Genomic DNA, 239,109 nt, shown 5'->3' on the forward strand with positions numbered 1-239,109 from the left:
ATACCCCATGGCTAAAATAAGAGGAATCATTGAATTGCTGCGTGGCTTCCATAATTCAAGCCCTATTGGTAACTCTTCAGCTCTACAGTGTCACTATGTTGAATTGGCAGGAACTAGTCAAAAGTCTTCCCAACTTATAAGTACAGAGGAAGGGAAGGGAGGGACACAGTATAAAAGTACAAAATGAAGAAAGGAGATTTGATGGAAAGGGATTTGATCAAATATCTGAGTTGAATCGAGTTTTTGAATTGAACTGGATGCCTCCAAACCAATTCGGAGAATTTGCGTCCTTCTGTACAAGTGTAGAAAGATTTTTTCCTAATTGTTTTGGAAATTTAAATTGAAGTAAGCCAGTGTTGTGGTTCCATTTGAATATCTGAGACAAACTGGATTGATTTCCCAAATCAACCTGCATTATCAAAGGAATGGAGCTGTTTTTCCAAGCCAGATTAACCATTTGAATTAGATTTTGCCTTTTGGACAGGTCAAAAGACACCCCAAATATATCCATACCTCTAAGAGAATGTCTTCTAGGGGATGGTATGAAAGGCAGCTAGGACACTATTTCTTAAAAATAGTATGTTTAGAAAAGGGAAGAATACTTCACAATAAGTATTGGTTCATTCAAAACCACGTCCTTATACTTCTAAATCCATGTTTTCCAAGAATGGCATAGGATCACACCTGGCACAGTGCATCCTTTGGGCACAAGAAACTATGAAATGTGGCACTTCCACGAACCTGCAGAACTTACTGAGGCTAAACACAGTGCAGGAGTGTGCAGAAGATTCCCGAGATGTATCTCTGGCCCATCGTAATGTTGTTTCAATTTACTTTGCTTACAATTTGTTTTGGGAAACTCCTCAAATTTCCCTTGAAAATTCATTTCTGGTAAAAATATCATTGCCAACTCTGTAGCCACCTCTGGCAAATCGGCATGATTTTCCAAATGGCCTTTGTACCTGGGGGAGGAGGGGGGGACATTTCTGGAAATTTTCTATTCCTCTTTCCACAATTTGTCTTGACTCTTGCCTGTTTAAAATGACTGGCATAAATTTTCTTCATGCTCCCTCTAATCTATTATTAATCAAATATTTAAATAAGGCCTGAGCTGGACGACTTGTGCTTCAAGGTGGTAACCCTGCATTCCCGTTTAAAATACATTGCTCCCTTCTCCCCTCTGACCAATTTCTTTAACGCTTTCTTCTGATCCCTTTGCAAATTTCCAGAGTTCTCTTCATTTTTTTTTTAAATGAGTTCCCTAGAGAGATCTGCTTCTAAGAGGCGCATAAAAATATAAGCTACACACACACGCATGCACACACACACAATAGCAGCCTAGCCAGCAATCAATATTTTCTTCACAGCTGCATTAATGAATAGCAATATTCTGCATGTATTAATTATGAAAGGGAATTTTCTAGCCCGATTTGAGGTTACTTCTGCAGCCTCTTTGGTGCCCTCATTCTGCTGAAGGAAGACTTCTTCTTTCTTTCTGCCTCCTCCCCATCCCACCTTTCCATATGCACCATGCCTGAATATTTACCGATGTTGTCATCAAAGATTAGATCTGCATTGCTATCAAAGAGACCCGTGTCTAAATATTGCACTTAGCTATTCCTCCAAAGGGGCAGGAGATTTTTTTCTTTTGAAGTTGTAGCTGTTCTTTCTCCCCGTGTCTTAAAAAACTGGTTGTGAAAGCATTTAGATTCCTTGTAAACCCTCAAAATTCCACTCTATATTTACAATAATTGCTGGATCGATTTCACACTTACTGGTGACTTACAGCCTGGAGCGCTTTCATACTTGTCATCCAAAATATAAAGCAGGTGGCTGTCAAACACTTTTCTTTCCCTCTTAACCTCCCTGTTCTAGTTCCTGCTCCTGCGGTTACAGTGAGGATGGCCAATTACTGTTACGGACACACATCAAAGCTTTCGCTCTTATTCCGCCTCGATTAATAAATCTGGACTAAAGACTGTCCAAGCAGTTCTCCTTGTGCAATCTTCAATCTTGCTTCAATATCTTCATGACCCCAACGCCCTGGGGTGTGAACAGCTTCTGCTCCGTGGTTGGTATTAGAATCCAGAGGCAAATCTACAATACAGGAAGTCCCCCGGTTAAGAACGCCCGGTTTAAGGACAACCCATAGTTAAGAATGGAGCCTACTGTAGCAAAATTCAAGTTAAATACAGAATGATTTGAGTTAAATACACAACGGTTCGAGTTCATTACACAATACTACTTATACAGTATTATACAATAATACTGTTCCAGCTTACGTATAAATTTGACCTTGGGAACAGAACTCGTCCTTAACCTGGGGACTGCCTGTTGTTCATCTCCACTTGATTTTAGCCCAACTCCATCCATTTTCCAATTTGGCCCACCCACCACTGTAATTAGCTCCATCCACCATAAAATGTAACCCTCCCCCTTTTTGACTTTTCCTGCGCTCAGTGCCCTTCATATCAAGGGTACAGCTTTCAAATCACAGGTTCCAGCTGCAACAAATAGGTAGCATAATTATTCATATTAGGTAGCATAATGCATAATTATCATACTTGGACACGTTTTGTAAAGACCCAGCTTCCTGAAGAAGGCTCTAATGCTGGGAAAGGTGGAAGGAAAGAGAAGAAGAGGACAACCAGCAGCAAGGGGGATGGGTTCAGTTACAGTGGTGATGAGGACACCATTGAAAGCCCTTCAAGATAGGGAACTTCATGGAGAAAATCTATCTATGTGGTTGCTAGGAGTCAAAAACAACTTGATGGCACATAATTAATTAATCGAACAATCAATCAATCAATTAATCAATCAAAAAGCATAATGTTTTATATATTGCAGCAGGGTTCAGGGGACCTGGGTTCAAATCCACCCAGAACTATAGAGGCTCACAAGTTGACTTTGGACAAGTCACTCATTTTTTGCCCAACCTACTTCACAGGGTTGTTGTTGACAGGAAACACTGGAAGATAGAGTGCTATGTATACTGCCTTGCTTAACTGGTTATTTAAGCAGGTATTCCTGGATTGAGAATTGGAGAATGTATATGGATGCCATTTATGATGCTATGATTTTGATGATGTTACTGATTTAGAAATATTGTATAGTTTCTTATTGTATACTGCTTTTGTAAACCACTTGTTTTTAATTAAAGCACCATGAAAACACTTATAACGAATAAAAATAATATTTCCTGAAAGAAATGAGGGATATAATCTAAGTAGTAATAATTTAAATACTTTAATTTCTATTACTATTAAATCATACTAAACAATAATAAATTGATCGATTGAGGATGTGCCATCAAATTGGTGTCACTCCTTAACAACCACATAGGTAGATTTTAAGAAAGATTTCAGATTTTAATTAGTTTGATTTCAATTCAGTCAGTCAGAGATGTAGGACTATTCTGAGGTCAACTTGAATTCAAATTCCTCCTTAGCTATGAAAGGTACAAGATGATGTTGGCACTCTCTTTCTCTATCTAACCTACTTTACAAAGTAGCTGTGAAAATAAAATTAGGGGACATAGTGTGGGAGTTGAAGAAGGGAACATTTTTTTTTCATTTCACAAGAAAGCTTTTGAAGATCTCTCTGCGTGTGAGTGTACGGAAATTATATTTCAGTGATAGAGTGCTGATCAGTGTGGATATATTAGTAGCTTAGATGAATAAAAAGTTTTATATGGCACAAGTAGGAGGGGGGAATTTCATTCAGTCTGCACCGTTACATGAATCCACTTCATTCATACTTTCTGTACTAAAATTCAGTACTAAACACTTTATCCTTAAAAACGCTTCTCTAAATTTTGCAAGGGATCTTTTGGTGCACAAGAACGCACCCCTTAGGAAAATTCCACACACAGAAATATACTTTAGGAAACACTGCATACAAGGTAGTACAGATTGGGAGACGGTGTGGGCTAGAAATGTATGATAAGAGGGTTGGCCTTTTTGGAAAAAAATGTAATTTTCTGTAGATGCAGGAAATGATATACCTTGTGGTCAGGTTCTCTAGACTCCAGGGGATTTATACTGAGGTACCAACTGAATGTCCTTCTGGAACTGAGGAATCCTCACGGAGACACAGAGTGAAGCATCTGCAGAAAATCTGATTAGTGCCTTAATTTTAATCCCTCAAAGCCCAGAGAACCTGACTCCAAGGTATGTTATATACCTGGGCTACCTCTGCTCCAAGAAGTTCATACATGTTATGAAATGGATATCTTGTATTCATAGATGCATTCATCAATCAGGTATAAAGCGGCTTTATGTGTGTGTATGGGAAGGATTTTAATTATGAGAACTACAGATTAAAGGCATATTTGGACACTTGTAGATTGCTATTGTATGACTGTGTGTTACTACATATTGGGAATAAAATGTGTATTTTAAAGAAGGACTTCTAATTAGGTATTAGGAATAATTTCTGTTTTTAACTTTTCTCAGGTATCTTTAATAGTTAAGAGAGACCTTGGACTACAGCTCTGAATTGCTTGGGAATATGCTATGGAGTGATAAGATTCCTCAGCTTTTCTCTTCTGAGTTCAGAGATGGACCCCTGACTTTGGAAGAGGAAATTATCATAGTGATTCTTCTTCTGCCATCCCCAGGAACTTCTGAGCTTCTCCCAACATCTGCAAGTTTGATCCCCGCCCTTCTATCCTGCCAGTCTGTCACATCGGATATCATAGGGGCTCCCCAGAGTCCTCCCCCCTGGATGATAGGATTGCTGTGCCCAAATGAGAGAAATGTATAACTTTATATGAATATATACATTTATAAATGTATTTGTCTGAGTCATCCATTGTTATTAGCAAGCTTACTTGTAGGGAGTTGACAACTAGACATGGCTTGCATGATCATCTTAAAACAAGTCACCTAAAAATCTAGCAGCTGCCTTTGCTAATCATACTAAATGTTGTGCATTCTAACCTTTGTAGTTTTAGAGCTTAGTGCGAACTCAGTTCATTCAATCAATCAATCAATCAATCAATCAATCAATCAATCAATCTGTATGGCCACCCATCTCAACAAGTGTACTATTTGATGAGTGTATGGTTCAACGCACTGTGTGAACCTGAGAAATGGTTGATACAGTGACCAGGGTGAGCAACCTGTGTGAATTCAATGGATGAATGGAAACCATCAAACACTCAGGCATGGAGCAAAAGAGAGGAAGTAGAAAAGAAGCCGAGCAGAACTTTCTTCTCAAGTCTTGTGTCCAGTTCTACAGTACAGCACAGCACAGTCCATTCAGTACAATAAGAAGAAAAATGGGAACAGGTTCAGAGAAAGAGAATGATGAGGAACTACGAGAAAAGACTCACAGGGAGCTTTGTGAAAAGGCAATTGACTGGGGTTCTGATAGTCCTCATGTATCTGAAGAGGTGTCACGTAAAAGAAGGACCATGCCTGTCCTCATCCTGGAGAGCGTGAGATGGATAATACTCTTAAATTGCAAGAAGACAGATGCCAGTTGTATCTTAAGAAAGGCTTCCTTAAATGGTAAGAGCAGTTTGAATGGATGGGTGTGGATGTGTTCAAATGAAAGCTGGACAACCGTCTGATGAGGATCAGCAGGCGGGTTGGACTCAGTGGCCTCAATGACTCCTTTCCACTCTAGGATTTTATGAATGTATATAGAATATGGTCGTCCATTTCAGAGCCAACAATTTGGCAGTTTTATCAGCCAAGAAAACGCATTTAAAAGGGCAACCAAGAGAGCTATTTTTAGTGGCAGGAACATTCTTCCTCAGGCTCAGTGGATCTACTTTGGGCACCTAAAAAAGCAAGGTGATCAATTTGCTTTTGGTGGCCCCAGAAGACAACATTGTTACAGAGCCAGAGATGGACATGGTCAGGTAAGGAAATCCAGTTGAGGATTTGAGATCACCTTATGACATAGAAAAACAATAGATCCCCCAAAGACTGAAGAATGAACTTCACCTAACACGTTGCAGGTCATCCTGGAATTTGCCTCCTCAAGGGGTGGCAACAGCCATGCAGCAAAACAGCTTCCCAAGCAACCGAGACCAATCCCAAAGCATGAATCTACCAACCAGGGCAGCTAACTGGAACCTCCATGTTTAGATGCAGTGTACCTCTAAATGCCTTTGTGAGATGCCAGTGGCAGGAGATGGGGATATTCTGACTGGTATTAGTTGCACCTCTGGGCTATTCCTTTCATGCTTGGCTTGTGAGTTTCCTGGAACCACCTGGTTGGCCACGGTGGGGATGCTTCATGCTGGATTATACGGTCTTTGGTGTGATCCAGCGGGGCTATTTGAAAAGTCATCTTGGTCCTGCTGTGCTGCTTTTTGATTGGCCTTGGGGGGCATCTTTGAGGCTGCAACTGGAGGCTTGTTCTGAATCCTCAAAAAGCACCGTAGCCTGAAGAGGCGCTCGATATGCCTATTGATCAACCATTTCACCTCGATCGGTTTTGCCAGCATGAGCTCCTGCCGCAGTGCTGCATTGTGGGGACAGCTGGGAATGAGAAGAGACAGTGGGTTAGGGGGTGGAAAACATTTTGCAGGGGGTGGACTGGATGTCAGGAACCAGGCTGTCCCTTTGTAGTGGTGGGGTGGTGGTGACTGGGAGAATGATCAGAACATCAGAGGATGTTCATATAGATTTCAAATGAAAAGAGTCAGAGACTGGGTTTTAGACAGGCCCAGGGAAGGATGAGGCCTGATGGAGCAGGTCCACCATAAATACCTGCCTATGCAAGGAGGTGGGTAGCAGTCCAACAGGCACAGGAGCAGTGAAATGTGACATTGTTGGATCAGAACAAGAAGCCCTGGATCTGAGAGTTATAAAGGAGGAACCTGGAGGTGTCTGCCTTCTCCTGAAGGCACACACCTCCTATGAGAGCTCTGCCAAGGTGTTTTAGCAAATACCTAAGTTTTAGGGATAGCCTCAGTAGCTGGATTTGTACGACATGCTGAACCAGGGCGGTTAAAGATCTAATGCAATGTTTCTCAAGCTTGACAACTTGCAGACGTGTGGACTTCAACTCCCAGAATTCCCCAGCCAGCCATGCAGGCTGGGGAATTCTGGGAGTTGAAGTCCACATGTCTTCAAGTTGCCAAGCTTGAGAAACACTGATCTAATGGCTAAGCTTCATTAGCTTCAGTCTTAATATTTGTTCCTGGGGGGGGGGGGGGGGGGAGGGTAGGAGGACTTAGTGTGTGATATGAACCCAATCTGTTTAGTTAGTTTGTGATTCAATATATTGTGCAAACCCAGAAAATGAATTAATTCAATAACCAAGTGAATGAATTTAACCACTGGCTGTTGGGGAGTTGCCTTTTTGAGTTATTCCAGCTTTCCAAACCCAGTGCCCTACAGATGTGTTGGATTATAGTTTTGGCAATGTCAACTGGTTGCTGTGGTGGCAGACGGTGCTGGGACTCCCTTAATTGTGAGTAAGAGGATGATCCAGGATAGACATGGTAGTACTACACATACATTCCTTCCATTTCTGCATTCAAATGTTGAATGTGTTTGATCTACACTTTTTCCATAATTCATAAACCAGATCTATCATGGGATCCAACTATGATCAAGCTAAAATACCACCCAGCTCTGATCAGCCAGCTGCCACCATCTCCCTGCAATAAAATGCTCCATTCACATGAAGTCTATGGGGGAAAATGGTAACCTTCACAGAATAACTGTTCATTAAACCAACCAGCTTCAGTAGCCAATGTAGAGCCACGAGAAGGAAATGAATACAATGTACTACAGGCAATTAAGAGCCTTTTCTTGCAATATCTATTTATTTATTTTATATATCAAATTTGTCACCGCCCATCTCACTGAAGTGACTCTGGGCTACAAAACAGTTAAAATCAATTAAAATTACAATATACGATAATCTTAATAAATAGAAAAGAAATAGATCCAAGAATAGATATAAAATGGGCAGTCACTCGGGGAGCGTCATCAAGGTGCCAGCTACCTCCAGGATTGGGTAAGATTGTTGTCACCCCACACAAGCTGGCAGAACCAGGTCTTTAATCCTTTCCAGAAGGCTGGGAGGGTAGCAGCCTGCTGCACCTCTGGGGGGAGAATATGTAGTGTGAAGGGAGGGAGGGCGGTACTTAATTGCAATTTTCAGAATGTTATCATGGAAGAATTAGAGGGAAGGTGGTCATTGTGTCCCTCCAAGACAAAGGAGATGCGTCCACATGATCAACCAAGTCTAGTGCCCCCTAGTGCCCAAACAATATAATAACACTATCCATACCTAGGCAGTTATATGGTTCTGTTTTACTTGCAGAACCTCCTCCAGGCACCCATCTATGAGCACGTTTGCAATGATTCTGGTGAATGTTGCATGTCCTTGGATCTACTAAGTCAGGGCAGAAATGGAAAAAAAGGCAGAGGAAGCAGGCCCCACAGATGTCAGGAGAGGTTAGAGCTAATGGCTTCATCTCCATATCAATTTATGCAGTGGCACTTGAGCACAATCAGCACATGGGCTTAGGACAGGTGCACGAACATTTTTTCATGGATGACTTTAAGAAGAGTTACAGACTCTGAAGATTACACGGGTATTGCTGATGGCCTGGGAACATCAGCTGATTGGGAAGAACCAAATAAATTCTTGTTTGGATTTGGGGGCAGTGGGAAGAGTTGGGTAGGAGCTAAGGATCAAAACAAGTGTATTTCTACCTGGACTTGGAAGTGAAGTAGGATCAGGCTGGCTAATAACTGGGTGGAAGAACTCCAAGAAAAAATCAAACTATAGACTGAATTGGGAAGTTAGGGGAAAAACCTGAAAGAAGACCATGGCAAATTATTTCTATACTATTGCCAAGAAAACTGTATGGATGTGTCCATGAAATCACCAGGAGCTGCCCAGAGTCCATTGGAGTTGGGCGGCTATAATAAATTTGAATAAATAAATAAAAGGAGCCATGCTGACCTAGAAGGAGACTTTCTGCTTTTGCTTTGTAGTTTTGCAAATAACTCACGCACAAAAACACCCCAATGAAAGTTGCTATTAAATTTCAGGGGCACCATCTGAGCATCTTCTGCGGCTGCAAAAACGGGTCTGAAGGCTTCCTATTGGCCACAGTCTGGCAGGAATGTACCCATTAAGCCACAGTTTAACAAACATATGAGCAAGGTGCTTTGTATCTAAATTTAGTGGAGGGGAAAAGAAATATTAGAAGAGAGATTGGCTGCTTTGAACCTGCTGGGCATTTTTTTTCAGCAGACAGAGATAGGAATGTAATGCAAAAGGCTGAAACACAACAGCCACTGTGTGATTTGTGCAACTAGAACCAGGAACTCTTTGTAAGAAGCATGAAGAAAAAAGCTCATTCACAGGAATAACTTCTGTGCTGACTTTATCAACCAAGATGGTTTTATGAGGTCTTATTAGTATGTAAGATGAGATGAAGACATTATGTGGCCAGAATTGAGAAACGTGTGTGTGTGTGTGTGTGTGTAAGTTCTACAGGTGGGAGAGAAGCCACTGTTACTTTTATCTCTGTCATTTTCTTGCACATCACTGATTTATAATTGAACAAAATGTATTCCGTTTCTAACTGGCAGAGGTAAAAAACAAGGAAAGATTAAAGGTGCTTGTACTGGGCCTGAAGAAAAGTAAATGGATAGGTGTGTAAACAGGAACAATTCCGTGTCTGCAATACTCCCATCAGTCTAGAACCAACTTCAACTTTGTTTCCTAAAGTTGCTTCCAAATTTCTCCACCAATTCTATGTGGGCTGCTGTGGACACTAGAAACACTGTCTCTCCATGATGGAGCAATTCATAACATCTTTTTTCTACTTTTAAAATGGACCTACTGCCTGAGATGAGGACCTCAACATAACCCTCCGGGTACCATCTTTTAAGCAATAAAGATGCCCAAATCCTGTGATATCATGCTCAAGACTGCCTGTCTCATGTGATCACACAAGATATCAGTGTTCGCATGAGATCTGGCCCTCTTGTAAGATTCCGTGCAGGTTGCCAAAATGAGGTTTGAAGATTTCATGAGATTTGGGGGATTTAAAAAATTGCTTTCTATTATAGGGGATATGGAACTACTTGAAGATCCAACAATTCACAGTGGACACAAATGCTGCATTGATGACCTTTGCTTTATTGTGCCACGTTTAATTGGATGAAACAATACTGAGATAAAACCCAAACATCTGATTCAGCTTGTCGCCTGCTTTTTAAAATTCACTCTTTATTTGAAACCATGAGGATTGGAATCTCCCTTTGTTTTTAAAGAAGGGTTGGGAGCTCAATACCAGAACAGCTGGTTTAACTGTGTTATGTCCTAAATCTTCGATGTTTCAGTCGCCACAGCTTTCATTCCCTCTATTTCATTTTATAACTCACCTTTCTAAACCACCAGACCCTCCTTCCTTGCTCTTCTACAGTATCTGTGCAAATAGATGCATTGATTGTACACGAACAAGAAAAAAAAATCTTGAAGTGGCCATGATTGCATCATGATGATTTTGGGGCTGTGTTTTACTGACACAAATACTGTATGCATCAGTAAGTCTATTTTATTTATAACAAAAGAGTTGCATCCATGGGGGGCGGGGGAGGGGAATAAAAAAGTCAAGATGGTGGTATTAATTTTGTGATCAACCCTCCACCTCTTATGCGATGCATGTAAAAAGGGTTGGGCTTCAGTTGCACTGTCACAGCTGCCATCTTGACTTTTGACACACACACACACACACACACACACACCCTGTGGATGCCTCTTAGACAAACAAATAGAGCTCCCTTGTTATTTTGATGGAATTGCCAAAGAAACCATACAGAAGAGGTCCCTAAACATCTTGAGCTGCTTGGTATATTGGGGGCATTTTCACTGAAGGACTCCTGGATAGAAAAGATTCCGCAAAAAGAAATCTGGGATGCTCCTGAGCAACTGACAATCTCTTGACAAAACAAGATGGGGATTCCTCAGCTGTAAATGACCACAGTATGAGGAATATGCCCCAATTCAAGTTTTCATGGACAAATAAGGCATCATTCAGACTGGGATTGCCTTACATGAAGTGAAGGTGTTGGAGACCCTGGTTCTTATCAGCCCACAGAAGTTCCCTGGAGGACTCTGGGCCAGTCCTCTCCCGGGCCAAGAACCAGTCAGGTGTAGCAGTGAAGGAGCTGGACTAAGAGTGATGACACCCAGGCTCTAGTCCCCCCTCAGCCATGGAAGCTCATTGGCTGACCTTGGGCCAGTCCCTCCCTCTCAGCCCAAGGGCCAAGCAGGTCTAGTGGAGAAGGTATTGGACTAGGAGTCGGAAGATCCAGGTTCTAGTCCCCCCCTCATCCATGGGGGCTCCCTGGCTTACTTTGAGCCAGTCTTTCCCTCTCAGCCCCAGAGCTAGAGTGGGAAAGGTGCTGATCTAGGATAAAGAAACCCCGGTTCTACCTCAGCCTACCTCACAGAATTGTTGTGGGGGGAAATAGAAGAAAGGAGTACTATGGTGGGATGTAAATCTAATAACGGGAACAGGGAATGGGATGTAAATTTAATAATCAAGTGCCTTGGCCAAAACATTTAATTGGCTATCATTAAAATGTGATAAATAATGCTGATTAAAAGTTATTTTCTTCTGTTTCTAACTAGGGATTTATGGTGTAAGCACAATTACTGCCAATGTGGTGTGAATCCCTCATGCCACACACTTCACATGGATACCAAATTAACCTGTTTTCTAGATTCATACAATACATTTACATTACAAGTTTGTATTCAGAAGTAGTTCAGGCAAATGTCTCCCTGATCTACTGGAATATAAGAAAGAGAGGAGGTACAACACAACCAGACTTGCAAGATTCTGTTATTATAGCCCAGTGTTTTTCAACCTTGGCAACTTTAAGATGTGTGGACCAACTCCCAGAATTCCCCAGCCAGCATCTTAAAGTTGCCAAGGTTGAAAAACACTGTTATAGCCCATCTCAGTAAAGCAGAGTTTTAGTCTCTTGTGGAGTTAATTTTCTGGTCTGGTCTACCTAGTGGGGCCAACAGACAGTAACTTGAGTTAACACCAACTGAGCATATCATGTTGCATGTTCTTGTGTGAATACACCCACTGGGTGTTTTGGGGCCGGTCATTCTCTCTCCGCCAAATCTACTTCACAGGGCTCACGTTGAGAGGGTAAATAGAAGAGTGTAAACTGCCTTCAGCAAAGGTATTATATAAATGTAAGAAATAAGCCCACCAGTAAATACAGTAAAACCTTGGTTTGTGAGCATAATTCGTTCCGGAAACATGCTTGTAATCCAAAGCACTTGTATATCAAAGCGAATTTCCCCATAAGAAATAATGGAAACTCAGATGATTCGTTCCACAACCCAAAAATATTCATATAAAAATGATTACAATACAATATAATACAAAATAATAAAGAAAATACAAAATATAAAGAAAAATAACACAAATTAACCTGCACTACCTTTGAAAACCTTCGTGGTTGGTGTGAGGGAGACAAGAGAGAGGAGGGCTATTGTGTAGGACGACTTTCACTATCACTAGCATGGGAGACGATCACCCACAATTCCGCAGCGAGAGAGAGAACCACCATTGGCTCAGTTGTGATCATGTGACGTTCGGCGTCATGTTCTACTTGTATTGCAAGACATCACTCGTTTATCAAGTTAAAATTTATTAGAAATGTTTGCTCGTCTTGCGGAACACTCGCAGATCAAGTTACTCGCAATCCAAGGTTTTACTGTAATTGAACAAATAAAAACAAGGGTGTCTGCAGGATAGTGTCAAGAAAATCAAGATGGCAGCCACGATGTTCCGATGAAAGCCCCACCTGCTTCTTACATGCGAATAAAATGTTGAAGTAGAAAAAAAAAATCTCTAAAACAATTCCAGTTTGTTTCTATGCAAATTATGGTTTGACAAGAACGGTGCGCATCTTTGATTTCCCCTACTTTCTTCATCCCTTTGGGTCATGCCATTTTGCCTGTTTTCCTTTTCTCTCCATTTAATCATAACATATCTGGGCTTCAAAATACAAATGACCGGTAGATGGCAGCAAAGTGGTAGAATCCATTTTCTGTGTCTCTCTGCTTCCCCCAGTGGTCACCCAGAAGCTTACAGCTGAAATAATGTATGTCTGCTCAATTCATCTCTTGCGTTGGGCCTTTTTTGATTGTAAACCATAATGTGGCTTGTTTGGTTTGGCTTTACACACTGTGGCTTATCCAACAAAACACGATTAAGCAATCCATGGCTTCATATGATGTCTGAGCCTAACCATAGCTCATACACAAGTCACTTCAGAGTCCTTCTTGACTGAAAATATATTCTGCCTATCAGTGCTTAACCCCAGTCGCTTTTTAGATAGAAACTCTGTCCCCAGTTATAGCTTAAGTCTCCCCCGGATAATTTAAAAAGTCTTATTTTTATGGCTTAGAAAAACGAATTGAAATAAGGTAGTGGGGTGGGTCAGTGTTGTTGCTGCTGTTGTTTAATGAGGATTCCTCTCCTCTTTCATAAGGAGGTGTGATAGCCACCAAGTGAGAGGGGGGTCAACCATTTAATGATGGCAATTAACACATCTCACATTTAAATTGATGTTATCTCTTTAATAGAAGGGGAAAGAGAATATTGGTGCCCAAAACCCCCCGGGGAGTGAATTCATACTACGGTATTGATTTGATTGTTATCCCCCCCACTCCTTTGCCTCAATTCCATGGCCTCTTGAGTAATAAAGATTAAACTGCAAGGCATTCTGATATGACTTTGAAATGTTGGAAAGATAAAAAGGAAAACAAAATCAGCTCCTGTTGGAGCAAGCATTATTATCTTTGGAATTTTCTTCTCCTTTACTCCAGTAGTTTGGTTATGTCATCTTCCCTTCTTAATTCTGTTTTCTTTGCTTTTCTTTCTTTCTTTCTTCCCTCCTCCTTTTTTTTTAAAACAAGAGAGATGCTTGATGAACTCCCTAGTAAATAACTGTGGGGAAAAGCCATGGCTTTTTTCAATATTAAGTCAGTTTATGATCTGTCGCTGTTCCTGCGAGGGAGAGGGAAGAAGAAAGGTGTTTTTGGAAGCAGAAACATGAAATGCCAGGGAGACATTTTGGCTAGTTTTACCTAGGGGAGCCGATTAATCATATGAGCTTTTAATCAATTAATCAGCTGACTGATTAAATTGACATACATTTCCATAGGAGAAAAAGTAATTGCTCAGAAGGGGGGGGAAAGCATCTCTCACTTGGAGGTGAAGCTTGTAGGAGGAATGCTAAATTTCTCCCTCCCATAAAGCAGAGAGCAACTCCTTCATATGGCATATAGAGAGGGGTGGGGAGAGAGGGGGCAAGAAGAGAGCTGCTATGATTTTCCCCAAGTCTTGCAAGTTAGCCTGCCCCCCATGTTAACCAGCTGCTCCTCAACTGCAGTTCTTGAACTAAAAGAAGAAGGCAAGTTGCCTTTTAAATCAGTGAGTAAAATATTTTAAATTAGTCCCAAGGTGTATGTCTTCATTCCTTTTTCTCTCTCTCAAACTGCTAGAGCAGTGTTTCTCAACCTTAGCAACTTTAAGATATATGGACTTCAACTCCCAGAATTCCCCAGCCAGCCATGTTGGCTGGGGAATTCTGGGAGTTGGAGTCCATATATCTTAAGGTTGCTAAGGTTGAGAAACACTGTAGTAGAGAATGCCTCAAAGTCTACCAGAGAATCTGTCAGCCTCCTTTCACATTTTTTTAGTAAGGGAAGGAATGCCTCCCCTAATGTGATCCTTTCCATCTCATCCATCTCCTGCCGTGCCCCCAAAAGAGAATGCCTCTTCTCAGGTGATGATTTTGTATGCAGTTTTTATAAACTAAGCTGTCTGGTCTCAGTTTTTTTTTTTTTTTTTTTTGTCTGCGCTCAGTCATTACTGACCCTGCAGTGACTGCTTTGGATGAGTCCTTTGCAGTTTTCAAGGCAATTGTTTCGGAAGTGGTTTGCCAGAGCCTCCTTCCTAGGGCAGAGCCCAGCTGGCGAGCGCAGGAGGCGGGGTTTCCGTTGCTTCGCGCCCTTTTTCAGGCGAGCGCGGTTTCGCGCTTACCGGCAGCTGCTCCCGACTCCTTTTTGCACGGCGCCGCCAGCATTTTTCCTCCCACCGGAGTGAGAGTCCCCATTTATCTACTCACATAAGTTTTCGAACTGTTGGGTTGACAGGAACTGGGGAGGAAACAGGAGCTCACCCTGTTTAGCGCGAAGGCTGGACTCGAACCGCTGAAGCGTCGACCATTTCTGGCCGGCAACTTTCAGCGTCATTAAGCCGCTGCGCCACCGCGTCCCCCATCTGGTCTCAGTGGGAGGCCTCTATTTTGTCAATCCATTGGCCTTTAAATGGATTAAAGGGAGCCAGTTAGATTGCTCCCTATTTGGGCATGAATGTATGCTGTGAACCTGACTCCAGAAAGGACAGAGAAAGGGAGCAACTGATGTTTCTTCTACGATCCATTTTCCAGCTTCTCTGCATCAGGGATGATGGCACAATTCAGTCCCAAAGATGGAGTGCATCCTCTGCCCCTAACATGGGCTGTTTGAAAGTTAAATCTACTTCCACAGGGCTGACTCTGTGATCTTCTCCAGGCCAAAATGACAAAGCGCCTTGTGATTTTTTAAAGACAAAGAAGCTTATCAATGGCTCCACATTCAGGGGCCACAATCCCTTTCTTCAGATGCATGGAAATCTGTAGTTAGCTGAGTGATACTTGCCTGGTGACAACAAGCAAAGTCTAGATCAGTGTTTCTCAACCTTAGCAACTTTAAGATATATGGACTCCAACGTCTCTAAGTCTACCAGACTTACTCCAAAGTCTGGTAGACTTTGAGGCATTCTCTACTACAGTGTTTCTCAACCTTAGCAACCTTAAGATATATGGACTCCAACTCCCAGAATTCCCCAGCCAGCATGGCTGGCTGGGGAATTCTGGGAGTTGAAGTCCACATATCTTAAAGTTGCTAAGGTTGAGAAACACTGGTCTAGATATTACTGAATCAAACACTGAAGATACACTTTCCATTATCTCATGCTATGCAGGCCAAGGTACCATATCTTGAGTTGTAAAAATCTGATTTACCTTGCTTCCCTGCTTGGTCCAAAACACTTTTATGGAATCCAATCCAAAGGATTGCACAACCCTATTGATTACTCTTTGCTCCTCTTGGCTGGTGAATCCCCTAGTGTCTGATTCATGCCTCTGGACTCATCTCAGAATCTGGCTGAAGATCCTGCCTGCCTTGACTCTCTGGAAATCTGGATTGTGTCACCACATGCCAAGGACCAGAAAAGACTCCTCAGAATACCTACAGTATCATATCACTTACAGTTCTGGACCACAGTAGTTGAAGGATCACCACTTGCTGTACGTTCCTACCTGTAACTAGAGGATGTTCTTAAAGGTAAGGCTATTAGATCTGGCCTGCAAAGATCCAAATGACCAGTGGGTGGCAGCAAGGAGATACAAAAACATCTTCCTGCCATCAAATGGCCACTAGGATTTTTGCAAAGCAGATCTGATAGTTCTATGGGCATTTCTGTGCTGTGTTTCCTGTTGTCCACGTTTGGTAGCTTGCATTTTTTTCAGCCAACCTTCCTTCCTTCCTTCCTTCCTTCCTTCCTTCCTTCCTTCCTTCCTTCCTTCCTTCCTTCCTTCCTTCCTTCCTTCCTTCCTTCCTTCCTTCCTTCCTTCCTTCCTCAAAACAGAAAAGAATGAAAGAAGGAAGAGGGAAAAGACAAAAATAAGTTGATGTTTGACTGCCAAGCTATCACTTAAGCCCTTGTTCCTGCTTACTGGGGGCTTATTAAACCTCATTCAATGCCCATAGCAGAGCGAGATCAATAGGTGCTCCAAGCAAAAATGACTCGGTTTGGTCACTGTTGGCCATGTTGCAGAATTGATCCGGCGCGGCTGCTGCATTCGGAAAAATCCATCTCTCCCCCCTTCCCTTCTCCCAGATGGGTTGCTAGGCAACGAGTCTCGTGCGGGTAGCCATTGGTCAGCATCTGCGGACTGGTCTCCAATGTCCCCTTGGTGGTCAGTTGGTCAGTTTGGGCTGCAATCTATCCTCCAAGCTGGCTCCAGGGGTGGGGGAAGAGAGGGAGAAAATGAATCAATAGTAGCTCACATTTAACCTTTCTTCATCTTCTCCTTTCTGAAAATAGGAGGGGGGAAACTTCTAGAAAACTATATTGACCCATCCCTTATCGCTATGTAGCACCGTGGCAGCTTTGTGGGAAGCGGCTGGTTTTCTCTGAGATGCAGTTTGCCACCGGTGATCCGCTCATTCTCTAGCAAAACAGGAGCAGCCTGTTTACTTTCTTCTCTTGCTTTCTGCTCCGAGTGGCGGAGGGAGAGGCGCGGTTTGATGGGATTTGGAACTGCTAAACCTGCTTTAAAAGATTGGTGGGCGTTATTTGGGAAATATCACGTTAAAGTCTTCCTTGACTTTGTGCTGGCCCAATAAATGCATAGCCTAATGTAGCTGAGAAACGTTGAGGATAACTTGCCACTGAGAGCTTCCCTTTATGTCGTGGCATGAACTTTTGAGAACGTGTGAGATTGAAACGCACCCTGCTCCAAAGTCTTAATCACTTTAATCTTGTGGTTTAAGAATGTGATTTAAGAATTTAAATCACTTAATCGCTTTAATCTTGCGATTTAAGAATGTAGGGATGATCCTAAAATGGTTGCAGCTTGATAACATACCATGTTGGGCACGAGTCTGCAGGCAAACATTTAAAGCCTGTATGATACATAAAGAGAGCCACTTTGGTTCAGTGGTTAAAAGCTCCAGGCTAGAAAGCTGGAGGTGGTGAGTTCTAGTCCTACCTTAGGCATGAAGGCAGCTGGGTGACTTTGGGCCAGTCCCTATCTCTCAGCCTAGGAAAAGTAGGCCAGGGAAACCCGCTTCTTAAAAATGTAGCCAAGAAAACTGCAGGGACAGTCCCCAGGAGCCAAGATTAATGTGAAAACACACACACACACACAAAAGGGTTCCTCAACCTCAGCAACTTTAAGATGGGTGGACTTCAACTCCCAGAATCCCCCAGCCAGCCATGCTGGCTGGGGAATTCTGGGAGTTGAAGTCCACCCATCTTAAAGTTGCTGAGGTTGAGGAACCTGCACTAGAACATCTCTGACAGATGGCCACTGAAGACCTCCAGTGAGAGAATTTGCACTTCATGCAGAATTGAATGTATACTGCATGGAAAAAGTAGTGATTTACAATACTGAAGAATAATAGTAAAACGACCTTCATCAATAAGAGAATCATATACAGGCAGAACATTCACCGTAAATAGTTAAAGCAACCACAATTCATTAAAAACATAATCACCACCTAATTTACAGCTTATTTGACCATGAAGGGTTGGCAGTATCTGGCTGGATAAGCAGCAACTGGCTTGGTGAATATTTGGAGGGGAGACCACCAGGGAGTGCCAGAGTGGTTGGCCAGACTGACAAATCCAAGAACAAAAACAAAATATGCTGGAAGAAAACAGGGTCAAACACTTTCATATTGTTGTCCCCAAAACTATAGGAAGATGTCCAGAGTCAAAATGTTGAGTTGGACTCAATCAAGACATTTAAAGGTAGGCTGATATTCCACTGGAGAAGAGATCTCAAAGAAGGGCAGTGGATGGGGAAAGAGTAACTGTAGTATTTCTAACATCTGTGTGAGTCTTTGGCTTTCTTTTGTTTTCTGATATAGTTGAACACACTCAGTCAAACATGGCTAATTACACTCACTTGAAGGAATCTCTCATTTATCCTAGAAGTTTTACACTGGGCAATGAGACTGTGACCTTCCAGATTTGGAGAGATGTCCGCCTGATTTTTGAGAAACACTCTCATGTCGCCAATCAAACAATCCCCAAATCATTGAAAAGAAAAAGGTTGCTGGTGCTTCATATATTGTTTACCAACAACTCCAACAATCCTGCAAGGATGGTCACGGGTAAGGGATATTGGACACTGTAGTTCAGCAACTTGTGAAGGACCACAGGATCTATCGGTGCAAAGGAATATTCTGTACTGTTTTTGGTCAGAGTGGAGCAATAGCCCATTCCCTGGTCCATCTGTCCTTCCTCCTCCTCCTCCTCCTCCTCCTCCTTTTTCTTTCTTTTTTCCTCCCTCCCTCCCTCCTCTCTCTCCTCTCCTCTCCCCTCTCCTCTCTTCCTTTTCATAGCTCAAGGCAGCACATCTGGTCTTCATTCTTTCCTATTCCTGTGGTTCTGCCCAACTGTTCTACGAAGTAAAGCTGGTTGAGAGAGAAAGGGTTGGGTTTGCATAACACAATTAACTCATGTTCTGGACCAGGATTTGCCTACGATGGTTTGGGTTGATTTTATTGTGAGCCTCCTAGACTCCTGCTGCAAGTAGCAACATATACTGAATGTAATTAAGTAAGTTAGTTAGTCAGTGCTCAACAGGCTAAATCGCACACGTGTAAAAGACAAACCGAAGTTATCCAAGCTCAGCCAGTGTTGTGAATTCTGGATCAGCCTTGGGCCATCACTGTTTCACACGGTGCTCTAACCCCTGGGCTACACTACATCTCTCAATTCATGCATTCAGAGGCCCCTCTCCCGATGTGCAGATCTAGCACCCCCTCGCTGCCTCTCCCTCCGAGCTCCCTGGAGAAAGGCTTTCAGTTCGTACAGCTGATTTGTACACAGGGAATATTTGTCTGAACAGCTGTTGCAGAATGACAGCTGTGCTAAGCGGTTCTTCACTTTGACATAAGTAATGTTTGTGCCAGGTACCACAAGAACCCGCTGTGCCAAGAGGATGTCTCAAGAAGACCATTAACTGCTTTCTTTTTTTCCCTTCTTGGGTGTTTGTTTTCACTTAGGGCTAACATCATTGATGTCCTTGTTCAATATTTGACCGGCAATCCACTGGCCCTGTCAGCTGCCGAGATCTTAGCAGTATCTCTGCCAGACAGACCGGTGTTCTTAAACCTCAGCATAAATCTTTGTTCTGATCTTGAGCCTCAGCCATCAAACTCCTCCTAATGAGACGGATTCTGCCTGGCCCGGATTTGCAGCAGCCCGGCTCTAGGATGAGGGCTGAGTTAGGGGCGACAAACAGCTCAGTGATTGACCTGCAGAACCACAGAATCGAACACGGGGGTCTGCAGGAGGGGGGAAAGAGAAGCAAGCAGTGAAACACTGGGATGCAAACCCTACTGTTTGCAAATTTGTATATGATGTCACAGCCCAGGTTCAAAAGAGTGGACTTTGCATTGGGACATCACAATGCTCACATTGTCATCTTGGTTAGGAACAGATATCTGTGTAATCAAAGTTTCATCAAGTGGGCAGAACCTCAAAGCTCTTCTAATCCAGCCTCAGTGTGAGAAATTCATTGCTATAGAACCCCAAGCTTCTCTCAAGAGTGTCCTTTGGGATTACTGCATTGTGTGAGTGTGAGGGTAGGTGGGTGTGTGTATCCAATGACCTGATGTCAGTCCTTCCAAGTAGGCCAAGCCAAGAAATAGATACTACAGGGATTTTATTTTTTGTATATATTTCATTTTTATATTTCAAATTGGTCACTGCCCATCTCACTGCGGAGTGACTCTGGGTGGTTTACAGTAAAAACAGAATAACGATTGATTGATTGATTGATTGATTAAAAAACAAACTTCCTATATGCTACTTCCAAGAGGCTGATGTTAACTAGGTGTTAATAAACTCAGAGAGCATGGTCAAGAATTCCAGACATACTGCTTTATTGTTATAAGGTATATTAACAAAGCCTGTCCCAAATCTTCACTGCCCCCTTTTTAAGGATAGCAAGGTCCAGGTGGGGCTGCTTTGAGTCTCCTCCTTCTGCTTTCTCAAGCCAGCGCTAAATTCCTCAGTGCTTAAATAGCTGTGCAACAGCAGGCTGCTTAGCAAAATGGAAGGTCCCTGTGCTGCCTTCCTTCCCTCCTGTTTGAGCCTTCTCCCCAAAGTCAGCCTGGCAGAGTTGCCAACGAAGCTGTGACCTTGACCCAGGTGTGGGAGGAGACAGGAGGAGAACGGAGGAGACGCCTGGTTGGGAAGCTGTGCAGCCACCAGCAACCTGAGAACAGCAGCCAAATGAGAGAAGGTGCTTCTTCCTTCAGAAGGAGTGGGGGGTCTGAAAGAGAGGTAAAGAAGTGGAGGAGCCCAACAAGACAAAGCACGAGGAAAAAAAGGTGCAAGGACTCTATATGCTGGCCATTAACAGAAAAAGAAGAAGAAATCTCAGAGAGAGGGGGCTTAAGATGGAACAGCCTTCAGAAAGAAACGTTGATGCATCATAGTAATGGTATAACGCATCGTCTATAGGTGATGGTAATCGAGTAATAGGTAATAGTATAAACATTGTCATAGTAATAGTAATTGAAGAGTAATAGTATATTGTCATAGTAATTATTGTAATAATAGTACAGGGGTTGCAATAGAATAGAATATAGGAAGCACTCACCTATCACTTTTATAGGTTTGTTTTTACAAAATAAAACATCTCCCCAATCCTTATAGGAAGGTATAAAGAAACCTGTCCAGGTCCACGGTTTTCGCGTCTCTCTTGAGACTGGGTCAGACCCAGTTTAAAAAAAGAACCCGCAACAACAGCCCCATCGAATCTCATGATTCCCATTTTCTAACGCATCTCTTTAAGATGGCAGGCAACCCTTCGGGGTAGCCCAGATCAAGAGGCAGACTCCAGAGGAAAAGTAGAACTCTTCTTTTTTTGAGAAAGGCTCTAATAACAGAATCTTGGAAGTCTGATTGTGCTTTACCTCCCTTCCTTCTTATGCTCCAGTGAATCAGGGAGGAGCCCGCTTGAGTCTCTTCCAAACGCTGTCTTGTTTCCCAGGACGTAAGGAGTGTTTCAGCTCTCTTTGCTTACATATTTTGTAATCTTGCATATTTCTCTCAAGGTCATATCCCTGATTCTCTACAGTAGTGTTTCTCAACCTTGGCAGCTTGAAGATGTGTGGACTTCAGTTCCCAGAATTCCCCAGCCAGCCATGCTGGCTGGGGAATTCTGGGAGTTGAAGTCCACACATCTTCAAGTTGCCAAGGTTGAGAAACACTGCTCTACAGGCCTCTACTTGGACACATCCAGTGAAGAGGAGCACACCAACCCCCTCAGTAATTGGATCCATTATCAGATGTTCAACTGTTTTTTTGTTGTCCTTCAATCAGAATCTGTCTTCATTACTCCAGTCTTGCGCTCAGGAACAATAGAAAAGAGGTCTCAACCTTCTTCTCTGTGATAACCTTTCAAGCAGGGGTGTCTGGGGGTGATGGGGGTGTTCATAATCAGCAAGATGGTTCATAGAATGTCACAATGGAAGTCCCCCCCTTTTTGAACACGGTGCACGTTCAAAGGAAATGGAGTTTGCCCTGCAAAATTCTGTCCTCCATCTTGCTGATTTTGATTTTGCCCCTACAGATGGCTGCTGCTTTCAGGTGTACTACTGTATTCCTTCTCAATCTGATCTTCAGACTAAACGTGTCCAGTTCCCCCAGTCCCTCCCATTCCAAGATGTAATTTCCAGTCTTGGGATCATGCGTGCTGTCCTCCTTGGCAATCATTCTAGTTCTGTCAATGGAGCTGGTGAGATCAAGGAAGCAAGAATGACACTGATTTCAGAAAAGTCTCTTTAATGTTAGTCCAGGATAAATACAGAAATGTGAACATCATGAGAGTAAATTCCCAGATTCAGTTATAGTGAGTTAATTAAGGCACAGTCCCTTTGAAACATGTTTTTCCCCTTGTCTCTTATATCTGGACTGAGTTGCCTCTTCTGATAAACACCTTGTTCCCCACTTTCCCACAAACTCTTCCAAGTTCCTGTACATTTTTGTTAAAATATGGTACCAGAATTGACACAGTACTTCAGCCAGTGTCTGTCCAATGCAAATAGAGTGGAACAATTACTTCTCATTAATTGGAACAATTACTTCCCATTATTTGGATGCTATAATTCTGTTTGGTGCAGCCTAAAATGATATTTGCTTTTTAACAGCAGTGTCACCCTGTTGATTCATATTCTGATTTTTATAAAGTAAGTTTCTAAGATGTTCTTCACACATACTGCTGTAAGGAATGAAACTGCAGGTGCAAGAACAGTTAAATCAGCACTGAGGAGGTGGTTCCCAATCTCAAAGTCATGAAGAGAACATCCAAATTTCCACTGACTCCAAAAACCAGGAAAAAAAGACCTGGCATTTAAATCCTGAAGCACAGATGCACATTTAGGCTTTGATTTCTGTGTACCATAATAAGCACATCTGTGTGCTCATGGCTTCATTCTTGTCTGCAATAAAGTAATTAATCTAGCCATGATGGGTTTGTGAGTATTGCTGCAATCAAGTTCCTGAATACAGGGTTAAGGGTTTGGAGAGTTGAGATTTATTGATGTGTCTGTCATGAAGCCTGACAGTTACCAAGCCAGGTATACCTCATTCTATTTCTGTGTATCTGACTTCATTTTTCTAAGCAGCATTAAACTTCATTCTGTTATTTTTAAATCTAGCAATTAATTTAACTCTAACTTTCTAGAGAGCATTAGCTACTCTACTCTATGTCTTCCACAAACATGGTATGTGTTTCTTTCATCTTTCCATCAAAGTCATTAATATTGAACAGTATCAGTCCCAAGCCCTGCAGCACCACACTTTGATACTTTGATTCCATATGTTGGGGATCCATTTATAAGCATGGTACACTTTTCAAGCCAGCTGTAGGTCCATCAAATATATGTATCATCCAGTCCATGCTCAACTAGCTTGCTAATAAGAAATGTCATGGCATAAATTATCAAATGTTTAGCAAAAGTAAAGATATATTATGCCAACAGCATTGCCACAATCTACTAAGGAAGTTATGTAATAAAAATGATATAAGATTAGTGTGATAAGACTTGTTATAACAAATCCATGTTGACTGGTTTCATGATTATTGAAAATTATACATGCAGAAAGTCTCAGAGCATATTTAATATTTTAGGCAACTAGTTTAGCACCTAATAATTTCTTCTTTGTCCAAACAAGTTGAATGTCTTTAATGTTTCCAGATAGGATTTGAACCCTCTTGCCGTCTTTCTGATCTTCTCTGGGCATATTCCTTTTTACTGGAATCCTCTTAGAGCACAATGACCAACATTTGGCAGGATACTTCAAATTTAGTCACTCCTTCCCTTTGCATCTTCTGTCAGGTTCAGCCCAAAGAACTCCACAAGACAGTACAGATACAGTTCTGTTGCATTTATTAGCTTCAGCCACTCAGACAGAATCTCTCCAGACTGAATTTACACTTCCCAAGGCAGCCAGCCAAAATGAATTCCTTAGGGTGGTGCCAGTCTCATCTTCTTTACCTTCTCACACTCCTGCTGGGGGCTAAGGAAATGCTTATCTCCCTTCATCAAACCATTCCATCACATCTTCTAACCTCAACAAATCTGCAAATAGGAACACCTTCCTTGTCCTTTTCTTCCATATTAATATGACCATTAAAATAATTGGCTTCAGCCAAACTTAGCAGAAATTACTGTTTATTATCTTCAAGAATAGCAACCATTCTAGTTGGAACTGGACTTTCCTTTCATACAAACTTATCTTAATTGTTGGGAGCAGGTGACCACACAGGGATATGCATTCCTTTGACAAATCTACATATTGTTTTACTAAAACATCATTTTCTAATCTGATAATCTTTGTACGTGTTGGACTTCAACTCCCATAGTCCTCTACCTAGCATGATCAATAGCTGGAGGGATTTGGAGGTGAGGGTGCTTTGTGGTCTCAAGATGTAGGGTGGTTTCCAGAGATATGTGCTGCTTCACCATTCTGGCTTGGATGAAATTGTTATATAACAATCAGTTCCTTACTTTATTCAGCTTAACATTTGGCTTCAGAAAAGTTAATCTACAGGCAAGAAGGCTAGAGCTTCCCATATTGACTCTATGACTTCTCTGACAATGGCTTCTGAACATGGATGATCCATTTATCTGTCCTGGCTCAAAGCTGTAGATTGATCTGTCTTCTTCCATTAATTTGTCTTACATGTGGATAGTGTCAATATATAATTGAGCCACTAGGAGGCACTGGAGTTAATGGAGTCTGGATACAGACAAAAAAAAAGTTACTCATTTTTATTTTTTATTTGGAAGGAACAATAATATTCTTGTCTGACTTCTTGATTGATGCATTCTACATGATACTATGACACCTAAGCCCCCTTTTAAAGTGAGTAAACCAGGGTTGACACTATAAAATTCCAAAAGCTAAGAAGTCATTGTTATTTCCACAATCTGAGTATCCAACAGCGGTGGGAGAATTTTGTTTGATTAATATTTCAGTGCAAATTTAACTCAGATATCCTGAACACATTGTGTCAGAATTAGACAATGCTTATCAGAGAATGAGTTGCACCTTTCAGTTTGAACAGCAAACTTGAAAGCACACTGTGAGATAACCAGGACCTAGACAGAGAAGGAGCCCTATTAGGATGGGCTGGTGGGACATTTAACATCTAAAGAAGCCTTCTCACATCCTCTTACTCTCCCTACCCATCTGAAAAGAAAGCATTATACTTACAAAGCACAACCCCAACAAAATTACAGCACTCCAAAGAGCTACAATTCCCACCTTAAACTGCCCTGCCAAATTCTGCTGGTGAAATGCGTTCATTTTTGGCAGCAACATCAAATGAAAGCTGTAGGGATCGTTTGTGTTCTTCTGAATCAAAATCTATCCTGCATTTTGTGAAGTTGTAGGATGCACTTTTCCAGTGGGGAAAAGTATACAAAGATACACATACAGGTAGTCCTCGTTTAGCGGCTGCCTCATTTAGCGACCGTTTGCAGTTACAACAGTGATGAAAAAGTAACTTGGTGACCAATCCTCGCATTTACAACCTTTGCAGTCTGTAAAGCGAAAGAAAGCTGAAGTCAGATCATAAGCACAGTCGCAGTTTCACTTAGCAACTACTTCACTTAATGACGGAGTTGCCGGTCCTGATTGTGGTCACTAAATATGTATCTTTGTATACGTTTCCCCAAATGGAAAAGTGCATGTATTAGGGAAAAGTACACCCAAAATGTATATATTAATGAAGATAACCTACCAAAGTATATTAAAAGAGGGGGATGTTGTTGGGAGAAACGCATATACTAAGAGAAGAAAAGAAGCCAGGTACCACAAAGTGCATTTTTGGAGAAACATATTTGAATATGTTCTCCCACTTTCACCCCATGATGCTACTGCGGTAGCATTTGGGGCCCACGCTGCCATGGCTGTCAATCCAAGCCCCAGCCTTTGCATGGAAAAAAAGGCAGAACTTTGATGGCAGTTGCAGTTGCCACCCTGGCTTTTTGGACACCCTCCCCGATGGCCCAGAATGGGTCAGGTTGTATGGCTGGCTCGCCGTGACAGGTCACATGACCCAGGCGAAGACATAATGCTTTGCTCGGCAGCTTTGTTTGGCGCTCGTGGTTTTAATATTGGCAAACTTGCTTGTTGTGAGGCCAAGTAGGAACCTTGTCAAACGGACTGATGGGCTGGCATCTCTGCAATAGAAGCACAGAGGAAACTATCTCATACCAGATTAATAAATTATTATTATTATTATTATTATTATTATTATTATACACAAGTGTGAAATCACAGCTGCCAGTTATTTAGCTGGTGTCGGCCTTCATTTGCACTGAGTTCTTCTCAAGAACCTAGGATGTCTTTATGTATTGGCAAAGTATTTGTGCAGATCCAAGCAGTGTGGCCTTTTGTAATTGACAGATGGAAATTATTAAATTCAATTATTATTGTTATTGTTATTATTTTGAATCGGACCATCAGCCCGTCTTGCTTGTCACTGAGCCTTTTTCCCACTGCCATCTAATCTCGGAACAAACATGCCTTGATGACATCCTTTTTTGGATGTGACCTCCTGAGATTGTCTTCGTTTGGTCCTCAGCAAATGAGTGAGATGGACTTAGGGAATCTTCAGCTGTGCCAGCCTTAGGTAGCATTTCCCCTCCGACACTATCCAGTGACAACTGCAAGGTGCATCAGAGCTGCCAGGTTTTGCCATCCACGCCATCGACAGCATCGTCACATACGAGAGATTGGGCTGAGGCTGGGTGAGAACCGATCAGCAGATTTATTTATTTATTTATTTATTTACTTATTTACTTACTTATTTATTTATTTATTTGATACATTTATATGGGTGCCCACCTCACTGAACGTGACTCTGGGCGATGTACAACCAACAATGAAAACAATGGCACAACTGTTAAAAAAAACTTTAAAATATAAATAAAAACAAGATTGTGGGAGAAGAACATATAAACCCCATATAACCCTCGCGCAGGCTTCCTGTGGGATCCTCAAGGCTGCTGGAAAAGCCACGTTTTCAGGCCATGGGAGAGGCAGTTATGGGCTCATCAAAAACAGATTCTTTGCCCATCATGCAAGCATTCTTGGGAAAAAGAAACTCGTAGCTTCAAGGAGATCCCCACCATAATGAACTCTCTGATAAAAGAGGGCTGGAGGTTTTCCATCTTAGTTCTCAAGATCCTGTACTCGAACTCCAAACTCTTGGCATTGAAACTCTGTGGGAATTTCACTGCCTTGGGTGTGCTCTGCTCTCTTAGTGGAAGGGATCAAAGTTGTGTTTATTGGCTGTTTCAAACTGATGTAGGTTGCCCACATTCCCCTCCAGTCCCCAGTCAGCAACCCTGGTCTCCATTCTACATGCCTCCCTAAAAACTGGACATGGCCATGTCAGGCTGATAGTCCAACCGAATTGGGTAATACTGCAAGTCCTTTAACTCTATGGCTGTTTTTGGTTTAATGTAAAGCTGGAATAGAAAAACAGTAGCCTGGTAGGACCATGACCACTTCTCCATTGACTCCTGATCAGGACACAGAGGAATTTGAAAGTTAGCATTTGTTGCCTATCTAAGGAAAGGAAAGGAAGGGATGAGAAGGAGAGAGAGAATTTGTGCTTCACCTCTCTTTGTGACTGCAAGCTTCTTTTTCTTCTGGCAAAATAGGATGTTGAAGAAGAATGTAGAGAAGGAGCCTAGAGATGATGGACTGCATGTCCCATTCCTATTGCGGGGCCATGTTTGATAGATGTTTTTCCCATCAGCTGGCAATACACAAAAGAAGGACAGCAAAGCTGGAGAAAACGACCAATCGCTTTCCTTCTCATGGGATGCTTTTGCAGAATCAGGACTGTACCATCTGGAAGCAAGTCAGAAGAGGCACAACAGAAGCAGGAGGGGGATGGACAGTTGGGGCAGCATTTATAGAACGGTGTCATTTTCCACTAACCCAGGAATGGGTGAAGTACCTATAAGTCCCATTGTCTACAAGAATTTTCGCAGCCTTGGGGACTTGAAGACCTGTGGACTTCAACTCCCAGAATGCTGGCTGGGGAATTCTGGGAGTTGAAGTCCACACATCTTAAAGTCCCCAAGGTTGAGAAACACTGGTCTACAGCATTCTGATGTCAGCAGTTTTTCAGGGGTTCATCTAGAGGTCTTGTCCAACCCTACCTGGAGATGCCAGAGACCCCAACTGAGGTCTTCAGTATGCAAGACACATATTCTGTCATTAAGTTGTGGTATTTCATGTAAGATGCAAAGTAAAATTCTTGCCCTCATTGTTTGGATTTAAGTAGCATCAGCTGCCTTATACTGAACCTGACCATCAGCCCCCCTGACTCTGTTCCGTCACCACTCATTGCCAGCTTCATGCTAAATCCTCAAGGTGGGGTCACTGATGGAGTTTAAATTTGCCTGGGTAAAGCGAAGCAGGGAAGCAAAGGGTGGGTAATTGGGGAGCACATGGAGCTGGCATCTAAGGCCTTGGGACTAGGAGTGAGGAAAAGACCACCCCCTTGGGGTGCCCAAATGAATTATGAACAAAGGCTGAGTTTATAAGAGACACCTTACCAGTTGAATCTCAAACCTCGCAACTACAGCGGCCCAGCATAGCTTGACTGGTTTCAACCTTGGCTAGTATTTTGTGGCTTGGAGAGTTGGGCAACCCCAATTTGTATTAGTTTATTGTTCATGGTGTGAACATACTTTATGTGTAGCATTTGGGGATACAGAGATTGCCTTGCTTAAATGATGGTAGGCCCCCAAAGACTGTCTCCATTCTGGTCAATCTTACCTTTAGTCATTTGTATGACTGTCACTCAGGCTGCTTTCACAGTTGCAGATTTTTTTGCCTGTTGTTAATTCAATCATTTTCCAGCTTCCATTGATCCCACCTCTTGGTGCATTGCCTCTTCATTCGTGGATGTGGTTGCAAATGCACTTTACTCTCTTTAAAAACGTTAGGCTGATGCTAGAGTAGGAAAAAGTGAATTTGGGCTTGAAGAAAGGAGAAATGGAGCAAAATTGAAACTTGATTGGCAGCACCAAGGTTGGGTTTGCAGAGCAGGCTAAGGCAAAATGAGGTGGGGGAGTTTCTGCTTCAGCAGTTTGTGGGAACACAGCCGTTATCATTATTGGCATAATGTGTGAACTACACCATATGATTTATTTGTTTGGAATGTCAGTACCATTCATCTACCACTTCTTTCTATGTCTAGAGAACTCTTTGACAGATGTGTAGTTTCCCTGTGGGGGTGGTGGGTCCCAGAGAGGTATAGGTGGCATTCCTGCTTGGAATCCAGTCCAAAGCATTGCGCTACCATATTGACTACTCTTTGCTGCTGAGTGCTGATTAATTCCCTAGCTTCTGATTCACATCTTTAGCTCATCGCGGTGTCTGGCTGAAGGACCAGCCTGTCCTTATCCTCTGGAGGAAAAAACCAGAAATCTGGGTTGTGCTTCTACTTGCCAGGGATCCCAAAGCCCACAAGTATCCTTTCAGAGCCCAGGGCCACAGTATCTGAATGAATGCTATTTCCTATACATTCTACCTGTAACCAGAGAACATTCCTAATGGGGCAGGGCTACCAGATTTGACTTGCAAACATTGGAATGACCAGTAGGTGGCAGCAATGAAATTTATAAAGAATTCGCTGCCATCTAGTGGTCCTCTGGATTGTTGCAGCCTAGGTACTGTAGCTCTACTGAAAGGCCCAGATGGGGGGATCCAAAAACAGATCTTCTTCATTGTTCTCCCCGCCCACCATGATTTTGTTCTCTCAGATCACTCTCTCTCTCTCCCCCATCTCTCTCTCTCTCTCTCTCTCTATTAAATTTTAACTTCTATGTTTGACAGAAGTCTCATTTCTTTCTTTCTGCTGAATCTGCTTTTACTGTAAATCTGTGGTTTACAGGGTGCTGCTTTTAGCTCAAACATTTTTAATTGTAATTGTTTACAAAGTTTGCCTGCCACCTCGTAGTTATTTTAAAAACTCTGTGAAAGGGACAGATGAACTTTCTAAGAGAAGGAAGGAAGGAAGGAAGGAAGGAAGGAAGGAAGGAAGGAAGGAAGGAAGGAAGGAAGGAAGGAAGGAAGGAAGGAAGGAAGGAAGGAAGGAAGGAAGGACATATTAGTGAGGAATTGGTATGCTCAGTGATACTATCTGGCTTTTGGAAGGTAGCAGGTTAGAAGTTAGAGAAGTAGGAATGGAAGAAGATATAACTAGCTATACTGTACTTCTAGACAGAAACACTCCATGCTGCAACATTTTGTTGTGGGTCCCACTTATTTTGCCTGATTATTTCATTTAATAATTACCAGCTCTGGAAAGACAAAATAGAATTACACCTGCTTTTTTCCCTGCCATCCTTCATTTGCTGCTAGCTAGAGAAAAGACTGAATAGAAGTTTATATTTGTTCATTTTCCATCCCTGTCCTTCACTTTTTGGGTAGTTATTACTAGATTGCAAGCTTGATGGCAAGGATTTCTTTTTAAATTTATTTTTTAATAAATTGCCCTGGGAGCCTTTCAGACTGAAGTGTGAGGGCATACATTTTTTAAACCATGAATAGGTAGCTTTTCATGGCTAAGGCAACAATTAATTAGGGGGAGGGGAGATGGGGGATAGCTAAGATATTCTCTTTGCTGGAATTCGGAGTACGGGATGAGGTTTTTCTTTTTCTCATCTCCTCTCTTCTTTTTACTGTGCTAAACCCAGTTTAGCATTTTTCTTATAGTATTCACTTTTTTTTTTTTGGCTTCAAAATAGGAGGAACCTAGAGTTTTGATGTCACAATCATAGAGGATTCCAATAACTGCAAAAAAGGGGCTGGGTTAGTCCCTTGGCCTTCCAGATGCCAACTGCTGCTTTAAATAACAACACAAGTTTAGATAAGTAGAAGATAAAGACAGACAGAATCATATGTGGAATTTACCATCAAATATTTTCAAGTTGATTCCTTATTGGCTGATTCTTTTCCCACTGCAGATAATATTAATCTGACCCCAGGAACTGAGATTGCATTTTACAATATAATCCTGTCTGATGAACACTAAGATCAGTCTCATGGTCTTTTTTGATAAGTTCCATTTGTTTTCTCAGCAGTAGCCCAAACAGTGATGTTCCTGTCCTCCTGATGTAGAGTCACTCAGGAAAGCCAAAACAATCGCTCTGTTGAAAGCCACCTTTGACTAAAACATGGTTCTAAATTGTTCTACCTTGGATCACAACTCTGTCCTTGTTTTGAGATTGATTGGGGAAAGAGAGAGAGAAACTGGCCCAAAGTTACCTGGTAGATATCCATAACTTAAGAAGAGCTAGAACTTGGGTCTCCTGAATCTGAGCAACATTTCAACCATTGCATCTCAACCTGGCTCTTTTTTTCTACCCTGATTCTCTGTCTGCATAGCTTAACCAAGAGGCCCAGAGGCTACCTCTTCCTTTCAGACCAGTGTTTCTCAACCTTGGCAACTTTAAGATGTGTCAACTATAGGAGAGTGTCATTTTCCACTAACTCAGGAATGGGTGAAGAGCCTATAACTCAGCCACATGGAAAGGCCCATTGTCTACAGGAGTTTTCTCAACCTTGGGGACTTGAAGACGTGTGCACTTCAACTCCCAGAATGCTGGCTGGGGAATTCTGGGAGTTGAAATCCACACATCTTAAAGTTGCCAAGGTTGAGAAAGACTGTTTTAGACTAATGCAAATGAATCACGGACAGAGCCTCCAAGGGACAAGAACAACATTTCCAAAACTTCTATTCCTGCAGTGTTGGAGACTTGGTGTCTGGAAGGCGGCAACACGCAGCCATTGACAAGATTCCAGAGCAGGTTGGCTGAGGGTCAGCCAACGTTTTTCGCTCTCCACTCAATTTCCACTGGACATCCACCATGAGCCAGAGAAAAAGTCAATAGAGACAAAGCAAGGTTATTAATTTTTCAGAAAAGAAAATGCATTATACATTTTCAGGAGAAATATTGATAAAGGCACTCAGTGCCTGCTTTCCTTTCCCACTGCCCCCACCCTCGCCATACCTCTATTCATCTTCAGCTTGCTGTGGCTTTCCAAAAGGATGTTTTTTTAATGTATTGGGGGGAGGGGGCACCTCTATTTTCTTCCAAGTGGCTTTAAAATAAAATCCCGTTTTCAAACTGTAAGGTGTTTATTCTTTTGTTCTGTACCTCTCCCACCCCCCAAAAAAACATGCATGTTGTAATTTGCCTTGATTTTTTTTTAGAAACTCTTAAACAAGAGCTGGATGGACTTTAAAAAATGCCCATTGTTGACCAGGAAAAGATGAAATTTATGATGAAAGCCAATTATGTCCAGCAAGCCTTTTGATTCAGTCTTGGGGTAGCATTTGATCCTTCAGAACTTGCTTACACTTTAACCTCTTTTCATTTCCTGATCACAACGGAAGAATATCAAAACTCTTGCTACACTTGTAGGGCTTCTTCCACCATCACCAGCCCCCTTGAAAGTTTTTATCCATGACCATTAGAGACCTGGGAAGGAAAGTCCAGCTGGAGGAAGCCTTGGGCTCAAGTGATCGTTTGGCCATGAAATGGATGGTCTCATACCTGCCTTACAGGATTTCTATGAAAATAAATGGAGGACAAAGAGGACCACCTAGACGCTGCTGCTGTAGACCTCTTGGCTGAAGAGTATGGGCTGAATCGGGGACTAGAAACATGCTTAAAGGCATTCAGTGTCGCAAGGCAGTGAACTGTCAGCTACTGTCTTGCTCAGTAATGCCCAATGGTGTCATGTGGGCTGTTACTTTTCCAGAAATGTTCTGAGTCATGGAGAAGCTCCTGAACCTCTCTTCATTTAGATTTCTTCGGTTTCTAAAACTGCACTTTTTTCTAAAGTAGAACTGATGCAATTGTAGTGGAAAAAACAAATCTAGCAAACAAAATGGAGATGGAACCCTCCCCACCTCCCTTTTAGAGATGGCCAGGGTCAAAACCCAGTTCATCCCTTTGCCTAATCCCATCAGACTCAGGCTGAGCCTGCAATCCACTCCAAGCCAAAGAATAGAAGTCTCTTCAGCAGCTCACAGCATGGCCCAAGGGCCACCCTCACAAGGGAATTGCAACCTAGAGAAACCCCAACCTTCCATCCTCCATCAGCTGATGACCTCAATACAAAGTTTCTCAACCTCCGCCACTTTAAGCCGCGCAGACTTCAACTCCCAGAATTCCCCCAGCCAGCATGCTGGCTGGGGGAATTCTGGAAGTTGAAGTCCGTGCGGCTTAAAGTGGCGGAGGTTGAGAAACACTGCCTCAATGTATTATCTCCTTTAACAGTGGGCTTCCCCAGCTCTGCTGCCCTCCTGAAAGACCCATTTTGCCTAAATAGGACTCACCCCAGGTACCCTGATAAGAACCTGCCCAGCTTCCCCAAACTGGCCAGCCAATCAGATCCCTAGGATTTCCCACCTTGTAGCCCTCCACTTCCATAAAAAACCCTTTGCTTTCCCATTGTTCAGCATCCCTCTTCCTTGCAAAGCAGGCCCCCAATGATCGTTGCAATAAACACGGTTCTTCTCCGTGTTGTGCTCCTTCGTCAGACGGAATCCACGACAGCAATCTTCTATTTTGTATTGTAACTTTTGGACAGATAGCCGTCGTCAGTTGCTTGGTTCTGTTGTGCCTTTTCTTCGTCATACATGGAGAGAATGCTACTGGAAAAAAAGATCGTTTGGAGCTATATCCAAATTCTTCTTGCTGGGGTGTTGGGAATGGTGCACAGGAGAGCATATGCCTGTAGCAAAGCACAGTAGCAGAAGACTCTTGATACAACTGAACTAGCAATCAAATCGATATTGCCCTTCCCCTTCTCTCTCCTGCCTTCTGGCAGAATTTCATCCCACAGATATGCACACAGAAAACTCAGGCAAGATGAAATAAACTAGGAGCTGGAGGAAGCTGAAGAGGCCCCCATAGAGGAATTCATTTTAGAAACTCTCCTTAAATCAAACTCAAGGAGGAGTCAGTAGGATACAATTCAGAGCAACAGGCGAACAAGGAAACAATAGAAAAGAGGAAGAGGAGTGAAATATGTTTACCTCCGGTCTAGAATTATCCATTGCCTTTGCAGATGCCCACAGCTACACATGGAGTTGTCTTCCAACGTATGTGCCCCCCGCCCCCAGTGTTTTTTTAGGTTTTTAGGCTTTTATTTATTTATTTTTTTAACGGGAAGGTGATATGTTGGAAAGCAGAGGATCGGCTTCTTTATTTACAAGAATAATTCTGGGCCCCATATGGTGCAAAAACTATTCTTAAAAAATAAACACAATAGGAGGTGGCAGCCTCATGCTTTGTCTGGACCTGTGCCCAACTGCCCTGGCATGGCTGGGTGTGGAGGGAGAGAAACAGAGCAAAGCTGGCATGGAAGGCAGTTGAGTTCTGGAATAACCCCACCAATGTGCTCCGTATAAATGACTCTTTTGTGACTGGATAGCCACATGATGGCAACCATTTTTGTGAGTGTGCCCATGGTAAGTTCTCAAAACTCCAAATGAGCCCCTTACCCATCTACCCACTCTCAAAATGAGATATATGTCTTACAACCTACTTCTCTTTGTGCTTTTGCAGTTGCACAATTATAACATATATAATCTCTTGCCCTCTTCCCAGCATTGGATCTGCTGCCCCAGTAGAAAACTGACCTGGATCTAGCATCTTTCTGCTCTATGCAGAATTGTGGCATGACATGGGGACAATTCTACTTTCCAACCCTGGTTAATTGGAGATTTACCCTTTTGTGTCTGAATGTGTGTGGGAATGATGAATCAACACATGATGGTATGGCCAGGTGAGAGTAGAAGCTGTTGAGAAGGTCTCTTCAAGCCATTGGTTGTTGACAAACCGTTTCTAATCCTATCAAAGCTGTAAGTGATAGATGGATATTGTCTCCCTCAATCTTACAATATAGCAAGCATTGATTTCTGCTTTTCTCCTCCTTCTTCCCAGACAGATTTCAAAGATAGCCTTCCCTTAGAAGCAATATGTGTCTATGATTTTCTTTCACACCACTTGGAGAAAGCCAAAGGAATTTCCTTGTATTCAGCTGAGAACCACCAAAGCAGGAATGAAAGAAAAGTGGGATTATTTTTGGGCATCATAAACCTGGCTTCCCAATGGTGGCAGCCGGGAACACTTTCCTTATAATTTATCTCCCTAGCATTTACAATGAAGATACAGGAATTCATCACCCCCCATACAAGCTGCTGTGGTGTTAGCATAGCTCAGGGTGCACCTCTTCATTGGAATCACCCAATCCTGGGCAAGGAAGTCATTCAAAGAGGCAACATCTTATTGGAGTAGGATTATACTGATGAACTGGTGTCAGAGGGAAATGTTTGGCAAAAACATATTGCATCATTGCAAAAGATCCAGCAGAAACCCTCACATCCTTCAGCATATCAGGCCAGTTTAGATTAGACTCTGCTTTGCAGGTGGAAACCCTATTTTGCATGAGAAAAATCTAATTCCATGGAATGCAATCCTATAGGCATCTATAGGAGTGGCTAATGGAAAGGGGGCAAGCAGAGGAGCAAGTCATGCAGAGATGCAACAAGCAGATTTCAGCGGGAGGAGCAGCCAAATGATACGATCCTATTGGACCAAAAAGTGGGTCTTTTAATTTGGAACGAACCAGTGAGCATGCAGAGAAGCAGCCAGCAAACTCCTTTTTGAGCAGGTGACTTCATTTATTCACATCCTTCTCTCCTTGTTGCCTTTGGGCTTCCAGGCTGATGCTGTACCTTGGGTGGAAATCATGTTACTCTTCACCCAGGACAGAAAAAAGGAGGAGTTTTATTTACTTAAAGTGCTTTATTCCACACTGAAGTGTGTACAATAGCAAATCATAAAAACAATACAAAATATATTCTCCAAAAAGTAATGCACAAGCAAGAAAGGTTGCAAAGTACTCTGAGTGTTGGAAAAACAGGGAGAATATAAATTCAGCAATAAGCAAATAGATGGCATGTGTAACTTGTGGAAATCTTTTGCTGTAAGACTGCTAGTTTGTTCCCTTTTTCAAAATGATTGCGTAGTTTCAAGGAACAGGGTAGAACTATTAAGGATCACCAGCCATAGCAGCTGGCAAAGACCGTCTATCTGAGATTCAGGGAAACAAGAATAAGGGAACAGGCGCAGTTTTTATCTTCTCTTTCCCTTCTAGAGGCTGTAGCTGGAAAGAGAATTTTGGGTATGATAGATATTTCATCCAATCCAGGAAAGCAGTTCGTAATTTCTTGGGATGAGACTCTGCATCACAGCTAAGGATTGGACCTCTGTGCAACAGTCTGCCTCTAAAAATCAGGTAAGGAACCAGCAGCAGCTGATGTCCTCATCCTATTTCTTGTGGTTTTCCATGGGACATCTGGAATCCAGATGCAAGACTAAGTGGACTTTGGATCTGATCCTTTATGGCGTTTCTTGTATTTCTTTGATGGGAATCTCTACTTTGTAGATCCCAGACTGACAACACCCTCGTCCCCTTTTCACTCTGGCAGAGGCGGAAAAGGACCACATTAGCAGTTTTTTCTTTGTCTCTCTGTCAATTCCTCCATCAACATCATTAAACCTAGCAGTGGATCTTAATTTAATGTGTTAGCTAACAGATTATTTAATTAGTTTCCAATACTAAGAAAAAGACGACAGGGGAGATTTATGAAAGGAAAAGAAAGGGAAGAGCTGGCGACAGGGCTTTGGGGTGTTCGGGGGCAGCTGGAGCAGTGAGGGACTCTAATTCCCATCAGCCTGAGATACTGTGGGCACTGGGCAGGGATGATGGGAGTTGGAGGAGGAGGTGGTCAGCCATTGAGTATTGTGTACTCTGTCTTCTTTGCTGGCAGCAGAATCAGGTTGTTTGACATCCTTAGTTTATGACCTACAAGGAGATTAAAAAGCAATCACATGAAAATAAAATTAGAGAACCGCATAAGAAGCAAAGCATCGTAAAGGCAAAGTAGCACCATAGCAGTATTTGGCTTAAGAGCCACCATAGTTTGGTTTGTTTTTCAATCTACTACTAAAGTAGATCATTTAACATCAAATAGCTTTTAGAAATATAAAAATGATATATGACAAATGTTAAAAAAAGAAAAAAAGACAACCAGAAGGGGGACCATAGAAATATCCCCAGAGCTTGAATTGATACAACTCATGCAACGAGGCTGAAATGAGGCAGGATAGTTGTGATTGAGTTGTGTGGAGGATACCCAACCAAGGTCTCAGGCACTCAGCCATAGGCCATGTGAAACAGGCCGTCGTGTTATGGTTTATTATGGGAAGGGGTACAGCATATTATGTGAACACAATGATTCTGTTCTGTGAACCCATATTGAAGGTCCAGGATCTTGTGGGAACTCAACAAGAAGATAAGCCAGCAGTTCTGAAGCCAGCACCAAGACCTGATCTCTTATATTTCCTTGTCTGATACAGAATCTTGTCCTCTGTGGTTCTGTATCTTTGATCAACAAATGCTAAAGACACACACACACACCCAGCTGCTTCTTGAGCAACCCAGTCCTTGTGCTTCTAAGAACAAAATGAAATTAGCAGGTCGCTCTGCTTCACTTCCCTCAACAGGCACTTTAAGAAGCCAGAAGCTACTGAAGAGCTTTTGGAAACCACGATGAAGCTCTCCCCCTGACTAGACCTTGCTAGTCTGGCAATGTGCACCCAAGAGATTTCACCCACTCAACTGAGGACCTAGTGCCTCATTCACATAATATCCTAAGCTTCACTAGAGTAAACCTTGGTTGGTTATTTCTTTGTGTCTAAGAATGTTGCATGACCCTGGGCCGTTTGGTTTGGTTTTGATTCAGTGTAGTTCAGACACTGGGTTCCTTCAGCAACTGGGTTAAGTATGCTGTATGAATGCAACTTTCAGGTCAAAATACAGGTCATGGAGCCCAGCGATGTGATGCGCCCTGTGGATTCTACATCTGGCTGTTGATGCATTAGTTTGTAGGAGTGGTTTGTAATCCTAGGCTTCATGTTATAATCTTCAGCCTAATTTCAAAGGCCCTTATGCAAGAGTTCAGTTCAGATCTCCCAAAGGCCTATTCAGCCCAAGATATCAGAAAAAGAAAAACGTTTCAGAGAAAGATGGGATGTTACCACCTACTTTTTGCTCCACAGCTTGCTTCAGTTCTGTCCATCCTGTGTTCTTCAGACTGATTGCTCCCAAGAAAATGTCATTCTGCTGCCCCTAATCAGGTTTTTCTTTTTGCCAACCCTAAGTTTGCTGATTTTGTTTAGAAACTAATCAACCATTATGACATTTTTAAAACCTGGAGTCTGATCTAATATTAACTGTAGGGCTCCAGATCTTAGCAGCAGAGGCAATACTTAAGGATGATGGGAACTGGAATCCAACTGGTTGTCATCCACTTTTCAGCAAAGGCTTACAAACCAGCCTATGACAGAAGATTGTTCCTCAGTTCTTCCCTTGTCCTGGTACAATATAACTGGGATTGTCTTGTAGTGAGTGAGGAAAAGAGTAAAAGCTCCTAAATTGAAACATTTATCCTCCCCCAGCTCTTTTTTAAAATTTTTATTTTACAAAATAACATTAGGGTTCACTTTGCCTCCATCCTTACATTCTCCCATATCCCACCATTCATCCGTACCAGCTTAGATGCTTTCTCAAGATGAACAATGCAGGTTTATCTGTTGAAAGACTTTGGTCTCTCTAAAGGGAGAGATGTTCATATGATTACAATTACTAGGTGTTTTCTCTTGACACGAACAGGGTAATGTGGCAGCCACCCCTTATCTTCAAAGAAGATAGCTTCAGAAAACAACTTTCCATCAAGGTATGTAAGGACCAAGTTTGCAAATTTCCAAATTGTCCTCTTCGAAGTTGTTTCATGTATGTATCTCTTTATTGCATTCATATCCTACCTTTTCTCTAATAACTCAAGGCTTTGGACATGATGAAGGAGGTATCCCTTCATTTTACCCCCATAAAAACAGCCCTGTGAGGTAAGGTGGGCTGATGAGCCCAGGGTCAGTCAATGAGCCCTATGGTCTTGTGGTGAAAAATGTTCAAGACAGTCTGTATCTATCAGGTGACAAATGGATTTTCCCTGTGCCCCTTTTAAAGGAACAGAGCAGGGGTCTGGCTGCAGAATGATAGAAATGGAAAGTTAACAGAGATCTTTCAGTCGATCTCTGGGGATCTGCAGTAGATCAAGGAAGATTTTCGACGCCCGGTAGCCAGATAGTAGCATGAACGCAGGGTGGAACAAGTAAGAGTTTCGTGAGAAAAGACCAGCGATCGCTATTCGCTACCGAGGAGTTATTGCTGGACTCTGCCCTCGCCTCTTGGGGGTGGTGTGAGGGTGACTGCCTGCACAGCTGGGCAAATTCTCGAGCTTCCAGCAAAGGCGCTGGGATGCCCAGGCGCGCGCCCGACCGGCCAGGGCGCGGGAGGGTTCGCGTCAGTCGGCAAGAAAGCGCTCCGCGCGCAGGGATTCCCAGAGCAACCGAGCCAGCGGGCGTCTAGGGAGTTGCGCCCCTGTGCACGCGGAGCAGAGGGAGAGAGGGTGTAGCGCATGGGGTGGGATTTACAAGGAGGTTAAAGTAGATCCAGCTCCCCCCAACTGGGCTCCGGAGGGGAGATCCCCTGCCTGTTTGCTTCGTGGGGTTCCATGCAGCTTACTCCCGAATCAATGCTTTGGGGAACGCAGTCCAGGGGTTTCGTCCGTCCTCGAGCGTGCCTCCTGCGGGTTGCCTTCTCTTCACCTTTCCCCGGGTCATTGTCAATTGATAAAAAATCGAGTGGCACAAAGCGCTGGAAACTTATTTTTTGTGGGCGAAAAAGGTCTTTTTGAATTATCCTCGGTATGAAGTGGGGGCAGAAAAGGTAAAAAGAGAAGCCGGAGGGGCGGAGGGAGCAGAGAAAGAAGGGCTTAAGGGGCAGACCGGGCTGGGAACGAAGCGAAGGGTAAATTCGTAAAAGGTCGATTTTACTGAATTAGTAGCCGGAGAACTGCTTGCCGGTATTCTGGGCCAAAGCAGCTCTTGAGGGAACCTCTGGGGGGAGAAAAAGAGAAAATTGATAAGTTTTCTCGTTCTTTCTCTCTTGGAGCCCGGTTGGAGGCTAGAACTCACAAACCCATTTTCTCCAATACCTTCCCGTTGAAATCAGCAGGAGTAACCCGGAGACGGGCGGGGCAGCCTTTCCGGTGCCATCTTCTTACATAGGGCACCTCTTTCTCGCCTTCATTTTTTTGTTCTGCCATTATTTCTCTCAGCTGAAGGTCTCGGTTGCCTATTTTGTTTTATTTTGTTTTAAGATCGAAACCGCCTCAAATGGCCCAGTCGCTTGAAGGAGGCTGACTTGGCCCATGAAGGAAAATTGTGCATACAGGAAACCAACACTCCGATGGATTACCTCCTCCTCCTCCCCCCCCCCCGCCCTTTGCTGCAATGGGGTGGAGGTGGGGGTTCGCGCCAGGCTTGCTAAGCGGCGGGAAGGGATCGATGCCGATCAATGGCGAGTCTGATCAATTAAACTCCCATTCCGATCAATTTGGCGCAGGATCCGACCTCTCTGGCTTTGCGTTGGGGACTGGAGCAGGCTGCAACCGGGCTCCCTTCAGCAGCGCGAAGGGAAAAACTGCGGGTCCTTGGCACTTTTTCACTGCCCGGGATGGGAAAGATGGATGGGGATGGGGCTTTAACAAGTGAGTCATTAAGCTAGAAATGTTGAAGTAGGAGCCGGCCAAAGAGGCCTGGCTCGTTGGAAGAAAAGTACATGATGTGTGTGTGTTTCACGTTCTTAAGAGTCCTTACCTTCTGAATCTCAAAGGGGACCTAAAAGCAAAAATCAGATTACAATTGGCTTGGTTGGTCATTTGAGGGCCTGGTGCTGGGGGGGGGGGGGCGGGAGAAGAATGTACTCAGGAGATGCACACAGACACAAGCCCGCACACCAGCGCCTGGTGAATTAAGTAGGGAAGCGGCCATGCTAATGTCCTGGTTGCACCTACCGATGCTCTGGAAAATAGCGAAGGGAAGAATTGCACTGAGCGAAGAAGGCCGGACCGAAAGAGACGTCATAGCCACCTTGGCAAAATAAAGAAATAAGAAGAGAAAGGAAGAAATACAATTATTATTTTTTTAAAGTTAGAGATGTAAATCTTTGCTAAGTCTTGCAACTTGATCTCTCATGGATGTTTAGGAGAGGCGAGTGAGAAATCTAAAGAGGACGCCTCAAGCTCGGCCTGGCGGCTGGGCTAGGCTGGATCGAGGGACTCGGAGGGAAAGAGGCCGGGCGTGGCTTTTGGGGAGAAAAATAGGCCAAGGACTGGGCTTCGGGGTCCTCCTGGCTGGCAGGACATCCACGCCCCCGCCGGCACCTGTTTCTTAGGGCTCAAGAAGCAGGAGAGCGGGAAGCCGGTGGGTTTGCGGAATCAGGACCGCAGGGACGAGCGGGGAGAATTTATTTTGGGAGAAAGAAAGGCAAGCGGGAGGCAGGAGAAGAAAACGGATGCGGGTTCGTGGTCTTTAGGAAGGAGGGAGGTGCGCTGAATGCTGGTGGAACTGGCTCCCGAAGCATGACAGTGGAACATTTTCACGGACGTGCTTATACTGAAAGATTAAACGGAGAGAATATTCAGATTTGAGCCGCAAAAATCCGGACTTCCACGAGATGGCAGAGAAGAGTTGGAGTTTTTTCAGTCTCTTTGCCGATGTGTAGCCCAGATCTAGAAGCCTGATTAAACACCTCGGACTGGAGAATGCAGGAACCTTTTTGACTGTCAAAGTGACTCGCAGCCTGCCCTATTTCCACTCTTCAAATGCTGGGGTGGCAGATTTATATTTTCAAAACACCAGCCGGAGAATTATCAGCCTCCCACTTCCACCCGGCCTCGATCCTTTCAAGCAAAATAAAGACAATAAACAGTTAACCAAAAGAATAAAATGCAGAAGAGGCAACAAACACGCCACGGGAATTGGGCGGGGGCGGGGGCGGGGGCGGGGGGGGCAGCCATCTCAGGAAAGACATAAAGATACAGAAGCCAACAGGCGTCGCCTCCTCGCCGCATCTTCCCCCAAATCCTTCCGCAACTTTCTGTTTGAAATGGTGTGTCGACGGGCAAAAGGACTATAGCAGAGCACTTCTCAGCCTAAAGCAAAAGAAAGAGAAGAGAAATTCTTTCAGGCGAGAGCTGCTTGAAAGAATGAAACCAGCAATGGTGTTAATAAAGACGAAGCCTTCATAATCCTAAATAGGCAAAGTTGTAGAACCTGTTTCGAAAAGGAGAATAATTTCCTTTGATTTAAACCAGCCTGCAATCTGGGGAAACCCGGACTTTGCTCCGTTTAGAGAAAGGGGGAAGGTCCTGCAAAGCGGAGGCCATTCTAAGATATGCCAGGCGTTGTCAAAGACGAAATAAATATAGTTTAAAAAACAAAATGGTGGGGAACACAGCTCTTGACCTTAATGAAGGGTGTTGTTAAATCCAAGGACTGGGGTTTCAAAGCTAACGAAGGGATCGCTTAAAGGCCCGGTTGGGGCGGTCTTAAAGCAGACAAAATAAACTTTCTTTCTTGTTGACTTGGAAAAAATCTAAGGTATCTTTCTAGCAGCTTCCGGAGTCCAGGAGTGGGGCTGAACCCTCAGCTCTTTCCCATTTCCCTCCCCGCCCCCGCAGTTTCCCCCCCTCTTGACAGCCTGAAGAGGGGAAATGGCGCAAAGGGGTCAGTCCAAGGTGCCTCGTGAGTGTAGGTCTACTTTGCTTGCTTGTGGGTAAAATTCTTCCTAAAAAAAAAAGTGCTTTCTGCACCTTCTATTCAACCTGCATCAACTCGGGCGCAGATCACATCCGAGCTACTTTCAGGACCTATAGAATATATGGGTTTATAAGGTATGGGTGTACCTTATATTACACACTCCCCAAACTTAAGTTTTTCTCTCTGTTACACTCACAGGGTACACACACACTTAGCTGCAATGCACTGGCACTGGGCTTCGCCTGCTGCCACCCGGGGCTGCTCACGGCTGAACCCAGCCGTCCGCAGAGCAAGGGACTAGCGTGTTCCGGCGGTTCCAGACGAGCCCTTTATTTTCCGAAGCGGCCATCGCCTGCCTCCCCTCCAGACAACCGTTCAGAACACCCAGCCCTAACGCCCCGAGTCTCTTGGGGTAGCCTCGCCTTTGAAAATGCCTTCCATCCTTCTGCTACTCCCGGCCTCAACTCTGGCGCACCAGCCCCGCCGCCCCCCATTAAATCCCTACCCAGGCTCGCCAGCCCCGAACCCACATTCCCTTTCAATGGGAAGGAACTTCACAGGGACATGTTTTCAGAGGACCTTTCCGCAGCTTTTCCGCATTGTTGGTTTAGAGTATTCGTATCCCACACACACACACACACACACGTAACCCCCCTCCAAGAGAATCGAGCCAAACCCCAAACCACCCCAAATTTAAAATGAGGCAAAGCTAAGTTTGCTCTCTGGAGCTACCGAATAAAATCCGGTGCCCCAATGTTGGCATGGCTATGGATTTAGTGATTCTTGGCACTTAGGAAAGGAGATTTGCTGCCTTCATCCTGTCACGGAAATGGGTTTGCTGCATGAAGCCAACTTTCCATAGGTTTGAAAGAGGGGAAATTGAGATAGGGGGTTCTTTCCTCGCAGGACAACCCTGCCCTTCTTCGTAAGGGAGTTCCCAGACGGGCCCTGCCATCCCTTGGCCCCGATGTAGGCCTGGGCCAAGGTCTAGCCAGAAGCCCAGTTCTCTGTCTTAATACCACCAGCTAAATCTAGTTTACCAAAAAGCACGTCGCTGGGTTCAATAGGATTAATCCCAGTTATTGGGTGATTACAGCTTCCACCCACCCCTTTCCATTCCCACTGAAATCTTCAGCAGCTTCACGTTGGCTGGAATAATCTATGCTTGGATTCTGCAGTTAATCTTTATTTTAAGGGGATGTGTTCCCTTTAAGATCTTGGACTTAGGGCACCCTTCCTTCTCCCAGGGCTACCACCGTGGGGAAAGGAAAAGGGGTCTCGAGGAGCGGAGTGGAAACCTGGGAAAAGATCTTTTTAAGAGGCAGTGGGGAAAAAAATCATTTCATTCTCCAAGAGAAAATGTTTGTTTTTACACGCTTGGATTGCCTTTATTTGTGTGCATATACACACACATGTTCAGTTTGTACAGCTATGTCTGTAATTTCTTTCTCTCCCCCCCCCCTTTTTTCCCCTATTTCCTTTTTCTTTTGCCGGCATCCGAGTTTTGTTAATGAATTGTCTTTGTTCCAAAATGATTTCTGACACCTTTGTACATTTCCCTTCTAATTATTGAACTTTTCTGCCTCCCTCGCTCCCCGTTTTAAGAAAACCCGGCCCACCACGAGAGGTACAAACGGAAAGCAAACATGGATTTTTGGACGCTGGCATGAACTGCATAGTCTATAAAACGGCACCTGTGGGATTACTGTCTTTAGCTGGAGGATGCGGCATGCGCGTGTAACACGACAAGCATCTGCAAGTCGGAAGTGGAATGGAGTGAATTCTGAGCTTGCTCACTAAGGCATTTAGGATTGCAGCGGGTAATCCTGTAGCTCGCTATGCAGAAGTAGATCTCAATGGGCAGGGTGCAGTTTATGCACAGGTTGTCCCATTGGCCTCGGTGGCAACCGGCTGAAAATGAGAGGGGTACATGTGTTCGGAAAGGGGGTAAGCATAAAACCCACCTGTTGCTTTGTAGCGGGATCCCCACCAGATTTATTCAAAAGTAAGATAAACAAAGTTCAAGGGTGGGTTGCAAATTGGACCCACTTATCAGCGAGAATGGTTGACCGAGCACAGTAAGATTTGCGTTGAAGAGTTGTGTATAGGATCGCGTTGCGCCGTTATTACCTGGAGCATTTTGGTAGTGTCCAGCCAGCCCTTTCCACATTCGGTGAACTGGATCTTTAGGGATCCTCTCCAACTCCCAATCACAGTCATTTTAAATGCCCCGATCCTACTCAGCGTTACTCTCCAATTAGACCTTCCATCCCTAAGAAATATGTTGAAATTTTCCGCAAAAATGGTTATCCTGTGTATCTGTCGGGGAGGGAGTGAAGAATCCATAGAATAACTTGTAGAAGTGGGGAGGGGGGGAGTCAATTTGAAAGAAGTCTTGAAATGCAAATAAAACATTGCATCCTCTCCTGGATGTAACAATAAATAAACAAAATCTAGTCTCTTTTTAAAACGTGCAAATAAAACTGACTAAAATAAATGTAGGTGCTTTCTGCTTTTGAACACAACCGGGAGAAAGAAAACCACACAAGTGCTTCATCCTCCCCAAAAATATAGAAGCGATTTATTTCTTTTTCTTTTCTTCCTTGAAAGGAAAAGTTTGGAGCAGAGAAAGTGAAAGGAGAGAGCGTGCCAGAGCAAACCCTGAAGAATTTCCTTGCTCTACCTTTCTACAATTAACAGTCTAAACTTCTCTCGTCGTTATATTATATTGTACAATATCTATGTGCTAATGAAAATGGTAAAGAATACAGGGGATTACAGCATAATCCACTGGTCTGATTGTCTCCGTGAGATATTTATTTATTTATTTATATTTCAAATTTAGATTTAGATATTGTACACACATTCACAACACAGATAACGCGATGTAAAACACCGAACCCCCCTTAACTCTGAAAAGTTAGTCGCAGGCTAAAGGCATGATCATTAAGGTATTTTTATGATGCCCGGTATTTGAACTCACATATGATCATTGCGGAAAATAACCCACGAAACTGAAATTGTCTGCACTCCTAAACCACAAGAGACCGATCTAGAGGGTCAGGAAATTAACTGTATATAATTAATATTATTGGGGATAGGGAGAGAAGGAGGAGTTCCCTTTGTTAATGCATCCTGCATTGTTTATTAATTCTGTATTGCTCAGTATCAGAAACTTCAGGCTTTTCAAAAGATGGGAACTTCAGCCTTCATCTAGGGAAGAAGGAAGGCGTGTTGTTGTCATCACCGTATACTTTATTATTACTACTACTGCATTCTGGGATTGCATGTTGTTGTTTACTCTTGAGTAAAACTTCCCTATTTCCTTAGGTCCAACCACCAAGGATAGCTTTCAAGAGCACCCTTCTAATTGCCCCACCCCCCGCGAAGGTGGCCTGGCTCCTCCCGCGCTACGCAGGGACTGGAGAGGGGATCCGGTTGCCCCGCCAAACATTCTGGCTTGACTTCGACGGCCCCGAGCGTCTCCCTCCAGCCCTGCCCCTCAGAACTTGGCCGGACCTGCAAACGTCCCGCCCTTTGGCTGGGAAGCCCCTTTAGCTGGGCTTGCAAAAATGGGCTTGGCATATTTTGTCTCCGTATCAGTTGGCCGTGGGGTTAAGTCATCGTGGTTTATTTCTTTGAGCGCCGCGTGTAATGCTAGTGAACTTGGATGCAGAGTTCGGGTGGTCGTGGGAACCCGAACCCTCCCTCCTTTTCGCTTTTTCAGAATGGTATCTACCAGCCCTGTGTCTACTTCAGTTCGTCAGCTCTGATATGGGCAGATCCGACTTATCCTTTGTTCTTTGTAACGATGAGAAAATAGAATATCCGAAGGAAATAAGTTGGAATCCGCATTCCCTAACTCCTGTTTATCTCGCTTCTCAGAGTCCGGATGAGGCATCCGACTGGTTTTTGGCTTTCACCAATGACCTTTACTTCTCCAGGAAAGGAAAGACTTGAAATTAGAATTTATATGTGAGTTCTTCGATGATACTCGAGTTAATATATATTATAATTCGTGGCCATTCGCTTTTCTATATCGATCGATCGATCGATCGATATAATATCAAGGAAAATCTCTGCCCCGCGGAGCTTACAACTGCAGTGAGAAGGACATTGTGCCCCCCTTCTGTTTCCCACATCCTAAGTTGATAAATTGTATATTTCTACATTTATATTCCACTTTTTCTACAAGTGCTTCCAAGCGAGGAACGTATCCTGGAATCTGATCCTTACGCTAACCCTGCGAGGTAGGCTATCCGGAGGGAGAATCTGGTCCAAGCTAAAGGAAACAACTTTCACGGCTAAATGAAGATCGGTCCCAACCCCGCCTGAACCAGCTGTACGGACCGCGGGTTACGGACATCTCCTTAAGGGCAGAGATCTTTCTCTTGAACCTCTGGAAGTGTGAAGCCCATAATGAACCCGCGTTATTAGTAATGTGTACGAGAATTATTCCAACTCTCGAAGGGCGAAAGAGCCCCCACCGAACCCAGCCTCGGGCGCGATTTCTCTTTCTTTCTGCCGAAGACTTTTCCGGGTATCTTCCAGGCGGCTGCCTCGGAAAGTTCTCGCCCTCTCCCAAATGTGGCTCGGGGCCGCCGCTGTTGGGGGTGGGGGTGGGGGTGGGGGTGGGGTGCGCCAGCAGAGGCGCCGGGATGTATTTTCCCCGGGCATTATCGATTGCCCAGGAGAGAAAACAAATCTTTACGTGTCGGAGCTGAAGCGTTTATGATAGATCAGTGGAATGCAGGAGTGGGGGAACGGAACGAAGCCCCGCGAAGGACCCGGGAAAGAAAGGGGCGGCGGAAAAATAACCGGTTTCTCCCCTTTCCCCTTTTCTTTACCCGCTTTCCCCCCCATTCCTTTCGAGTTTTAATACTTTCTCTTTAGTTTTACACTTTTTTCTGTTGCCTTTCTTTCTTTCTTTCTTTCTTTCTTTCTTTCTTTCTTTCTTTCTTTCTTTCTTTCTTTCTCTCTCTCTCTCTCTCTCTCTCTCTCTCTCTCTCTCCCCCTTCCTTTTCAGCACTTTTTCTTCCTTCCTTCTCACTCCCTGAACTTTCCTCGAATTAAACTCTCATACCAAAATGGAAGAAGCCAAAATGATTCCTTTTGACTTAAAAGCTAAATTGGGGTCCTTTGGAGTCAAGTATAAGGGGAAAGCAAAGCACTGTCCTATTTGGGGGGGGGCTTATTTGTGGGGGGGGGATGCTTGTGCACAGATGACTTTGATGTATGAACTTGTTTCACTGAAAGATATTTTCTGTGAAGAAAAATAGAATATCTCCCTCAGAGAGTTTGCAACAAATGATAGAACACTCACTGCCCCAGTGGTACTCCAGAGCCAAAATTAGGTCAAATATTATCAAGTTCAGGACCTATCAACATGGTGGAAAATTCAACGATATGCTTGAAATGATTCCAGTCAACTATTTTAATTTCTGCTGTTCATAGTTCATAGGTTTAGATGTAATCACTGTTTTGAAAATGATACTAGTTAAAAATAAACAAATATAAGCTATTTGACCCTGAAATTATCTACACACATAAACCACATAACCTATAGATGTAGATATTGATATATCCAGAAACATAAACAGAGGCAGAATGTACCCCAGATGTTTTGGCTGTGTTCACATATTTTGCTAAACTATAACATAATTTGCTATGTTGGCTGGGGCTGAGAATGTTGAATTTGCCCAGGCACTGCACTGAGCCAGTCTGATACAGAGGTGAACATGCTTGACGAGGATGATAAGATCCAGGTTCTAGTTCCTCCTCAGCCATAGAAGCTCATTGGCTGACTTTGGGCTAGTCCCTCCCTCTCAGTCCAAGAGCCAATCAGGTGCAGCACGGAAGGTGCTGGACCGGAGTTGGGGAGACCCAGGAGACACTCATTGGACCATTCCTTCCTTCTCAGCTCAACCTACCTCACAGGGCTATTGTTGAGTGCAGTGGAAATCTTACCAACAAGCAAGTGATTAATGGAGGGAGCCTGCCACTGTTTGAATGAGGGCTTGCTTGCTTGCTTGACCATGAAGGTTGCACAGTCTTTGAGTATACCAGAGGCATATTCTAAAAATAGCAGGAAGGTGAGGGTAAAACTGAAATTTGATTTAACTGCATTTGTCTTCATTTTAAGCTAAACGTAATTAACTTGATCACTCTCTGTAATTAAAAAATTACCGCTTGGTCGTAGGTTTGACATCATTCTGGGGGCTGCAGCCTGGCTTTTGTGGGGGGCAGGACATGATCCCCTGAGGCTTCAAATTGTGCACCTCTGATTTATGGCTTAGCATCTTGGAAATATTGAGGCATTGTATCTTATTTACCAAACCACTGTTAAAAGAAACAATGGCTTAGAGGAGCATATGAACCCCGACTCTTCTATCAAAAGCTGAGCTACTGAAAGAGACTCTATCACAGTGTTTCTCAACCTTGACAACTTGAAGATGTGTGGACTTCAACTCCTAGAATTCCCCAGCCAGCAGGCTGGCTGGGGAATTCTGGGAATTGAAGTCCACACATCTTCAAGTTGCCCAGGTTGAGAAACACTGCTCTATCAGCTGTTCTAAAGTGAGAACACACAGTACCCCAAACCTGATCCAGTTATTCTGGCAGTATTTGAGACAGAGAAATCTCCTTCCTACTTAGCGCCAATCTCTTTCGGTCTGATCTACCTCACAAAGCTATTGTCCTTGGGCTAAAGAATGGAAAAGGCAGGTGCTAAATGCAATCAATGAATGAATATCAATCAATCAGATCTGGGAGAAGATTCCTAAGCTTAATAGCACATGCTTTGTGCATAGGGGTGAAGAGTGAACCTGGAAGCCAACGTCTGTGACCTCCTGCAAAAGGTGATTTCCAAAGGATTGCCTAGAAAGTAAAAAATAAATAGCCCTGAGATCAAGAATGACATGGACACAGAGGTTTTGTTACCAATTGCCATCACATGCTTCCTTTCGTCTACATTTTATAGAAACATTTCTTAGATACGAAGTGATTGTTCAAGCAGAACACATAAATAGATACTCCTGTTGGATATGTGGGTACTGTGTATATTTCCCTCCCTCCCTCTCTTTCTCCCTGTCTCTCCCTCCCTCCCTCCCTCCCTCCCTCCCTTCCTTCCTTCCTTCCTTCCTTCCTTCCTTCTCCCCTCCTCTTTTCCTTCCCTCCTTCCCTCCCCCTTCCCTCCCTCCCTCCCTCCCTCTGTCATTTATTCATTTTCTTTTTTTGTCTCCCTCTGAAAATAAACTGGAGTTTATTTTCTAGTAAGACTTGAATATCTTCCCCCTCCTACATTATGACCAGAGTCCAAATCTACCTACCTACACAACTGTTAAATTCAAGTCCCAGCTTCTGTGGTTGGAAAATACTCCTCCTGTCTGAAATTTTGATAAGCTGCTGACAATCTCTCTTGCCAGTCCTGGGCAAAATGGACTACTTGGAGTAAAGCAACTTGCTAGCTAAAAGAAATCCTATGCTTTTGTAAATCAGCTGCTAGGAGCCACAGTAGAAGGTGCTTTGGTCTTAAATGTGTTGCTTCAATACATCTTCAAGCCATCTTGTTGAATCCTGCAGAATGCAAGATGCAGGACTTTTGATATGTTCTTTATTCAGTCATGCTACGTTGATCAACAATGCTGCATCTATTTAATAATTCATTTTTTGCAAAGAAATAAATTATTACTATTAATGGGCGATTAATAATAAATTAATCCACCCTGGATAAAGGCCAAAGCATTTCCTGACTTGGTTTTTAACCAGTTCAAAAGTGGCGCTAAGGGAAGGGAAGCAGAGGAAGCCTTGACATTTTGAGAAGGCTGGGGTTTCTTCCTCCTCTTTGAAATGTTGGGAAGCAAATAAAATGTGAGTTTCTGCAGCATTTTTAAGACAAAAAGATGCATTATGACAGATGTTTCATTGGAAAGAGGGAGAACACTGTACTGCCAAAGTTTGTTTATTTCTTTAGATATTTATAACCTGCCCCATATCGATGGATGTGAGTTGTTGAGTCTATATATAACTATACAGAAGGATTTTTTTTTTTTTAAATTACCAAGTGAGGCTGTAAGGCCGGGCAATGAAATAAGGTAAGTTGGTGTGTTGGAACACAGATGAATACAATATCCAATCCAATGAACAGGAGATCCAAGCAAATTAATACCAGACCAATACAAATGAATAGCAATGTTTAATCAATATGGAAAGAAAAAATGAACAGAAGACATGGCATTTCTGCCTTGAGATTGCTGTTGGTTGATGAGGCAAAAGTGAGAGAGAAATGTCAAAAATGCAAATACATAAATAAAAGGGAACTGAGTTAGAGTCCCTGGGCACAGCCTAGGGAGCTCCACATCGATTGCTGCCAACTTGTAGGGAAAAGTAGGGATCAGTTGCAGAGACTTTCACCCCAGCACGATGTGGGTGAGAGCCAATGTGGGGAAGTGGGGAAGATGCTGGACTAGGAGCAGGGAGATCTGGGTTTTAAGCTCCAGAAGTTCCCAGTGGAATATTGGCATGGTCCTTCTTTTTTGGCCCAGCCTACCTCTCAGAGCTGTTGTGGGAAAAAATGGGAGGAGGCAGCATTATGTAGGGTGCCTTGAATGCCTGACCATAAGGTGAAATATAAATCTAATCAATCCATCCATCTGGCTTGACCTCTGTGGTTTCCCAGCTTGACCTGCTGCCTTGACCCAAGACCTTTGCATTGGCTTTCTGGAGGGGGAATTACAGGGATCCTGGGATAGCCAATGCAAACCAGAATAGGTTAGCTATGGTGGGTAGGATGTTAGTCTTTAGAAGCTCCCCCAGCTGTTTGGGGGAGAGAACCCTCTTTTCGGCTCATTTTTGCAGGGTGGGGAAACTGTTTGGTAGAAGAGCAGACAGTATATATTCAGTCTCTGCCAGCTGTACTAGAAGGAGATAGGGAAGGTTTTTCTCACAAGATCCACTGCCAGTTAAAACACGTAGTCTCAGGGGCTGTTTGTGACACACCGAACAGCATGCTTAACCTGGCTACTGAATTAACCCATTTTGTAGATTCAAACAATATGCTGTTTGGGTGAGATTCATGCACTGTGCTAAGCTGCAGGGAAAGGAATCCAGGTTAACACTAAGCACGTGTTGCCTCTTGTGCAAATGCAACGGTGGAGTCTTAGTTGTGTGTGACACGCCCACACTGCCCTACACAGGGAAAGGGTCTCTGCACACGCTTCAGTTACTGTCATGGACTTTAGAGGGAAGCTTGGCATTCCGGATCGGCTGCATGGATCAGCTAGAGCAGTGTTTCTCAGCAACTTTGAGCTGGCCGGGGCATTGTGGGAATTGAAGTCCATACATCTTATTTTTTTCAATAAGAACTTTATTAAATTTCAGGAAAGGATAAAATATAAGGAAACAGAAAAAAGAATAGGAAAAAGAGAGAGACCAGAAAAGGAATGAAATTTAAAGGGCAGAAAAGAAAAAGTATGTCTATCTATCTATCTATCTATCTGTCTGTCTGTCTGTCTGTCTGTCTGTCTGTCTGTCTGTCTTCGGACTTTCTTTGGTACAGGTACAAATACATAATATGTTCATCTCTCACTCTAGAGTTTAAACTAATACAAAGTAATTTCTATAATCATAGAAAATATCAATCATCAGATCCCAAAATGAAAGTTTCATTTCTTTCAGTTTCAAGCAAAAAAGTTCAAAAGCAGTTTCCAAGTAGAAACAAAGCCAGTCAAAGTCTTTTCTTTAATCAAAATAGTCTGTTTCGTCACCTCCATTAATGAAGTCCATACATCTTAAAGTTCCTGAGGTTGAGAAACACTGCTGTGGAGGACTGAGGCAACTTCCCACCCACCCGTTTTGTTGCCAGCCAGGGTTCTCCAATTTATTTCAGCATCCCACCAGCAACACCATAATTTCTCATTCAGTAAAATCAGGTAGATAAGGATTTCTCAGCCTTTTGTATCCAAAAATCCCAAAGTGTGTGGTAGCACCTTTTCCAATGGACAAATTGTATTAAATGATTAGGTTAAATGTCATGCTCATGAATCATTTAACAAAATGTGCCAGGCAGAAAAAGTGCAACCAGAATCCTTCCAATGTTTTGTCAACATAGACTAGCACGGCTCTCCTACAGCATCTACAATAATAAGCACTGAGTTTTCCATATGACTGGTGGGTGATTTGCTACAAGATATGACACACTCTGCGAGCTGAGATGACCATACTTGGTCAGAAGGGAAAGAAATCATGATGATGAGGTCTAACGACAGCTGTTGGCTGCAATTTTGGTGTAGTGGTTAAGGTGCTGGCCTAGAAACCAGAAGACTATGAGTCCTAGGCCTCCATAGGCATGAAAGCCAGCTAGGTGACTTTTGGCTAGTCACTGTCTCTCAGCCCAACCCAACTCAGAGGGTTGTTGTTGTGGGGAGAATAGGAGGTGGGAGTATTAGGTGTGTTCAGTTCCTTGAGTTGACCAAATTAAAAAAAAAAGTGGGATAAAAATATACTACTACTGCTATTAATAATAATAATCTGGAGCATCACTTGAAGGCCACTGGCACTGACAAAAATCACCACCAGTCAATTGCAAAAGGCAGCTTTACCTGAACAGCTTACATCCTGCGATGATACCTTTAACACCATCAAACAACATCTGCCTATCCCAGGTCCTTGGGAAGGACTCGATGGGTGGATAAAAATGCCACATCCAGTCTAAACATGTGGCTGACCACGCAATCAACCATAATTTTGAATAGTATTTCCACCTTCAGCTGTAGAGCGGGATTGAAGATCTGCTGCTTAGGGGAAAAATTCTTGATCTGTGGAAGAGAATCCTGGATTAGGTCCATCTGGCCCCTGATCCAACAGAGCTCTTCCTATATTTTTAAGAAACTATTACCCTTGCTAAAAATAAAAGTGTTTGGGAGAAAAGCTGAAATGTAACCTTATTTTTTAAATATTTAGGGCTGGGGGTAAACTGAGGTGATGGGATTGCAACTAATATGGCTCAGAGAAAACAGATACATTGCACACGGAAGACAGAGACAAACAGCCCCAAGAATGAATAAACAGGGAATTAATTAATTAATTAATGTAATTAATAAATAGGGAAAAGTTTAAATATGCCAAGGCTACAGAGGAAAGAAACTTCTACTCCTTCAAAAGGCATCATTTAGGACACAAGATCCTTCCATTGTTCTGTGTCTTTTTCTGGGAAAGAGCTCTCCCCCCCCCTTAAGCAGCCCCCCCTTCAATGCTTTAGCACATTTTCTTCCCTTTTGCCTAATGACATTGTATTGATTAAATTGGAGCAACGGGGTGTCACTGCCCAGTGGAAAGACGAACAGGCAAGCACAGCTCAATTATATTTTATTAATTACAGAGTGGAGGGAAAGGAGGTCTAGCTCACACCACACAGAGAGCCAAAGACATATTGCAGTCACTCCAGTCATTCTACAAAGGGGGGGGGGGGTAAGGGGGGGGACTCGACTTTCCAGGTTGGATTTTTTTTTTTTTTTAATGAAGGCAATAGGAATGATGCTTCATTTATCCAGAGCTGTTTGCTTATATGGTACTTTACAAAGGTGTAAGAAATACGTCTATAATCAATATAGAAAAAGATAACAAACTTAGGGGAGAACGGAAGGTAATACTGGAAGCATATCCATTTATTTCTTTCCAATCATAAGTAGTCTGGTCATGCCTTTTCTGATTAACCATTTTTATTAAAAGGCATAAGTTTTTGTGAGCTGCAAGGGAAGCTAATGCCTCTTAACAAAATGCGTTAGTTGGAAAAGGTGCAACCAGATGCCTGTTTATTTGCTATCATAGACTCGTATGGCTCTATTCCTACAACTGGCTTTTCATGTGTCCTGGGTGGGGTTGCAGGTCTGGGGAAGGTGGAACACATGAACTTTGAAGGGGGTTTCCAAGAAGCAAGAGATGGGCTTTACAGATATTCTCGGAGGCAGTTTGAAATGAAAAGGGCAGGAAGATGCTATAGCATCTTTTAAGGGAGCAGTCTAGTGGGTTTCTGCAAGAATGTTCCAGGCAGAAGGGTCAGCAAAGGGGAAAGAGCAGAGGTGTAAACCTATGGATCTCTAAGGGATCCCAGATATCAGGGCATCAAAGGAGAAAGGACAGAACCTTTTGAGAGAGGAGATCTATGGGGCTTTGAAAGGTCATCCCAGAGATAAGGAATGACAAGGAGGTCACTTTCTTCATGATGAAACTGGGGGCAAATGTGTGCTCTGCTACCCTATGTCTCAGATGGAGGCATCACACCCAGGCTGGAGCCAAAGGAAAGATACAAGCACCCAGGTGCCATCAACTATTTTGCCCATGTCTGTTGGGGGTTGGCAGCTGGATATGAGAAAGGAGTCCCTTGAAGAAATCATTTTCCTCTTCCATTTGGGCTGCAGACTCAACCAAGGCCTGGAAGGAACCAACCTCAGTGGGAATCATCTAGGAAAGGCCAATGAAAAGGACTGATCCACTGGAGGCCGTGCTAATAAAGGCACCCTCACATTGAGCTCAGATTCACGTGACTACATGGACACATTTATAAAGTGATCTTAGCAACAATATGGAAGTGCTATACCACGGACCTCTTCAAACATGTCTGTTAGGCTCCATCAAAACCCAGGACATACCTGGCTAGAAATAATACTACTATTGTATTCCAGGAAATGGTCCATTGTCAAGGTCTAAGTGAAAAGAAATAGTAATTCGGAATTTATATTGGGTCAAACCTGAAGCTCTTCACACTCTCTTGTTCTGCCACTCGCAGAAATGGACATGATTTTCCTCTTATGTAACAGCTGCTGATGGGTGCTGGTTTACATTCTCTGCATTCCTGTCCTCCCATGTAGGTAATTTAACAAGTTGTGTGGAAAATAGGAGGAGGCTGCTATATATGCCACTTTGAGCTCCTGAATCTAATCTCTCAGGATAAATGAATAAGTTAGACTGAAATCTTCACCACTAACTCAGCCCTGGCAACATCAGTCTAGCTTACTAAAATAAAATTACTGGTGGTCTCCCATCCAATACTACCCCAATTTGATTCTACATATCATGGTCTATCATATTTATTTATTAGATTTATAGTCCACCTTTCTGTCAAAAGCTCAAGGTGGCATACGTCAGGTTCTCTGTTCAGCTTATCCCACAATAGCAAACTTCTGAGTAGGTTGGACTGAGAGGATCACTAGTTTAGTCTCCCAGTGAATCTCCATGGCTAAGGGTGGACTTGAACCTGGGTTTTCCCAGTCCTAGTTCAACTTCTTAACTACTACAACATCTTGGCTCTCTCCCTCAAATGGTGGAATATCTAGATGTGCCTTGCTTATAAGCACAACCTAGCTAATCCTGGCTGATTTCAAAAAGCAAAGTGGAATTGGACCTGGTTAGTACTAGGATGAAAATTTACCAGAAAATATCAAAGCTGTAGAGTGGAAATAACTTCCTAGAAGGAGGCAGTGACAAACCACTTCTGTACCAATGCCAAGAATACTGCGTGGACTTTTCCCTGAAATCACCAGGAGTTAATTCAAATCGAGTTTACCTTTCCATCTAGAGCAGTGTTGTCCAAACTTGGCCACTTTAAGATGAGTGGACTTCAACTCCCAGAATTCCCCAGCCAGCATGTGGCCAAGTTTGGACAACACTGATCTAGAGGGTCTCTCCATCTTCAGTGGAGATGGTACCTTATTAAACGATAGGTACCACAGAAACAATGAAAAGCAGCAATTGCATGCATTCCTCTGCTTGTGGGTTTCCCACAACTCTTTGGTCTACAGTTGAAAAGAAAACCATAGGTGGAAATAACTTTACAGATCATCTAATCTAACCCCCATGCTCAGCGTGGGATCCATTAGACCAGTGTTTCTCAACCATGGCAACTTTAAAATGTGTGGACTTCCACTGAAGTCTACCATCTTAAAATTGTCAAGGTTGAGAAACACTGCATGAGAGCTTCTCTGACAGATGGTCATCCGGCATCCGTTTGAAGACCTCCAGGAGAGAATAACTCACCATTCTTTGCAGTGGCCTATTTAATTGGCTGACAGCTCATATGGTCAGAAAGTACTGCTTGATATCTTACCTGAGCCTCCTTCCTTGTGGTTTTAATCCATTGGCTCTGGTCCTGCCCTTTGGGCCAGTCGTCTACTTTTCCTTCTGGGTGACAGCCATTCATATATAAAATGACTGCTATCCTATCTCCCTTCAAACTTCTCTTCTGCAGGGTAAGCTTCCTTTAACCATTTCTTGTTGGCCTTGGTTTCCAGACCCTTCTCCATCATGGCAGCCCTGGAGAATTTGCTCCAATTGGTTGCTGTCCTTTTTGAACAATGTTGCCCAAAAGTGGACACAGTTCTCCAAGGAGAGTTTGACCAGGGCAGAGGAGAATAAAACGATTACTTTCTAGGATCTGGACTTTATGCTCTTGGTAGCATTTACCTTTTTTGCAGCTGCTTCCCACTGCTGGTTCATGTTTAACTTGTGGTTGACAAGGATGACATGATCTGAGGTTGCCCAGTTGTTTTCCAATTTAAATATCAGTACCCAGGACAGCTCCTAGTGGATTCACCAAGGCCCAGTCCTCAAGGAGGCCCCTTTAATCCCCAGGTAGGCCAGAGAGTGACCTGGAATTATTCCTTAAGGAGCATTTAAACATGTCACTGCTCTGGCAGTGTCCTATGGAGCCAAAGAACCACCATAACATTGATCCATCTACATTCCCAAAGTTTCAGCAGGAGACGGTCCTTGGCCAACTTTGTCTGGACTTGGAATAAAGCTGGGTTGAACTTGGCTAGTACTTGGATGGGAAATCATCACACAATTCCAGGGATCTAGGAACAACAACAAAACGCTCAGGGAGAAGGCAGAGGCAAACCATGTTTGTGTGATTCTCAAGAAAACAGCATGCATAGAGTCATCAGAAGTAGAGCTTGACTTGAAGGGACTTTTATTTTTGTACTTCCCCAACGTCCAATCTAGCTATACAAACAAATGGGTGAGTGATGATTCTCTGGAGTAAGAGAAGAAAAGGTGGAGATCCATCTCTGGGCTGTTACTGAAGTAGTTCCCATTTGCCCAAACAAGGTGTACAACAAAACGTTGCAGGGGGTCATGATCTGATTTCTGATATAAGTGCTGAAAAATTATTTCTAGCCATGGCTTCTTCTAGGGAGTATAACATTCTTATTCAGCCTAGTGCTGTCCTGTTGCAAATCCCAGTATTCTTAGCAAGGCTAAAATCTAAGAAGGCTGCACTATGAGCTAAAAGAGACTGAAAAGGAATACTTGCCTATTTTCCATGTTTGGTTCTGTCAGCCCTGTGAGGTAGTCCAACAAGAAGCACCAACCATGACTACTAACACTAACTTTATTGTAAGTAACAGAATCTTGCAAATCTGAAAGTACCTCTCTCCCCACTCACCTTTACAGTCCAAGAAACTAGGGAGGATCCTTCTGAGATGTTTGCCATGTCCTATTCCTTCTGCAGGCTCAGCTGCCTCTTATCTGACTGTTGCCTAGTCAGCTGCTGTTGCTCCTTCTGTCTCTCAAGGACATTCTCACAAACCATTACAAGTTCCAAGTGAGAACATGGAACCAAAGTCATTCATTCCCTCTTTCTTTTTCTCTCTCTCCTGCAAACCATCAGGAGTAAGAGAAAATGCCTCCCCATGCCTCCTCATCCACCGTCTTCCTGAAGGTTGACTTCTGCAACTGATATATAAGACAGTTTCTAGAGTTTCAGAAGTGAAGCGGGACAACAAGCCCTGGCCTTTCTGAGACAAATCACCTTTGGTCCATCCCGCCCAAAACTGGACCTTTCTGACCAACATCTGAAGCCAGGGGAGTCCTTCACCCCCTCTGCAACTTGAGATAATTCACTGATGACTGTCAAGGATTTTAATGCAGTTGAAATATCTTGGTGGGGAAGGTGGCATTTGCTCAAGCAATGATGCTCTATAGAGATGTTAAAGTGTGGGCTGCATTTGGGGAAATGTGTCCAGTTCTGAGTGGCAAGTTTTAGGAAGAACAGTGAAGGGCATGGTCAAGATGTGAAAGATGGAGGGACCGTGACTCATGAAGAGCAGAGAAAGAAGCTGGATAGTTTTAGCCTGGAGAAGAGATGTGCAGGTAGCATGAAAGCTGTGTTCAAAAATCTGAAAAGCTATCACACAGAAGATGAAACACAACTTTCCTTTGCTGTTCTAGAGCAGAAGTTACTACTGTATATCCAAATCAGTAGAAGATTCCAGGAAACAGCTTTCCATTAAACATTACGGGACACTTCCAAATAATAAGAGCTACTGGACAGTGGAACAGAATTGCAGTGGGAGATAGTTGGCTCTCTTTCACTAAATATATTTAAACAGAGGCTGGATGTCATTTATCAGAAATTGTACAGTTGCAAGTTCCTGCATAGCACATCCTGCTTGGATCAGAGAGACAGACGGGAAGACTTCCAAGAATCTTAGAATAAAATGCTGTTATTCAATGGATCTCCAAATTCTGCTTCCTTTGGTGTACAGTTCTGTCTCATCTCCTCCCCTCAATCTCTAGCCACAGCTAAGCTTACCAGGTTGGCATATCATGATGCATTGTGCTGGCCATGGTTTGTTTAATCCTGATTCTTTTAATAAGCCAAAATTGGCTGAGTTTGTGCATCATTCTAAGCTATCAGCCATGTTATGTGGATGACAACAGCCAGGTTCATTAAGTCAAAACCCATCCAAACACCTTAAGGCTTAGAGCGCTGAGAAGCACTTTCTAAAGCTATGCCTAACATGAGGATCAGATCAAAGGGCCTAATTATCTTTCGTTCCAAAAGCCAGATATAGCATTTCCAATATCGTGTGCTGATGATGTTAACTAGCTGGGTAATGGAACATCTGTATAAAAACAACCAAGCTCAGAGAACCAAGAACCCAACTCTGAGCTACAGATATTCCCTATTATATCCGTTATTACGGAGTTATTCATTTTGCTCTGGAAGGGTCATTGTGCTGAGTTTGGGTGATCAGGTCCAACCCCCTGCCCAGTACAAGACTCCAGATCAAAACATCTCATTCCAGTCTGGCTTGAGGACACCCAGAGACGGTCAAACTGGTCTTCCAGGTGGGAGTTCAGGTGGAAAGGAGAGCATTCTGTCTCTGTTCAGAGGCTTCTTTGTCTTTAATGTTAACTTTCTCACAGAGTTGATCTCTGACATGAAAATAAGGGAGGCTTTGCTGAAGAGCAAAGATATTTGAGATACATTAATCTTGAGCTTGATTCCTGTGACTTCAGGGACACATCCAGGTAGTTTCCTTGGCAACAATACAGAAATGGTTTGCCACTGTCTTCTTCCAGGATATTTTTCAGCTTCCCACTTTAGTCTAGAGCCCTGGGGTCCTCTGGTGTCTCCCATCCAAATACTTACTAGCCTGACTCTGCTTAGCTTCCAAGCTAAGCTATAGCTTCCAGGTTATAGAAGTTTGATGCTGCTTTAGTTCATAGAGATAGATAGATAGATAGATAGATAGATAGATAGATAGATAGATAGATAGATAGATAGATAGATAGATAGATAGATAGGCAGGCAGGCAGGCAGGCAGGCAGGCAGGCAGGCAGGCAGGCAGGCAGGCAGGCAGGCAGGCAGGCAGGCAGGCAAAATCCCAGTCAGTATGGATGACATCTGGAAACTCCCAGGGGGAAAGGCTGTCTTTTCAATCCCACTTCAATCAGGGTGCCTGCGTTCCCACAATGTAGTTAATCAAGTCTGATTAGACCTAGCAGATATGTTTGTTCAAGATGCTGATCTTGGCTATTATTTGTTTTGTGGTTTATACTATGGAGTAAACCCAGCTTGTTAACTTATGTTCAAAATATTGTGTGAACTCAGAAAAATTGGTTAATTCAGTAACCAGGTATGGGTGTGTTTCTGTGTCATAGCCCATGTGTGTGTCTGAAGTTACTTCACCTGTGATTTCTTGCAAGGAACTAGGCAAGATCTGGCCCTCAGGACAACTCCATGGGTCAAAGGAACTAAACCCTTTTATTATTTTTTAATGACTTTTGTTTTTAAACGTTGTTAGCAGCCTCGAACGCTCCCCAGTGGAGAGCAGCACGGTGTAAATCAAATAAATAAATTGCGGTTGCTTTTACTGAAAGGTGAATATCACAGAGGGAACTTGAATCTTTATTTGTGATAGCTCTGCTGACAGTGTGCATGTGTGTGTGGGGGGGGATTCCTTTCTTTTTCTGGGCGGCGGTGTAAAGCTTGTGAATAGCCCTTTCTTTTTTAAACTCCCCCTTTCTCCCTCCTTTATGCTCTTCCAGGCCAGACCGTTGGACTTGCCAAAGTCCACTACCAGAATATCAACAGAGATCCGGGCTGGACTTCGGCAGTTGCTGCTCAGAGGTTGCGGGGGCGGAAGCGGGGAGGGAAGGACGGGGACGTAGTGAACAGGTTCTTCGTTCACAAATCTGTGCGGGCTCAGGAGCGCCTGGCGGTGGTTCCTCCCTTTGTCCACCATGCGGGTTCGCGCTGGGCTTGGGCTGAAGACCTGTTTGAAGCGAGCTCGGGGTCCTTCCCCGGCGCTCCGATGGGACTCAGCGCAAGGGCTTCGCCGGCGGGAGTTCTGCTTTTATGTGTGTTGGGGGGGGGGGGATATTTCAAACTGTCGCCTCCAACCTAATAAGCATCCTTTCTCCCCCTCCCTAAAGGCTGCACACAGAGCATCTGCAGTCCCAAGTAAAAGCTTTTCATCCCCCTCCTCCATTCCCGGCGAGCTGGGCGATCGATAAGGGCAGCGCGGGAGGGGGCCGTGCCGCGGAGCCGGAGAAGCCCCCTCCGTCCGCGCCCCAGCTAGCTCCAAAAGCGGAGAAACGCGGGCGGGGGGTGGGTGGGGTGGGCAGAGCCGAGGAAGAGAGGTCAGTTTGGGACTAGGCGGAGGGGGGAGGCGGACGGACGGAGGGGCGATCCACACAAAGGCAGAACCAGAAAAAGGGGGGGGGGACGGTGAGTGCAGTGGCGGCTGCTAGCCTGTTGTGTGGACACCCAGGCGCACTCCCAAGCCTGGATGGATCGAGCAATAAAGCAGAAACGCCCGTGATAGATGGACCGGAAGATTAGGCGCGATGGAGTGCCGTGATGTATGGTTTGCTGATACAGTCCGGCGGGGGAGGGGGGGGCGTCGACAGGCAAAGAACTGAGCGCCGTGCTCCCAACTCCGCCAACCTGTCCCAAGACAGCCTTCCTACTTCTAGCTTTCTCTGTCTGTCTTTCTGCCTTCCTGTCTTCCTTCCTTCTTTGCACACCTCTCCCTCTTCTTTCTTCAGGGACCGATCGATCGCCTTTCCTTCCTTCCTTCCTTCCTTCCTTCCTTCCTTCCTTCCTTCCTTCCTTCCTTCCTTCCTTCCTTCCTTCCTTCCTTCCTTCCTTCCTTCCTTCCTTCCTTCCTTCCTTCCTTCCTTCCTTCCTTCCTTCCTTCCTTCCTTCCTTCCTTCCTCCTCTCCACACCCCATCCATGCCAATAAATCTCGGCTCTTTCCCGAACACTTGCAGTCCGCCAACTCCGGATGGGTCGGCCTCCCGTTCCCAGCCAGTAGTGGGCGATGTAGCCCAGCCCGCTCCGGAGGGCCCCAGGTTGGGGACGGCTGGCGTCGAGTCTGCGCTTGGCTCAACCTCCAGCAGCCAGAATTGATTTTCTCCAGCCGCCTTGCCGAGCCCCCGCCGCCTCTGTCTCTCCATCTCCGCCTCCTTCCCCCCAGCGCTCCCTTCAGCTTTCCCTTTTTTCTCGCGCGAGGTGGAGGGACAGCCCGGCCGCTGCTGGGGCACCGGAGCCGAGCGCCCGGCAGGCGAGGCCGGCAGGTGGGCGCTCGGTCCTCTCCCAGCGAGCCGGCAGCGGCGGGTCCGAGGCGCGCGCGCCCTGTGGCCTTGGGCGCGCGCGTCTGGGCGCGCGGGCGCGCGGGCGGGAGAGGCGGACAGACCGGAGCTGGGAGCCGTGACGTCAAGGCGAGAGGGAGGCAGAGCTGAGAGGCAGAGCGGCGATTCGCAGCCACGGCGAACGTCGGAGGAGGCGGAGGCGAGCGAGAGGGCGAAGCGAGAGGCGAGCGCCCATCCCCGCAGCCTCGGGCAGGAGGGGAGCCGCCGCCGCCGCCGCCGCCGCCGCCGCCGCCGCTCGCGTGTCCAGCTGCCGCCGCCGCCGCCGCCGCTGCTCCTGCTGTCGCTGCTGTGGCTGTCGCCGCCGCCGAGGCTGCGAGCGTCCGGAACCGCGGATGGCGATCTCTTGAGATGGCTGGCCATCTGGCTTAAGGCGGCGGGGCAGGAGGCGGGGGAGGCGGAGATCCGGAGGGGGCGGGAGGGAGGGGAGGAGGAGGCGGGGGCGATCGGCTGGCAGGGGGAGACCGAGCGAGCGATGGAGCTGAACCTCGACGGACTGGGCAACCTCCACCAAGCCGGGGAGCTCTTAAGCCCCGCCGGGGCGCACGCCAGGCAGCCGCCGCCTCCCCCGCCGCCGCCCCCGCCGCCGCCGTCGACACACCGCAACTTGGTCTCTTCGCACGGGCGGCCGGCCATGGTCTCGAGCATGGCGTCCATCCTGGACGGGGCGGGCGACTACCGGGCCGAGCACAGCCTGGGCGCCCCGCTGCACCCGGCCATGAGCATGGCCTGCGAGTCGCCCTCGGGCATGAGCACTTACACCACGCTGACGCCGCTGCAGCACCTGCCGCCCATCTCCACCGTCTCGGAGAAGTTTCCCCACCCGCACCACCACCACCACCACCACCACCACCACCACCACCCGCCGCACCAGCGCCTGGCCGGCAACGTCAGCGGCAGCTTCGCCCTCATGCGCGAGGAGCGCAGCCTGGCCGCCTCCATGGGCAACCTCTACGGCCACTACCCCAAAGACATGCCCGCCATGGGGCAGCCCCTCTCGCCCCTCGCCAACGGGCTGGGCGGCCTCCACAACGGGCAGCAGTCCCTGGCCCCCTACGGGCCCGGCGGCCACCTGGCCGGCGACAAGCTCCTCTCGCCCAACGGCTTCGAGCCGCACCTCCTCTCCCGCAGCGAGGAGCACCTGGCTCGGGGGCTGGGCGCGCCGGGCGCCGGTATGATGCCCGCCCTCAACGGCCTGCACCCGCACGCCCACCCGCACGGCCAGGCCAACGGCTCGCTGCTGGCCGAGCGGGAGCGGCAGGGCTCGGCGGCGGGCTCGGCGGCGGGCGGCGGCGGCGGCGGCGGGGCCGGGCAGGTGGAGGAGATCAACACCAAGGAGGTGGCGCAGCGCATCACGGCCGAGCTGAAGCGCTACAGCATCCCGCAGGCCATCTTCGCCCAGCGGATCTTGTGCCGCTCGCAGGGCACCCTCTCCGACCTGCTGCGGAACCCCAAGCCCTGGAGTAAACTCAAGTCCGGCCGAGAGACCTTCCGCAGGATGTGGAAATGGCTGCAGGAGCCCGAGTTCCAGCGCATGTCCGCCCTCAGGCTGGCCGGTAAGGGGCTGGGCGGGGGGCGAAGCGCCGGGCTGCGGGGCGCGGACCGAGAGGCGCGCGGGCCGAGCCAACCCGCCGGGCTGGACGCAGCCGGCTTGGGCAGGCGGGCAGCAAGGAGCAGGGTAAGCCGCCTGCTCCTCCGGGAGCAGGAAGCCGAGAAGGAGCGGAGGGAGGGCGGCGCGGCGCGGCGCGTGGCTTTGCGGGTCAGGAGCGGGGCCCCGCTGAGCAGCCCCGCGCAGATCGCGGCGCGGATGCCGGGTGGCCGAGGCGGCCAGGGCACTTTCGCCTCCGTCCAACACGCAAAAGCCTTTGTTTTGGCAGTTCGGCCGACCCTTTGCTGACCCTCCTCAAGGAATGTCTCTGTGTGCGTGCGTGTGTGTGTATGTGTGCCGTATGCCGATCCACCGGGCGCGCACTGCGTCGGGATCGATTATTGCTAGATCTCTATCAAATCTCTCTCTCCGCCGCATCCCCGTCTTTTTCTCTCCCTTGTCCCTTCGGCTGGGGTCTCCCAAGGCGCTTGGCGTTCCTTGCCAGGCGAGAATGCCAGGGAGGACCATCTGATCGCGCAAGTGCCAGGCGCTGCACAGCCGAGGAAAGGAGTCCGTCCGCGGGCTCGTCAGCAGACGCCCCCCACATTCCTCCTGTTTAAAATGACAGTGGTTAAAGGCTGACCTGCCCTGCGTGTTTTGAATCCCTCCCGTTCTGTCCGGGGATGGTGGGAGCTGAAAACCAACCCACCTAGATTGGGCCAGGTTAGGGAAGATGGTTGTATGCTGTTGGGCATAAGTGTATAAGTGTATGTATAATATGTCCTATGTATACACGCGTGTAGGCATACACACGCCTACAATACTGGAGGTGTACCTAAAACCTATTGAATGGAAGGCTCTGCGTGTCTCTTCATCCATCCATCCATCCATCCATCCATCCATCCATCCATCCATCCATCCATTCATCCCCGATTCTTTTTTTCTCTCTGGCTGGGTTTGCACAACACGCTCTGAGGAGGCTAGAACACAGTTGGGTAGCCAGTGGTTCAGTGTGTTGTGGGAACCCAGACATTGTCTTAGCAGGTTGTGCGAATCGGCCATCACCTGGAGCCACTCTTTGGTTTCTTTGTTCGGACACCGCGCGCTCTGTAAAGGCAGCGACAGTTGTGTTTGGCTTTAAGATTTAGCGTGCCGTGTGCGAATCCTGTGCGTGTGTGTGTGTGCGTGTGTGTAGGCGCCCAAATAGGTTGCTCTGCAAAGACTTTGGGGTGTATGTGGCTGATGCAAGCCAAAGCTTCATTGCGCTGCTCTTTCATAAAGCAGCTTCGCTCGCCGAGTAAGCGACAGGATCTCAACTGAGCCGGCTGGTTTTTAAACTTATTTAATGTGCAGCTGGTTTTGTGTTTGTTTCTGTAGTGTGTGTGTGTGCGCGTCCTTACACCTCTTCAGACACGCCTTTGCGATAGGGGGATATTGCGATAGGAGTGCCCTGTGTGCCACCGATTCCCACGTGCCGATTATTTGTGACAGGGAAGGAAGGAAAGAAATCAGATACTTTTTTAAAAAAATCTCTCTTGATAAAAGAGAAGACACGCGCCCCTTGATTTATATTAAGGATTTTTTTTTTCTTTTTGCAACGCTTTGGTTATTAGTGTGATCTTTGATGTGCTTTTTAAAGAGAGAAAAAGGGTTAGTAGCTTTAGTTTTAAAATCCACATTCCAGTATTAGGGGTTAAAGATGGATTGGTGTGCGTGAGAGAGAAGGGTGGAATGGGAATGCCTGTGATAGCCTTAGCAGCCCCTGTTCTCTTTAACACGAATCTCATTTGAGAAATATGCACACTCAGGGTCTGAAATCTCTTGTCTTTCTCTCCCTTCCCCAAACTGGTGGTTGCTCGCTCCTCTGTAGAGAGGAACTGGGAAGAAGAGACAGGAGGCCCTTTAGAATACCCTTTAGGAGTACTTGGAGGAGGAGGAGGAGGAGGAGGAAATAATTCCTGGATTACAAACCCGATTTACCTTTGCTCCCTCTTTCTAACAATGATCAGACAGCAGCTTCTAGGTCATCTAGAAGGGCAGGAGGGCGGTTAGGTGGGCCTATTGTCCATTCACACCTAAGGTATACTGCCCCTGAACATGGGGGCTCCACTGCTTTATCGTATCTAATGGTTGTGGACAGACTGCTCTGTTCTTCCCCAACCTTCTGAAGCTGGGACTCACAGGCCACTTTGGCTTTGGGCAGCGGACTGTGTGATTTCTGTCCTGCTGGGAGAGTCAATGGTCTCCTTTTGTCCCTCCTGAATCTGTTGCCCAGCCGGTTCCTGAGGATGAGCTGGAATTCTTGGGGAATGGGAGCCGGAAATCCCGCCATTTGTCATTTGGAAGCCTAGAGTTGAGAGGTGGAAGCTCTGGGGATCCAGTCCCCTTCTTTCTTGACAGAAACTCCCCTCCCTCCTTAAATGCCTGGTTTTTCGCCCCTGCTTTCCTTGTTGCTTTGAGGGTAGGGTGGAATTTTTTGGCAGGGCAGGACAGCTTTTTTCTTTCTTTCCTTCCTCCAATGCCTAGTTCCTTCCTTCCTTCCTTCCTTCCTTCCTTCCTCCCTCCCCCCCTCCCTCCCCCCCCCCTCTTTCTTGTCTTCCCTTCCCCACTTCCTTTGGTCTCCACTTGCAGGAAAGAGACAAACCTGACCTGATTTTGTTACCCACACACACCAGGCCTGACCACACGCAGCCCTCCAGGTCCAAAGGCCACACTGCCTCTGACCTCTTCCCCCTTCCCCCCCCACCACCTCGCTCTCCCTTTCCTCTTCCTCCAAGTGGATAAGCTTCGTCCTCTGCAGGTTGTGGTTAATGAGCTCTGATGGCACCATCATGGCCACCATCTTGACTTTTTTGATCACAACCACAGACACCCCTGGTCCTTTATTTTACCAATGGCAGCCCTGACCAATTCTCTCTCTCAATACGGAAGGAAAAGAAAATTGAGCTAAAACGAAACAACAACAACATTTTGGCCACTTCTGTTGAGGAGGAAACCAATTCCATTCAGGAGCTGATAGAGAGCCCATTTGGTGTGATTCAATTGGGGGGAAGCACCCCCCCCCCAAGTCTCTAATCAAGAATCTCATCCTGGTCCAAGCAAAGGCTCCTTTGGGGAAATCGGGAAGTGGTGCTTTGACCCTCAGTCTTTCATCCAGGGTTAGCTTTATAATTTAATTACCAACTTACTTATCAATGGGGGGAAAGCAATCTTTTAATGCCATTCTCTGGAGCCTTGTTATTTACCCAGGGAAAGCATGAATTGCCCGGTGGAGGTGGGCCAAAGTCTGCCAACCTTTTCCCAACAGATGCTTCTGGGAAGTCGCAAGCAGGCCAGACAGCCAGAACCTCCCTCCCTTCTTTGTCTTCAGAATGAGATGCCCAGAGATATCTCACGGGATGTTTCATCTTGGCTGGCAATAAATCTTTCCCCCTGCCCCATTTTGCCTCCTGTCCTGGCCTCCAACATTCCCAGCTAGTGTCACGTCTTGTGGCAGTGAGTTCCACCGTTAAGTAATTACTCTTGTCCATATTTCTCCCCTTCTTCCTGCCTTCCTGCCTTCCATTTTATACAACTCAAGGTAGCACACATAATCATGATCATGGATTGATCCCAAGTTCTCCTATTGTAAGGAAAAACACATTTTCTCCCCACCATTCATAAATGCTCTGGTTTAAACAAGAACCCTCAAAAGTATACATTTGAGAGCAACTCAAATAGAAGTAAGGGAAATAACTATGACACAACATCATGACATTATTACTACTACTACTACTACTATTATTATTATTATTATTATTATTATTATTATTATTATTATTCGCTCAACACACTATAATTTATGAGAAAGGCTTTCTTCACACATTAGTTTACCCAGGTCAGGCAACAACATTGTGTCTGCCTTCTCATAACTGCTTAACCTTTACTGGATTTTGGGGTAGATGGGGACAGCTTTTCCATTTGGGCAAACCCGTTCTGTTTGGTTAACGTATGATTCCATGTCATGTGTGAATCAGGAAAATGAGTAAATTCCGGGTTAAGCTGTTGTCGGAAGGGAAGCTCACGGTGCGTCTATGGTGCTAACAAGTGTGAACAATTGTGAAGAATTTCTGCAGGAAAACCACCAGCCTTACACGGAGGCTTGATCTAAAACGCCAGCCAGGGATTCCTTATCTTTCTCTAGAAAATAAATCTTCTCGAGGATAAATGGAGAAGTTGGGTGTCTTAGGTTTGGTGCATTTCCCAGGCAACCTTCCCCAACCTAGTGTCCAAGTGGGTTGGACTACAACTGCCATTTTCTCCAGCCTGCAACGACTTGGCACCTTATCTGGTTTGTGAACAGAATTTTCGTTTTCCTCCTTTCCTTCACTCACCCCCTAATCGATAACACAGCCGATTAACTCCATACCCACATTCTCCCTCTCCCCTTTCCTGCCTTTGTCTTCTCCTGTCAACGCTCCACCGTCTCTTTCCTCCTCTGATCCCTCTGATCTGGGGGCGGGGGGGGGGGGACCATCCTATCAAGGTGTATCCATAGCTTTCTCTTTGCCCTGTTAGAACCAAGAAAATACAGACAGAGGCGCGTGGACTCCAATATAAATCTGGCTCTACCCAGACCCCTGATTCTCCCTTTCATTTGTTCTCGTTCTTTCCTCCCGCAATTCAGTTGGTAAGTTTTTGGGGAAGGAGAGCTTTCCTTTAATTCTGAGGTGTAGCCGGATTATACGTGGAGGGTGGGGGGGGGGAGTAAGAAGGGAGTAAAGATGAGGACTTGAAATTATGTTTATCTATTGCATAATTGTCACCCAGCCATCATCAATGAAGGAGGGGCAGACTCGAGTGTCCTAAAGTAGAAACCCCTAGGACATCAAAGGCAGGGTCATTCAACTCCTTCCAGGCAGGTAACTCTCTATAGGATTACATCCATCCTTGACAAAAATGTAAAAGCCCAAAGGAGGATGACTGAACAATGAAAACCATGGGTTACAACCAAATATATACAGCGAGCAATAGCAATTAACCCTTGGCTGCAGTCAATATGGTGGGTGTCAAAGAAAAGTGATACCTGAGATTTTCTAAAAGAAACAAGAGTGGGAGACAGACACAGAGAGAATTCAGATTTAAAAGTCAGCGGGGATCACCTTAAAATCTCAGATTTTAAGGACAGCATTATTTGCACACTTAAATTTGTGGGATTCGACACACTCCAATGCTGGTCCAGTCCTGCCTGCTGCTAAGAAAAGGAGCTGAATATTCTCGGCCCTGAATGAAACAAGATTCCCCGTTGGTTCAAAGCAGGCTTCCTTAAATATGGCTGCCCTGAATTCAGCGAGATCTCCTTTGAAGCTGGAGCCTGTAACCTTTTAAGTAGTTTCTTCCGTTTCATCCTCAAAAATATCATTTGAAACGGATCAATTACCTTTCAATAGGGCTTTCTTAAACTGTCTTGTCACGCTCAGGTGGTAAAAGAGAACTAAATAAAGCCAATACTGACATCAGTTACTTATTCCCAGGTCTTGTGTACAATTTAGAAAGACAGTTCAGTCAGGATAATGAATATAAATGTAAAGCTGATATTAACGCTGTACCTAAAATGAAGCCCAGAACTAGCACATAATCCGTAACGGCCCTTCAAGATACCAATAATTCACTAGATGAAAATAATTACAGGAAAAGGAATGCACGGCCGTTCTCAGCACAGTTAAACCTACTGTACAGATCTCAACATCTGCATCCCCCAATGAGCTGTAAGCCGCTTCGTTTCGGGCAGCCACAGGCCCAGCACAGAGCTTTCCCCGTGATGGGACTGCTTCTGGTCTTCCAAGGCTTCCCACAGTCCATGGGGAAAAGAGTTTCTTGAAAATGGGAGGACAGGAATTAGGAACTCGGTCTCTTTGCTCCCCAGACCAATTTGAGGTCACCCCAATCACCTGTTTGTTAGAATGGATACTCCCAGGATGGTGAACATGACACCCCTTCTCTCTTTGATCCCACAACAACCTTGCGAGGTAGACTGGGCTGAACATGAGGGACTGGCTCAAAGTCACCTAGTGAACTTTTGTGTCAGAGAGGGAGGGTCTCCCTGTTCTAGGCCAACACCTCAACTATTTCACTGCAGGGGCTTGGCTGTACCACACCCCCCACCTTCCCAGGGTCCTGTCTTTAATGCAAAGGGAAAGCATCGTGCTGGGGCCAACCGTCCTGTTCATGCTCAGAATTGTTGACCATGATGCAACGAGCCAGTTGCAAGTTTGGGAGGCATGCCATAGGGTGTTTAACGTATATATGCCAAGAGATTTGTAATATTAATCTCTCCTTGGGTTCTATTGTCCTTCTGCAACAATAGAAAGATGGCTGGGTGTGGAGTTGAAGGTGACTTCTTCTTAGAGCTAGCAAAGGCAACCCACAGACTCCTGTGAGTCCACAGCCTAATTTTTTCCCCAGGGACTATCTCCAGCACAGCTTTATCCAACCTGGTGCCCACCAGATAAGTTGGTTATGTAGTCACACGTACAGAGAAGCTGTTGGGATATTGTTCAGTAAGGTGTCTAGAGAGGTGTGCATGTTGATGTGCAAAGGCAGTGTTTTTTCTGTAAAGTAAATCAGAGTGCTGTTTCCTGCTTGTCACTTGGAATATTACACTTGTTAAATGTATAACACAGTGTTTCTCAACCTTGGCAGCTTTCAGATGGGTGGACCAACTCCCAGAATTCCCCAGCCAGCATGGCTGGCTGGGGAATTCTGGGAGTTGAAGTCCACCCATCTGAAAGTTGCCAAGGTTGAGAAGCACTGGTATAACAAGAATTACAACCCATGGAAGAACCCCTTTCCTAGGAGTCATCCAGCTGTGGATATTCGTGATAGGAAGGATGCCAAGGCAATACAAGGACTCATGCAGAGATGCAACAGGACACCTCTTCCAATGTGGAGCTAATCACTGTGCTGTCCTTTTCTGCCATAGTATTGAACGATGCCCTTACACCCATGAACATAAAAGGTACAGTGGAATTAATAAACTGCTGCTCATTCAGGCTGGTTGGAAGCTCAGATTATGTATCTAGAAAGAGATTCGCAGGGCTCTCTCCCTGTTTTGTGGGTGCCTTCCAGAGGTCTGCATCTACACAACAGCTGAACTCTAAACCTAGCTTAACAAAACACGATTGCTGGGTTTAACCTATTATGTAGTGCTTAAAAATAGTATGAGTTAGATGATGGTTTGTTTCATGTAACTTGCTAAGACAATGCCAGAGTTCTCATGACAGCCAAATACGATTGACCAACCATGTTATGTCTTGGTACAGCCTGTTGTGTGAACCCCAACCACGGCTTCTGTTCAGAGTGAGAAAGGCTGGCTGCATTTTTTAACGAGACTAGTTGAAGATCTAGCTGATGCATTTGCACCGTGTGTTAAGCCTACGTCATTTTAAACTGTATGATAGCCTGTTGTGCGAACCAGTCGCTAGTTTGGAGCATTGTGCAATCCATAAAATGGGTTAATTCTGTAACCAAGTTAGGTCATTGATGCATGGAAGAAGCAACAATATCAGATAAGAGTCTCTCTGGGATTAGTTTCCCTGATTTGAGGAATGAGGAACAACCATCAATAGTGATTCCACTGGAGTTTCACCAGCACTTCTGTCCAAACAATGTGAAACCAATTTGTGCTAGCTCCCTCCTAACAGGAATATCTGCAGGATGTGGTCAAAAAAGTCAAGATGGCAGTCAACATAGTGCGATCACTGCAGTGATCGCACCATTGTGGTCTCCACCTTTACTTTTTTGACCACACCCTGCAGACACCCCTGTTAGGAGAAGCCAATGGTAGAATTTCAAAGCATCTATCTTCAGCACCAAGAGAATGCAAAGCAGTCTAGAGTCCTCCAGTTTCACACATAACAGCTTATATCAGTGTTTTTCAAACTTGGCAACTTTAAGATGTGTGGACTTCAACTCCCAGAATTCCCCAGCCAGCATGGCTGGCTGGGGAATTCTGGGAGTTGAAGTCCACACATCTTAAAGTTGCCAAGTTTGAAAAACACTGCCTTACATGCTTGCCATTCATTCACATAACACATTTCCTAGAAGTGGGGAGGGGGCTAATGACATCTGAGTTACCCACCAGACCATCCTCCCTCATTTTACATGACTTCTATCTCATAAACCAAAGAACTCTAGATGGAGTCACCTAGAGACCATGGAGTAAAAATCTTCAGACTTTTAGGCTTCAGACAGTGCTTACAGAAACCCACTCAAAAATAAGTCCCAGGATTTACTAGGATGTATTTGTAACAAATGTGAACAGGATTGGTAATTCCAAGGTTTGTCTCTATCGTGGATGGAAGTATGGACTTTAAGCTCTTCTGTGGCGCTTACCCTTGTATTTGTTAAATTTATTATTTTTATATTTATTCTTCGAGTTATCTTTATTATATAGCATTGTATTCACTATCACCCATAACAGGTGGAAATAAATCCCATAATTTATAGTAGAGCATATCTTTCTGATATATTGTGAAGCTTGGGAAATAATGGTATAAAGATGCTGTAAATGAATAAATGTTACTTATATGTTTATACTGCATACACAGACATAATTTATTTTGATATATATACAGAGAGGCATGTATATTTCTTTATATATGTTTGTGTACATAAGGTGCATGAAACATGTATGAATCTCAGAAATATCTAAATCATAGTTGCTGTCTCTTTAGAATATTTTTAGGAGAAGGAATGTCTTTTGTGAAGTGTGGTGGCTTAGACAACTGCAGGACTTACCTTTAATTCTACTTATTTTACTAATCGTATGGATGTGGTAGACTCTTCATTTTAAATAAAAGGATGCAGAGCTAGACCAGAATTGGTGTGTGAAAGATATGAAAAAGAGAATGCATGCACACACAGAAAGAGATCAATAGGAAGGCAAGAAGAAGAGATTGGTGAAAAAGAGAAGAGGGAGGAGAGGAGGAAAAAAATCTTTCAGCACGCACACATAGACCAGCCAGGCTTTCCTAAAGTAATTTATGTAGAAGCAATCCACATTGATTGTAGCGGAATTTATTTAACTACTGTGGTGAGGAGGTGGTGCGAGAGAGCAAGCAAGCGTCGTGCCTCGCTGTTAACCACGTTTGGCTAATCGGGAGTTCGTAGGCCGCAGTGCAAGCGAACCAATCTGACGCAAGGCAATATATAAAAAGTGGTTCTTAGAAATGAGATGGGGCTAGGTGGGAAAAGAAACAGCCATTGATTTAGCTAGGAGACTCCGTGTGTTAGAGAGGAAGGAAGGAAGGAAGGAAGGAAGGAAGGAAGGAAGGAAGGAAGGAAGGAAGGAAGGAAGGAAGGAAGGAAGGAAGGAAGGGAATCAGAAAAGAGGAAGGGAAGAAAGATGGAAGGAAGAAAAGGAATCAGAAAAGAGGAAGGGAAGAAAGATGGAAGGAAAAGTTAGGAAAGGAAAGGAAAGGAAAGGAAAGGAAAGGAAAGGAAAGGAAAGGAAAGGAAAGGAAAGGAAAGGAAAGGAAAGGAAAGGAAAGGAAAGGAAAGGAAATTTGTTACAGAAAAAGAAATAAGAGATAATAGAAAGGATGGGAAAAGGTTATGAACGGGAGAAGAGAATGGATTTATAGATAAGAAGGAAGAGAGTGAGGGAGAGAGGAAGGAAGGAAGGAAGGAAGGAAGGAAGGAAGGAAGGAAGGAAGGAAGGAAGGAAGGAAGGAAGGAAGGAAGGAAGGAAGGAAGGACGGACGGACGGACCCCGGTCATTCCTCCGGCCCCCCGTTTTCCTCTCTTCCCTCCTCTAGAAGCGCCGCCGCTTCGCCCGCGCTTGGCTTTCCCGAGTCCCGAAGCACCTTCCAAGGCGCGCCGAGCTGAGCCAGGACCGGCCGAGGGCGGCTGAGGACTTGGGCGGCGGGGCGCGCTGGCCCGGCGGCGCTTCTTCGGGCTGGCCTCCCTTTTCTTCCAGGTGTCTCGCGCGGGAATTATTTATGGGGGCGAAGCGTGTTCCCTCGGCATACGTGTTCAGAGTGATGCCGGTGGTGTTTAATTAGGGCGGGCGAGTGGCATCTTTTAGTTCCAGTCGATGCCCTATTGAAAAGCCGTTAATAGCATGCAAATTGTCCCCCAGCCTTTACAAGGTTCTGGTAAATAAAGATTTAAACACTCGCCACAATTGGCTCTTTAAGTACCCCCGTTGTTCACTCTAATTGACCGTCCTGTTTTATTTCCGATGCTGCTAAATAAATAATAATTTAAAAGGTGGAGAGAAAAGCGGGGAGGGGGGCCCACAATAACCACGAGGAAAAAGAAGCCGCTCATGATCCAAACAGACTGGAGAAATTCGAGGCGACCGGAGGGATTTCGAACACACACGCGCACACGCACACACACCGAGCCTCAAGTTTCTGCCTGGATTCAAGAAACCCTCCTACCCACTTTATTCTTGACTAGTTGTGGTCCTATCAACTTGTTGGGAGAATTAACTACACGGTTCACCCACTCCGGGGCATTAAAATAAAAAGTTGGGGGGGAGGGAACTGCATCGGTTCACAGGATTCCTTCCGTTCTAATATTAGGCCCGGGAGCGAGCAAATGTGAATACTGTATTATTTCTGTATTTGTATCGGGATAATACATAGTTCCGCCTTGCAATCCCTGGCCCCAGAGAGGCGCAACTTTTTCTCGGCCAGAATCACGATTCGAAACGAACGAGTGGGGTCGGGGCAAAGAAACCAAATTTGAATTCATCCACAGGTAATTAAAATTAAGTAGAGAGCGCATGCAGGCTCGCCAGGTTTATTCAAGGTGAAACATTACAACTCCGTGCTAATTTGCGGAAAGTTTTGGACCCCGAATTTTGCACGTTTGAAGGATGGGATCTCCCGGTCGACCAACCCAGAAGCTGCATTTCTTGGTTCACTTCCCGGAAAGATCGCTGCGACTGGGTCAGATTTACTAGGAAGCAAAATTGGGTTGCATCCTTTGCAAGCCAATTTGGGCTCCAGGCTCACATTTTTAGGACCACACTTTTCACATCCCCAAACTGGCAGCTGCTTGTTTGAAGCCTGAGATTGCATTTCTCCACCCACATACTTGGGCACAAAAGAGGCTTACTTTCTAACAGAAAAACAGAGCCAAACAGAGCTCCTCTCACAGCAAGAAGTTTGGGTGAAAAAGCAAAAAAAAAAAGTGTCTACTTTTCTTAAAAACGTTATTTCCCCATCTCTTTTCAGGAAAAAAAATTGCCTGAATTTGTCTGGATGATACCCACCCCACCGTGTTATATTTATCTAGTTTTGACAGGGATGGAATGGTTTGAAAATTGAATGACTGACGTGAAAGGGAAGAAAAATGGGCAATTGCTGATTAACAGAATGATTTTTAAATATTTTAAATAGTGAATTAAGCCCTGATTTGGGTGCCGATGCTTGGACTTTTACGGAATTTCTCCTGGATAGTGTTTTAAAAAGTCACATGCGGTTTGAGATTATATTCACTAAAAAGAATAAAGGATCAAACACAAAATAAAATTGAGGCAAAATATACTGCCCTCCTTCCTTCGTCTGCAATTTTCCTGGCCGACCTCCCTTTCTTGCAGTCTCAATGGACTAAAGCAGGCACTTCAAGAACGTGAAATATAGGAGGCACCTGGTTCCAGTTCCTCCCCAGATGGAGAAAAGGTTGTCTGTATCTGGATGTCAGGCAGCTTTCTTAATTATCCCAGTCCCACCCGTGCATCTCCCTTCCGACCAAATGCAACCACAGGGTCTTAGGGATGCTTCAGAGGGAATTTTTGTTCTGGAAACCCATTTGCAAAGGTTCCTGACTGATGCCTGCTTCTGCCTCTGCAAAAGACATATTTCTGAAAATGTGGTGGACCTTTGTTATTTCCCTCTTTTCTTAGACCCATTTGGGAAGTCAAATTAAATTTCCTTATTTTATAGTCAAATCAATTTATTTTATTTTATTGTTTTATTTTATCTCCCTCCTCCTCTCTCTCTTTCACTCTCAACCAGTCTATCTTCCTACCATCCATGCCTCCCCTTCGCCTGCCTTCCCACCCTCCCCTCGGTCTGGGCCTTTTCTTCCTTTTCTCCATCCTCTCCCCGCAACTACCTACTACAGACTTGCCTTCAGAAGATATCACAGACGGAGAGCCCCACCACTCGGATGAGTCAAAGGCCCTAAAAATGCTGAGCCCTCCTTCCCCCACCCCACCCCACCCCACCCCAAAACTTTAGAATTTGAAAGACCACCCCTGACCTCAGTCTGCTTCTAAATAAATGCGTTTAGGACTGACTGTTGAGGAAAAGGTGCGTCTACGCGAGGGTGGTGTCAAAAGTCTGACTTTTAAAATACTTTCATTTTTTATCGTATCCCCCCCAATACACTTATCCACACACAGACATGTTAAGTCAATGCAATCACTGAGCCACAAACTTGGGTGAATCCAGCCCCTGTGGATAGTTTATCCTGCCCTTTGTCCTCCCAACCCAGAAAATTGGGTTAATTGAATAAGCCACGGTTAAATTAAGCATGACATGCGAACACGGTCTCCTTGGTACGTTTCTACCTAGGCGCGCTTTCCCCGGAATAGGCCTCTTGAATGCAACGGGAGTGAACTTTGAGCACAGCGATGCGGGGGCGGGCAGCTCCTCGGGGTATTTCCCCCCACACCGAGAATGGGGCTTTCTTGGGGCGGAAGTGCCCGAGATTGCTGAAAACGCCCTTCTCGGCAGCCCATTTCCTGCGCAGCAAGACCCATACCACCCGGCGTTCACAATTTCCTACGTGGGTCTGTGGAGATCCTGTAGGCTAAAAACCAGCGGGGTTACGCTCACAAAATGTGTTGAATCTGTGCTACCAGAAGGCATTCATTTTCAGGCGCCTCCATCTTATAGCGCGGGTAGAATGAGGTATTACTATTTTATTTCCCTGGACTGCCAATTCTCTATTTATTTTGTTGTTTTTTGCTGGTTTTAATTGTTGTTAGCCAACCAGAGTCACTAGTTTGAGATGGGAGGCCGTATAATGGAAACCGAATGAATGAATACTGACTTTCCCTACAGTAATAGTGGGAAAGCAATCTTACCTACAAGAAGCCTACACAGGCCAGACTGCTTAGGAGTTAAGTCCGCTGACTTTCGTAGGACGAGCTCAATTCAGAAAATGTGAACGCAATTGCACAGCGAAGGTCGCGAGAAAGCAATGCTGATAATATCGTGTTCATTCTCTTGAAACTGCAGGAAGTAAAACACTACCGGTTGACGTGACACCCTACCGTTGCTACTATGAAGGGCTACTACTATCACTAATAGAAAGTGTATATCTCCCTAACGGGAAATCAGACGGCACTGAATTGGGTTAGCACCCGGCTAAGGTTTCATTCGATTGGCATTTATCGCTTATTTACTTGGGACTAAATGCCAATTAAATCGCAGATAGGATCGAGGGAGCCATGGCCGGAGGGTGGGGCACTGAGGGTTAAATGGAAAGAGAGCAAAATAAATCTGTAGAGTATTTGGAATTCACAGGAATTCACAGGAATCCGGTATCACATCTTTTGGAAATATCGCAATAATGTTAAAAATCAGAAAGAATCTGGTAGCACTTTGTAAGACGACTAAGTTTCATTATAAGACAGTTACAACAAGTATGAACCTTATGACTTATAATGAAATGTTTCATCTTGAAAGATGCTACTAGCCGCTTTCTGATTTTTGGCTACTATAGAGGAACAAGACTTTCCTACATGCCTGCAATAATGTTAAGGGATCTGGAGACAAGGATTTGCTTTTTTAAAAAAATGAAAATGAAAAGGGGGTTCTTAAAAAATAACCTTGTAAGAACAAAAAAATCTCCCAATCTATTGCATAGTACAGGAATAAGATAAACAGTTCTTATACAGGCCGATTCAGAAGTCGGTGGACTGCTGGTAGCAGAGAATCAGAGACAAAATTAAGGACAGCCGGATAGGGGCGCCTTTTCTATTTCCAAACTCCCAATTTTAACAGGCGAGCACCGCGTCAAAGCTTTTCGTGAACTTAAACAAAACGTTCACACGCATATCTTCAGCCTTTCTTTCTTCTTCCTCATCCGGCTAAAATATGGGAGATCTCGTTCTTCCAGACACTCTTCGCCGCCGGGGATTTACTCCCGAGTAGTAGTAGGAAAGCCAGGTCCGCTGGGCCGTTCGTTCCTTTTCGATGCCCCCCTCCCAGAAATCCGGCCTTTCTGTGCGGTCTCCAAGGCGCGGGCCGCCGGCTCCGCAGGTGAGTTGTGCTACAAGACCCCCGCTGGGCTGGAGGGACGCTGGCATCATTCCCAGCGTGCCCGGCGATTGCTTCTCTGGCTGAGGATGATGGCAGTTGTAGTCCAGAGGGCCCCAAGTTGCGGAGAGAGAGGGAGAGAGAACGAACGAAAGAAAGACGTACGGAGGGAAGGAGGGAAAAAGAAAAGGCGTATCTCTCTCTCAGAGAAAGAGGGAATGTCCTGAATGAGATAAGGAAGGAATGGGAAGGAAGTCAAAGAAAGAAACGGAGAGAAGTGACGAGCAGGAGGGCCGGGTGGGGGTGGGGAGAAAGAGTGGTCCAACTAACTCGGCGCAGGGGAAGCCAGACTTTGCTCTGGCCCCTTCTGGGGGTCCGTCCCTGCGCGGTACGAGAGCCAGAGTCGGACTTTCTGGTTTAGCTGGGGGGGGGGGGCGGGGACGGAGGGAAGCCGCGCTGCAGAAGGCCGACCGCGGGGGAGGCGACGGGTGAATCCTGCCGGAAAGGGCTCCGCTCTTCCTCCTTGGGCGCCTTTTGTGTCCGGAGACCCGCGCACCCCTGCGGAGGGACACGTGCGGAGGGGAAGGGGATGGAAGTATTGGGGGGGGGCAGAATAGAACGAGAGGCGGAAGAGCCAAGCTACCCTTTGCGGGAGAGGCGAGAAGAGCGGCGGGTCGCGGGTAGGAAAGCGGAGCTTTAGGAAACGGGGGGGGGGGGGGGGGGAGGCAAGGGGGTTACTCGCTGGGCCCCGTCCCCCCCGATTTTCCCAGAGATCTGCCTCCTCCCCCCCACCCCCCCGGTCTTTCTCCGGGCCGGCGGGGCTCCCATTTGCCTGATTGCATTTAAACGCGTCATTATCCCGGGTGAGGGCGCCCAGGCGTGGGGCGGTTGCTTAGGCCTCCCTAATTCATCAGCGTGTCCCCGATTGATCGATCCATCGATCGATCTCTGGCTTCCTCTCAGCTGCAGCTCTCGTGCCCGCGGCTCCCGGGCCGGCTTGACTCCGGCGAGGGGAGGGGAGGGGAGGGGAGGGGGCGCAGGATGCCCGAAAGCAAGAGGTCCGGGCTGACAAGGAGGCGGCGGGAGGGTCATGTGGAAGGCGGCACTCTGCGTAAGCTCGGGAGGCACGACTGCTTTCGCACCGTGCGCTGAACCATGCGAGTACCATTGGCCCAACATGCCAAGCCTGCGTCGCCTTGGTTTGCTTTTGATAGCTCGCGCCTCCAGTCTATTAGCTTAGTTCAATCTCTGCGGATCCAGAAACGTGAAATCGATAATCAGGTTATGTGGGCTGTGTGAACGCAGCCTTTGAAAGCCGGCCGGGGAAAGGAACACGGCGCCTATTGAGGATGTGTCTTGATTCACGGTCAGGACATTCTCTGGGGGACTTAGCGCCCGGACAAAACCGGGAGGTGCAAAAATCAAGCAAGGAAAAACAAATGAAATTGCAAGGGTCAAGGCAACAGCGCCATTTATTCCCCTTGTAAAGGCTTCCCAGAAAAAGACAAAAATGAGGTGGTATCTGTGCTACCGTTCTAACTTGGAGGTCTTAAGCAAATAAACAAAGGGATATTTTGAAAGTCATATATTTCTCACCAGCCACTGTGCCTGGAATGAAAGGTAGTTTCTTTCAAGGATGAATTCCACCCATCCCTACAAACTGGAAAACTCCCAGGCACAGGTTCAGTCCTATTCCAGCCAGCCAGCCAGCCAGCCAGCCAGCCAGGGTTTCAGCTACTAGGGAAAGACACCACAGCCTTCCTGTTAACCCCCAGGCTGGGTCCAGCTGGGTCCTCTGTAGCTCCTCCATAGATTGAGAGCAGAGTCTTCATCTTTACCTTTCTCTCTTGTGAGTTTCACAGCACTTCCGTTTATAAACAAGACTTAACTTGCAGCACATGATTGATGGTTTTGTACATTTGCCAAGCAATGGCTTAATTAACCACATTGCATTCAATAAGCCACACTTTACTGGGTTCGTGTGACACACCAAACCATTTTTCATGGTTTACAAACTACAGCAGCTGAGTTCATGCAGGTCAAAAGCGAACACATTGAGGCTTAATGTAACGTGTGAGCCTGGCCTCTGTGTTGACACATTTGATCTCTCTTTCCAGCAACATAGTTTGCATGTATAAAAGGTTTCCTGGATGATCAAAAGCTTCCACCACCACAACTATCTGAATTTTTCTTCTCTCTCTCCTTTGCCTTAGAGATTTTAATGCATTTACAGTCAGGTCAATGTTGGTTTTCTGTGCACTTCCAAGAATGGAGCAGAGCATTTAAACTGTTGTTAGGGGCCAGAAGAAGCCTCTGGGGTGAACATGCATCTAGTTGTATCACACAACCATGCTTAATCAGGGCAGTTATGAACCTAATGGCTGCATTAGTATAAATACTGAACTTACTAAGGGTTAGGTTGCTCTCTCTCTTTTTAAAGTGATTTTAATATGTGTCTTGTGTGAACCTAAGCTATGTGGTTAGTTTATAATTCAGCGCATGAAGTTGGGCCAAGTCATAGAAGAAGGGTTTGGGGTGTTTTGTGGGTATTTTTGGCCATTAAGCCAAATCAAGTGCCAAGCAGGGTTCATGATGGTGACACTGGTCCTTGGTTGCTGGCCTGTTAATTAGTCTAAATACAAGTAACAGTGTGGTTACATCAGCCAATTTTCTTAATGGCCCCCCTCGGAATTGCAGAGCTGGGAATCTGGGGCATTGTAGTCCAACACAGAAGCTGCCTTTGCATAAGAGCTCAGTCAGGCCTCTTTAAGACCCAGCAGTTTTGATCATTCAACAAACTAAGCTTGTTGGTTTTAACCCTTGGTTATTTACGGCTTAGCACATTGCACAAAGGCAGCCTATTTGCTTAATTTAGGGTTCTGCGTATGATATGAATCCCCAAAATGAGTTTGTTCAATGACCTAATTAAGCATATTTTGGAAATTCAGACAGGTTTCAGAAAGCTGATCTGTGGACATTGCAAAAGGGGGAAAGATTCAGCTTCCAGGAAAGCAGGGCTGTTGGTTTTTTTTTCTCAAAAAATCAAGATGATAGCTGCAATCATATGATAGAAGTCCCACCCCTTTTTTACAGGCATCACACGTGACTTTGGCATGTGCTTGTAGCTAGTATCTTGACTTTTTTGACCACCCCCTATGGACACCTCTGCAGAAATGTAGCTCTCTGTAGCTCTTCAGGACCACATAATCTGGCCGCATAATCATAGAATCATAGGGTTGAAAATAATCTAGTCAAATAATCTAATATAATTTATTTAGTTGACTGTTACAGCAATAGGCTGTGCTTACGCAACATGCTGAACGTGCTCATGGAATTAGCTTGTTTTTTTAATTCTTTGCACAACATATTGAACCAAAAATTAAGCAAAGGGCCTTGATTTACAGAACACACTAAGCCACATATGTCATATGCACATACACAGACACAAAATGAACAAGTTTAAATCTAGTAAAGTTTAACATATTGTGTGAATGCAATATGCAAAACCTTATTATGCATATTATATGAATACAGATACTGAGTTTTCAGAATTAGGGAATTTCAAATTCTGCTGTTTGTATGGGAGAATTACCTGTATAGCAATATGAATTCAGTCTCAGAGTGAGTATGTTGGGTGGGTTAGTCCATGATGAAGGGTAAATATAGGCATCCTTTGCTTTGGAGTGGGTCAATAGACTTCTGAAGAAATTTCCCATAGTGTTTTGTGCCTGATACATATTAGTTTTATTTCATTATCCGATTTTATTACTACTATTGATGAATAACTAATCATGATTAATCCTCTGTAGAAATCCCCTATAAGGGAAAATGGCTGAATTGCTCTTCCACCCTTTGCTATTTCTCTTCCATTTAAGAAAGCATTCTCATTCAGATGAGGATTCAAGGGAAGTTGAGAGAATATGCTGTCTGTACACGTTCAGACAGTTGCTAGTATACAGTGGGCTTGTACCTCCAAAAAGCTTAAGTCTGCCAGCAGTCAGTTTTCCAGAAAATATAACAAAGAGGCTGATGGGATCTTAAAAACAAACATCTTTATTTTCACATCAGAGTCCATGTATTTGTTTTCCACATGGTGTTGAAGCACAAGTGTGAGAATATTTTACCATTATTACTCTGCGTGCTGGAGAGTTTCTAAACTGGTGTCTCTTGTTTTCCTCCCTTTTCTCCCCCCTTTCTCCATTCAGCATTACAATTAGTGTTAACTGCAGGTTGCCTAATTTGTCCTTGCGCCTTTAGATTATTTTCCCACGAACAGAGGTGGTAAGGGTTTTTTAGGTGCTTTCTCAGGCAGTGAAGGAAGCATTTTTTGTTTGTTTCAGCAATCCTTCCTTCTTTAAAGAGATGGAGTTATTGGGGTGGGGAAGAAAGAGAAAAAGGAAGAAGAAATCAAACCAGTACGCTGCAGCTAGATGAAACAAACGGGCCAGAAATCTAAAAAAAATCAGCCGAGCGATCGATTCCAAGCACAAAACAGCAAGCATGGTATTGACAAACACATCTCCTAGACCCCCAATCTGGGAGGGAATTAAAGGGTGGGGGCGAGGGAAGAGGTGGGAGGACAAAGGAAGAAGAAAGGGAGAGAAAAACGGGTGGAAGAGGTTGAGAGTACAATCTAGGTCTTTCCTTGTCCGTGTGTGAAATAGGAGTGTCATATGCACACACCTAAAATATTCTCTGCCTCTAGCGTGTAAATATGTGGCTGTGGGTGTGTATCAACTAACCCACATCGACGCCAAGAGAATAGAAATGTGAGATGATATGCAGTATAGAAAAGTGGATCTCTCCATTTGTATCTATACTTACATATGATTTGCAAACTCCTGTGTTAAGGGGTGAGCAGTGATGCAATTCCTGAACCACAGGCTGGAAGATTATGAAACGCAGACCAGTGGAGTGAAATACAAAGATACGCGAACAGAATCCAATCAGAGATTTCTCCACCTCTGGAAATGTTTCCTAAGCCAGTGAAATAAATTCACCAAGTAGCCGCAAAACACAGGCATGAACAATCTTTTCATATTTTCTGCAGGGAGGCAACAGAAAATGGAGGGGGCAGAGACAGAAATGAAGCATTATGTTATTTTTCTACTTTCTGGCCATTTAGGAGAGAGAAATCAAATTGCGCCTTCCTTTCGTGCAGCAGTTTTCAGAAGAGCCATGTTTTGGTAGCATGATGTTATGCCTAACATTGGCCTCTTGCTATAGCTTGCTTTTATGCATCCATTTAATTATTTACTAAAAAAGGAAATTGCAACCCTGAGATCAAGATGAGGATCTTTACTGTTAGCAAAGGCCTTTTCTACCTCCTGACCATCCAGTCTTCTTACTCTGACCTCAGTTTTTATAGAAAGAATTTTTAGAGAAAAGAAAACTGTCTCAGTGTTTTTCAACCGTGGCAACTTTAAGACCTGTGGGCTTCAACTCCCAGAATTCCCCAGCCAGCATGCTGGCTGGGGAATTCTGGGAGTTGAAGTCTACAGGTCTTAAAGTTGCCAGGGTTGAGAAACACTGAGTAGATGCTAAGAATATTGTCCTCCACCCCCACTTTCCAGTTAGAAACCTATCTATCTCTGCAGGTGCCTGTTCTAATTATCCTTTCAAAATGACTGGTTGGGTTCTTATTAATAATAAAAATAAGAACAATGAAAAGAGAGAGAGACCTCCTGCAAAGTACTGGTGGAAAAATCTATGGAAAAAGGAGTGATTGAGTGACTCCCGAGGAATGCCATCCAATTTAAAAAGTCTTAATAATGCATCTCCCTTCCTTCCTTCCTGGAAACCTGGAATCGGGCTGTGAGCAGGACCAGGCTTTTCCAGGCTGCATTTGGCAGCGATGAACTTCTATTAAATAACGCTATTACATCTGCGCTAGAAAACGCGTGACAACCCCCAAATAGCATTAGCGAGATTCAGAAGAGACACGGCATACATTCTAAAAAATGCAAGTCAAAGGAGGTTCTTGTTTTGGTTTGGGATCGTATGGTCAAAGAATGGTGGCCGCTGGTCACCGTCCACACCGTCCTCCCTCCCCGCGTTTTCTACCACGCTGTTGCCCTTGCTCCGAATCACAGTGCAGTTCTCTCTGTGCACATGTGCGCACGGTAGGCGAACGAACGCAAGGCAACAGCGCCAGCGACCGCGCCGCGTAAAGACGCGCGCCTGGATCCAGGGAGTGCTCATTTTACGGAACTGCCTCTTCCACCACCCCTGGGTGAAAATGGCCCCCGTTCCATACTTCGCTTGCTTTTAAATCGAATTGACACCCCGCTGCTTGTCCCGATGGGTCTGTGTTGTTCTTGAGAGCTGCAAAAAGGATGTCAGGAATTAAACCCGCATTGGACGCGTAACTGATAATTTACGAGTTGGGTTCATTCCCCCCCCCTTCTCCGCCTGCTCCCTCTCCCTTTTGGCTTGGGGAGGGGGGGACTTTGGCAACCTTGGATCTGTTTTCATCCTGTTCTTTGCCACTTGCCCGTCTATTAACCTGAAAAGAAGACTCCGTTTTTTCCCAATACAATAATTCATCTTTAAAATGGAAGGGTTGTCTTAGCTTTGCTGAGAATAAAAATAAAAAGCTAAGTTTTATTTTTCTATTTCAGCTTCCTTTTCGGAGGGCTATGTTTAGAGATGTCTTGCTTTCCAGCTCCTCACTTACTCTTTTACACTCTTTTGAAGATCGGGGACCCCGGGACGTGTGCGTGCATTCAGCAGGCCAGGCTGGAAACATTTTAGGGAAAGACGAAAACTGGAAACGGTGGGTAGGTCGACATAGTAGCTCTGTGCCTTGGAAACACGCTGCCCCCAGTTCCCTGAGAATCACACCCGAGTAAGGCTAGCATCGCGCCGTACGAAAGTCGTACAAGGAGGTCGTGGGAACGAGACCAATTCCACCCGGAGGGCCTGACTCCTGATTGAGGAGAGCTGTTTAGGATTTGCCTGGTCGCCTCTGATCCCCGGGCGGAGAGAAAGCGAGAAGACGGGTGGCGTCGTTAATTAATTCCTCGTCTAGATGAACCGAAGGGAAACTTTTGGATCGATGAATGCAGAAGTAAAGGTGTCCCTTTCAGGTCGGTGGATCTTATTTTTAATAGGAGCGTGGGAAAACACTCCCCGGGCAGCGAGCGCCATGTTGGGAAGGGCTTGCCCGCCCGCGGGCGCAACCAAGAGAATACAGGACTCAAGGCGATGCATTTGCCAGCCTGCGACCGTGGTGCAACGCTAGACCTACAGTAGTAGCTGCTCAGGAGTTAAGTCCCACCTGTGGTGGGATTTACTCCCAAGTAAGTGGGCTGGGGGCTGCCTCCCAAGTGACGCCTGCTTAGTTCGTTAATGACTCAGAATCCGCAGCACCAAGTTCAAAAGAATAAAGCTGCAATTTGCAGGCTGCCAACGATCTGGCGAGGAGCCAGGGGGCGGGGCCTAGAGAGAGGCGGGGCGCTGCGGGGTGACAAGTTGGGAGGCCGTTGGGTGAGGTCATTGGCCGAAAGTCTGGACCGGAGAGATTGTTGAACGGGTTTACTTGGGGAGGTTATCTCCATAAATCGGGTCTTTTGGGTACAGTGACGGTACTGTACGTCCTTTATTTCAGAAGGCTGCCCTTTAGATTTATTTATTTTTCAAAAACTCACTTTTGTCCTTTATTTGGGTCATTTAACGTTTACCATACAAATGGTCCCACTTAATGCACCGTCTTTCACATTCATGTGAAAATGTGGAAATTGAATTGTCTTTTTAAAATAAATGGATATATCCTGTATGATTTTAGATATTTTTATTAGAATATGCGTTTTTGTAAAGTTTCTCTTGGCTTTGCTTTTGAATTTTCTTTTGTAAAGCAAAGTGATCAGCATAAACAATTAAAATTTTTTAACCTTATGAACCTCTTTCCGATTTGCCCCTTTTTCAAGTTTGTCCTTTAATTTTTCCCAGAAAATATGGTCATCGTACTTTTGGGGTGTTGTGTGAGTTCATTGGTGGCTCAGTGTCAGAATGCAAACGTGGTCCTAGCTGTGGTATGCATAAGAATGAATAGTAATCAGATATGTTCATATTTTATGCCCTGCCTTAACTCTGAGTTTTAGGTACCCTACATCAAAGTAAATAATTTATCAATCAAAAGCCATTCTTCTAATTGGCATCTTAACATAAGTCAGCAGTGCAAATTGTGAATCTGAATGCCACCAACTTGTGCCACTTCATCTCCATACTGATTGCCACTGCATCAGCAACAACCCTATGAGGTAGGTCTGCATTCCTCTCCCCATCCCCTTTATAATATGGACATTCGCACTGAACTGGAAGGCCCACTGGACAGAGAGAAGCTTACTTCTGAGTAAATGCAAAGTAGTATCTAAAAAGGTGGCTTTCCTGGGAAATAGGCACGGGGATGTCTAAATAAAATATAGTGGGAGATTCCTCCCGGCTGAGTCTCTGGTATTCAGTAAGGGTTTCAGTCTATTCCCCCTAAGTACCTGTTTTTATTTAAAATATCACAAATGTTTTGAAAAGAAAGTAAGGAAGGGGAGAAAACTAAAACATAGCCTAGTCCTTTAAATTTACTATATCTCCAAAGAGCAATGCCTCTTTCAATATAAAGATATGATGTACTATACTTAAAACCATGATTAACATTTCAGCATATGATATGGAACAAAAAAAAAATCACTGTAGCTGATTTCATGTTAGTTTCTATTTCCTTCCCTCTTTTTGTCATCAATTACATACATTCATAAATGCCTTTTAAATTTGTTTTCCCCAATTTGTTTTCTTTATGACAAGACAAAGCAAAGTCTCTATTTAATGGTTTTATAAGCATAACACTCTTAACCTTGTTAATGAATGAATCCATTTTCTGGGTTCTCACAGTACGTCACACCTAAATTGCAGGTTTTGCCAGTCATAAATGTTCCCTTTTCTTAAAGAAGAGAGCATTGAAGGTATGACTGATTTACGGGGCCATGTGAAGGTGCAACCCCAGTAGCTCACCTGTAAAGGCAGCAGAGCCTTTAGAAATCCACCCAGCCTGCCAGGGAAACTAAAGTGGATTGTGGATCTCCCCCTCCCTCCCTCCCCCCAAGGGGGTTGTGATCTGGTCTTGAAGCAAGAAAGGAAGCAAGGGCTGGGGGCATGCAAAAGGGGAAGAAGGGAAATAAAGCTGGGTAAGCTGCAAGATGTAAAAAAAAAAAAAGGGCATATTTCAAAATTCTGAGTGGAGAAAGAAAGTAAAAGAACCTGTTTTCTTTTTAAAAACAAAGATTATTTCCTTCCAAGCCTTCATTTTGCAGTTTGTACGATTCAGTTTGATGGTTTCTCGCCAAGAAATAAGCTGTTTTACTGTTGCTCCACCTTTTACCTACAGTTCCTTGACCTTCTTTAATGCGTGCGTGAATGTGTGTGTGCAAGTATCAGTGGATCCTAGGATTCTGTTACCCCCAATGCTTGATTTTGGCCTCCATTCATTTATATGGCTCCCAGAATGAACTTTCACTGGGGAAATGTGAAAGATTTGCGCCCCCCTTTTTTCTTTCCCTCCTTCCATTGGGTTGAGGGGTAACAAGCTACTGGGGGTCTGTTTTCCTCCCTTTCCTGGAATATTTGGAACCCCCAAATCTTTGGAGCCCAAATGAAAGGACTTTCAACTCCCTCCCCCTGAAAGGTGGGTCGCCCTTCCTTGCTCCTCAGCTTCCCTTTCGCAAAAGTTTCAGGTTTCCAGTTCATGTGAACCTGGTTCTCTTTGGATGAGGGTGGGTGGCGCTGCTCCTTGGATAGAAACTCTCGCTCTGTATTTCTTTTTTGCAGAGCTGTTGCTCATCTCGGCTTCTCACCCTCCAAACAACATGCATATGCCAAGTGACAGAAAAATAATACCTTTCAAAATGACACAGCCTTCCTAAAATGCGATTCTAAACGTGTTGATTCCCCCTCTTCCTGTTTTCTAATGGTATAGAATATCCTGAGAAGGCCAATTTGTTTTAAGATGATGATGATGATGATAATGATGACGACGATCTTCCCAGAAATATTACTTGAAGATGGGGAAAAGTACTTTCTCCCCCCACCCCTTTTTTTTAAATCAGCAAGCTTCAGCAGTTAGAAGTGGGTTATAATAACTTTCCATGCCTCTTTACTCAGAAATAGCTTCCTCTTCCACTCCCGATAATGCCTGCCTAGAATTTCAGTTTACATCTTATTTGGCTGCAAATCCCATAGAAGTGAATAGGCTGACTTTCGAAAAAGAAGGGCATCAAAAGCTGCCCGTGAAGTGGTAGGAAACAGAGCAAAAGTCAGAAAGGTTTCATGGGGAACTGGAATAAAGATGTAAATGCAGGGCTTTTAAATTATGTTCCCAGCAGCATTTAATTGCTGAAAAAGGCTTTGGGGTTAAAAGGAGGGGGTGACTTTAAACAAGCATCACTAAAAGATAGCACCATCTTCATGACCACATAATTGATTTCCACCCTTGCTACCGAATATTTTAGAAGTCCACTTTGCAATTGGAACTGGGTGCCGGAGTGGTGTCAAATGAACCTGTAGAGAAATTATTGTGGTTGGTTCTTTTCTAGGACTCAGATTTCCCAATCATAAAAACAACATTTTGGTTTATTTTGTTTCATTAAATCCTAGGTTGGAGGGAGGGAGGGAGGGAGCGGGGAGGAAAGGAAGGAAGGAAGGAGGGAAGGAAAAGAGGGAGGGAGGGAAAGAAAGATGAGGGAGGGAAGAAAGGAAGAGGGAAGAAGGAAGGAAGAGAGAGGAAGGAAGGGTTCCACTTAAACATCTTCTAATTTACTCCTCCACGCATTAATTATAAATAGAAATATCCTCAGAACCGCAGCAGCCCAATCTATTAGCAGGACTTAATTATGATAAATAATTAACGGATAAATCTTTGCCGGCTACTCCAGAGGCCTTGTTAAATTCATATCAGGATTTCCATTTAATTCCCTTGCAGTGAAATAAGAGTTTTTTTCCCCTGCTTGCCTGAGCCCTGTTACTTTCAATTTCCTTTTGCCCCCATTTCTCATCCATCTTTCCTGTTTCTTAATTCCTTGTTTCTTAGTCACATCTACTGTCTTTACATCTCCTTATATTTTAATAGAAAAATATATAAACATCAAAAAACAAACTAGTGCTCTAAACTTAAGATATTGCATTTTACTCTTTGCAAGGCACACCTTTTATTTTCTCCATTTTACTGTGTAGTACCTCTTTATTTGCCCACTAAAATGGTCTGCTTTCCTTGCTCCCTTGCTCCTTTCCTCCCTTCCTCCCTCCCTCCCCGGTCCCTCCCCTCCCCTCCCCTCCCCTCCTTCCTTCCTCCCTCCCTCCCTTCCCCTATCCTTTGTCCTTCCTTCCTCCCTCCCTCCCTCCCTCCCTTCCCCTATCCTTTGTTCTTCCTTCCTTCCTCCCTCTCTCCCTCCCTCCCCCTGTCCTTTTCTCCCTCCTTCCTTCTGCCTCTCCCCCCCCCCACACACACAACCTGCTTCATCTCTTCCTGAGCTTTGCCTTCCTTGTTGCCCGTTGCCACTGGTACCTTAACGGAGAGATAACAGAGACGTGGAAACTTCTCTGGTGACCTTTGAATCAATTTGAAAAAGCTCATTTAACTGATAAGTCCTGAAAGCCACAGAACTAATTTGAAAATACATCTATTAAAATCCCATCGCTGGTGCCTGAGTAGGGCTGGGAGGCTGTCGCCAATTTCAGCACCCGCCGCCCTGTCTGCTCTTGGCCGGGACCATTGGCAGAGATGGTCAACAAAGAAATTATACTTTTAGTGGGGGTGGGTGGGGGATTATGAAGGTCGAAGGATACAAGGGCCTTTCTCCTGCCTTATTTTAATGGAAGAGGTTGGACCATGAACCATTCATTTCCCCCAGAAATCAGAGACAGAATATTGAGTTTAAGTAAATTCAATATGTTTTTATTTAGAGAAGTTTTAATGGTAAGGCTAGTCTTAGTTGAATGAAAAACAGAAACCTCAGGAGGAAACTTTCTATAAAAATAAAGTGTTTTCCTTTTGTACAGCAGGTGAAGGTTTAAACAACCTACTTCACCTTTGTCACACATTGTGCCTGTGTTCACACAACTCTTAAACAAGTCAGGTAAATATCTAGCAAGTGCAGTCATGTAGCAAATGTTTGACTAACATTAATCTTGGCGGGGTTATTGCAGCAGGTGGGTTATTATGCAGATCCAAACTTTTAGATTAGTTTATGGCTCAGATGTGTGGCTCAAACCCCCAAACCCCAAGTAACCTGTTTAAGCGTATTGTCTGAATGCAGACTTTGAACAGAGGAGTTGGCTGGATCTGACTCAAAGAGATCTGTCGAGTCTCATTACTCCCACGGCGGTCCAATAAATCTAATGGGGAGTTGCAAAGAGGGGATAAAAACAGTGGCCTAGTTCCATTATTCCTAGCACTGATCTTCCAGAACGGTTTGCTCATCGAATGAATATAAGGTGCGGCTTGCTGGCCTTGGTCAAAGATTCAGTCTAGTCTGGGACAAACAGGAAAATAATCTTAAATATTAAGCCCATTATTTGGACTCATCCCTGCGTATTTACACATACTTATAAAAATCCCATCTTACACAGTATTTGTCTACAAGAGCCATGCACAGGAAGAGGGAAAATGGTGGGATCACCCAAGTCTTTGCTTCTGCACACCCCCAAAGATAGGGATTTGTTTGGAACCATATGCAGACCATATATTAATGGCCCATTGACATTAGTATATCGCCATTGGAGGATATCTGGATGTGTGGGTCATATGAGTTTGGGTGAAGGTTCCATTGACGGTCAACGGCCTTTTGAGATTGAAGTGAGGCTTCAGTGGTGAATTTCCCAGTTTAGTCCCTGAATGCTAAGTTTTTTATAGGAAGAATCCAGGGCCTATCTTTTTACTAAGGAATGTGTGTAGCTTCTTCCAATACTTTAAGGCAGGGTTTCTCAACCTCAATAACTTTAAGATGTGTGGACTTCAACTCCCAGAATTCCCCAGCCAGCCATGCTGGCTGGGGAATTCTGGGAGTTGAAGTCCACACATCTTAAAGTTGCCGAGGTTGAGAAACACTGTTTTAAGAGCTGTCACAAGGAAGAGGTTGTGGATTTATTCTCCCAAGGGTAGAACAAGAATCAGTGTATGGAAATTTTACAGACAGGGATCCTGTTCAAAATAAGGAGGAATTTCCTGACTCTGAGAGCTATTAAGCAATGGAAGAGAATGCACTTGGAGTCACAGGTGCTCCATCACTGGAGGCTTGCAAGCCAAGGTTGAAGCCATTTGTTTGGAAGGATCCGAGGGTTCCTACTTTGGGCAGAAGGTTGATTTAGAAGACCTCCAAGTCCCTTCCAACCTTATGATTTTGTGTTTTTCCCATAATGATAAAATGATTGCAGTTATTAGCTATGTTTATGCAACACTCCTGCCAGTCATTTTCTGAGTTTGCACAATACATGGAACCATAAACCCACCAAATGGCCTGGATTCATACAAAACACACATATGCCAAACCCTCAAAAATTTAACAACCATACTCAGCAAAACCAAAAGTAACCAAAATGAACTAACCATTCTGGTGCCATGTTTTTGGTTAACCTACAGGTAGTCCACAACTTACGACCATTTGAAGTTACGATGGCATTGAAAAAAGTGACTTATGACCAGTCCTCACACTTACAACCATTGCAACATCCCCATGGTCACGTGATCAAATACACTGGCATGTATTTGTGACGGTTGTGGCATCCTGGGGTCACATGATCACCATTTGTGACCTTCCCAAGAGGCTTCCAACAAGAAAAGTCTATGGGGGAAGCCGGATTCATTTAACAACTGTGGCAAAAAAGGTCGTAAAATTGGGTGCGACTCACTTAACTACTGCATCGCTTAATGATGGAAGTTCTGGTCCAAATTGTGATCGTAAGTCGAGGACTACCTGTATTTACAGCTATTGTGCTGTACTCAGTGTAGGAGGGAGGGTAAGTTTTGCTGAGAATCTTTGTTGACCAGCTTATTTTTGAGTCTCACTTGTGCTATGTTCTCATTGCTTCTTGATAACAATACATTCTTAGTACTCCAGTACTTTTACATGACACTGATGTTTTGAAGCCCATGGAAAAGCTCCTTTGCTACAGTAGTTGCCATTTTTCATTTACATCTTTTGTAAATAGTAATAATAATAATAATAATTTATGAAGCCTGTATGCTGCCTGACTCTCAATGACTCTGGGCGGCTCACAACAAATTACAATAAAATCAATAAAGCATAAAAGATAAAGATAAAAGTTGGGAAGCACAATGAAGCGAAGGGTCTCGGTCTCCCTCGCCAAAAGCCTGGACAAAGAGCCAGGTCTTCATGGCCCTTCTGAACAGCAGCAGAGTAGGAGCTATCTGGATCTCAGGGGATCCTCATTCCATATGCATTTCTGACATACATGGAGGTATTTATGATTTACTGTCAACGGGTTTTCTGGTTTAGGGCAAATCAACAAGGCCAGGCTTCTCCAGAGGGTATAGGAACTAACCAACCTGCAACCTCCATGCCACATTTAATTCTCCAAGGCCTTAAATGTGTTTCCCTTCCAAACAATGTTGCCAAGCGGAGATTTTTCATGTGGCAGAATGGAATGTAAATGGTATAATCTTATTAACTCTATTTTAATTTTTAATTAAATTAAAACAAACTTTTTTGGGGGGGGCTGCCAACACCTACTCCTTTGTCTCAGTCCCACTTTTTGGAGTGTGTCCCTTGGCTTGAGGTATGCAAACTACTGCATTTTGACGTCAAAATGTTTGGCCCTAGAAACGTCCACTTTGACTTTGGAATGGTTGGTTCAGCCTTAGCAGAGAGGATGGTCTAATCTTGAACTGGATTGTTTCCAATGCAGTATGCTTCAGTAACAAACTCAGTCCGCAAGGCTGAGTTAAGAATGGCTCAGTAAGGTTGGGGTCCCATATCTGGAGTACAGAAATCGAGAGCTAGACTAAATGGCAGCAGAGATAGAGAATATCTAATTCTGCTACCATTCAGTGGGCAACTGGATAAGGCCGTGGAGGTCATGGTGAAATCTAAGCTTGGCCCTTTCTAGGTCACATCCAGAAGCACCCCAAATGGACTTAAATGTAGAGGTCAACTGGCCATGTTCTAATTTTAGAAATTATTTCCCTAATCAAGCTGCAATAAAGGCAGTACTGAGGAACAGCACTGAATGATGTTCTGAAACAATAAAAGAAAGAAATGAGAGCTAATCTGCTCAATCTGTTGTTGAGAAACAAACAGGCTGTAATGGATGGAAGGGAAAACTGCACCATAAATAGCACAGGGGTATTTTTGTGTGTGTGTTTTTTCTGCGGCCACTGATTTCCATCGCAATTATTAATGACCTAACGCTGGGCCTGTGTGCCAAGAGACAGGGTGGATTTGCTGATTGAATGGAAATTGGAAAACTCGTTAATACCTCAACTGATATAGATCATCTGGAAGAAGATTTAAACTCAGCTAAGGAGTGACTGATGGGTTTTAACACCTCTTGGATCTTTAAATTATATTTATCATAAAGCCAAAATGGAGCTTGCCTGGTTCGCAGGAAAGTCAGGGGTAGGATCACAAATTGCCTAGATGCAGGGAGTAGCTTCAGATTTGCTAATCGAGAGGCCATCTCCCCACCTTCATCACCTTTGGTTGACAACCTTTGAGCTAGGAACCACCATCGCTGATCCGGCTCCCTCCAACTACAGCTGGGTTTCTTTATTGCAAGTCAGTGGGGTCGCTGGCACTCGTGTTTGGAGAAAACGTAGCCTAAAGAGGTTGGAGGCAACCCTTCTACTTCAGGAGTAAGCCACAGCTGAACTTCAGAACCTGAAGCCATAGGGCCACAGGCGATTCCCCAGACCCTGGGGGATGGCCGAGGAGACCTTCAAAATTTCTTAATCAGTTCCATTAAAAATTTATCTGTTAGTTAATGCTTGCATTAGTTTTACTTCATGCCCTTGGATTTTTATTTTTTGTATTCTGCATTTTATTGATTGTTAGCCTCCTTGAGTGCTCAAATGGAGCACAGAAACAGGATATAGATGAAATAAATTGACTAAATTGTAATTTTTAATGGGATTGAAGGGGGAAAACTATTAAATACGCAACTCTTTCGGTTTTGTCCTGGTTCCACTCACTCTCTTTTGGAGTATGGCCTCTGGCATGTCACTCAAAGCTCAGGTCCAGCCTGAGCCTACAAAAAGCAGTGGACTCTGCTTTGCACCAAAAAGATGGATTTTCTGGCTCCCTTTGTTGTGCTGGGATGATGGGAGCAGCCACTCACTTTGCCTGTTCATTCCATTCCATCAGTCCCTTGTTTGATTCACTCTTTCTTCCAAAACCCCATCTCACTTCCTTAAAGGGCTCATCAAGGGTAATACAAGAGTTTTGGTGTAATCCACCAAGGCAATTTTATTTATTTATTTATTTAAGAGATTTATATCTTGCCCTTGGGTCAGTTATACAATTGCTTATAACAAATTGCAATAATATATACATGCAACAGATTGTTCCTACCCATGGAATCCAGCAGTTTCCTTGACCCTGGCTGATGAGTGGGTCAAATTATGGTCTTCTTTGGTTTTGCAGTGGGCTATGAGCAACTGGCAGGAAAGGGCAAGCAGTTTATTTATTTATTTATCAGATGGATAAGGCCTGCCCCTAATCCTTCCTTAGCTGATGGATGGGGTCAGATTGGGTCTCCTCCACCCCCTTTTTTGCTACCTTATTCTACCTGCATTCATAGCATGGGTTTGGCTAATCCACATTCTGTGTTTGCAATATATATTGAACCATAAACTAAAGGTGTTCATAGCATGACCAAAGGGGAACAACCAAGATGATAAAGGGTTGAAGGTGTTGGCTGTGGGAGGAAAGCACAATAACAAAGCCAGGAGGAAGAACCCTTGGTTCTGTCCTCAATTCTAGTCCCATCAGAGTATGATAGAAGATGATTGGTCAGATGACACCTAGAATATTATGTCCACCACATTTTAGGAATGTCATTGATAGAATGGAATATGTCCAGAGAAACATAATCAAGTTGAAAATGGGCATGGAAGGAATAAGTTAAGAGGAATAAGTGAATTAATTGAACAGTTTAGCCTGGAGAAGAGAAGACTATAGAGAGACATGAAAGCTGTCTTCAAATATCTGAAAAGGATCATATAGAAGACGGGGCAGATTTATTCAGTGGACAGGAGAAGAAACAATGGGTTTAAATTATAAGGAAAGAGATTTAAGTTGGAGATCAGGAAAAATTTCCTGGTGATCTCAGCTGTTCAGCGATGGAACAGGAAGTGGTGGATTATTGTAATGGTATGTGAGAATGACCTTGGGAGACAGGAGGGAGAGCCACAGACCAGACAACAAATGTGTAAAAGGTATCTCAGCCCACAGAAGGAGGGAGGCCGTGGGAAGCATCTCAGAAGAGACCCCCTCCCTAGTTTGCCAGAGAGTAAAAGGAAAGGAGGAGAGAAATACTTTCAGTCTTGCAGGATTCTGTTGAAGCAACCTTACAGTAAAGACAGAGCTAGTATTCACTATTGTGCTTCTTATCTGGACTACCTCACAGAGCTAACAATTATCCTGTTGGAAGGTCTTAAATAGGATGGACAGCCACCTGCTGGGCAGAAGATTGGACAAGATTATCTTTAAGGTCCCTTCCAACTCTAACACATGATAAGATGCGGTTTTCACGCTCTGTACCGAGTCTCTGCAGGAAGAGACTGAAGGTGGTAGGCCCTCAGTGTGAGACTCTTGTGGGTCAGACCGTGTGGCCTAGTAGACTCTTTCAGCTTATAGACCAGGGCTTCTTAATTCCAGAACTGTGTAAACTGTATAAATGAGTGTTTCTCAACCTTAGCAACTTTAAGATGTGTGGACGTCAACTCCCAGAATTCCCCAGCCAGCCAAAGAAATCTTCCCTTTGTTGCAAGGATTCGGGTTGTGAGCGCTGTTGCTTACGGGGGAACGACATTCCTGTAGCCAAAACATGTATGCACTGGCGGGTCCGTGGGGTCTGTCTGTCTGTCATGTCTGTCTGTGTGGGTGTGTAAAAAAAAGGGGGTGTGACTTTGATTGCACAGTCACAACCATCAGCGTGACTTTTTTTGGCCATTGTGCGGAAGCGCCCCTTGCATGCACACACAAAAACTTAAATTGGGGATGTGGGAGAATGGTCAGCCTCCCCACAACAGAGTCTTAAGTGGGCTGTGACCGGGTGAGGGAAATGAACCTCAGGGAATCCGGCTGCATCATTGGAATCCTGAACAAGGGGCTGGTTGCAGACCCATTTGTAACAGAGGATCTGTTAACATTCAATATTTACTGCTAAGTAAATTCCCTCTGAAATCAAATCCCATTCATTCCGAACGGAACTCCCTTGCCAGTGTACATTGAAAAGGCTGCAACTATATTTTAATTTCTACGTTGCAATTCGGCTCTTCTGCCTTGTCTGTCGAAACAACGGCTTTTTCTTCAAACAACCTGAGAAACTCAAGTCCATGGAGGAGCAGGGGACTGAACCCCTTTGCCTAGCACCCCCCTGATTTTTCACTTTCCTCCTTCCACGTAAGCTATTTTGGCTATTTGGTGTGCAAAGGAAAGCCTCTTCCTGTATGAAAAACACCTTACATGATTGCATTGCGCCGTCCTTAGGAGAACAAAACTTCCCAGCTGACGTTGCCTTTAAAAAATGACCCCCATACAGAGCTCTTGCTTTGGGTAAAGAAGCCATAAATCATGGGGAGTAGGTGATAGATTTCCAATCAAATTTCTCTTCCCACAACCCCTCTTCAATCCGGCTACAGGACTAGGCCCTTGTTCTCTCCCCACCACCCCGCCTCCATCCTGACTTCTGTGCACACTGGTGGGTGGAGTAAAAAAACCCCAGGATGGAACATTGATCCCTGAACCTGTCAATTTTATTGAAACCCCCAGGAGTAGCTTTAGAAACAAAGCGCTGGATGTTGTTGCTGGTCTGCTTTGATTGCAACATGATCAAGGGGAGGAGGGGAGGGAGGCAGAGGAAGCCGGGCGAAATGTTTAAGGAGGGAGGGAGAGTGATTGAAATCGAGGGGTGGGGGCATCATGTGAGTGATGGGAAATGGGGAAGCCTCAGCAGGTGGACAGGAGAATGACTGGACCGGGCCGGATTTGTTCCTCTGGGTGCAAGGCGTTAGAAGGGGCGTTGAGGGTCGTTCCACCCGGTCCTTGCTCAGCACAAGAGCTAAAATGCAGGATCTTGCAGTCACAGCATCCCTGAGAGATGGCTGTCTGGCCTTGGATTAAACATCCCCAGCGAAGGAGATCCAGCTGCCTCCTGTGCAGCCCATTCTGCTGACATCGGTTTATACGCTGGGAGAATTTCTGGGAACGTTTCGCTTCTGTGCCCTTTCCTCCCCTCCGCTCTAGCCATGCAACTGAAGAGAGTACCTTTCATTCCTGCAGGCCTGTTACATTCAAGCTCTTTTAACTTCCCTTTACAGGAGGAGGTTCCCAAACCCCATCCTTCCATTCGGCTGGATTTTTAAGATGGGGTGTCCAGGAAGAGGCACATTATTGTGATGGCTTGCAGTTTTCATACTCTCTTGCGTGACAGTGGAGCTGAATGCAGGCTTGCAGAGTGCTGTGGGGCTGTGGGTCAGTGACTTTGCAAGAAAAAGGTCACGAGAAGATTCAGTCTCTAATGAAGAGGCGCCTTGGTAGCATGGCTGGAAAAAGAGATGCCCAGTGACCCTTGGAGTGGATAATGGAGGGTTACACGCACCCATAATTTCATTTGCTCATCATGGGGCTATCTGTAGTTCAAGGGTGGAGCGCGTGCTTTGCTTGCAGGAAGTACCAAGCGTTTCCAGTTAAGCATCTACAGCAGGGAAAGGAAAGAAATGTCTTTCCCCGAGACTCTGGAAATCTGCAAAGCAGAGTAAGCAAAACAGGCCTTCTACTACTCAGAGCCAGTTTGGGGTAGTTGTTAAGGCACCAGGCTAGAAACCGGGAGACCGTGAGTTCTAGTCCTGCCTTAGGCACAAAGTCAGCTGGGTGACTTTGGGCCAGTCCCTCTCTCAGCCCTAGGAAGGGCAAACCATTTCTGCAAAATGTGGCCAAGAAAATTGCAGGGACTTGTCTAGGCAGTTCCCAGGAGTCAGGACTGATTTGAAGGCACCCCCCCTCAAAAAAAGCTACTTGGAGCCCTGGTACTCTCCAGTTGTTGGGCTCCAGTCGATGGGGGGTGGAAGTCCAATCTCCAGCAGAATTTGAGGATGTTAGATGGAAGAGAGCTACACTATAGGCCAAAGGTAGACAATGTGGTGTCTAGGGATTCCTCTCTTGACGCCAACAAGGCTTCCTGCCCCACCAGACTTTGTTTTTTAAATGGTTTTTATTTAAAAGGAGAGAGACATTAGAAGCTGCCAGACTGGAAACAAAGCACCAACTTCTAGCATCTATTTTATCTACAGTAGTGCTTCTGGGCCTACAAACATTTGCAGAAAATAAAAATCAGAGATGGCCATAGCCCAGATCTCAATATGATGAGAAGAACTTTTCCAAAAACCATCCAGAGCCAAATAGAAAACATTGGTTGGGGGCCCTGTGGTTCAGAGGGCACGCTCAGCTCATGAAGTCATTCTGGCCAGACCCAAATCTAAAGCTGAACGTTCTGAAGAACATCTTGAATTACAGGGTGGTCAAAGGGCTTATCTATCCTATCTTGAATCTTCATTCCAGTGGCAGTAGGAAGCTGTGGACCAGGATTTTTTAAATTGAAAACAAGTGATCTGCCTATAATTTATTGTTCCTCTTTTTCTCCTAACCTTGATTCCATTTTTCCTGGATTCTAAAAGGAGAATTTCTAAAATCGGTTCCAGAAGTAGAGCGTTGGCTGCGTGTTGTGGTCCAGAATTATTTTCTTCATTTGCATCTTTCAACCGCCAACTTGCCTAATGGAAAGCATATGAACGCTGATCATCGGTCAAACTTTGCAAAAAAGCAGTAGCATCAAGATTCTTGTGTGTGCGCATGTGTGTGCACGCGTGCTATGTTTTCAATACACCCCATTGAAGAATGCATGACTGCTCAGAAGTGCCCACATATTTCTATGGGCTCTTCTGAATGTTACTAAACTAAGCATGCTGGCTGGGGAATTTTGGGAGTTGAAGTCCACACGTCTTAAAGTTGCCAAGTTTGAAAAACACTTGATCTCAAAGCTCCCTTCTGACACTGATTCTTGGCTATTATGACAACTCTGTGTAGTTTTCGTGGCAATAACATGCAACTGTTTTAACACTATCTTCCAGGATGTTTTTTCCCTCAGCTTCTCAGACTAGCTTACAATTTTGGGATTTCTTAGTGGTCTCCCATCCAAGTGTTATACCCTGCTTAGCTTTTCAGGTTGGCTGTGTGTTGCCACCTATCAGTGCGCTTTTTCTCCTAGCCGGGCACAAATGGCCTCTTACAATTTTCTCCCGTTCTTGGACTGTAAAACTGTGGTGGGGAGAGAACGGGTGAGTTTCTTCAGGACGATTAAAAATTCTTCAGTTGTTTTTGGGGGTGGGACTCAGCATTATTAGTAGCAAAGCAGCTTCTTCCTCCTCTTTTTCCTCCTTCAGTGACAAGAGCAGCCAGCAGGATCTGTGTTGGCTTCCACTTCCCATTTTGCACCAGCTTCATCACACCCCAGGGCAGCATCATTCTGGAGTGCTTTTGGAGGTGGGTGGGAGGTGGGAAAGTGTACAGGACATCCAGATAAAATTTTGCAAAGATTGCAGGCGGCAGCGAGGAAAATAAAACTCTCGGGGAACGAGTCTTGGAAACACCTTGGCCAAAATTTCAGCTCCGGTGAACCCAAACCCCAATTCTTCTTTGCTTTTCAGCTCCCTTTGGGCGATAGCCTTGGAGAGAGACCACCGGCTGGTCCTCGGAGTCAAACCAGCCATGCTGATCCCGCGCTTCATCCAATCCGTGGGGCCTTGTCTCACTGCGGTCTGGGCCCGAAACTCTCAACCGCCTCCTCGAAGGGAGCTCTGCTCATTTGCATGGCTGGGATAAAACACCGGTGTGTCATTTTTCTCCCTCGCTGGCGGCTGAGGTTTCCCCCTGCCTATTAGCTGTAATATCAGTTAAATATTTCGACAGCTTAACAGGGACATTGATTGCTCATTACTCCAGACGGGATTTTGATGGGGCTGAGAAGATGTTGGCGACGCTGGACTGGGGCCAACCTACCTGAAAAGGAGAATCTTTTTTTCTGCTTGGAAATGCTCTCCGGAAACCACATCGGGGGTGCTGGCGCAAAGGTGGGGTTCGCACGCCGTGCGCAAACAGGGTTGGGCAGAAAAGCAAAGAAGAATTCGGTGCGCTGCATGAACCAGGGTTTGGTGTTCAGACGTAATGAGGCTTCTTTGGGCACAGCGTAGGACGTGTGCTTTGCCAAACTGGGATTTGGTTTGAGCGTCGGGGGGGGGGGGCTCTGAGCTAATCTGAGTGGTTTTTGGGAAATGGTACCTTTGAGCCTTTGGGGTCATTTTTTTGCAACTGACGTTCTGCCCGCTTTTTATGTGCGATGCGGCTGCACCTTGACTTCTTTGACCACACCTTGGAGACACCCCTGGACAATGATTACTTCTCATCTCCACAGGCTCTTCACGGCTGATCCTTAATCTGTCTTTCACCTGGCCTGTTGTGGTGGCTGTTGTTGTCAGGATTATTATTTTATTATTTATTTATTTATAGATTGACTTTGTCGCCGCCCATCTTGTCAAAAAAATGACTCTGGGCGGTTTACAGAGAAGCTAAAATCAGTTAAAAGTATAAATATATATATATATATAAAAATATACAAATGTGATTTAAATTATATAAATATAATACAATATAAAAATTATTTAAATTTATTAGCCATCCAATTCCAATGGGTCTCGGTGAGCCCTAAAATGAATCTCAGTGTTTAAGAGGCAAAAAGGAACTTCCTCTCTTTCTTACCCTGTCTCCCACTCTTGTCATTTCTCTCTGTTCAAGATGTCGTTTAGATAGAAGCAAGGCTTTCCTACTCTTACCTGTTTCTTAATAAATCCACCTTTTATTTCAACCATCACAAATGTCTGTTCGCATTTGTTAGCACCCTGGCTTAAGCCTATACTCTGAATCCAAGACAAAGCTATAATGAGCATTTATCTTTTTAAATGAGCTCTGCTGTCACTCGATTACCTGCTAGTCTGGTAACACTCTGCATATACTCAGGAACACATCCCCTAATTAGGGCTCCTGCTGAATCCAAACCTTCAAGAGTGGTGGAATGGATTTCTCACTCATTTCTTTCTCACAAGGACCAACATTTTAAAAGAAAACAAGTATTTTGCCCTTGTGGATAGCTGCCTGGAATCTCCTTTACATCATATCCTACTTCTTGAGAATTCCAGTTTAAATGAGGGCAATTCTTAACATCAACTCTGGAATTGATGCATGTATGGTCTGTTGGGCTGGGTCTTTTTTTTTTTTTTTTACAATCTAATACTGTATCTTGGAAAGCTACTATCAGTCAGAGAAGCCAGAAAGATGTGCTAAAGATAATATGCAGAGGAGACAGGAAGATGCAGATTTGTATAAACAATGCAGTACTTAATTTATAGACCGTATATACTCATGGACATGCCGAGAGTTTTAGGTGCCAAAATACACCCAAAAGTCAGGTTTGGCTTATCCAGGAGTATATACGGTAATACTTATACTATATGATAGTAATGTACCGTATTTCCTGTATATACTTGCATATAAGATCATCTATGGATAAGCCAACCCTCGAAAATACCATGAAAAATGTAGGCTGGCTTAGCTGCGGGTGGCACATTTTTCATGGTATTCTGGTTAAAAATTCGAGGGTCGGCGTATCCGTGGATGGGCTTATCTGCAAGTATCTAAGGTACATAGATGCAGATTGATGTAGAAATAATACTTTAAATAGAAATAAATGCATATTGTATCACAAGGAGTGAGACTGCAACCCGGAGCCATATATCTGCATGGCGGATTGCCAAGATAACCTTTTTGCTGATCTTCAGATAAGACTTGGGGCTTTCCTTACGGCTGAGTTCAAATGCTCACAACCGCACGAAATCTCCTGCCCTTATTCAGCCTGTTTTCAACCCGTGCGCTGCCTCCGTTGTGTCTGCTCTGGATGCCTGATGCATGGGTCAGCCACAATAAGCAAGGGGGCTGGTGTTCTCCCGCAGCTGCTCGGCCTTCCCCTTTCAGCGGGTCACCGGCTAACAGGGAAAATATCCTCAAGTGAAGACCATGCAGCAGGAATGGGAAAGGTCTCTCTTTAGGACTTGGCATGTTTTTGCTAAACTTGTTTCTCTGCTTCTCCTCCCACATTCCAACTTTGCCTTTGTTCTTGCTGAAATTCATCTTGCTGCTCTTCTCTTCTCTTCTCTTCTCTTCTCTTCTCTTCTCTTCTCTTCTCTTCTCTTCTCTTCTCTTCTCTTCTCTTCTCTTCTCTTCTCTTCTCTTCTCTTCTCCCCTCCCCTCCCCTCCCCTCCCCTCCTCTCCTCTCCTCTCCTCTTCTCCTCTCCTCTCCTCTCCTCTCCTCTCCTCTCCTCTTCCCTTCCCTTCCCTTCCCTTCCCTTCTCCTCCTCACCCCACCCCACCCCACCCCACCCTTCTCCTTCTCCTTCTCCTTCTCCTTCTCCTTCTCCTTCTCCTTCTCCTTCTCCTCTTTCTTTGTGTCATCTGAAAATTTAATAATTGTATTTTCTAACCCCTCGCCCAAGCCTTTCTTCTTCCTTGGAGGACAAAGGTGTGTGTTCCCGCAACCTGTCCTGCATCTCCTAAACCAGTGTTTCTCAACCTTAGCAACTTTAAGGTGAGTGGACTTCAACTCCCAGAATTCCCCAGCCAGCCATGCACTCATCTTAAAGTTGCCAAGGTTGAGAAACACTGTCTTAAACTAATTTCTCTCACACACACACAGACACACACACAAAATATAGTGCGAGACTTTATGCCCTTGTGATACAATTAAATGACAAGCCATCCTGCTTCAGTACATGCTTAACAAGGAAAAAAATTCTGTAGATCCCCCTGCCTGCCATCTTCCTCATGATAGGAATCCTACTGGTTTCCCTACACATGATTCCAAATGATTTTTATCCAGAGAGTATGCCTCATTTTTAGGCTGCTGCTACAGACACTTTGCAGATTTGACACTTGAAGACAAGAGCCTATCTTTTGCACCCTTTAAAACATTTTCAGCTCTTTAACGTCTCCGAAACAAATTAAACCATCATCCATTATAATGCAAGCCCTGTCCTGCCCCCCACCAAATTCCTTCCAGTTCTCCACAATTAACGCTTGAAAATGCCGCAGGGAGAAGAGCTCATAACATCCAACGGTGTATTAAAAGATGCTCGTTTCAAGCTAGAGTAAACCTGCCATGAGACTGTTTGCTGTGGGGCCAGGGAACCCTGAAGCCCCCCAGGGCTCACAGTCTCATCCCTGCAACCTGGGGCTTGTTGAAGGCTTTGGGAGACCAGGTTCAAGACTTTGGGGAGGGGGAGGGGGCAAAGAGACCCAGAGCCAGTTTCAAAGCACATCTCTAGGGGGAAACATATTTTAGTCAGCTTGGAACAAACCACTATAATGCAATTTGGGGGGGGTTCCATGGTGGAGGGGGGGAACTGATATGGAGGTTGGAAGAATTCAAGACTGAACCTGTACAAATGGGTACTTTCTCAATCTCCTGTGGGTTCTCTGCTACAAAAGTCAGGTTTCCTACCCTGCCAGGTGAGCTGTATCTGTGCTGTGGCAAAACCGTGACTTTGAATGTCTTCCTTCTTGAAACTTCCTTGCTCGATGACCTGAGCCATAGATGAACCAAGCAGACTAGGTAAGGCTCCCCCAAGTGAAACTGCAAAATAATCTAACCAAGGTTCATGCTAACCAAGCTTACCATATATTGTGTCAATGCAGCCACTAAGTTTGTTCCTGAGCTGGTTGAAAGTATTGTGTGAGCACAGCTTCCTTCCTTCCTTCCTTCCTTCCTTCCTTCCTTCCTTCCTTCCTTCCTTCCTTCCTTCCTTCCTTCCTTCTGTCCATCAAACCTTGACCTCCAGTGGCTCTTCCTCCATACAACCTAGAATTTGCCATAGTACCATATTAAGGAAAAGGTTCCTTGGACTGGCTTCAACCTGTCTCAGCAGAGGGCTGACAATGAGATGGAGGCTATGTTATGAGAACACGTCCTGAATTGGTGGCCTGTGGGGCATCATTGTGCCATAACAAACAGGATGTGTGGATGACCAGTAAGAAGATGAAAGGGACAGGACCTCGTCTTCGTCGGGGCCAGTGTTGTAGACTGAATGTATGTTGCTTTCCATAGTCTTGTATTGTCTGGTCAACTTTGTGTCAAGCTGATCATCACAACCACGCCACTCTTTGCAACCCATTGTGCAAAGGCTGTTCCTGCTTTCTAAATTTGGCCCTCAATTGGGCCCCCTCCAGATGCATTAGGACTGCAGCTCCCAGAATGCCAGGCAGGTAGAAGGTGACACCGACAGAGGATTCTGGGAGTTCCAGTCCAAAGACATCTGCGGAATGCTAGGAAAGTGACGTTTCTATAATATTGCTGGGGAATTCCTCAGTGATCTTTGATTGCTCCTGGAAATGAATATATCTTCTAGTCTAGTCCAGGATGTAGCGGCGTGGTCAAGGAAATGCAGAAGTTCTTTTATGATTCCCATGTTGGGCTGGTTAAGCTGCCAAAATGTTTTTTTGCCAGATAGAACTTGGCCCTTGGATCCGGCTACTAGTTAGGAAGTCTATAAATAGTTTCCAAAATTGGAGGCAAGTCTTCCTCTAAATATTTGTTGCTGGGGAACACAAAAAGGCAAGAGGTTGCTGCTGTGCTCACATCCTGCTTGCTGAGTGTGGCCTTTGGTGAATTCAACAGCGCTTTACTGATGTACCAAAGGAAGATAATTCTGAATTTTCCCCAGGTACACCCACTAAGGAAAATCAGGCTGAAAAACAGTGTCCCTCTCCATCCTCTTTTCTCATAAAATCTAAGATGTCCCTCCCATTTTAAAAGCAGATTATCTGGAGGGAAATGAAAAAGGTCATTGTCTTTTTTTCAGATAAGTACTTGTCCTATATTCTATAACTCCTGCAATTAGTAATCTGTGAAATAAACAAATTGCCCTTCTTCTCTCCAGTCCTTCCATTGTTCCAAAGGAAACCAGGTTGGCATTTGTGGATATTACACTAAAAAAAATATGCCCTGAGAATAAAAACTGAAATGAGTAAACACTGAGGGCTAGAATTCTGATGCTGTTTCAAAGATTGAATGAAAAGACCCTCAACTTTTCTGCCTGAATTGGCAGATACCTCCTTCTGAAGCTTCAGATTACTGACATCACGGAGGTTTATGGTTAACTGGTTCAGAAAAATATGGATTTGTTGAGCCAGTTATGCATTTTGACTTAATATCGTTTCACTTCTGTAGCGCAAAATGAAAATGACTCTACAGGATGCACAAAATGCCATCTTTTTTCCATGACACTCTTGTTGATCAGTGTGAAACTGTGTGCAGTATAACAGAGAGGGCTCTAGGTGTATTCATCAGATGGGACAGGCTTCTCCCACGTAAGGCCGAGCTGAAAAGGCAACGTTTAGCATTCTCTGAGCAGATAAATATGAATAATTCTGCATACACTTTCCTTTATACCAGTCTTACGATAGCGTAGTGCAGTGAGAGAAGCTCTGCCTCTAATTACACTGTCAAATTTGCTTGGCCTTGGAATGCACTTGGTGAATGAATAATAATAATAATAAATTTTAAAAAGCCCATCGATTGGTCTCTCTAATGAATAGCTTTGGCTTAGGGTATTTCTAGTTGGAGGCCTGTGCCATGCGCAGATTTATTGGGAAGCCCCCGTGGCTGGGACTTACTCTGTCGGCTGTGCCAAGAGGAAATATTTCCCCATCAATCTGCCTTCCGGGGTTTGGAGCCAGACACTTGGGGACGATCAGAAACCTCACCCAACTGCCTGTGGCTTGTTATATATGTTCAAATGACTTGTTAGAAGGTGTGAAAGCACAGCCAGCCTTGGCTTTGCCAATCCACGTAAAATTTATTGTTTCTGGATGCCTGCACCGGCTGACGGTGCCAACTGTAATCAGAATTGCTCGCTGCTGAGGCTGTATGCCAAGCAGCAGTGAAAGTCTGTTTTTTAAGCAGAGCTGTCTATTCCCAGGATGGGGATTATTTGGCAAAAACAAATCTCAGCAGGAGTCCCTAAACTGCCATATGGGGTCAAGAATGGGGGCACTTTTCTTTTTTCTTTGGGGCATTAAAAGCTCGTTAAGAGAGGAAGAATAGAGGTAGTTATGATCATTGCAGTGTTCCCGCAGTCATGTGTTCACCATTTATGCGCTTCACAGCCGGTTTCCGACAAGCAGAGTCAATGGAGAAGCCAGCAGTAAAATTACAAGTCACGATCACATGATGTCTCACTTAATGACCATGGTGACTTGCTTAACGACGGAAGCAGAAGTGACATCGTAAATCTGGCATGGTCACATGATTTTTCACTTAGCGATGGAGTTGCCAGTCCCAATGGTGGTCGTTAAGTGAGGACTATCTTGTAGTCATAAGAGGGTGGGACCCTTCTCAAGAACTGCCAATAGTCTTACTGCAGGGTGGGTAGGGAATTCAGCCCTTGGAATTCCTCGGAGTGTTGCATTTTGGAATTTGGATTCGGGAATTTGCTTCCAATTGTGCTTTAGGGGGGAAATACTCTTGAGCATTGATGAGGATTGTGCAACCCTGTTCTTTCTTGAACAAATTAAACAAAGTTAAAGCCTTCTTAACTGAAGTCCACTCTTGGGATTATGTGTCTACTTAGGTTTTTTTGGATTTTTTTGGCAAGAATACAGAAGTGATTTTCCAGTGCTGTCTTTGGTGTGCTGATATTTTTTTTTATTTCCCAACCTAGGCTACAATTCTGGGATTTTCTGCTGGTCTCCCATCCATGTACTAACCAGGTCTGGCCCTTCTTAGCTTTTCAAGCTCTTACCTTCCATGGTTTCACTTATTGGAGGCTGCCTTTCATACCCCTTGCCCCCCAATTTTATCTTAAGGCAAGACATTGGTGTCATCCCACATAGAAGAATAACAACTTAGTTTCCCCCCTGCAAAAATAGCCTTATCTCAAATGTATAGCATGTTGGGGGGGGCAGTAATTAAGCAGGTGTGGGGCGTAGTCTTCAAGCCCCAATCCTGCCTGCCTTTTCCCTCAGCTCACTCTTTTGGCCCTCAGCTCCCCATCCAGCCTTCCTCTTGCATCCACAGTATATCCCTCCCCCTCAGCCCCCAGTCACTCTTCTCCTTGCACCAGGTATAAATTGAGCTGTCAGACATTTCTCCGGGTACCCTCTGGCACCCAGGCAGACTTCAACTGCCATGCTTTGTCACTATGGAAGTTTATTAGGAGCAATTGCTTCATGTTGTATTAGCTGAGGCTGACTCAGAAGAATTAGATAATGAGTGGGAAGGAAAGAAGGACTGCTTATACTTTTATCATTTACTTTCTTCTTTTCTGTTCTCATCAGTGGTCCTTCCTTCCTTCCTTCCTTCCTTCCTTCCTTCCTTCCTTCCTTCCTTCCTTCCTTCCTTCCTTCCTTCCTTCCTTCCTTCCTTCCTTCCTTCCTTCCTTCCCTCCCTCCCTCCCTCCCTCCCTCCCTCCATTTCCATAAATGCCATTTCCCTTCCTCCCTTCACTCTTTTTCCATTTCCATCAACTTCCTTCCTTCCTTCCTTCCTGCCTGCCTCCTGCCTGCTGAGTTCCTTTCAAAAAAAGCCTAGATCAAGAGGGCAACAGTTGGCTCAGGAGCTTTTTGTATTGCCTTATATCCTAATTTGCAGAGTTCAAAGGAAGATTTAATCTGCTTTGCGGCAGACAGTCTGCTTGGGAGGGTGCGCTTACTCAGGACGCACCGGCTGCATACCAATAACTAGAGGACGGAGATAGCCCATCTTCAGTCCCCATAGCCAGGCAAAGGGGACATTTCTAACCCAGTTCCTGCCTCCCACAGATGTTGTAAAGGAGAAAGGGGGTTTTCAAGAGAACCCAAGTCCAATTTCTTCCACCTACTCCTTTTACTGGATTTCATTACTTGCTCTTGGGGGCAGATCTGTGGCACACTTAGCCCAACCTGATGGGGCATGGAGCTCCCAAGCACCTATGAAGTTCTGACATTCCAGTCTCATCCCACTGGAATGGAAATCCTTTTTTCTTTTTTGCTCAAGTTGGCATGACTTTGGTTGAGATAGGTTGGGGTCACATTGTTTCCATAAGGAGAATCACATTCAGATGGAGGAAGAACCAGAGTAGACCATGGACAGTCTAAAGCTAAGGTCTGCAGGTGGCTAGTGGATGTCACGTTGCCCACCTCGATATGGCTGAAATTAAAAAGGAGAGACAGAAATAAGGGCCAAGAAAATTGGCTTCAGCTTTACAGACTAAACCACACAACCCTCTGCCTTCAGTCAAACTCTCCCTAATAACTATTTTTATATGACGTGTCCTTATCACATTGCCTTCATCTCCTCCCCATCCCATTTTTGTCCCCCAGTTTAGTGTTCTGACCGCTAGACCCGTGTTCAGAAATAGCCCAATTCTGAAGCCTTCTTAGTTTCACCAATCATTGCAAGCCCGTAAGCTTACTCCTTCCTATCCACTACCTTTTAAAGAGAGTGACCGGTGGTTGCTTTTCCCATCTTCTCCATCTTCTCCATGTGTGTCTTTTCTTTGTGTACATGGCTATCATGTCTCCCCTCAGTCTTCATTTCTCCAGACCAAACACCCCAGCTTCCTTCATCCTGTCCTCATGCGGTATGTCCTCAAGTCTCTGTATCATCTTTGCTCCTTTCCTCTGAACCCTAAGCTGTTAATATCCTGGGAAAAGAAACCAACGATATTAGATTGGATCTGGTTTCCTCCTTTCTGGATTCTGAAGTGCCACATTTCCTAGTGTTGTGAAACCTGTCTAATCCAGACTCATTTCAAACCTTTGGATCAGTGTTTCTCAACCTTGGCCATTTTAAGCTGTGTGGACTTCAACTCCCAGAATTCTGTCAATTCTAAGGCTGATTGTTCTACCTGTTGTCATTAATAGGGTCTTCTTTATATGTAATATTAGTCCCATTTTTTCACTGCTCAAACTAGCAATAGATTATCATTGCTGTTTAATATGTAGCAGAAATACTTCAGAGGGAGAATAACTGATCTTTAACAACCGATGCCTGACTTTATTATTTTCCTTTTCCGTTCCCTCCCCCATTCTCTTTCCTTGCTGTATTGTCATTTAGATCAGGGTTCCTCAACCTCAGCAACTTTAAGATGGGTGGACTTCAGCTCCACCCATCTCAAAAGCATGGCTGGCTGGGGAATTCTGGGAGTTGAAGTCCACCCATCTTAAAGTTGCTGAGGCTGAGGAACCCTGATTTAGATTGTAGAGGGCAAATCTGTGTGGCAAGAATGCAAACAGCCAGTAGATGGTGGCAAAGGGGTGGCATTTCCTATCCGGTTTTTGGTCGGCCAGATCTGGGAGTCCTAGATCCATGTTCAACTTCTGGGAATTGAAGTCCACACAGCTTAAAGTAGCCAAGGTTGAGAAACACTGCTCTGGGTGCTTTAAGGAAGTCCACAGGTAGGTAGTTGGTGACTATCACCAGCAGCTACGGGCAGAGGCAGACTGCCTTGATACCTGCAGGTTTCATAGAGCTACCCTATTCAGTATTCCACACGGACTCTCCTTTTCACTTTTGAACACATTACCCCATGTCCCCTCCGAGCCTCTCCTATATCCCCCCCTCCTGTCAAGGGTTAAATGGCGGCTTTCAAAAAAAAAATTGCTCCAGCCATGCTGTCACACCCTCCCTTCCCCAGCTTTGGCGCTAAAGACATTTCCCGGGCCAGCCGCACGGATGCCGAGTGCAAGCCAATGAAGAGTTTTTAGCTGTAACCGCAAGCAGAATGGCATCGCGCTATAAAGAACCGCAGGCTATTCTCCAGAGACAGCTCTCGCTGTCTCAAGCACAAATCTAATATCGGCATGGCGTGTGCGCCTGAGTGTGTAAGGGGGCGGGATAAAGCTTCCCACACTTGCAACCAAAGTTGTTGGTTGCGACTCCGTGCAAGGAGGACGTTGCTCTGTGGCATTTCTATCTGCTGCACGGTTCTTAATCAAACATGAGAAACTTTTTTTCTTTTTGCTGAGAATGGAATATTGTCCTCCCCCCCACCCCCACCCCCGGTCATGTTCTTGTTTCTCTCTCTCTCTTGATCTCTTGCCCTGCAGTTGATTAAAGGAGAGGCAGATGGCAGATCCCAAGTGCCTGAGGTCTGCACCGATTGCTCTCAAAGGGCCTTTGCAATTAGCCCACAGGCCTTTTGAGACCAAGGGTGACGGGTTGCCCACCCTATCTCAATGGATAACGAGACTTGGGGAGGAGCTCTTGAAAAGTTGCAGGGTGCATCTGCACGGATAGGCTTTGGTTTAAGCTATCGGGAAGCGTTCAGCTGGGGTACCTTTTGCATAAAAATTAGTGGGGGGGGGGTAAAGGACGCTCCTGATTGTGTTCTGGAATTGATTCTTGTTTAATAAAAGAGGAATTGGGTTTTGAAACTCACCTGGAGAAATTAGAAGAATTTCTAAAAAAAAAAAATCTTAATTAAATTTCAAAAGGAAAAGAAATATTGGATTGTCTCTTTCGGTCTTTGTTAAGGTAGCTCTGGGTGGGTGGGTGGGTGCCTGTGACTTCAGGTTAGTCTTGATTCCCAGCGGCTGCCTGGACAAGTCCCTGCAGTTTTCTTGGCAACATCTTTGGAAGTGCCTTGCCCTTGCCTTCTTCCTAGGGCTGAGAGGGAGTGACTGGCCCAAAGTCGCCCAGCTGGCTTCATGCCTGAAGTGGTTCTAGAACTCGCCATCTCTGGTTTCCTGCCTGGTGCTGCAAACCTCCAGAGCACCACTAGGGGCCAGTAAAGGGTTAGACTAGTGTTTCTCAACCTTCACAATGTGTGGACTTCAACTCCCAGAATTCACAGCTTTAAGATGTACGGATGGAGGAATCCTGGGAGTTGCACACATCTTAAAGCTGCGGAGGCTGAAAAATACTGGGTTACACTTTTCCTCTACAGCAGTGTTTCTCAACCTTGGCAACTTTAAGATGTGTGGACTTCAACTTTGGGAGAATTCTGGGAGTTGAAGTCCACACATCTTAAAGTTGCCAAGGTTGAGAAACACTGCTCTACAGTATCTAGAAGAGCTGCTACATTGAGCAATAGGATTTTTGGCTTTATTTATTTATGCATTTATTACATTTATATCCTGCCTTTTGTAACAGGAACTCAGTAGCGCCTCCTCTCATTTTTCCCTGCAACACCAACCCTGTAAGGTAGGCTCGGGTAAGAGGGAATGGCAGACCCAAGTCCCCCAAGGAGGCTTCATGACTGATTGATTGATTATGCGCCATCAAGGTAGTGTCTATTCTTAGTGACCACGTAGATAGATTTTCTCCATGATGATCTGTCCCTAACCTGTTCTTTCAGCCCTTCCAATGGTGCCCCCATTGCCACTGTAACTGAGTCCATCCCCCTTGCTGCTGGTCGTCCTCTTCTTCTCTTTCCTTCCATCTTTCCCAGCGTTAGAGCCTTCTCTGGAGAGCTGGATCTGTGTCCAAAGTACGATGGTTTGAGCCTGGTCCTTGGTGCTTTGAGTGAGAATTCTGGATTGAGGGAGGACTAGAACCTGGGTCTCCCTGCTCCTAGTCCAGCCCCTTCCCCACTACACCTGATTGGCTCTTGGGTTGAGTGGGCAGGACTGGCCCAAAGTCAGCCAATGAGCTTCTGTGGCTGGAGGGGGACATAGCATGCACCGATAGGCTACGTTCACACAACAGGTTTAATCAGATTAATTACAAATTGTGAACTTCAGATTTAGTTTCTGCTCCAAAGCATCTTTTTGGAATCTGTTCGGAAGCACTGCACAGCCCTGTTAACAGTTGTATGTGCGTAACATGCTAAGCATGGTTAGCTAAACCCTGGTTAGCTTTTGTGTGGCTTAGTTTATGCTGCTGGCCCTAGAAGATGATCTACACCAGTGTTTCTCAACCTTGGCGACTTTAAGTTATGTGGACTTCAACTCCCAGAACTCCCCAGCCAGCATGGCTGGCTGGGGAATTCTGGGAGTTGAAGTCCACATATCTTAAAGTCACCAAGGTTGAGAAACACTGATCTACACAAACAATAGTATAGGGTCACTATTATTTGTCATGGCAGCCAACCAACATGAAAGTTTCCGAGATATTTTGGTACGTGTAAAAAATAAAATTTAAAAAATGACATTAAATGATTAAAAAATATCATTAAACATGATATGTTTAAACAACAACACATCCTTCAGTCTTCGAATTGTGTTCTAGGAGGAGAGCCATGTTAGTCTATGGTGGGGAAAAAATCAGAAGGTATCTGGTAGCACCTTTGATTAAGGGTGACTTTGACTAACACCTTTGATTAGAAGGCCTCAGCTTCTGCATCTCACCTTTAAAGCCCATCATGGCTTGGGACTGGATTACCGGAGGGACCGTCTTCTCCCTGTTGTTTCTACCCGCCCAATTCAGCCGGCAGGATCGGCACGTTCTGAGTCCCGTCAGCCAAGGAATGTCGGCTAGCGGGGACCAGGAGACGTGCCTTCTCTGCCCTCTGGGACATCCTCCCTCCAGAGATTAGGATGACCCCAACCCTGTTGGCCTTTCGTAAGGCCTTGAAGACCTGGCTATGTGAGCCCAAGTGTGTTAAGGGCCCTGTTCCCTGGTTATATTAACATCTACGATTGTGATTTTCCTCGGCGGCTATATTTATTTGTTTGTTTGTATTGTGTTTGTAATTTGGTTTTAATTGATTTTATGATTGCTTGCTACCCAGAGTCACTTGGCTAAGCTGGGCGGCTATAGAAATTAAAATAAGTAAGTAAATAAATAAATAAATGAATGCCGCTGCTGAAGGGAGCTGCAGCTCACAACAGCTGATGCCTTTAAATGAAATTGGTTAATGGGGAAAGGTGCTACCAGTTTCCTCCTGGGATTTGGCTTCCAAGAGCGTGCAACTCTAGAACTTTGGGTGTAACACTGGGCACTCACTTGAGTGGCTCTGGATAGAAAAAGAATAGAGAAAGGAAAAAGAACTTTGTTGAGGCGGTTTGCCTTGAGAAGTACCCGGGGTCTCCGTATTAAGAGGCAATCCACCTCCGACTAAAAGGGTTGGTTGGGAAGGAGATTTGCAACAGCTGCAGTGGTGCCTGAGGGATGCAGAGGGTTCAGACATGCAGGGGGGGCTATATTAAGGGGCATTATTTCTCTTGAGTCAAGAATTTAAATTTCCAACAGCGCACAGTATGTACTGTGTACAACAGCTCTCTTTGTGTAAGAGAAGGGTGGATGGGTGTGAAAGGAGGAGGGAAAAAAAAGAATATATTGTGTGTCTGTGAAGCCATTGTGCCCCCTACTGGCCAGAAGCATATATGACAACTGGACCTGCCGGTTTTTTCCACTCGTTTCGAACTACAAGTAACAGCCTTATTGTTGCACATAAAGTGAACATGGATGGCCTGGATTCCAGCAACCACCACTAGATTAAGCTATAATAGAGTAGGGTAGGGCTACTCCTTTTCCCAAACTAGCATTTTGACTGATTGATTATATGCTGTCAAGTCATTTTCGACTCCTAGCGACCACATAGATCGGTGTTGTCCAAACTTGGCCACTTTAAGATGAGTGGACTTCAACTCCCAGAATTCCCCAGCCAGCCATGCATGGCTGGCTGGGGAATTCTGGGAGTTGAAGTCCACTCATCTTAAAGTGGCCAAGTTTGGACAACACTGACATAGATAAATAGTCTCCAAGATGATCTATCCCTAACCTTTTCTTTCATGTCTCCCACCAGTGCTGTGTAACTGAGTCCATCCATCTTGTTGCTGGTTGTCCTCTTCTTCTCTTTCCTTCTACAGTACCTTTCCCAGCATTAGAGCCTTTTCCAGAGAGCTGGGTCTTCGCAGAATGTGTTCAAAGTAGGATTATTTGAGCCTGGTCATTTGTGCCTTGAAGGAGAATCCTGGTTGATTTGTTCAATGATCCATCCGTTTGTTTTCTTGGCTGTCCACGGTATTCTCAGGAGTCTTCTCCAACCCCAAAGTTCAAACGCGCCAATACTCTTCCAATCCTGCTTCTTCAAAGTCCAGCTTTTGCTTCCATAGATGGTCACAGGGAAGACCATAACTTGCACGATTCTGATCTTGGTAGGTGTAGACACATCATGGCATTTGAATATCTTCTCCAAGGCCTTCGTGGCTGCTGTCCCACGCACTAGTCTGTGGCATAGTTCTTGACTGCTTGTTCTTTTACTGCTGATGGTGGATCCTGAAAGGCAGAAGCTCTCCACCACTTCGATATCTTCATGGTCAGTTCTAAGGCCGATTGTTCTACCTGTTGTCTTAATAGGGTCTTCTTTATATGTAACATTAGTCCCATTTTTTCACTGCTCAGACTAGCAATAGAATATCATCGCTGTTTAATATGTAGCAGAAATGCTTCAGAGGGAGAATAACTGATCTTTAACAACCGATGCCTGACTTTTTTATTTTCCTTTTCCGTTCCTTCCCCCATTCTCTTTCCTTGCTGTATTGTCATTTAGATCAGGGTTCCTCAACCTCAGCAACTTTAAGATGGGTGGACTTCAACTTCATGCTGGCTGGGGAATTCTGGGAGTTGAAGTCCACCCATCTTAAAGTTGCTGAGGTTGAGGAACCCTGATTTAGATTGTAGAGGGCAAATCTGTGTGGCAAGAATGCAAACAGCCAGTAGATGGTGGCAGAGGGGTGGCATTTCCTGTCCTGCTTTTGGTTGGCCAGATCTGGGAGCCCTAGATCCATGTTTCTCAACCTTGGCAATTCCCTAGCTGCACTCCCCCTTCACCCCCCCCCCCCCCGCATCGCAGCAGGCTGGCTGGGGAAATCCGGGAGTTGATTTATTTACACATCCCATTTATACAGCCGCCCATCTCCCCCAAAGCGAGTTGAAGTCCACCCATCTTACAGTTGACAAGGTTGAGAAACACTGCCCTGCTTGCGGGGAGCAGGAATGGCCTTCTTTTCGTTAGACCTGTGCGTGGAGGTAGGCCTGTCTGGGAATCTTTTGGAAAGACAGACATCATGTAGACACCGACGATCTGCCTGATGCAGTGCAGGCCCATCAAGGCGGGTCTATATTTCTGCGTTTTCAGTATTTGACGTGTAGGCTTTTCCTGCTGGCTTCCTGAGGCAAGTGTCATTTTTGCTGCTCTGTTCAAGCCCACAGGAAGCAACTGCAACTGAGGCATAAGGATTCAATGGCTCCCCCCCCCCCGCCCCATGCTCCTGGTTGTCTCGGTTCCTCTCTGCCTGTTCCCCCTTCCTCAATCTCTTCAGGGTCATTCTCGCGTCCCCTGTAGCTGTAGCACAAACATGGCCCAGTGGCTATTTTTTAAATATTGTGTCCCCAACCCATAGTTGAGGCATCTTTGGATTGTCTAATTTTAAAGTACAGGTAGTCCTCGGCTTATGACGGCAGTTGGGATCGGAATTGCCGTTGCTAAGCGACATGGTCATAAAGCACAATGTCATGTGACCACATCGCTTAGCGACGGCGGTCCCGGTTGCCCTCGTCATTAAGCAAGGTTTGCACAGGTTGTTAAGCAAGGACCTCATGGGACCACGACTTCCTGCTGGCTTCCCCATTGACGTTGCTTGTGGGAAGCTGGCAGGGAATGTTGGAAATTACAATCACGTGACTGCAGGGATGCTGCGACGGCCAGAACTCTGAGGACTGGTTGTTAGTCCCCCTTGTTCAGCACTGTCGTAATTTTGAATGGTTGCTGAACAAATGGACATAACCCGAAGACTATCTGTAGTGTTTTCTGGGTTCCCCTAACATCATTTTTGCAATCAGCAAGATTTAGGGCACTTCACTGATGCTGGGGTAATTGACCCTGTCAGGAGCTGGGATATGTCCAGCCGTTATTAGCCACTTTAGCCTGCTGGAGGCAGGCCACCCTCCCTTCTGGTCGCTGGAAACTGCCCTCCATGGTCATTGGGGGAGATGGGCGGCATATGAATTTAACAAATAAATAAATAAATGATAAATAAATAAATAAATAAATTTTGGCTTGGTCTGCAGCAAAGACTGGACCTCTGCCTTCCACAGAAGCATCTGTCCCTGTAATGCCGAACCAGTGCTTTCTGAAGCGCCTGTCAAATCTTAGGCAGCCACGGGTTTATTGCTCTTTTGGAACAGCGCTAGATCTGTGTTTCAAAAACTAGGGCCCTAGTCCTCTGCTACACAGAAAGTTGATTTAAGCCAGGGAAAAGGGCTACAGCTCGTCCGTTGCCCATTGCTGGTTCTGCAACCGTAAGCTCACTAAAGATGTCCCCTGCTTTTGACAACAAGGGGCTTCACGGAGCTGTACGGTGGAGCTGACAGGAATGCTATTTTTCCTACTCTTACAGCCTTTTGAAAGAGCACTGACCTTGTGTTCAAAAACAGCTGAGCTGCCCGATCATAGGTTCAGAGGATGGGTGTGAGATGAAGTGGGAGGGAGCTCCCTGCTCCCACTGCATGCCGCACCCGCCTCCTGAGCCGCCTCCAGGGTTTTGAGAAGAGTACCGGACCCAGCTTTGGGAACAGTTCGAGTGAAGGATCGACAGGATGGAGCACCTCTGTGCCTGCAAGCGGTCACTAGGGCAACTTGAAAGGTTAGGGTTAGGGTTAGGGTTATGGTTAGCATTAGGGTTAGGGTTAGGGCAGTGTTGTCCAAACTTGGCCACTTTAAGATGAGTGGACTTCAGCTCCCAGAGTTGAAGTCCACTCATCTTAAAGTGGCCAAGTTTGGACAACACTGGGTTAGGGTCATCCATCTCCCCTGCACCAACATCAACCCAAGGAGCGGTGGTTGTCTCTCTCACTTGTTGGGGAGGCTTTGGTGGGAAAGTAAGGCAAGTGAATTTGCCCCTCATTAAAATGGTAAGGACAACACCACTTGCCCCCCCCCCATGGCAGGAAAGCGTTTGGCCGTTGGGGCAAAGCAGTGAAGAAGACCCTTTGTCCAGGGCCTTGGTTGTCACACGTTTTGGTCTCAAGACCCCTGTACGCTCATCAAAATGATTGAAGACCCCAAAGAACTTTGGTTCATGTGGGATATATCTATCAATATTTTCCCTATGAGAAGTGAAAACGGAGACATTTTTAAAACATGTATTCATTAATTCATTTCAAAATAACAAGAATAAGCCCATTACATGTGAACATAAATAACCCTAAAACTGAACATCTCTGAAAACACACATATTTATACCCTAAACCTACTACCTTAGGAAATTCTGGAAAACACAAGAATACCCAAGCACGCACTCCATGAACCGCAAGAGAATAAGAGTGAAAAAGGCAAATAATGCTTTAGTGTTATGAAAAGAGTTTTGACCTCGTGGACTCCCAGAAAGGGTCTCAGAGACCCCCAAGGGTCCATAGACCACATTTTGAGAATGGTGGAACTAGTTACCTATCTGGGGTGCAATGCTCACGGTGACCAGTAGGGGGCAGCAGAAAGAGAAAAGTCATAACTTTCAAAAAGTTTTTTGCAGCCCAGATTTATTTATTTATGTAGATGAATATGGCCGCCCATCTCACCCGTGTGACTCTAGACGGATAACCGAAATTAAAATATAACATAAATACTATATTTATACACACACACACACAGGGTGTCCCAAAAGTCAGGCCCCATGGGCCAATCACAATGTTTTTTCAGAGAAAACGTTACTGTACTCAGACATGTTCAAAGGCCGTGTGTCAAAGAAGTAAGGAAGTGTTTAGAAGAAAATGGCAACACTGAACATTGAATGTGATTTATATAATAAATTGGGTATGGGCCCTGACTGTTGGTACACCTCTGTTGATACCATGATCTTTGCCTCTCATTCCCACTTCGCATTTACCATCTTTTTTTTAAAGACTGAGTGACATTACAGTTGGTGATTTTACAAGCTGGGGATTTTATATATAACTCAAAGTGGCAAACATACCTAACAGTCCTGCCTAAATATCATATAGACATCCTTTTTTATGTTTTACCACATTCTGTGTCTTTTTCTTCCAGTTTCTTAAAAACTTGAATTCATTGCTACGTAGTTTTGTAGGCGCCTTTCCCTGATGTCCTTTGGTCTCCCCCTTCTAAAGTGTAAAATGGGTGACTTCTTGTTATATCCCCTTAAATACCAGCTTTTGGCAGATGTAGGTTTCCTACTCGTATCTTTTTGTTCCAGTTTTCAAGCAGAGAATGATGGATGGGAGCAATTTTAATTTTTGGCTAGCTATCTCTGCTACAACAGAGTCCATTCTGAATTGTGTATTTTGTGGTAAAACCTCTGGCAGATTTCTTTTAAAGTTACATTTTTGGGGGGGGGTGGCTTGGGGCAGCCCTAATCTGCCAAGGCAAGACTTACCTTTGTATCTGAAAGAAGGGATTTTGTTGAAGAGGCAAGTTCATTTATATCAGTGTTGCCCAAGCGTGGCCACTTTAAGATGAGTGGACTTCAACTCCCAGAATTCCCCAGCCAGCCATGCTGGCTGGGGAATTCTGGGAGTTGAAGTCCACTCATCTTAAAGTGGCCAAGTTTGGACAACACTGATTTATATAGAAACTGATTTACCGCTGTCTCCATTTCATTGGTAGCTTCATCCAATGGCTCCTTATCCAGCTCCTATGCTACTTTGGATCATTCCTGGATCCATCCACTGACTGTCCACTGATCCTTCAGGGACAATCCCTCTGGATGTGTTCACACAACATGCCTAACTTGGTAACTGAATAAATCCATTTTATGGGTTTTTGCAATACACTGAATCGTTCTCTAATCAAACCCCTTGGACTCTCACATGCTGAACCATAAAACAAAAACCAAAAAACCAAGATGAACACTAACCAAGCTTCACATTTCTGTGTATGCACCAGCTAGTTCTATGTCTAACCTGGTTAAGTATGTTCCACAACCCCTCCATTCATTCGCTATACTGTACCTGCTGACAGAATTCAGAAATATAGGCCAGAGTTGACAAGGTGAATTGTGAAGTTCCTAAATTCATGTCCGACCTGCAATTTAGTTGCTCCAGACAGCCAAATTTTAGCCACTTTGCGAACTCCCGTCCTTGGATACTCCACTTTCCGTCTTACTCCTGCCCCAATTTTTCCTCTTCTTTTCTTTTCCTTTTTGTCCACACACAGAATGAAAGATGAGGGCTGTTTGCCCACGTTGCTCCCTCGTCCCAGTTACCACCAGCAGGTGTGAACTGAACCTTCTCCTCCCTGGCTATCCTTTGTCGCTGCTCCAAATCACCAGCACTTAAATAAAAGAGGGAGAGGAGGAGAAAATTACAGGTTTGGTTGCCGTAAGAAGGCAGAGGGAAAAAGACACAAGTGCGTTGGCCGGCACAATGGAGGAATTGCTTTGCCCTTAAAATCAGGGATATTTAGTGAAATGCTTAGAAGAGCTCACACGGGGAGATAATCGTCCTCTATCAACAGCAAGGCTCTTGATTGTCTCTATTATACCATCCTCCTCTTTTAGAAACAATTCCACGGAGGGGTTTTTTTCCCCTGCAATGAAACTTGAAAGAGAAACAGCCAAGGCAATTGGCGGTAGTGAATCATAATCTGTCCCAGGCTTTTTCTTGAAAGAACACCCATCCAGGATGTACTTATGAGGCTCGTGATTCGGTTTTGAGAAGAGAGGCTGGAGGGTAGATGCAACAGTTCCCTTCATGGGCGTCCACAAGAGAACAAGTGACGTAATCGGTCTTGTGACATCATCATATATGTGATGGAAATGACGGAAGAGTGGTACAAATTATTTATTTATTTATTAGATGTATACGCCGCCTTTATTTTGCCCAACTTAAGGCTGGGTTATTGCTAGAATAATAATATATGATTATTATTAATTATTATTATTTACTAAATAAATATGGGCACCTACTCCAGAAGACTCTGGGCCACTTACAGTGTCCAAATATATGATTAAAAACAGCTTAAAAAACCACGTAAGACAAGACAGTCCAGATGAAAAACAACCATATCAATAAAAACAATTAAAACATGATAGGGGCTCCACAGGGACACTACTCCTATGCCTGGGAACAGAGCCAGGTCTTAAGGGCCTTCTTGAACCCCAGGAGAATGGGTGCCATATCTAACTCTGGTGGGGATGCTGTTCCAGAGGACAGGGGCAACAATAGAAGGAACGCTTCCTTGGTCCCATAAGATGACGATGTTTAATTGAGGAGACCTGGAACGTACCGGGTGGACAGAAACAATTTGAGACAGGCGGTTCCTCAAATAACATGATTAGCTCCATTTGCTTGAGGATATCTTGATGAACATGACATCATTGTGGCTTCTACCATACATCTAGGCTCCCACTCCCAGATTGCGCATCTTGCCTTTCTGTCCCAGATCTACGCTTGCTCCAATATCCCAATCTTCTAGCCCCATTAAAATAGTTGTCAGCTTTAAGTTCCTTCTCCTTGAGAAGTTAGAAGCTCAGAAGGAGAATCTCAGCTGTTGTATCTCTAGAGAAAACATGGAGTATGGGCATTAAGCCCTCACCCAGCACACAGTTTGCCCCTTTTGTAGACTTGCCTGTCTACAATGAATAGTGGAGGGCATCCAGGATTTTGCAGTGGAAACATTGTGTTGGCCTGTGATAGGGGTAGCCAAACAAAGTAGGGGTCAGGTTTTGTGCAGATCTTTAATTGAAGCAAAACAGGTCTGCAAATATTCATTGCTACCATGTACAGGGAAGTCCACAGGGTATGATCCAAAACGTCCAGAAGATGGCTGTGATGGTACAATAGAAGCTCCACCTGTTTTCTATGTGTGTCATTGTAATGGTGCGTGGGAATGACCTTGGGAGACAGGAGGAAGAGTCACAGACTAGGCAACGATCAGACAAGTGGCAGCTGAGTCCGCAGAAGGAATGGGGGCATGGCAAACATCTCAGAAGGGACCCTCTCTAGTTTTTTGGACTGTAAAGGTGAGGTGGGAAAGATGGGCTTTCAGACTTGCAAGATTCTGTTAATGAAACCTTACAATAAAGTTAGAGCTAGTACTTCTGGATGCGCTTCTTCTCCGGACTACCTCAAAGGGCTGACAGCCACATTTTTTAATGTCCTGAGGGCTCAGTGCACCATGAATACCCTGCAGACACCCTTGCACCTGTATTATGTTGGAGTTTGTTTTGGTAGAACTCATAAATCCACTTCTATAGAAACCTGTGGCTGATTCCTCTTACAGCCCCATATCCTATTTTCCTGTTAGGCTATGTTTAATATACATCTTGTCCAATCAATTCCCATTATGGCTGCACTTATTTTACCAATCTGTGATTGTAAACATGAGTGAGCCAATACGTGTGGCATGTTTGAACACTCAGATTCTCTGATGAAGGAGGAAGGACCTCAGTCTGGAGGTCCAGATGGTTGGAAAGCTGCAGTAACCCCGTTATAAGGAAAGGTCATAAGGTTTGGGAACTTCTTATTAAAAAGAAAGGCAGGTGAAGGGAAGTGAGGGAGAATTAGGATCAGATTAGTCTTGAGTGACCTTTCCCTGTACATCAATTCAAAGGCTTTGGGGTTTGTTGAGGAGCTCGACAGAAGAGATGGACTGAAGAGATGGAAAAAGGCAAAGAGTGAGTCTGCCCAAACACCTGTAAGAGCCTATATTAGGGATTACGTTGCGGGGGGGGGGGAAGAGGTACAAAAATAGTTACATGTTTTTATTGCATCTGCAGATTACTGCCCAAATACCTTATTTGGGGTGACCCTATTGAGGGGAGGTGGGGAAGAGTCAGAAGATCATTTGAAGGGCTGTTTTGAGGACTATCCTAGGCATCTGATGGATAGAATTATTTGAATCTGCTCCGAGTTGGACTCTCGCTGGACTGGTCCTTCTGAGTTGGCCGAGGCACAGCCTTGCTCTGTAGTCTACAGTCTGGCAGGATGAGTCTGTAAAGCTGAAGGAAGTAGACAGGTGCTTGGAGCTGTTAGGGTGGTCACCTGTGTGTTAGATCTATGTCCTTCCTGGTTGCTGAAGGCCTCCTAGGGGACAGCATGTGGTTGGGTCCAAGCAGAGGTGAATTCATCTTTGTGTGAGAGGGTGCTTTTATCTGCCTCAAAGGAGGTGGTGGTGTGTTTCCTCCTCAAGAAGTTATCACTGGAACCAACTGTGTTAGCTTATTTCCAACCTTTCTATTTTGGGGAAGGTTCTGGAGAAGATGATTGGGATGCAGCTCCAGATGTTCCTGGAGGAAACTGATTACCTTGACCTTTTCCAGTCAGGTTTCACACCAGGATTCAGTACAAAGATAACGTTAATTGTGCTTATACAGGTAGTCCTTATTTAGCAACTGTCTCACTTAGCAACCATTCACAGTTACAATGGTGATGAAAAAGTAACTTTGCGACCAATCCTTGCATTTACCACCTTCTCAGGTCTGTAAAGCAAAGGAAAGCTGAAGGAAGATTGTAAACGCAGTTGCAGTTTCACTTAGTGACCACTTTGCTTAGCAACCAAGTTGCCGGGACCCAATTGTGGTCCCCAGGTGAGGACTACCTGTAGATAATCTCTGGTGGGACCAGGATGGGGGTGGTGCAATTATCCTGAACTTTCACTGGCTTTTGATATCAATCATGGTATCTGTCTGGACTAGCTTCAGGAATTGAGAGTGGGGCATGTACAGTATTATGGTAGTTTTCCTCCTTTCTCATGGGCCAATTCCAGTTATTGCTGGTAGAGTTTTAGCCAAGGCCCCTGCACTGTAGGGCTCCTCAGGGCTCAGAGCTCTCCTCACTGCTATTTAACATCTATATGAAGCAGCTGAGCAAAGTCATTCAGCGACATGGGATCAGGTGATCAAGTGATGCTATCAAGGTTCTGTCACAGTGCCTAGGGATCTGGATGGGTGGAGACTTAGGCTCAACCCTAGTAAGATAGAGTGGCTGCTGGTTCACTGACCATGCACTTCCAGGGATTTTCCAGCTTTAGTTCTGGATAGGGTTGCACTTCCCTAGGTGGAATTAGTCTGCAGTTGGGGGCTCCTTCTGGACTCAGACCTCTTGCTCGAAGAACAGGTGATAGCTGTGACCAGGAGGGCTTTTGCTCAGATTCATCTTATGTACCAGTTGTATGAATTCCTAGATTGGGAGGCCCTACTCACTGTCACCCATGCCTTAGTCATCATGCATTTGGATCACTGCAACATGCTACGCATGGAACTGCTCTTGAAGATAAGCTACAGCTGGTCCAGAATGTGACAGCACAACAGTTATGGGCACTCTTCAATATGTTCCTATGATACTTCTATTTTGATTGCCAGTCGGCTTCCAAGTGCAATTCGAGGGGCTGATGGTCATTTGTAAAGCCCTTCATGGCACAGGGCCTAGATACTTGCAGAACTGTCTCTCTCAAATTGTTTCTGCCCATCCTATAAGATTGGACAGGCTGGCATGTTCTGGATCCCATCAGTAAAGCAATGTCATGCTATGGGACCCAGGAAATGTGCCTTCTCTGTTGCCATCCCTCCCCTTTGGAATCATATCCCCCCACCCCTGCAACCTGGAGGTCTGTATGGCCTCAGGTGATGTCCTTTACAAAGGCCTTGAAGATCTAGATCTTCCTGTAGGCACTGGGCCAGGACAATGTGGGAACCTCCTCAAATGTTGGGCACCAAGTCTTTCCCCAGTGTGGTTGTTTTATTGCAGTTGTTTTACTGCTGTGATTTTTTGGTTGTTATAAAAAATCTAAAAAACTCAAAAAATATATATTTGTTTAGTTGTTTTGATCTTTTAACCCTCTTGTAAGCCACCCAGAATCGCTTGGGGAGTGGGTAGCCTTAGAAGTTGAATGAATAAGGAACAATAAAATAAGTTAGAAGATTCATAAAATGACAGGTGGGGAAAACATAGACAATGGTGGACAGTAGAATGGAGTGGGATCTGTGGTGAAGCTGAATGAAAGGAGATTCAGGACAGGTTGAAATTGTTCCTACAGCACATGGTGAAATTCAGAACTCACTAGTACAAGATGTGGCAATGGCCACCCACCTGGAAGATTATAAAAGGGAATTAGATAAATCCATGGAGGATAAGGTTTTCAATACATGAGGAGGAGGAGGAGGAGGGGGGAGGAGGATTCCACCAAAGGCCAAAGGGAAGGGACTATCAACTCCTCCTGCTTGTAGACTTCCTGGAGGCATCTGGCTGGATTTTATTTATTTGTTTGTTTGATTGATTTTTATAGCTGTCCTATTCCGCATATGACTTGAACACTGGACAAGGCAGGTTTTGGGCCTGCACCAACAGCATTCAGATCATGTTCCTAGATTCTTACTGGCTTATTCCAAGAATCCTAATAGGAACTGGCATTAGGCAAAACTCAGGTGCAATTTTCTGGGCCCAGCTTACTGGGTTGATGTCAGAGTAGACAGCACGGTGAAAGATGCTGAACATAGCTGAAATCCAGCGTGGTCTTCTATTTTACCCAACCCTTGTTACATCTGCAGAAACATAGCTCCCCGTCACCCCCCCCGGCTATCACCTGATGGTGAGATCAAGACCGCCTAGGCAATCATCCATGGGGAGATGAGCATATGAAGTAGCCCCATCTGTTGCAGCTCTGGAGACCCACAGTATGTAGTAAATTCGACTACAGCCGCTATTGATTCCTACTCTGCGGAACAGTAATTATATTGAACTGTGAACAGGCATGTTAAGCTGCAGAAAGCTTTTCCTCCTCTTCTTCTCCTTTGTTTTTTTTCCCCCCTCTTAAAAAAATGAAGAATCCCTTTAAGGTTTATATTTATTGGTGTTTCACATGGAGAATGACGTCCATTTCATTAATGAGGGAAAGACACTCTGTGCATGCTCTCAAGCTCTTTCGGTCTCGGGTCTTAGTTTCATATGCAGCAAAGCTTAATTGTGTGGCCTGGTGCTGTGGGATCTATGGGCTCAAAAGGGTCCCTGAACCGTATACAGTGTGCAGCCCTCTCTGTAAATTAACCATCTCTCCCTATCTTCATATGTGTGGGTATGATTGTGGTATGATTGTGTGAATCAGAAACACCTAGGCTCAAAGTTTATGTGTAAGAGTCCTGCTGGGTTGGAGCAAAGATCCAGTGAATTTACCACCCCCTTTCTAGCAGAAGTCACCAAATGTTTGGGAAGGGACAGTGATAGCTGACATTCTAAGGTATATTACCTTGGAACATGGAGGTTCTGTTTAGCGGTTTGCCAACAGCCTTTCATAGTTGTTTCTCCATGAACCGAAACTGCTTTTACCACCATCAGGGTACTGCATCCTCTTTCAAATTAAAAGGTTTCGCTTTTTTGCTTTGGAGGCCCTGCAGAAAACAAACACGCCTGATTTTTTCCCCCTCTATAAATGGAGGGGAAAAGCACAATCCAGCAGGATCATGCAGTAAAAACACTGAGAGACTCTGATTCATCTTGCCATCTTTACGGTGGGAGTTTTCCCTGAATTTTTTTTTAATGGGGAATAAAATAAAATATCCATTAAAGTACTTTAACAGTGCCGCAAAGTGGATGATGTGAAGCTGAAAGTCCCACTCCTATCCCCGTTAGTGATTTCAAGACTTCCCTGCCTTGCACCCTGCAGGTTTTGGATGCTGAAATAAATAGAATACAGGTAGTCCTCGCTTACCAACCACAATTGGAACAGGCAATTCTGTTGCTAAGCGCCGCAGTCGCTAAGTGAAAATCCTGTGACCATGCTTATATTATCACTTCTGCTTCCATGGTTAAGTGAATCGCCATGGTTGTTAAGTGAGACATCACATGACTGCAACTTGTGATTTTACTGCCAGCTTCTCTTTTAACTCTGCTTGTTGGAAGCCGGCTGTGAAGTTCGCAAAAGGTGATTGTGTGACTACAGGATGCTGCGATGGCCAGAAATGCGAAGATTGGTCACAAAGCTGTTTTCTTTAACAGTCATAACTTTGAATAGTCACTAAACAAGGCAGTCAGTAAGTGAGGACTACGAACAGAACAGAACAGAACTACCACAATAGGATAGAACAGAACCATAAGAATAGAACTATGACAAGAATAAACTAAAATACAGGTACTCCTCGTTTAGCAACCACAACTGGGTCTGGCAACTCAGTTGTTAAGCAAAGCGGTTGCTAAGTGAAACCATGACTGTGCTTATGATCTTATTTCAGCTTTCCTTTGGTTTGTAGACCTGTGAAGGTCGTAAATGCGAGGATTGGTTGTAAAGTTACTTTTCCATCACCATCATAAACAGTCACTAAATGCAGCAGTTGCTAAACGAAGACTACTCGTCAGGGCTGCTCTTGAGCTGTTCCTCTGCCCTCTGGTTTAGATGACTCACAAGCTTCCCATTTGGTTCAGACTGTAGCAGGTTGGCACATGTTGGCTGAGAAACTTGGTTAGGTCAGTCCCCGTGGCCCTGCAGCAGCTTCTTGCTGGTTCCAATTGTGTCTGATCTAACGCTGCAGAACACAGTCTGCTATTTTGTTCTGTCAACCCTGCCCGGACAACAGTATTGACCTCTGCCGGTATGAACGCTCTCAACTAAATCTGTGTGGTTCCCATGTCTGTCTTCCGTTCATCATCTGCCGCAGGCTGAATTTATTGGGTGGATTTTTGTTTTTGCTTGGCTTACAGCATCAATGTATTTGCAGGCCAAATCAATTTTGTGCAAGGGGAAGCTGGCAAGGGAAGAGGGGAAAGGAAGGGGAAATGAAAGGGTTTTGATTGTAGCGAATGCTTTGATCCAAATTCTGATTTGCAAATCTATGTCTTTGCTGTTGGTTTATTTTTCTTTCCTTTTAAAATGTTGGTATCTATTTTTAAAAAAAGTTAAAAGAGAAAATATTACTGTTTTGTGCCAAAAAGGTTTATTTTTGTTTGTTTTCCTTGCAAGCATCTGATGGTCATAGGGTAGGTGGCTGATTCATCTGCTGGGGTTTTGATGGAGGTACACAACCAGCACTTTTATCTTTACGTGAATTAAATTTCAGTTGGGACGCAAGAAGGAGAATGTAAAGGCCTTTGACAAAATTGTCTTCTGATGTCCATGCTGATGTCTTCTGTCTCACGGTGCACCTGATCAAACAGGTTTCATGGGTTTCTGATGCAACGCCACAAAAACCTACTGAACCTGTCATGCACAGGTGAACGGTGGCCAGATGCATAGACTATGGGGAGCAGGCATCTCGCCTTCAAAATGTACAATTTGTGGGAAAACCGTTTTTCTAAGAATGAACTAAATGTTCCCTGTGGGGAATATTCAGCTTGAATACGGGAGCAGAGGGTTTGGGGAGGGGTGAAAGGGGAACTGGCTTCTGGGCACGTTTTTCCTAGTATTAATACTTTTTCATGGGGTTTTCCTGATGCCTGATGGCTGCCTCTCTTAAAAATAAAAAACAGAAGCTCCCTTTATGGGTTTTACACTAAGCTGGATTGTTTTCTGAATGATGTTATGGATAAAATCATGCATTCTACACCAAGGGGTCCAGTGCTCACCTTAACCAGCCTTTGTCAACCTGATACCCTCCAAATGTTTGGGACTACAACTTCCATCACCCATGACCATTGGCCATCTCAAGTGGGAGTTGATGGGACTTGTAATCCAGAACAGGTGGAAGACACCAAGATTAGAAGCTGCAGGAAGTGTATAGATTTAAAAGGAATGGGGTTACTAATCTCTGGGCCTACTGGGAACTTCAGGGCTGGTGTATCTGATCAATTTCTCCTGTTTTCATAGAATCTTAGAGTTGGAAGGGACCTTAGAGATCATCTAGTCCAGGTTTCTCAACCTCATCAACTTTAAGATGTGTGGACTTCAACTCCCAGAATTCCCCAGCCAGCATGCTGCTGGGGAATTCTGGGCATTGAAGTCCACACATCTTAAAATAGCTGAGGTTGAGAAACATTGATGTAGTCCAATTCCTGCTCAGTACAGGATCTGCTAGAGGATCCAGCCCCTGTTCAAAGATCATTTTTGCCATCCTTCACCCTCCACCCCTGCTCTCCTGAATGGAGCAGGTAGAGTGAAGGACATTTCAGAACTGCCATTAAGCATCTCTCCAATTTAAATGTACAGACATGGATAACAATTTTTTTAAACCCTGGTTTTCGAGAATCCTCTTCAGGAATCACTATTCCCGTCTCAGCTCAAGTTGCGATTTACAGTTTAATCTATTTAAATACTAATTATTCTCTCTCAGTGTAGTCAATCAGGGAACATGTGATATCAATGGGAACCAATAGTGCTTTGATTCAGACAAAGCCCCGTGAACCAATCATGATAAATGAGTGTAGAATTTAAAGTGCAGATACTTTGCAACTTAGTTTTTATATATCAAAACCTTGTCTAGTCCTCCTCAATAAAAAAGCAGATGGACAGTGCCTGTTGCCATCTTACAATCCAGAGAGAGATCAGAGATTGTCACCTTAAATCTCACCTATTCCTCCTTGTGTAATGGAATCAGAATATTTTACACAAATAGGGGCACATTTCCATCACATTTACAGAAAGCACTATACATTGGTTATGCTTTTTTAGCCAAAATTTTGAATGAATGCTAATGAAAGTCATTTGGTATAGTCCTTTATCTGGCGACAGGGCATTGCAAATGTTGTGGGAGGAGGAGGGGGGGAGAAAAGTTGAAAGCAAGCTTGATGTGCATGAATTTGATAGCCATGTTATTTTCTTTTTCCCCCCTCTTTTTCTTTAAAACCATCTGTGTAGCATGCAAACGTAAAGAGCAGGAGCAGCAGAAGGACAGGAACCTGCAACCCAAGAAGCAGCGCCTGGTCTTCACAGACCTCCAACGCCGCACCCTGATCGCCATCTTCAAAGAGAACAAGCGACCTTCGAAGGAGATGCAAATGACCATTTCGCAGCAGCTGGGCCTGGAGCTCAACACTGTCAGCAACTTCTTCATGAATGCTCGCCGGCGGTGTATGAACCGTTGGCAAGAGGAACCAGGCGCCAACCCTGGAGTCCCATCTTCATCAACAAGCACTTTTTCCAAAGCATGATTTCTTTTTTCATCACCTATCATCCCTCGCATCCCCCTGAACTCCACACAGAAAAGAGCCCATTCCCTTCTCCATGTGTGCTCCTCTCACCTGCATACACATATATGTTGAGCAACGGCAGCGCATTGTGCACACTTCACAACCATCCAGAATGGATGCCTCTGGGATATCCCAGATCTTCCAGAGGCATCCCACAGCAGCATCCGGCTTTGACCTCCACTCAAACTCTACAACTTGTGGAGGGCCATTTCATCACCTCATCTGTTGAGCAACCCCCCCCAAACCATGGGTTTAGCTGAGGGATGTCCGCCTTCCTATAAGTTCCAACAAGAGAGTATTATATTGTCCTGATGGCAGAGGGATGGGGTATGTAAGACTCAGCTTAATAGCAGATGTTTTCAAGGAAGTCGATTTGGAAGTTGTCATCGTGAGAACAAAATACTTATCCCAGATGTCCTGGCTATCTCAGGAGCAAGTGTGTGGTGTATGCCTTAAAAACAGCCCAGCACTGGAAAATTGAAGGGAGGGCAAGAACCAGGTAACTTATTAACTTGTTAAGCTGATTCAGCTCACTGAGATGTATTGATATGTACCTGTCCACATAATTGGACTTCCTCTAATTCCTGGGTTTTAAATCCCAGACTAACTCATTTTCCCTACTGGGGTTGTGTTTCACCACTGAGATAGAAGTGAATTGTGGGATACTTCTAGGACTCATACCAGGCCTGTAATATCCAATTATGTATCCCCTCCCTATTTCAAAGAAAGGTCATTTATTGCGAAGCTGATAATGACCTTCTTCTGATATGGGAAAAGGCATGTGAGAGGGTCTCGTGGGAATAATTTATCCTTTATATGGAGACAAGCAGCAATTGTTTATCATGAAATGAGAGTCAGTGATGGCATGTGTGAATGTGGTTAAGGGAGCTACTCAGTTTGCAAGCCAAGGATGCATATTGGGCCTGAGAAGGTTTTTTTAAAAAAAACCAATCCCACCTACACCCTTCATCATAGTAACAATGGAAAAGCGCATGAAAATCCATTCCAGAAAAACATCTTCAAAATGTGATCATGTTGTCCTCATGTACATTTCCTATAGCTCAGTCCTCTTTTTTCCACATCCCGTTCTCTACAGAAGGCTTCACACTCCAAGCGGTCCCCATGAAAATCCACCAGAAATCTTGCCAAGCGCATCATGGCATGGTCCGAAATTTACCAAAACCAAATCCGACTCAAAAGAAGACTTTTTGTTTTTTGATGATTCCTCTCAAAGGAATTCCAAGCCAAAGTATCAAGGGGGAAAGCAGAAACTCTTATGAAAAATATCCCCTCTTTTCTCCCTTGAATTAGTAGTGGGGAATCCAAAGCTAAGTTGCACTGTGTCACCTAGAGTAAAAGCGGGTCATGAAGCACATTTTAGGTACATAAATCGGGTAATTAAAAAAAAAAAAGCTTTAAAGTAATCAAAGCAAAGAAGTGTAGGAGCTGAATTTTATTTCGTGGACACTGGATCAGCAGCTGACCTTCCATTCAATATTGGTTTCATTTCAAAGGCCAGCCCCAACCTGGATTAATTATCTCCATCTCCTCCCTCACTCCCTCTTTTGCCTCCTAACCCCATTTTCTGCCTGAGAGGAGAGGGGAGAGAAAAGATGAATCAATATTATACGTGATGGGAATCAGATTGGGCCTGTTGGGTTGGGTTGGGTTGGGTTGGGTTGGGTTGGGTTGAGTGAGGGGCAGATTGTGAATCTGATTGCTAACCCCAGAGTTAGATGGGAAGGGGAAGAGGCAAGGAAACCCACACGCAGTCTTTCCCCAGCTGCAGTTCCGTACCCTCCCCGTTGGAAGTAACAAACTCTACAAAAACTCAAAAGGAATTCTGGCAACGTACGAAAGATAAGTGACTATTTTTTGTGTGTGTGCCAATTAACAGCTTGCCTTAAAAACAGAAGATGGATACCAGACGGGAGTCCTCTTTGCTCGGAAAGGAGGACTTCCTTCAGTAATGACCGGCGCCATGAATCAGGAGCGTTTCAAGGCAAAAAGAGAGAGAGAGAGAGAGAGAGAGAGAGAGAGAGAAAGAGAGAGACGTGGTCAACTTAATGAGAAATAGCATCACCAGTTAAATCTGTGTGTCTGGCTGGCAAAGTTGAAGCCCCTCCTTGGCCTAGGGAGCCAGCGAAAAAAAGGCGTTTGAGAAGGCGCATTGGCCGCAGAATTGCAGCCTTGCCATCTCCATGGTAAATGTGGGATTCTTTGTGTGTGTGTGTATGTGTGTGTTGTTTCCTTGTTTTATTATTTTTTAATGGGACACTATCAAATTGATGCGGGTAATAGAGCACCATCTTTGCGCAATGGTTTATGCGTTCACTTTATGTTGAAGACAATGTGTTAAGCGACCCTTAGGCACCTTTGGGAATGGAAAAAAAAAAAAAGAGGGAGAGAGAGAGAGAAAAAACCAGAACCATCCAAGTTTTTATTTGAGCAGAAAAGGAAGAAGGAAAAAAAGAATTAAGTGACTCTGCTAATCTTTCCTATCTTCAGCAAAAGATTTTGTCCCAGTCTTGACTATGGGGTGCGGCCAAGCAGGGTGTGGGATGGAGCGGGAAGTCCATTTCACCGACCAAAGAAAACTGATCTGGGAAAGGGAAAGTAGTAAATGCTGAGCTGTGTTTTACCAAAAGCCGGGGGGATACAGCAGGAGGACAACAGCCCCCCAAATCATCTCTCTCAGCCCCCCAAGTGTCCATCCCCTTCAAATCTATCCCACCCTACCGCATCATCTTGTCTTGTTGTGAGTTGTCGATGCTAAAGAATGATGGAGGAGGACTCTGGTGGACTTCCCATACCTGATTTTGTGAAGTATTGAAGGGCTGAGAAGCCTCACTAAAGAAAAAAAGAAAAAAAAATGAAATGAAATGAAATGAAATGAAATGAAATGAAATGAAATGATGGGGCCTGAACTTAGTAGAAGAACCGAAGGGAGGGGGAGAAAAGAAAAGAAAAAGGAATAGTTCTATCAAATGAACGACCCCGAACATGCAAAGACATTTTAGTGAGAACCAGAAAATATAGGCTACCTCACTTGAGTTTTCGATTTTTGTGATTTGAAAATCACACCTGATACCAAAGATTTTGTTCTCCTTGCCCGGTTTGTGCTGGAATACACCCATTTGCGCCTCCCCCTTCCTGTTCCCTTGCAGCCCACCATCCGTAGGTCATTGCCGCAGACCTTCCCCCATCCCACGGTCCCCCGTGTTTTCCAACCTTCCGAGAGAGCGAGCGAGAGCGCGCGAATGGAACGGAGTGATAGCTGAGTGCCTTTTTCTTGTACAAAAGGTGTAAAACCATTTTGTTTTCGTTGCTTTTTTCCTTCGTCCTGTAAGTTCACATGATATTACCTCAGTTCTCTTAATCAGATGGATTCTGACAACTCTCATAGCTTTTGGGTGATGGGACAAGAGCTATTTTTCCTTTGATCCCCTGGGTCCTATCCTTCTCCCCTCCTCCTCCCCCAGTGTTTCATGTGCACTCCAATGCACATCTAGTTCACCATGTGCACAAGGAACAGTGAGGTATTTTCTTTTTTCTTTGTGGCATTTCCATCCGAAATGTTTGGTCTTCAGAACCCTGCATCTGTAACGGGCATCTGCTCGTTCACTGCCACCCACCCACCAACGTAGAGCAGTAGGGCGAGATGCGCAACACAATAGTTGTGCTCACGCTCGGCATAAGAAAAAGGCTAAGTTCAACCCCTGCTGTATGAAAGGTTCTGGGGGGAAACTTCATTCTGCCAAAACCCCTGGAGAATTACTGCCCCCAAAGTCAACCATGCTGGGCTAGAGCGGCTGATCCGGGATTGAAAATGAGCAGAGCGGTTCTGTCAGCCTGTTGGAAATCCCAGCAGCGCATTATTGGGGTGCATGCTTCACTCTACCATTGCACCACTCATCTCATCGTTGTGAGATCCTCAGAGGAAAGGTGAAATCAAGATGAAGCTAAGGCTAATCTGAATGTGAGTGGGAGAAGACCCTCTCTAAAATATATCTGGGATCATTCATGCAACGCTGTGTGCATTATCAAATGTGGCATTGTATCAGACCAGCTGGCCATATGATTCCTATTTGGCTGTGACCTGGGAAAAAAGACCACCCCTTTTTGAGTTCACAAAGGTCCTGGGAAGGACAGTGCAGAACAAAAGATGTGGGGAAGGCTATATTTGGGAAGAATGGGTCCTCGGGATCCTAAAACCCCCTTTGAATCAAAGTTTTGGCGTATTAGTCTTGGCCTAAAAGGTGGAATAACACCACGCCCATTTTATCCTTCTCTGCTAACTCCCGTGGAACAAAGATACTTTCAAACCTGAAGTTTCAGTTTTAATTTGGAGGTACAGTTTGGTTGCCCAGGGAGAATGTTTGTGAGGAGAGTATAAGAGAGAATTACACCACAACTTGTTTGCTGAGTATCAGAGACTTCTTACAGAGTCAGAATCAATGGACTTCTGTTAAGTTCTCCTTTGGACATTTTGAGAGAGAATAAGTCTACCAAATATACTTTGGAATGCAAATAGCTGGCATGTGAAAGTTCCTAAGTATGAATATTGATAAATAAGCATGTCCTGAGAGTCAGTTGATACCTTCCAAGAAAGCACATGGTGGAGGATCTAGATCGTATGCACGGAGAGTACTCATGAAGTGGCTTAGAAAGTGGATGCACTTTGACCCCAGAGCACCCTGCCTGTGGGAAAGCTAGCCTATCAAGCAACAAGGTCCCAGGCCAGCTTTCTCCCTCCTCTGCTATCCTTCCACATGCAGGGAAGGCTACTTCAGGCACGTAACTCCCCACACTGCAATCTGAAAAACCCTAGCCACAAAATGGGGTGAGGGCAAATTCATTTTTGCTTCTCCCTTAGGTCCTCGGTCCATGTTAGTGCAGAGAATGAGTAAAGGGGTAGTGATGTTTTGAATAGTCAGCAATCTCTTCAACTCTGAGGTTTAGTTACTAAATTCGTATCCCACCTTTATTCTGTGCCACGCAAGGTGACCCACGTGCCTCATGCTCCTGCCTCCTATTTTTGCCCCACAACAACAACCCTGTGAGGTGGGTTGGACTGGCCCAAAGTCACCCAGCCAGCTTTCTTGCTTAAGGGAGGAATAGAACTCATGGACTCCTGGTTTCTAGCCCAGCACCTTAACCACTACACCAGACTGCCTCTCTCATATTCTGTGTTGCCTGTTGATGGTATTCATCCAGATGTCCCCACCACCACCCCAAATGACCAACCTAACTCTCCATGGAATTACCCCTTTGCCTAGCGAAATCCCCCTTTTTCTTTTGACCCAACACCCAAATGGCTTGTTGATACCAAAGATGTTCTCCGGTCAGGAGAAAATAAATAAATAAATAACCAATCAGTAGCCCTGCCTTTCTCTCCAGCACAGACCTGGCAAGCCTTTGACAATGTTCTCTGAAATACCTCAAAAAAATATTTAATGTATAGTTTATGTGACAAAATAATAATGATAATAATAATAATAATTACTTAGCTAGTTTTTGGAATTTGCAACTTGAAGCTTTATACTGTTAAATTATAATTTTTGCAGAGATGGCAAGTGTTACTATGTTGACATGCTCAATGGAAGACATATTGAATGTTTGGGAAGGAAAGGAAAAACTGGTTAGTTTCATGATTTTTTTTTTAAAAAAAGAGAAAGATTGAGAGCGAGAGAGAGAAAAAAATGAAGGTTCCTTGGAGTTTACAGATTTCATATTTAAACAAGTCCTTTAAAAGAAAAATCACAAATAATAGTAATATCCTATGCTTTGGGGATGCGTTCCTTTTTTCTGCTGAGTCATGTCTTACAAGAGTATTTATTATATGTGTTTATGTGTTCAAATGTAATTTAAGAAGAAAAAAAAGACCAAAAAAAAAAAGAAATGAAAATTTGATTTATGCATGAAAAAATATACTCTTTCTTGAAGTAATGTAATAATTATTGAGGGGGGTGGGTAGGGTGGGAGAGGCTGGGTTTGCTGTGTTGTTTGTCTAACAAGATTTAATTTCAATTTGGAGGTATGTGCATGGATCAATTAATTTCATGTGACTGTGGATGTTTCTTTGTCAATTCTCTCTTTTTTATTTGGTTCCTCCTTTTCCACCATTTTCTTTCCTTTGTATATTAGTGCATTGTTAAAAACACACGGGGTGTTGGAAAAAGCTTCTCTGCAAGCTAAAGTGGGAATAACAGCTCACGAGGGTAGGGGGTGCGCTTGGCTAGGACGAATTTCAGCAGGTCCAACATCAGTCAAGCAGAAGAATTGTGTCTCAGTCAAAAGCAATCCTTGACCTTCCTGCCCCTTTACCTTTCCAACCAACCCAACAAGTGAACTTTAGCATCTTTTTTCAGACTGGTGTGTTCACTTTTAGCATCCAATCACAAGTGTCTTTATTCAGAAGAGAGAGAAAGAGACAATCATTTGCAAAATATATATATATATGTACACACACCAAATCCCGTTGAGCAGTCAGTTGTCCCTTCCTGTGGTTCCCTTTGAGACAAGGTGACACAACACAGCCGAGTGCTGTTCTGAATTTATGCCGATCCCAACACCTTATTTTTGAGATAGGTCCTCCTTGGGGTGGTCTGGATGCGAACACACACATACCCACGCACACCTTTTGGAGAGCAATTGGTGGCCTCCTTCACCACCTCCATTTTCAAAAAACAACACTGTTCAGAAGTCCTAAACCCATAACAAGCAGACATAGCTTGATGGTGGGGCACAAATGCAGAAAACTCAAGGTTCATGTCCTAACATCTCCACCAGGATTGGAAAAAATGTCTGCAACCCATCAGTAGAGCAAGTGCCAATCAGTGCAGGTAATACGGACTTATATGGCACAGTAGACTTTCTACTGTTATGCACAGGAGGAGTATTTACCAATAAATGACAGGACTCTGTTTTATATGAAAATGTCTCCAATTCAAACTGGGAGACGGTTGAAACCCTGGAGAGCTGGTTCAGTGAGTATAGATAAAGGTGAGCTAAATCAGGTGCCCGTAAAGATGTCTATGTTGTTCTTCCAGAAACATTCCTGGTTCAGGAGCCATGTTACTTCTGAAAGGCGCAGTACAAAGGAACCAGCCACACTAAAAAGCATATCAGGAAAAAAAGAGACTCAGCATTAGTTCTCTTTCCACCACATAAAAGGAAATGGATATTTGGGTTACCTGCAGAAGAAACAGATTGCTTAGGCACCTGCGAAGGGAACTTATAAAACGCAGCAGGGACCCCTTGCTTTTTCTGGCTTGCGTTTCTAGACGGTGACCTCATATCATTCTCAAACAGTGTGAAGAAGTAATCTTCCCCTAGACCAAACATCCTTCCCTTCCAAGCAGAGGTATTGACAAACCACTTTTTTTTGTCCTAGAGATAATTCTCTTGAACAACAAGACAAGTGCTATAAATTTTTGGAACAGTGAGGCAGAAGAGGAAAATGGTTTTCTTTTCCCTAAAACATTGCACCACAGCTAATACGAACCAAGAGCAAATCATGCCCTCCTCCTCCAAGAAATGGCAGAATATTTAATAGGTAGGTCTTTAGACTGAGTTACTCCCCCAGTGACTTCCAGGGTCATCCATCCATGCTTAGATTTAGGGTTAGATAACCTTCTCTATCATTATCTTGATGTACAGAACCATTGGAGGTGTATGCAGATCCCAAAGGTGGAACTCACATGTAGGTTATTCGGCACGCGTGTTTTACACCATTTTTGCTCCTATTGCCTGCAATCCCCATGGAGGCATATTGGCCTTATTTCACCTCTTTCGAACTGGCTGAGTGTTTATCAGGGTATTGTTAAAAAAAAGTCAAGATAGTGGCCACAATGGTGTGATCAGAGCTCCGTTTTTTATGCATGTTGCGTATGTGATGCACATAAAAAATAGGCAGAGATTCAATCGCACCATTGTGGCCATCCTTACTTTTTTTTTTGTGATACTCTGATGACACACCTGGCTGAGGGTGTCTTTCAATGTAGGCCAGGTGTGTACAACTTCAAGATCTTGGGAGAGACACACACAGTTCTCAGTCTTAGATGTGCCTCCCATGTACATAAAACTTCTCTAAGGTTGGACTCACACAGCACATTCAATTAATTAAAGGTTGATTCATCTGTGATTCAATGAATTTGGGGGTACCTAGCCATTCTCTCAACATTCCCTCTCATTAAGCCATAATATATGATTGGTTTGTTTGGGCCCAGCATGTTTGGTCAACATGGCTATGATGTTTTCTTAATCCAGGTTTAAGGTTAAGTGTGGTGCAAACCCAGCCTTAATGTGACCATGGAGGAAATTATTAAACACATAGCAAATAATCACATTATCTGTGTTAGTTATTTTAATTAAATTTGGATGCAAATTAAATTAAACATATTAAGACTTGGCCACATCCATTTCTTTGCTCTGGTCACAGCTGTCTGTAGAGGGCATCCCAGAGCATGTCATTTGAGGATCAAGTGTAGCCATTGACCTGGAAAAAAACAAGGTGGTGGACTTCTAGGATAAAAGCAGAAGCCTAACCTCCGTTGCATGATGCTCTCCACGGAGCAGCACAAGAGATGCATTATGATCGTAGAGCTACCAGTGGAAATCATGGCAGATGGACATTGAGGCAACAGTTTGTGGTTGATGATATATAAAACTCAGATAGTGCTGGACTTTTTCATGAAATCTTTCACTGCCCTCCTGTGAAAAAAGTTTTCTTCTTTGGTGATCTTTCAGCGGCTCATGGGGATGGAGACCAAATGGTTTCTCTTCTCTTAAAAGATGAAGCTGAAGGCACAATTACTTTTGCCCTCAAACATTTTCTAGAGCAGTGTTTCTCAGCCTTGGCAACTTTAAGATGGGTGGACTTCAACTCCCAGAATTCCCCAGCACACTTCTTAAAGTTGTCAAGGTTGAGAAACACTGCTCTAGAGCCATCTTGGCCATTTTAAGATGTGTGGACTTCAACTCTCAGAATTCTGGGAGTTGAAGTCCACCCATCTTAAAATGGCTAAGGTTGAGAAACACTAGTCTAGACCATTCTGTATGGATTGTGCTGCAATCATTTCTAATGCACTCCCCCAAATTGAAAATGTTACACTACATGCTGTTTTATTGTGGTGATAATTTTGGCTTTCTACCATGAATTGACTTTTCCTGGGATGCCTGTCCTTTCAAGGTCAGCATTGCTTGAGACATAATTGCAAAATCATTAGATGAAGACCTAACCTAAGGACTGGTCTGGGGTTAAAGAAACAGTGGACCTCTTCCCACAACATGCATAATCCAGGAAGCCACTAACCAGTCATATCTTCTTACCAATGGTTTTGGCAGGAAACAGTCACAGTAAGTGGGTCAGGTTTTCTTTATAATAAGGAATACCAGATCTCCACCTATATCTTCCAGTCCTGTCTGATATGCCTTGAGTTCTTGCACCAGTAGACCTGATAATGTTTCAATCTATCACTGTCCCTTTCCCCATTGACTAGGCAAGAAACAAAAGGTGTAGTGTAGACACTACAACCATTCGGGAGATGTATTTCATGCTGCCAACCTCAACACTAACTTCTGTAATAGAGAGAATTGCTTTTTCAGCTGTTTTGTATCGCCAACTCTTCTTGGAGAACCTTCTGGGCAGGTTTGACTATTGACTGAATTTTGGCCTTTGTACAACACAGCTGACCAGTAAGACCAATCTCCCTCAAACCCAAGATAGTTAAATGTGTTTTAACCCTGCTTTGTTGCTGTCTAGGTTTTGGTGTTTGCAAACATGTTAATCCTGCCTTTGACCTAATTAAGTGGGTTGGCACTGGCTCAGTTGGCTGGTGTATTGTAAGCTCTTGCACAAGAAAAGTATCGGCAAAGATAAGTGGTCCTGATCACTCCTGATGCAGGGATTGCTCTACTTAGGAGCAGTAACCTGATCTAGAATACATCATCTCCCCCAAGGAGCCTGAGACTGACACCATTTTTCCTCTGTGCTCTCAGTGTGGTCACAATAATGGTGTTACAGTCTGGGCAGTTGAATCTTGGAGTCTGAGTGTGAAGTTAGAAACAAGTAGGCTTGAGCCTGATTCCCCAACATTTAATCTATCCAGGACCTCAGATCCATCCAGGAAGGCCATGGCATGGAACCTGAGCTGTCATGATAATTCAGCAGCGTCAGTCTGAGAATGAGAACCAGTGGTATATTAAAAAAAAATGCATTTAAAAAAACCCCATAAATTTAGATTCTGTTTTTTCAGTCTAATTATTAGGTACAATAGAAGTAAAACCTCTCTCTGAGCTTGATTTTTGCTGATTATAAGGACACATCCATGCAGTTTTCTTGCCAACAATACAGAAATGGTTGCCATTCTCAGTCTAGGCTCCCATCCATGTACTAATTAGGTCTAATCCTGCTTTAAAATCAGCCATAGCTGGCTAGGTGTTGCCATCTGCTGCCTGATTATTAGAAGTAATAAAATGCTGGTATTTTTCTAGTGCTTCCAAACATTAGAACATGGTTCACACGTTTGTGCCAATTGCTTTCTCACAAGTTCAATGGATAAATAAGCATTGAATAAGCATTGCATTTGAGGCAATCTAAAAGATCTAGGGAGGTGTGTTTGATGGACAACAGCTTGTTCATACTTGCAAATCACTCCTTGATGGAGCATAATTTGAAGCTCATGGTTGACAGATTTGATTGATTACATACCATCAGGACAGTGTCAACTATTAGTGACCACATTAGTGACCACAGACCTTCTCCAGGATTTTCTGTCCCCAACCTGGTTCTTCAGGTCTCCCAATGGTGCACCCAAGACTGCTGTAATTGAGTCCATCCACTTTGCTGCTGTTGTCCTCTTTATTCTTCCACCTTTCCCACCATTATGAACTTCTCAAGAGAGCTGGGTCTTCTCATAATGTGTCCAAAATATGATAATTTGAGCCTGGTCATTTGTGCCTTGGGTGAGAACTCCAGATTAGTTTATTCTATGGCTTATTTGTTTATTTTTTTGGCTATCCATGGCATTCTCAAGAATCTTCTTCAACTCCAAAGTTCAAAAGTGTCAATATTCTTTAATCTTCCTCACAGTTCAACTTTTGCTTCCATAGAATGTCCATTACCTGCATGATTCTGATCTTTGTAGGTATAGACATTTCACAGCATCTGAATATTTTTTCCAAGATCTTAATTTCTACTTTACCAAGTGCTAACCTATGGCATATTTTCTGAAAGCTGGTTCCTATACAATTGATAATCAATCCTAAAAAGTAGAAGCTATCCAACACTTAGTTTGGTTGCTGTATCTATTGCCATTAGTTTGGTCTTCATTATATTTAATTGTAGTCCCATTTTTGTCCCTGTACTCCTTAACTATCATTACTAGACTTTTCAGATCAGCTACATTTTTCAGCTATCCTGGTATCATCAGCATAGCACAAGGCTACTGATATTTCTTCCTCCATTTTTAAAGCCATTTACATATTTTTCCAGTGTAGTGTCCCTCAATATATATTCTGCATTTGGGCTGAATGAATAAGCAAAGAGCATACAGCTGTATCTCACTCCTTTTTTGAGATTAAGCTAATCTGTTCCACCATGTTCCATCTGGACCATGGCTTTCTGATCTGTATATAAGTTTCACAAAACAACAATGAGATATTCTGAGCTTCACATTTTCCTAAGGACATTCCACAGCTAGACATGCTTGACAGAGTTGAAGGCCTTTTAATAGACAATGAAGTACCTATGACTTCTTTTTGGAATTTTTTGGCTCTTTCAATTATCCATTATGCATCAGCAATAAAGTCTCTTGTTTCTCAGCTTTTTCTAAAAACGGCTTGAACATCTCGCATTTCCACTTCCATGTAGGGTTCTAATCTGCACTGGATGATCTTATGTATTGTTTTGGTAGCATGTGAAATTAAGGATGTTGTACAATAGTTTGCACATTCTGTTAAGTCTCCTTTCTTTGGTATTGCTGTGTAGACTGAGCTTTTCCCATCTGTTGGCCACTGAGTCATTCTTCAGATTTGCTGGCATAGTTTCGTCAGAACCTTTACTGATTCTTCTTCTGCTGCTTGCCATATTTTTGTAGAAATTCCATCAATTCTTGTAGCCTTCCAACTTGGTAATGGCCGGAGTGCTGATTCTAATTTCATCTTCTAATACCAGATGTTCTTGTAAATAGGGACTGTCTTCCAAGATATCTTGGATGTTGACATTTCTATGGTAGAGAATTTCAGCATATGCCTTCCATCTTTGTTTTATATTCTTTGAATCAATTATTATCTGTCCATTGGCATCTTTAGCATACTAGTTGAAGATTGGAACCTCCTTCTGAGTTTGGAGATCTTTTAGAAGAGTTTCTTTTTCTGTGTCTGTTTCCATCCTTGATGTCTTTACAGATATCATTGTAATAGTGCTTTTTGTTTCTTCTAATGGCTGTCAGAAATGTGTTGTTAAGTTCCTTCCTGAAATCTTCATCTTGGTTGTGGCTTCTCTTCTCTTTTTGGCAATTTCCACTGTCTGTCCTGACATCCAGTTTGGCTTCTTCATCTTTGGTACATTCACATTCATCCTTAACAACCTCTTTGATTTCATTCCACAAGATAAAGAAGGTCCATGAACTTCCTGAAAATCAAAGTGCAGCTTTTAACATTATAAATCTAGATAAGTGTACAATTTTGGAAGTTTAGATTATGACTAATTTACATTTTGATGCAAGTACTTCCTCCTTGAGACATTTCAAGGCAAGCAAAAATAAGGATTAAAATAAGCTGGGTTGGGTATGGAGAGAGGAAGAGAAGATCTAGAGTAAAGATTAATGCAGGCTGCTTTTTCTGACTATAAGGCAAGAGTAGCATTGCATCCAGTTTTCCAACTTCCCAGGGCTGGTAACTCTGATGGACAACATTGATGAGATTAAAATATCAGCTGCATTACGTTTAAATTTTCATATCCTCAAATCAACAGAAATGTTAAGAATTATCTAGACCAATCTTGTTCTCAGTGTAGGACATCCAAGCTAAAGCCTCCCTTAAAGTTACTAAATATATTGTTAATTTATTAAATGTATTAAAGTTGACTGTCTAGCTTCTGTTTAAGGAGCTTAATTACATGTTCTTTGAGATCACTGGTCATTCTAGTAGACTGCAAGATCTTTTGGTAAGGTGGCTTCTTCAGTGTAGAGTGCATATCATTTATGCAGAAGGTCCCAGGTCAGCACATTATTGAAAAGCAAAAAGTGACAAATACTATAAAGATCCTTCTTCTGTCTGCGAACCAAGAGAGGCAAGGAAGGGATTAGGGAAATAGAGCTGACCTGGGATAAAAGGCTTTCTTGACTCACAGGAAACATTTGAGGAATTTCATAAAAAACACAGAGTTTCAATAGGAACAATGAAATTCCTTCAGGGTGGTGGATGTCTTATCTGTTTAGGTACCCATTCATCAGCAAAGTCTGACTATGGTCATGCTTTTTGCATCAAAAAGTGAATGTGACTTTTGTCACACTCCAAAAAAAGACACCACTTTCCTCCACATGTAAGAAAATACCCTAATTCAGATCAGTCGCAATTTGTAGCCCTTCCAGGTATTTCCAAAATTCAGGGTTCTGATTGCCAAAATGTAGTGGCATGTTTTTTTTTCTTGATTTAGAGTTAGGAAATACATAAAACTGTAGTAACTCCTAAAATTACCATTGCACACAGTTTTTTTAAAAAATGAAATAAAACCCAAGCACTGCCTGCTAAAAAAGTGGGAACAGAAATGGAAAATCATGATCCTGCTTCTTCACTGGATATAAGTATCAAGCCCATTGTACAACATTGCCCACACCTACACTTTACCAAAAAGATAAAGTATGACCCCATAATTTAGTTTCTATATTATATATTTCTGGAGCGGGTAGGGACTAAATCCAACTGTGATTTAAATCCACTTAAATCCAAATAAATCCAAATTCCCTTTTTTTTGCATCCTTCTTTCTGTTGAGGAACATTTCTGATTTTAAAGGAACAACTGCATTTGTTTTATTCCTTTCCCTGACATCAAAATGCAGTGCTCTTGGATGAGTGACTTCTTATTTGTTGGGGGATGTGACTGTTATTGCTCAGCTGGAAGGATTATGGGAAGCAAGATGGCATTTCAACTGACGCTGGCCATGCAAAGCCCCATTCAGAAGCAACTGGCCTAGGACAGCTGACTGGATGAATGCAAAGCACCAAGCCATAACATGTTTTCCTTGATTATAGCTTAGTGTGCTGTGTGAACCCAGTTCCAATGGTTTGATGACTTAGAATGTTCTGCAGATGCAATCAGTGGTTGTTCATTTGATAAACCATGGTTAAGCAAAGTATGATGTGTATTCCCAACCTTTGCTAGCATCTCCAGTAAATGAATAGTTTAGCACGCACGCAACCTCTCCCGTCGATTTTAGCAGTAAAACAGAGGCAATACATTTACTGTATTGGAAAATGTAGCCAAATACACCACCAGTGCAACTTTCTGTACAGCACAGGGGCTCCATAGCCAGTATTGAAAAAAAAAGACTCCAGTGTTTCACTGACACTGAATAATGAATGCAGCTTATCCAAGGAAAGAAGTGATGGTCTGTGCTACTAGAATATCGGGTCCTGCCCCTTTCTGGAAAAGTTTCCCCTTGTCTCAGAGGACAGAGCCAAGAAGGGTTCTAGGAAATATCAAATGAATTTTGATTTTAGGAAGGGGCAATAAGAGGTAGGTTTCATGGCTGTCCTGCTCACAGGTCTAGTTGCCCCCTCTGTGTCTGTAAAATGGGCATCACTGCATTTGCAGATTTCCTTTCTCTCCATTCTTGGCTACCCCCTGGGAGCAAGAGAAGAGGGTAAACACACATTGGTTGATGTCATATTGCAAGAGAAAAAGGGAGAAAGAGCTGTCAGAAGGGTTGCTTTTTCTAGTATCGAACCATCATTTGTCACAGCTGGTTCAGGATCAAACGTTTCCTTGCACTGAGTCTTGCAAGGAAGCAACTCAGGAAACCCTTTGGATTTCTTGCAAGATCTTTATTGCTAGTAGAGTCTTGAAAGCCTGCTATAGTAGTTCTCCAGATCAACTTATACCTAGCATAATTAAGGCAGAGCTACTCAGATCAATTTATACCTAGTGTAATTAAGGCTGAGCTACTCATGAATCTCTTTCTTTGCTTCTCCCCTTCCCTGGATGACATGTCTCTTTTGCAATGGTCCTGTTTCCTCTCCTGTAACTCCTGGGCCTGCTAGAATCCATGGAGCAGAAAGAAAATAGTTGTGCAAAGGAGAAATGAATCCATGAGAGTTGTTTCCCCCGAGGCAAGGATGTTGGGGGGGGGGGCATCAAAAGAGTCAAGATGGCATCTGTAGCCATGCAATCAAAGCTTTCCCTTTTAAAAAATGCATTGCATGCACAAAGCATGTAAAAAGGGGGTGGGACTTTGATTATATCCGTGCAGTCACCATTTTAACTTTTCTGATCTCCCAGCAAACACTCCTGCCCCAAATAAATGTTTAGTAATAGCAACAGGTACATTCCATTCAGGATTTTCACATTAGAGATGCATGGTGCAAGAAGGTAAGAGAAGGAAAATTGCTCCTATTTGGATATAAAATTTCACTTTTGAAACCTACTGGAGATTTACATTTTAAAACAACTAAATTCCCAAATGACTGGATTTTTTTTTATAGTCATTCCATCTGGGGCAAAAGGAGACTCACTGCGATCTGGAAGGGGGTGATGAAAAACTGGATCTAGCCACCCAATTTGTGGCGTTTGTGATGAACCAGTGGCATAATCTGGAATTTCAGTATCAGCATTTGTGTTTTGTCTATCAAAGATGTGCCAAGTAATTCAAATTTTGTAACTAAGGGGAAAAATCTGGATCTAGAAATGTAGATGCCCAATTTCAAAATCTGACATAGTTTTTTCTTCCAGTACAGATTGTAAGTTTCATTTCTCTCTTTTTTAAATTGAATGAATAGAATTGAGTTTTGTTTTTCAATGTTTGGGTAACATGCTATTGTTTTATTATGTGTTTTTCCTATGGTTCTTTTCTTTTCGCTTATTTTTAGCGATCATTTAAAAAAAAGAACGTATGTGTTGGGCACTTTATCAAATAACAACAACAGTAGAAGCTGTTTGTATCATTTGCAGCTGGGTTTTAGCATCCAGTAGCCGTGCTACATCTTTTTTGACTGATTTTTGAAAGGAAACCAAACCAAATCCGACAAACAGAAAAATCTCTGTGTTCATACTGTTATATACTGTTCCATTACTATGTTGTACGTTACTACAAATTTCAGGTTCTTCAATAAATTATTTTTGTCATTCACCTTAGCTCATGCAGCCTATGCGTGTAATAAACTTTCTGCACATGCTCCCAATAGAATCCCCCAATTTTTTTTTTTTTAAATGCAAAAGTACAGTCCACACTTACTTCTAGAAGAGAGTATCTTTTAAAAGATCCCAGTCTCACTTGGTGAACATTTGGGGGTGAGAACCTTGTGGGCAGAGCCAATGTGGGGTAGTAGTTAAGATGTTAGACTAGGAGAAGGGAGACCCAGGTTCTAGTCCCCCTTCAGCCACAGAAGCTCATTGGCTGACTTTGGGCCAGTCCCTCCCTCTGAGCCCAAGAGCCAATCAGGTGCAGTGGGGAAGGTGCTGGACACCCAGGGAGACCAGGTTCTAGTCCCCCTTCAGCCACAGAAGCTCATTGGCTGACTTTGGGCCAGTCCCTCCCTCTGAGCCCAAGAGCCAATCAGGTGCAGTGGGGAAGGTGCTGGACACCCAGGGAGACCAGGTTCTAGTCCCCCTTCAGCCACAGAAGCTCATTGGCTGACTTTGGGCCAGTCCCTCCCTCTGAGCCCAAGAGCCAATCAGGTGCAGTGGGGAAGGTGCTGGACACCCAGGGAGACCAGGTTCTAGTCCCCCTTCAGCCACAGAAGCTCATTGGCTGACTTTGGGCCAGTCCCTCCCTCTGAGCCCAAGAGCCAATCAGGTGCAGTGGGGAAGGTGCTGGACACCCAGGGAGACCAGGTTCTAGTCCCCCTTCAGCCACAGAAGCTCATTGGCTGACTTTGGGCCAGTCCCTCCCTCTGAGCCCAAGAGCCAATCAGGTGCAGTGGGGAAGGTGCTGGACACCCAGGGAGACCAGGTTCTAGTCCCCCTTCAGCCACAGAAGCTCATTGGCTGACTTTGGGCCCATTCCCCCCCCCAATTTTCAGCCCAAGAACCAATCAGGTGTAGTGGGGAAGGGGCTGATCTGGGACGAAGGAGGCCCAGATTCCAGTCCCCCCCTGGACTGGTCAACCTTAAATGTTCAGTTGGAGGGGGGACATTTTTATTTGGAACCTGGCCAGGTTGCCACTTCCTGCTCTAACTGCCTCCCAGAACACAGCATCCTGGGAGGAGCAAAACAACACCCCTCAGTTGAAGACAGCAGAAGGTCAGAGCCTGCCTCTCTTGAAGATACAAAATGTCAGGCCACGTATTTTGTCACTCTGCAAGAGCAGCACTTTGGAGTGTGCCCAAGACGTTTGGATATTTGCAACCTGCAGAAAGCTCGTTCTTGTGCACAGGGCAGCTTGAACGAGATCGTTTTAAAGACCCACAAGACCAGGCAGACTTTTCCAAAAGTGCTGAGTCCATTTTATTATACAAGTACTGGATTGTGCAAAAGTGTTAAGGCATCTGTGAACTGAACCCCAATTTCAACGGAAGCCCCAGCGCAGGGGGCTCCATTATCTACAGGTTTATTCCTGAAGCGATGCTGCTTCTGTCCAGCAGAAGGCAGCTTGTATGGCAAGAATGATCACCAACTATATCATTCTGATGCTCTCTGGAGCAGCGTTTCTCAAACCTGGCAACTTTAAGATGTGTGGACGTCAACTCCCAGAATTCCCCAGCCAGCCTGGGGGATTCTGGGAGTTGAAGTCCACGCATTTTAAAGTTGCCAAGTTTGAGAAACACTGTTCTGGAGGATCCGCTCAGTATGGCACCCATTATAAACTAAATAATACAACACAGGGCGGGTAACCAACAGCCTTTCAGAAATGACTGAACTACAACTTCCAGCAACCTTCTGGAAACTGTGGTGTCTGAGGTCGCTTGAAGTTGTCATTCAGCAACTTCTGGAGGGACGCTGTTTTTTTATCCATTACACAACACTTGTTGTGTTCCAAAAAAGAAAGAAAGCTTTGCAGAGAATCTTCATTGTTAAAAGAGGGAAGGGTGTTTTTTTAAAAAAAAATTTTTTTTTTAAAGAAGCATGAAAACACACCCTGCTCACCTTTCTCACGGCCAGAAAAGGTAGATTAAAATCTACTTTTTCAAATAAATCTTAAAAAGTAGATTGAAAATTACATCATAGTGTTACTTTGATTCTCTGCCCCCTGCCTGTAAGGACATGATAGCTGAATAGCGCTTCCATAAACAGGAGCAGTCTACCTCTAGGTACCAAATGCTGGGTAATAAGTATGCTGGGTTGTCACGAGGACCGATTGTTGGGGAACTTCCACAGATCTCCCGCCCTGCTCTTTGAACATTTGTGCTAAATTAGATGGTCCTTCTGTCGGATCCAGCTGCACTTCTCTTATTGTCTCAAATTACACTAATTGGCATTTCACAAGTTATGAAACTTGAATACCAGACACTGGGGACAAAACAACAGGAGGGCTATTGCCACGTGACCTATTTATGGACCTTCCAGAGACCTTTCATTGGTAACCATTTGAAGAGAGTGCTGTATTGCATAGCCTTTTCTCTGATTCGGGAGAGAAACTTTCTTTTTGGCACAACGGCTCTCAGACCTGGCTTTGCAAATCAGTTTGACAGCCACACGTTTCAAGTGACAGTGAAAGATAAGTACAGTGTGCCTCTCTTTGACCATTTCCTATCTGCTCGTTCCGTAACTGGAATTTGGAGAACAGGCCTTCCTGTCTGAGATGGTGGCTTTCTGCAAACAAGGATTTTTCCTTTACCAGGAGCTACCCTGCACGGTGCAGAGGCTTTTGGGGCTGTCTAGGGGAGAAAATCTCAGACAGATCTGCAAAGCCTGCAAAGCCTTCCAGATGTGAACCCAGCGCAAATACCATTTTGCTAGGATTACACAGGCCTACCAGGAGTCACAGGCTGCCCACCCTCTGTATGTAACCTAGCCAAGGTAGGTTATCACTCGCAAGAATATTGCACAGAATAGAAGTTAAACTTTCAGATACTGGCAGGAAAAATGGATGAGAACATCTGAACGAGGAAGTCTGAGACAGGCGTCTCCAGGGTTCAAACTCAAAACTTCATGAACTACAATCAGACACTGTCCACGGAAAACTTCTGCCCAGTGCAATCCTCAGTTTCAGGAAGAAATCATGGCATTCAGGGCAAAAGTCATCCCAGGGCAGGGAAAAAGGCCCAGGAGCGGCCATTCCTGTTATCAGTCATAGGTCACTGACTTTGTCTCCTTCAACAGAGCTGGACCTTCTGCTCTGCAGAAGCTTCATTAGGTGCAGTGTTGATTTCGGTTGGCAGTGGACTGCCTTTTCCGGGGACGTGGGTGTTGCAAAAGCCATTCAGTTGACTCTGGACATGGACGCCCTTGATCCGTAGACTGGCTCCTCTGGAGATGAGGTTGGCGTACCCTTCCTTGTGGGAAAAGGCGTAGCTGGAACGCCTGTGGAGTGAATTCCTGCTGGTGTGAGATGTCAGCTCCACGGTTTTTTGCTTCTTCTGCATCTCCCGGACTTGAAACTTCTGAAAGAAAAGAAGGAAGGTGGATCAGCATGTAACATGACTTCCTGAACCTGCCATCCTCCCAGCGGGATGGACTACAGCTCCCACAGTCCCTCAAATCTGGGCATCAGGAGACTTGCTCATTACATCAGGGAATTTCCAAGTTGGAAAGGGTCTACCTACTAAGAGTTAACACATCCTGGGAATGCAGATCCTGCTGTAGCTAAAACAGCACCATCTCTTTACAACAGGGTTACTAGCAGGCTTTAGGGGGGACCCAAAGATTTATCCTAGCAAGTAAAGTTTCCTTTGGAGTCCAGATCAACCTAGTGACCAGGGATGTCTGCAGGGAGGGGCTCAAAAAAGTCAGATGGCAGTCACAATTCTGGCCAAAGCCCCACACTTTTTTATACATGGGTGTGGCTATTGCCTTGCCCTTTCTGAGCCCCTCCTTGCAGACAGCCTTGCTGGTGACTTTCTGAACCTTGACAATTTCTGAGCAACAGTCCCAAAATGGTTTTTCCACTGTCTTCTTCCAGATGTTTTGCCAACTCCCCAGTCTAACCTACAACTCTGGGATTTCATGGTGAACTGCTATTCCAGTATTACTCAGATCTGACTCTGCTTAGCTTTTTAAGATCAGCCAAGGTCTGCCTGATGCAGCCACTTCCTGCACCCTACTCAAGTACAAACATATTGGGGGGAAGGCTGGGGAACCTCTAAAAATGGGGATACCAAAATCACTGTGGATTGGAAAGAATCTCTGTTTGTCCGTTTCATGTACAATGTAGGTTGGGATGTGGGTGAATGGAAAACAGGGAATAGGGCTGGAATGGAATATTCTGGTCAAGGGCATGTCTGGCTGTCACCTAAGTAGCAGTGTTCTTTCTCGGTACACTGCGTTGCAGAGCTCACTACTAAAGTGAAAAAGCCTCCAACTGTCATCCACTTGACCAACTCCTGCCCCAAACCTGAGAAAGCAAGGCTAGATTTGCACGGTGCATCTAACTGGTTACTGACATTATCTAGCTTCTGAGTTCACATAATACGCTGAATCGGAAGTAAACCAGAATAGGTTCACACAACACACTAATCATTAAAAGCCAATCTTTTCAACCAATCTGGTTCATCAAGCCAAAGATCACTCATCTGGGACTCTCCTCCACCGCCCCCTGCAACTGGGCCAATCAAAGCCTCCTTTAGCGCTGCCCCTGGAAAGCTGGACTCACCTCGGACAGAGTTGGGGGGCTAATGATGCTGCACACAAAACGGACAGCGAGGGAGGGGACAGTGTTCACCACAACACAAAGCAAGACGACAAGCAAAGCAGTCGGGTCGGTCAGAGCATTGCTGGTGGCCTCTGGAGGAGAAAGGGGGATGCTGTGAGCAGGACAATTCACACAACTTGCTAAACCTTAAACCTGAGCTTGCATAACAGTGTGCTGTGCAAACAAATATGCCATTTTATGGATCAACCTGATGACCAGGTTAACAGCATGTTAAGACAGTGGATAGATTCCCTAAACGCACTGAACCACAAACTACCCAACCCTTCTTCTGGTTTCTGATATGAACCAACCAACCTCCTTCTTAAGTCACTGCCACCTCTCTTTAATATGGTGTTGAACATTATGGTTTTAAGGCAGGAGAAGGTGGGAGAAAGTCAATGGGGGATCAAATTTACCTCATTCTCTTTCTTTTAACATCTTGGAACCACATTGTAAATGTGACCCAACCCCTCCCTGGAGCCAATCAAGCTTGCAGCTTAGATTTACATGTACAAGAGAAGACCCCAAACAATTACATCTGGAGGTGCCTTACCAGGAAAAGGGAAAATCATAGGAGCAGATCTGAAGGCTTGGAAGTTTTGAGTGATGTACGTGAAAAGGCAGTAGAACGCGAGGCTGATCAAGATGGCTAGAGCAGAAAAGATGGTCCAGAATTTGATCTCCATTATGATCTATGCAAGGAGGGAAGGAAAAAAAGGGGCCATCAGAATTGTATCTGGAAAACTGGTTGATTTGGGGAAGGAGAGGGGTAAAACTGGTGGAGGAGAATGGAAGGAGTGGCTGTAAAACGTGGGCATGCAGCAAAACCTTTCATTTCCATTGCATTCATTTCCTACTTAAGCATTATACTATGTCCTGCAATATATTGCTTTAAAATAAATGCTACTGTGTCAGACATGCTGATCCTGTTCCCATAATGTGTTTAACTGGGTTAAGGGAGGTTAAGATAGAGTCAATTGACCCAGTCAACTAATCCTGAGAGGGATCAAATAGACCCAGTCAAGCAGAGGGTCAAACTAATTTCATTCAGTTTATGATTTCATGGGAACTGTTCACCAGTCCTGAGATCAAGATAAAGTTTTAGAGAGGCTCTGTAAAAATGGTTTGCCTTGGGTTTTCTGCCTCCATGGCTGTTTTGGTAAACTTCTCTTCCCCACTGAAAATGAGTAGAAACAGATGGGAGGCGAGGGGCACCCTGCCTCCTAGAATCTGTCCACAACAGTGGTGGCATCAATGTGGATTTTTTCCCCCTTAATTGTTTGTCTCTGGAAAAAAAGAAAAAAGGAACTGGGGCAGAAAGTGATAACTTCCCAGCCTGCTTGACAGTGGCAGAGAGGTCTGCAAAAATAGCAGTCCCAACACAGCCCCACCATCCCCAAGCAGGTGTTCAGAATGCTGATGGTGCTACTGGGTGGGACTGGGAATGGCTGGGTTGTTCTTGTTCAAAGACCAAACTCCCACTGGACAGTCACTTCCCCAAAGAACTGGTACAAAGAACCAGGAGCTTCAGGTTTGCACTGAAGGAAGACCAGGTTCAAGAGAACTGAAATCACCATACAATATCCCTAGGACAAGCTGAGGATAACCTAGGAAGACAGGCTGAGGGATCTGGGAATATTCAGTCTGGGGAAAAGACTGAGGGGACATGTGATATCAAGCTTCAGGTATGTAGATAGTTGCCATCAGAAAGATGGCCAGGAACTCTTTTCCGTGGCATAGAAAGCAGGACCAGAAATAATGAGAATAAGGTGCAGTTATCTAGATTTTGTATAAATATAAGGAAAAACTTCCTGATGGTAAGATCTGTATGACAGTGGAACAGTCTATCTATGGAAGTTGTGGGTTCTCCATCTCTGAAGAATTTTAAAAAGAGGCTGGACAATGAGCTCTCAAAGATGGTTGAACGGGTTTTGTGGAGCTCAGAGAACCTCAAGGACTCCACAGTTCAACCTTGAGCTACAGATATTCGCTTCTACTGAACTGGTTTTCCTACAGATTTCAGAGGGTTGGACTAGATGATCCTTGTAGTCCCTTCCAACTGCATAATTCTATGCTTCTATGGATTATTAAAAATCTGCTTTGCTCTACTGCCCATTTTGCCAGAACAATTTTTAAAGCTAGAGAATGGGCAGGCACAAGTTTAAAACATATCTAGAAGACAAAGATAAGATCCAGAATAAAAGTGCTGGGAAAAAAGCAAATATGGGAATGATTGAACAAATGGGATGTTTTATTTTAAAAGTACCAGTTTAAAGCTTTTTGCATTTTATAAAAAAACTGTTGTGCTTCCAGTAGAGGCAGGCTCTTTCCAGAAAGGCTTCTTCCCTTTCTAGCACTTCCTGGACTGACCATACGCAATCTGGGCCGGCTCTTTATTCATTTGATTTCGGTGCCACCCAACTCCAGACTATCTCTGGGCTTCATCTTTAGGGATGTTGGGGGGGGGGGCATCTGCTCCTAAATCCACTCCCAGAAGAATTCATGGTGACATTCTTTCACACTCAACCTCCCCGCCACCCCCCAAACACACTCACCTCAGCAATGACAGACAAAATGGCGGAGGTGGCAACAATCATAGCAAAGGACTGATAATCGCCAATGACCCGGGTGCCAGCACTGTCCTCCATGGCCCACATGGTGATGTAGAAATTGGCCAAGGAGACAAAAGACCCATGGATGAACGACAGGCAGAATGTCCGAAAATTGAAGAAGAGGTCTTTCTGGCCTGCCTTGTACAGCTCAGGGAACTGCAGACTTTTCTTGGCGTTCATGTCCTAATGGGGCCAGTGAAAAACAAGAGAAGGGAATCAGAGCAAAGAAGGGAGAAGGGGCTGCTTGGAACAACAGAACTGACTGCCAATTCCGGCAGCTGCAGATTAAACGTATCCGGTGGGAGTCCCATGGGAGAAGTTTACTGTAAAACAGGAGCACAGTTTAACCTCTCTGATTCCCCCCCCCATTCCTTTCTTTTGGCCCCCCAAATGCCCCACATATGACCTGCTGAACCTTGGTAGAAAGCAGGTAAATGAGAACAATTTTGATTTCTTTGCTTTTTGCACAATAAGAAGGAAAAGAGATGCGCTAAACCTTTGATAAGCTTAACCCTTTATCTTACTTAGCCCCCGCAACCTCTCCAAGAATGGCACGAAAAAGCCAGGATCCGACACTACGCCTCCAGTGACATCATCAAAACATTGCTGCACCCCCTGAACTCGGCCACTGAAAATATTGCTCAAAAAAAGGACAAAATGTAAGATGCAGAAAAGAAAAAAATTTAAAAAGAAGAAAAAAGGTAACTTCCAACTTTCTTTGGTGCAGGTACAAATATATCATACTTGCAGCTCTGAAGTTTAAACTAATACACAGTATTTCTATGATCATAAATCGTATTAATCATCACATCCCCAAGTTAAAGCTTCATTTCTTTCAGATTCAAGCAAAAAGCCCAAAAGCAGTTTCCAAGCAGAAACAAAGCTAGACAAAGTCTTTTCTTTAATCAAAAAGGTAATCGTTGAGCTTAAGATATCCCGTCTCTGCCTTAATAAAAGAACATGGTATAAAGTCCTATCCCAAAAGGATACTGCTGCCCCCTGCGGGTGATGACAGGTATAGAAAGGCAACAATCAGATCTCCAGTTCCTCTGTTTCAGAGGTGGGTAACCTGCGAAATCTGTTCCCTGTGCCTCTCAAAGAGAATTAATGTCACAGTTCTCCCCATTCTGGGGTAGGAAATGCATGAAAACTGTACTGGAAAACCTACAAGAGACTTGCCATAGTTTTAAAAACAAAAAATCCTTCACAAAATTACCCTAGAAAGAACAAAGGAAAAAAATACAATAGCCCCATGCAATTTGGGATTTCCCCAAAATGTTAAGTAGATGCCTGTAGTCATTAAAAAGCTGCCCACTTCTGCTCAATGTCCACTGTTTGGATAAGAACACCTATACTTATGTTGCCAATATAACACCCTTCCACTTTGCTAAAATGCAAATAGTATTTAATAAAAATATTGCTAAACCTTCTATTTCTACAAAATATACAGTGACTTTGTAGCTAGTGACAGCTGCTAGGATATGTTGTCCTTTTTTAATTTCTTCCATAGAGGTATGACAATTTAAGCTATGGGAGTCAAAACTATCTTCATATTTAAAAAACGAATCTGATCTAGAATTTAACTCAGTGTGGATACGAGTTTTGGATTATAATCGAGAGTCCCTTGATTGTGAGATAGGCAGCTATATAAATATGATGAATGAATAAATAAAAATAAATAAATAAATAAATCTTACCAACAGACTTCACACATGTCCCAAGTTTGGCTTTCTCTTAAAGTAAGGCTATAACATTTAAGTTCTTCTTTTTCCTTTTTTTCTGATTTGTCTGAAAATTTGTTAGGTTTTTCAGACCATACAGAACTTACTGTAATTTATGAATCAAATAATGCTGGTTATAGCTAACAATTATTGTACAATAATCAGATTCTTATGTTGATACAACAACCCTAAGAGATACTGAACAGGGCGGCTTGAAATAATTCACTTATACATGAATGACAGTCTAACACCTTAACCACTGCATCACACTGGCTGTTTGCTACAAGTCTTGCTTGTTCATAAATATTCTCCAAGTGTCTTAATAGGGTGGCAGCAGCTAGCCAACCCTGGCTGATTCTGAAAATACAAAGCAGGGTCTGACTTCATGAGTATTTAGAAGGGAGATCACCAGACAATGCCACAGTTTACATGGAGCAGTTGGAAAACCATCTTGGAAGAAAGTAATGGCAAGTTACTTTTATAGAGTAGCCAAGAAAACAATATGGGCATGGACTTCTTTATCAGGCTCTCAGGTTCTCACAGAAATTAGGATAAACATAGCTAGAAACTCTAGTTTCATTGTATCCCAGGAAATGGTAGCCATGATATTTCTGAGCAAGCAGAAATGGTGGTTCAGAATTTCTACCCAACTCTCTTGCAGGACTGCCTTCTAGGAAGGGAAGACCTGTTGTTGTTGTTGTTGTTCAGTCATTAAGTTGTGTCTGACTCTTCGTGACCCCATGAACCATATCGCGCCAGGCCTTCCTGTCCTCCACTGCCTCAGGGGAGCCCTGGGTCTCCTCTTATCTCCAGCCCTCATAGAATCCATTGATGGTTGATGCTTGTTTACATTCTCTGCATCCCTGGCCACTGATTTAGAAGAATCCAGCATGCTAGGCTGGTTCATTCCAGCTGCTAACTGAGCCTCGACACAATTTATGAAGTCTTAGGATAGATAACTGTGATATTAGTGTAGTACAGTAATCTAGTACTGCAGTACTGGTGTTTTTCTACTACATCTTTTTGAATGTACTAGAAGGTGAAGTCATTACGGTTGTGTAAAGCATTCTAAAGAGACATTTTGCAAAGTGTGTTAGTGTGAGCAAAGCCCCTGTCCTTGAAAAATGAAAGCATCCATGTTTGGGGCAAGTTCACACAGCTGCCATGAAGACTGGCCCTACTTGTCTGTCCATGCACAGCCTAAATTGATGCAGGATCTGCAATGCAAGATGCAACCAGTATCTTTGACTCTTGGGTGTTCAACCGCTGCTGAAAGAACTCTCTCTAATGTAAGCCTAACACTTCCTGTGGCAGGCAGTTCCACTGTTAATCAGCTCTTGCTATTTCTTCATGTTGAACCAAGATCTGCTTTCCTGCAATTCCCAACTATTGGTTCAGAGTTTTGCCTTTGACAACTTCAGCTTACAGCAGTGTTTCTCAACCTTGGCCACTTTAAGATATGTGGACTTCAACTCCCAGAATTCCCCAGCCAGTGTGCTGGCTGGGGAATTCTGGGAGTTGAAGTCCACATATCTTAAAGTGGCCAAGGTTGAGAAACACTAATTTAGAGGAACCAAGCCTGCTTGTCTCTTCTCCAAGCACACAGCCACTCCTTTCCCCTTGTCTTCAGATCTTTCTATAGGGTTGTCCTCTAAAATTTGCTCTGCTAAACCTAGTGATCCTCATCTAAAACATCAAAAACACTTTGCACTCTTTCAGGTTGTGGCTAAGTGGAATTTTTCTTGGTTGTCTTTAAATCAGGGATGTGCATTTTTATTTTTATTTTTTTGCACTAGGGAGGTGAAGGATATTTATAAATATATCAGTGACCAGCTTCAAAACACTGAACAGCACCAAGGAAACATACCTGTTCAAACAAGCCTAAACACAGTACTGGGTACGATGTGTAGAAAACGTTATAAAGGGCGAGGAACCAACTCTCCAGCAGAGGCTGAAGTGAAAAAAGAGAGAGAGAGAACTTGAATCCCGTGGCCAGGCCCATCATTTTCTTCCTCAGCACATTCTGTATTAATGCATTATCCAAAACCAGAACAGAAAAATCTTTAAAATCTGCACAACCCTATAATTATGCTTCTAAAGTAGACCCATTTATCAGCAATTTGACCTTCTTCCATTCTTTCAACCCTTCTCAACTATCTATTTATTTAATGCACTTCTTGGGTTAAAATATCCCAGTGTAGTGCACGTGAAATACATTTAAAAAGAAGAGGGAGAATATCTTAAATATGATATTTAAGACTGTAAGCTGCCCAGTCACAAAGGTGAGATGTGTGTGTATGTATGCAAATATAATAGCAGTTATTTATTTATTTATTATTTATTTATGTATCAAATTTGTCACCGCCCATCTTGTTAAAAAGTGACTCTTGGCAGTTTACAGAAGAGGTAAAATTAATTAAAATACAATATAAAATAATTTTAAATAAGTAATAAAATTCCAAGAAATGATAAAATTGGCAAACAGCTTAGGGAGTGTCGTCAAGGCGCCAGCCACCCCCAGGATTGGGTAAGATTCTTGTCACCCCACACAAGCGGGCAGAGCCAGGTCTTTAATCCTTTCCAGGAGGCCGGGAGGGTAGGGACCTGCTGCACGTCTGGGGGGAGGATATTCCAAAGGGCGGGGGCAATGGCAGAGAAGGATCTCCTCCTGGGCCCCACAAGCCAACGTTCCTTGATGACGGGATCCACAACATGCCCCCTCTGCCTGACCAGGTGGGCCAGGTTGATGTAATGGGGGTGAGATGGTCCCTCAGGTAACCTGGACCCATGCCATGTAGGGCTTTAAAGGTGATAACCAACACCTTGAATTGGACCCAGAAGCAAATTGGGACCCAATGCAGCTCCCACAGCCAAGGTGTTATATATGCCCTCCTTGGGGCACCCAAGATTGTCCGTGCGACTGCATTTTGAACCAGCTGTAGCTTCTGGATACTCTCCAAGGCTAGCCCCATTTAGAGCTCATTAATTAATTAAGTAGTTAAATTAAAAGCATCCCATATATGATCAGGGTATAGGTACAGATGGGGAAAGGAAGTCTAAAGACCTTGAGTTCAAGAACTGTCTTCCCCTGCTGGAATCAACCTGCACCCTGGGAGAAATTGCTGGGGGTCCCCAGCTGTCATGAAATTGCAGCTTTTCAATTGCGGTGCCTATGTTGTGGAAATTATGCTTGAAGGTGCTAAAATGTGAATTATTCTGGAGGGCTTAAATGAAGAAGTGGATATCGCGCATCCCTGGTAGATCTTTTAGGAGATGTTGACGTTTCTTTTTAACCTAACTGTGGGTATTTTCACTCTATTATTACCGTATGCTTCTAAACTGCAGAGTCTGTTTGATTATTGGGGTTATCGATGGAAGGAAGGAGAAAGAGAAAAAGAAAAACACATTTGTGCATAACGTTCACACACATTCCTAAAATTGGGTGGCTCCAGAGTACGGGCCATCACAGAGGCGGCCCATAATACTTGTGAATAATTGCTAGATGTCGATCTACAAATTACAGGATAAGCAGATAGATCCCCTATGATGGTCTTCATGGCCACCCAATCAAGGCAAGGGCTTTGTCTCTGCATGTGTTGCAATTCTGCTGGACTGCTAGTGAAGATGCAGCTGTGCTTGCATCTGCATCAGGAGACAACCTGAGAAAAACCTCCAAGGAGCCCTGCTTGGCCTTCTGGAAAATGTGGCTTCCTCAGTGCATCAAGGAGGGAGTGATGCTCATGTTGGCACACTTTGCGACGTGCCTTTTAAATGCTTGCACAGCCCCACTCTCCAATGCAGCTGATTTGCCACTGCAATATGCACAATGCTTTGTGCCCATAACGGCTGCAACCTTTTCTCCCTTCTGTTTAACTGGGCCTCTTCCTTCCTCATTCCCCCATAACGGTAACCAACATAAGCGTGCACAGATAAAACGCATGGGTGGGCACCACGGCTGCTCTAAGGCCATGAAGTGAGCTCAGAAGAAATGTATGCTGAGAACCTTATCTCATGAGCTCAGAAATGAAAGGCAGACTGAACAGGCCAGAGTCAGGGATTTGGGGGGTGGGATTAAAATTCACCTGTGCTGTGAAGCCTGTATAGAAAGCAAACCAGATTTGCACCATCATGCCAGCAAACGTCTTGAAGAAGAAGTAGCGGAGGAACTTGCAGATCCGGAGGTAGGACCACTTGCCATGGACGAAGAGGAGCCTCTGCAGATAGCGGAACTGAGCCACTGCGTAATCGCTGCACTGCACCGCTTGCATTCCCTCTTGCCCACTGATTCCAACCCCTATGTCTGCAGCTGGAGAGAAATTGAGGATGGGGTAGCATGAGAACACATTTCAATTCTGGCTTCAGCAATTGTTTATGGCTTGGTGAAGAGCTCAGGAAAGTTTCCGGTTGAGGTGGAGATGGGGAAGGATAGATTCTGGTCTCCAGGGGAAGGGACTGCAAGTCTTATTTGCATACTGCCCCAACTTCAGTTCCCAGATGGGGACCAAAAAGAGTGGAAAACCGCCACCTGTCCAGATGAACCAGGTAGATAACCCTGTCGCTGGGAAGCTGAAGGCCACCTTGGCCAACTCTTAAACGATCCTCAGCAAGAGAACTGTTTAGACTTCTTCTAAGGCAGTGTTGTCCAAACTTGGCCACTTTAAGATGAGTGGACTTCAACTCCCAGAATTCCCCAGCCAGCCATGCTGGCTGGGGAATTCTGGGAGTTGAAGTCCACTCATCTTAAAGTGGCCAAGTTTGGACAACACTGTTGTAAGGGATAGTTTTCCCTTCCTTGCTGCTTGGGAATGAAAAAAAAAAGAAGCTAAAGATGGCTTCCAATCAAATTCAAGTTGAAGGAGTTTCAACTTCTAAGCCTAACCTACAGCCATGGGTTTTCTGAAGTCTCCCATCCAAGTACTAACCAAGTTCTGGGTGGCTTTTCAAGGTTGCAGAGTTGCAACTGAAGGGCCTCATTGAACATCAGATGATAAAATCTAGTGGGTTGATCAGGGCATCCGTGGGAGGGTTGATATCAAAATGGCAGGAGCGACCAGGCGATTGAAGCCCTGCCCCTTTTCATGTGGGTCGCACACATCCCATGGACATAAAAGGGGTGGGGCTTCAATTGCTTGGTCATGTCCATCTTGTTAATGTTGTTGACCCCCTGTAGTTGATGTCGCTGTCACATCACCCAGTTCTTAATTGGGTAGAACGCATCCATCTTAGAAGCTTTTCTAAAGATAAATGGCCCCCAAGGTGCCAGAAGGTACTGGGATAACGGTAACAAAAAGGCCCCCAAACTGTGCAGCCAAAATCAAATCTGACAAGTCCTCAAACTTCCAAACTCTCTAGTGCGCTTTCTTTTTTCTCCCACCTGTAAGACCAATCTAGCTCTTTCTCCATAGAAATGGACGTTTCTGTGTGTATAAAAGTTATGCTCATTTTTCCATGGTGACATTACCATCCCTTACCAAGGTCCAGTTCTGCCATGCCCCAGACCAGCCCCAAACCCTTGCTTGACCCAGGCAAATCTAATCAACTGCAAGTTTAAATCCACCTTCTCTAACCTGGCACCTTCCAAATGTTTTGGACTATAATTCCCATCAGCCACAACTAGCACAGCCAATGGCCCATGACTGGTTCTGGGGAGAAGTGTAATTGCAATGCATCTTGAGGGCCCTTGGCTGAGGAAAGCCAGTTTAAGATCATAACCTGGTTCCCCAAGGCTGTATCTTTGAGATCAAGGACAGGGGGCTCACTTTTAATCATGTTGACATCATTGGCCCCATCTCCAATGGCTAAGGAGATGGGGTTCTTGTGTCTCTTCACCATCTGCACAATGAGGGCTTTCTGCTTGGGCGTGACCCTGCAGCAGATCACAGCTTGGCAGCTGGTGGCCAGTTCCACAAATGCTTTTTCAATGAGGGCCCCGTGATCCTTGCAGGTGTTTGCACTCCAAAAGCCCAAGTATTCCAAAAGACCTCCCTTCTTCTTTGCTTTCTTGTCCTCCTCCATGTGAAAGATTTTATCCTGGGGAAAGAAAAAGCCAAGACATATAACCCAGAGGTCAGATTTCCTTGCCCAAGATTATAGCTGTCCTACCTTAGTCATTAGAGCAGTCAAAGATCCCTTAATTAAAAAATGGACTTTCCCTCACCTAGATGGAACCTTGCCTTCTTGTGAATCTATCAATTTCATCCTTGTTTACTATCTCCCCAGTGAGAACTCAGAGTAACCTCAGAGTGCTCTATTCCTATTGGGGAGGTTCCTCTTGACTCTTTAGAATCTCCCCCTACCCTCAAGATTTCTTTCTTTCCTTCAGGAAATTTTTGGAGAAGTCTGCAAATATTCTACTCTCTAGGACATGGGCAATGCACCTTTGGCCCTATATAAGCATCAGCGCGAAGAAAATTGAGATTACACTCAGTATATAAGATGGAATTGGCAAAACCTGGCCAGCTAGTTACACACAGTTACCCAATATTGCTTTCACTGACCAATAATAACTCCAAATTATCCCTGGAGTGAGCATGGCCCAACATTTGACCCTTTTCAGGGGACACTGAAAAATCTATGGCTCAAAATGGATCTCTTAAACCTTGCAAGAGCTTAAGGCACCCATTTTACTTTTTAACTCCCATAAAACATAACCTTTTACCACTTGCGGTAAATTGTGCCATTTCCTATTTTAACTATTTAAGGGCAAAATGAGGGCCTTAAGATTCTACAAGATGAAAGAGGATGTTTGATGACCCTCCTTAGTGCTTGGTCCAATCTGCAGCTTCAGTGACATTTAGAAAACAAGCAAGGACTTTATCTAAAGGTGATCCTCACTGGTCAGAGATCACACAGATATGATGTCATGTCAATGATTAAATCGGGCTGTGTGATGACACTATAAAAACAAAATCAAGGACAGAACAAAGAGTATTGCCTTCCTTTTTGTGGGGGGATTCTTCATGCAGATGGAGCTAATCAAATCTGGCAATACATTGCAATTAAGCCAAAACCCATGAGGAAAAACCCAATGCTAAACTCTGATGGGGGTCCAGTTGTCACATTTTATAGGCTGCATAATGAATGCTTACTTAACAAGGTAGTCTCGTGCTTCAGCCTTGAGCAAAAACAAGCAGTACACTCAAAATTAGCTACCTGGATTTCACGGGGAGGGATGGGCTAACTTATCTAAGGTTTAGCATGCTTGGTTGATGAAACCACAAGCTTTCTCCTATTGACATGCAGGAAAGCATCTTATATTTCATAAACAAATTACTGGTTACTCTAGAAGGGAGGGACTCATCCAAAATGTTATCTTACAAGAAAATCCCCAGTGACCACCAGGGCTTTTTTGCCGTGTGCTGAGGATGCTTGGAAAGATTGAAAAGAGCTAATGTTGCAAAGGGCTTCACCACTGCCAGCCAAACTGTTGCTGCTGCACCAAGATGGTTCAAGAATCTCACTGCAAAACAAGGTGGGTGGAAAACAAGAACAAGTATCTTGAACCAAGGGGCACAAGTCATCATACAGATTGAAATCACCAGCATTGACCGACTTGCCCACGTTGCATCGGCAACATACTGTATACCCCTTCCCTCCAGTGGGTGTGACATCAACAGAATGTTCCTGAACAGTTTAACTTCTGAGTCTGAGATAAATGCTGGAAAAGGTTCTCCAAAGAAAAGCTAAAGTTCAGGGATAGAGCCCATATCTGCTCTGCACCTCTCTACTAGATAGACAGTGTTTCTCAACCTTGGCAACTTTAAGACGGGTGGACTTCAACTCCCAGAATTCTCTAGCCAGCTGGCTGGGGAATTCTGGAAATTGAAGTCCATCCGTCTTAAAGTTGCCAAGGTCGAGAAACACTGAGATAGAGAGATGGACTATGAAAAGATCTTGGGCTCAGCTGGAATACCATAGCGAAAGAACAAATGAAATATAAGTATTTGTTGAAGTTGCCTCTCCAGGTGTCAACATTATTTGGATGAATATCATGATAAAGGGAAAGAGAAGGTTCAAGATCAGTCCCTGACATTTCCAGATACAAAGGAATCGTGCAGTTTTGGGGAAAGGCCTCTGTATGAACTGCACTAGAACCATTCATTCAAGACAGCCCAATATGGGTTATAGAGATTAATTATCTGACGGTTTCAGCGTAATTCACCCAGAGAGAGCCAGTCTGTGTGGTGGTGAAGTTGCTGGGCTAGAAACCAGGATACTGTGAGTTTTAGTTCTCCCTTTGACTGCACTTGGTTTCATTGGTCTAGACCCAACCCTGGATTATTGTTCAGTTTGAGCCAGTTCCTTTCACTTGCCCAACCACACACATCAACACGCATGTTTCATAACTCCATACCTGATTTCGCTCTCCTCCAGAATGGTCATGTCTTCTGAAAGAAGGTGGCAAGCAAATCCAATATTGACTGCAGTTTCTGCAAACACAGTTAAGGAATGGGATATAAAAGCCGGAGCTAGGCATGTTCTCTTCTATTTCTGTTTCCATCCTTGCCACAAGGTTTTTTTTTTTTTAAAGACAAATGGTTTTCGTAATACACATATATGCCTAATATCAAGCCGCATACATCAAGGAAGCCAGAGCTACACAGATTTCAGCAACGACAACAACCACAACTTGTATGCATATCTTTAAAGTTCATCTGGAGTACATACAGAATCTTGGAAACTATAATAGGAATTTCCTAACTCATTGATAGTGGTTAGTTCAGGCAGAATCTCTTTGATCTGAAATGCTGCTTCCCAGATTTCTCTCCACCTGAGCTAAGTTGCTGTTTATGAGATAAGCTGTCCAGTGCCTCGCTGTGTGTCTCTCAATTGTTGATGCCTCCTCTCTCTTCCATTCTTTTCCCAGTCTCCCCACAGTCTCTCACATCTGAATTGATTGGTTTTTAAACTTTTTTTTTTTTTTTGCAATCTAATTTGTTCAGGAAAAGAGGTGCATACATCACAAAGTATGGATATCTCTATCTGAACGTGGTAAGGGTACAGTGAGTCATGCATTTCAGGTTTGTTTATACAGTTTATTTTTTTTTTCAGATTCTGTAGTGGAGCTGTGGACATACGTCTTGAAGCAGATTGAAATTATTTGAATGCCTGCAAACTTTTTTTTTTCAGAAAAGGATATCATTTCTGAAGGATTCACTGGGACTAGAAACTCACAAGTTGGCTGATGTACCTTCTGGAGGTTGAGTCATGGCAACTGGACTTCTTTTCTTTTGATCTGATACGTTTTGCTGCTTGTCCAAGCAGCTTCTTCAGTCTAGAAAGTCGGTTAGGGGGGACTCCATAAATGTCTTCCAGGGTGGCTGCGTACACAGACGTTTATGGGGTCCCCCCTAACCAACTTTCTAGACTGAAAAAGCTGCTTGGACAAGCAGCAAAACGTATCAGATCAAAAGAAAAGAAGTCCAGTTGCCATGACTCAACCTCCAGATAATTCCACCTGGATGACTGAGAATCGTCGTCAACATGCTGATGTACCTTGCTTATCTCCAGTTAGCACCCACACTTTGATGTTCCCCCTCTTGAGCAGATGAATGGTCTCAGGGACCCCTTCTTGTAGTTTGTCCTCTATGGCTGTGGCGCCCAGAAGCTGAAAGAACAAAACAAGTGATGGTTGAAAAGCTAAAATGAAACTTCACAGAAATGAAAAATTGGCCAGGGAAAAAAATCATTCTAGATTTGGCATTTTCAAAGACTGGCCACCTCCCTTTCCCTTCCCCTTCCCCTTCCTTTTTTACTTCTTTAATTACTTTGGGTGCCTGTGTTTGAAACAAAGAAAGGCATACATTTGTTATTCTCAGGGTGGATCTCAGATGTGCATTGTATCCTAACACTTGTGAAACCTGCAACAGAAACTCCAGTCTCCAGGATGTTAAGGTGCCATTTTCCCTTAAGAATCACTTCCATCTCTGAATGCTTTAATGGCTGGTCTTTTGGTCAATCATGGCTTCTGCGCATGACTGAATACAACATGTGTCAAAGTTACAGTCCTCCATGGTTCCTGAGCACAGCTGCATGGAGGAGTAAACCCTGTCTGTTTGCCTTGGAATGGCCAGCTTTCAGTCTCTTTGGTGTGCCACAGAAAGGTGGTTCTCCTAAGCCTTTGCTTTGTTTGGGTTTTCAAGTAGTTTCTTTCAATAATCATTTTTACTTTGGCAAATTTGGGAGTACTGTTTAGAGCAGTGTTTCTCAACCTTGGCAACTTTAAGATGGGTGGACTGCAACTCTCAGAATTCCCCAGCCAGCTGGGCAATTCTGGAAGTTGAAGTCCACCCATCATAAAGTTGCCAAGGTTGAGAAACACTGGTTTAGAGTTGTGAATATTCAGATTGCAGCTTGCAAAGATGCTTTAGATCTGATGTGGATCAGCAACTCCTTAAAGGAACCACACCTTTTTCTGGATTCACATGGTAGCCACGTGGACTGAGGTTTTCCAGGAATTCTGCATCAACCATGAAACCCTGGGAAAGGAACAACTGTGCCAGTAGGTACAGCAAGGATGTCCATATTAGGTTTAAAAAAACCTTTGCTCATTTCTAATCCAAATACAGCACGCATTCCTTAACGTGCATTTACTTTCCCTTTTTTTTTCCTGTGTAGTCCTCTCCAACCACTGGCATTCAACATGTAAAATCATGATTGTTTGTACATAATATATGCAGATTGAGCCCTAGATACATTCTACACTTTTATTTCTAAAATGAAAGGAACACATTAGGAATTCTCTACAATGCCCTTTATTTCTGAATGTTTTACAGCAGGAGTCTACATACACAGCTTGCTGTAACTTTGTTTGTTTGTTAGTTAGTTAGTTCATCAAATTTGTATAGCCGCCCATCTTACAGAAAAGTGACTCTGGGTGGCTTACAACAATCCAATAAAAACAACACATACATCAACAATCAGTATAAAAATATAAAAATCAATATTAAAATATAAATATGATAAAAAGCAAACATGCAAACCCTAAGCAAGAGAGAATAAGGATAGCTAACTCAGCAACAGAGCCATCTAAGCATGTCTCCATCTCTTTAAATTTGTTTGGGACTTTCACCAAACTGCTTGCCTCCGATCAGAATCTTCATGTGACTGAAGGTATTGTTAGACACAACAAGAATGTCCATTTGTGTCACCACCCCTAGTTACTAGCATACACATTGAGGAAGCACTGCAGAAAGAAAGAATGCTTGAAGTTATGCCATGCACATCCCAGCGGGGCTGCATATAAATATATATATGGTTTTTGCTCCTAAAACTGGTTATACCAGCTGGTGTGCGTGATTATGGCTCTTTTTAGCCAAAGCCAAAGCAAGGAATTTCAGCTCCCAGAAGCGAAACAAGAGCCAAGATCTCACTTTGACTTGGCTACTGGTCCTGACCAGAACCAGCGTTTACCTTGAGGTTCTGTTCAATCTCCTCATACACTGCATCCAACGCTTGGGCCCGGCCGTGCAATAAGACGCTAGCAGCATGGTGTCTCTTGCTCCAGAGAGCATACTCCTGTTCATCAATCTCTTTCATCGCCAGGCATAAAGTCCTTAAGGTCTCCGCTGCAAAATTCTGAGAGAGAGGACAAGCATGGGCTGTTAAAGAGGTGGCATTTGCTATGAGTTGGTGTGCCTACCTGTGACGTTTACGTCCTACCTTTCCTCCAGGAATTGCAACAGTGTACATAGCACTTCAGGTTTTCCCCACCACAACTCTGTGAAGTTGGCTGAATATGGATTTTTGACTCAACAACTTAAAGCACCACACAGATGTGATGGAAAGTATCTATGAGGAGGAGAGTGATGTGGGAGATCAAGGCTATCAGGAAGGAGGGGCGGCATTTCAGCAGGGGAAAGGAGGCAAAAAACAACGCAGTCCACAGGGAGAGTGTGGGAAGAGTAAGAGGTTCAGAGTATATCCATTAGTTGCCGTAGTATGGATTTAGTTTAGCAAGTTTCTGTCTATAAGGTGTAAGCAAATAAAGGAACTGTACTTGACTGGACTGTTTCATCGTTGTTCTTGGGCTAGGCCTGACAACAGGGCATCCAGCCAGGGTGGTGGTGGTGGGTGTAATTAAAACAATCAGGATGACAGCTGCAACTGCAAGATTGAAGCCCCACCCCTTTTAATGCATGTCAATACATATAAAAATGGGGTGGAGCTTCAGCTGCACAATCATGGCCTCCCATCTTGGCTTTTCTGAGCCCCTTCCCACAGATGCCTCTGGTACCACATTGACTTTTGTCTGTGTGTGCGGAACTGCCGGTGAATGGAGCAACGGATCACCAAGCATATACAGTCTTAAAGTGCCACCCCAAACTTCTAAGAAGTAATGTAAATTCTAATGAATGGGTCATAATTGGTGTCATTTAAATAAGAATTTGTATTAATGTCAAGGAGTTATTAAGGCTAACAAATAGTGCACATTCATGCATGCATAATTAATGCTGGTTAATTTTCATTCTTATTTGATGAATCATTATTAATAAATTATATTACTTGCATTAAGGCACAAACTGCCAGACAAGACCCTGATTATCGTGTCTCTCTTATTTCCTGGGTATCGCCTTATGACACTGAAAAAGGGAGTTTTCTCTTTCCTCCAAGTCTATTGGTGTCAGCCTTAACAGGTAGACCAGACAGGAAACATGACCAGATTAGCTAATTCTACTTTATTGTAAAGCTACATTAATAGAATCTTGCAAGTCTGAAAGTACAATTCTCCCCCCATCTCCTTTACAGCCTGGGAAACTGGGGGGGGGGGGTCCCTTTTGAGCCTCTTGCCCTGTCCACTGTCCAGCTGGGGGCTATGCTGTCTCTTATCTGACCATTCTCTAGGCAGCGTCTCTAGGCCCCATCTCCCAAGGTCATTCCCACATACCATTACAATTGGGTAATATTTGATTGTTCAATTCCCCTTTGCATGAAGATGCAGCTGGATTATTCACTCCACAAAGAAGTTCTTGTTTGCTTTTGGCTTGAGTCACCTTCTCTGCCCACCTAAAACTATCCTCCAGTCCATGACATAACCAGAAAGCTGAGCCTGAGTGATTTCCTTTCTTGTGCAATCATGAAATATGTTGGTAGCGCTGGCATTTCTTCTTGCCCTTTCTCCACAGAGTTCAAAACAATGTCTATGTCTACCTTTAGGTCCACAACAGCACAGTAAGGAAGGCTAGGGTAAGAGCAGGAGTTCTGCAGAACTTCAGACCATCATAAGAAGGTGTCAGAGAGAGACAGAACAAGACCTTTTTTTGTTTGCTGCCACCTAGTGGTCTTCTGGGCTTTTGCAACCCAGATCTCCCAAATGCTCTTTTCATTGCCTTTGGATCTGTGCAAAACTCTTTAAGTTTCACAGAAAGAGGGATCTCTAAAGTAGGTTTGATCATGATGTTTCATGTCAAACAATGGCAGCAGTATCACACCACAGGCTTCCCCCCTGCATAATCCAGGAAGATTGTTTAGTTCTTCCTACCCCCCCTCCTCTTTTTTCTAACCCCAATGCAAGACTTACATCCAATGCCTTGATGGTGCAACCTTCATTGGTCCGGTCATTGTGGAGTCTTTCTAGGACCACAGTATCTGCCCCTTTGGTGTAAAGCTTGATACAGCCTTCGGGGTCTTGCACTGAGAAGAAGAGACAAGGACCTTTATGAAAACTTGCATTTATTTGTTGATTTGTTTGCTTGCTTGCTAGATTCATATGCCACTTTCGCTCCAAGCACTCAGTTCTGTAGGATAGGTTGAGCTAAGAGAGAGCTCAACTGGTCCAAGTTACCCATGAGCCTTTATGACCAAGGAGAGATTTTAACCTGGGTCTCCCTGCTCCTGGACCAGTGTTTCTCAGCCTTGGCAACTGGACTTCAATTCCCAGAATTCCCCACCCAGCATGAGCATATGCATATTTATGCTTTCCATAGAGCATATGAAATTCCATAAAAATGTCAGGGGACTGCTAGCACAGAAATGGATTTCACTTCTTCAGCCTACCCCACCTATCTCCCACCTTATTCTACCTTAAAACAATTGAGTTTAATTTTAATTTACCCCAATTCAGCAGCAGTCAAGGAGAGAACGTGGAAGCACACAAAAGCCTTTGCCAGCTGCCCTCACCTTTCATCTGCTGATTTTGCCTCACATTTTAAGGCAGCTTTGTTTCTCACCAGATTTATTTAGTTAGTGAGTTAGCTGCATGAATTTATAGGCCACCTCTTCCTTGGGTTCTACGCAGCTTACAAGAAAACAGATATATCTGCCTAATCCTCCTTAAAAATAAATTCTCCACATTTCCAAAGATTTTCTTTCCAATCCTGCACATTTTCCCAAATGCCCACTGCAGAAGCTACTTTGCAACTCAACAAATATGCACAGAGAAATAGTTCCAGAAGAGTCCACACTCACCCAAAACAGACATCCGTTTCCGTACACTGTTGAAGTCTAGCAATGCCAGCACCTTGTAAGTCCGTTGTATGCCCAGCTCACTTATAGTGATGGTATCTTGGGTCCGGGAGAGAAAGACATAACCCAGGTTTCTGGCGGCTGTCACCAGGGCTTCTTCATCTGGTGAAGCTGCTTGGTAAACAAGCTCACCTAAGAAAAAAAGATTAGACCATAATCAAAAGAATGTCCCAGAAGTTTGGATTCAGATTAGGGAAGTGCGCATTTTTTCCAAATATGTGAAGTTCAATTTTTGGAACTTGTGTTTAGAAAAAGTCCTTGTGTTAAAATTTGTATATATTTTGGTGTAAATGATGGATTTAAAACAAAGGCATTTTTGTTTGCAAACACATCAAAATTTATCATTACTGCACTGGACTCCCTTTGCCTAATGTAAGTTTTACAAATCTATTGGCAACCCATTCCCAATGGGTTTGGGGCAGCTTATAAAAAACATAATCTTACGAAATCCAAGCATCGTTGTCACTGACCGATACTTATGCTGACTGGAGCTTTTGAGAACTGGAACTAAAACCACACCGAAGGTCCTTTTTGATAATCCTACCTCTGCTGGAGAGGTCTTGGCTAACCTTCTGCTTTAGATGGGTATAAACAAATCAGCTGATTTCACTGGCACCTGCTTACTTCATCTCCCCATTCTGTGCTCACTCCAATACGGCAGAAAATGCGGAGAAAATATCGGCTTGCAGTTATAACAAATGAAGTGTATGGAAAATGCTTTGAACTCATAAAACATTCTATATCTTAAGGGAAAAAAGTGTCTGGTTTGTGGAGCCTTTTCCCAGGGAAATCCACTTGAGGTTTACACTAACATCTTTAGATATCTTGCCTTTTATTCTTCCTGACTTTTAAAAACTCTGGTGTATTTTTTTATTTCTGCTGTGGCTGTTCTTAGGCTATTAACGGTTGCCAGGAATTGTTTTCTTTATTCTTGCTCTTTTATTGTGTCTTGTAAACCATTCCACAAATGTTTAGTTGAAAGGTAATAAAAACCCTCACAGGATTAGCGTGAGCATAAAATGTGTCTGTGTGTTGTGGGGGGAATGGGAAGCCATCTATGTTTCTCTCTGAGCCTTGGAGGAGGAGTAAGTTAATAGAATAAATAAATAGAAATCACCCTATGATTCTTCAAATGCTGTGATGTGTCTAAACCTGCCAAGATCAGAATCGTGCAAGTCGTGGTATTCCCTGTGACACTCTATGGAAGCAAGAGACCCAACTATCAACAGGTGAGAAATTCTGATGAGCTGAAGTTGAAGAAGAACCCACTATCTTCATTTTAAGTTTCTCCTTACTGGATTGCCTAGAGCACTCGTTCTCAGCTTGTTGCATCTTAGGTCCCTCCAATCACAGGACAGAATCTTAGAGTTGGAAGGAATCATTTAGGCCAATGAATGCAACCACTTCTTTCACACTGGGACTCAAAGTATTAATGACAGATGGTGGTCTAGACTCCATCTAAACACCTCCATTGCAGGGGAGCCCACCATCTCCCTGGGGAATTGATTCTCCTAGCAAGCTGGTCTTATTTTTTATAATTTCCCCCCCAGCATTGAATCAGAATCTGCCGCCCTGCAATTTAAATCCATTATTCCATCTGCTGCACTGATGGAATGATGGAGAATACTGCTGACTTTCTTCTGTATGACATCCTTTCAGGAATTTGAATGCTACCATATCTCTTTCCACCATAAGCAGCTTTCTTAAGTCTGATGTGCCCAGATCCTTCACTGTCTCTTAGTTTCTAGTCCCTGTTTTTGTTTTCCCAAATTCTTCTTCAAATGTAATGCCCAAAATGTTGGGGTCTGACCAATGCAGAATAAAGTAGAGAACCCATTGTCTCCTTTGTGGATTGATACTTAGTCGTAGTTAAGGGGCATGCAAATTCCAGTGATGCTATAAGTCATATTATTGGGCATGTACAGTATGAGCCCCCCTTAATGGTTGGGTCATAAATGAATCAAACTAAATACAACCCATTGGAGAAAGAAATGGCAACCCATTCTAATAACCTGCAAAGAAAATCAAATGGACATTATCAATGAGGACAGTGTTAATATGATCCCGAGAGTTAGTTCGGTGTAGTAATTAAGGCACCAGGTTAGAAACCAGGAGACCATGAGTTCTAGCCCCACCTTAGGCATGAAGCCAGCTGGGTAACTTTGGGCCAGACACTCTTTCTCAACCCTAGGAAGAAGGCAATGGCAAACCCCCTTCAAAAATCTTGCCAAGAAAACTACAGGAACTAATCCAGGCAGTTGCCAGGAGTCCACAATGACTCAAAGGAATAAAACAAAAAACAAAAAAACCCACCATGAGCCTAGAACAGTATTGTCCAAACTTGGCCACTTTAAGATGAGTGGACATGCTGGCTGGGGAATTCTGGGAGTTGAAGTCCACTCATCTTAAAGTGGCCAAGTTTGGACAACACTGGCCTAGAAGATGAGCACTGCTGGCGAAAGATATCCAACAACCTGCTGGGAAGAGCAGAGCGTACTAACTCCAAGTACCACTGGTACTTATGATGTGGCTGGGTAAAAGCCAAAAGGACATCCAGCTGCAGATGTGGCCAGAGATATCACATGGACAGTAAAGTACATATTCTGAAGGTTATTGTTTTCCCACTTGTACCAAAAGGCTATGAAAGCTGGACCATTAGAAAGGCTGAACGAAGAAAAATTGATGCTTTTGAATTGTATGCTGGAACAAATTGTTCAGAATTTCTTGGACTGCATGAAGAAGAAATCATTCTATATTAGATGACTTAAAATCACACTGTTTACTGGAAGTCCTAACCATGAAGCTTAAATAGTTTGGATCCATGGCAGGAAGAAAAGAATGACCCTGAGACTTGGAAAATTGAAAAAGAGACTAACAGAAGACAAGGTGGCTAGATACTATCGTTGATGATACAAGCAGGAGATTGCAAGAATTCAAGCCATTACTGATAGATAGTTCTAGCAGCATGATGTCCATCCAGTCACAAAAAGTTGGAAACAATTGAACCATTGAAGTCTGTTGGGTTTACTTCTGGGCACTCTCTACCCAGCACACATTTGCCAGAAAAATATCTTGACGCTCTTTTGCTTGAACAGACTAAAACAAAGTTGGACAACAATCAGGACGGTGATAAAAAGTGCCACTGGGTTGCCCCTGCTAGCAACCAAGTGATGGTGCATCTGTCAGTTTGGAAAAGGGAGCCAACCCAGGACCCATTGCCAGTTTCTCTTCCTCTTTCCTACCCAGATGGGTGCTGCCAGTAGCTTCCTCACTGGACATGGCACAGAAGTGGAGACTGGCAAGATGAGCCTCAGTTGCCCCAACCTGCAGTCCCTCAAATGGCAGGGCAAAATCCCAGGGAGAGATGACTGGAGGAAAGGCAGGGTAAGCAAGTGAGGCAAGGCGGATGGAGGATAAAAATAGAGGGCTGATGCTGGGCCTGAAAGAACTGTAGACAGGCCACGATTCATCTGTGCAGCACATGTGCTCTTTTTCACATGCATCAGGGAACACACCCTACTGGGGACTAAGAACTTGGCCTACACCCCGCTTAGGCTGCTTCTGTCTTTCATGTGGGGACCAACTGAGAATGACCGGCCTAAGAAAGAGTCCTTGTTACCCCAAGCAACCAGGGAAGTGGATATTTAGAAGGCTGGTTTAGCAGTAAACAGACGTAAAAATCCAACAGAAAAGGCATCATTTCTATATTACTTCCACAGCTTACTAAGAAATAACCTCCTTAATTTTTAGAAATGGAGTCAACCAATAGACCAGGGCAAAAAAGCTTCCAAGCAGCTAGCATTTTTAACCATCACTGTTTGCCACTGACAAAGCTGCAGTGGGAATACCTGGAGCACTGTGTCCAGTCCCGGTTGCCACAATACAAAAGGGATGCTGAGGAACTAGAAACAGTGCAGAGAAGAAGATGGGAAGGTTTTGAAGGCGAAATCCTACGAAGAATGGCCAAAGGAACTTGGTATGTTTAGCTTAAAGAAAGAAGAGAAGGCAAGGGGAGAGATGAGAGCAGTCTTCCAATACTTGAAGGGCTGTCCCAGGGAAGAGGGTGGGGATTTATTCCCTACAAGTTCAGAAGGCAGGGCAAGAACCAGTGGGTGGAAGCTCAAAACTTGAACTAAGGAGGAATTTCCTGGACTGTGAGAGCTATTCAGCAATGGCCCCTGAAGTCATGGGAGCTCCATCACTGGAGGTTTTCAAGAAAAAAACTGGGCAGCCATTTGTCCAGAACGGTCTGAGAATGGTTCCTTCCAACCCTATGATTCTGTGATTCTAAACGTCACAGTAAAGTATTCTATTACCTTCGTGTCTGGTTTCTGCTAGTGCAGAGATGTTATAATGGCATGGTTATCATATATATTCATCTTGACATAGTTATACAATAAGCATAACTGTCACCAATGTTTGTTTTGTTGTTCAGAACAGAACTGTATCTCTTTCAACATCAATGATAGGATGTCACATTATTTGTAATTTGGGGAGGTGCCCTTCTTTGTCATACCTCAGTTGCACATGTAATAGGATTAGAAACAGAAGGAGAGGCTCAGGTGTCTTTGAGTTAATTGGAATTTCGAAATAAGGTTTTAATCTCTTCATATCCAATATCAGGCAATACCGGAATACTTCTAGCATTGGCAAGGAAATGCAGAAAGCAAATCAGATGGTTGAGATGCCAAAGGTGGTATCTTTTTCAGTGGGATGGGTTCTCTCAAGAAGTATTTCAGTCCTTGTGTAATGGTATGAGGGAAAGACCTTGGGAGATGGGGCCAAGAGATGCTGCCAAGGGAATGGTCAGATAAGAAACAGCATAGCCTGCAACTGGATATTGGGTGGGGCAAGAGGGTCAAAAGGGACCTCTTTGTAAAAAAGCCTTTACATTCTTGGGCTGTAAAGGAGACGGTGGGAGAAATATACTTTCAGACTTGCAGGATTCTGTCAATGTAGCTTTACAGTAAAGTAGAATTAGCTCATCTGGTTGTGATTCCTATCTTGTTTACCCTGTGAGGCTGACATCAATCTTGCAAGTCTTAAAGTACAATCCTCCTTCCCTTCCCATCTCCTTTACAGCCTCTGGTCCCTTCTGAGCCTCTTGCCCTGCCCACTATCCAGTTGCGGTCTATGCTGTCTCTTATCTGACCGTTCCCTTGGCAGTGTCTCTTTGCCCAGTCTCCCAAGGTCTTTCTCTCATACCATCACACCTTGTGTGTCGTATACTAGCCTTCATATCACCTTCTTAGAGGGGCATGGTTTTCAAATTGTGTTCACACCTTGATAACACAGCATCTGCTTGGTACACAGAATGTCTGCAGTTCAATCCTGGGCAGGTAAAAGGGGCCAGAAGAAGTTCTCAGATGTGGAAAACTATTGCCAGTCAAATTAGACAATGCCAAGTCATTGCCTGCCATTCACTGCTTTTTGACTCCCTCCCAGCCGGTTTTCCCCACCTGCTCCAGCCGGAACAGAGAAGGATAGCAGGGTGGACCAGCCAAGGCAAGAAAAAGTTGCGTTGCCTCCCAGGGCAGAAGAGGGGGAATTCCATCCCTGTCCAAATACCAGGAACAAGGATGTGCTCTGGAGTGGCCTTTGTCAGCTGCACCTGTGGTAAACTGACAAATCCTGGCCTAAGTGGTGACAACATCTTGAGGTGGGACCTGGAACACAAAAATGACCCAGAAGGCCATGTGCAAGTTTGAGACCCATAACATTGGCTGTACTGCATGGTTCTTCCCACTTAGACAACTCCTGCTCTGTGCATGGTTCTAATCAGAGTATGGAGATTGCATGCAGTACATTCCCCATCTATGCATATTGGCTACTGTGCATTAGCTCCACGCTAGTTGGTACATAGAAGCTAAGTGTATCGTGTTTCTCACCTAATTACACAGAACAGTGTACACAATTACAATCAATGCATGTTGGTTGGGCATATCACAGTTTCTAAGGCCAGTTGGTACAACCTTTCTAACTGAACCAACTGATAATGGTTGGGTTTCTCATATACACATTCTGATGTACATATTGAGGCCAAAGCATGTCATACTGTGCATCACTTTCAACAATGGCACATTTGCTGCAATCATGCCTCTACTTCTAAGTATGTAGTGGTTATGTCCACAAGGCAAAGACTTCCTTGGAGATAGATGATTTCAGAACTCTAGAACTATACCACATTAAGTTCCTTTCTGTCCTCTGATGATGCTTGGTCACAGACTTCCTTCTCCTTCTCCTTCTCCTTCTCCTTCTCCTTCTCCTTCTCCTTCTCCTTCTCCTTCTCCTTCTCCTTCTCCTTCTCCTTCTCCTTCTCCTTCCATCATAGTTTGTCCCCACCCTGAGTATTCACCTGCTTCTCACCAGCATGCTCAAAAGACCTACAGCTGGGCAGTCAGAGTAATGACTGCCCAGTCTGAATGTCAGAGTAATGTTAGAAAGATTAGGCATTGCGTTGGTTATCAAAGAGAACTGGCTTCTCAGAAGAAGGGACAAATATGTGTTTGAAGTGTTTCTGGAACATAGCTTAGACATTCCAGCCCTTCCAGTTCCCATTTGAACTTTCTTCATAAGTACAGACTGTCCCTCTGCTGATGTCAAGTTAAACCTTTTCCCCAAGACCATGACAGAATTTGAAGCCCACACAGAGTTCAAAAAGTCTATGCTGTGGGTTGCAAGGGGAGTCACCCATCCAAAGATAGCCTGGAGATAGGCTTCTCTGTTACCTCCAGTCCCAGCCTGTTCCAGCTTTACTCATGACCAACTCCTGCAAAGCTGAGATGAACAAAAGTAGTTCTACTAGTCTACTCACTTTCTTTCTCCTCCACCATGACGGTGTGACACAGGGCCAGTAGCCGCATGTATTCCCTCAGCACTGTGTCCTGGTCCTGCCGGATAGTATCCAAAAGCAGCTGATTGTGAAACTCCAGTTTCTTGTCTAGGTATTTGTTCCAGCTCAAATGGGTATCCTGGAAGAAAATGCAAACAAGGGTTAGAAATGGGGTTGGAAACCATCAGGATATATTACCCATTAGATTGGTTGGCCCTGAAACAGTGTAAACCAACATCTTGGGAAGCAGGGAAGACCATACCGTGCAGGGGTGGTGCACTTTCTTTGGTTAAGGTCCACAATTCAGCTCCTTCCTTGTCAGAGGGCCCCAGAACACGGGAATATCACTGGAGGGAATGGGACTAAAAATATTTTGCTCAGTTTGGGCGGGGCTTTCTCTTCCTATGGCCTTATTTTGGGCTATGGAGGAAACAAGGGAGAATTGTATGGCTGGAATTTTGCCACTGAATTTTAGCAATGTCCATTTGGGCATTGCAGGAGGGGGGAAGAGCACAAATGTAGACTTGGAGAGTCACAGGTGACCCACAAGCTCTAGGTTGCCTACCTACTGTGTGTTTTATTGGCTACTCCTGCACCCTGGTTCAGTAAGCTCCACCCCATTCTGAAAACTCACTCTCTAAGCCGGGGATGGGGACTGTTGCTGAACTATAACTTCCCCTCTCAATATTCTTCATTTCATAGTCTCCTTGTGAGAAGTTGTAGCTGAACTATAACTTCCCCTCTCAATATTCTTCATTTCATAGTCTCCTTGTGAGAAGTTGTAGTTCAGCCACACCTCCAGGACACAGAATTTTTTCCCCAACACTCATAACAGACAGATCGATTTAAAATCATAAGTCATTGACCCATAATACGTTATCTAATTCCACTTTTTAAAAAGGGACTTAATTGACATTTTAGAGGAAAAAATTGATTTCTATTATTATGATTATCCCTGCAAATTCTTTTAACAAGTCTCTGTCTTTCCCTAGGACTTGCAGAGCAGCCTCTAATCCAGTGTTTCTCAACCTTGGCAACTTTAAGATGTGTGGACTTCAACTCCCAGAATTCCCCAGCCAGCATGGCTGGCTGGGGAATTCTGGGAGTTGAAGTCCAGACATATTAAAGTTGCCAAGGTTGAGAAAGGTTAATTCAATCCCACTGCACTCAAAAGTACAATATAAGCTTGTACACCCACAATAAAGAGTCAGAGAATCTTTCTTCAGCCTGGTACACCCCTCTGCCTTGTGATGCTTAAATGAATGGGTGTGATGAGTGTCTGGGGAAGATGCTGAGTTGGGGAAATTCTTTCCCTTCTATGAATGCAGTGTTACAATCCTGCCACAAGCTGATGGGAGGTTCATGTGATTCCTAGTGTGCAATCCCCTTTCATGTGGCCACAAGAACAGGCAGATCTACAGCACGAACATGTGACATACCGTTGATTGGCCTTCAGTGCTGCTGTGTGAACCTACAAATATTTGCAAAGGGGAGAAAGAGAATATTAAATATACTTGGAAGTTAAGCATGTGTACATCCTAGGAAAGCTAACATGCACATAGTCCAAGAAACCTTGATTTCTAAGGAAGAATGCAAATGTTGCGCTTGGCAGTTTAAATCTGATATTTCTCCTAGATTCCATCATAGACAAAACATTCCTCAGGGTAGAAAATTTGAAAGAAGGGCTTCTTTGTTTACCTGGGAACAGCCAACTTTCCATCACATTTGTGTGCCGCAGAAAGTGGTTTTTTAAAGATTTTGCTTTGTTTTGGTTTTCAAGTAGTTTCTCTCAGTAACTATTTTTACTTCAGCAAATTGCAGAGTTCTCCTTAGAGATGTGCCTTATTCAGATTGAAACTGGCAAAGGTGCTTCAGATCCAATGTGGGCACCCTGCTGTACTGTCAGCAGCTCCTTTAAGGAACCACACCTTTTTCTGGATTCACGTGGTAGCTGTGTGAATTGAGGTTTTCCAGAGACTCTGCACCCACCATGTAAACCCTGAGAAAGGAACAACTCCTTAAACGATGTGTCAATAGGAGCAGCACAGATGTCCACATCAGATCCAAAGCATCTTTGCCTACTTCTGATCTAATATGCTAAGCTAGATTATCTTTAAACTTGGTTACAATGTTTAATGGCTTGGCACACTGAGTGAACATGGTCCATTCGCTTAGTTGTATTGTTCAGACCCTGAAAAGGAGTTGATTCAGAAGCCAAGATAAACAGATTATGTGAATTCAGCCAGTATGTATCCAAGTGCAGGTGCTGAGGTTGTAGAGCGTTAGGTTAAAGCCGCGTTTCTCAATCTCAGCAACTTTAAGATGTGTGGACTTCAACTCCTAAAATTCCCCAGCCAGCCATGGGGACAGTTTTGAATGCCCCCAGGGGCATATATAACACCTCTGTTACACGAGCTGCATTGGTTGCCGGTTTGCTTCCAGATCCAATTCAAGGTGCTGGTTATTACCTTTAAAGCCCTTCATGGCACAGGATCAGGTTATCTGAGGTGCCGTCTCGCCCCCATTATATCAGCCTGCCCCACTTGGTCCGGCAGAGGGGGCATGTTGCAGACCCATCCAGTCAACAAATTTCAGCTGGCAGGGTGTAGAAGAGGGCCTTTCCTGCCATGGCCCCTACTCTGTGGAACAACTTACCACCTGAGATGTGGTGTGCCCCCACGCTCATGGCCTTCAGGAAGAGTGTGAAATCTTGGCTATACCAGATGGCCTGGGGGCTTGATGGGGGCTTGCATTGTTGTAATTGGCTGGTAGGTAATTGATTCTGCCCTCCCCCCTCCCCCCCGTCATTCTGAATTGTATATAGTCTTTTTATATAGTATTATTTTTTTAGCTAATTTGATATGGATATTTATATTTTTACTATTTTTAATGTTTGATTTTAATTGTGAGCCGCCCAGAGTCACCCTCTGGGGGAGATGGGTGGCATATAAATTTGATAGATAGATAGATAGATAGATAGATAGATAGATAGATAGATAGATAAAATGCCATGGTTTAACCCAGAGTTTCTCAACCTTAGCAACTTTAAGATGAGTGGACTTCAACTCCCAGAATTTATCTATCTATCTATCTATCTGATAGATAAATTCTGGGAGTTGAAGTCCACTCATCTTAAAGTTGCTAAGGTTGAGAAACTCTGGGTTAAACCATGGCATTTTATCCTGGAGAAAAAAACAGTTTAAGAAGCAATATGAGAGGCACCTTCAAATATCTAAAGGTCCATTCTCTGTTGCTCTAGAGCAGTGGTCTTCAGACATGTGGAGTCCTTGGGGTTCTCTGAGCTTGGCTGTTTTCTTGCAAATGTTTCGTTACCTGGCTAGGTAACATCTTCAGTGCTAGAGTGGAATGTTTGCTCTAACACTGAAGATGTTCCCTAGCCGGGTAATGAAACATTTGCAAGAAAACAACCAAGCTTAGAGAACCCCAAGGACTCCACAGTTCAACCCTGAGCTACACGTATTCTCTCCAAACGTGAGATACCTGAGGAACCTTTTTCAATGTGAAAAATCAGTGTGGAACCCATTAATAAATGTTTCTTGTAATACTTTGTCACAGACTTCTCTCTCTTAAACGAAACAAAGAAATGAAGATCTTACAGTTTCACTGTAATCATAAGAGTATACTGTCATGTTGAACCCCTGGATGATTCTCAGAGAACCCTGGGGTTCTGGGGAACACAGTTTGAATACTGCAGCTCTAGACGGTGTGACTCCAACTTAGAGCTGAAATACAAGAAAGGGGAATTTGATGAAAGCTTTTGATCAAACCTCTTGATCACCTGTGCTGTTTGGCAACAGATCACAGGAGATGGTGGCATTATCTTTGCTGGACATATTTGCACAAAGGCTAGATAATTGCTTACCAGAGATCCAACTGGAAGATTCCCTTGCTGAGCATTGAGATGGACCTTATCATTTCCTATGTAGCTTCCATTTTTAAAAGGTTTGGATTCTATGATACCTGGGTTCACATTCACACATTCCACAAGACTGGCTGAGCGATCTTGGGCCTGTCATGCTCTCACAGCCTAATTTATCTCACACGGTTGTTGTGAGGATAAATATGGAGAAGGAGTTAGCAGTCTGGCCTGCCTTATGCTCCTTAGCAAAAAGGTGGAATGAATGCAACCATTTCCCTCTCTGCTGGAACCTGGATACAATCGGACACCAACAACGTCTGACACTAGGATGGTATTCAGATCCCAACCCAACCATCGTCACTCAGACTTCCTGCTGGCCTAATTTTGGACTTTTTCACTTTCTTTCCTATCCTCTTTCTTCTAGAACATCTTGCCTGATAAAGAGACCCGGATAACTCAAAAACGTGCATGCTCTCTTGTGTCCTTTTGGGTACTTGTAATAAAAGAATCACCCAGCTATAGATTTTGGACTTTTCGATCCGTGGATCAGCTCAACTACAACTGCGTATTATAAATACGCGTAAACAAGAATCTATCAACACGATTCAAACTCATTTGAATCCTCCAACTCATTCAGGTGTTTGCAAATCTCAGCATTTTAAAATTACCAATACATTTGCCTGGATTCTGAATCCATTCATTTCCAAGCCAACATTACCATAGATGGTTCCATTGATACAACATTTCTTGAAAGTCATGATGTTCTGAGTTAAAGTGCCTGTTTTGTCTGAGAAGATATATTCTATCTGCCCCAACTGGTCATTCAGACTTGTGCTCCGAGCTTTGGCAGGTGTGTCCTTCTCTGCATAATACATTTCCATGTCCCAGTTGATGAAACAGCTGTTGACCAGGTAGATAAATTCAAACCTACAGAAGAGGGACATCAATGATCAGGAAGGCAGAGGAGATGTCATGCTCTCTTTTGGCTGGACTTGAGAAAGAAACAAGGAGATGTAGTCAGCAGATTTTGGGTGCAAAGAGTCCTTATTCAATCCTTCAAATCTCCAGGAAGGGCTGGGAAAGATTCTGGTTTCAAACTCCGGAGAACTGCTGCTAGTCACAATGAATCAAAGCTGAGAAATCTTTAGCTATGGGGTCTCTTCATGTGCCTCTCCCCTTATCATCCATTTCGCAGCTCAAATGCCCCAGTTATTCACCTGTTTCCACTGTTTAACTGAGCAGTTCAAGAGGTGGGAGACCACAGGAGGTCAGGTTGCAATCTCCCTTCTGGGATTTCTAAGATGGTGGGAAACACTCAAAAGTAGAAGTGTTGGAAATAAGCAATAGATATGGTTAATATTAGCTGCATTTCTTGTGCAGAGGCAGGAGACAGAGAGTGAAGGTTCAGATGTTCTCAGTCTATGTAATTTTTTTTAATCTTCTCCCACGCTTACCTGTTGTCAATTATTAATTTCAAAATATATCTGCTTACAATATAAAACTGAGAAAAAATATTCCCTAATTGTTGAGGTTAAAATTTTGTATTTGCTATAAAATTACTTTAAAATGGTGCAACTGACTAAGTAAACTTGCAGATTAAAACTTGCCATAAATCTCTTCATTACAGTCAGAAAGAAATTGCCTCAAATGTCAAGATATTTAAACTGCACAAGACTGAGAGTATGTCTAAAAACAATGAACTCTCACTTGAGTTCATAGAAAGACCTTGAAATCTCACATACAGTTGCAGGCAAAATCTCATGAGCTTATCATGTTCCCACCTGAGATCCTACAGGATTTCTTACAAGAACCCAAACTTTCATGACATTTTGCAGTCGAGAGATTTGGGCAATTAAGGATATGTTTTAAAATAACTGGGGAATCTCCATTGCTGCCATTTTGGGTACCATGTTGCTGCCACTTCCATAAGTCATCAGACCAAAGGAACATATTCTATTAACAGAAAAGTTTTCAGCTACAGTACATATCAATTCTCCAACAGGAAGTCCAGCTCCACAGTTTCCAGTTGATGTGGACATCACTGCCATTGACCAGCAGAAATAAAACCTCAGCCAATAAGACTGCATTTTTCCAGGAAAAGGATTTCCATGGAAGGAAACATTATATTATAAGTCAAAGCCAACCCAGTGCCCCACAGCGGGCCCATCAGATTCAAGCAGGAAACAGGTGGGGAAGCTATGGACCTCTAGGATCGCTGAGCTACAGCAGTTTCTTAACAGTTCCAGCCAAGAGTGAGAGATGTTCGGAGATGTATCTCTGCAGCATTCAGAGGATTATAGGCTCTCCACCCCAAGTGTAAGAAAAGAAAGGGTCAAAACATACGTGATGAGCATGGACATGGGGATGACCAGGCTGAGGAGGATGAGGAATCCCCAGAATGCAAAGAATGCATAGCTGACTGCACTGGTGTGGCTGTAGAAGACAAAAAGGTAGCTGTGCTCCTGGAGGAACTTGGTGGCCCATACTCCTGAGCCAACAGCAAGGCTGAAGGATATCAGAAAGAGAGACACTGTGATCTATGGAAACACAGAACAATAAGAATGTAATTAGCTTAATTTGAAGAAGGGTTGTGAAGGAAGATCTCAGGACCAACCTTCAGCATTTCTAAATAAAAGTGGATAAATATTCCACCCAAATCAAAAAAGAGCAACTGCCAGTCAGCATACAGGCCAGGCCTTTCCCAACCTGGCATCCTCCAGATCCATTCAGTACAATGCAAAGTATACAGAAAGTGACTAATGTAGCATTTGGCATATACAGGTAGTCCTTGTTTAGCAATTGCCTCATTTAGTGACTGTTCATAGTTATGACAGTGGTGAAAAAGTAACTTTGTGACCAATCTTCACATTTACAACCTTTGCAGGTCTGTAAAGCAAAGGAAAGCTGAAGTAAGATCATAAGCACAGTTGCGGTTTCACTTAGCAACTGCTTCATTTAATGACCAAGTTGCTGGTCCCAATTGTGGTTACTAAATAAGGAGTACCTGTAGAATGATTCAGTTCAATTTCCATTTGAATATTTTTCCCTGCAGACAGCAAGCATGTTTGTCCAGGATTCCCTAACCTGAGCCTTTTCTACACCCAGGGAGCATACCTTCTTTGCAGGAGCAGCCAATCTTGCAATAGACTTTAAAGAAATGTTTATTGCTGTTTTTTAATAAAATCTAGGAAAGTTATAAATACAGTTCATTCCCATCTTCTATTTTTTTTTAAAGGAGAGGGATTTCTTTTTCACAGAAGTAATAAACTTATTTAAATTATCAGTTGGGGTCTAGGTGTCTCTTCAAATACCCTGGGGGAAGATATGTTTGAATGTCTACTGCCTAGAGTTGTACAGGTTGGCGTGGCCAAATAAATAAATAGTTCCCGGTTGCCAAATAAGGCACTCTGTGTACATTGAAATCTAGCAGGACAGGAAGAAGAGTTGTAAATGAGCTTTCTCCCTGATATAATCATTTTCCTGGCCTAAGGAGGGCCTCTCAATAGAACCATATTTCTCAACCTTGGCAACTTGAAGATGTGTGGGGAATTCTGGGAGTTGAAGTCCACACATCTTCAAATTGCCAAGGTTGAGAAACACTGCAATAGAAGCTCAATTATGAGAGTGGTATCAAATGATATAATCTGAATGATCCCTAATTTAGCTCTTCTGCTGAAAAAGTGTATTCAGGAAAGCATTTGATGGAAGAGCTAGCTATGAGGCATCGCTGTGTGAGTGAATTACACATCAGTTGTGCACTGAAATAAAAGTACTTTCTTTGGCTTGGGAAGGAAATGTCCCCCCTACTGTGTACCAACATCTTACATGAGACAAATCAGTGAATTTACTAAAAGGTTGGACTTGTAACTGCAGCAAGATGCTGTTTGCTCCCTCTCTTAGTCATCATTGGGAACTAGAGCTTTTAATGAGTATGAAGTATTTATGATTTTTAGAATTGGACAGGATCACATTTTATGGACACCCAGTGTTTATGTTGACGTGAATTGTTTTTCAGTGGTTTTATGTCAGTTGTAGAGTCAGCAGGATAGAAATATTGGAAAGAAAGAAATAATAAATACACCTTTAGACAGTTAAAACATCTTATCTATACGCAAGAGAGAACTTCAAGGTTTGTGGAAATAGTTCTCAGGGATGTTACAAGCAGATGTTGGATAATGAAGCTGAGCCTGAACATTTCTAACAAAGTCCTCTGAGAAAGTAGCAGTGGCATTTGATGGGGGGGGGTGTCAAAAAAGGCAAGATGGTGGCTTTAGCAATGCAATTGAAACCCTATCCCTTTTATACATGTGTCAGTGTCACACTCATGTTCAAAGGGGTGGGGCTTTGGTTGTGCTGCTGCCATCCTGCTTTTTTTGACCCCCTTTCAGATGCTGCTGCTAGGTAGAACCAGGTTCCTCTCTCATCCTTCCAGTTCCTCCTGGCATAGAAACCTTGAATAGTAGGTAGCTATTACCATTAGCACAAGACGATCCATCAGACGGCTGAGTTTTGTTTTTTTTAAGCTGATCTTTCCACAGTTTTTCATGATTTTAGTATCGAAACCTGCAAAAGAGTCATTTGAAATGGTTAGATTAAAACAAAATAAACACAGCTACCACAATGGGAGAAACCAGCCACCAAATGCAAACTGGATTGTCTACCATTCAGAGCTCTGTGTCATCCCAGTTTAATGTTTGATGTTTGGGGGCAGATGGGCCTACGCTCAAACAAAGGGCCAGGCTGCCACCAATGACCATTTTTAAATAATGTTGACAGCTGGCACTCTATTAGATCCTGATTGATAGATAAATAAATGGACCTAACAAACTACCTACCTAGTTTTAATTTTAAAACTAAACCATTTCAAACCAGTTTGTAAGCATCTCACCACAGACTCGGGTGCAGCTGGTTTCAAGTGAAGCAACAAAGATCCTATTTGAGATTCTTCCAGAGGCAGAAAAGCATGAACTGGTACGGTCAGTTTCTTTTAACACTTCCTGCTTGAGGAAATGTAGAAATAGGAGCAGAGAAGAACAAGAATGCCACAGAAGTGGGCTGGCATCTGATCCAAAATAAAAGTTCATTTGGAAGAAGTAAGCTGGGGCTGGTTAAAAGATTATGGAGAAGTTTAGACTGGAGAAGAAAGGATTAAGGGGAAGGGGAAGACAAAGACACAGAGCTGGCCAATCCATCTCCAGTTAAGGTGGCAAGTGGCTTCTGTGGCACCACTGATAAGTGGCCTTTCTCCCTTCAGATGTGTAATGGTATGTGGGAAAGACCTTGGGAGACGGAGTGAAGAGATGCTGCCTAGGGAACGGTCAGATAAGAGACAGTGTAGCCCCCAGCTAGATAGTGGGTGGGGAAAGAGGGCCAGAAGAGACCCTAATTTCTCAAGGTGTAAAGGAGACGGGGGAGAATTGCACTTTCAGACTTGCAAGATTCTGCAATGTAGCTTTACAATGAAGTAAAATTAGCTAATCTGGCCATGTTTCCTATCTGGTCTACCTGGTAAGGCTGACATCTCTGACCAGCTGCCGAAGAGAAGATGGAGCAACTTGGTTTCCTGTTTCTCCAGCCAGCAGGACTAACATTACAGAGAAGCAGGATTTCAAAAAGCTAAGGAAATACCATCTGGTCATGTTTCCTGTCTGGTCTAGCTGGTAAGGCTGACAAGATGCCTCTGACCAGCTGCTGAAGAGAAGATGGAGCAACTCAGTTTCCTGTTTCTCCAGACAGCAGGACTGGCACATTACAGAGAAACAGGATTTCAAAAAGCTAAGGAAATACCTCTGAATGGATGACAGAATAGTCAATGATATCTTTTTTTTTTTTTTTTTTGCTGGAGAGAGATGACAATGGCCGATTGCCCTGAGCCATTGATTTGCAAATGTTCCACTGTGGGAGCTGCATCGTATTTAAAGGCGTTGCATTGTATAGCAGGGTTGATCTAGGTGACCTCTAAGATCCCTTCCAGCTCTGATTCCATGGAAAACAAGCCTGATCTTGCTCACTTACCTGCATAAATAACAAGGCCGTAGCAGACCTCTGTGTTACGTATTCTGCAGCCACGCAACAGGATTTTCTCGCTATCAAGGGAGTATTTCTGTCCATGCCATTCCAGAGTGCCGACAAAGGTATGTAACCGGCTGTTGGGCTCTTCACAGACTACCACTCCTGGACAGTTGGAAGAAGAGATGAGAATTTGGCTGACCTGCTTCTCCGCTCCAAAGAAATTCTCTTTTCCCTGCAACCCCGCCAACCCTTTTAGCATTTATCTAAAAATGGTGCATGTATTCCAACCAGGGTTATTGGTCAATATGTGCATTTATCAAGCACATTTCCCTCCCTGAAATGGCCTCTAAAGTCATTTATAACATCAGAACTTAGAGCAAAGGGAAGAGAATTCAGTTACAGCAATCTGTAAGTCATATAAAGCCCCAGAGCAGTGTTTCTCAGCCTTGGCCACTTTAAGATGTGTGGACTTCAACTCCCAGAATTCCCCAGCCAGCATGGCTGGCTGGGGTATTCTGGGAGTTGAAGTCCACGCATCTTAAAGTGGCCAATGTTGACAAACACTGCCTCAGAGGAACCAGGGTAATAATAAGTGAAATCACCAATTCCATGGAACCGTTTCTGAAAATGAAAAGAAGGGATCTTGGTGAACACTGACCATCAAAGGCAGCCATGTTCTCCTTGCAGGTGAGCTGCTCATGTGTTACCAGGAGAGCTTGTCTGTATTTTAGGTTTGTCTCTCTGAAAAAAGCAAAGCGGAGTCAGATTAAAAAGAGGAAAATGAGTGGAAAATGGAAAGACAGTTTCAGTTTCATGGAGAACATTCCTTAAATGAACGCTGGAATGGGAACCATGCCACTTCCTTTGGCTTTCTGTTCATCTCTTTCTCTCTCTTTTCCCCCTTCCTGTGTTTTTTTGTGCACAAATAAACCAATGCCATTTCATCAAAATTAATTTAACGTCTCCCTCCGCTTGCATCTATTTCCTAACTTGGCCCCATGACATTGCCTTCACTTCATCCCCAGCTTAGGAGTGAAACAAGCTTAAATCATCCTTAGCTGTACTGGCGTTAAAATAATCCCTTTTGCCCTCATTCCAGCACCATCCAAGAGCACCTTTGAGGTGTGAAAAATCTATTAGGGTTCTTCCTGGTTTGTCTATGGCATGCCTACGTCCTGGTCACTGGGTTAAAAAAGTCATGTCCTAAGGATACTGCCTTCATCCCATGTACAGCCCATAGCTGAGACAGTTTAAACTGTCCTCAACTATTCCAGTTTAGAGTAGTGTTTTCCCTCTTTTCCCAAAATAGTTTCTGATGCAGATACAGCCTGATTGGTTTGGTTCCTGATACGGTCAAGGGTTGGGACCTGCCCAACTCTTGGTGGCCATTTTAGGCTGCTTGCAGACCCAGCCCTTCCTTCTGCTTGCTGGTCAATGCCCTCCGAGGCCATTTTGGCCTGGGCTGCAAAAGAAACCAAACATCTCGTTTTTACAGAGGCCTCTACCTACGTGATGCCTGGCTGGCGCTTTTCACTCGGGTCTTACAGGGGCTCCTATATACACAGGTTTAGTGCTCTTTTGAAAGCGCACTAGACCCATGTCTAGATCCAGGTTCAGAAATAGCTCAATGACAGGTAACCGTCACAGAAGTGTGGTTGAAAAGAGTACCTCTCCCATTAGCTAGGTAAACCCGTCCTTTTAAGCATCCATCTAGACTCACTTCTCCTCATCCACATGAATGAGGGAGATTGAGGGTTGTTTTTCTTATGCATGTGCCACTTGGTGAGCGGAGAAACAAAGCAAAGGGAGCCATCAATCCTTTTCCTGAACTTGGTCGCAATAAATAAAAACAGTTCCATTCTCCAGGGGTGTTACTATGATGGAATAGGGACGAGCAGTCAGGGTTGCAAATTTTATGCTGCCATTCTTTTCTTCTGACTCAAGGAGTGCCTAATGACACCTTTAACTTGGTCGTGAGGAAGAAGCTATGGTACACTCAATCCCACATCATAGAGCATTATTCTGAACTGGTAGATTTTTTACTTTCTCCCTTCCCTTCCCTTCCCTTCCCTTCCCTTCCCTTCCCTTCCCTTCCCTTCCCTTCCCTTCCCTTCCCTTCCCTTCCCTTTTTCCCTTTCCTTCCTTTCCCTTCCCTTCCATTTACACTCTTCTCAATTTTGCAATGTGCTTTTTTAAAATATACATGTATATAAAATCTGTACATTACGAAAAAATGTGCACCCAGCCCCCCTCTGAATAAATTAAAATTAAAATAATTTTAAAAAATGGTCACTCCCAATTCCACTCAAGTGGTACATTCAGAGCAGCTGAGGAGACCCTGCTTCTGAGTCACTGGGGGTTTGGAGCCTGGGAATGATCTTGGCCAAACTGCCCTTCTTATGGAGCTCTCTCCTGGGGGAAATATGGCTGGCCTTTATGTTTTCTCTCTAAGTTTGAAAGAGGTCTTATATTCCCCCAAGCACTTCCAAGGCCAATGCTGCTGCGGGGCCAAACCGCTTTTTAAATAACAGGAAATGGATAACACTGTGCTTGCATTGTTTGATTTTATGGTACTCAGATTTATTACGGCTAATTTTCCTGAAATTGGTTCAGTGGTTTTGTTTCTGTGGAATGCTTTGGGCTGACTAGAGAGGAAGGGTGATGGTGATGATGATGATGGTGATAATTCCTAGAGGTGACTTCTTAGTTTAAACCAGTGTTTCTCAACCTTGGCAGCTTGAAGATGTGTGGACTGAGCATGCTGGCTGAGGAATTCTGGGAGTTGAAGTCCACACATCTTCAAGCTGCCAAGGTTGAGAAACACTGGTTTAAACTGTAAGCTCCTTGAAACAAAACCTGATATTTGAGAAGGTTCATGTTCTATGTATGATGAGAGGGCAATAATTTAAAAATAACAAGCACGAACATTACCCATCTATGTCCATTGTCTCTACGTAGCAGAGGCTGTTTGGCTCTGAACTGGAGAGTAAGAGGAGGTCAGCCTTGAAAAAAAGCAGAGAGCTTTGTTGATAGACACAAACAGGGTCAGCAACTACCAATCTATGTCATCACAACTGGTGGACTAGGCCAAGATTAGGCCATCATTTGGCATCCATGGTCACCTTCCTTAAAATGGCAACCTAAACCCATTTGTTAGAGAGTAAACCAATCTGGAGTAGATTTTGCATGAATGCAGGACAACTATCCCCAATCTGTTGCACTCCAGATGTACTGGAGTACAACCTCCCTCATTCCACCGTCAGTAGAATGATTGGCCATGCTGGCTAGAGTGATGGGAGTTATGGCCTGAAACTTTTGGAGGCCACCACTTAGGGGAAGGGTGTCATGAAATATAAGAAGCTGCCTTATACCGTCAGTTCAATTGTCAAAATTACAAACTAAAGTCTTTGTCTTTGGAAAACTGTGCACCAAAATGTTTAAAAGACAACATAAGTTGTCTTTTGTTTGTCATAAGTTTGTCATTTTGACTTCAGTGTGTAATTTTGCATAATGCAGTTTTAAGAAATAATTTGCCCTAATGCATGTAATATATTTTTTGTACAGTTTTTCCTAATATACTTGTTTAAACAATGGCGACTATGCTGCCAGCAATTTCATGCAAGCCTCTACATGAGAAAGGACACCCACTTCAAACCTCTAGATCACGCTGGCTGGGGAATTCTGGGAATTGAAGTCCACACATCTTAAAGTTGATAAGGCTGAGAAACACTGCCCTAGATCCAGCCTAAAGATGGAGATTTGCGAGTACAAAGGTTTCCAATAAGATGCTCTTCTGTTCTGAACTGAAATGTAGTTGTCGCAATTAGAAGAGGCAGCTTCTTTTAGCATCTCAATATTTGTACTACTCTTGAAATAATCTCACCAAAAACATTTGTTCGTTTAGTACGTAAGGGAAATTTGATGCCTGTCTCTAAGCTTTATTTTCAACCTAGGGAACTTGCTAGAAAAGCTACAAAGTCTGGACTGAAGCTCAACCATGTTTATGTCTCTTGAGAATTTATATATTATTCAGTGGAAGCCTTGATTAAGACAAGGAAAGAAAAATTCTTACCGGTACAAAGCTGTCCTTGCGGAGGCAAACAATATCACCCACTTGTATATTCTGCCACTTCTTTTTGCTGAAACTGAGGATGATGGGAGAGATAATAGATAGTCAGGGACATGGGGGAATCAGCTCTGTGGGGCAACAACTTGCAGCAGTAAGTCAAAAAGCTCAGGAAAAAAAGAAGCTGAATTGGTAGTGAATGTCACTCTCAAGAATTGTTGGAGAACATTTCCACCTCTGAAGAAATTCAGTCCAATCTCACCTCTCCCTAGTTGCAAATAGGCTGAAGTCACAGGTGCTCTTTGTACACAGCTCAGTAGGAAGATCTCAACACTAAACACCAAGTTCATTTTTGCAAGTCAGCATTTTGAGCATGAAGTGTGATCTTGTGGGAGATAAATGCCACAGATCTCCACTCTCCCTGTTTCTTGTGGTTTGCTGCTTGATGATTCAGCGCCATTGGGGAAAAAATAATCATAAACCAACAGGCAAAAATCAATCAAATCAACCAAGCTATCCACCCTATCTTCTTTGGGTGATTCCAGCCAACCAACAGTCAGGTGGAAAATCAATCCCAAACTTTTCAGAACTAGGCAATAGCTTTCTACTCTAATGCGGGTCTTTTGGCAATGCCATGAAGGTCTCTATATTTGGTCACGAGATGACATCCCATTCAGCGTAAGGAAGCCCATTAGTATGAATAACTTCCAGGGAGAGTATATGTATATTGTAAATATTAATTATCCCCTATTCTCAGACTCTATTCTCTCACTTAAAAGCATAGTACTTTTCAAAGGAGGTAAACAACAATCTTCCATGTTGGCTCACCTCCCACCTGTCAAGATCTCACAAGCTCGGTTGTTGATTTCCGCATCACTTCGGTGCCGTGCCTGAGAAGCAAAAAAGAATGAATGGATTGCATTGGTACACTGAACTTCTGTTCATCCAGAACTTCCTCTAATCCAGTAATTTTCACGCACTATAACATCAGATATTTGCCACCACTCACACCAGAAAATCTCATTTCACATTTCACTAGAAATATATCCATCAAATTGTGAAAAGTTTATACAAGCCATGCATACAGGAAATGGGTTTTTTCAATGCTAGATAAGTCACTAGTCCTCTTTTGCCTCTCCTGGGTACAAATAGTTCGGTCTTGTAAGATATGGTTCACTTAGCCTTGCTCAACCTGAGAATCCCAGGGCAAAAATAGAGTAGGGTTAACTGCTATATTTTTGCCCTGGAATTCTCAGGTTGAGCTAAGATAAAACAACCACGGAGCAGCCTGTTTGTTTTTCTCTGTAGACATTTCTTGCCACGGGCTTAACTTCTTTAAACACAGGTTACACCTAACTGTATGGTGCAAGACCAAAAATGCAGGTGGACTCATCTGAAGGTAGGTGGTCCTTACTCCTTACGGTCGAAAAGTGTAAGGCTGTGGGAAGGATCCCTTAAAATCTCCAGTCTGAATCCTGGTGGGTTGGGGACTCAAAACAGAATTCTCTTGTCTCAAGTTATGCTCAAATAAAAAGCAAAGGGAAATGAACCAGAATCTTCCTCTTCTTGTTTCAACCAGGCACTTTACTAGAGATGTTTCCTTTTCAGTTCCACTTCAAAATAACACACAGCAGGCCTGATCAGCAATTTCTCATTGATTAAACAAATAAACAAACAAAAAATTGGTTTCCCTATCTGATATAGCCAATGAGGATCCTAGAACAAAGAGCGATACCAAAAATGACCTGTTGTCTATACCAGAGTTTTTCAAACTTGGCAACTTTAAGATATGTGGACCGCAACTCCCAGAATTCACCAGCCAGTGTGTTGAAGTTGGAATTGGAGTTGAAGTTGAAGTCCGCACATCTTAAAGTTGCCAAGTTTGAAAACCACTGGTGTAGACTGTCGGAGTACCATGCCTTTTTCTTCCAAGGTGACTCTGATAGACCCATCAGATGTAGAACGATCCCCCTACCCTCCTCCAAGAGATCCAGCCAGCCCTCACTTAGACCGACGCCTAGGCAGCCAATGAAAACAAATACTTACAACATCATCGATTAAGTCACGGATGCCTCTGATGGAGAGCAAGATAGCAAGGGGAAAGAGGAGTGAAAACCAAGGCAGTGTGGAGATCTGTGGGATGGTCTGGAATAGAAAGCAAACTAGAGATGTTTCCTTTTCAGTTCCACTTCAAAATAACACACAGCAGGCCTGATCAGCAATTTGGTTTAATTGGTTTAATTAGAAAGGAGGCTTAAAGGGAGAACTCTGCACTAATAACTTCAGCAGGAACAAGGCGTCCTTGCCCATTTGGGGGGAGCAGAATCGAAACAGGGGATATATTCTTGTTGAACAAGCAGGGCCAGAGAAATAGGCAAGGCAGCGGCCTTGAGGCCCACAGGCACAGAGGGCTCTGGGCTTCCCTTTGCCCCACACCTTCCAAAGCCTTGAGAAGAAGGAAGAGAGGGAGGGAGGGAGAAGTTGCCACCGCTACTATAGAACAAGATGATCTCTGAACACTCTTACACGGACCCTCCATTTTACCGCTTTTAGGGCCTTTTTCTTTATTTTGTCTCACTCTAGTTAGAGGTTTCCCATTTCTACCTTCTGAATTTAGTCCCCGGAGAAGACCACAAAACCCCAAACTATTTTCTGTTGCAGGACTTCTCTTTTCTCCTCCTCTAGTTATTCTACCAGGATTCTACTGTCATATTGTTTACAGTGGCTTATACTGTATTGTACTTTCCTGCTTCTAGCATTATAAGTATGTACAAAATAAAAATATGACTATTTATTTCTGTCCCACGTTTCCTACTTTCCAACCCTGCTTGAAAAGGGAAGTCGCTCAAAAGGAGGCAGCAACACTAAGTTGCCACAAAGCAACATGCATTTGGACCATGAATTGATGGAAAAAGCATCCAGGAAAGGACCCTGGAGTGACAAGATGGTGTCAGGCCTCCAAGGTAGACTAGACTAAAAAACCAAAGTTAGGAATCCTAATACTACTTTTATTATAAGGTTACAGTAACAGAATCTTGCAAGTCTGAATGCGCTTCCCCCCTCCCTCCCTTTATCTTCATGAGAACCAGGGACAGTCATGTGTGTGCTTTCTCAAATTACATTTCTGTTCCGGACTCAAGTTTCTTTTATCTGACCCTTGTCTTGGTTGTGGCTCTTTCTCCTGCTCCTCAAGATTATTCCTTCTGCCCATTACAGATGGAGAAGGTGGTTTCACACCTGAATTCTCTTGCTTTTACAGGAGCCATCTAGGCCCCAAGAGTTCTACTTATTCTCCTGTATACAAGATAGCATGGGTGGCAATCCTCTGGTGAGTAAGGGCCACACTTAATATTCTGAGGATGGGAGCTGAACGCCACCCAGCAGGTAGTGCTGGTTTAGGAAGATTTGGGGGATGTTTCATTGTTATGCCTATTTTAGAACTTACCTACCATGTTCATTTGTTTGCAACTTCAAAATGTTTGGAAACCACCATCCCTTTCTGGCAATCATGATCAAGGAGGGGTTCAAAAAGCTATAGAAACACAACTTATTTTCAACTGTTTTTGTGAATCCCCAGTGGTGTTATCCTGAAGGTAGATCTGATAAGATTAATTAGAATCCTGATTTCTTCATTGATGCAAAAGTTTGTTCTAACTAGATCCAAATGTTATGGTGCCCAAGCAGGGTGGGGAGGTGGGGCAAGGCACAGGAAATAAACAAGTTTGAAAAAGTTACCACTACAAGGATTTTTTGTCTCCAAAATTAAATATACAACCACTTTACTCCAGCTTCTGTTTTGTTTGCTCAGTAATTTCTAGGTTGTAGCATGTTATAGGAATCTGGAAAAAGTAATTTCAGCACACTAACATCCCAAGCAATAGTGTTGAACCACCCCTTGAAAAATATCTTGACAACTCATATGAGAGATGACAAAAGAATCAAACAATCCTAGTTTCTTCTTGCATTTTAATAGAATAGGATTCATGTATAATTAAAGGTGGTTGAAGAAAAAAATAGAAGCCAAACTGTCTATGAATGTTCATTTTGTTGGGCAGTGTTGAGCTTCAAGGTTTAGTGACCATGGTCTAGATAACAACCACGGTCACTAAACCCCGGAGCTCAACCCTGCCCAACAGATACCAGCTGTGAAAGCCTACATCAGTATAATGTTCATCTTGTTCATACTTTCATTAACCTCAAACTTCAATTTGGTGAGCACCAATACCATGAAGCCACACGCAGTCCTCCCTTCCAGCTTCTCAGTCTTTCAAGATCATGCCCCCCAAATTTGGTGGCCAAATGGTCCAATTTGAGTGGTGTAATTTCTCATAGGTTTTTTTTCTCTCCACCAGGAGTGCTCTGGAGGGGGAACCAAAAAAGTCAAGATGGCAATTGTGACTATGTGGCTGAAGTTCCTGTGATGGTATATGGGAATGACCTTGGGAGACAGGGCAAAGAGACCCAACCGAGGAAATGGTCAGATAAAAGGCAACTTAGCCTGCAGCAGGAATGTGGGTGGGGCAAGAGGCTCAGAAGGACCCTCCCTAGTTTCTTGAGTTGTAAAGGAGATGGCAGGAGAGATGTACTTTCAGACTTCAAGATTTTGTTAATGTAGCTTTACAATAAGGTAGAATTAGCTCATCTGGTTGTGTTTCCTGTCTGGTCTACCTCATAAGGCGGAAAATTTCACCTCTTTTCACATGAGTGATGCATGTTAAAAAGGGGCATGGCTTCAATCATGTGATTGTGGCCTTCATCTTGATTCTTTGCCCCAGCCCCATGGATCCCACATCCAAAAAATAGAGTGGGAACAGAGCCTCTTTTGAGGGCTGACAGCCTCTGGCCTCAGAACATGTTATGTACACATCTCTATAAAAAGGTAGAAAGGTCCTAATTTCACTGCTAATCCAAAATGGAATAAAGAGCCCGCTTACCTGCAAAAGAATTATGAACAAGAAGTATACATTGGCCAACCGGTGGAATTGTTCATACAAGTTGAGAGGGAGAAAAGTGAAAACGTTGTACTTAGCCGTCTTAATGGCATTGTCCTGTGAATGATAAATCAGCAAAGAATCACATGCAACTTAAGCTAACTAATTTATTATCACATGTAAGTTTTCATAGATCATAGCCCACTTCATGAAGTGAAGTGCAAAGAAAGGAATATTGTATATGCAGATGGGTGTTCTTGGCAAGAGGGCAGCTAGTAAAAGAAGAGGTGAGAGATAGAAAGATCTCTAGATAGTGACCTTTAACTAAAAGTAGTTAAGTATGATTGCAACTCAACTTTTTTCTGATGACATCCATCTTTTGCTCATGATGGCCACATCTGAGACTGGTGATACTCAAGGAACCCTAACATTCTCCACTGGTTTTTAGGTACAATACTGCCATTTCTGATGTCAAATTCATGCCCATTTGTTCTTTTCCATAAAGCCTAACTTAGTGGGTGACCTCTGATGAGTCTTTTCCAGTTGCACCTAACCATGGTTTGATCATCTCTTTTTTGGGGGGCCTGTAATGGTATGGGAGAATGACCTTGGGAGACAGGAGGAAGAGCTGCAGGCTAGCCACTGGTCAGATAAGAGGCAGCTGAGCCTGCAGAAGGAATGGGGATATGGCAAACATCTCAGAAGGGACCCTCCCTAGTTTCTTTTACTGTAAAGGCAAGTGGGGAGAGATGTACTTTCAGACTTGCAAGATTGATGTCAGCCTGGTGAGGTAGTCCAGACAACAAACACAACCAGGAGTACTAGCTCTAATTTTATTGTAAAGTTACATTAACAGAATCTTGCAAGTCTGAAAGTATGTCTCTCCACCCTCACCTTTACAGTCCAAGTTTCGTGGGATTTAATCCCTGGGTCCACGGCATAGCTTTAGCAGCTGTTTTAGGCTGGATGGCTAGAAACCCCTAGAAGATTGGGCATTAATGGGTTATATCATTCACCAATCCACACATTTTCCTTGTGAACTCAAGAGTATTGGTCCCTATACCCCTGAATTCTTTTTTCAAGAGGCAAGAGTTTCTCCTTATATACATTTAATGCTAAAGCTTCTGGGAGGCTCACTAAACTGAAAACACACACACACAGAAGCAGAATATAAAGAGTGTTTGAAATCCCTGACATTTTTGTTCCTCCCTCCCTCCCTCCAGCAGCCTCTAATAAGACTTACAGCATATTTTTTCTTCTTCAAACACCAGATGTGCCTCTTTCGAATTTGTGCATGATAAGCCCGGTTATTAGCCTTCACCATCCATGTAAAATCTGGAGGAAAAGGACAGAGAAGACTGCAGACGAATAGGCATCAGATTTTAAAAGAAATGTGCAGGTTCCAATGTGTTTGGAATAGGGAAGCTAGCCCTGGGGTGTCCATTCTGGGGGTTGAGGTCCTCACATCTTAAAGTTGCCAAGTTTGAAAAACACAGCTTTACAGTATCTCTTTACAGTAACTCCCTAAACATACATCTAGACAGTGTTTCTCATGGCTGGCTGGGGAATTCTGGGAGTTGAAGTGCACACATCTTAAAGTCGTTGAGGTTGAGAAACACTGATCTAGGTTGTTCAAGTTTGTACAGAATTCCTTAATTCATTTTGTGATCCCAGTTCTTGTTCTGTGCATGATAAGGCTTTACAAGGGACCTTCTGACCACTGTTGCTAAAGAAGTTTTTTCTTGATTAATAAAGCATCGCTTTGCCCTCAGGTGTTTTCAGCCTGTGGCTTAGCAGCCAATGAAGTACTTCCTAACTAGATTATTGGCCAGATTTAACTTTACAAAAGGCTGCATCTTTTCACATGTTGTGATTCTAAGAGCTCTGGCTAACAGTTTGCCAGGCCCCAAAAAAGTCTTCAACTCAAAAGATGACCAGCTATGCCTCACTTTACTTTATGCTCCACAGCTTGATTCTTATAATAATGTAGACCATGATTAATGTTATGCCAGGCCCCCAAACAGTCCCTTTCTAAAGACCTCTCAAGTATGGGCCTTGAGCATCGCTTCCCCCATCATCCATGTATGTGTGCTATGAGCGCAGGTAGCCTCAGAAATAGTGAATAAGGGAGGCAGGTGAGTCAAGACAGGTGACTCCAATGGGAATCTCTCTAAGTGGATGCTCAGGGACTGAAAGAGACAGTAGCTGAATCAGAGGTGTTTGCCGGGAATGGTAAAAAAACTCAAGATGGCAGCCATGATGGTACAATCAAAGCTCTGCACATAAACAAATCAGACAGAACTTTGATCGTATCATCACAGCCGCCATTTTGGCTTTTTTGACCATACTCTGCGGACATCCCAGAGCTGAATACAATTGTTTAAACCAGTGTGATTCTCTCTCAGTGGTTGCCCGGGGATTGAAAGAGACAACCACTTAAATTCCATCGACCAAAGGTTCTTAATCTGGGGCCCATAGGCCCCTTGGGGATCCATGGGTAGATATCACAGGGTGCAGAACCTGGATGGTGGGCGGGGGGTGGGGATTACAACTTTATTTTCACTAACCTCTAACTGAAATTTAGATTTTCTTCAGTAATGAACACAGGCAACAAAGTAATTTATGGCCTCTAGGCTCCAAAAATGTTTATTTAATCTCATAATCTAAAATGCTTATCCCCTAAAAAAACAAAAACGAATACACTGGATTGTATGAAGTACCATCTTCTCTGAGAGCGTGCACTTGATAATTGTCAGCACAGTTTGCACTTCAAATTAAATATCCATAGAAGCCATTAATATTTTGATCGAATCCGAGCGTAATCAGTTGCCTTTGTAATACAATCTATATCCATGCATTTTATTTTGCATTTAAAATCATTTTCTTGAGAAGGGGTCTGTAGGGTTCACCAGAATCTCAAAGGAGCCCTTGGAGGGGGGAGGTCCTCAAAAGGTTAAGAACCCCTTGCAACGGTATGAGTCTCACTAAGAGGATGCTCGGGGTCCCCAAGACCTCTAACATTTGGGATCTGAGCATCACCTCAGTCTTCCATATGTGTGTGCTGTGAGTCCTCCTCAAAAATAGCACACCCTCTGTGGTTCAGTTGAGCAAGGAACTGTCCCCAGCAAAATCATCATTGGCTATGTGTGAATGAAGATTCTCCACCATGAACTGTAATACCTCACTTACTGTCACTCAGTCTTCCTTATCCCACCACCAAGGCCATCTCTCCCCACTAGCTATCTTCCCCAGCTAAGAAAAAGCCAGGAACAGGCATCTTGAGATAGCTGGAGACGTAGCCCTGGTCAACGGATGGGAACTTATGTGGAGAACAGATTCACACACCTTTCAGTGAGATATCAACCGTTTGGGGATCTTAGATGGGTGAGTGATTCATATGAAATGACACACAGTACACAAAGAATTCCTTGTTATTGATTACAGTACAGAAAAGTTTGCCAATGAAGTTTGCCAACCTCAGGCTCAGGGAGGAAATATCAAGACAACTCTCAAAACAAAATCAAGTTTTTCAAGCTTCTGAAGTCCGTCCTCCCCCCCCCCCCGCCCCAGTTTGGATTAAACTAACTGGAGATTAAACTAAAGCTGGGGGCAAGTTGTAGCCTGGAAGAAAAATCCTTCAGTTATCCAGAGTGCACGGATCATGGTTCAACTATCTTTATCTTTTTAAAATGTTTCAAGGTGGCACCCTTGGCTTCCCCTGTGATTTGCCAAAGGAGATTCATGAAGTCCCCCTCTTTTACTTACCTTGTCCTGCTTTAGTCTCATCCTGGTAACTCCCAGGAGACTCCTGGGCTGGCATTTTGAAATCTAGAAAGCAAAGAGGTCAAGTCAGTTAACCTTCCTGCAACTTGCTGTCTCAGCGTTTATTGGCTATGATCCCAATGGAGCTAAGAAATACTCCCAGTAGGATCTGTAGCATTTATGATTATAATTATGACTGATAGATACACCAATCCAGGATAATCTGCTTACCCTTGGATATTCCATTGCCATTGCAATACCAATTTAGCTGTTCTTGCAATCTGTGCTCATTTACCAGGGATAGTGTGCCTTGTGTAGCTCTTACAGCAGCCTTTCCCAACCTTGGTGCCTCCCAGATGTGTGGACTTCAACTCCCAGAATTCTCATCAAAAGCCAGATTGCCTTGGGAATTCTGGGAGTTGAAGTCCACACATCTGGAAAATGCCTGAGTTGGAAAGGTTGAGCTGGGATGAGGGGAATGAGAGTTCAGTTTCCCATTCACCCATGGATCTCACTGTGTGGTAGACACAATCCTTATCTTTCAGCTTGATTGCTGTTGCAGAGAAAGCGTGAATCACATGCTTTGATTTCCTAGAGGAAGGGCTGGATATAAATTTAATGAATAAATATATAAGAAATTGTTGTCTTCCATACTGAAGCCTAAACTAGCGTGAGATTATTCCCATTCTTAACCTTACACACTCAGAGCACTTCCACAGAGCACCCTTTTCACTCATCTGCCCTTCAAAGCATTTTTTAATTTTTATTTATTGATTGAATTTATATGACCAGCCATGTCGCTTGCATGTGACTCTGGGTGGTGTACACAATTAAAGCACAAACTAACCATCACCACGTTCAACCTTTAGAACCAATTAAAAACAGTGAAAAACTACAATGAAAAACTGCAATAACAAAAAGACAGGGGAGAGTGCAGTCCATAAGTCATCCCCATTGCTGCTGACTATGGAATGGAAGAACGGGCAGAGGTTCCCATGCGGGATCCCCACAAGACAATCAGAGCTCTCTCCAGCTGACCAACTGCGAGTGCAAAGTTCACCATTCAGTTGGTGTCCTATCTTCTGAACTACGGCAGCTCCTGGAGTAACAAAAACCCCTTAACACTCCGTTCCTCATGGGGGGTGCATTTTTCTCTAGTTGTTTTCCAAAAGAATTTGGGCTATTGATTCAAGGGACAAGGTGCCAGGCTATCAATACAATACAACCCAATACAATACAATACAAAATACTTTAATGACCAAGTAGAAAATATATACAAGGAATTTGTCTTCGGTGACGAACAGCAAGATCGACAGTGCGTTTGGATAGCAACAGAAAAATAATAAACAATAACACTACACAGTAAAATATATTTTTCAAAGAAAGAAGCCACTGTCCTGCACATATCAAGTCATGTAGTGTTTAACAGAGCAATGGCACAAGGGAAAAAACTATTCTGATATCTAGATGTTTTAACATATGGTGCTCTGTAGCACCGTCCTGAAGGAAGAAGTTGGAACAGTTTATATCCAGGATGGGAAGAGTCTGCAGATATCCTCTCTGCCCTCCTTTTGACCCTCACAGTATACAGTTCTTCTATAGAAGGCAGGCGGGTTGCAATGATCCTTTCTGCAGACTTAACTATCCATTGGAGTCTGAGTCTGTCCTGTTTGGTTGCAGAATCAAACCAGACAGTTACAGAGGAACAGATAACAGACTCAATGATTCCCCTGTAAAACTGTACCAAGAGCTCCTGGGATCATTTAAACTTCCTAAGTTGCCGCAGGAAAAACATCCTTTGCTGTGCCTTTCTAATGATGGCTGTAATGTTAAGCATCCATTTCAGGTCTTGGGAAAGTATAGAACCCAGGAACGTGAAGGGCTCTACCACTGATACTGGGCAAACGTGTCAAGTTTATCCATACAAATTCTCCTTGAAAGCTATGATAATGGCAAGACACTATCTTTTTTGCAGCTTTCCCCAACCGCCGGTGCCAGAGATGTAGCTGGCAGAGTACAGCCTGCAAGTTTATTTTATTTATTTATTAAATCGATGTAGCTGTCCACCTCGCTCCCGCAACGCTGGGCAGCTTCCAAAGTTCACCATCCAGAAAACAATACAAAATCAACGCAAAAATATCCTCAAAAATCATCCCAAACAGTGAAAACCATAAAACCCTTAAAACCATAAAAACTTAATTGGCAGGAGAACACCATTCCTTTTCCTAAAAGTACGACCAAGTTGGGGGGGATTTTTCTTGCAAGGGAGGGAATAAGGTCTTGCTTGAGCCCAGAGGCTGGTTGAGGCAAGCCTCTGATGCGTGTTACTTACATAAGTAGAGCAGATCAAGCCAGGTTGGGGTTTTTTTTTTGTTTCTTTGCTTTTACAGGGACTGTCGAACGGCTTAGAAGAATTAAGGCTGGGTTGGTTGATAAAGGCTGCTTAAATAGCATTAGGTTTCAGTGACAAGAGGCCCCCGGGGCCCAAGCTCCTCCAGTGAATGGGAAAACAGCCCATTCTCAAACTTTCTGGAGCTGCAGAAGTTTTGCAGCTCGGCCAGAAGAAAATCACGTTGGTCGCCCGAGGGTGTGTAATGGCGGAGGCATGGTACCGATGCCAGAGATTCTTTGGAAATATCCTTGAGCCCTTCCCACAACCAAGGGCAGAGGAGGAATCTGGACTGGGATTACAGCGAGGCAAAGTGATCGAGCTTTCCCTCCCACGGGCTTCAGCAGGCTCCCCCCCTGCTTATCTCTTTTCCACATCACCAACTGAGAAAAAGAAACCGGCACGCCAGCCCAACCGAAGCATACTATACTGTATGAATAGCGTCAAGGGCTAGTTTAATCCTGACTGCGCAACCGTCCTGGTCGGACGGGATGGAGGAACAAGCAGAGAAGCTCCACCCGCCCCCCCGCCCCCCCCCCATCATCACAAGCGTGCAAGGAGCTGGCAACCTGCCTTGGATTTTTGATGTACAAAATAACCAGACTTGTCTGGTTTTGCTAGGATGCATTTGGGCTGCTTATAAGCTTTGAGGACGCGTTTGGAATATTATCTGATTACCTGCCTTCCAATCCAACCACCACATTTGTCCTCCTGGCCAGGTCCTTGCTTGGTGGGAAACAAGGGAGCTGAATGCTGTAAACACCCAACGGGGCCATTTACATCCTTCCAAACGCCTGCAGGAAATACTTAGCTTGACACAGTAGTAGAGTGGTCAACCAAGCTACCGTTTTACCTCTCCCAGTGTTTCTCAACCTTGGCAACTTTAAGACACATGGATGTCAACTCCCAGAATTCCCCAGCCAGCCATGCCAGCCAAGCTACCATTCCTCTATCCCAGTGTTTCTCAACCTCGGCAACTTTAAGACGTGTGGACTTCAACTCCCAGAATTCCCCAGCCAGCACTGCTCTACCCACTTAAACCACACTCTTGAGGGTTTTAAAAAATAGAGCTCTTTTAAAGTTGTAATCTGTGGTGGCAGCAAATGTGGAAACCACACGGTTTTTCTCCATCTCCTTCCTTAAATAATGCAATTATCTCTTCCCCTAGTTGGAGAAATAGTTTCCTCTGAGATCACACAGCTTCCTGTATTTTTCTGGATCCATGCAAACATCACCAAGCCCTCTTGGATGGTTTAGAGAGGCCTGTCATCATTTTTTATTTTTTTTATATTGCTTGTTTTTGATATTGTGGTTTTATTTGATTGTTGTACACTACCCAAAATTTGATTGTTGTACACCACCCAAAATCACTTCTGGTGAGAGGGGCGGTTCTATACATTTGATAAATAAATAGATTGTCTGTATTATTAGAATGCTTGTTTTTATATTGTGGTTTTATTTGAATGTTGTACGCCACCCAGAGTCATATAAATAAATCCAGAGTAATTCAGTCTGGAGGGTTTCCAGACAGGTAGGGAGAAGATCCAGCCGGAGCCGGTGGGAAGGCAGTGATGGGGGGGGGGGAGGAGGAGGGGGAGGAGGAGGAGGAGAATGTTTGGTGTGCTAACTAGGAAAAAAAGGAAAATGATGGCAGTAAGAGATCTAGGCAAGGTTGGGATGGGATCCAGGACAGTACATTGGATATTTTTCATATGCTTCAATCAGTATTTGTGGATGTAAAACATGACAGATAAGATCCATCATAGACAGCAAAACTTAAGGGATAGTGACAGGATCATATCTGTCTCACTGAAATGTCACCCAGCCTAATCACTGGCTGGTTCATCTTTGTTTGAAATTTGAGATATCTGTCTGTCTGTCTGTCTGTCTGTCTGTCTGTCTGTCTGTCTCCCTCAAAATCCCTGAGAAAGAAGCTTCAGTGTAAAGTGGGATGGATGGATGGATGGATGGATGGATGGATGGATGGATGGATGGATGGATATAGATATATATTCCACTGTATTTCAGTGTAAAGCTTCTTTCTCGGTTCTCTCTCAGACTACTCTCAAACCTGAGCAATGTATGAAACGCCTTGTTTATCTGTCGCAAAGGGGAGATGCCAACCCCATGGCCATCCAAAATAGATTAATGGGTGAGTAATGTTCACCCACAATTCTGTCCCCAAAATTATGTTTATGAAAAGGTGCGTTTCCATTTCCCCACTTACACAATACTGTCCATGGTTTTTGACCTCTGGGGCAATTAAAAAAGAGGCATAAACTTTAAAATTATTCAATACATATTGTGTCCATGAAATTGTAGGAACAAGTAACACAGGAACAAGTAGAAAATGCAGTTGCTGTAAATTATAAATTAGATTTCACTGGGTTATATGTTTCCCTCTTCTGTTTTTAAAATCAACTTTCTAGCAATTTTGGAGAATATGCCTAGAAAAATGTTTGTGAAGTCCAGCAAAACCTTAGAAACCTGAGTGGACTGGGATTTATCACTCCCAAGACTAGAATTATAAGACCAAACAAATGCAGAACAAACCCAGTTATGCAAATGATATAAACATGCCTCATTATTACAGGATGCAAAAATCAGCTACCTGAACTATTTAGCTTAATAACAACAATCAAAGCTTCTAGTCCTTATTGGCTGTCAGTAGGGGAAAAAAAGCAAAATTAAAAGCAATCCAGCGGTCAAAAGTAATACACATAGAAAAATAGCTGTTATTTATAAAACTAACTTCCTGGTTCACATGAAGGTTATCCCAGGTAAAACAGAGAAACAGCTAGGGTATGAAAACCTTAAAGGTGCACCATCTATTCATCATTTCTATGGTCACTATTGAAACAAGGATACACTGCTGAAAAGGAAAGAAGAGAAGGAGCAGATATATGGAATAAATATGGTTCATATAAATCTACCTCTATTTAGCCTGTGGAACTCATTACTACAAGACATGGTGATGGCTGTTAACTTGGATGGCTTTAAAAGGGAACTGGATAAATGCATGGAGGAGTATCAGTGACTGTTAGACTTGGACTCAAGATTAATTTGTGGGCAGTATGCCTCCAAATACCATTGCAGAGGAACAACGGCAGGAGAAGGATATATCTCCAACTTCTGCTTGCAAGCGCTTAAGAGGCACCTGGCTGGCCACTGTGGTTGTTCTTCTTCATGCTTGTCCCACATGGTTGCAGAGTTCACTTGTTTTTTGCACTACCCTTGCTAGTTCTTTGTACCAAAGCTACCAACGCATGATGTGATGAGAGATTTTGCTGATCGGCCGGCTGGTTGCAGAGCCTGATGCTGATCAGGACTGAGAAGTCACCCAGCCTAAGGCAGGACTAGGACCTGGGTCTTCCCACTTCTAATCCAGGACCTTCACTGCTTCGTCATGCTAGCTTTCTCTGGATGACCACAACGAGAAATAAAATGCTGGACTAAGATGGGCTTTAAGTAGGGCCATTCTTCAGTTCTCATGGAGAAAATTTATCCATCTATGCCAGTGTTTCTCAGCCTTGGGAACTTTAAGAGGTGTGGATTTCAACTCCCACAACTCCCCACTTCTTAAAGTTCCCAAGGTTGAGAAACACTGATCTATGCGATCGCTAGGAGTCAAAAATGATTTGATGGCACATCATCATCATCATCATCATCGTCATTGTCATCATCATCATCCTTAGGTTCTTATGATTAAGCTCTGTTGCCTGAAATCTTAGCTAGCAATGCAGTCAGAAGAAGAAAGGGAAGAAGGCAAACAGAATAGTCCTTTATCTCTTTTCTCCTCCTGTATTCTTGCATAGCTTTCGCTCATCAGCCAGTTAATTAAATCAACAAAAATAGATACTATTACAGACAGGCTGGTACAAGCCTTTAAGCTATTGGCAAAAAAAAAAAAAAAAGCACTGTTCAGCCTAGAATTTGCTGGAGATCCGCCACAAATCCAAAGCTGGCTGATCTAAGCATGCAATCCTTGAGGAGGTCCCTCAAATAGTCAATTACAGTGAACTTTCCATAAAAAGTACCAGATCAAGAAACACTCCCAAAAGAGGAGCAAAGAAATTGTCCTGGTCTAAGATGATGAATTCCAAAACTGATCTATTTGGTATGTCACCAGATGGTGTGAAGGAGAGCTAGTTGTCCCACTTAAGATTTATAGGCTGAACGTCCTTCATGCAAAAATATGCCTCTTGCATAGAAAAAGTCACCATTGTAGGGTTGAGTCCTCTGAGATGACATGCTAGGTTTTAGATCTTCAACTAAGGAATAAATAAACTCATTCCTTAATGCATCAGTATCTTTCTCTTTTTTTTTCAGCCTTTTGCAAAAGCCTGAAAAAAGATGATTGATTCAGTAAGAAGCAGAGAGATGCTGTGCTCTGGATTTCTATATGTGGAGAACATTTGTTCTTTGTAGTAGTGTACAACTGGGCACCTGGCAGGTGTGTTGAAAGTGCAACTCCCAGCCAAGAAAGGCCAAGTTTGGAATTTGGGATGTGGTCCTCTTAACCTTTTTAAAGAGTGCCACGTTGGGGAGGGTTCAGCTAGAGGATAATTCATCTTGAGATCGGGTTGGACTTTTTCAATAAAGATCAATATTATTTTTATTTTAATCTCAAGGATGAGATATTTACTTTTTTTCTTCTATCTATGTCCCTCTCTTTATGCCGGTCATGACCATAATAAAGATTTAATTTGATGATTTGATATGGGCCTCTGTAAAGTTTGGATATGATTTTTCTTAATCATTGGCTGCTATCTTCAGGTTTTCTCCGTCCCTGTTCTTGGCTTTAATGCTGATTGCTATTAATGTTTTCCTTATTGTTGTCTTTCTATGCACCAGTGTATATCCCACCTTTTCACTAGATTCCTTTTAAGCTCAGAAACCACCTAAACAAGAAATCAAGATAAGAAGCATAATTAAGCCATACACAAAAACAAAACCTTTGTCGGTGATCTTATTCTTCTGAAACAATACCAGCAATTAAAGGTCATAGTGGATAAACACCCATATTGAGATGTGGGTGGGAGAAGACCTTGTTTTACAAATAGTTCCTTATCCTTAAAGTCCAGCATATGGATTTTAAGAAAGCAAAGTATAGACACTTCAAAAAATTAGCTCCCACCCACTGGTACACCATGACTTCCATCATGCCAATGCCAAGGGCATTTTAAAAATTTGCCTATTCAAAGCACTGGATGGACATCAAAGTAGATTATCAGGAAGAAACAGCTTGTAAATTTTCTCCGCTTACCAGAATGAATCGAGATCTTTTTGTTGTGGTCTCTTGAAAGCAACTTTGCAGCCCAACTGTCCCTGGAAAGTCCGCAAAGTGCTGTTGCTTTTAATCTTTGGATGGCCTTGCTTGGAGAATGATTGCTCTCAAGCCACTTCACCGAACTGTCCGTATTTACTCTCTTAAGACTGTAAACCCTGTGGGACACGGACTGGTCCTGTTGTACTTTGTAAAGGCCCATTGCTATGGCGATACTTAAGCAATAACAATTATTTCAATTCATTATACTATTTAGGTCCAACTTCTCTATGTAAATAAACAACCATTTATACTACAAGTAGTGTAATAAAAACTACAGAAACAAGAGCAATAAAACAGCAAGGAATCATTCATATCTTTTCTTTCTCCTCCCTCCCTCCCTCCCTCCCTTCCTTCCTTCCTTCCTTCCTTCCTTTCTTGTTTAAGCTTTCTTTCTTGTTTAAGCATTTTCTGAGAGGGAACGGATTCCTATGTGAACATGAACACTTCAACACCAAGCAGTGTGTAGCTTCAAGGTATGCAGCTAATGCTATAAAAACATTGTGCATAGCCTCAAGTGGACATCCATGAACGCAGCAGTTCTGCAAGTGTGTAGACTCAGTTTATAGGTATGAAAGCAGGCGGCTTTATGCTCTGCAGCTGCCTCTGTCATGTAGTTCTTGTCTACTGCACTTTCCAGCTTTGGAATGGGACGTAACTCCTTGGAGGCTATTTTCTAGTATATTTTTAATTCAAAGAACAAAGACCGTCCTGGCTTGGAACTGGTGATCTGTTGCAGATGTAATGGATTTAAAGGAATTGCAGAGTCCTTGATGCTCTCTGAGCTTGGTTGTTGGCTTGCAGATGTTTCATTACCCAACTAGATATCATCATCTTCTTCATCATCGTCCAAGCTCAGAGAGCACCAAAAACTCGGCAGTTTGACCCTGAGCTACATATACTCTCTTCCATTTAAAGGAATCTTTGACGTTCTCTGATATACTGAATATACTGGTTGCTTCAGGAATGCTTTTAAGTTGCAGAATCGGGGCGTGCCATTGATAGGAGGATATTCTGCACTCCTGTGTTGTTCTAGAGAAGCAAAAATAAGCTGGCTGGCTCAAACCAAAGATCCACCAGGCTCAGTATCCTGCCTCCACAGCCAGGTGACGTAGGGAAACCACAAACAATCTTAAGGTGACAGCTCTCTCCCTTTCTGTCCTAACACTTGATCTTCAGAGGTAGACTGCCTCTGAACATGGAGGTGCATATACGCATACAGTGTTTTAATAGTCATGAATAAATGTGGAAATAAGGGTTGCCTCTCTTAAATTTCTGAGAAGAGAAGTTCTGCTAAGCCATTAACCATCAAAGTCCATAACTCTATTTCCAACAGGTGGCCCTTGGGAAGCTCACAAATAAAGCACCAAAGTAATTTGTATTTACAGATAGACTGCTTCTGTATATGGAGACTGCCTCTGGCTATCAATAAGAGGACTGGAAAAGACCACTGGATGAGACCAGGAACCCTTCCTAGAAGTTCTCTAATATATTGAGAGCTGTAATCTTTTGTGCACAGAACATCTTTCCCCAGCTTTGCACTCCCCAGCTTTAATAGGACTGCAGCTCCAGAGTTCTGAAGCAACACGATCAGAAATGCTGAAAATTATCCCAATTCCATGGGAAAGGATGTGATTGGGAAACACTGCCATCAATTGCAAGACTAACCACAAGGGATAGGATCGAAAAGCCATCAGATTTAACATCTTAGTCCCAACAGAGGCCAGTTAGATGCCCCTCAGAAGCCATAACATAGAGCAGGAAGAAACAGCCTATTTCCCCTTCTTTTCCCCCATCTATTTATTTATTTATTTATGGGGTTTATACGCAGCTCCAATGGAAACCAATTCAGAGCAGTTTATGTCCCTTATTTATGTAAATCAGAGTCTAAAAGGCAGAGAGCAATATTGTACAAAGCCCAGTGCCAGAGATAAATACAATTTGCCATTCATTGATTTCCACATTACAGAGGGAGCAGCTCATAAGATTCCCACCTAACCCCAAGAGTAGTTGAAGAAGCCAGGTTTTGATGGCCGTTCTGAAACTCAGCTGAGTTGGGGTTGCCTGGATCTCGGGAGAATGCTAAGAAGTGGCAACAATTAAAAAGGGCCACTTCCAAGGACCTCATGATGGCAATCTCAGGTCCCTTCAGGGAGCCCCTTCAGTAAGACCTTATCAGACAGGCCAAATCAGTTGGGGAAAGGTGGTCCTGAAGATATGAAGGCCTTTAAAGGTGACAGGCTGTACTTTGAAATGCAGCTCTCGAATTAGGGGTGGCCCATAGGGACATTTTGAAACACCCATGTGTACCTGAGGTCATGCATTCTGGGCCCACTGCTGCTTCCAGATGCTCTTCAAGGACAGCCCCACGTAGAGCACATTACAAGGGTCCAAAGGCAAGATGACTAAGACATGAGTGAGAGCAATTACTGTCATAATTATTGTAATAATTAACCCCATTCTATTGAAAATGTTACATATACACCTGTATATGTCATAGCTAATTACTATTTATTCATTTAAAAGATTTGTGTGGCTGCCCATCTTAAAACACAGTGCTGGGTGGTTCACAACAACAATAACACCCAGAGCTATAAAAACCACAAACCATCAAACCAAAACAAAAACCGGTGCCTCAATCATCTCCTTGGAATGCCCCACGACTAACTCCAGACAGCCTCACTCTATCCCAGCACCTGGGTAAAAGCCAGGTCTTGATGGCCTTCTGGAAGGCGAGAAGAGTGGGGGGCCTGCTGGATCACCTGGGGGAGGATGTTCCATAAGGTAGGAGCAGCTGTGGAAAAGGCACACTTCTGAGGTCCCACTACATGGCAACATTTCAGGGAAGGGACCTGGAGTGTGTCTCACCTATCCAATCTGGTAGGATAGGGTAGATACCTCAGGGAGACGTGGTCCTGCAAATAACCTAGTCTGTAGAGTCCTTGGGGTTCTCTGAGCTTGGTTGTTTTCTTGCAGAGGTTTCATTACCCAACTTAGTAACATTTTCAGATGTTACCTAGTTGGGTAATAAAATGTCTGCAAGAAAACAACCAGGTTCAGAGAGCCCCAAGGACTCTACAGTTCAACCCTGAGCTACACATATTCTCTTCTATTAATAACCTGGTGATGTGCCAAGTAGGACTTTAAAGGTAATAAGCAGCACCTTAAATTGCACCTGGAAGGTAAAACTAGGAGCCAGAGCAGCTCATGCAACAGAGGCATAATGTGGGCAAACCTAGAAACACCCAATACTGTGCACATTGCTACATTCTGGACCAGCTATAGCTTCTAAGTGGCCTTCAAGGGCAGCCCCACGTAAAGCACATTGCAGTAATCCAAACGGAAAGTGACTGAGGCATGAGTGACCGTGAACTATTGAATTTTTTCAAAGGAAAACCAGTGTGTTGGAGTAGTTTAGGTGTTGGAGTAGGAGTCGGGAAACCCAGGTTCTATCCACTCTCAGCCACAGATGTTCGCTGGGTGATTTTGGGTTTGTCACTCTCTCCCAGCTTAACCTATTCACAGGATGTGGGCAAAAATAGGGCAAAGGAATGCTGTGTATGCTATCTTGGGCTCCTGAAGTAAAGGCAGGATATAAACCTAATAAATAAATAAATGTGCCCCCCACACACAACATGGCACAATTGTCACAGCCCTCTAGTCACATCCATAGGGGTGCCCATTAGGTTCCACTGTCTCACATTATTTTATTTTAGCAGTATTTTAATTAAAAAGAAATAAATGGGAATCTACCATAGTAAAACATTTATTTCTAAACCATTTCTGGGCCTTGCATACAAGCGCTCTTAGGCCCTGGAGACCTTTTTCAAACAGAACATGTTAAAAGTTGTCAGCCCTTTGAGGTAGACCAGAGTAGGAAACCAAGGTTATGAATACTAATCCTACTTTTATTATAGGCTTACAGTAACAGACTCTTGCAAGACTGAAAGCGCCTCCCCCCTTCCTCCCTTTATCTTCATGCGAACTAGGGAGGGTCAAGTCTGAGATGCTTACTCAAATTACATTTCTGCTTTGGACTCAGATTTTATCTGACCATTGTCTTGGTTGCAGCTCTTCCTCCTGTTCCTCAAGGTTGTTCTCACAGCCCATTACATAGATTGCACTTTGGGAGTGTGCCCACCAGAAGAAACAATGTCTTGTCACTGGTCACATTTGTCCTAGCAGCCAGAATCCTACATGAGACCCTTTACCTGCCCCCTGCCCCGCCAAGTTGAGGACAAAAGAGGAGGGGTGTTGGATTAGACCCAAAAATTAGTTCAGTCCATTCTCCTGTTTTTCACAGTGGGCAAAAGGATACTTCTGAAAAGTTCATACAGAATGAACAAAACAAATAGCTTTCTTCCCAGCATCTGCCAAGGACTTTTGATAGACCTTCTCTTCCTCCTCTATGAACTTCTCAAATTGCCTTTTCAGATTAGCAAAAAACAGTATGGTAGTCAGTACCCCACATCTATGATGCATTGTGTAAAGGATCCCTTTCTCTTGCATGCCATTGGCTGAGAAACACATCTTCCTCTCATCACATTTGATCTTATAAATGTCTATTCTCCCCCTTTCATCCAAAAAGAAAAGCCACCAACCCTGGAACCTATCAACCTTACTCTAACCTCTCAATCATTCAGTCTGGCCTCTTCAGCACTTTCTCTGATTCTGCACTAGCTGATGGTCTCCCTGGGCTGAACGTGCTTTCCGTCTCTAAGATGTCTTGACAACAGTACCCGTGTGTCTTCCTGCATCACAAGATGTTTTCCCTGCTGCATCTTCAGCCACCACTGAATTCTTAGGCATAAGAAGCTTGGAGTCACCCAGCTGCTCCTCTCTCCCCCTTGGGGCTCATTAGGGATGGGAGGCAAGTAGACCCATATTGTGCATTGCTGGCAATGAAAGTTGGCACGGCTTACCTGTCTATCTCCTTCCCTTCCTGCCAGGGTCAACTCTGTTGCCCTTCTCCAGGTCTCCAGGATGCTTCTGATGACCTCAAGTGGCTTCCAAGCTGTGGCACAGAAGATCGGCTTTGCCAAGGCATGAAGGCTTTTAAAAAGCAGCACAAAGGGAGCAGGGAGTGACTCACTCCACCCAGGCCCCCGCTCTTGCTCTCTCCTTTCTCTCTCTCTCTCTCTCCTGAAACCTGTCCCATGACAATACTCGCAAATCTTGCTCACCTGTGCCTCAGAAGCAAAATCTTTTCAACTCATGGCAAGGTATATGATATCCCCTTTCACTTCTTCCATGCTCAGCAGGCATTTTGCCAAGAACAGGCCAAACACATCACTGCCATCCAACACATTTCTCCCCCCTTTCCAGCTCTTCTTTGGCCCAATCCCAGTTTGACCAGTGGGTTGTGGCCAAGGCAGAGGAACTGCATCATCCTAGGTCACGCTTGACCTACCAGGCTCTTGACCACATTGTTGGCTTCTGTCCCAGACCAGTTCTGCTGAGAATGTCTCCTTCCCCTCCTCTGCAGGAACACACGCGTCATCCAATTTTACATCATAATCTTCAAAGCCTCCCAGTTAGGGCTAGAAGAGGAACTTAATCTGGACATGAAGAATACAAGCTGATCTAATTTCACAGGCCAAACCAAGGAAAAGTTAAGGGTGCCTTCAAGCTGAGGGTGATTCTTTAGGACTTCATGGGCACGTCCGTGTAATTATTTTGGCAACAGTTCAGAAGGGGGTTTCCATTACCTTCTTCTAGAAAGATCTTTTCAGCTTCCCAATCTAACCTATAGCTCTAATCTTTTTGGGTGGTCTCTGAACCACCCCAAATCAGGTCCACACTAACTGGACTTCAGTTATCATTCAAAATGTGCAGTTCTCCAAAATTCATAGTGCAGTTTTATCTTTTCAAAAAAAGTATGTTAGAAAAAGACACCCCCCCCACCCACCCACCCAATGCATGAAAAGAATAAAACACGTTCATGAAAAGAATGTACAAAGATGGATTATATTAGGGGTATTGTTTGCAAAAATCATGCACATTAAACTGAATGAGTTTGAAGAAACGTGCACCAAAATACATATTGGCGTTAGCAAACTCTTGAACATATTTTGACATATTCACTAAAATGAATTTAGAATTTAATTCTGCCATGTCACTTTTGACCTCTCCATGAAACCACTGAGGGAAGGAATGCAGTGATTTTTAACAAGAGAGTCACAAATATGTGGGTGGCATGCTATTTCACCTTGTTTCTATTTTCTCATAGTGTGGAGGTGGTGGAAACATGAAGATCTAGAGGTTGAGGTTCAACTCATTCTGGAGAGATTTGCCTTCCTATGTGGACTTTAAAAAAAAAATCTGCTCAATTTATGGATGATTTTAGAAGTCCTTTTATCTGTAGGTATGATTTTATATGCAACCCACTTGGCTATAGCAGTGTTTTTCAACCTCGGCAACTTTAAGATGTGTGGACTTCAACTCCCAGTGTTGGCTGGGGGAATTCTGGGAGTTAAAGTCCACATATCTTAAAGTTCCTGAGGTTGAAAAAAACTGGGCTACAGTATAGTTGCAAAATAAATCAATCTGGTGCAAACAGGTAGGAGGTTTGGCAGGAGAAGCTAAAGTGGGTGTATTGGGTTAGATGCTAAGGTAAACCGAGGTAAAGATTAAGGGAGAAATAGGAGAAATAGGAGGTAAAGATTAAGGGAGAAATAGACAGCATGGAATCATTAAAGAAATCAGAATTAAAGACCTCTGGGATGGAAGGGGTCTGTCTCAAAGATGGAGAGGCTAGAAATAAAACTTAGACAAATTAGGAAGGATATAAAAGCTGTGGGGCTATGGGTGCAAGACCCATATGCACAGGGGAAGAAAGAGAGGCGGAGATAAAATCTAGCTTGGGAACAATGGCTAGGAAGAGGAGGCAGAAATGGTTGGCATAAAGAGGCAACCTAAAGGAAATAAGTGGAATAAGAATAAAACTTTAAGTTAAGGGAGAAAGACTACTCATAAGTAAGCGAGACATAAAGGGAAAGGCTTTTCTCCTGCAGCACTGGATTCATTTAGGATTCCTGCAGCTTCCAAGATGGAGAGGGGAAGCTTAGTTGTCCAAGGGATTCAGAAAATTGGTTAACAGCTCATCGAATGTGGGTCAAGGGAGGCTGGCAAGCTTCATTGGTGAGGGAGTCACCCAGGGAATTGGCTGGTGGGAGGTAGAGGGGCAAGGGTCAAAGGATGGAGAGGAGGACCAGCACATGGGAGACCTGGCCCCATCACCAGGCCTTTAGCAGCCAGAAAGGAGGGAGTGAGAAAACCATTCCATGGGACCCAAGACAGTAATTACTGATGACCTCTTTGTCAAGGGAGGAGGAGAACTGTTTTGTTTAAATATGTACCGTGGTTTTGCAAAATACTGCATCTTTGAAGAAGCTGGTCAGTCTGTTGAAGAGGGTTGACTGCTAGCTCTGAGCAAGCCTCTGGAGGAAATCCATCCCATTGATTTCAAGGGCTGATATGTGTTTAAAGTTACTCTTGCATCTCTCTGTATAGCAACCATACATCACACAGTGGTATGGTTACTGTTTTTCTAATAGTAAAATAGTAAAGAAGTTCTTATTGGTTCATAACTACTGATTGGATATTTGTATGGGGATTGCTGCACCAGGAAGGAGGGGGAATTATCTCTTAGAGCCCCACCCTATTGACTGGAAACTTGGCAGCAGTCTTGTTTAAAATGAATTGGATCAAAGCTGGAGGAACCCTACTTCAGAGATCCCTCAGAGACCCAACTCCTCAAGTTCAGGACCAGCTACTGCGTTAAAACAGGAGCTACGTGTATTTTATGGGACTGTAGATGTTATATTTGTTTGTCTGGCTGTTTTAAAGGGTAATGATTTTTGTGAGCCCCCTGTAAGAGCAATTTTTCTAAGGAAGAGGTAGTGAGAAGGAATTGAAATAATAGCAACAATCATAACATTATGTTTTCTGGTATTTCTTTGTCTGCATAGCACATTTTCTAATTAAGAGGTTGCCTAAATATAACTTATGTAAGATGTCAATCATTTAGCCCAAGGGTGGTTAAACCAGCAGTTGAGTCCTCTATATTTATCTTTTTTTTATTTTTTATAGTAATTTTATTACTATATATAACATTACAATTAGAAAGACAAAAACTAATACAAACTAAGAAAAATAAAGAATAAAAAAGGAAAAAAGAAAAAAATTTAAAAAGAAAAAGAAAATATATAAAGAAATGACTTCCTCCTTCATCACAACAAGTATAGACAATTTTAGTAACTTATCACCTTCTCTTAAAATACAACAAATGATCTCTTCTTCCCATATCTCATCTCTTATTCATAAACAAAACCTAAAAATCTTGTGGTTCAGTCCTGATCAGCAAAAGTCCATTAAGGGTTACCAGAGATAACAATATAACTATTTTAACCTATAAACCAACTTTATATTCCTTCCTTTTACAAGCAGTCCCCAGTTTAAGAACGAGTTCCGTTACCAATGTCTGTCCTTAAGTCAGATTTGTACGTAAGCTGGAATGGTATTATTGTATAATTGTGTATTTTACTTGAATCGTTGTGTATTTAACTTGAATTTTGCTACAAACGTTCTTAACTATGGGTTGTCTGTAAACTGGGGTTCTTAACCCAGGGTCTACCTGTACTTTTAACAATCTTAATCTTTAATTTTTCCAAATAATATCCTAGAACTTGATTTCTTTTCATTTTTACTTTGTCCCTTCTCACATAATTCTTCAAAACTTTAACAGGTCTCTTTTGTGAATCCATTAGAGGCAAGTTATCCAGACCACTCTTTTGGTTTGTTATTTGTATATCCCTTTTAATTATTAAGACATCACCTGGTTTCATTTGCATATCCAGTGTAGCATCTTTTCCCATATCGTTCTTGTAGCCTGTCATTTTTAAATCCACTTTCAGATCAATCTCAGTCTTGTCCAGTAAAACTTTTTCCTTATCAGTAACACCTGTTTAAACACAGTCTACCTATAATGGCAGACACCCTTAAAATTAACTTCTGGGTCTATTGTTCACAAATATTATCCAGTGTTAAAGTATTTTGCTCCATTCTATATTAGTAAGTCAAATTTAAGAGTTCTTCTCCTTTAATTGTAACCTTTAATTCCTTCTGGTTCCCTCTAGTGTCCAACCTTCAAAGTCTCATCCTATCTTTCTTTCTTTCTTTCTTTCTTTCTTTCTTTCTTTCTTTCTTTCTTTCTTTCTTTCTTTCTTTCTTTCTTTAATTCAAACAGCATTTTCCCACTGGAAGGATTCTTATAATTAATTTCAAAATCTTATTTCAAATCCATCTTGACCCTTCAAATAGAGCTTGAAAATCCTGATCAAAAATTGATCAATTTCATGACAAGGGGAGCTAAGGTTAGACCTAACAGATAATACAATTTTCCCAGATGACAATTAATAGGTGGCAGAGAAATGTAAGTATTTAAAAAAAAAAAAAAACCCAAAAACCAGGACATTGGAACAGGAGTGGAATATTTCATTCCTTTCCAGCAGAATTCCGATTCTCAGGAAGCAAATGTGGGAAATGATATTGTTATTTGCTAAGGCTGTAGTGCTGTGACTGTTTCAGCTTTATGTTGTGAGTGTAATTCCTGTTTGCTCTTCAGGAATGTCCTTGAAAATTTCAGACTTTGCTAGACAACCTTGACTCTTGCAGGTTTTTTTTTTTTTTAAATAGATATTTGTTATAGTTTAAGCAGCAAATGAATCAATCTCCCTCTCTCTTTCTCACTCTGCACGTTTATTGGAATATGTCGAACAGCGTTTCTCAACCTTGGCAGCTTTCAGATCTGTGTATTCCAACTCCCAGAATTCCCCAGCCAGCCTGGAGTCCACGCAACTGAAAGCTGCCAAGGTTGAGAAACGCTGCTGTAGAAGGTATTGGTGTGTTTATCTAGTATATTTGACTATTGCTGACGAAGAGGTACAGATTTTTCCTTCCCCTTTTTCTCATAAAACGTATGCTAATGTATTCAGCTGGGATGAGTCTCAGTTTTGGCATCTGATTAGGAAATATCAAATGCATAAGTACAGAATTAGGGAGACCTAGCCTGGCAGCAATGCAAGATCTAGGAAAACTAATAAGCCACCACCTTAAAAAAATACACACACACACACACACACACACACACACACATACACATATACATATACATACATACAACCCTCAAACTCCCAGGCCTCTGGTAGAGGACCCGAGATTGAGGAAGACACGTACCACCCATAGGGGTGAGAGGGGAATTTTTTATATATATATATAATGTTCAGATCACAGGAGGTGATCATTTCTTTGTATTCTGCGCTGGTTAGAATTGCCCGGAGGCCTGTGTCCAGTTCTGGGGGTTGCACTTTAAAAGGACATGGAGAAGCTGGAGCAGGTTCTCCAAAGAACTGCCAGGACAAGGGGTCTGAAAGTCCTGGGAGGACAGTGGGATGAATTGGGCTTGTTTTGTTAAAAAGGAGAAGGCGAAAGGTTCTCCTGAAGTTCTCTCTCCCACCTGTGAACTAATTGAAAATTAAACCAGCATAGATTTGGCAGTATCTGTTGTCAATTCTAGTTGAGTCTGTTCTGGCTTCCAGCTGGAATCCTCATGGTGTCTTCATTCATTTCATTTCATTAGACAGGGAAAGCTGTCTTCCCATCTTCTCAACATCACCAGGAGGGAGGAAAACCACCCGCCAATTACAGCATGGCTATGATTGACAATGCTTTTGATATATGGCTAGACCAGTGAGTTAAACCTTTTGTTAAAACCCAGCTCCACCAGGGATCAGCTGCCAGGGTAGAAGAGGTGGCAGAAAACGAGGAGAGGAGGCTCTTTTGCTGCTAGGCCTCCCTGCCAGTCCCCAACTCGTGGAGCTGAATCAGCCTAAACAGCTACTTTACTGAAGCTGGCGCAGCTTGACTTTTTGCTGTGGGCTGGTGTTGTTTTCCAGAGTGTTTGTAATTTACTTTAAGGTTTTAACATCTGAAACAGGTTTTAATAATAATTAAATATTGTTAAATAAAATAAAAATCATTATTTTTATTTTAGCTGTGTTTCGCTGCTTCTAAATTCTTGCCTACTCTCTTTGCTTTAAATGTGTTCTGTCCCCGCTTTGCGATTGTTCTGTGGGATGGAAAAGCTGAACTAAAATGTATAAATAGAATGAATCAATCTTCCCTTTTCTGACCTCTGCCAGAGCAACTTGTATGCCAAAGATCTCAGTGAAGTGTGACAGCAGAATGAAGGGCTTGCTCTGACGTGTGAGCATGACCTCTTCTCTCTGCACCAGTTGTCACTTTTGGAGGTCACAACCAAATTCCTTAAGAACTTCAGGACACCATCTCAAACTGCTTAGAGAAGTCCAAGGATGGTTATAAGCATTCTTCAAATAGCTGAGAGGTTATTCCATGAACTGAAGAAGGGCAGGATCTGTTCTCCATCACTTCAGAGAACAGGACATGGAATAATGGCTTGAAGTAACAGAAAGGCAGATTCCAGAGGAACAATTGCAATTCAACGTGGAACCAGGGAAATGGTAGACTCTGCTTGTTGATCTGACTTGGTGCAAGGGGTACCCCACCAGCCTGGTGTTTGGCATCATGAGAAATGAAGCATGATTTTACCTTTAAAGGAATATCTTTAGCTCAGAGGTAAAGATCCTGCCCTAATGTATAAGGTTCCAGGTCAGTACCAGCATCTTCGTGTAGAGGTGCTACGTTCAACGCATGGGCTGATGGAACAGGTCTGGTTCTTCTAGTTTGAGCCAGTTTCTGCAACCCCAGAATCTGTTATAAGCCTTCTGGCCTTCCGATGAAACAATTTATTACTCTGTAGAGGATAACAGGGTGCTTATTTCAAAGGAAAGCAAACAAAAAACTTGGAGAGATGTATATGATGTTGATGGTATTTCCATTATTTGGAAACTATCAAGCAACCAGGTACTGGGGATTTTGAGGGCATGGGAATATGCTAAAAAGAGATTACGCAATACTAGAAGGAAAACACTGCACTTCTATTTTCAGCCGTGAACTTTTTTATATGTATTATTTGTTAACATTAATTTTTCCACAAAAGGGCAAGGAGGAATAAAGTTCAGCAATTTGTTCAATTTGTTTTGTTTTTAACATTATCTTCTGTGCCTTTTTTCCCCTCCTATTCTTATTTTCATGCCTATTCATTTAGAAGTTATTTTATACCGTTAATACTACTGCACACATCTGGACTTTTTTTCTTATGAGCTAGTTTAGTGTGATAAAAAGTAGAAAGTTTGAAGAGCGAGACTGAAGTAATTGACAAACAGGAAAAAGAGGGAAAGGGGAAAAAATGGAGAAAACAGGTATATCTAAAACAAAATAAAGGAGAAATGCTGGTAGCTCTTGTGACAACCCTTCTATAATTAGAATTCAAAAGAATTTATGTTGAGGAGCCTATAAACCAGTGTTGTCCAAACTTGGCCACTTTAAGATGAGTGGACTTCAACTCCTAGTATTCCCCAGCCAGCCATGCTGGCTGGGGAATTCTGGGAGTTGAAGTCCACTCATCTTAAAGTGGCCAAGTTTGGACAACACTGCTATAAACCAAAACAACTTATATCCTATCCCAGTGTTTCTCAACCATAGCAACTTGAAGACATGTGGACTTCAACTCCTAGAATTCCCCAGCCACCATACATTTATTTTATTTATTTGTTTGACTTAGACACCTCCTCACTCCAGTTGACTCTGGGCAACTCCCTCCAAGATGTGATGCCATCAAGAAAAGAATAAGAAGAAATGGTGCCACTTCAAACCAACTAAAGCCACTTTTTTAGACAGAGTTCAAAAGTCAGCACATCCTTATGGAGTGTGTGGCTGCAGAGAAGGAAGCCTCTGATGTCATCAGGCACCTGCTGATGTCATCAGGCACCCTCTGATGTCATCAGCCAAATGATGCACCTTTCTTCGTTACAGATGCTTTTATGCTGCTTCAATCATTTCAATTAAGCAACAAAATACAAAATACCATATCCGTAATACAGTAATCACATAACACAACCAAATTATATTGTAGCATAATAATGTAAGCCATGACCATTCAGAATCCTACCATCTCAAACACACCACTGGACATCCTGAGAACCTATCCTAGGGATCTCTACCTCTCCCATCTCAATCCCTGAAAGCTCTTTCAAACATCTCTAACTATCAGGAGTCAAGGTGCAGTTCCTATATCAATCGGGTGGTAAGTCTTCTGCCCCTTCAGAAAATGCCAGCCTCTGAGTCCCCTCCTGCCATACCTAAGGATTGTGGGCCTTGTGGAAAACATCTTCTGCAGATACTCCTTGCCAGGCACATTCTATCTGTGGGAAGCAGTGCGGCAAGAACCAAGCCCCAAACCATGAAGGACTTGAAAAGGGATCAGCAGCCCCTTGAACAGCACCCTTCAATTAAACAATTCCAAGATCCTAAAGAGAAAGATTAAATAACAGAAACCCACAACTAACATGTGTGAAAAAGAAGTAAGGTGAAAAAGAAAAATGGGAGAGGAGACAAAGAGATCAAGAACAAGAAAAGAAAACAAAAGTCTGGGAATGGATTCTCCTAGTCAGCTGGAAAGATGTCTGTCTTAGAACACTGTAGTCTGGAGAACTACAATGAAGTCTGCATAGATAATATAGAAGTTGTGAATCCAAAATCTGACATAGGACAACTTCTTCACTTAAGTAGCCCTTCAGCATTAACAAGCACCAGATTGCCCAGTTTCCAGCTCATCCTTCTATCACTTGATGCCATCTTGACTGATTTGAACTACAACTTCCACAATTCCTTTTGCCCATGCTTGGGACACTGAGAACTATATGTAGCCCCATGTCTTTAAAGGGCATAAAACCCTGCTGGATCAGGCCAAAAATCCTGATGCGCTCAGGAAGCTTCTAAATATGGACATCCCTTCTCTTCCACTCCCTAGCAGCTTAGTAGCTTAAAAAAAAAATTGGAGGAATTGAACAGCCATCAAATAGCCATTGATAGCCCCATCCTTCATGGATTTATGTCAAGCACCTTAACTGCAGAGCACAGTCCAAGACATGAGATTCACTCTGACTTTTTTAATGAGTTTAAGTGCCAAGAATTAGGACAGAATCTTGAGAACTGAAATAAGAGCCCTCCAGCCCTCTTTTATGAGTGGGTTCATTAAGGGAGGACTTTTCAAAGCTTTTGAGTCTCCTTTTTCCCATAATATTTGCACGACAGGTGAAGTGTGGGTTTCTTTGATAAGCCTGGAATGACCTATCTCAACTGCTGATTGGTTGTGCCTCCTTCTTGCTCAGCCTGAGCACAATCTCTTACAATTTGTCCAGTGTCCTTTTAAAACCGTCTAAATCAGTGTTTTTCAAACTTGGCAACTCTAAGATGTGTGGACTTGAACTCCCAGAATTCCCCAGCCAGCCAGAAATTCTGGGAGTTGAAGTCCACACATCTTAAAGTTGCTAAGGTTGAGAAACACTCGTCTAAACGGACTACATTCCTTAATATTGATGGTAGCAAATGCTGCAGTTTACCACGCAAGAATCAAAGTTTCTCATCTACAGCAACATAGCTGGGCTCACATACTACACTGAGTCATTTTCAACCCAGCTTTGTTGACTAAGTCATAATGAGCTATGATACAGTAGATGGATCAACTGATTAGGCTGAAACAGTTTATAAACTGTTTATAATTTAAATTTATAATTTAAATTTATAAATTTAAATTTATAAACCACAGTTTTGCACAATATACTCAAGTAAAGGCTCCCTCCCTCACATGCCCACATGGCAAAATAACTGAGTTCTGGATTGCTCAACCCCATGATTTTTAAACATTGGTTGTTGGTTAAGTCATAATGGTTGGGCTCACACCTCAGATGACACCATGGATTGTACTAACCATCATTTGCTGAGCAGGCCATGGTAGCTGGTTCCCCATATCACTAAGTGATAAACTAATATTTTAATAGCGGCTTGTGGGTTAAGTCTTAATAGTGAATTACATACCAGGGACATTCTCGGGGGTCAAAAAAGTCAAGTTGGCAGCTGTATCCATATCACAGGGATGGGATTCAATCATGCAGATGTAGCCACCATCTTGACTTTTTTTACCCTCCTCAGGGACATCCCCACCACCACAAGCTATAACCCAACAAATTAAATAAAACACTACCATGTGTGAACCCAACCACTAATTTAATTCCCAGAGTTCCTTGTTGGAAATAAACCCTGAAAATAATATTTCTATGAAAGCTATTGAGAATCTTTTGGATTGGTAAAGACATATATTAAATAAATAAACTATAGTTCGCATGGCATCAGCATCTTTTTTAAAAACAGCTCCTACTAAATTCATCTTGAAATTTCACTAAGGACATGGAAGTGTGGACTAAAACATTAAGGCGGCCTAGTAGAATTAGGAAATTCAGTATAAATGCTCCCTGGGTTTATCCAACCTCTAATTGTCAAAATTGCAATAAATAAATACATAAACAACAAAGGATAAGCAAGACATGTTGCCCAAATTCACAAGCCTGTACTTCCCAGTATCGTCATCATCGTCATCATCATCAATATGTGCTAGAGATGTGCTAGAGTCAAAATAAATATTTGCAAAGAAGTTCAGATGAAAAAAAAATGCAACCAGAAATACAGGACTCACATTCAAGCTAGATTCACATAACATGCTGCAAGAGATTGTGGGGAGGCTAAGTACAGTGAAAGGTGTAATACATAACTCAGAGATAAGAGAGATGCTAGTAGCTTATCTGATAAACAGCAGTTCAGTCCACATTGCCAAAAACTCTGGAAAGAGAGATTCAAAATATTCCAAGAGACTCTGCCTTAATAAATTTGTGAATAAATGAAGGCTGGGAGTTCACCGTTTCCACAATTCCATACTTTACCCCTAATCCCTGCATTAAAAACACTTTATTGAAGTCGCTGTAATTTTTGGTTCTTGATCCTGCCCTTCAGAAGGGGCTTGACACACACACTAAACCTCAGCCCCAGTTACCACACTGCAATTGCTATGTTCGCATCACAGGCTGTTCCCCAACAAATAAACCATATTATGGTGCAACGCAGGGGTGTCTGCAGGGAAAGAGTCAGAAAAGTCAAGATGGCGGTTGCTGATTTCTATTGCCAAGACAGCATATCTCCAAGGACATCCGGGGGGGGGGGGCTGTTTTAAAAAAATGAAGATGGTAGCCATGTAATTAAGGTTGTCCCTTTTTCTTCAATTGCACAGACTCCCTCCCATGGATTCCTCTGCTTGCTTCTTTCTTTCTTTCTTTCTTTCTTTCTTTCTTTCTTTCTTTCTTTCTTTCTTTCTTTCTTTCTTTCTTTCTTCTTTCCTTCCTTTCTTCCTTCCTTCCTTCTTTCCTTCCTTCCTTCCTTCCTTCCTTCCTTCCTTCCTTTCTTTCTTTCTTTCTTTCTTTCTTTCTTTCTTTCTTCCTTCCTTCCTTCCTTCCTTCCTTCCTTCCTTTCTTTCTTTTCTTCCTTTCTCTCTCTCTCTCTCTCTTTTTCTCTCTTCCTCTCTCTCTTCCTCTCCCTCTTTCCTTTCCTTTCCTTTCCTTTCCTTTCCTTTCCTTTCCTTTCCTTTCCTTTCCTTTCCTTTCCTTTCCTTTCCTTTCCTTTCCTTTCCTTTCCTTACCTTGTCACTCTTGACTCCTGGTGATTGCCTGGACTAGTCCCTGCAGTTTTCCTGGCAAGAAGTGGCTTGCCCTTGCTTGCTTCCCAGAGCTGAGCGAGAGGGACTGGCCCAAGATCAATCAGCTGGTTTCGTGCCTAAGGCGGGACCGGAACTCACTGTCTCCTGGTTTCTAGTCCTGTGCCTTAACCACTACACCAAACTGGCTCTCTGCTTATTTCTTTAGTTGGATATTGTAATTTGATTTCATCCTCTGACACCCTGAAACTTCAAAGGATTGATTTGTTTGAAATTCTGGCCCTAAGAGAAAGGGGCAGGTGTAAAGAAATTAATCTACTCTTTTGGGATATCCAATGTTGGTCTCCTGACACCTGCAACTACCTGTCTACTCCCCACCTCTTTACATAAAGAGGTGACCCCCATACCCTACTACCAAGTTCACATGCTTTCCACCCATCCTTGAGTTCTGAGAAAACTCTCTGGGCATGAAATGGGCTGTCCGCATCACTGATTCCTCTCCTGTCTTGACTGCTTCTGTTCCCAGTCACTGTGGTCCCTTGACTTCCCTGCAAGGTAATGGGTGACCGTGCCAAACTGATTTTATGCGCCTTAAGTCTGCCCTTGGAGGGTGTGGATTTAGAGGGAAACGACAATTTGACCACTTTGAACAATTGCATCAGGATTCTTTGGGTGTGCTACGTATGCACTCCTGACACCAAGGGCGGTGTCTAAATTTGAAATATAAATAAATAAACAAACAAGCTTAGGTAAAACACCACACCAAAAGAATCTTAAGGTAATCCTGTATAATTTCAGATCAAAGTTGTATCATCTATTCCATTTATGATATTAGTTTTAATCATGTAAGTTGATTTATATTATTAATTTATACATTTAATAAATAAATCCTTTTGAGACACTGGATTCTCGGTAGGCAGAGAGGGGAGGAAGGGAAAGGGTGAATTGGAGCCATCCCCAGCCAGCCAAAGATATTAGCTGTGAAAGAACGATCTGCTAAGTCTTAAAGTCTTCTCCCACTGCAGCTGAAAACTTATGTACCCATAAGTTGGAACAAAACTATACCAACATGAAATTTGCTGCCCACATGGCCAATCTCTATCCTGTCTCTATTGGAAATCGCTGCAGTCTCTTCAAGGTCATGGTGATACAACAGAACAGATTTTACATGCCTTCGCTGCCCTTGGAAGAGATCAAATGAATGGAGAAAATACCATCTGAATACTGGAACCGCTGAAGATGACTTAAGCCTATCTGCTTCACAGGCCAGGGTTGAGATGAAGGTAACAGAATGGTGATGTGGGAGAAAAAAGAGGTTTGCTCAGGCACATTCATGCTGCAGTGGGGAAAGACCCCTTAAACAGAATATGATTTTCATAAGGAAAGAGATAAGAGCTTTTCCAGGTCAAGAACCACTTGAGTTAGCAACCGAGGAAACTTCTGCCAGCTACGGTCATGCATCTTCTGACCGAAATAGAACTATGCCTAGTCAGTACATCACCAAACTCACAACAGCTCTAAGAAATCCATTCTGAAAGGTTGGGTATGGGTTTTACCTGGATTAGCATGTTTCTCATTCTTTAAAGCTTCTTCTCGTGACTTGGAGTTTTTCTGCATCCTACAGCTGCGTACAACGAATCTTGTGGTACAAGCAATCTGGGATTTTCCTTATTCGTCTGCTTTTAAAAGATTTCTTTTTCCCAGTGTGAAGCAAAAGGGACGGATCTTTCTAAGCCCTCCCCGGGACATAAAAACAGTTCCAGGTAGGATATCACCAGTTCAGGAGCATCCTTTCTTTGATAGCAACTCTGGTTCAATGCTGAAGGCAAAGCCAACTTGGACAATTATATAAGGACCTGCCCTGTGTTTTGGAATCCAGACTGTAACTGGATAATCTGGATCTATTTCCCCTACACCTGCTCAGGTTAATAGATCTTTAACAACTCTTCCCCCATAAATCCAAAATTTGCATAATCCATTTGCCTCATCCACCCACAGCAGTGTTAACCAAAGGTCTGATGACTCATATCGGAAAATGCTTCCAAGATTCTTCTCTTCTCAATTATTCCCAGCATCTGGCAACTCTGAGCTAATTATTTTCAGAATAGAATCTGCATGTTCCTTCACTGTTTTCTTCTCAGTTTCATTTCTGGACTCTACACAGAATTCTGGACATTGTAATTGGATGAAATACCATCTTTCCAATACCATCTTTCAAGTTTAATCCTTGCAGAAATGAACAACACTTTAAAGACCAATCACAGTGTAATTATAGTAACCTAAACCTGGAAGAGAACTCAGAGATAGTCTGGTCCAACTCTCTACCAGTGTAGAAAATCAGCCACCAGAGATGCATGCTGGCAATCTCAGAGGCTGTTGGATTACAAATCCCATTATGCTAATTCTTTATATTATGCTGACTGGAAATAATGGGATTTTTATTTCTATTCAGCTTCTGCTGAATCACCTGTAGTGTAAAGAATCTGCCCCTTTTCAAGATAGAACATTCCTCTGAAATTGTTTCTTAATATACAGATGAAATGGGTTTTCCTGAATTTTGAGCTCCTTCACTCTAGATCAAATTTTTCCACCGAGTCCTTCAGGTAGCTGACAATGCTGCTATATTGTGAGTTAATTGTCTCTCCTTCAGACTAATCATATCCAGCTCCTTCAAGTTGTGCCTCATAACACTTAAGACTTTAGAAAATCTTACCTTTTTAATTTTTTTTATTTAAACAACACATCAAGAAAACCTTAAAGAGGAAGACAGAAATTAAACAAGAAACAACATCTAGGAAGAAACAAATATTTTGTAAAACAAAACCCATAGGTTGGGAGCAGAGTGGCCACAGAAGGTGGGTCAAACAAGTCAAGATGGTGTCCATGGCTGCAACATTGAAGTCTCCCGCCCACACGTTTTTAATGTGTTTTGCCTGAAAAAAAGGGGTGGGGCCATAATCTGCAGCTGTGGCCACATCGGGACTTGTTTTGATCTGCTTCTTCCAGGTGCTCTGTTTGGGAGCACGGTAAGTACACTTGTAATCTTAAAAGAGAGATACAGCATTTTAAACATTCACGTTCCATAGGGCAGAAATCATCTTGGAGAAATCATGCAACAGCTATTACGAACATTTGGAAAGAAGGAGGGGATAAGGAAGAAGCTCAAGGTCGCCCCATCTTGACTTTCTTGGGTACAAAAGGGAGGGAGAGAGAATTTCTGCTATTATACCCTATAACAATAAAGTAGAGTGACAGTAATCTTCATGGTGCTGATTTCCCAACCTGGCCTACCTTGAAGCGCTGACATATATTTCTATATGAAAGGTATTTCTATAGATGGGAATAATCTATTCAGTATTACTTTGCTAATATATCCAAACATGAAGATCACATGAATATGGGAGTGATGTTTATTATTTGATCAATGGCCCCTGTTTTCCTTTGTTCATCTTGCTCTCTGTTAGATTATTTTAGTCTGGACTTCTGTTTGATTTCATGTTTTTAACTGTTTTTATGTTCCCTCTAGTTTTGTACGCTGCCCAGAGACCACTGGAGTTGGGTGGCTGATACATTTAAATAAATAGTAATAATAATAATCACATGCAAGTTTACGCATCTCTTTGCTTAAAAAGTTCTTCAAGACACTGCTGTGCTGTAATTTTTTCAACCAAAAGTATTTTGTACACTTTTAAATATCACTGATCCAAAGGAAGATATACTTGCATTGTCCATTTGCTGCTGTAATAAATCTGGCAACTAGCAGCAAAAAGTAAATTAATTTCTTACACAGCAGGACTCCTCTAGTAAAGTGGGGTTCAGGAGGCCATTCTAGCAAAGATGTATTAGGAGAAGAAGGAGGACAGATAGAGCAGAGATGCAACAGGGAAACTCTTTCCATGTACTTGCCATAGAAGATATTTCCGCCATAAAACCATAGTACAAGCATTCAGGAGAGTGGTACAGCAAACTGTTAATAGGGCTGTAATTGTAATTATAGAATACTATAGATGAGTGTTTCTCAACCTGGGCCACTTTAAGATGTGTGGACTTCAACTCCCAGAATTCCCCAGCCAGCCATGCTGGCTGGGGAATTCTGGGAGTTGAAGTCCCCACTCTTAGAATGGCCCAGGTTGAGAATCACTGCTATAGATTTTATTTATTTATTTATTATTTATTATCAAACTTGTATGCCGCCCATCTCCCCCAACGGGAGAGATGACAGATACATTATATTGTTACCCTCCTTTAAGTACTGGGGCTCAAAATAATTCCTGCTGCTTTATATGGGGGAGAGTTCAGACTTAATCACTTACAAAAAGCATCCCTGAATCAGGGAGTCATTATGACGAAGTTAATCCTCCCTGATTTAACCTGAATGTGACACATGAAGTCAAGAAACCAGATGCTTAGATGGGTAAGTGTAAATATACTAAATAAATGAGTGTACTATCTTGCTGTATACTCTCATGAAGTTCTTGTTCTTATACGTGTGAGTCGAATGACCGCTTGAAGTCTTGCAGGGGATCTGTTTCTCAGGATCTGGCGAACCCATATCGAAAGGTTTCTCTCAGAGCAATCTTTATAGGATGGTGGGTTAGTTGGCTGATCAGAGGGCGAATAGTCACCACTGCCACCAGGAAGGAATTCCTGAAGGGACTCCTCCCAGGTTGGATGGTGTCTACTCATGGGCCTCTGGATCCAGATGTGACAGGACAGCAATTCCAACCTATCTTCTGGCCCACACAACTGGATGACTGCAGGTTGGGGGAGACTGCTGTAGGTTTTCCTTGCACAGATGGCATTTCAAAACCACTCCCTTTGATTATTTTAATCTGCCTTTCTCATTTTCTCATTGTGGGTGTGAATCTATTACCTAATGGCAGATCTAAGGGTGTTGAAGGGCTGAGCCCCATAGCTGATGGGAAGGGATGAAATCACCTCTACAGACACCTGGGAAGACCGGGGTTTGCATCTATGTGGCCAGCCAATAAGCCGGCAAGGGCCAGGCTGACCCACAGCACAACCCTAAATCCTGCCTTCTCTGGGGCTGTTTGTGGGGCAATGTTGGGTTGAGAGGACAAGAACTTCCAGGAGACGTTGAGGCGTCCCCTGTGAAATAGCATGGAGAGGCAGTCATGCTCTCCTTTGTAATGGACACCACACACTGTTTCCTTTCCAGCACACTGGTCATCGATGCTGGCTGGATCCAAGACATCCTCACACGGCACCATTCTTTGGCATCTTGTCTTCTGGCTCCCCCAGTGGCCTCCAGGAATGCAGATGACCTCGATTTCCTCACCAGCCCAGGTTGGCCCTTGCGGAATTTTGCTCGGCGATTTTTGAACCATACCTGGGATGAGGTCAAGAGGCGTTGGAGGAAATGATACATGGGTTAAGGACTGTGGAAATCCTCCATTGTAAGAAAAAAAATATAGTACAGCCTGGTTTAGAATCATACAGTTTCAAACAGGCAGTTATAGAACTGCAAAGCTTGAACACTGAAAGTGGAATTCAAACTAAGGAAAGTCCTGCCTTGCAGAAAACTAGCAGCACGGGTGAAAGCTTTATGGGCCAGTTATATTATTAATATTTTTCAAAATGTGTATACCACTGTAATCTTCAAGGACTTTTCTTGAGGACTGCTCTATTCTAAGTGCCCCTTTCTCTCCTCTTTCACTCACATGACCCAGAGTGCAAGGAGCCTGCCCTGGGCTTCCTAGTGCATGTACTGTATGTACACAATCACATACAGTTAAAACATGCAAGGAAGCAGAAATGCATCCAGAAATACATCCAGGTGCAATGTATTACTTCATTACATAAGAAATGTAAATATAAATGCCTTGTGTTGGTAAATAGTTTGGAAAGAATTCCGGAATCCGCACTCTATGGGTGGGGTAAGACTTTGGAATACAAGGAACTGTTAATGCAAGAATGTATTTATTCATTTCTTGCTAACAAAATGTGTCACCAATACAATCAGTGCTTTTAATTATGCCTACAATATAAACTTTCTATGGCATAAGTCTGTATAATTTGTACTCTTCAAATGCAATTACTCATAATGGATAGTTGTTAATGCTCAGCTTTGCCAAATATTCATGTTTATGCACCATCCCTAATTCAGTGTCCCTCAACCTCAGCAACTTTAAGATGTGGGGACTTCAACTTCCAGAATTCCCCAGCCAGCATGCTGGCTGGGGAATTCTGGGAATTGAAGTCCCCACATCTTAAAATTGATAAGGTTGAGGGACATTGCTCTAATATCCTCTTCTACAGTACATGAAAGTTCAAAGATTTGAAAGTAGACACTAGAAGGCGCTGTATGTTACAGGCTGCAACCGACCACATTGTCATTAGCAGATCTCATCATCTCATCACTGAAAGAACATTCATAGTGGCTTCTTTTCACATCCCTAATTAAAGCATGTGACAGAAGGTACATCACCCTTCTAGTGCACCTGCATGCAAATACATGCGTGGGTATATGGGACAGGGCACATTACTAGTGAGCCCTCTTTGAACTGCATGTCCAAAAGGAAAGGGTAACCAAGCGGTTTTGCATCGCAGCTGGAGTGCAATCAAATGCATTGAGATGAAACTTTCCTGAGTGTGTGATGGATAGGAACTGGAACAGCCAGTTGCTGAACTCTCTTCTGTGAGTGCCAGAAAAGTTATTTACAGGGTAAAGGAGAAGGAAAAGGGCAGGTCATTTGAGTTATGTCCAAGATAAGGGTATTTAGCATGCCCATCAGGGTATTACAGAAATGACCCTATAATAAATTGTGAAAACTTGGAAGGTATGACGCCAATGCCCTGTTTGTAAAAAGGCAGACCTTTAATTAAGTGAGCAATGTTGCAATACAAGGTGGAGAGGGATCAGAAATGGGGAAAGGAATGCCAGAAAAATAATCTCTAGTTTCTCCACCTGTACATAATGTTGAGAATTTCCGATGGCGCGTGTTCAGCGTACATTGGGAAGGCCTACAAAGGCTTACCTGAACCCGTGCTTCAGGTAGGTTGGCAAACACAGCCAGGCGCTCCCTAGTGTTCACATCTGGGTAATGGGTCTCTTTGAAAGTATTCTCCAGTGCCTCCAACTGCTCTTCAGTGAAAGCGGTGCGGCTCCTACGCTGTTTCTGGGAGAGTCCATAAGGCAGGTCCAGCAACAGGTCTGTGTGTTTGGAGGGTGGAGGAAGGGAAGGGTCATCACAGGTCCCTGTGACTTTTATGTCCCCGATTCATTCAGAGTCAAACCTAAGGCCAATGTGGAGAACCCTTTTTATGTCAAAGGCTCCATTCCCTTAAGAAAGAAATCTTTTCAGGTCTGTAAATAGATGGGGTTTGTATGGGTTCTGTCAGTACAAACTAGGAACAAGGTAACAGCTGGTGGAGAACCACCCCATTTTTCTGTCGCACCCTCCCAAAGTGTGATAGCATGAGGGAAAGACCTTGGGAGATGGGGCCCAGGGACGCTGCCTAGGGAATGGGCAGATAAGGGACAGCTGGATAGCAGTCAGGGCCAGAGGCTCAGAAGGGACCCTCCCTAGTTTCTCGGGCTGTAAAGGAGACAGGGAGAATTGTACTTTCAGACTTGCAAGATTCTGTCAATGTAGCTTTACAATAAAGTAGAATTAGCTCATGTGGTTGTGATCCCTATCTGGTTTACCCCACAAGGCTGATATCAATCTTGCACATCTAAGGAGGGTCCCTTCAGAGCCTCTTGCCCCGCCTACTATCCAGCTGCGGGCTATGCTGTCTCTTATCTGACTGTTCCCTTGGCTGCGTCTCTTGGCCCCATCTCCCAAGGTCTCCCCCACATACCATCATACAAAGAGGCATCCTCCGAGGGGTCAATGATATCAAAATGGCAGACATAACTGAACAATCAAAGCCCAACCCCTTTTAAACCTGCATCATGTGCATCACTCATAGGTAAAAACTGGTGGGGCTTTGATCGCCCAGTCACGCCCACCATTTTGACATCATTCACACATACATGAACACCCCTGTGAAATTTGGAAAGTGGCGGCAAGGAATGGGAGGAGAGATGGATTCCTTCTCATTCCACCCTCAACCTCTTCAAAGCTCTCCACCGTGTAAGAAATGAGGCTTAAACTAGAGATAACGACAGTGGCAGTTCAACAGGTAGGGAGAGCAGCAGTTTGACAGCACCTGTGTGACCCTCTCATCCCCAGGCCGAAAGACAGATTCTTTCACCTGCCAGGTGGTCTGTTGTGAGAACCTCACAGAAGGCAGAGGGTTGGGTCCCAGGCGCCGAAAGAAAGGCATAACACTCTGGTATTTGTTGGGGGGGTGGCATGCTGTATCCCAGGGATGGGAAGGCGAGAAGCGGATAAGCCATGTTCGCACGGAGGTGGTACATCACGTCTGCTCTCTTTGCCTGAAGGAGGTAAAAATATATTGTTATGAGTTGATCAACATTCCTTCCCATATCATTCTCAAGACTACGGGCCAGGGGGTTCTGCAGAGAGGAGGTCAAAAAATTCAAGATGGTGGACCCAACCACGCAGTCAAAGCCCCACCCTCTTTTTTGTGCACAGTGTTATCAAATCTGAAGTTCTCCAGATGTGTTGGGACTTCAACGCCATAATTTAGTGATTGATTTCATTTGCATCCTGCCGCAATCAATTAGATTCTCAGCATTTTATGCAGCAGAAATTTAAAACATCTACGGTAGATTTAAAGCAGAACAAACCTCCTAACAAAGGAATAGCAAAAAAACCCATATGAAACCAAAAAAAGATGGAGCTGACAAGTAAAATGTTCTCCAGAATAGCTCTGTTTTGTGTTTTCCTGAAGGCACGCAAGGAAGAGGTCCTCCTGATCTCCAAAAGGAGACTGTTCCAGAAGACTGGTTTTGCCACCGAGAAGCAGCACCTTGTGGCTTCAGCATCCTCTATTTCCCAATACTGGGGCAACAGAAGCAGTTTTTCCCCAGATGTTCTAACAGGATGAGCCAATTCAGGTTGGTTGGAGTCAGCAGGTAGTCCTGGAGTACCCCAATGCCAGCCAATAAAGAATTCACAGCCAGCCTATCCAAAGACATTGGGGAGTCACAATCCAAATGTTGATTTTTATGTAATATTTATGATAACTCTCAGCTGCCTATATGTGTAATTTTTAATGGTTTTAATGGTTTTAATTATTGAAATTGTTCGCCGCTCAGAGTCACTTGGATTGAAATGGGCGGCTATAGAAATTACATAATTACATACATACATACATACATACATACATATATACATACATACATACTTTGGTGAGTATGAAGTTGAGAAAGTTCTTGTAGAGGACTAAATCATTGATGTGAGCTTAATGAGTTCTGTAAGGTGTTGCTAGCAACACAAGCTAACAAGGAATCCTTAAGAGACAAGCAGGACATTAATTTTCCAGAAATCAGAGGACAAAGTTTTATGCCACTCATCTTGGGCTGAATGATTCTCATGCGCTCTGCTCTGATTCCAAAAGCTCTGTGAAACTCCAACACCAATTTGGGTCCTGCTTCAGCTCCACCACAATGGGAGAGAAGGACCAAATAGAGCCGGGAAACTATGCACCCTGAAGGAAGACCTTGTTCTGAATGCTAAAGGGAGGATTCACCCAGCAAAAATGGAGCTGTTCCCCATCCTCACCTCATCATGGTCTAGAACTGGGATTAACTGGGATGGACTATGCCACCCTCCCCCGCACCAACCTAGGTCAGGATAGGCTATTCCCCAAGCAGTGAATTCTACTGTCAAGGCCAGTTGAGTGCTCTCAGCCGATGTAATGGGCTGTGAGAATAACCTTGAGGAACCAGAAGAAGAGACCCAACCAAGACAACAGTCAGATAAGAGAAATCTAAGTCCAAAACAGGAATGTAATTTGAGAAAGCGTATCAGACCTGACCCTCCTAGTTCTCTTGAACATAAAGGCAGGGAGGAGAGAGGTACATTCAGACTTACAAGATTCTGTTACTGTAATCTTATAATAAAAGTAGTATTAGCATTCATAACTTTGATTTCCTGATCTGGACTACCTCGAAGAGCTGACAGCACAGCCCAAAGGATTATCACCCATGACAGCTAAATAGAACTCCCATGTTTGTTGGCACTCTACCGCTGAATATGATGTCATTAAAACAAACAAAGAGAGCTGTTAGCTTTGTGCTCTGCTTTTTAGCTTCTCCACAGCTGGGTTAAATGAGCTGAGGGTGAGATAAGTTGGTTGGTCACAGGAAAAAAAAAGAAACATTAAGAGAAAGGATGGGTTCACACATCATGTTAATCTGGGTAAACAAACTACAAACCCTACATTCACATAATATGTTATGTTTCAAAGAAACCACATCATGGTTTAATATCATGCCCTGGCTCACCCAACACACTAGAATAATGACTGGCTTCCTACAAGATGGTGAACTCAAATGACTCAGCCTCACATTAACTCAGTCTAGCACGTTGTCTGAACACCCCCAGAGTCTTCTGGCACTTAGAATGGCACTTGCTATTGGTAAATTTTATTAAAAGTTTTACAAAGAACATAAAAATTCATACAAACTAATAGAAAGGAAGAAGAAGAAGAAGAAGAAGAAGAAGAAGAAGAAGAAGAAGAAGAAGAAGAAGAAGAAGAAGAAGAAGAAGAAGAAGAAGAAGAAGAAGAAGAGGAGGAGGAGGAGGAGGAGGAGGAGGAGGAGGAGGAGGAGGAGAAGGAAGGAAGGAAGGAAGGAAGGAAGGAAGGAAGGAAGGAAGGAAGGAAGGAAGGAAGGAAGGAAGGAAGGAAGGAAGGAAGGAAGGAAGGAAGGAAGGAAGGAAGGAAGGAAAACACAAAAGTGCAGAAGGAGAGAATAAAAAGAAAAAAAGCTTCTGATTTCCTTTGCAGCAAATATACGTACAATTACAAAATTATCTCTTACTCTATAATTACAAAAATACTAACTTTTTTCTATTATCCAATGTTATTCTAATCATCAAACCCATAAATCATAAGTGCATTTTTTCCATTTCATGCAAAAAGGCCATATAAGAGGTTTCCACTCGGCCATAAAGGTAGATATCGTTTTTTCTCTGATCGTTTCTTCTTCATCATCACCCTAGAGTTTTCCCGCAGCTGCAGGATCTGCTTTTCAGATCAAGTTTTTTCTCTGATCAAAGAAATCAATTTAGCCATCTCTGCAAGTTCCATCTTCTTCACCAACCATTCCTCCATGGTGGGTAGTGTCGAACTTTTCCATTTTTGAGCATATAATAATCTCGCTGCAAAGTCATATACGAAATGGCAGTTCCTCACTAGTAATGTAAGACATCCAGTTTTCACTAAGGCAGCAAATCCCTAAGGAAAACATCCTTGATATCCCACAGCAAAAGCCAGGCAATGCTCTAGGATGCTCAAAATGAATAGGAAGAAAACGGTCAAACCACATTTGTTAGAGCCCAGGAAACTTCTTTCAGACGAACACCTCATCCCATTGTAGCATAATTTCCATTATTCCTAGCTCACACAATCAGTAGGGGGAGATCAGAAGTTTGATGCAGATTGGGCACAACATGGAAAACCAGTGGTAAACCCAAGTGGTGCCATGAGGACAGGGCTGTTGAGTACAAGTAGAATAAACAGGAGATATCCCTAAAGGCAGCAGGACTGAAAGATGGTAAGAGATGTGGAGTCCTTGGGGTTGTCTGAGCTTGGTTGTTTTCTTGCAGATGTTTTGTTACCTGACTAGGTAACACTGAAGATGCTACCTAGCCAGGTAACGAAGTGTCTGCAAGAAAACAACCAAGCTCAGAGAATCCCAAGGACTCCACAGTTCAACCCTGAGCTACAGATATTCGCTTCTATTGGTAAGAAATGTTCCATAGCTACGTTTGTATAAGCTTAATCCAATTTCTGAGCTGGTACAAGGTACTGGATCATAAACTAACTGAATGCTTGGGTTTGCAAAACATCCTAAGTCCTAAGTCCTAACCAAGATTAGCACTAGCCAAATGCAGCATATGTGTGAATGCATCTGTTAGGTTTTTATTTGACCTGATTCAATGTGTTGTGTGAATACAACCAATTCTATCAGTTTGGGGTGTAAGAGGGAAGGAAGACCATTTCTCCTCCAAGTCTAAGAAATCTCTGAAGGGGTTTGGACAAATTAGTGCCTCAAGCCCATCTGGAAAAGTCTAGCGTCTAAAATCACAGAACCGCACCAGAACACAAATTACATTTCTCTGAGTTTGGCATGTGGCCCAACTACACTTATCTCTAATTCAGAAGCATAGCGTTGCTCTTGAGTCGCCCAAATCACTCACCAGCTCCAAGAGATCTCTTCTTCACTCTTTCGGCTTTGGGGACCTGATGCCAATTCCTCTTCTCTGCTATTTAACCACTCTGGGATGGGGAAAACAATCCATGTCCACCCCCTGCCCAGCCCCCCTACAATCTCATCCCCACCTGCCCAGGCCACATCCAAGAGGAACATAACCAAAGCCGGATTAAAAAGCACGGTTTTTTTCTCTCTGGGAGTGGGGTTGAGGGGTGGGGGGATTTGAGCAGGCTTAAGCAGAGCTCAGGGAGGTGTGTGTGTGTGTCCATGTGTCCATTTTGTTCACCATTCAAAATGTGGATTAAGTTTCAGTGGGGGTAAAAGAATGTCATGAGATGAAAGGCTGTGTCTTCCCTGCTCCCTTTGAACCTCCATGCGGGCCTCTGCCTCTGCCTATTTTTTTTACTAAAGTGGTCATTAATTTCCAGACAGAATGAAATGGAGAAACCAAGGCACCATGAAGCTACAAAGAGAGCGAGAGAGAGAGAGAGAGATTTCTCAAGGCTGCAATCTTAATTTGCCTAACCCAGTAACTTTTGACATTATGAAGACAAAGCAGGAACACTTTTAAGAAAAGGCAGCCAGCCAGTTAGAGTGTTGGGAGAGCCAAATTGAAGTACCCAAATGACTGAGGAGGTCCTCTAGTTAAGTGCCTTTGAGTTGGGTTCAACTCCAAGTCACCACATAGAAAAATGACCTTCCTTCCTCCCTCCCTCCCTTGTTCATTCATTCATTCATTCATTCATTCATTCATTCATTCATTCATTCATTCATTCATTCATTCATTCAATGTCTAGGTCACCCATTCAACAATCGAGCAACAACTCTTATTTCCTCCAAGGCCATTCAATTAACCTGTTTATGATCAACCTTATCTATGGTGGACTTCTTCTACTTCCCTAAGCCTTGCCAGTACGATTTGATCTGCTCACAACAAAATGCCCACCCTATGTGCGTTTTTGCTTGTTGATCATTGCTTCAAGGGAGCAGTCAATTTTTATTTGGTCCAGGACTGACTGATTGATTCTGCAGTCCATGGAATTCTTAGTAACCACCTCCAAATCCATAATTTGAAGAAGTTTATCTTCTTTCTCTTGCTGTTTTTCAATGACCAATTTTCACAGCCATACATTACTATTGGAAAGGCCATTGCTTTGACTATTCTGATCTTTGTTGTTGTTGCCTTCTTCAGTAGCACTAATCTCCTATTTATTTCTCCAGAACACCATCCATCTTTATTCTTCAGAGCAAGAAAATAAAACTATCTGCCATTCTTACTTCTTTACTGTTGGCTAAATATGGATCACATTATTTTTGTTTTGTAACATTTAACATTAACCCAAACATTTCACTTTCCATGTCTACTTTCAAATGAGCTCTTTTAAGTCTTTCACTTCGACTGACAAAATGGTGTTATCTCTTTATCTCAAATTGAGAGTGTTTGGAACTCCAGTTTTTTTCAAGCTATCGTTTCTTCCAATCCTGTCATTCTGAAAAGATATTTATGGTATTAGATATGGGGACAATATGCATCTATGCCTTATTCCTTCCCTCTCATGAGCAATTCTTGCTTCTCCAAATTCAGCTCTTACAGCTTCTCATTCACTGTAATGATTCCCCAGAAGAATAACCGAATATTCTTGATGGCTAGGTGGATGGTCAAGGTTCTGTCCCAGTGCCTGGAGGCTGTATGGGTTTGGATGGGGAGGACTCAGCTCCAACTCAAGCCTGCCAAGACTGGGTGGCTGTGGGTGTTTGGGCCACCCAGATCTGGGGATATAGCATATTTGACCTTGGATCAAGGTTGGTATGCAATCTGGGGGTCTTCCTGGACTTGCAGCTCTTGCTTGAAGAGCAGGTATCCGCTGTGGCAAGGAAAGCTTTTTCACAACTCCATCTAATGTGCCAGCTGCACCCTATCCTAGATCGAGAGGCCCTTCAGACAATCACTCATGCCTTAATCACCTCATGGCTTGACTACTGCAATGCACTCTACATGAGGCTGCCCTTGAAGACCACTCAGAAGCTTCAACTGGTCCAGAATACAGGAGTGCGAGCAGTAATGGGCACACCTTGGCATGCAACATAAAGCCTCTGCTTCACAACCTGTGCTGGTTGCTGGTTTGTTTCTGGCTGCAATTCAAAGTCCTGGTTTCTTATAAAGCCCTACGTGGCATAGGATCTGATTACTTGAGGGCTGCGGGTGCAATTCAGAGAGCTGGTTTTCATTTAACTTCCACACTTTATAAAACTGGGCAGGAAGAAGGGAGGGAGGGAGGGAGGGAGGAAGGGCTCAAAATTATTTTATTGCTTTGAAGACCATCAGATTCTTAATGAGACTTTGCTTGAAATGTCTTGAGTTCTGGCAGTCTTATCAGATTTGGTTCATTTTAAAGAAAACTCTTTTTTAAAAAAACAATTTAAGATAATTTGGGGTCTATGAATGCTATCTTGATGGGAGGAATCTTGTGCACCCTGGAATCCTCAGGTGCCATCTTGCCCACCCTCAGCTTACGCTGGCATTTGCCAAAGCTTTCCTAGTGATATAATGATTCACATAAAAGAAACTGTTGAGACATGTTCTTTTAGGTTCTTTGAACAACTCAACTCTTGTGGTTTTCAAAAATCCGTGGTCCTCCTAAATACTCATTTATCTTTCCCCCTGGCCCTGCTGTCATGCCCAAACCAGCCATTAAACCATACATAATAGTGCTGATCCTAATGGGGAGAGAAGCTGAGGAAACATTTCCCTTCCATAGTTTCTACCATGACTTCTGCATCAGAATTGTGTCTTCACAGCAAACGATCGTAATTATTCCTACAGGAAAAGGAACTATCACAGTGTGCA

The 239,109-nt window shown here is 43.7% G+C and overlaps 3 protein-coding genes across 3 annotated transcripts; 1 reads left to right on the plus strand and 2 right to left on the minus strand.

Moving 5' to 3' along the window:
* Positions 1 to 63,554: 63,554 nt before the first annotated feature.
* Positions 63,555 to 132,911, plus strand: ONECUT3 (one cut homeobox 3). Its single transcript, XM_088149499.1, has 2 exons — positions 63,555 to 64,653; positions 129,930 to 132,911. Exons 1-2 carry the CDS (start codon positions 63,573 to 63,575, stop codon positions 130,220 to 130,222), a joined length of 1,374 nt encoding a protein of 457 aa, XP_088005625.1. The 5' UTR covers positions 63,555 to 63,572; the 3' UTR covers positions 130,223 to 132,911.
* A 16,600-nt stretch (positions 132,912 to 149,511) lies between these two features.
* Positions 149,512 to 199,610, minus strand: ATP8B3 (ATPase phospholipid transporting 8B3). Its single transcript, XM_088149922.1, has 27 exons — positions 199,556 to 199,610; positions 197,034 to 197,125; positions 195,794 to 195,907; positions 192,906 to 193,004; positions 191,688 to 191,749; positions 190,866 to 190,938; positions 189,725 to 189,795; positions 187,452 to 187,534; positions 186,797 to 186,955; positions 185,256 to 185,344; positions 183,125 to 183,318; positions 181,500 to 181,708; positions 178,341 to 178,372; positions 176,884 to 177,040; positions 170,013 to 170,201; positions 169,126 to 169,238; positions 167,019 to 167,183; positions 165,102 to 165,213; positions 163,960 to 164,035; positions 162,924 to 163,065; positions 161,366 to 161,636; positions 159,689 to 159,912; positions 157,474 to 157,557; positions 153,829 to 154,068; positions 151,827 to 151,965; positions 151,235 to 151,365; positions 149,512 to 150,026 (listed from the first exon to the last, which is right to left on the minus strand). The coding sequence occupies exons 1-27, from the start codon at positions 199,608 to 199,610 to the stop codon at positions 149,739 to 149,741; spliced, it is 3,663 nt and encodes a 1,220-aa protein (XP_088006048.1). The 3' UTR covers positions 149,512 to 149,738.
* A 28,620-nt stretch (positions 199,611 to 228,230) lies between these two features.
* Positions 228,231 to 233,612, minus strand: LOC148214662 (uncharacterized). The gene is made up of 4 exons (XM_088149902.1): positions 233,605 to 233,612; positions 232,169 to 232,497; positions 230,947 to 231,122; positions 228,231 to 229,298 (listed from the first exon to the last, which is right to left on the minus strand). The coding sequence occupies exons 1-4, from the start codon at positions 233,610 to 233,612 to the stop codon at positions 228,921 to 228,923; spliced, it is 891 nt and encodes a 296-aa protein (XP_088006028.1). The 3' UTR covers positions 228,231 to 228,920.
* Positions 233,613 to 239,109: the final 5,497 nt, after the last annotated feature.

Source organism: Python bivittatus, unplaced genomic scaffold, assembly GCF_059951505.1.
Source record: "Python bivittatus isolate LINGU-HERP-01145 unplaced genomic scaffold, Pbiv_v1 ctg000580_np1212, whole genome shotgun sequence".
Taxonomy (NCBI): domain Eukaryota; kingdom Metazoa; phylum Chordata; class Lepidosauria; order Squamata; family Pythonidae; genus Python; species Python bivittatus.

What these genes read in the sequence shown, in the direction of transcription:
- ONECUT3 (XM_088149499.1), top strand. Translation starts at nt 63,573, where the DNA reads ATGGAGCTGAACCTCGACGGACTGGGCAACCTCCACCAAGCCGGGGAG. An exon ending in GTCCGCCCTCAGGCTGGCCG is followed by an intron (nt 64,654 to 129,929) that starts GTAAGGGGCTGG and finishes CCATCTGTGTAG; the next exon opens with CATGCAAACGTAAAGAGCAG.
- ATP8B3 (XM_088149922.1), bottom strand. Translation starts at nt 199,610, where the DNA reads ATGCCAGCCCAGGAGTCTCCTGGGAGTTACCAGGATGAGACTAAAGCA. An exon ending in GAGATCTTGACAGGTGGGAG is followed by an intron (nt 190,939 to 191,687) that starts GTGAGCCAACAT and finishes CATCATCCTCAG; the next exon opens with TTTCAGCAAAAAGAAGTGGC. An exon ending in GTTTAGGCTTGTTTGAACAG is followed by an intron (nt 154,069 to 157,473) that starts GTATGTTTCCTT and finishes TGGCCCCATTAG; the next exon opens with GACATGAACGCCAAGAAAAG.
- LOC148214662 (XM_088149902.1), bottom strand. An exon ending in CACAACAGACCACCTGGCAG is followed by an intron (nt 231,123 to 232,168) that starts GTGAAAGAATCT and finishes CCAAACACACAG; the next exon opens with ACCTGTTGCTGGACCTGCCT. An exon ending in TACCTGAAGCACGGGTTCAG is followed by an intron (nt 229,299 to 230,946) that starts GTAAGCCTTTGT and finishes ACCTCATCCCAG; the next exon opens with GTATGGTTCAAAAATCGCCG.